Source organism: Lethenteron reissneri, chromosome 34 (assembly GCF_015708825.2).
Source record: "Lethenteron reissneri isolate LAM-NWPU_2019-01 chromosome 34, ASM1570882v1, whole genome shotgun sequence".
Taxonomy (NCBI): Eukaryota; Metazoa; Chordata; class Hyperoartia; order Petromyzontiformes; family Petromyzontidae; genus Lethenteron; species Lethenteron reissneri.
Genome location: NC_083812.1, coordinates 4,053,797 through 4,324,277, shown reverse-complemented (window position 1 = coordinate 4,324,277; position 270,481 = coordinate 4,053,797). Strand labels below are relative to the sequence as shown.

The following is a 270,481-nucleotide window of genomic DNA, read 5'->3' as shown; positions in this document are numbered from 1 at the left end:
CCACCTGAGGACGGCTACTTGCGTTGTGCCGAAACGTCGTGAGAATGATTTTATTATGTTGTATTTTTATTATTTTATTATTTACATTCTATGTGACTTTACCGAAAGAACCAAGAAGATGAATCCCTGCAGTCACGAAAGCTTTAAATCGAAAAGTGGAGGTGCTGTGTAAGATTTCTGAATGGACTCTTCGTCCCGTGGAACGCCACGTACAACAACATTGGAACACATTTCGAAAAAGACCCCCCCCCACATTTTTTCTAAGAAACAAAAACACGTGTTTGAGTGCCTTTTAATGAGCAACGAGCAAGTGTAAAAAGTGACCTGAGTTTGTATTTTGGTGTTTTGTGCAGGTGGATTTCCCACGCAACTTGGCCAAGTCCGTCACAGTCGAGTGAAACGGCTCTCAAAGTTCCCCGGTGAAGCAAGAGAAATGTTTTCATTCGACACCGTCCTTTAGTCTTGTGCTTTCTCTGTGGTTTCCTGTCACTCTCCTTTTGGTACAATATGCAGCGTTGTTTCTGTCTTAAGGGTTTGCACCGGGTTCGTTTTTGATAGTTTGTGTGCGTAATAGATTTGCATTCCTTATTTACCGGTGTTGCTTGAAACAACTGTTTCTTCAACTGTCAAGTTAAAGTAGAACGGATGTTTATTTTATAACTATAGCTCTGTAAGCTGCTCTTACATGATGCGACCAATAAATAACACTGAACAAGAATGAAGTGGAAATCGGCTAATGTATTCGTTAAAAATATAATTCAATTCAATGCCGTTAACCCGGTGAGAGCCCAATGAAATTCATGCATTATCTATAACTACATTTAGGAGGAGCCTTTACATATTAGTTTAATGGCATCATGTTTAATTTACTTAGTGTCTTGGCATGCTCGAGATTGTAGAGACTTGTTAACCATAGCCATCCAGCTGTTGTATTTTGGCTTTGTGCGGTATCGCATGTCTTGTTTACAGGACAACAATAAGTGTCGTTGAAGGGAACATGAATGAAAGAATAACGTGAATAATATGGTATTCATCGTCTTGGTTCTTTCCGTAAAGTCACGTAGAATGGAAATAGTAAAATAATAAAAATAAACGTAATAGAAAAATAAAAAAAATACAAATAAAACATATAATAAAACATTTTATTATGTTTTATTTTTATAGTATTTTTTTTATTTTATTATTTCCATTCTACGTAACTTTACCGAAAGAACCAAGAAGATGAATCCCTGCAGTCACGAAAGCTTTAAATCGAAATTTAATATGCTATTGTTCTTCTAACTAGCCAGGGTGGTAATATCTCCAGAATGGAAAAACTCGATTGTCTTGAAGGGACGGTGGCCGATGGATGAGACTAACGAAGGAATGACAGCCAAAGGAGGGAACGTGCCCCGGGGGAGCAAGTCGTCCTCCTCCGAGGTGGTGGAGTGATGGTGTCCGCTCACGTGCAGGTGTGTTAGGTGAATTATTCCATCGCAGGACTGAGAGACGCTGATGGCAATGGCTTTCAGAGGCCCTCATCCTGCAGTGGAATTGATCATGGCTGATGATGTCTATTATTATATGAAACAAAAAATATTAGCTATTCGATATGCATCGACAATGGAAGGCTGTGCAACGTGTGAATTCGCATCAATTATGACACGCGTTGTTGCTTATATTTTTTGAAAAGCAGATGTGATGTGAATACTGAATGCAGATACTGTGGTTGTCGGCAAGTGTGGGAGATTGTAATTCACAGCAAATAGTTTGATCTTGGTGATATGCTGTGTTGGGCCAATTTGCTGCTAAATCACGAGCTTTATGCATGAACACCCATTTGTATTTAAATTATTAGTATTATGCTAAATAGTGGACACAAATAATCAGTTATGTTACCGTGCTTAAAAAAATACAATTTGCTCACAAATGCATCGGTTATTAAGGAATACATGCAAAAGTATGTTTATATTTATGCATTGTACATTTGACGTGTTTGTGTCGGCTCTTAACCTTATGTTAAAAAAAACTTAATTATTCAATCTGTCCTTCTAAAAGTAGAATGAAGCTAAACTTTATAAAGAGATTAGACTTTCAAATTTTTTTGTTTATCCTATACCATTGGAACTGATATAACTGGGCACTTGCGTCACGTGGCAGCATTGACAGGCATTTCGTATTTCCATTCCACATGTCAGGGTTGGCTTCGAAAGCACTTATTCATTGGTAGACAGAGAGACCTGTTTTTGTTGCAACTTTGTTAATTTCCTATTCTTTTAAAGAAGTATTGTACTCCATGTTATACATGAATAGCATGTATGACCCAACAATGTCAATTAGGGGTGTAAAGATCCATCGAGTCATTGATTTATTTATAGATAATTAAGATTATTGATACGTGCATGAGATTGCATATGTAAGAATCGATGTTTCCATTTGTGCAGATATGCAATTATTTCTTTTAGGGTTATGATGTGAGCAAAACTGCACAAACGAGAAAGAAAGAAAAAAACAACGCAAAGGAGATTGTAAAATTGGTACGATACATTCTCAATTATCGGATGGAATTACTGCCCCGATTTGCGTTGATTTGTGAAAGTCTCCCGGCAGGCACGAATCATTGTACCCCCTCTGTCAATGGTGCGCAGTCAATGCCCTCTATTTGCACTTATGTCTTCTTGAGCTCTTTATCTTTAGCCAATTGGAGCGTTCTCTTGTTATTCAAATTGTACGCCACCGAGCACAATGGCTGGGCCCATGCCAGGAACTGTGCGAGTGGACAGCCCCTACTGCCCAGCGGGGAAGAGTGGGTGGGGGAAAGCAGGGGCTTAACAGCTGTTTCACACCCACCCTGGGTACTAATGCCATTTTTTTTTGCAATGGGAACAGGAGTCAACAATTCCATTCAATTTGGTTTGTTTGCGTTTACACAACATCGCGTATGAAAAATAAGGCTTTGTGTTTCCCCCCCCACTCCCCAAAAGAAAATAAACCCCGACATATCTAACTCATTTCCAATTACACGGGGAATATGAAGGGAGTCAAGCAGTTAAATTGAAAACTAATGCGCATTGACATTTGTGAGAAAAAAAGTGAATTCCAAAAGCGTTTGAAGGAAATTGTAGCAGAGGCCGTTCATAGTTGCACGTATGGTGCGAAAGAAGTTAAACACGTAAGTTACAGTAGAACTGATGCAAAGAGCGGCACACCCCTCCCTATTCATGGACCTCGGCAGGCAAAGTGGAATGCAATTTCAGCCTTCCCGAGGACACTGTTGGCGTCATTGGGTGCACTTCACAAGAGCATCGGCAATGTTCAGGGTAACTGGGGAGATTTGGAAGTTGGAATTACACGCAGTTCAAGCACCTGTTAATTGCGTGGAATGTAAATTGATAGTTTGTTGCAGCAAAAGTTCCGTTATCCGGTATCCGTGGGGAATGAAGTGTGTCGGTTAATCGAATACGCCAGTTATCTGATAAGTTACTTATGAAAAATTCGATAAGGTTTTCGCCTTTCTGGCAATAAAGCAGGTGTTAAGATGTTCATAGACCAAATAAATAACTTTTTGCAAGGAATCAGGTCTGCATTAACCACACTTGTGGTGAACATGCAAACAAACATGCTCTGATAATATACGAGCATTGCCTTTGACACTGATTGGCCTACACCAAAGACGGCAGCCTTCTTCATGGTCTAGTCTCATCGGCGTCGGACCAAACGGCGAAGAGTACAAAGACAATGCACGTGTCAGAGCATTTATAGCTCGGGGTGAGCAGCTCTATCATGGGACTTTTTTGATACTGGCTGTTAAACCTATGTTTCAGCAAATTTTCCAAGTACTTAAGTACATTTAAAGAAATCAACTAAGCCAAAATGTATCGTACGAGAAATAATATACACTTTTTACGGAGGCACTCACGGGTCGTTTGTAGAGCATTCTAAGTTGATCTTAGAGAAGGAGTGGGGCAGTTTAGAGTACGGTATACGGTAGGACAGTACTGTCTGAAGCTCCCGTAAACGACCCCTCTGTGATAAGCGCACGGCAGATGCCGGATGGCTGTCGGAATTTTTTCCATATAAGCGAAGGAAGATTTGTATGTGCCGTCATGAAAAATGCCGGTTAATCTGCGCATTGTCCGGATAGTAAATTGCCGGGTTAACAGGACCTTTTGCTGTATTTGGTTCTGTGGTTGTGGAGGGGATTGGGAATGGCTGTGAGTATGGGTGATGGGACCAAACAGTACCTTGTAAGGATACTCAACTCTTTATTTTGTTGGCATAAGTCTGTTAATTTGAAATTGTTATAATACTGGTGTCTGTTTATTTTTGTGGATATACAGTAGGTGGTGTAGCTGGTTTTTTCCTACTATTACGCAAGTTCATTACCAATGTATCAAGTGTGATGATGATTTTGCGGTGTGATTTGAAAAGGTTACTGAAAACTTACCGCTGAAAAGCATCAGCTGCTGCCAAGTCCAATTTGGGTAATGCTTTGCAGGTATGATATGCCCGTTTCCTTCTTTTTTTGAGTTTTCGAGGCATCGCCTGTTGGATGTGACACTGGGGACACCCCCGTGGAGGTGACACGATTTCAGCTTAAATCATTGGCCTCGGCGTCACGGCGAATGGGGAATGGCTATCGTTGCCCATTAGTGTGACGGGACAGCTTCCAACAAGCACCATTGCGTACAATGCAAGTGTATCACCAAGCGTCATCGCTTCGGGTATAATGTGTATATTACGGCGGTCAGATCCACCGTAACGTACATTACAGGCTCGTGAACAGCGATCCTGATCAGAGTTTGGACGTGAGTCGATCATTTTGGGCTTTTGTCGTGTCGATGAAAGGCCCGCGTACGATGCTCATAACAAACGCTCATTGGATTGAAATTGATCGAATGAAATGTCTTTGATGTGGCCCTTCCGTTGGTCGTGTAATTGCGTTAACCGGTGGACCTGTTCCACGTGGGCACTGCCTATTCCATTTCGGATTCTAATATAGTTGAATTTGAGTTGGGCAATTTTTTAAAACGATGGCTTAACTGTGTCAAACATGTATTATAGATTTGTTCAACAACAACAACAACATAGATACATGTTGTGGTTGGTATAGCTCCTGCTTTTTTAGTTTCGTTACTGCATGCACAGTATATAGTGCATTGCATGTTTTTTTTCGCTTTTTTTTCCCTTCGTCGCGTGGGACGTGTTTAACAATCATCAGATGCGTGCAGCGTGGAACAAGTACATTTGTATTGAATGCCATGTAAATTGGTGAACGTGGAAGGACGCGTGGCGGGTTATTAAGACTGGAGTTTTGGAACCCCTGAATAAGAGGCATCTGTAAAGATTACCCAAATTCACTGGCTTCAGCAGCAAGGGCAATGCTGGATTGTGTTCTGCGGAGCTCTGCAATAGAGCTGTGCATGTACAGGGTACGTGGCTGTAATAGGAGGAAGGCTTCTTCCTGGAAGGTTACAGGAGACAGATTTGTGGTGAAAGCCTTTTAATGAAGAACACCCTATTATATTGCTGTTAGGATTTGTTTCTAATAAAATATAGGACACTCTTACATGCTTTGATTTATTTACCATGTTCATAATTATGCAAACACGCAATCCATTTAGCTGGTCACAGCAAACCATTTGCATAATTTATCCATGTAAGTACTATGAATATGCACAGCGTCGAAATATTAATGCTCTACATTAATTGCACTTCAAAACGTTAATGCATTTTAATTTAAGAGTCATTACCCTTAAGGTTTTAATTTGTACCCATTTTTCAGAACTTTCATGGCAGAACTCATCTCTTTCTTATTTTGGGGGGGGGGGTCGGGTGGAGTGGGGGGCTTAAGATTGGTCCGTGAGTGGATCTCGTATCAAGCGAGCTAAATATCTGCGAGTGTGCAGCGACGAAGCCGGGGCGGACGTCAAGGTTTGGATTGGCCCCGTAAACAGCAGTGACAGAATGTCGCTCCTTATTTCGCGAGGATCGCTTCGCGGGGTGGCGTCAGCGAACTCCGCTTGTTGTAATTAGGTGGCCGTGTCCTGCGGCGCACGCTGGGCCGCGCCGCTGACGTCCTCGCTGGTCATTGTCCAACCGTGTTCACATCAAACCGCGAGGTTTTGTCAAAAATGTTTTATTGGGATGTCGAGCAGAGCATCCGAGAGACTTTTTGATTTGCCCCCCCCACCCCTCCGTTTTTTTTTCTTAAAGAGCGGCACTGCTGCCACGCGCATGATGGCTCTCTTCAAATCTATATGATGGGAGGCCGAGGCAAGTTGCCTCATTCAGAAATGTTTTGCCTGGCTCCGACGAATATGCACGAAAAAACTCCTTATTTTACTGTCATCAACATGCACCATTTTTGTCGTTGAGAAACAAAAGCAAGTGAGGATTGCATTTTTTATTATTGTAATTCACATTTCTAGTTACATTTTTTTCTTGAACACTTATACATCAATTTAGACTTAACTTTCGTGACTGCAAGAATTCATATTCTTGGTTCTATCGGTAAGTCACAAATGTGCATTTTATACTTTTCACATTGGCATGAATGCCATTGCTACTCATGTGCAGTGTAGAGGGCTCGTTACAATCGCCTGACTCTTCCATTTTGTGCCTCCCTCACACTCCCAAAATTGGTCCCAGGTTTGTGATTTTGAGTGAGGTATGATCGCGTCGCACGTAAATACAAATCCTGTCACTTTTCTCTCGCTCTTCCTCTTCTGCTACCTGATCATCGGCGGCTGCCCGGGTCCAGATAAAAAAAAAACACCAACTGCGTGAGAAATCCTGCGCTGGAACAGCAGCATTTATTTATCACGTGTCCTGCCCGCAAGGCTCAAACCCTAGATCATAGAGGTGCTGGCTCTGTTTCCTGACGTTGCTGCATTAGCCCCAGCAATGCGATGACCTCCTGTCGACATGAAAACAACCCTGGTTCTAAAACGGAAAATGCAAGCGTAAATTGCCTAAATCGCACTGTTTGGAGATTTATGGTGATCAAAATTAAAATTAATGACACGTTCAAATGTTTCGCGTGTGAATGTTAACTTCACAAATTCCAACCTGCTCTCATTATGGCAATTTGGTCGACCTTTTTTTCTCTTGTAACAAAAGCAACAAGACCGAAAATCACTCCTCATGTCTTAATTTGCAATTTTACTTTTTTTTTAAAATAATGTATCCGTATCCGATTATTGCCAGTTATTATTAACATTTTGGGGAAAAGTCGACTTTTTAATGTAGAGTTAAAAATGTTTCACGTAGAAATGTGGCTATGCCTAATATATAACGATTTCATTTCTAGTGGGAGTGCCGGCATAGCTTTGTATGTATGACAGAAATTGAACAAATACGTTGTCAGTAGTTCAATTGCCACGTTTCATAGAGGGGATAAAAGTAGCTTGCAACAATGCCGTTTGATCGTATGTATGTTTGTGATAAGTTTCAGCTTATAATGAAATTTGCAGCCAGCATGCGTATTCCATGCTGTCATGAATAATTACAATTATTGGTTTCACATTTTTCGATGTAAATTACTAGAATAAATAAATGTACGACAATGACAAACACATCAAAACTTCGTTTTTTTGGTTTCGCATCGTAAGCACTAAAAACTACGTTCTCCATGATCATCCACTGCTTGCATGAGGTTTCTCCAATCCCTATCCGTTGGCACCACGGTGGCGAGATGTTAACTACCTCGCTTGGTATACAGGAGGTCGTGGCTTTGATCCTGACCCTTACGCCTGAATATTTTGAGTCTGCGCGTCTCTCTTTCCACGTGGTCACGGTTTTGGCTGCGATACATTTGCACGTGATAAGCCACTTCGTTGAGCTATCATTTGTGGCCAGGTCGTTTCTAGCAAAGAGCTATATATTACAGTGCGCTTAACCTGGTAAAAAGGCTCTTGTGCGCGAGCGGATCGCATTGCTCCATCTCCCTGAAGGACGTTCGCTCAGGTGTACCATTATTTGGATGTCACTCTTGTCGGGCCAACCATCCCTTCAGAATCAGAATATTTATATTGGAGGAATCCGAGGAGCTATGAAGCTCTTTTTCACAGATGTCCAGTATCACAGATGTCCTTCTTGTGATGTGTCCCTGCCCGAGCCAACTTTTCTTTACGGTCAATAATCTGAACCCAACACACTGACAACTGCAAGCCCAATTCACTGTCCGGTATATCGTGGAGATGTAATTTTAGTCGGCATAAAGTCGTCATATAAAATGATTGTCTCGAGTAATTGTTTACTTATGTTGATCCATATAATCTTGGCACAATTTACAAACGATGACTTGTTGATATCTGAAACTTATTCAGTGATGCATTAATTAACATAGTGTTATATGTCAAGCAAACAAATGTCAATTACACACACTGTGTTGTAGTGGTGCAACACACCACGCACAAGGCAATCTGAGCCACCGTAACCCCAAACGATGAGGTTCCATCTCAAGCTGAAGCGAATAGTTGCGTGGGCATGTGTCTGCGCGCGTATGATTGGACTTGCAAATCACCGGTACCAGCGGTGTCAAGATCGGCCTCTGTGGAGGAGGCTCATGAAGGACGCTGCTGGGCGGTTGGTTGCAGTCAGTCGCCCTCCAGCAAACGACGGAGGGCGGAGGAGCGACGCTCACGGCAACGAGTGGAGCGCCGGGGAGATAAAACGCAGCGAGTTGGCGCACACTGTGCCTGTAGTTGCTTAACTCATGAAGATGTGTTTTTTTCAAGTATATTTTATGTTTGTGTTGATTCCCCCCACTTAACAATGTTGTTTCCAATTCATTGATCTGAGCTGACAATGGAGCCTTAAATTGAGCAAATAATTTTCAGGCTCACCCGTTGATTCTGAACAAATGCCACGTTTACACAACGGATTTTGCAATTGAGCCGCTTTGAAAAGGCGTAACTAACACTGTCCCATTGCACATACATGTTTGTTAAGTCGGTTTAAGCTCTATGCCACATCCTACCTCGGCCATTATTTTACAGCCCCTTTAACATTGTACAGCGCAACGCAGTAGCGAACAAATGAATGAAATCAAATTGAATTCTGTCTGCTGGAACTAACGCTGTTTAGCCGTCCCTTGTTTTCTCTCGTCTCTTCAAGTTGGTATCCAACACCGGCGTGGACAAATCAAATTGCGTTGTCAGCCTAGCAACATTGTAATGGTAATGTTTTGCATGTTCACCCTGCTGTATATGCTACGTGATTTAACGCTATGGGATTCGAAAGGTTAGGCTCATTTGTCAGTGGGGTTTTCAAATGATTCACTTTACTGTGCTAAATATAAATCAATGCAGAAAGGAGTTTTTTTCTCCTTTATATTTGCAATAAATACGTTAATACAATTAGCGAGAGTGTGAAAACGGAAATTTCCAAACAAATTAATGTTTTGAAACATGCTAAATATGTATTAATGAGATCGGTCAAAACATCCCAATGCAGAAGTATCCTCACGGACAACTTGAGACTCGGCGAGGCTTTTCCTGTATAAACCGGCGTTACTGCTGTTGAGCAGAAACTCCAGATTGTGCTTTTCATAAGACCTAAACAAACTTGTTTCTAATAGTAGGTTTTACCCTTTTGGACTTGTTTCTCTTGGACGTTGCTCGTACAATTGGTTCACAGAATTCGGGCTGCGTAATTCCCCTCGCGAGGTTCTTGGTCCAACGTTGGCAGGGCCGTGACGCATGCGTCTGTGCGAGACCACGTGTCGTCCAAATTATAGAATGGAACAGTGTTCGCAAAAATGCGATTCATTGTCAGTTTAGTTTACAAACGCATCGCTGTATTCTCTGGATTGGTAAAACGCTCTGGAAAGTACGACGCACCCCAAACCTATGCCCGGTGTCACACAAAACCCAATGGTTTATACTGGTAGGAACCTCCTGGTTACACCAGCCTACAGGGGATTATTGTGTCCGTCCGTCGTGTAGGGAGGGGCTGGGTGGGGAGGGTGGGGCTCGGTGGGGGGTGGGAGGGGTGGGGCTGGGGTGGGGAGGGGCTGGTCACCCCGTGGTTCCCTTATAAAACTCAACGTTTAACCTACTCACGCCGGCTTGTGCCCGCCCTCACAGTCGGCCATATTGCGGAATACACCACGCCGCCGTTGACCCTGGCCATTGACCGAGCAACCCAACGTTCCTACCAGCTCCCTCCGCAGGAATGTGTTTATAAGACGCACCACACCTATTGCCTTAGAATACAGGGGATAGAAACGGTAAAAACACCAAAAACGGTAATCATTATTAGTTGTAATAATAGTGTTTTCTCTCTAAATGAGCTGTATGCCACGAAAGTAGGACTAACTCCCAAGTGTGTTGTTTAAAAGATACACATGTAGTTTGTTGACATATATATACATACGCATATTTTACGTATATATATTTTAATGTTTTGACGTACACAATACATTGTCGGCGGCATGTAATCATGGGCTCGGTTTTGGTATATGTTGACGATACTTAACCACCATCATTGATAACAATCATGACTTTAAACCGAACATATATGTTTAATATGAAACACATAACTAGGTGTGTGTGTGTTTATAATGTCAGGGGTAAAGTGATTCCAGGCTGTGCTTTTGCACCATTACCAAAACAGTCCCAGAAATGCTTTTTAAAGATAATTGTAGTTTTTGCCTCTCAAAGAGGTTTCAATTTCGATCTGGGAATAGCCGCAGTGGCAGGGCAGCGTGTTCCTCGATTGATCATGCTCACGTTACAATGTCCAAAGGGGAAACAGATGTAACATTTTATTGGCCAAGTAATGGAGAAATCTGGCATTTTGAAGACGCATTTTTTTGTTAATTCAGAAACCACTTTGGAGAATATAACACCATACGTCATCTTTTTATGTTATAGAGCAGTCCGTTTGCACACAAGAGCAACTCCAGATGTAGTTCATGGCAACCTGCATAACAAACAAAATACCCAACGGACAAAATAAAACTACTAAATCAAATAATTAAACACGGTCATTGGGGAGCAGATCAAGCAGTGGCGCAACACACAACGCACAAGGCAATCCGAACCACCGTAACCCCAAACGATGAGGTTCCATCTCAAGCTGAAGCGAATCCTAGTGTGCGGATGTGTCAGCGCGTGTATGATTGGACTTGTCGATCACCGGTACCAGCGGTTTTAAGATCGGCCTCTGGAGGAGGCTCGTGAAGGACGCTGCTACTGGGCAGTTGGAGGCAGTCGCCCTCCAGCAACAACGGAGGGCGGAGGAGCGACGCTCACAACAACGAGCGGAGCGCCGGGCGGATAAAATACAGCGAGTTGGCACAGTGGAGAACAAGGTGGCGCATTGGCGAGTCGTCTCGGTCAATCAACCCGCGGCACCTGGGTCTGTTCCGTGACCTGCTGCAAGCGAGCCTTCGACACCTAGCCTGGCACAAGCGCCACTTAGTGGCGAACGGCTCTGTTGTTATTGTTGTGCGAGGAGCGGTAGTCTTAGCGATTCGTGCGCTGCTCTATGAACCCGGCGACCCGAGTTTGATACCCGCTCATGGCCATACCGGTCAAGATTATCATCTAATATTTTCCCTGGGCCTCCCCATGGCCTCAATTGAGTCCTTGGTGCGGTATATAACATCGGGGGGAGACAAAAATGTGACCGAGCGTGGGTGCCGACCGGCCTTCACAGGTGCTCGCGAACAGCACTTGCCCCAACAGTATGTCAAAGCTATACTGGGGGAGGGATCTTCGGCACGTGAGCTGCGGTGCACGTGTCATCGCCAGCGTTCGTGAGCAACCAGTTGCGAGAGAGCGAGGGGCCAGCGAGTTATATTGAAGAGCGCAGAGGGAATCTCCCCCGCCCACCCCCCCCCTTACGGCCACACACAAAAAACACCCAGAGGGTTTGGTTGGTGTTTGGTGGTGGTGGTATAGAACGAGCCATATGCCGAGTTCCTCCCGCCTGTCTGTGAGCCTACGCGTCCTTTGTCCTGTGCCTCTGAAGCCACGCTTACGCCCGCCCGGCATGTCCTCGGGAGAGAAGGCTTAGCGTCGTTGTTGTCCGCACGCACAATGCAATTCGAGCTTATCGCCCGTAAAAGCTGTTACTGAGAATGTAACATATGTCCTGTACTCGTTTATTTTTAATTTTAAGAAGAGAAAAAAAACCTGCCCAATCTACTACCCCCCGTACCCTCACCCCCCAACAACTCCAGCCCGTGGCTTTTATGAATTTATTATCACCGATAGTGTTTACCCATCACACTTTATAATAAAACAAAATTAAGAGAGCTGTAAATACGACCGCTAGATTATCGCCTTAATTACGCACCGCAGCGGCGGCAGGAGTTACGGGTTGTAATTTGTATTAAAAATTGAATGGACACAATTGGTTCGTAACAACTACAACGCATTTTTTTTCTCTCTACACACAGACAATATATTACCGCGAACGGATTGCGACGGACGTGCACGTATGGAGCGCAAGGGCGAACGATCGTCATCGTCACCACGGCAAGGGGGGTGAATGTGATCACTTTAACAAGGCGGCTACAACTCACGGCGGAGCATTTCAATACAATTTTTTTTGTTTAAACAAAATAGGGCGCGCAATTGCGACGCCCAGAGTAAGCTTAATTGTTGTGCGCTCATGCTTGCCGGGGCGTTTATTGCGCGGCTTAGAGGCCCTCTTTGCGTTCGCTGGCCGTGGCAATTATTTTTGGTTGTGATCCTGTGATCTGGCCAAGTCTCGGAGCAAAGCCTCTCGCAGAGTTACCCTCCCCCTGCGCTGCTCTGTCGCTAATTAACGCTGACTACCCACAATCCATCATCCGGACAACTTCCTGTCCCTCGGAAATGATTAACACCCCCCCCCTCCCGTGCCGGAGCACTTTAACCAAATTTAATTTGCGTCTCTTTCAATCAGAAGCGGGTCGGAGTACCACGGGAAGTTAAAGGTACGCGTGTGTGTGTGTGTCTGTGTCGAGTGGGCACAACAGCGATATTTGTACCGTGCAGAAATTAGGGGAACGTTTCGTGCTTTCACGCAACTCGTCTTGCAACGCACGAGTTGCAGTGCCGATATGTTAACGAAGCCGCAGCATACCGAGAGGAATCGCCGCTCGTTTTTTTTATTACACGCTTTCTATTAACTCACTCTGTCTGTTGTTGTTGTCGTATCCTCAAATCTTGTAACTAAATTTGAACCCACTTCCCAATGTGGTATCGACTGCAAACTTGGTATACTTATGTCATACTGATGACAATACTCTATTCTGTAATAAAAAAATACACATTGTTTTACATTTTTTTTGATATGTTATGTTTCGGCTTGGCTCTAATTGTCCACGGTCAACTGACGTTGGCTGTAATTGGCCACGGTTCCTTACGTGATGGAAAGCTTCGGGGCCACTTCCTGGAGTCGTGGAGTTTTGCCATTACATACTAGTACATTTCATAAAAGCGTGTTTTTTTAATATTACTTATTTTACACATCAATGGACTCTGCGGAACATACGCAGAACATTTTAAAGGTGGTTGTACTCTTCTTTTATTTCCACGTTTAAATGTTCTTATTTCGTATGGTGTTTGAAAAAAACGCAGCAGGCTGCCATTGTATATATTTTATTTTGCAAGTCATTCACGCCATCCGGGGGTCATTGAGTTGAGTCGTTTTTGGCTGGCATCAGTCATCAGTGCATCTCACCGCATCCGCAGTGTGTCTGATAGACCCTGGGTCTTCCATTCATGGGCGAAACATGCACACCTTCCGTGAATTGTCCTGACAGCGTTCAGATCGATCCTCTAAATATTCACGATACATTAGAATACATTTCATAGTGTTCCCTCTTAAAATAAAGTCACTTAATATATATTTAAAAAGTAGCAGACTGTACAGCCATTTTCAATACACTGCCAAATGTAGGTCTCTTGCACGCCGTGTCAATCATTGCCGCTCAGTGCAGGTTTGTGAAGAAAGAGGAGGCCTTAGGGAGTGGTTCGGATATGATTCGCCACTGATGTTTTCGCCATGGCTGGGAGTTGAACTCGGGTCACTGGGTCGATATCGCAGCGCGCAATGAACGAACCACCACACCAAAAATCCTTCCCATTTTGACGTTTAGCGCGTTACGAACGTAACGAGGGCGATCGCGTGTCCACAATGTGCGGCTTGCCTGATGCAGAGACAGCGCGAAATTCCCCTCCCCCCCCCCCCAAAAAAAAAAAACAATCGTCATCCCGGCAGATTGGTCTGGGAATTTGTGAAGAACTTGATTTGACGTGGCATTCAATATTTTAGGAGCTCTGAGAGGATGTTTAATGATTGAGCTTCGATCATTTTGTTTCGGCCGTTGCGAATTTCGTCGCTCGCTGCCTTTGCATCTGCGGCCGAGTGTCTCAGTGGCCGTTGGCGAGGAACAAACATTTACAAGCCTTTCGGTAAGAATTCTCATCCAACAGGCCGCCTTGGTGCCCTGGGAAATTGAGACTCAATCAGACGGCGCTCTATCAATCACAACATATGACCGTCAAGTCGCGTGTTGATCAAATCTCCGCGCACGATAAAATATGGACGAGGAGAGCGATGGGGGGGCTTACTTGTTCCCATTCGGTTTTCAAAAGTGGTAGCATATAGAGCTGCTTTGTTTTGACATTTCCTCCTGGACTTTTGCTTTAAACAAAAAAAAAATGTTTTAACGGATGTTAATAATGATAATGACCACGATGCTGACGGGACGTTCACAACTCTAAACATTCATTTGTGTAAGTGCGACATTGCATCATTTAACAGGTGCCCACCCCACCCCCGCCGCCCCTTCCTTTCCCATATGTGCGGTAACATAAGTGCAGCCTTAATAGAACTTCGAGGTCAAAGAGATATCTTTGGGGAGCCGGTGTGGGGGCCGCGACACACACATGTTAAATTGGCTCCGGTGGGTGGTTCCAGCACTGCCCTGCCTTCAGCCTCTGCTGATTGATGCTGGAGAGCGCAGATGCGGCCACAATTATGGACGTTTGCGTCGATGCGCGCTCGGTTGGCGCCCTTTGTTCTCTAATGACAACGCTTTATGGGGGCAGACGCATGTGTCGCTAAGTCTCCGATATTTCGGCTGGACGGACACCTCCTGCGGTTGAGTTGAGCTACTTTGTGCAGGTGTAAATTCTCCAACCCTCTGTCTCTCCGTCTGCCGTTCAAGTCATTAGTGCGTTACTTGTGAAATCCGCGATGAAGCTACTCAACCATACTAATAGGGGTTTTTCCCTTTTTTTTCTGGCAACAAAACTGACACCTTTTGCAAGGAATCATGTTTACATTAACCACAATACTTGCAGTCAAATGCTAACAAAAAAACAATACTCTGATAATTTATGGATTGTCCTTGAAATTGATTGGTCCACACCAGAGACAGCTTTCTTTAGAGCCTCGTCTCATATGGTGTTCGACCAGATGACGCCTTTTGGCGTTAATGTAAACATGATTCCTTGCAAAAGGTGTCAGTTTTGTTGCCAGAAAAAAAGGGGAAAAACCCTATTAGTATATTTTGGTACTGGCAAAGGAGGTCCCATGATGCTACTCAACCAGTTTGCGATTTTGAACGTTTCGATATCGTTTGTAGCCTGCCCTCCCGGTCAAAACGTACTAACTATTCGTCCGTCTTCAAAGTTGTCTTGCTATCTTCTTCCGACGTACTTTCTGCTTGTAACCACAGGTTGTTGTCGGGCACTACACGTGCCGAACCACACGCAAGGCACAACCCGAAAACACACGCGTGAGCTGTACGACACAACCGCTGTAAGCCTGCATGACGGTGCCACCTCGGTTCCCTTATCTTTCTCTACCCGCACAGCTGAGCCAAAATAACCAATCGTGACTAATCTCTGACCGGCGCAGCCCACAAATTCGTCTCGTCCCGAAGTTCGCGGCGGAAAACTTTGTTCACAGGGCAGTGAAATTGACGCCGGTGGAAACATGTCATGCAATGGGCGGGCGTCGTTACTTTGTGATCAAGCGACACGTGTCTGAGCTTGGGTTCAATGGGTAAAGTTTAATCCGTGGTAATTGTAGCATAACGATGCTACGATTAATGATGCTGCAATTTACCTGTGAAACTGTTTTAGTGGCCGTATGAAGCCACAACACGAAAGGCCCTTTGAATTGAGCTCCCGTTCTATCACCAGCGGAACAAAAGCGCGAGGCTCAGCAGGTGCTGCATAACAGAAGCATTAGCGGCTCCTACATGTGTCGCTGTTGTCAGCGCAACTTTAAAGTGACCTGAACTTTTATTTCATTCAAAGGCCGAGCGAAATGTCCATTTGTTCCTTTATTTTGAAGGGAAAAAGTGCGGTCGTTCACATCGTAGGAGCGTGCGAGGTGGTGGCGGCTTGTGGAGGCTTTCATCCAGCTGAAGATTGACCTTGGCTGATTTGAGGACAAGCGTGTCATTTAAATGCTGTGGATATACACATGCATGTTGAACATCTTTCGCACCCTATGTAGCCAACCGTGCAAATCGGAGGTGCGGGGATGTCAGTGTCTTCATAAATAAGACTATATTCTACACTATTGCACCATGCAGTGCATTTTTCTACATTGCTGCTCGTTTTTTTAAAGAGCTATTTCAGTGGTAAATTATACCCGTAGAAATTTTAGCGTAAACTTTCACCTCATTTCATCAGCACGAGTCACTCTTTACTATTTCAGATCACATTGAGTGAATGTTCTGCCAAAATGTATGCCGTGGTTTTTTTCCCCTCCCCTCCATATTATTTAATTAGTTTATGCCTCTTCCAATTATTGTTGGCCCAGCATGTACAAGTGATAGTTGCTGCCAACTCAATCAAGAAAAAGACCTATCAGCAGCAGCATGGTGGCGTTTGCTCTTTTCCGTACATCGAACTGCATTATTGACTGGGGTGGTGCTTCACATTTTGACTGGAGCAGTCCTCCACATTTTGATTGGAGGAGTCCTCACATTTTGATTGGAGCGGTGCTCCACATTTTAACTGGCGCGGTGCTCACATTTTGACTTTAAATGTGGTCTACATTTTGATTGGAGTGGTCCTCACATCTTGACTGGAGCAGTTCTCACATTTTGATTGGAGCGGTGCTCCACATTTTGACTGGATCAGTTCTCACATTTTGACTGGAGTGGTGCTTCACATTTTGACTTGAGCCGTGCTCCACATTTTGACTGGAGTGGTCCTCACATTTTGACTAGATCAGTTCTCACATTTTGACTGGAGCGGTCCTCACATTTTGACTGGAGCGTCCTGGCTCCTTGGCAGCGGGATGTGGACTTAGAACCCGTGCCGTATGCACGCTGCGCTACTCACGAGGCCTCCCACGCTGTCAGAGTTGGCGGGCCCCCGAACCTGGGGTCTGCGGGAGGGCTACAGCGGCACACTTCTCTCTCTCTGCGATGCATTCATTAGCCCCCGCACGTACACAGAGGGGTTCATGGGGGGGGGGGGGGTGTGCGAGAACCACGAGCGGGGGGGCAAGGAGGGGGGGTCGGCCGCGTCAAGCGCCGCATTCCCAATCGACGTCGCCGTCGAGCCGAGCGAGCCGAGCGGGCGCTTTATGTTGCGAGCGCCACTTGAGCGGCCAAATCTGTGCGCCGGCGTGGGGCCCCCAGTCGCGGTGCCTGCCGAGCGTCCGTGCGGGACGCCGTGCGCGCGATGCGATGAGCGCGAGGTGCCTCGGTGCGGAAGGTGCCTACACGCGCCGCAAGTGCGATCACGATGCCCCCCCCCCCCCCGTGAAGAGAGACATTTGTACATGTGCGTGTATTTGTGCTCACCTCCCAGCCCCTTTTGTAGATGAATAAACACGAAGATTGTTTCGTAAATGAGTTTTCCAAGGATTAAAAAAATCACGCTGCTTCGAGTATTTTTTGGGTTGAACAAAAAATATATTGGCGGTTTCTTCAGTTTTTTATGGCAAAAATAAATGATCCCAACATTTTAAAACATGAGTGTTGATGGATAATTTTCCTTTCAGAAAAAATAACAAAATGGCCTTATTTTTTTCACGTAAACAACAATACGGTTGCTGAAGTTATTAAACTCAATGTATACGCATGCACATGCTTGTGAACTTGTTTTAAATTTTAAACATGTGCCATAGCAAGGCTTATACGTTCTATTTGTAGAGGCACGTACACATCTGACTGCATTATCCCACCTCAATATTCCCTTCTCATCATCTAATTAGTGTTCTGCTCGAGGCTCAGCAGAACAATGACTGTAATTGTGGTGATTAACGTGGAACTCATATGGGATTTAGCCGAACAGGTATTCTCCTTTGGTGATGATCTCCCTGCAGTATACACACACACTCACTGGAGCTTGCATCAGTCACCTGCGCTGACATCGGCACTGGTTTACATTATAGGGCACTATATAAAAAAAGCCATTATAAAACCACAGTTTGAGCATTATATGAGAAATTAAACATTGTGCATCATTAAAATATTACAGTTTGGGCATTATAACGGACATTTTGGGGAGTAGATGCCTGTTTAGTGTTTGAACATCTTAACACCTTGTGTATTATTGCCTTTTCTTTTTGTCGTCATCTCGATACTCGCAAAAATTGTGCCAAAGATATTTTGGGTATTCGCAAAACATTTTTGGGCATTATAATTTTACTGCCACCTTGGAAAAAAACCCCTCTTGGTTGGGAGGACATGGTACCTATGTCTTCAATACAATGCCATCACACGTATATATGTAATATTTTAGAAATGAATAATTCATCAAACAGCCCGCCATTCTGAACTGAGATGTTTTAGTTTATTCGTGTTAAACATTTGCGCTGGTTTTCCTACACATACATTTGAGCAAATTAGGCAAAAATAATAACATTTAGACGATGTGTCTATGATTGCCCTGCATACATGTACACGTACACATTGTAGGCAAATGGATTAGGGAACAAAAGAATAGAAACCTACATTGTTGCCCTTAACTTGATGTCTTATGTCTGGTCATTGTACATAAAATGAATATACACAAATGTGAAGTAGATTAATCAATTTTAAAGTAATACGCACATTTGTGAAGGAATTAATTGTTTTAGATCTCTTGACTTTCTAATTGTATAACTGTATCATTGCCCTTCATGACTTCGTCATGTAATATTTTTTTGGTGTTTCTGGTTTCAATTGGGGATTAGTCTTCAGATTCGTGGCGATTTGGGGCGTGTTTTCACGGTACAATTTAAAGTACAGCAATTATTTCAAGGAATAAAATAAATACAGTGTACATGAAAACAAATTAAAACATCTTTGTCACACTTGAACTTATCTTGCACACGCATGAAGGTTTGGCTGAAAGGAGCAGATAAGGACTCCTCGTGGCTCGTTGTAATATGTTATATCTGTGTCAAAACGTAATATAAATGTCTTCCAAACAAGAATGTGTATATGCCCAAGAGAGCGATGTTGGAAATAAGCCATCAGTGGGATCCCAGTCCATCTTTATGATCATCGTAATTTGGAATTAAAGAAGACGGCTAGTTTATCATTTGTTATGTTTATAATCTCGGAATTTATTTTTGCGGTGATATAAACAGTGTTTATTTGTTTCTCTTTATAAAGTATATCCTATTTCTGCCATTCGCATGTTTCAATCTGCTGACCATGCAAAAACAAAACAAAATTCGATGAACGCTATTTAATTTTCTGCAGTTAACGATACAAAATGTTTCAATTAACTCCCATTAATTTACCGCCGTTGCAGCGTAAAGTAAAAAAAAAACCCCGCTAGGATGGTGCGTGCGGTGTGGCGCGCGAAATCACGTCTCGTTTTGTATCGCTCCGTTCTCAAAAAGGGTACTATAAAATCCTGCAATTATAAAGTAATAAGAAAATAATGTCCACGCGATAAATAACCGCGGTGTCCAGGAAGGATCTCTTTTTTTTCTTTCTCCGTGAGCGAGCACACACAGTGTAAATCTTTTCCCAGAGTACTGTCTGGCATTTGAGGAGCGAGCGTTGAGAGTCACATAGCTCAGGGAGGCATTAGCAATGTCGCAATGGATGCAAACGACATTTTAATTAAAACACGCTATCCCGGCTCCAACGTTGGGTGTTCCTTCCACTCCTCGCTCATTAAAATATGCTAATTATTGAACGTAACGAGCTTTGTGATCGCATTCATTATGTCCGCGCAGTAACTGCCATTTTTTTTTCCTTTCTTTCTTTCTTTCTCAAAGACATCGGTGAGACAATGTTTTTTTTTTAAATGATTATTTTATTGGCAGACAGTTGGTGCTTAGCTTAATACAAAGCAATTCACGTGCGTTCATTTGATTATTTATGTTCATATTATGGATCCTATTTGGCGTTGGGGGCGGGCATTGGCTTGGTCTCTGAAGTTTAAGAACTATGTCTTGAAAGCTTTGACTTCTAGATATACATTTTGTCAAATCACTTAGCTGCCTTATCGACTAACAATGCAGCCGCATTCGATCACGCGTCATTGAAGCTAAAACCTATAACTGGTGCTTGGCACTTAACTGAAGTGTCTTGCAAATGGAATTAGACTGCACTCAGGACACGTGCGACAGATAGTGTCATTTACAAGGTACAGCCTGGAACAATTGTCTCTGCATGGCTTCTGGCAAAAGAGCTGCAATTGTGTCTCGCTTTCATATTGTATTTTTTATTCTAAACGTACACACAAAAAATGTATAACCATAGGATTACTCGATAAGTCATTTGAATCCTAAATTTCATTGTCTCCTGAATCTCTCCCAGAGTCAAGTTAACTGACCAAAATTGGAGTTTACAAAATTGTCAACTGCTTGGTCAGTTAACAACACATTCATCAGGAACGCTGCTTTTAAAGGAAGCATATATAAATTTCGATTTAAAGCTTTCGTGACTGCAGGGATTCATCTTCTTGGTTCTTTCGGTAAAGTCACGTAGAAGGAAAATAATAAAATAAATCATAATAAAATACAATTCTCACGATGTTTCGGCCCTTCTACGTGACTTTACCGAAAGAACTAAGAAGATGAAACATATAGAATAGGCAATATGTTGGTCAATTGCCCTCATTCATAGCACATACATATGGAGGCCGGAGAGATTGAGTGGAAAACAAGGGTTGGAGACAGCACTTGTTTACACTATTGACCCTGATAAGAATTACATTGAAAAAATGCTTTCTGATGAGCAGTTTTTGAATTGGCATATGAATAGTTACCTTATAGTAAGTCTTTTGTAGAACCTAGGTATATATAGGGACGAGTTGCACATTGCAGAATTTAACAAATGATCCTTGTGGCGGTACCCTGGGTTACCAAATAATACAAAATGGCCGAGGCAATTCAATATTTTATTTCTGGGACACTATTTTTGTCCAGGGGTGTTACTCAACTCCACGATTGGGGTACCAATCATACCGAAATCAGTACTACTCCATGATGTCGAAACGCAGCGAGGACGATTGCGCCGAAACCCTGAACGCTCGTACGCACTGTAGTGGTACATCATAGTGTACAGCTCGTCGAGATGAGTCAATTGCCGCATCGTCGACCATCAACAGACTAAAAATTACCGCATCACGGACATTATGCGAGAGCCGGGGTACTATTGTACCCCGGGGTACCGCCATAAGGTTCAAATGTGAACTTTTAAAGACAACTATGGATTCTTTTTTTAATTGTCGGATTTTCAGAAACATTTTTGTACCTAATAATTGGACATATCTTTTTGGTAACAAATATGACATCACGGCATGGCACATGCCACCATTGTTGGTGGAAACAATGTGGATGTGACATCATGGAGGTGATGACACTTCCTGTGATGTCATATCTTCGTTTGAATGCAAAACAAAAGAACAGTTTGGATCCTAAATGTTGTATCCAGGCCCGATAAAAAAAAAATGAATGCATATACTGAACGTTTGTCTTTTTTGTTAGCAAGATAATGGGAAAATTGTGATCAAAATGGTTTGAACCGGATGGTGAGCAGTGCCTTTTCCAGTTTCTTGAAGTATCTTGCGCGAGCATTGCTCCTGGTCAAATCTCTATTTAAGGCCATTTCGTTTGCATGTTATTTTTTTCACGCCGTACGCCGACGGTCAAATATTTAAACAAACAAGAAAATCACACAATGTAAAACAAATATCATCCGTGAGCAAATAATGTACTGCAAGCCGAGATCAGTTGTCCATGCAAACTATCTCGATGACGAATGCACATTTAAGGGAAAAAAGTGTACGCATTCTAGTTTGCTGGAGTTTCGTCGTGGGCTTTAATTGGCAGAAGGCCCGAGGGCGTGGAGGTGTGGCACCGAGGGCCTTGCGCCGGTCATTGTCTCACCCTGTTCACGTCAAGTCGTGTCGTTTTGTCAAAAATTTCCCTTCTGATTTTTCACTCCGCGTCACAAACGGCAAATGCGAAGTGACTCGCGGTCTGGCCGGATTTTCGGCAAATAGGCGTAATTGCGTAAGGCGACAGGACGGTCCATCACTCGCCGCTCCTCATGTCATGACCAGGGGCGGCCATTGACGTGACTCTTCAGCCCGACAGCCATCTTTCTGCCTCCACAATTTGTGCAAATCACGGACTCGCCCGCTGCCGACATCTTCCCCTCTCTCTCTCTTCCAACTCGACTCCCGTCCACGCATCCTCCGCTCCGGCAACCGAGGAATTCTGTCAAAGCCCCCGGTCAAACTTCGCTCGGTGGAAGGTCACTTGTTCTCTCATTCTCCTCTGCTTCCGAATGATCTGGAACTCCACTCCCCCTGTCATCCGTGCTGCACACTCCCTGCACCCTCTTCAAGTCTAAGGACATTACCTAATTTCTCCTCGACCTATGGCTGGCTACCTCTCTTTAACTTCTCGCCACAATGGCGAGATGTTAACTACCTCGCCTGGTATACAGGAGGTCGTGGGTTCGATCCCGACCCTGATGCTTGTATATTTGGAGTTTGCATGTTCTCCCCATGGTCGCGTGGACTTTTCTCTGGGTCCTCTGGTTTTTCCCTCCACATTTAGAAACATGTATTTAGCTGCTATAGATTTCCACACGATAAGCTACTTCATTGGGTTATAATTCGTGGCCAGGTCGCTTCTGAAAAAGAGCTAAAAAGCTCAGTGGGCCTTACCTGGTAAAATAAAAATAGTAGAGTAGTAAATAAATATGCCCGCAGATTCAAGTGCAGCCTTTTGACATGATGCCACGTTTGGACGCGATAGAAATTCAAATAATGTCATGCTGTATCTTGTGCAAATGTGGTGGTAAATAATTGTCAGATTGTTTTGTGGTGGGGTTTTACTTTCTTTAAAAAAAAAAGTGGCCACTGCAGGTGATGACCCATTGACAATGCAATGCTGGGGGGATTATAACTAATATTCATTTATTGATAAGCATGTCGAGGTTTTTTGTTGTTTCTGCATAGCTAACATTAGGCAGGCGATGTTAAGGTTTGTCTTTTGTATGAGAGATCTTTGTTGGAGCATATGCTTGCTCTGCAATGCTTTATACAGTAGAACCTCGGAGATCGAACACACCAGAACTCGAACAAATCGGTGTTCGAACGATATTTCCGAACATTTTTGCCCCGGAAACCGAACGAAATTCTCAGGTCGAACGGGCAATCGTGACTTGAAAGAACCTGTATGGCTGAAACGCGTATGGCCCAGCGTGCATGACGCTTGCCCAGACAAAGGTTTTACCGTATGAGAGGCTCAGTTAACACGTAGCTCTCACCCAGTGCAGTTATCCGCAAAACATCGTTCCTTAACTTTTTGGTAAATTTCCTTTATTTTAGTGTTTTTGGTGTTTATCCATACACAATGTCTCAATTTATTTATTGCATTTGTTGTTTTATTGTAAGATTTTATGCATGTAATTACTGTAAACTTCGTGTAAAAATGCTTCATAATGAGAGATGTCTTGTGTCTGGAACCAATTCATGTCATTTACTTTCATTCTTGTGGGGAAAATTAATTCGGTGTTCGAACAAATCGGTGTTCGAATTGACTTCTGGAACGAATTAAGTTCGATCTCCAGGGTACCACTGTAGATACAATTGTGCTGAATTATATGAAAGTTCATTATGCGCTAGTGTGGATCACCGTGGGTGATGCGACGGTTGAAATTCACGTGCGGACACAGATAAAGATCCTCCATATAGCCGACAGACTATTGGGGCAAGCGCTGTTAGCGAGCACGCACACACAGGCTTTTTTATTTATTTCAATTCTTCAGTCTGTGGACCTTCTTGACCCATGCTGTAGAATTGTATTTGTCAAAATTACAAAACAATTGGGGCTGCTTTGGAGGCATGCACCCTCCTAGCTACCTCTTACCCATTCATCTACCCCATCCGTCTACAGCACTTCAAAAACATGCTTCGGTGATATTAATGAGTGAAAATGACTATGATGGTGATACTGATGAACCTTCGACGCCAAATATATTTAGACTAGCTTGTTAGCCCGTCTTAGGACGGAAGATGTAATTATAAAGATGTTAGTATACGTTTTATTGTGCGATTGCAAATGTAGGTACGAAAAGCTGGGCATAACATTGTTTTTGGGGAAATTAAAACCATCACGTTGCCATAGATAGCAGGCCTTACCAAAAGATGTCCAAAATCTTAAACAAACACAAGATGCAGGTCCGATTCAGTACAGGACACAACATCCGTGATCTGATCCCATCCGTAAAGGATGTCATTCTGACTTGCACTTCAAAAAACCATTACGTTGCCATACATAGCAGGCCTTACCAAAAATATTTCGAAAATCTTAAACAAACACAAGATTCAGGTCCGATTCAGTACAGTACACAAAATCCGTGATCTGATCCCATCCGTAAAAGATGTCATTCCTGACTTGCAGTATCCTGGAGTCTACAAACTGAGTTGTATTTGTGGTGATTGCTACATTGGGGAAACGAAACGACACATATCAGACCGTATTCGCGAGCACAAGGCAGATTTGAAACACGGCAGGACGAATTCTTCCGCCGTGGCTGATCACTGCTACAACGCTGTGGGCTCTCATGATATTGTTTTCTCCGACACCAAAGTGCTCTTGCAAACGTACTTGTTCTGGCACACATGCACACCACAACCACAACCACAACAACAACAACAACAACCACCACCACCACTTGCCACTAACTGACAATGATGTCATCTCAGTGCTTGGGCCAGGCTAGGGTGCACTTGGAGGTCACGTGAAGTGTCCAAGGCTCGCTGGAATGAGGTCAGGAGGCAGCGATTATTTGGTAGATACACCACCTGTGCTCCCCACTGTGCCACCACCAAAAGACAAAGACAAATATCCCCCGTATAGCCTGCAACGGACTGTTGGGGCAAGTGCTGTTGGCAAGCACCTACGAAGGCCGGCACGGCACACGAGGGAGGAGAGTGGCCAGCACCACGCCTGACCGCCTTTGTCTCCCCAGTGGCGATGTTTACACACCGCACCAGATACTCATTTGAGGCTGATTCGACCTACTGAAGGCCCATGACTGTTTCAGATAATCGTCACTGGTCTTGGTCATGAGCGGGAATCGAACCCGGGTCACGGGGTTCATAGCGCCGTGCGCTAACCGCTACACTACCGCTCCCCACTGTGCCACCATGAACATACACGCACGAACGCACGTGTATATTCACACATAATCCATCGCTACAAATAAATAAAAGTCTTCCACTTCATCAGCCTATGGACTTCCGTGACCCATGCTGTATAATTGTACCTTTTTATTGGTCAAAATGACAAGACAAGGGTTGTTTTTTGTTGTTGTTGTTGTAAATGGATTCTATTAAGGTTGAGAGTGGATTGTTCCTTCTCGTCTCTGTGAGGCTTGTCCGGCATTGGTGTCTGTTAGTGCGCAAAGTGGATTTCAGTGGGGAAACCAAAAAAAGCTCCGTTTAACACATTGGCTTTCGCAACCAAAATAATCCATAACACAGGTTTTTTTTTTGGGTTAGATCGCGTAAATATATAAATGTGTCGTTAAACCCGCCACCACCCGACACAGCCAACTAGTAAGAGTTGTCACGGTAACAGAACGTGCCAATTCGTTGGAGAGCCAAGCCACAACATTTACAATCCGAGTTCTCAGATCGAAAATATTATGGCTTGGCTCTGAGTACTCAGATTGTAAATGTTGTGGCATGGCTCTGAGTACTCAGATTGTAAATGTTGTGGCATGGCTCTGAGTACTCAGATTGTAAATGTTGTGGCATGCCTCTGAGTACTCAGATTGTAAATGTTGTGGCTTGGCTCTGAGTACTCAGATTGTAAATGTTGTGGCATGGCTCTGAGTACTCAGATTGTAAATGTTGTGGCATGGCTCTGAGTACTCAGATTGTAAATGTTGTGGCATGCCTCTGAGTACTCAGATTGTAAATGTTGTGGCATGGCTCTGAGCACTCAGATTGTAAATGTTGTGGCATGGCTCTGAGCACTCAGATTGTAAATGTTGTGGCATGGCTCTGAGTACTCAGATTGTAAATATTGTGGCTTGGCTCTGAGCACTCAGATTGTAAATGTTGTGGCATGGCTCTGAGCACTCAGATTGTAAATGTTGTGGCATGGCTCTCCAACACACTGTGTGCAGTACTCGTAACAAATTGGCGTGTTCTGTTTACGTGGCAGCCCTTACTAATCGTCTGTGTCAGGTGGCGGTGGGTTTAACGACACATTTATCTAATTATACTCGATCTAACCCCCCAAAAAAACTCTATTATGGACGACAAAAAAAAGCAGGTGAAGCAAATGCCGGTCTCGTGCAGAGTCCAGAGCACGTGCACCTTGGCTCTCCGCTTGGCACTGCGAACACTTTCAGCAGCACTGCCTTTCCATAGCTCACCAGTCGTTCTGCTCCCACGCTGAGAATACAGGCTGTCTGGGCACAATAAAGAGGGCTCCCCACGTTTCTTCTTCTTCTTCTGCTGCGATGCTATGAATGCATCGCACGTTCTCTATCACTGCAGCTTTATGCCTATAGTGGAATGTAAGTACGTATGTATGCGATCGTGAGGTCGACGCCGCGCGGAAAGGGTTGACGCCGCCACTTTTGCATTTCCGATTCAATCACTTTGCCACGCGTGCACGACTTGGACGGATGGAGATGCGATTTGTCGTCCTCGCAGCCGCAGCTCTGGTCCCTGGCACTGGAAGGTCACGTGGCGCCAGGCTGTGTGGCACATCTGTGAAGAGGGCATTCTTCGCACGGCGTTGTTTCAAGAAGGGATTTCCATTCACTGGTGTGCCCATTTCAAACGTTCCTTGTAGGATGTGGTGGCTTCAAAAATATAGTACCACTGGATTCATGAATGTCAGTCACTAATGGCTCGAGGGTGAAACAAAACAAGAATAACTCCTGCAATGGACGTTGCTTTTGGACCGCCAAGTGGCTGTGGTTCGTCTCGTTCTTGTGGTTTGAACGCAAGCACGTTGTGAAATTAGATGCAGTATGCCGTGTGTTACAAACTATCCCCCCCACCCCCCCGCTGGGGCTCCCCTTCTGTGAATGTACTCGGTATATAATTGTGTGTGCGCATATTTGACGTTGAGGTACCCGTCCTTTTAATTGCTTAAACTGAGATGTTCGAGTGAACGCTTGCGTAAAAAAAAACATCATAAACCGTGCGGATTTTTTTTTTATATGCAAAGACGAGAATGTTCTGAAAACAGGATTCGTGAATCATTTAAAGTTGTGAAAGAAACGAATGTTTTATTATAAAAAAAGCAAGCATGATATCCAGATACAACGGTTTCACAAGCAACGTTTAAGGTTCTACTGTGGTATTAGTGGTCTACATGACGTTGAAATTACTCGCTAGATTAGTTACGTACACTGAATTCAAGTAAATATATTTTTTGGAATTTTTCTCTTTTTTGGGGCATCCATAAATACTGTGAAGGCCGGCAGCGGTTCGTTCCAACGCAAGATTTTACGCGGCGTCAAACGTCCGCGCAATGCGCCGTTACAACAGCAGCAACAACAACAACGACAACTTGCCCTTCTTCTGCGGCTCGGTGCTGCTGCCAAACTAAATCCCGGCTAAAAAGGCGAAACGTGAAAAAAAATCGGCAAAAGAACCGCACGGAGTGGCGAGCGCGTGTGCTCACGAGGCTACGACGGATGCCTCCCAAAGACGCGTGATGCCTCTCGGGGGCATTGGGGACGCGACAGAAACTTGGCAGCCGGGCGGATCACAGCTTGGGAACGGTCGGTGCAGATGCTCGTTATTAAAGTGGTGCGGCCTCCGTTAAATAAATGGTGCTCTCCGGCCGCACTGTACGCGTGTCCTGCGGTCAAGGGGAGGGCCGGGTCCTGTTGCGCGTTTAGCTTGAGGTCGGCGAGTGCGCATGTTAATAACCACGAAGAGACGCAGCTTTGCAACACTGTTCGATTTCCACATCTGCAACGGTTGTTGTTGCTGCTGTTGTTGTCCCGACCTTGAAAAAATTATACATCTACAAGCTTTTCATTATTAGCGAACCCATATAGGCACACAGTCGATTGAAATGTGTGAATTTCTTCCGCGCAATTTATGTACAGATGAACAGTCTTGCTCGGGGGCACGTTGCAGTCAAGGGAGGTGCAACACTAAACTCATGCGGAGACAGAAATTCCCTGGCAATGTTTACCCATCATTTCATATTTCTTGGAGGTAGGCGTGAAGGCAAATAGGCAGTGTAAAAAAAAAAAACTGTTGGCAATATAGCACAGAGTCACACCTACTCGTGTATGTTTGCCTCTTAATGCTCACAATTGCATACGGATGCTATAACACAGGTGCAGACGTAACAAAAAATACAACACAACGTCTGAGCCTACGCATACCTTGGAATTTGTTTCCAAACCATTTTGATAATTTATTGTCTTGCACGTCCCTTTGTAACCCGAAAGCTTTTCACGTAACACATCGCGTGACGAGGCAAAGTGGTGGCCCCGTGGCTAGTTAGCGCACCGCGTCATCTGGTCCAACACCATGTGAGACTAGGCTCTAAGAAAAGCTGTCTCGGGTGTGGACCAATCAATTTCAAGGACAGTGCATACATTATCAGAGTTGTGTTTTTTGTTTGCATTCCGACCGCAGGTATTGTGGTCAATACAAACATGGCGTGTGAGATTTGTTGCCAGAAAAAAGGGTGAAAAAAACAATTACCGATGACCTGAGTTCCATTCTCGGCAACGTTTGACATCAGCGGCGATCGATATCTGAACCGGTACGTGGTCCCCCGCGTGCTTCAGAATGGTAAAGTATGGCCAAACAACTGGTGCAGCTGATACGATGTGAAGAGGCCTTCAAACAGCACTGAACTGAAAAATTATTACATAAGTGTCGTAACATTTTTGGGAAAAGCAGTTGCAAATTCATGAATACGTGGACTGTGGATAATGCTGCCCGCAGCAACGAAGAGCCGACCGGACTTCGACACGAGGCAGGAATTATTAAACATCTCAGCGAGTACAATCATGGCCAACGCGAGCCAATCTTGTGTTTAATTTAGCCGGCTCAATGTCACCAGGCATTAGCGGCGAGGGTAGAACGTACTCAACATGAGATATGTCGGCGTACTTTCCGGCTTGGCTTCGACAAGGGCCACTGTTCTCCATGTGTAGGCAGCAAACCGGTGCAATGGAAAGAGTTTAGGCGTTTGTGATTCAACTTGGGATGTGTTCCCAATGTTTTTTGGAATGCATCCAAAAAATCTGAAAATCAGGCCTATATAGAAATTTCGGATGATGTAAAAAAAATACTTTTGGATTCATGCAAAAATGTAACATCACAGAAAGTGATGTATGACATGTTCTCCCGATGATGCTTGATATAAAAGTCATTAAATAAATTATTAATATTTAAAATCCTTAAATTTATAAAAATGCAATACATTTAAATTATAATCTTAAAATACCAAATCAGGTCTGAAACCGAGCCTAAACGTTTGAAAAGGCAATATCCCTAGAGCCTAGGCTGAAAGATATCGTTGGCTGAGCTGTAAAGTCAAGTAGATGTAATGTTTAATGATTTATATTTGGATTCAGAAGCTGTAAAGCATACATCATAATGACACCAATACTTATTTTTAAAAAATGCTGATAAATACAGCCGAAACACAAATGACTGTTCTGCACGGTCTATATAATTGGCTGATTTCTTTATCACAGGCAGTATTTATTTGAACGATTGACAGCAGGAAAATAGATCTTCTCGTGTTCATGAGAAGTCCGTTGATTTATACAGATAAACGGACAAGACACACATGAAAGGGGGAAGTTAACAAATAGCTGGGCCCAACATCTTCCTCATTCTCTAGATCATAAGACGCCCCCGAAATGAAGATATCCCTCAAATTAGTGCCCGGGAGTCGATCAAGTTAAGCTAATATGATCACACAAACACCTACCAGATTATAAAGACACACACCTCCAAGTTCTGCTACAAACTACAGGGGGGTCGGGATGCGTTGTATAATCCAGAGAACAAGGTAGGGGTGGGAATTCACTTCAACAAGCTAGAACTTATTTTTGTGTTTAGATTTTTGTACTTCTCCCCGCACCTCCAATTATCACGGTTGGCTTGCTAGGTACGGTTTGAAAAAAGTTAAACATACGGTACATAAGGAGACGGGATTGAACCCTGCCAAAAGTAGAGTGTAGTCTGCTCTGCAGTCTATCGCCGTGGATCTTGTCGTGGCTTTATGAGAAGTTCTAGATCGCTTGCTCTTGAATGCAATCCGTTAGGTTTCCCACCTCTTGAGATACAAAAAAAAACCATGGCGCATATGGCAAGAGGAATAGCTCATAATACTGGCAGAAGAGAGAACTACATCCATACGCGCATTGTCACGAATGGTGTATTATTAAGCATCTGACCACCCAAAAAAAACCATCAGGAACTTTTAATTTCCTGGGGAGACGTACAAATTCCGGAAAACAATCTCAAACTGAGGCTGATCCTGGGAAGACCGGGACCCGGTGGCAGCAGTGGCGTTCACATTCGTTGGCGTGGGGCACTACGTTTCGCGCAGGGGTCGGCAAACCTGCCGCTACGGAGGCATGCGCGGCTCTTTGCGGACCATTTCGCAACGTAATGTGTATGCATTCGCTTGCATCGTGGCCCTTGAAATGTAGAGTTTTGCACCGAATTCGAACAAAAACGGCTCTTGTTCATTTTGGTTGCTGACCCCCTTGGTTTGGAGCGACCACTGCCTCCCAACAAGATGGCCGCCTGCTTAAAAAAAGAAAATGGCCGACGTGGGTGCAATGTCACGTGGGAAGATAATCTTCGACTTTGGTTCTGCTCGCGGTCCAGCCGCCCTCCGTCAAGTGCGCCTCATGGTCATGCAGCGACCCTGTGCATAGGAAACAACGTACAGTCATCGTTTTTTTTTCAAGTCATCACATTTCTGAAGTTCGCAATGTAATAATAACTTCGTGATGTTTGTGTCTGTGTGTGTTAGAAGGATTACAAATGTGTATCGTGTATGTGTGTGAAATAACACTTTAAAGATATATATTTTTTAAAGGGTAAAGCTGCAGCCCTGAAATGTCTTGCTCACGCCACTGCTGACAAAAGGGCCTCCACTCAGAGCTCCTGATTACCCCCTCTAGAGGGTATTTGGCCTCGTCTTCCACGCTGGCTAGACGTATTTTGGAAGAGGTAAGAGTTACCTACACTCTGCCCCACCACACGTGACCTTCCGATCGACTGACTGCAGCATTTCTCATTTACGCTCCTTGGTGGAGAGAGGTTGGTGGGCATTACAGAAACTTGCCCGTTTGTTTCCACTGCCGCTCAGGTTAAATGATCCACTGACCTCTGGATTGCAAGTCCAGTGTGCTGACCCTTACAGGACAGCATCCGAGTGGCATGATTGGTTATCACACGGTACTTATTTGCCCATAGAGTTTTTTTTGGGTTAGATCTCGTAAATACAAATGTGTCGTTAAACCCGCCACCACCCTACACAGCCAATTAGTTAGGTTTGTCACGTAAACAGAAGATGCCAATTTGTCACTAGTACAGCACACCGGTGTGTTGGAGATCAAATCCACAACATTTACAATCTGAGTACGACGTTTCGTCAGTAATTACAACTAGCTTCATCAGGCGGCAGCTAGATTTTTGTACTGGAAGGTTTAACGACATTCATATTTACGCGCTCTAACCCCCAAAAAAACCTGGATAATAGATTATATTGGTCGCGAAAGCTTACGTGTTAAATGGTACTTATGTGGTCGTAATGTATACTTAACGACGTTTATATTTCTGTGTTAGTATAATTACAATGTTTCTTTGTGTGTGTGTATGCTTTTACGAGCGATAGAAATTGTTTGTGAAATGTGTGTTATTATATATAATATGTATTGTACGTAATTTGTTGCGCGAGGTGTAAATGTTTTAACGATAAGTTTCGCTTTTATAACCAAAAATAATCAGAATGTAATCGGTGCCACTATGAATGTATGTATGTGTATATTCTTAGGTTTTTTCGGTAAAGTCACATAGGTAGAAAATTTAAATTAATAAAAGTAAAAAAAAAATCACGACGTTTCGGAGGCAACACAAGCTTCCGTCTTCAGGTGGAACCGTCACAGCACGATAGCTGTATCAAGTGAGAGAAATTCCAAGAACACAGTATTTGTATATATACTGGTTGAGGGTGGGAGGAGCCAAGGTAGGCCCTGAATATTATTTTTGTGAGGTTCGGTGCGGATGAAGTACGCTGTTAGGAATGGGCCTTTGTTGTGTAGAATGGTTGACTGAGCCTATTATTATGTAGAGGTGGTGCGGCTTAACTCGCTGTCAGGAAGTTAGTCTTTGTTGTGTAGAATGGTTGACTGAGCCTATTATTATGTAGAGCGTACTTCAGCCGCACCGAACCTCACAAAAATAATATTTAGGGCCTACCTTGGCTCCTCCCACCCTCAACCAGTATATATACAAGGACTGTTTTCTTGGAATTTCTCTCACTTGATACAGCTATCGTGCTGTGACGGTTCCACCTGAAGACGGACGCTTGTGTTGCCTCCGAAACGTCGTGATTTTTATTTTATTTTTATTTTACTTTTATCAATTTTAATTTTTTACCTACGTGACTTTACCGAAAAAACCTAAGAATATGAATCCTTGCAGTCACGAAAGCTTCAAATCTAGAATGCATGTGTATGTTAAGCTTCTCTGGCACCATACGTAGGCAACCGTACTAAATCGGAGGTGCGCGGGAGGGAGAACGAAACGAAACACAAGCAGTGACGGCACTGGGCAAAAGCAACCCAAGAAGAGGCTTTGGCCTGCCAGCAAATCAAGGGGACCAATTGAAATATCGGCTTAACCGATACGAGCTAAAATTCAAAGCCTAACAAGCAAAACAAGAAAATGCACATAACACGCCAAATTAATGTCTCTCATCGCTATCTTGTCTGCATCAGTGTTATTTAATTTCGCTGCATCTCAACTTTTCTATCGACATTTACATTACTTCGACATCGCAACGGTTTTCTGAATTGTAAGGGAGAGGTGGGGGGGGGGGGCAAAAATATCAGAATCTGTATTTAGCTTGCAGGAGGAATCCGAAGAGCTACTAAGCTCTTTTTTTCACAGAAATCCAATACGGGTGGGTCCGCAAGTTACAACAGCAAACAAATAAAAAAAATCGTAGTGGTACAAACTTGAGAAAATGGTAAGCAAGTCACTAAATTTTTGTTGACTTAGGACCTCCCGCCCCAGCCACAAATGGGCCAGCACCACAAACTGCGGGGCAGCAAAGTCATGGCAAACGGATGCAAAGTCTCCACGCTTCGCAAGCACGAATGCAGGCTCCGCAGGGAGGGTGGCCGCAGTGTTTTATAAACCTCGTCCCCCAGGAGAGCCAGATGGCGTCTAGAGAGTCCAACTGATTTCCCGCTCAAATTCGCATTGACGCGACGCTCAGCTCCCGCTTAAAGCCTTGAGCCAATGGTGGGAAATCCACATTCACATGGCGGGGGTGAGTCTATCCATAGGACAACCACCGTTGTTGACTTCCCCACACGCGCACACACACACACACAACAGAATTCACTTCATCGACCTCGGAGGGGTGACGTGTCGAGCAGTGCCGGACTAAGCTAGTGCGGGGCCTGTAGCATATGTTGTTATAAAGGGGCCCTAAATATAAAAAAAAACACATTTTTAACTTGCACAGCAAAATAATTGTATTTTTTCATTTGCTATACAGCCAGATAATGACAAATCGCTAACCTTAAACACCCAGTCGTTTATAAAAGGCGGTATAGTACTATAGTGATAGAGCAAGTGCAGAATCACTGAACCGGAATTGATAGCTTGAAAGCATTTAGCGCGGGGCCCCCCTTGAAAGTGTTGGGCCCGGAGCATTTGTAGCTACTTTTGCTACTAGGATCATCTGGCACTGGTGTCGAGTCAACCCCTGACCAGGATATGAACTCGTAACATTCCGATTGTGGGTCTGCTAGCTCTGCCGCTCAGCCAGCTGGCGGGTTCCCGTGGTGTAGATTATTCTGAATACACAGATGTGTTGGCTTTAATTATAGAGACGGAGAGTTGATGACAAATATATGTCTTGTCCGTACCAGAATTTATGATTAATTGTCCTCTGTTTATTGTTTGGGCAAGGAAAAAAAAAGATACGTGGATGTTAACTTAAACAAAAAGTTTCATTAACCGTTAACATCTGTCTAACGTGTTCGCCAGACAACTCTAACACTTTTATAATTACACAACATTCACTTCGAAGAAGTGTTTGTTATGATTGTAGAGATAAGTTATTTTCAGCTTTCACATTAACATGGTCTTAGCCCGAATTGTTCTATTGTTTGGCACTCACGTTATACTGTATACAAGATGACATTTATATATCTTTCGTATGCATCCATATTTCTATTTTGCTCTGCATGGATAGCTTTTAAAATAATGTCGTAGTTTAGACGATCCCCTAGCGAAAGTAATATGTTTAAAAACATTTGTATTAGTTATAGATACGACTTCGGGAAGATTGATATATGGAAGATACAGCAATAGAGATTCATCTATGCCATAAGCTTGGGAACAGCTGTCTTACAGGTCTAAAGGTAAAGGTGCAGTCCTGCAATTCCGCGTTCATGCCGCTGCTGGTGGAAACACCTCGACAACAGAGAGCTCAAGCGAGTGTGTCCACGGTGGCCAGATGCCTGCTGCTGTATATTTGGAGTTTGCTTGTGTTTCTCTCTCTCTCCCGGGTCCTCTGGTTTTCCCCCACATTTAGCATCAACATCACGCATCTCAGAGTATTTGGTTGCTACAAATCTGTATTTGACGAGCCACTTCATTGAGCTATCAGTTGTGGCCAGGTCGCTTCTGAAAAAAGAGCCATATAGCTTAGTGGGCCTCACCCTGATAAAATAAAAAAAAATGTTCACAGTTTAGTTTTCGTCTCGGAAGAGGTGCGAATACTTACGCTTTACCCCACCACACGCAACCTGCCGATCGACTAACTGTGATGAACTCATTTATACTGCTGGGTGAACCAGAAGCTGGGGGATTTAAGAAACCTGCCCCATTGTTTCAACCTCTGCACGGGGAGAACTAACCAGTGACCACTGTGTTGCAAGTCCAGTGCGCTAACCGTTGCACCACGGCAGTGTCCCTTTACTGGAAATAATATTGTTCCCATTAAGTGCTGTTCTTGCGGTGAACATTCTGCTGTGGTTACTTGACATGGTTACATAAACTAGGCACGTCCACTTGGCTCCAGTGTTAACACCTCTTGGCTTGTATGCGCTAGTTTTCCATCTCCATTTGTGAGAAAAATATTCAAGTGAAAGCTTGAAAAAAAATCTGAATAAAAGAAAACGGTAACAGCTGCGGAGGGCCACCATGACTTGGTCAGAGTATAAATGCTCGCATGCGTTAATAAATAACCATTTAGATGAATTAAATAACTAATAATAAGGCATAATGCTCGGTCAGGCCAACGCTGACAGTATCTGTGACGCCGTCCAGATTGAGGCCACTTGCTGTGACCCTGGCTGCAGTTCACCGAGTGTCGAGGCAGGGCCAAGCATCTCGCCTTAAAATGTTTTAAACATCTCATTTTTAAACATCTGATAATGACCGTGCTTGCAATACAATATCACAGCTCGCATTCCTCTTCTCTCTTCACCAGACCACACAGCCTTGTTCTACTTTGTGGCGGTCTATGCCCAAAAGCTGCTTTTCGGGAGACCGAGACTTGTTTTACCCTTGTGCTCTTTAGAATGTGCACGTAATCCGACCCTTTCGGTTTAGAAGACGCAAGCGGCTCGATGTGAACGTGCAACAATCTCTGCCCTTTGAGTTTGGTGCCTGATCAGTGGCGCAGCTATCGAGTGTGTGCAGGCGGTGCAACTGCACCGCGTCCCATGGACTGGAGGGGCCCAGACCCAGGGCTAGGAAGAGGAGGGGGGGGGGGAGGCATTGACCAGGGGGGGGCCCATTTCTTTCCTTGCACCAAGCCCCAAGCCAACAACGCAACGTCACTCTGTGCCTGATGTGGGTAATCCCGCCCAGATCATGCGACCCACAGCCCACTTACTCTTAGAGAGACACCAAACTGCTCATGCAGGTGTTATCCTAATAGAGACCTTGATAGAGAAAAAGTCACCGTGGCGTAGCTCTCTACGCATGGTAAAAACACCGTTCGCTAAAGACGAGCGCGGCGAATCAGAAAAACGTTTCTGTGAGGCTGCAGCTGTCGCTGGTTTGCATGCGCCGGCAAGTAGCCACTGCTACGAGTTTCAAACAACACGCACACTCGTGGCAAAGATCACTTAAGCCTTTGTGCAGTAAGCAAAAACCGTCATGAAGTCCTCAAGAAGTGCACTGTGATCCTCTCGGCTTAGGTCACCATCAAAATACATTTGAGCAAAGTATGACCGACCGACAGGCGGCTGTGACTCGGCGATGGATAACTGTAGCCCAGCGTCATCCACGTTAGGACTTCTCAGCACGGTACGGGCCACCAATGCTCACTGCCGTCACCGCTGCATTGACTACGTACCTTATCGCCGGGCTGCGGCCTCATCACTGACACGCGGTTGTAGCCACTTCGCATGAGGGCCCAGAGAGCGTCCAGCATTCCCTGTTTGGGACGGGAGTCAAAGCGGCCACGTGTGAAGCGTGCTCGGCGACAGCAAGCGCGCTTGCCGCGACGCTCCACAGTAACAGTTCAGCCGCTCACACCCGCGAGCAAACTTTGAAGATGGTATGACGGATTCTTCTTTGCAGCTTTGTCCTGGGGGCTTTAGGTATGAACATTATTGTTGCAGTGTGCGCATGAAAGGCTGTGTGCAAAACAGATGTCGTACGGGGCAAGATTTGCGGCGTCGTTCCTTTTGCCCCAACCGTGCTACAGGTCTCCCGTTTTAACAGATCGTCCACCACGTAGTATTAGGTCAGCCAATCGGTGAACTCAGAACATTTATTTTTTTATTAGAAAATATATAGCCAAATGGCATGTTTTGGTCTTCCCCCCCCCCCCCCCCCCCCCATTGCATTGCTGTCTCTGATATGTTGCTAATTACTCCTGAAGTGTTGTTATGGTCGCACTTTCATATCTGGTGGGCAGTCATTGTCGTGATCGTAATGCCCCATTACTATCATCCATCCATATCCATCGTCGACTAAAACAATATGAAAACTTTGTCGACAAATATTTGCGTCGCCAATTTCTTGAACGAAACTAACTAACACTGGTCCGATTCACGAACAGCAAAAAAAAAAGACCCCACCATGCTTGCGTTGCCAGTAGCGCGCGAGCACGTATGTCAAAAATTTTACGCATTCTTCAATAACGCTGCCCTAAGTTGCCGCATTATCGGCCCTTCTTCATATCAGACAGGAGCAGCTCACCTTGATCGGAGCGAACCACTGTGGCGCAGGCGAGCGGGGGGTTTCGGCCGTGCCATTCCTCTGGGGCCGGGGGGTTTGTTGGAATTGGACCTCCTCCTCCGTTGGCATGGTGACGACCGCGTTGGGGGTGGCCTTGAGCCTGGCCCCCTCCTCTGTGCAGCCTTTGCCACCCCAGCGTACCTATTCACGCGCGCGCGCACACACAGCCACCACCGGGCCCCCACACGTCTGTAGATACATCGGGGGCAACTGGCAGGACGTAGAGGACGAGACCTCCACGCTCTAACGAACGTGACGAGAGATTGACAACATTCACTCGGGAGAAGATACCCGGGGAAGGGAAAAAGAGGCTTGAGGAAGACAGAGCGGAAGAGATGGCGGGATGGACTCATGTAACTTCGGAGGCCACTGATGAATAACACAAACTAAGCAAAACATGGAAGGAAATGGGGTTGGCCTTTGTATGTATTTAAAACTTTTTTCACATCGAACGTAGCCAACCGTGCTAATCGGAGTTGCGGGTGAAGGAATCGGAGGTGCAGCGACAAGTTACAGCCTGATAACAACAACAAACGACAACGCAACGGTTCCTTGAGCCTCGGCCAAAACCGCCTTCGATTGGACCCGGTCGCTCCACATCTCAGAAGCCAAGGAGGGTTGAATTCCAGTTCGTATTTGGATGGGAGACTGCCTTGATATACCAGCTGGCTTTCACAAAGTTGCTTTTGTTTCCTACCAAATGGCAAGTACTCATTGAAGGAATTGCAGGACGTTCCTGAGAAAGAGTCTTAAGACTCGGTAAGGCGTTCTTGCCTAAAGGGCATTATTATTTTTCGATTTAAAGCTTTCGTGACTGCAGGGATTCCTCTTCTTGGTTTTTTCGGTAAAGTCACGTAAAAGGGAAATAATAAAATAATAAAAATAAAACGTAATAAAATAATTCTCACGACGTTTCGGCCACAACGCAAGCAGCCTCAGGTGAAGAACAGGTCTGTCGAAAGGACAGCGTCTGAATGAACACCACCAGGCTTGGAATGATTATTATTCGTTCTTAAAATCTGTTGCTATAGTCCAGCTCTGCTCATATACCACACGTCTCAATTCACGCGTCAGTTTTGGTCAATTACATTACGTACGTTTGTTTATTGATGAATGTGAAAAGGTGGATCAGTATTGGGGTATGTGTGGTGTCCGGGTGGACGAGAAGACTGCATTAGGAATAGCTGTCCACGCAGCTGCATTTGCATTCGTTGGTATGTGTGTGTGGAGCTGCGAAGAGATATTTGCAGCAAGCTTTGGAGACATGCTCTTTGTCGTGCTGAGATAATGATTCATTTTTCCGGCTCTGCCATATTTGCCAAAGTTTGAAAATCATTTTAGCATATTGCATGGGGTTCCTGAGCGCCAACACAATCTGTTTCCTTTCCGTGCAAACCGAGGTCTTTTTTTGCGATTTCTCAAAAAAATTACAACTGGCTAATTTGGATACTTTTCTCAATAATCAGGACGTAATCTTCTTCTTCACGCTACTACTGCTTGTTCAATCCGAGTGTCCGTCTGCAGCAGACGTGGTGTTTTTTCTTTCGCGACAAACGGTGACGTGTGTGTTTTTTTGCGTCATTCCACAGGCTCGGCTTCAGAAAACACCTCTGTCATGAAGCCACAAACACACTCCAGTGGGGCAGAGCGAAGCCATCTGTCAGCGAGGATCCCGAAGCCGCGGTACGCGGGGGAAGGCTCGGAACGCTCGTGACAAGGCACGACAACACGGTCGACCCTTACAATACAAAATACGCCAAGCCACACCGGTGTGCTGTACTAGTAACGAATTGGCACGTTCTGTTTGCGTTACAAATCTTACTAATTGGCTGTGTCGGGTGGTGGCGGGTTTAACAACGCTTTCATATATTTACGCGATCTAACCCCAAAAAAACTGCATTATGGATATTGGTCGCGAAAGCCTACGTGTTCAACAAACTAAATACAATTTTGATGTGCATGGCATCCAAGATGATAATCTACATTACACGGAAGCTAAGCGGGTTTGAGCCTGCGTTGCTACTCACCACACGCATGAAGGCGGGTGTCAGCAGCTGCTGTGGGGTTACACCGTGGATGAGGCAGCAGATAGTTGTGCAGCAAAGTATATTGTTGTACTGTACTTCTACCCCCCCCCCCCCCAATGCCCCCTCCCCTCTGCGTGCTGGGCAGTGCATGACCAACCAGCCAGGCAGTCAGGCAGCCAGCAAAACTTTTTTCTCATGTAGTATGATTAGATTAAGCCTCATTGACCCAAATCGACCTTGAAAAATATACTTGGGGGTATCACCTGGAATTTTCTTCTTATCGAGCGATCAAACATCTTCTTAGACCATTCCTTTGTAAGACGAAGTAGCACCGAAAAACTTGTCATCATTTTAAAAAGAAAACCCCCACGGCAACAATATAATCCCTGTGTAAAATGGAAAAATGAACATAATCGGGCTTATGTACCACACGTTTACATCTTCGTGCCTTATGTTAATGTAAACACACATGGCTGACCGCAGTGTTCAAAAGAAGCCACCAGAGTTGGTAAAACAAAGCTTGCAATTGGTCCGATTTTTTCCAGAAGACATTTTGGAATTGTAAACAAAAATTGCAGCGATGTGTCTGCGTTGCATATGCAGCCCCCCCCCCGCAAAGTACGCCTCAATTACTGCACAATTCCTCAGCAGTCTAATTCAAGCACATCGCGTGCTCACACGCACATGAATAATTGATGGGTAAACGGAGCGCATTCTAATGCACACTTGGACAGGCGGGTGGGCAAGAAGCTGAACTACTTAGCAGTGCAAACACAGACCACACGAGCCTGGAATAAAAACAAGCCGAGTGCGAGAAGCGTGTAACAGTTATTCATTCATTTTGGAAACCCGAGTTGAGCGCGGTGCCGCGTGGAGCTGTGATGAGAACTTCGCGTGAGAGAGGCAGCTCCACCATACACTACACTATACACTACACTACTATACACTACACTATACACTACACTACAAAACACTACGCAACAAACACTACTACACTGCACACTCCAATACATGACACTATACACTCCAATACACTACACTACTGCACACTACATTATACACTACACTACAAACACTACTACACTGCACACTCCAATACATGACACTATACACTCCAATACACTACACTACTGTACACTACATTATACACTACACAACCATACAATACACTGCACTATACTAAATTAAAAACACATTTCCTAAGAACTGCTTGTTTGTGTTTAGTTTGTTGTCCTTCCCCCGCACCACCGTTTAGCGCAGTCGGCTACGTGCGGTGCGAAATAAGTTCAACATCCAACACCCAATCATTACAATGGGACAGACTTTGACTTACGAATACAATTTGTTCCTGTGTCCCGTTCGTAAGTCGGAACACAGTAATCTGCTGTATATTTAAATGCCCACACACACACACAAACACTCAGGCCCAGCACGAGGCTGACTCATTCACATCTCGTGGAGGGGGGATCACTCTGCCGAACAAAAATAGTGCCGCGGTTCAATTTGCAAGCGAGATTACCATAATAGTAAAAAGTGGGCCGTTCCTGGCCCTTCCCCCACCCCCCCTCAACCATTATATATACGGAGTGGTATCTCTTGTAATCTCTCATTTACTTGATACAGCTGTCGGGCTGTGACGGTTCCACTGAAGACGGAAGCTTGTGTTGCCTCCGAAACGTCGTGATTTTTTATTTTTATTTTATTTTTATTTTACTTTTATTAATTTTAATTTTTTACCTACGTGACTTTACCGGAAAAACCTAAGAATATGAATCCTTGCAGTCACGAAAGCTTCAAATCTAGAATTGCAAGCGAGAGTTCGCGTTTTAAGCCAATATGAAAAAACCCAGATATTTCATCGAATCTGATTCGTAAGTGCGGCTGTTTGTAAGTCGAGGACTGCCCCTACCTCCATTGGCTTGATGCCACCGATCCCGCCGGCACCATAGTAGGACGCGTCCACCGTTGGCCACTTCTTTTTCGGTGCGATCTCCTCCGGCTCCTCCTGTCGGGTGTCGCACGCGGGGTGGGGAGGGGAAAGGGGCGAGCGAGTGGCACGGAGAGATGAGCGCGTTCGTGGAAGAAGGGACCAGGGAGTGGGGGAATCGAAGTTCAAGACTAAGGAGGCAGCAAGAGCAGAATGAGCGATTGTAATATATTACATTTTATCCACATATATACACACATTTTAGATGTTTGTACTCTAAACACACGTTCTTGTTGGGAAATCAAAGCTTATTTTAACGTTGCACAAACTACAAATTTGGGAAACATTTTCTTGGTTCTTTCGGTAAAGTCACGTAGAAGGGAAATAATAAAATAATAAAAATAAAACATAATAAAATAAAACATAATAAAATTATTATTAATAATTAATAATTATTATTTTATTATGTTTAATTTTTTTATTTTATTATTTCCCTTCTACGTGACTTTACCGAAAGAACCAAGAAGATGAATCCCTGCAGTCACGAAAGCTTTGAATCGAAATTTGGGAAACACTCTGAAGTTATTTGTTTCCCCCGTGGGATTTAGGTCCAAATGACCATCTTGTTAGGTGACCGTCTTCCCTTGTTAGTTCATGTGAGATGTGGCGCGTTCCTGAGACCCCATATGTTACTCAGACAACCTTGGAAGCCAGCAGTGAAATGAAAACAACACGTGATATGTACTGTGCCAGCAGATTTCACAGGTTGAGCCAATAATTCCTAGCACAGCACTTAAAGAGGAATTTACAGGTGTTGGGAGATAATAATCTGTTAAAAACAAGTTGCTAGTGTGTTTGCCAAACCGATAATTATAATCAAACACTGGTCTTTCTCAAGAGCTGACGTTAACAATGCGTGTGACACTCTATAACACATTTTCCTTTGTTCTGGGCAAATTAAGATGTAAAGAGAAGCGAGTTGGTGCGTGCCAATTATCTCGACAGCAAATCAAACACAACTCAAAATATAATTTTGCTTCACAACGATTGAGTTTGATTGATTGATTTCGAGTGTATTTGATTTGTTACACGGGTTAACCCGTTTATCCAGTTTCCCCGGCTAATTTACGCATCAATTATCGCGGGGGGCTTTCCCAAACTCAAGTCATCACGACCGTTTACCAATTTACTCTTTCCGCATTCAAATACAAATGACATCGCTCCACGCTGCACGTGTCCGATGATTGAGTGCAGCTGTGTGGAACACGTGACACGTCTAAACGCACGCACGCACACCGAGATCTCAATCACGATTTGAATCGGCGCTCTCTCTCTCTCTCTCTTCACGCGTGCAGCTTTGATTGCTTAGCTGCGTCACGCGGGTCAGGTTTAACAATCATCGGGCACGGGCAGCGCGCGCGAAACGTCTTAATTGGAATGGGCAGTAAATTGGTAAACGCGGAAAATTGGGAGTGGGATGTCGCGATGAAAAAAAAAATGTATATTTTTTTGCGCTCACGGCACGCGCATCTAATCACCCGTGAAAGAATCAATATTGTTCAAACCACGCGTGTTGTGTGTGACAGGCGACAGGTTGACGTGACCACTTGAAGCCCACCCACCACAGGTGCAACCGTCCACTGATATGTCAAACAAAACAAATGTAAACCGATGATTGAATCTCATCGTCACCCTGAATTGGATCATTTTAATTGCGAGTGTGTACGCGCTCCTTTTCTAAACCGCGCAACCCACCCCAATTACAAAAAGCTGCGTTGTCCGCCAAGTGCGATGCGCGCATAGAAGTGGGTGCTGTCGATCAATTGAAACTAATATAAGAATACTGACCCGCGTGTGTGAAGTCGTGTGTTGAATGTCAATTTTAGGATCTTTACCTCTTTCACTGGCGGAGGTGGTGGCGGCGGAGGTGGAATCGGCTTCACAACCTGTAGCAACAAGAACGGACATTGTACTGCTTCCCAGAATTCCTCGCCATATTGTCATTATGGAAGTTAAAAGTCGGGTTAAAAGCAATATAAAATAATTCCTGAATGTAACTCTTTTGTTGAGTGGTGCGTATGTTGCATGTATGTGTATGCATGTGGAATTTCTTTCGCACCCCCCCCTCACTCGCACATCGTACGCTGACTCACACATCATACGCTGACTCACACATCATACGCTGACTCACTCACACCTCATACACTGGGAGTGTCATGCTCCAGCTATGGCTGCAAGTTTGGTCGTACGTGTTATGTATATCGTTTATTGTTAAATTTTGAATCACAGTTCCTGTGATTACTGTTGTTACATTGTTTTTGCAGCTTTATTTTGGTGATTCGAAAACACATGGTTCATCTAAATTGTCTTATGGTTGTTATTGTTGACTTGCACCACATTGGGATTTTTGCACACAGCGTTTGAATACGTTTTTTTAAAATATTTGCTGGTTTATTCCAGGATGTTTCTGTTACGCGTCGTCGCTTTAAGATGTTCTGTGTTCATATTTTGTTTGTTGCGGTTGCGCTTGACTTAAGAGCCGCATGGCTCACAGGGCTATACCCAATAAATGAAACTTGAAATGTAAGCCAATCATGCTAATCGGAGGTGCATCGTTGAAAACTCAACACGTGCGTCAATAATTCTGAGAAGGGAAACCACCCCCCCCCACCCCCATGATAGGTAACGTTTCGGCAACGGTCCTACTTCACAGCAAAGATATCCTGTGTGGAGATTCAATGGGAAGATGATTAAAGTGGCATTGGTTGAATTCAAGAAAATATTAAGAAATGTCTCAAAGGCCTTGTTGAGGCTTTTTGTGGTTTGTCCACGTATTCAAAGATTTTTTTGTTGCGTAAATGAAATTGCATATTTATAAATAAAGCAATGTGGATTGTGGTTATAAAACACATGTTTGTTTAGTAATTCATTTGCTTTTAAATTTCGATTTAAAGCTTTCGTGACTGCAGGGATTCATATTCTTGGTTCTTTCGGTAAAGTCACGTAGAAGGGAAATAATAAAATAATAAAAATAAAACATAATATTACGTAAGTTTTATTTTTATTATTTTATTATTTCCCTTCTACGTGCCTTTACCGAAAGAACCAAGAAGATTAATTCATTTGCTGATTATTATTTAGAAAAATAACTGTGGAGCTCTAAAATTTTTTTTTACCAATGTAAAGTGTGGCAGTACGTGGTTATGTAAAACGGTGTGTATCATCATCCATGATCTATTCACTGCTGGATGAAGGCCTTGCTAAGCTGTCGCCATCGCTACGGATCTTTTGATGTAAGAATCCATCTTGCACCAGCACGCGAGCCGTATAAAATAATTATCATCATAAGGGATAACTTTTTTTTAACTATCGTAATATGTGTTTTTATTGTGGACTTGTAAAAATGTAAATGTACGTAAAATCAACACGTCCGGTGTGTCGTTATGTAAAACGGTGTTATATAAAGTTTTTCCATTTTTAGTTTCATAAGCTCCATATGAAATGGCGTCGTGTGCACCGATGTCTATCGAAGGCAGCCGTGGTTTACCGCAAACGGTCAGCAGACATGACTCAAGTGCCCAACGACTACACTTGTCCACGACCTTGACTGCTGGCATAACAAGCCTCTTTACCACCGCCTCGCAGGAAACACTTTAGAGCTATAGTTACCAGCACGCTGTTAAGTGTGGCAAAATTAATCAACTAAAACTAAACTATAAACATAATTTATTTTCAGAATTTATTTTACCAGATGAGGCCCACTGAGCTATGCATCTCTTTTTCAGAAGCGACCTGGTCACAAATGACGGCTCAATGAAGTGGCTTATCACGTGGCAATTTATAGCAGTCAAATACTCCGAAACGCGTGTTTTATTAATTGTGGCGGGAAAAACCCGAGGACCCGGAGAAAAATCCACGCAGCCACGGGGAGAACATGCAAACTCCAAATATACAAGTGTCAGGGTCGGGATCAAACCCACGACCTCCTGTATACCAGGCGAGGTAGTTAACATCTTGCCACCGTGGCGAGATGGTGGCATCGTCACGGAGCATTGTTGCCTTTGTTGGAGGGATTTGGTGCCTGCTGTGGAAAGTTCGCCGCGCTGGGCATAATCGGCAAATGAACGTGTGTGTTTTATTTAAAGTGGCGATTTGGAGTGAGTGCACTCTCCCCAGTCGGGCACTCGTGAGCCGTTCAGGGTTCAAGAGCATCGGCTAACTTGAGCTGACGTGCTTAGGCTAAAATGCAGCCTTGCCAAATGCCCAATGCATTCTCTCCGCTGATTTGCATTGGGATCGCAACCCCCCCTAGATCTTTGAGGCGCAGTGACGTGGATGGCGTTAATAAATGTTGGACTTCAGATGTACAAAGCAAATCTACACAGTCTATGTAATGTGAGCAATTGCTGTTGAATTTTTTTATCTGCATGTATAATTAATCATTGTGTGTTGCTTCAAATATTTCCAGTTGACAAAAAAAATGTAATCTCGTTTTTTTGCATGTATTTTTCAGGAACTGAATGACAAATATTTTCCACACGGACCTGGTTATCGGCAGTAAAAAAAAAATTCGCAAAACCATATTCAATATTTTTAGAAATAAAATGTAAATAATGCATCATTATGTTTCATACACGTCTCTATTGGTTGTTCTTTCAGCAAAGGCACATTGACCAGCGTGGTGAAGTATGGTCAAACAACATGACCGATATGGCACGGGGGTGGGGGAGGATTTTAATTAATTATTATCATTAATAATTATTTAATGTGTGTGTGTGAATGCATATATTTGATTACACCCATCAAAATTGACTGGGAAAAACATCTGCCCTGGTGTAACAATGAGGGTTGAATTCCCCTCGGTAATTACGGGGATATAGATTGCAGTATAGTGCATGACCACGATCACGGTGTACACAATATTGCAGTTATAGCTATGATGACAGTATTTCCTATTGAATACAATTCATGCACCTTCACGTGTATTAACCATTGAAATGTGTGAACTGTCAAAATGATGATTTTAGATGTATTTCTTATATTAGTAAAGCTGTGTGCTGCTAAGTATAGATGAGTACGATATTTGACGTGTACATAAATTATGCACCGTATGTATATAATGCGCAATGCCCATTTTTCTAAAATAAACCACTGACTCTTTATGAACCCGCAAGATCGTATAATTCCACTACAGTAAGCGCAAGCCAGAAATCTGGCAAAGATTCAACGGAAATCTGGCATGGAAAGCACTCCTTTTAAAAATGGGTCAGTCTGCACAAATATAGGAGAGTACACAATTTGCAATCTCATCAAGAGTCGTGACCATTTTTGTGGTAGCTATTCGTGAATATAAGGGCACCACTAATTACAAAAACAACAAAAAAATCTAACATTTTATAATTGCTCTACTCCTCCTGGTTTTTTATTCTTCCATTTTTCATTTTGCTCCGCACGTTGTACAATCTTGCTGTCCTGCAGCAGCTTGAGCCGGCCGATGATGCATTTGCCGAGAGACTCGGTGGCTTTTTCTTTAAGATGGTTTGTTTAATCGCAAGCTAACTGGGGCTAATGGAGGTGGCAGACTGGGAGGTATCTTGCAGTGAAATGTATCACTTCTCCACCAGCTGTTCAACCCATCTGTTCCCCACCGCAAAACGGATGCGCTCCGGTCAACGCTAATGCATTCCACGCTGGCAACGCCTTCGTTCATGGGCACACCTCGCCGGCTTGGTCGTTGCCAGCTTCCTGGCCGGGTCTTCACGCGAGAATCGCGCATTATCGATGCCTCGCTAAACTCCCCCGTTTTCTTTTTTTAAAATCCTTTATATTAAGTACACTCGCTTGCTTGCTTGCGCGCTTACGACCGTGCAAATCTTTCGGTCGTTTTTTAACCCACTTCCCGTGATCCAATCGAGCTGACATTTTGCACACAGACTCGTTGTGCGTGACAAGTAATTTTCGTGAAAAATTTTTCCAAAATGTTACACTGTTTAGGAGAAAATAAATAAATATTTAATTACCAATTGCTTAATGCTGGCAGACAATCATCTGACCCATAGGTGGCAGCCATCTCAAGCCAGAGGACGAGAGGACTCTAGCCGCCACGCATATAAAGGATTTAGAGTGAAAAACTTTGTTTTTACGGGTTAATTTTTTTTGTCTGAGCGATCGGTTGTGTTGCACGTGCGTAATTATTGACTTACGCTAGCACTAGTTTCCAGCGAGCCTGCCCTCCTCCCCCTGCTCCCCACCATTGCATTCGACGACGGTTTGCTGAGAGGTTGAGAGGTGCCGATATGTGTCCTCTCTCTGTGTGCCGTTGTGATGTCTGTCTGCTTGTATGTCTGTCTATAGTTTTCTGGTTAGATTTTTGTTGCTATTTCTTTTATGCCTGATGATGATTGCTGGTGTTGCAATCGAAACGTCGTAATATGCTATTATTTTAATTTATTATTTTATCTTTAGACGTGACTTAACCGAAAGAAACAAAGAATAATTCCTGCAGTCACGAAAGCTCCAAAATTAAGGTTGAGAGGTGCAGTGCTTGGGGCTCAATGCGAGAAGGAGGAGGATATACGCACCACGTGGGAGCTACTTTTTTGCCGCAAAAAATGTGCACAATGACCGAAGTTATTTTAGAATTCATAATTTAGGGTAGTTTCTCAACTCAAGCTCTTGCCACCCACCCCACCACCACGGTGGGGTCTACGTAGTTTAAATATGGTACGATAATAATGGAGTGTTTATACCAAATCCATAGCAGGCGTCGTAAGTGCTACATCTCCAAAATTGGTCCTTTCATGAAGCTAAGATATTGTTTTCAGGAATACACCAGAAAACTGATTTTCAACGTGTCAAACTTAACCATAGCATGTTTAAGCTTGCAACCATTGTGTTCTCGCATTGTGCTTTGTTACACACCGACCTTTGAAAAAGAATCTTGTAAAACGTTTTACTAGTGCAGCCATTTCTATTTGGCAGCAATCGTCGGGCAGTAAACGGGTGAATTATCACATTACAAGCCAAGCCCGTGCAGGAACACACGGAGGGTGTTGGGCAATAGGGCAGAAAATATTTCTGGTAACTGTTCTGCCAGTGAGACTTAAATTATTGGCATCCAAGTGTTTACCATAACCTTACTGACATTCATCTCAGACTATTATTTTTATCATTATTATTTTTAATACATTTTCAAACGCATTTCTCTGGACTGCCGCCTACATTTTTTTTTTATAACGGGTGCTGTGTAATAATGGATGCTGACAAGACACCCGCGGTCATGACGGACGACAAAGCGACAGCCAAAAATGAGGGCAGACGCCCGAGACTGAATCGGTCGCAGAGAGACGCAGCGACGAAATCACTGGCCCTGCAGAAGCCGGACGCATAACTGTGAGGGATTGCCACGACTTGGGGAGGGGGGGGGGTGCAGCCTTCATCCAGCAGTAGATATAGAGCACGGCTCATGATCTGCCGACCAGTTTTGCTCGGTGTTAAAGGCTGCTTGATATTGCACCGCGCGATCGCTTTTACTTGACCAAGGTGACGGCTTGAAGAAGGGGGGGATTGTGGACATGGGGGGGTGGGGGGGGTGCTGCTACTCACAATGGTGCAGCAGAGAGGGAGGAACCACCAGAGCAGGACGAGTGCCACCAGCAGCAGGATGACGAGGATGGCGATGAGAGCGATGATCCCGTTCGACTGTAACGAGACGCGTCGCGCGCGCGCGTCAAAGAACGTCAACTGCAGCCACGCGGTTCGTACGGCGATGACGCCGGGCTCGATGGTGCACACACATCCCGTCTTTGTTCGTGGCGGCAAAATGTAGTTGTTTTCATTCGTTGGTATTTTTTGTTTTTCCTCGCGTCTGTAGGGGTCTGTTCACCGAAGCTCAAGGTTTGCATTGGCTTGAGGTGAAATCGTTCTTCGAAGCGATGTTACACCCGTAAGGTAACGGATCCGTTCATGCCGTCGTTTATTGCTTCAGCGATTCGCTGGAAGTCGCATCGTTGAACATTTAAAAGAAGTGTGCGTTCGCAGAGCCACGTACAGTTTTGATACATTTACCGAAAAATCTATGTTAAATAATTCAGTCGATTAAACGGACAAGCAGCTTTTCTAATATGCGTAAATCGTCATCGTTAAAGGCATACGATTCACAGAAATTTCACAATTTGACGTTTTCGTTGGAGACACGCATTGTGCTTCAGCCTGTAAACATCTGCACGAAACAGCTACAGATTTTAAGTATCGTTTCCCTCCCAGTGAGAATCTGTTTTCTGCAGCAATGTTTTTCTCGCACTAAATTCCCAGAGTGGCTTTGCCTAAACAATGACTATTCAAAGAAACTCATGAAAACATTTGCCATATTGTTTCCCATTCTTATTTAGATTTCGTCTAAAAGTAACCGCACGCCAACAAAACAACAATTTCAGTGCTTGCGTAACTTAACAAATATCCTGTTTACGAAAAAATCACGTCAATTAGTTGGTCCGCACAAGTCACAAAGTAGAAAATAGACCGCTGAACATTCTAATCAAATTTCGATTTAAAGCTTTCGTGACTGCAGGGATTAATCTTCTTGGTTTTTTCGGTAAAGTCACGTAGAAGGGAAGTAATAAAAGAATAAAAATAAAACATAATAAAATAATTCTCACGACGTTTCGGCTACAACGCAAGCAGCCGTCTTCAGCTCATATATAAGCTCCTAGCTTGGCAGTGTCTCATTCTTCACATGAAGACGGCTGCTTGCGTTGTAGCCGAAACGTCGTGAGACTTATTTTATTATGTTTTATTTTTATTATTTTATTACTTCCCTTCTACGTGACTTTACCGAAAAAACCAAGAACATTCTACTCAATTTCAGGCAGCGAGTAGAGGACGCTATGATCTCTTGGCTCACCTTCTTACCCGGGCGGCGCGCTCGTGATGCGACGACGACGATGATGACGACTCCCCGCGCATGAACGCGCTCGCGAGTGAATGAACGCGGCGCAAGAAAAACAAACCAGGGCGGGGGGCAGAGGAGGGGGGCACATCACCCCCGATACCTTCCAGCGGTGCCATGACCCTTGCGTTCACTGGCCTCAGCCACTCGTCTCCCCCCTCCCTCCCTCCCTGCCTCGCTCCTCCAAACACCGCACCAGCCCCACCTTCCCCTCCTCCCTCCCCAACTACCCACTTCCAATTGTACCGCTTCTGCTGCTTCTCAACCTCACAATTCCCCGCTACTCACCTGCCTCCCCCACCATCACTCGAGTGCCACCTTCTCGGGCACCGCGACCAGCGAATTCCTCTCGGGGGTGGGGGGGGGTCACAACCACGTCTCACCCGTCGATCGGTCACGTGTGCGCGCGCGTCGTGCGCACGTGCGCGCGCGTCGTGCACACGTGCGCACGTGCGCGCGCGTCGTGCACACGTGCACGCGCGCCACGGCCCAGGGAGCTCGTCAATCTGGTTGTAGCGAGTGAATCGCGGCAGACACGAGAGGGGTAGAGGGGTAGAGGGGGGTGGCGTTGCAGCCTGAGACGTGATTGTAACCCAAGCGGCAACGCCTTACTCAGGCAAGCGCAGGCGGTCGCAACGTTTGCGAGGTTTGTTTGCGTTTAGAACAAAAAAAAGATCAAATTGGGCACCGCCCGCACCATCGTCTTCCGTACCACCACCCCTGCCCACCCTCCCAACAACCCTTTACCACTTCCCTGTGCACCCCCCCCCAACGCTGCTGTGTGTTGTTAATGCCCTCGGGATATCGTTCCATAGAGCGCCCAACTGTAAACCGTGCAGTAGGTTCATCTTGTTACATGACATCATGTCACATTCTCCCTCATGTCATTAACTTGTTTGTATGTTGTTTTTTTTTACTTGCTTTGTCCGTACTCTCGAGTTATTACACGAATGTGTCTCTCGATAATTAACCCAAAAGAGCGTTTTAAACTTGAAGCATTTACTGTATTTCTCTTGAAGGCACAGACGTGCAGCTTTGAAACAGAATGGCCTGCAACTGTGTTGAGTGGAATAACAACACCCTAAACGATGACAGGCCCAACACCCATTAACAAACACGCAACTCGTTTAAATTAATGTCGTTTTTACATCAGCACCTTATATTAGCGTACCGTTGTTAATCTATGTCAGTAACATTAAGCAATTGAGCCAAAATTCATAATTAGAACATATAGTGCATTTTTTAAAATAAATGGCAGAGTCGTAACGATTAAGTGCATATGGATGGAATCCATCGTAAATATATTTCATTGGTCCTATGAATAAAACCAGAAATACGTCGTTTTGGTGATTATGAATCTCACGTGATGATAATGCCGTTGGAAGCATTGATAGTGAGGCACAGGCAACCGCTCAAAATGAATTTCCGATTTGACACACGCGTACGAATAAGCGCTTAAATATCCTCTCTGCTCCTTCATGAACATTTGTATAATTGGCCGCACATATGTTTGTGCGAATGAGCGCGAGCCTCCTCACGGTACATTAAAGAAATATATAAAGACAACCTCCCACCCCCCCCCCCCCAAATAAATAAAGAAACAAAAATAAAAATTGTTGATGGGCGTTAACATCGCGCAAGCGACGTGTGGGATGCACCCATCAGGTGACGTTACGCGTGGCCTTTTCGCGGTGAGCTGAGCGGTTCTGACTTGGATGCCGGGCTTGTGCGGGCGAGACGTCGTCTCTTCACAACGTCAGGGACACGGGGAGCGCGCGATCCGCCACTCGTCGGCCAGCGGAGTTGCGTTGCGGGGCCCAGGGTCCGGGCGGTGGAGTTGGGGGTGGTGTTTGGTGGAAATGTCCTCCTCGGCTCGAGAAATAAAAAAATTAACCCGTAAAAACTAAGTTTTTCACTATAAATCCTTTATATGCGTGGCATCGGTTTTATTTTATTATTCATTTCTGTTTTTCTCGAGTAAGAGTTTCATTTTTATCACATTGGTATTTTAAATTAAATATAAAAAACTTTTTCCTAAAAAGTGAAAAATTTTGGAATTTTTTTCACGAAAATAATTGTCTCGCACAACGAGTCTGTGTGCAAAATGTCAGCTCGATTGGATCACGGGAAGTGGGTTAAAAAACGACCGAAATATTTGCACGGTCGTAAGCGTGCAAGCAAGCAAGCAAGTGAACTTAATATAAAGGATTTAATAATAAAAATCGCTTTGTGGAACCGGTCGCGGTGGAGGCGCCGTTTGCCGAGTCTAGAGCGCTGTCGAACGGCGCACAATCGACCGTCCCACCACCCACCCCGTCATGTTATTTATTCCTCGTGAGAATGCCGCGTTCGCCAACATCATCGTGCGTTGCGGCGGCGCTTAATGGACCCGCGTTACGGTATTTGCGGTTTTTTTAAACGTTGAATGGGGGACCCATGTCTCGTACGGATTGCCTTTGCCAGTAAGGTTTCTTGTCGCGCGTTTGCGAGGGACGTGATGATTGACATCATTCTTGCAAACGAGATTTGCATCTAGAGGAATTGTGCAGGTGAAACATTTATATATATATTTTTTCATAACAAAGGAAATAAATTAAACGTCTGGTATTCCGGCAGCATTTGTTTAACAAGCCAGACTACTGATGAGACCGAGAAGGTAAAAACCGGCTTAAACAAATGCCACTTGGTAATGTGTCACAAGTCAAGTAGGCTGATGTACTATGTTTATATTTGTTCAATAAAAAATGGAGTGGAGCATTGGTGCAATCTTTTCTGTCAGGCGAGGCTTTTCATCAATTCTAGACAGCGTTGGCTTTGGTGTAATGTTCTGCATTTGAGGGACTCTGAGCTCTGACTGTGCACCTCCGAATTCTAAAAATATCCGTGTTACAAATTTAGTGTATTCTTACTACGACCAGCTGACTATGCTGTGGAGCTGGCGACCTGCTATGAATTTGCTTGCCATCCGGGATTAAGATCAGTGGTGAGTGAAATCTGCCAAACCAGTCTTGTAGCCCACACACCACCGATTAGCACGGTTGGCTACGTATGGTGTGAAAGAAGTTCAATATACATACATTTAAAGATTCATTAGACTGCTGGGGCAAGTGCTGTTAGTTTGACTTACATCACACTGGGATTTTTGCACACAGCGTTGTAATACGGTGGGGGTTTTTTATTCTGGAAGAGTTGCTGGTTTATCCAGGATGTTTCTGTTGCGCGTCGTCGCTTTAAGATGTTCTCTGTTCATATTGTGTTTGTTGCGGTTGCACCCGACTCAAGAGCCGCATGGCTCACAGGGCTATACCTAATAAATGAAACTTGAAATAAATGAAACCTATGAAAGTCGGCAACGCACAGGAGGGGGTGGGTGGCCAGCACCACGCCTGGCCGCCTTTGTCTCCCTAGAGGTGATGTTTACATACCTCACCAGGTACTCATGTGAAGCCGAGTCGACCTAGGGGTGGCCCAGGATCAGTTCAGATAATCGTCACTGGTGCTGGGCATGAGGGGGAATCGAATCCGGGTCGCCGGGTTCGTAGCGCAATGCGCTAACCGCTGCGACACCGCTCCCCATTCCATACACACCCTCCCCCCCTCACCCACCGCTCCCTTATCCTCCCCAGTGTGGCAGATTAGGGACAAAGAACTCCCACGACCGACTGACACAGCTCGGGGAATCCCTCCGCACGGCGGTTTATTGGTAAAGGGCTGTACGTTATTTCTTTGTTGTCGATTATACGTAAACGTGATTGCAAACAGCTGCGCCGTGAAACAGTCTCCGAATGAACAAGTTTCTTTCTTTTTTTTGCGTGAAAATCTCTTGGAATGTGCACTATTTCTATTTTTACACAATTTTTTGTTGGGACCCATAATCTTCTTGGTTCTTTCGGTAAAGTCACGTAGAAGGGAAATAATAAAATAATACAAATAAAAAAAATAAAATCATTCTCACGACGTTTCGGCCACAACGCAAGCAGCCGTCCTCAGGTGAAGAACAGGTCTGTCGGAAAGACAGCGTCTGAAATTATTTTATTATGTTTAATTTTTATTATTTTATTATTTCCCTTCTACGTGACTTTACCGAAAGAACCAAGAAGACGAATCCCTGCAGTCACGAAAGCTTTAAATCTAAATGGGACCCATTATGTTGGCCCTCGTATATCACATCCGTCACGTGGACTAGTCGACAACTTCTGGATCTAACCACATATGGATTTTTTTTGTTACTTCATCTGCATTTTGATACATCATTCATGTATTAATTTCAGTTTATTGAAAATGTCACTGTTGAATTATGAATACGTCCAATTATTTAGCGTGGAAACTGTGATCTTTGGAGAAGGAGCATTTTACAAAGGTTAAGAATGCTTTCAGAAGCCCCACAATGGAATTTGACAGTCATCTGGGGATCTATGGAGTGTCTCTGTGTGTGTGTAAGTAGTGGAGCAGTGCTGCACTGACCTTGCACACTGTTCTATGAAGCCGGTAACGCAAGCCCATTCCCGGTCATGGCTAACATCAGTGGTGATTCGTTGAACTTATCCTGGGTCTCTGCTAGGCTCGACTCAGCCGTAAAATAAGTGGATGTATGTTCTTTCGCACCGTACGTAGCCAACTGCGCTCATCGGAGGCGCGGGGGAAGGACAACAAACTAAACGCAATAATCAGTTCTAAAGAAATGAATTTTCAATCTAGATTTAAGAGCGTGCATAGCTCCAGTCGTTTTCTAATATCGGGAGGAAGAGGCGTTCCAGACGGCCGCAGAAGCGCATCCGAAAGCACGCGATGCGGTGACTGCCGCCTTTGTTCCATGGCCAGCAGCCAAAATCTGCCGCTGCTGCGAACACTCTTTAACTTGGGCGTTCACAAAATCGAGGAAGAGAGCCCGGAAACTGTGAACAGTCCCAGTCGAGCTGACCAAGGTGGCATCGCCGCGAGCGAGAGAGCGACCAGAGTGACAACCGCACTCCTTCCGCTGCGGCGATGGCGGCAACTCCTCTGGGTGTCTCCACGCCGGGCGCCGTGCTCTCCATCCGGCGCGCGGGGAATAGCCAAGCGTGGCTCCGTAATGAGCCGCCGTTATCCGTCGGCGGCCGAGCGCGGACAAAACTTTTTTTCCCGGGAAGGGAAATGTCGCTTTGGTTTGGGGATTTGAAGTTCAGGCATCCCTCCGATACCCCCCCACCACCCCCCCTCCCTCCACACGTCCCAGAGGATGAGCTTCGAACCTTCGACCACCCTGGCTGTGACCCCAATGAGCCCTTCGACCCACCCTGGCCGTGACCCCAATGAGCCCTTCGACCCACCCTGGCCGTGACCCCAATGAGCCCTTCGACCCACCCTGGCCGTGACCCCAATGAGCCCTTCGACCCACCATGGCCGTGACCCCAATGAGCCCTTCGACCCACCTTGGCCGTGACCCCAATGAGCCCTTCGACCCACCCTGGCCGTGACCCCAATGAGCCCTTCGACCCACCATGGCCGTGACCCCAATGAGCCCTTCGACCCACCCTGGCCGTGACCCCAATGAGCCCTTCGAGGCATGATGAGCGTTCGAGTTGCACATCGCGCGCACATTCGCGTGCCCGATCAAGATGCTATTATTTAGGGAGCGCTGTGTAATATTGAAAAGCGCTTACCGTTGCTTGTGGTTGTTTTTTTTGGCTGGCACCATCAATGGAAAGGCAGGGAGATTAAATCAAGCGAGTTAACATTTTAGCGTAATGTGTGGCTCTAATCTAATCAAGCTCATTATGAGTTCTAACTAAGAGGTTGCTACGTTGTAAATAAATTAAAGTGAATGGGCGTTATATTACCCCTGTTATGCTCGCGTAATATTTAGCACACGCGTTAAATAACTAACACCAGCAAATGCCTAGCGATGATTTTCATAAACATATTAATTATAACATAAATGAGCCGTTGCATATGATTAGAAAATCTTGGCAAGATAATTTTAATAAGTGACGACATGACCAAGTGAATAAATATTTGCAAGTAACAACTTATTCGTTCGCGTAACATGCATCCGTGTACTTTAGCAAACTTTATTGGAATTCATGGCTAAATAAAAAAAAATAACAACACCGAAGTTATTTATATACTTCGTTATTTCCGGGCACACGTTTATTGCTGCCTCCTCTGCCCTGCGAGCACGCGAACCCCGAGCTCGATTTTCGATACCGACTGCTGAGCGAGAGGCAATCTAAATAGAGAGACAATTACCGCACGGGCCTTGTGGTAAGTGACGTGCGGTCATCGCAATAATACCGACAATTAACCTCTCATTGTGTCAATGTATTCATTGCGCAAGGTTTACGGTGGAACGCGCTGTGGCTCCCGGGCCAACATTCCATACGCCGCGCGCGCCACGTCGCGTGCACGCGCGCGCGCCCCCCCCTCCAACCCACACGCACGCGCGCGCGTGCACGCGCACGGACGTGTGCGTAAACAAAAATCTCACATCAGCGCCATAATGAAATAATTAGCTGATTAGGCTGCAAACAGCGTCGTAATTAAGGCCTCGTTAACCACAGCATTTTAACGAGGTGCAATTTCCAGCGAAGCTGCTCATTAAAATAAATTAGTGTACCGAGGCGGGTCGCTTTCCCGCCGCATAATAAGAGCATATTATTTCACAGCGTGTTAAAATTATTTCAGAGCCGCGTGCACCGTTTGCTAACTGGGGGCTCTTAATGACTGATGCGACTGCAAATGCTATGTCGCTGTCTGGTTCATCCTCGCTTGCACACGCACTTGCATTTAGGCGATAATTTACCGTGTAACGTCTCCAAGCGAATCCTCCGTTCGCCAGCGCAAAACTCTTATAGCGTCCAATGAGTGCATCGGCATCGTTGCGATTGCAATGCGCACCGCATGAGTAACATAGTTGATTTTCAGAGGCTAAAACTACAGACCGCTGGAACACAAGCTAACAAGTTTAATGCCGCACTGTGTGGCTGGCCAAAAAATGTAAGAAGTGAAAACATTAAAATGTGTCCAATGCAACTATCTATTGACCAGTGTTTGTGCGGCAAAAAAGTTTTCCTCCATTGCATCGTGTAAAAAAATCCAATTATTTTACATTAAGTTGTTGGTAAATTAAATATTAAACAGTACATTCTTTGCTTCAGATTTGAACACTGCTGATGAGCTCACATAATCACATTGCATAATAAATAGATGGCCCTGACAAGCAAACCAGAGCTCTGCCAATGTTCACATTAATTGAGATTTTCCCCAAATAATTAGCCGCATGATGTGCAAACATCTTAATAACTCCCTTAACCGCCAGACTCCAAGCATCACGAAGGCGATTGAATGTAATGCGTTTAGTGGAAATTAATAGTCCCCACGAATTTCACTTGGAACGTAGGAGAAAGAAACGTTTTTTTAAAGGAGGGGGAACTTTTTTTTCGGGTATTTTTACAACAAAAAAATCCAGACATTTACTTTTGTCCAAGTGCTGCAGACAAATGGGAGATTCAGACGGAGGGCACGCTGGGCGCTCGTGGCAGCGTGGAGGTTAAGTGCACCTTGTGAGAGAAAAGTCACGGCAATTTCGTGTAAATCCCTCGCCTGCCTCGGCCGTGGCAGCGCTAATCTGGCTTCGCGCAGTGGCAGAGCGCGGCGCTTACAGGAAAAGCGCGAAGGCTAATTTGCCCCGATTTGTTACGCCGCAAAAAGCACAAAACAACAGAGCTCGTTGGAGCTCCGCGAGCCTATTAACTTTGCAAATGCTCCCAATCAACGTGCGCGGTCGTTAGGCCAAATAAAATCGCGGTTTGGTCCTGGTCAAAGTATTCTCTCTGCTCCTGTGAGTCTCTCGTGGTGCGCCGATTGTTAAATTAATATCGTGAAATAAAACACCGTATTTTCATTGTAAAATTAGGATGCATTAATTTTATCGCGAGCATAAAAGCGATAAATCTGGAGAAAATTATATTTAAACATGGTCATTATGTGTTCAATTTAGTTTAAATCCTTTGGTACGAAAATAAATTGAATTTTCAATGAGTTCATTATAATAGTGTTGAATAATTAATTCGATTGGAACGCTCTTCCAAGGCTCTGTTGTAGTAGGAAAACAAATTAAGACAATGTTCTTCTAAAGCTAAAACTGCACATGCATAATCACTTGTTTAAACAAGCAGCGCACAAGAACTGGCCCGCGTGAGTTGTATTACAATTGAGCAGCAAGTGTAAACTTTTAACAAATATGTAACACGGTACATATTCAGTCACGTAGACTCTATAAGCCACAAATAGCATTAGTTTGATTAACCCTACCGCAAACAATAATGTTGCCAAATGGAGCTGAATTAATTTAAAAGTTTTGCAGATTTAAACATCCGACCGTTGACGATGCAGTGTTTAATATGAACAAGACAATTCATTGACATTACACCTGGCACTGCCCATTTTCCTATTATTTTTTCATCTTGGCCTTAAAAGGCATGACTCCACTCTGGGCCGTACGATACAACATCGTATGCTTTCGCCATTCTCCAGGTGCCATTTAACCACCTTGCTTCGGGCTCACAGTGAGGAGGCTGAAGCGTTTTCGTCCTTCTGCAGAGGCTGCGATGGTCAGAGAGGTTCCGTCAATATTTGTTCAGAGAAACAGTGGGATAATACAATCTACCTTACAATGTTTCCACACTCGTTGGCCATACCGTAATAACACGTCTCGTCACATCAACAAAAAAGCAAATATCAGCAAGTGAAAAATCAGAAGAAAGGGTATCCCCACCCCTCCCCTCTCCGCGACTTAATTGAAATAATGAATATCTCATCGGATGTAATTGATATCACGAGTAGCAAACAATTTGGCGCAATGTATTAATCATCGACTATTCCTAGAGGACCTTGTTAAAAAATATACACGCGGGCGTTTGACAGCTGGAGTGCAATTTTGATTAATATTTCTCGGTCTTAAGCACAATTTCGGTAATGTACGTCGACGTGAACGGTGGGAAGAGGGTGCCCGTACGTGCGCTCGTGCACTCGGAGGTAACGATGGAAGGCAACAGCAATAACAACAAGAACAATAAAAAATAATACGCGGGGCCTTGTCCGAGATATCGCAGCACGGCACTAATGTGATGTAAATCACCTTGTCATCTGTCAGGCTGCTTAGCTGGTGTGCCCGTACGCACGCACGCACGCAGACTGGCTCGTTTCTGAAAATTTGCGTCTCGAAATCGCTTGTTGCTGTCAGGCCTCGTTGCAGTGTTCGTCACTGGGTCCCCCCCCCCCCACCGCCCCCCACTCGCCCCCCCCACCCCCCTCGCCCCCCCCCCACCCTTTTTATTTGCATATCTCTGTATGTGTGTGCGTTTGTGAGTGTGTCTTTGTGTGCGTTTATGTCTTTGTGTACATGGAATACGAGTACGCATGTTTGCGAGTGTGTCTGTGTATTTATGCCTCTGCGTGCACGTGCATGTGTACATAGCGTGCGTGTATGTGTTCATGTGTGTGTGTGTATTTCGTGCGTGTGTATTTGTACGTGGACGTATTTTCATGCAGTGCCTGTATGCGTTTGAGCGTGTATATATATATAGTGTCTGTGAATGTGCCTGTTTGTATTCTCATCCGTGTAAGTGTGTACACGTGTGTTTGGAGAGTGTGTGTATATGTGTATGTGCCTTGTGTGTATGAATCATGTGGTGGCAGTGGTGTCGTGGTTAGTGCACTCCGCTATGAACCCAGAGACGTCAATTCCAGGCCATGTACAAAGTCAGTGGCATGTAGTATCTAAACCAAGACTGCGATCTCCCTGGGTAGACACACCCTAAAATGAAAACTGGTATTCTGGTCTGTTCGGATCAGCACTGGGCAGAGCAAGCCACAGAGCAGAAATAGGTCCCACCTAAGGTAGCAGCAACACTTTAGTTACACCGTTCTATTTTACACGGCTAATATACGTGCATTATACTGGTAGGAACCTCCTGGTTACACCAGCCCACAGGGGATTATTGTGTCCGTCCGTCCGTCGTGCATCCAAAAATGGGAGGGGTGGGGCTGGATGGGGAGGGGAGGGTGGGGAGGGTGGGGCTGGGTGGGGGGTGGGAGAGGTGGGGCTGGGTGGGGAGGGGCTGGTCACCCCGTGGTTCCCTTATAAAACTCAACGTTTAACCTACTCACGCCGGCTTGTGCCTGCCCTCACAGTCGGCCATATTTGCTGAATACACCACGCCGCCGTTGACCCTGGCCATTGACCGAGCAACCCAACGTTCCTACCAGCTCCCTCCGCAGGAATGTGTTTCCATCGGCCACTCATTTCAAATGGCTCTCACACAATTCGCTGTCATTGGCCACGTAAAACTAATTTGAACTACCAAAGTTACGCTGCCTCTTGTGGCACTGCCACGTGAGGCTTTTACATCTGGATTGAATACTCATTCCCTTGGAACTGCTTTGTGTGTTTAGTTTGTTATCCTTACACCCCTGCACCTCCGATGTGCACAGCTGGCCTCGATTTGCACGGTTGGCTACGTACGGTGCGAAAGAAGTTCAACATACTAACATCTCATCACACTTCTCACGAGCGTACCCACATACTCAAGCGTTTATTATAATGATGAAGCACTCATAGTGTGAGCATTTACAAATAATTTCCCCCCAACGTTTAAAATATGTGTATCGCTTTTACTTCCCTACGACACACGGCACGATGAAGGGGGCAGGGGTGTGTCGTCCTTACGCAACTCCTCCCTGAATGGACCACTTGCTTTACGATCAAATAAAATGGTCTGCTGTCGATAAAGTTTCGTTGGCACTGTCGATGAATCTGTATTAAGGCTGGCAGCGCCTCTGTTTTTTCCCTATTTTTTATTTGACAAGGTAAGGCCCACTGAGCTACATAGCTAATTTTCAGAAGCGACCTGGCCACAAATGATAGCTCAACGAAGTAGCTTATCACGTGGAAATGTCTAGCAGCGAAATACTCTTCAACGCACGTTTCTAAATGTGGAGGGAAAAACTGGAGGACCAAAAGAAAAATCCATGCGACCATTGGGACAGAGAGAGAGAGAGAGAGGCGTCAAGGTAGGGATCAAACCCGCGACCTCCTGCATAACTGGCGAGGTAGTTAACATCTCGCCACAGCGGTGCCCACAAAATACAAACAAACACATTGTCCTCGGAGACGTTGTTGCTGCTCTCTACTGAGCTGAAGCGATGCGCGTGGATTTAACGCACGACACGTTCAGCCGTTGTCGCCGTCGTTTTTATTTTTCGGTACTCACGCATTTGGCGGCAGTGATGGTGGTGGAGCTCGTCAGGAAAGACTGCCCCTCATTGATGCTGACCTGCAAATGAACCGTCCTGTGGAAGTCGGCGGAGAGGGGAGGGTGGGTTGGTGGTGGTGTTTTGGGAGGACAGAACAAATGCGAGCATCAGCCAAATGTCCCCGTCACTGGCCCCAGTTCAAGCTCACTTCCCCCAGATGTACGCAAACATTTTGGTATGTTAGTTGATTGTCTTCCTCTTCCCGCCTATCCTATGCTTCTTTTGCACACTTTTAACATTTAGCTCCATTGTTTTTTGTCAATGTCAGTTTTTGTTCCGTACGTCAAAGTGATTAACGCACACACCGATTAAATAAGGACATTCTATTGAACGCATTGAAGAGCGACTGAACTTATGTACGCCTGATGGCCGGTGGTCGGGAAAGACGTCAGTGGCAGGCAAAGGACAAAGGCCTCCCGGCGTCCGTCAATATACTCATAGTTCTTTCGGTAAAGTCACGTAGGTAAAAAATGAAATTAAAATTAATAAAATAAAAATCACGACGTTTCGGAGGCAACACAAGTCTCCATCATCAGGTGGGACCGTCACAGCCAGATTTGCTGCATCAAGGTTTTTCTGCATCAACCTTGATGCAGAAAATCTGGCTGTGACGGTCCCACCTGATGTTGCCTCCGAAACGTCGTGATTTTTTTTTTATTAATTTCATTTTTTACCTACGTGACTTTACCGAAAGAACTAAGAGTATGAATCCTTGCAGTCACAAAAGCTTCAAGTCCGTCAATATCCCTCACGGTCCCCATGATATCACAACGCATTGAGCAGCTCCTGCACATTGAGCTGATCTTACGGCTTCATCTCAACGGGAGAGTCATCCCGTGAGTGGTGCTCTCTCCTTTGGCCGCCGTTCCGTCACAAGCCAAGCATCACCCATCTCTTCTTGCAAGATGTCCCGCGACAGCTCACTTGCGTTGCTTCATTTCTGTGGCCTTTTTACATTTGTAATTGTATCTCAGAAATTGGTGCCCTCTGACAAAAATTTGATTAAGAATAATCTTCACGATCATCATAGCAATCAAGGATTTGCCGACAATTATGTTGCAATCTGGAGCCCATGCAATGTTTAGTTTCACTGATTACATTTCTCCACTTTCTAAGAATGTTTCCAGCCTTATCCCAACAAAAATCAGGACATTTTTTTTGCGTGATTTTGTAATGAACATTTAGCAAAATATTCCCAGCCCTTTTTGCAAACAGAGCACAGAATAATAAGAATAAGAATTTCGCAAATATGTCTATTTAGATTTTTATTTTTCAGCACATCGTGACGCTGTAGCACTGGCCACCTTGGGTGATCTCGACGAGCCATTTTGAGGGCGATGTCTCAATCATCACAAACAAACAAAAAACCCCGCGCTTTTGGTGCGATTGCGATTGATCAGCTTGCTATAAAAACGCTCGGGGAATTCGTTGCATCGGGGCGACGAGAAAAAACAATACGTTAGTCGCCGGGGGTTAACGACTGAGCCGTGAACACGAGTGTCGCAGCTTGGCCTGGCCACGGAGCAGACAATCAAACCAAATCAGAGAAACCCAGAAGGTCTCACCGAGCTGGTAACGAATGCAACTCAGAAGTCAAATTTCAAAAACAAAAAAATCTGTTCGCGGCCGGCAACGGCGGTCCCTGCCGGGCGGAGCACGTCACGTAACGCTGGCGAGCGCCCAAGTGCCTCTATCGGGAGCCAAAATGATCAGCGGAACTGACTTCCTGTCGCTGTTCCGACATTTCCTCTCCATCTGTCCTCCGCTTCGAGATGCGCGCGTTCGGGTACAGTGCGGCCGTGCCACCGGTGGCGCGGTGACATTTCTCCCCCGCGCCATCTGCTCCGCGGCCGGGCCAAGCTGCGACACTCGTGTTCACGGCTCAGCCGTTAACCCCCGGCGTCCGCACTAACGTTTTGTTTTTCTCGTCGCCTCGAGATGGCAAACGAATTCCCCCGAGCGGGTTTTTATAGCAAGCTGATCACTCGCAATCGTACCAAAAGCACGCGGGTTGTTTTTTTTTGGGGTTTTTTTTTGGTTTGTTTGTTCGTGATGTTTGAGCCATCGCCGTCAAAATGGCTCGTCGCTTACCACCCAGGGTCGCCAGTGCTCCCAACGATTTGCTTGAAATAGCGCGTTTTGGCTTAATTTCAAATATGCACCAATTGTATATTTGGGTTTTTTTTTATCAAGAAAAATATTGCGTTCAAGAAGGGAACCACAGTACGTTTGAAAGAGAATATAATTTTTTGAGGGTGAATAACAACGATTGTGGCGTGAGACATCTACGGAATAAGAAAGTAAACATTAGGTGTGTATTTAAAACGGACGGTATATACGCTGAGATTTCTACCCACGGTGGACAATGACCAAGGTTGACACCATCAATGGCTGGATACTGGTAGCATTTGCCACCCCACGTGGTACTGACCGCGTCCCACCTTGGCTCACCCCACGTGGTACTGACCATGCCCCCCCCCCCCTTGGCTCACAGACTTTTGGGATAACCTTGTTGTTTTGCCAGTCTGTTAACGATGTGTTCCAAGAAAAATGTCCCTGCCCCCACCAAAAAAACCCGACTTTACTTGGAAATGTTTATTTCGCGGCCGAGCATTAAAGTACGACGACGCAGCGTGCATTAATGTGGCGGAAGCGTGGACGGTCAACACTTTTTTTTTTGTCTCGTTGCAATGTTAAGAGCTTAAGAATATTTCCAACATACTTTCCATCCCCCCACCCCCTACCCCACTACTTATCACTTGCACAATGAGAGCCGCTGACGATGGCGCTTCAATGCAAATTGGCTAAACACTCGTCTGGAAATAAAAAAAAATATATACGAAACTAACAAGTGTAAGAAATATAATGAAGTGTATAATCAAAAGTAAGAATTACTTCCATTTCGCCGAGACAGGGAGCAGCTAAGGAAGCGTGGCATCAAAATGTTATAAACACGCATTCATTACACGCTTGTTCCAAGCAGACAAGGTTAGTTAAGGTTACAGCATTTTTAATGATCCAAAGATTAATTAACTGCTACCCAATGAAATCCCAAAGATTATTTTAAAGATTAATTGACATTCTTTTCTGTTGCGCGTTAATTACATCAGTAACAAAGGGACTCGCAAAATGGTCCCGGGGCCGTGAGGCTAATTTTTTTGGCTTCGTGTTGCGAAGTTACGCTCCGCCTAAACGCGCGACAGCTAGAAACCTATACTCTTAGTTCTTTCGGTAAAGTCTCCATGTAGGTAAAAAATGAAATAAAAATAAATAAAAATAAAATAATAAAAATCACGACGTTTTGGAGGCAACACAAGTCTCCGTCATCAGGTGGGACCGTCACAGACAGATTTGCTGCATCAAGGGTGCAGCAAATCTGGCTGTGACGGCTGATGCAGCAAATCTGGCTGTGACGGTCCCACCTGATGACGGAGACTTGTGTTGCCTCCGAAACGTCGTGATTTTTATTATTTTATTTTTATTAATTTTTATTTCATTTTTTACCTACATGGTGACTTTACCGAAAAAAACAAAGTGTATGAATCCTTGTAGTCACGAAAGCTTCAAATCTAGAAATAAGGAGCTTGAACGGTAAAACAAAAAGGATCCGTTAAAGGGAAAGGCCAGGGATTGGCTAGAGGTAAAAACAAGGACGAGAAAGTTCGAGAAAGGGGGCTGAGTGAGATGTAAGGGGAGAGAGCACGAGGAGTGGGGACGCTCGGAGGAAGATACAAGCAGGAAGACAAGGACGAAGCCTAGATCCTCTCATTTGTGGAAATCGTTAGTAGGGTTCCTTCTTTTGTAAACCTTAAATAAAAGTGGCTCTTCATATAACTTGTCGTCGAGTCGTTACACAAATATCCCCGCGCCTCCGATGAGCACGGTTGTCTACGCACAGTGCGAAAGCAGTTCGACAAACACATGTGTGCGTAGAGCTCAGTGGGCCTGACCTGTATTCTTGGTTCTTTCGGTAAAGTCACGTAGAGGGAAAATAATAAAATAATAAAAATAAAACAGACGCTGTCTTACCGACAGCGTCTGTTTCTTCACCTGAGGACGGCTGCTTGCGTTGTGGCCGAAACGTCGTGAGAATTGTATTTTATTATGTTTCATTTTTATTATTTTATTATTTCCCTTCTACGTGACTTTACCGAAAGAACCAAGAATATGGATCCCTGCAGTCACGAAAGCTTTAAATCGAAAAATAATAAAATAATTAAAATATAACAGACGCTGTCTTTCCGACAGCTCTGTTTCTTCACCTGAGGACGGCTGCTTGCGTTGTGGCCGAAACGTCGTGAGAATTATTTTATTATGTTTTATTTTTATTATTTTATTACTTCCCTTCTACGTGACTTTACCGAAAGAACCAAGAATATGGATCCCTGCAGTCACGAAAGCTTTAAATCGGGGGCCTTACCTGGTTAAATAAAATACTTTATAGTTCCATTAATTTGTTATCACACCTTCAAGAGTGCCGTTTGTTGCTGGCTGCTGGGCGTTTTCCGCTTGGGTCCGTGGTCGCTCGGCAACGGCGATAATTTTATTTTTTTAGCAAAAAGCCTGTAATTTACTGTGCATTGTTAAAACCGATGGAGCCCACAGAGTGGATTCCGCTGTGAGTTACCGCCAGGGAAGCTTGGCTCAGAGTCGCGGTACCAGATGCTGGGCTGACGCTACCGATCTCCATCCAAGTCAGCGACAAACGCGCGCACGGCGCTCCCGATAAGGAGGTTTTGGCGCTTACGAGCACTGTAATCTTCCCTACAGTTTTGACACGATGCGAGTCGACTGTACGGTCGTTCCAGTAGGCAAAGAACTCAACACGAGCTGGGGTGAATCGACCATACGTCGCGTCCGATTTGTGAAATATTGCACGCGTGATAAGTCGTGTTGATTATTATTAATTCACCGGTAATTTTTATCAATACTGTATTGTCTTCAGTGATAATCTTATGGGATATGCATTGGCTTTATAAAACCTTACATTTCAACTGCAGTTAAAAAACGTGTACTCCTGTACACAATCCTTGATACGACCGTACATAAATTTGGCAAGACTGTAGAAATTATTGGTCTTACAAACTTGAGAGAACATATCTCGGGACACTACAGTCACAACAGATTTAAATCACAAGGGTAAATTGAAGAATATATACTCATATTAGCAAAAGCCGTGTCAGTCGATGACGGAATCGACATGAAATGGAGGGCATTGAAAACTATGCCTTTGTGTTTTTTTTCTTCCAATTATCTTCCATATGGCAAATCAATAACATGTCCAGAGAAGTTATAATTATCGTCCACAACTATTTCAGCTAGCAGTCGATCACCTTGTGCCAGAGAGTAGCCCCAAATCGGCTTCGGAGGGCCTTTTAAAATCAGGCCTACTGAAACAAATAATGTGGACACCTTGTTTTATTAGACCCCTAGCAATACCGAATGTTCCATGTCAATTAAACCAAAGTATGGTTTCATGAAATAAGCCAAATTCAGCAACACACCACATTTAATATCATTTGTTTAGTGCAGTCGTTGGTGATCTGATGAGACCATTAACGCTGTTTAATCATGAGTGGCTGAAACCTGGATTGGAACCCAGGTCCCAGAGAGGCTGGCTCAGTGCTGTGACAGCATTAACCGCCTGAGCCAGTCGACATTTAAAATGCATATAAATATATTTTACAGATAAAACTGCTATTTATCCTTGCTTGTGTTGCCTCCGAAACGTCGTGATTTTTATTAAATTTTTATTTTACTTTTATTAATTAAATTTTTTTACCTACGTGACTTTACCGAAAATACCTAAGAATATACTGCTATTTATCTACGGGGAAAATTGCAGGAAATACGTGTGGCAAGCGAACAAGCCATTAAATTTCGATTTAAAGCTTTCGTGACTGCAGGGATTCATCTTCTTGGTTCTTTCGGTAAAGTCACGTAGAAGGGAAGTAAAAATATATATAATTAAATTATATTATATTATTTTATTATATTATTTTATTATGTTTAATTTTTATTATTTTATTACTTCCCTTCTACGTGACTTTACCGAAAGAACCAAGAAGATGAACAAGCCATTTCCAACGGGGACACAGCAGAGGAGAAGGAACAGCCTCCCATAATGAATAGGCCACGTGTTGCGTGCACCCCTCGTCGGCCGTGTAGGAACAAGGAGAGGGCATCTTACTTTCCCGACTCGTAGATGACGGGTCCCCTGCAGCGCATGTACGTCTCCGTCACGTCCACAGCCTTCTCCGCTGTAACGGCACGAGATGGCACGCGATGGCACAGCGAGCGAGTTATTCCGGCGGGAAGGCAGGGTGCATTTGTGCCCGCCATGCGTCTGCTTGACTCGTCTATTGCGGGTTTGCAGGTTGCACACAAAGAGGCCAGGCGATTAAAGACGCTTCACATACACAGTCTGACCAAAGGTGTTGTGTAAAGTAAAAAGAAAACGACACTCTAGGTCCGTCGGTTCAGAATTGCATGCAGCTGACTACGCCATATCGGCCCACAAAGCGAACATAGAGCCAATTCTGACGTTCAAAGCCATGCCTGTGGTCAGTGACGCGATGTGGTTGGCAGGCATGGGCCCTGGTGCAAGAGATGAAATGAAGGCCCCCGAATCAAATTTTCCTCACGGTTTACAGCCCAGCATCTGAGCCCCTCCGGCCTGTGGACCCCGGTACAGTTGAACCGCCTGCACACCCCATAGCTTTGTCTGTGGTCGATGTGCAGCAACGGTCTCATGTGACAGAAATTGCAAGGAAGCCCTCATGCGAGTGTCCAGTTAGTCAAGGTTGTTGGGTCATAATGGGCAATGTCGCTTGATGGCCACCTTCCACTACATCCCGTAGCTGCTGTAAAACTCGGCATCCACATTTCAAGAACTCTCTGGGTTTAAGTGTTCCCTTTGGTTGCCAATGCCTGTATATTAGCTCTAAGCTACTGCTATAAAATAAACTATTACATTTTAGCGGGTAAGGCCCCCGGAGCGATATAGCTCGTTTTCAGAAGTGACCTGGCCACAATTGATAGCTCAACAAAGTGGCTTATCATGTGGGCATTTATAGCAAGCAAATACGAGAAACGCACGTTGATTCTAAATGCGGAGGGAAAAACAATAAGACCCGGAGAAAGATGCATGTGACCATGAGCAGAACATGCAAACTTCAAATATACAGCAGGCGTCAGGGTCGGGATCGAACCCACGACCTCCTGCATACCAGGCGAGGTAGTTAACATCTCATAGCCACCGTGGTTATGATGAGAGAGAGAGACACACAAACTCCAAATATACAGCAGCAGGCGTCAGGGTCGGGATCGAACCCACGACCTCCTGCATACCAGGCGAGGTAGTTAACATCTCCTAGCCACCGTGATGATGATGAGAGAGACACACAAGCTCCAAATATACAGCAGCAGGCGTCAGGGTGCGATCGAACCCACGACCTCCTGCATACCAGGCGAGGTAGTTAACATCTAGCCACCGTGACGATGATCAAAATAGACAAATTCCAAATATACAGCAGCAGGCGTCAGGGTCGGGATCGAACTCACGACCTCCTGCATACCAGGCGAGGTAGTTAACATCTCCTAGCCACCGTGGTTATGATGAGAGAGAGAGAGACATACAAACTTCAAATATACAGCAGCAGGCGTCAGGGTCGGGAATGAACCCACGACCTCCTGTATACCAGGCGAGGCAGTTAACATCTCGCCATCTACGTAACTCCGTATGTAACCTGCCCTTCTCCATGCTGTACATGAACGTCCCCACCCATCACAATCTTTTTTACCCAATTATATCTAAAACATTTTTTTATCACGTTCTAAAAATTATTTTCGATAATGTGCGCACCTTTGCCAAACTATTGTTGGATGAGGGTCTCCTCCCCATTGCTGCGTGTGCACATGCAAGGATTTTTTTCAACATACTTCACCACGCTGGTCGACGCAGGTCGGTGAAACACTTAATCGTTTAGAACAATTTAGACTCGTAGATACAACACATAAAATATGTACTGTTAGTGAAACTCTATAAGACCACTACTGGGACATGTTATTTATATGTGGAACATTGCCACGAAACCAGTTGCATGCTGAGGAATGTTATTATCTCAGACCGATGGCTAGTTTCCCAAAAAATGTGACACAGAGGCAACAGTGAGCCATTGAGATCGGGTTTTAAAATAGCAACTTCTGCAACGAATGGAACACTTGTTCTGCTGCATGTTTACAAGAGCACATCTATTGTTGCCTCTGGGAAAGTTCAATTGGCAATTAGGGGGGGAACGGGTGTTGTTGGTTAAATCATATTGTAATTATAAAATAGTAGGATTTGCATGGCATTGTGTTTTTGAGTTTATCTTATTATTATTGTGAAGCTCCCTGGAATGCTGTGTGTGAAGAGCAGTTTATACAAGCGTTTTGTATCGTATACTGTATTGCATTTCACCTCCCTGGTAAGCGGAGTAGCGAATGGTTTTACCCTGTGGTTTTGCCCAATCTCTTTAACCTCAGAAGCTAAATGAATGGGCAATGGGAGAAAGACTTGATAGTTCTGTGCAGAAGCCGCTCACAGGCTCCCGAATAATGGAATCAATGTAAGTTTATAATGCACTTAGGCAATGCTGTGAGCGTTCCATAATTAAATTACTTTCTATTACGGCACGTATTGACATCCGCTGGAGTTGACCCTTGTATCCATGAAGCATCCAATGTTTTTCTTCCATGAATGCGTACAGTATATACTGAGTGGAGTTGTTGCACAGTGTGTTTCTGCATTTTGGACCCAATGATATGAATGTCAGTCCTGGCCATGGCTCAAACGACACACAAAAGCGCTTGCCACAAATGAACCACAACACCATGCTGATCTCATCTTCTTGGTTCTTTCGTAAAGTCACGTAGAAGGGAAGTAATAAAATAATAAAAATAAAACACATTATTATTTTATTACTTCCCTTCTACGTGACTTTACCGAAAGAACCAAGAAGATGAATCCCTGCAGTCACGATAGCTTTAAATCGAAACATGCCGATCTCGTCAAGTAGCATAATCCACCATCACGTGACACTCTGCCCATCGCAGCAGCAGCAGCGGCGGCTTTTTGATACCCGTCGAACAAAGGCGGCCACCGCATCGCACGGCGCTCTCAGACGTGCATCCTGCAGCCGTCCGGAACGCGAATCCTTCCGCTGTTAGGAAGCTACTGGAGCTATGCAGTTTTACCTGCACCTCTGATTGGCACGGTTGGCTACGTACTGTGCGAAAGAAGTTCAACATGCAGTCCATGCATGGCTGACGTCGATGACCAGTGATACCTGCACTGCTCCCGTGCCCACCTACTTCACCAAGACGCGCCGACCGCCTCCTTATCGCTCTTCTATAGCTACTACCGTGGGTCACTGCTCCCGTGAACTTCACACGGACACATCGATTCCTCCACCCACGTTGAGGGCTCGGTGTCTGAGACACTGACCGTTTCATCTCAATCTAGAATTGAAGCTTTCGTGACTGCAGGAATTATACTCATTTGTTTTTTTCGGTAAAGTCACGTATGTAGAAATAAAATACAAATTTAATAAATAAAATTTAATAAAAATAAATCACGACGTTTCGAACGCAACACAAGCGCTCATCGTCAGGTGGAAATGGGGTAAAACACATAGCGAGGGAACACACAGGGGGACACCACGTGCATAGCACACAGAGATCGGCAAACTGCATGGAGGCAAATACAGCAAGAAGATGGGAGACGAGAACTCAACAAACCTTAGAAACATCACGTGATGCAAAACCAGTCGGCCAACAACACAGACACTAACCTGGTTGACCACGTATTTTAAAAGACTGCTAAATTTTTTTAGTTCATCTTCTGTTTCATCTTATCCATACCGTGTTCAAGCGCCCACCACCACCACCACACCGCAGGCCACAACAAATGCTTCTCTGTCTGCTTATTCCCTTGCACTGCTTCACTTTGAAATTCCCTCCCATTGTCTCTTTTCCCTACAAGTTCTTACAGCCGCGGTGGCCAGGAGATGTTAACTCCCTTGCCTGGTATACAGGAGGTCGTGGGTCCGATCCCGAACCTGACGCCTGCTGTATATTTGGAGTTTGTGCATGTCTCTCTCTCCGTGGTCGCATGGATTTTTCTCCGGCTTTCCTGGAGTTTCCCATCCACATTGAGAATAAACATCGCGCGTTTACAGTATTTGGCTGCGAGAAATGTTCACGTGATAAGCCACTTCGTTGAGCTATCATTTGTGGCCAGGTTCGCTTCTGAAATCAGTTTAGTTTTATTTTATGTATTGCCACTTTGCGACCATGTTGTTTGTTGTTGGGCCTTTAGGCCTATACTCAGCAAGCGTGTAAATACATATAAAAAAGCACTGTGGTGCAGTAGTGGGGGGGAAGGGGATATTACTCACTGATGGACGTGGTGTCGTTGATCTGGAAGATGCACTGCGTGTTCTCCCCGGCCCGCGCGCGCGTGAAGCCGTTGCCCTGGATCACGACGTCGTACTCCTCTGCGGGAACGTGACACACGGCGGGCGACGTTCATTGCCGCGGTCGAAGATCAAAGACGCGTGCGCCGGGCCTGCAGTCGCCACTGCTGGCGGCCAGGACGCAAGGGCCTCCCACTGACGTGAACTCGGGGGGGGGGGGGGGGGGGGTGGTTACGGGAATCGATCGGCCCCTTCAACGTGGACCGGTCGGCGTTTGGAAGAGATCGGCGTGAGCCGCGCTTCGTTCCGCCGCGCGCGACCTGCCAACCGCCTCGCCTGCGGTGGTCGGAGGTGCGGGCGATGTGAGAAGATGCGTGTCCCGTTGTTTCAACCGCCGCTCGCTGGACGTGGAGTTGAACCGGCGACCTCCGGATTGCAAGTCCAGTGTGCCAACCTTTGCACGACGGCAGCTGCCAATTGCAATGATTGCGAGCGTTGTATAAGTTGCGTAGATTCTGGCGGTTGTGCTAATGTGCTGTTTAGCTTCTCCTGCAGGGGCTCCCTGGACATCATACCGAACGACAGCACGCGGCGCGGCGCAACTCGAAACCGCATCGGGCGGTCTTCAGTCTTTTATTTTTCTCTTTCGAAAAACACCCCGTCGATTGAGTGTCGTGAATCTTGTCGTGAGCAGCCTGCCACCCCTGGCTTGTTTGTGCCAATTCCTCGCACGCGTGAGGCGACCAGGGGACCCCAGAGAGTACCCGTGACTCGTTCGCAAGAGGAGCGACACTTCAATATTCAACATTACTTCAACAATCGAGATCCAAGGCAGTCTTCCATGCAATGACTAAACCAGGCTCAACCCCTGCTCGACTTAGCAAATTTGATAAGATAGGATGCACTCTGGGGGCGGGCGGGAGGGGGGGGGATGAGGCGTGGAGCGAAATAAAGCCAACACGAGCCACCTCCTGCAATAGTCCAGCAGACGGCTGGAGTTGTGGGCGCAGCGATTGAGGAGTTGTGGGCGCAGCGATTGAGGAGTTGTGGGCGCAGCGATTGAGGAGGCTCGAGGGAGCGGCACCGACTCACACGGGAGGTCGTTTTCGGAGTCCACGGCGGGGCAGTGCCGTTTCCTCGCGCACGTGTTTAACAAACGTTGTGAAATGTCTAATATGTCATTGACATATTTTAGACATAAAAACAAAACATGTTGCTAAAGTGTACTTTTTCTTGGTTCTTTCGGTAAAGTCACGTAGAAGGGAAAAATAAAATAATAATAAAACATAATAAAATAATTCTCACGACGTTTCCGCTACACCTGAGGACGGCTGCTAGCGTTGTAGCCGAAACGTCGTCAGAATTATTTTATTATGTTTTATTTCTATAATTTTATTATTTCCCTTCTACTTGACTTTACCGAAAGAACCAAGAAGATGAATCCCTGCAGTCACGAAAGCTTTAAATCGAAATTTAAAGCGTACTTATTAGCGGAATGGAGATAGGGTTACATGTTTTTCAACGCAGGTTATGTCAGGGAATGAAATGAAACACCACAGTGTATGTATATGTATAACACGCCACCGTGTATGTATATGTATGATCATCTGCATGCCTATATATTATAATACAGTAATCCCTCGCGACTTCGCGGTTCAAGTTTCGCGGCCTCAGTGCATCGCGGATTTTTCGAACTGATTTAAAGGCCTCATTATACCTGTGCAGTAACACCATCATCATCATCATTCATCATCACATTCATCGAACTGCACAGGTCTGTCATCGTCGTCATTGTCATCGTCATTGTCATCGTCATTATCATCGTCGTCATTACTTGAGTCAAGTCTCAAGATACTACTGTCATTGGTGAGTGTAGAACACCATAATACGTATCGTATGAGGGAGAGAGAGAGTGAATGTATAATATTAAGGTTTTATAATTAAATAGATTTAAGAAAAATATATATATAAAGTATAAATATACATATTTTAAACATTCTGGTACCCACACACACATATACGGAAATTCCTAGGGGGCCAATCCTACTTCGCGGATTTTCATCTATCGCGAGGGGTTCCGGTCCCCATTAACCGCGATAAACGAGGGATCACTGTGATCTATCACTCAATCTGAATTGCTGAGATGATACGTCATTGAGATGTTACAAAAATAAACGGATTCTGAGGGTAATATCCACTGAGGAGATGGAGCAATTAAAATCGGCTTTGTGTGTGTGTACATGCTCCGTGAGATTATCGCATCGCAAGATTGTCGCAGATGGTGATGGCTTGAGGGGGATTTCATCCAGCAGCGGATCGATCATGGTTATTGATGATGATGATGATGACTAATCATAATCAACACAGGAACATCTAAATTTGGGACGAGTAATAAAGGTCGTGATGTTTAGTGATGATGATGATGATGATATGCATTGGATTGTTAAAATGCTTTGCAGTTTAGACTGACACAGCTTACACTATGTGTACGATTTATTTGCAATCAATGCAGCTTGTCAACCTGTATCTGGTTTCACGTAGCCTCCAGTAGTCCATGATAAGGCTGACCAACTTATATCTCACCCCAAGGGTTGGGAGAGCATTATTTTTGCATTGTTATTTCCCCCCCCCCCCCTCCCATGAATGTATAAATGCAGACGTGCAATTATTCACTGTAAAGATTTTGCGCCATCGTGCATGTGTCTACACTTTGTTGTATTCTAGAAGCTGTTTATTAAATACGTGTCGCATGTACTGTGGAAGGAACACACCACTACATCTTTCGAAATCATTAACACCGAAGAATGATGTAAAATATTATTAAATTCTAAGAGCTAACACTTTTTACAATTATTTTAATAAGAATGATTCAAATAATTACAGTAAGAAGAAGAATATCCATTATTTATCCAGGAAAGCTACAAAGTCTCAAGTCTTTTTTTCAGGAAGCTCCGTACGACCTACACTTGGATATCTTGCCGATTATAGTCAACAAACTACTCGGCGATGCTGCTGCTGCATTTGCAGCGGTGCCCAATAACACAAATCATATCAAGAAAGAACTGGACACATTTGTTAAGAACACTGCCTTAAAAGGGAAGTATATGCAAAGCAATGTTTTTGGGAAATGGACCCCCCCCCCCTCTTCGTTGCACAAATTACTCCATTCAGGAGTGATTTAAATTCCATGAGATTGTGCTTATAAGGGCTATAATGCATTGATTCATGGGCTTTTACCAACACTTAAGCTACAAATGCGTGCCCTCATGTGTGTACGAATCGGTGTTTTTCGATCCATGCAGCTATTAGCTAATGTGATGCCTTCCAGCCAATAGGGGCTAGTAATTTCACCCACAATGTAAAATAAAATGATAATCCATTTTGAAATGGAATCGCGGCCCTAAATTGTGACGACTCAATGCACCCCAAGGGGGCGAATCTTTACACCCGGGAACTTATAAACGCTTGTGACCGCACTGTACACGGCTGATACGGGTACACGTGTTGACATTTCACGGCCGGATCACAATCTGGGAAAAAAGGAGCCAAAAACATTCACTTTAAGGATACCCTTACGAGGTGGTCATGTGTTTCAGAGATCAACCATGAATAGTGTGTGGCTGCTCAGAAAAATAAATCATTTTGATTCTGAACTCGGGCCCCGAGGGGTGGAAGTTTGAATTCGTCATGGGGTCAGGGAAAACGAGCCATTTGCATTTTTCTATACAAATCCTGAGATTTGGTGCCTCGATATAAAAAAAAAGTACGTGTTTTAGTTCATCACCCAATTGGCTTTTGCAGACCAGCATTATCCGGCAGCATTTGCTTAAACATCCAAATTTTCTGGACCGATTTCGACCTCCTGCGTCTCATCAGCGGAGCCAGGCTTTCTTAAACAAATGCTGCTGGGTTACCAGATGTTATTGGCAAGTGCGTCAAGCATAAACACAAGCAGACATGGCACGATTCACCATCCCAGTGATTCCATTTGTCACAATTATGGGTCAAGATTCTACCGAAGAATCAATTATTTTTCAGTCGTCTTTTTTTGCAGTCACATTGGTTTAATTTCGTTTTGTCTCTTAGGCACATTAGCCTAAAAAAGTAACGGGTTCTCAATTGCACACCACGTGCACGCACTTAAAATAATCAATTCTCACGTAAATAATTGATTCTCACATTAACAATTCGATGTGAGGCATTATGCGCAAAGAATAATTGCATCCGACGAACTGATGCATCTTTGCTCGTCTAAAGCTCAGAAACACGTACAGGGTTCCGATGCCCGCATTATTGAAAGGGCCCTGTAATTTGAAGGAGCGATTATCCATCTCTCAGACGCTGTCATGAAGATGTGATGGTACCCACGATTTATCCCACCACTATCATAACTGGGCAGTAACTGGCGCAACATCGGATATGCGTGTCCACCTTCCACAAATGGACATGGATCAAATAATTGACGAAACTGCTGCTGTGTTGAAGTCAAAACCGTCAAACACATCCTGGCAGTGTTGGTGCGATCCATACAGCGACCTCTGCCTCTTGGAATAAATGTAAAAAAAAACTAGCATTCACCTATAACACATTTCAATATCCATTATTTATGTATTTATTTACATGTGGCCAGTGTGAATTCTGGATGGGGGGGAAAAAACAACCCAAGTGTTTAACAAGCAGGGTTGGGATATGGTATGAAACTCTTAAATAATGCTGCAAAACAAAACTGAGAAATGTGAAGAGTTTCTCTCCAATATGTGCCAGTGTCAATATGTTCACAGATGTTTACATACAAAATAATAATGGTTAAGCTCGTGATTAATGTGTTGTCGATTATTAGCAAACGAATGAATAGGTACTCATGAGCAGCACCGACATAGTGGGAGGGCGAGCTTTAATTATGTTTCACAGTATATCAAAATTATTAGTAAAAAAAAAAAAAATGCATTTTATATTGTAAAAAAATTATGATTTTTTTTTAGATATCAGCACTATTACATTATTTTGACATCACACCATACATTTTGTGTTGTTGCTACAAATGTTGGCATTTCATAGCAACACTCAAATTGACATATACACTTGCCCGCTATTACTGCTACAATCATCGGTCAAACGCAAAACAAACAAGACACCGCAATATGTGTGGCCGCACGGCGGATCGCTCGCAGGAACGCGCGCTGCCAGGGAGAGGTATTTACTGGACGTGAGAAGATGACCGAGCGAGCTGTGCGCGCGGAGCGATCGGGGGTTTGCGGTCTGGGGACCGCTCGCGCGATAAATCACAAAGCATATCCGGTGGCTCGGCTAAATCGGGGCCACGGGCACAACGCAAGACCGGGGCCAGTGCCCTCCCCGAGTGTTCTCGGAGCAGGCCGCGACTCACCGGAGCCGTGCACCTCGCCGTAATGTTTGTATCGACCTTGAACCCTCATTTGAATTGGCTATAGTCTTGGGAGGAAAATGAAGCGCTGATTACTGAGCTGTGAAATTAATACATTTATTCGCGTCGGCTTGATATGTAACACTAACTGATCACCCCGGACACAATATTAATACCTTACATTGTGCCAAACCGGGCCTGCTTTACGGTCGTCAGTCGAGCATGATTGCTTTATTGTGTCAATTTAAATATGGATATACGGTGTGGGTTTAATGACTTTCGGGGAGAATGAGTCCGTTAGACAAGACAGTCCCAGCCAATTCGGAAGGCCCCCCCCCCTTCCCCGGGCCACAGCACGGGAAATGTACACGCACACGCGTCGAGATTTTGACACCCACTGTAATAAGCACATCAGAGGACAAATTGGGTCCAATTATAGCCTGAATAATAATTATAGGTGCGATGACTCCAAAATGATCATTTCACTTTAATATCACCCACTCATTATTTGAGCACACACTGCCAAAATGCTTGTCGTCGCACGCTGCCTGCTAGTGACAACATATTTGGCCTTTTCGTCGTTAGGCACGCTTTTACGCTGCTAATCGCACTCGAGCTCGCCGACGTTGGGAAGTTAGCCGATTTATTTGTTCTATTTTATTTCCTCGCTGGAGGCTGGGGGGGCGGGGGACAGACAGCGCAGCGCGACCCGCCGTCTTTCCCGTCTATCGCCGTCGCTTCCTCGCGCAAGGCCCTGCGTCGTCGCGCCGCCGCGTGGCGAGGGGCCAGTCCGAATCGAGGATGGCGGCGCGGGGGTCGGTGAGGAACTCGCTTGCCGCGGTGGTTTGACCTCCGTCGCGCACCCACTCGCTGCTTTGTCGCGCGCCACCCCCAGCCGCCAGGCCGGCGTGGCCAGCTAAGCTGGCCGAGGATCAGAGCGTCTTCTCCAACGCAGAGGATCTCACTCAATGCTGCGAGAGACCAATGAACTGTACGACCTGACTGGTATTTTTGTTTTTCTTGCAAATTTGTGATAATACAGCAGCGGTGCGGGAGTGGTGGCACAGTGGTTAGCGCACTGCGATATGAACCGGGGGTGACCTGATTTCCTCGGTTCGGTTCCCGGGCCGCGGACAACGTGAGTAGCGAGTGATACCTGAACCGGCCCTATGCCTGCCCGTCTTTACCAACCCGCACTGACCAGAATGGTGAAGTATGGTCAAACAACCCACATGACTGACACAGCACGGGCGAGGCCTTCATCCAGCAGAGGATTGACAAAGGACGATGCACAGCCATGAAATGTATTTCATGCGGTTGCTGCTTGCTTATCGTAATTTGACTTGATTTTATTCAGTTACATTAGTTATCCTACCTACCTCTCTGACCTCACCTCTCCCTACGCTTACTCTGACAGGTCATAAATACACGGCCTCTCTCATCTTCCTATCATTCTCTACATAATGGGAGGTCGTGCTGTCTCCTTTCCTACCTCGAGGTTTGTGTCTGTAGCTGACTCCATTGGTATGTTTAAATGAAAAACTAAAGAGCCGTTATAAATTCGTAGATTTTTCTTAAATGTTGATTGACCTGATGCTTAGGAATATGCGTCCGTAGTATATACTTCGAATGCAATAACGATTGTATTGTCGTTATTTTATATTTAACTTTATCTCAAAGCCAACAATCAACCGTGACACGTTGGTGACATTTCTCAGTTCCACACAGTCCAAGTAAAACGACATCTCGTGAAATAGCAACGACAGTTTCGATTTATAAATCGCCTAAATGCCGTTGCATCTCAAGAGACTTTACAACAATCGAGGAAAAAACACACGCCGGTATGGGTGGGAAGGGTGGGAGGTGGAGGGAGGGGGGATTTGGAGAAGGAAATCATTGGAGAGCGGAGAAAGCGACGGTGCAGCACAGCCCAAGGATAGAGCAACAAGACTTGTAGGAGGTTCAGTGTTTATTTCCGAGGCTCATAGAGCGAGACTAAGACACAAATAGCATTCTTAAGGTCCGGCATTAATGGCCTAGGCCAGGGGTCAGCAATTAAAATAACAAGAAGAGCCATTTTTTTTTAAATCGGTCAAACAAAAAAACCCTCAATATTTCAAGAATTTAAAAAAGCCCTCAATATTTCAAGAGCCACAATGCGCTGTGTTGGTGAATACAAGGACGGTGGTTCATTGATGACGCCGATCCCCTGACCTAGGCTCGTACAGCCAGGCTGAGGCACCTTTGCAAGTTTCTAAAAAAAAATCAACACCGACAACAACGAACGCAGCTGGGTTGCAGCAGCAGCCGGGTTGCAGCAGCAGCAGCAGAAACGAGTTCAGAGCATTGTTGCGGTGGTGAGGGCTTTGCAAGTGGGGGAGGGGGGGGTGAGTAGGACAAGCCCTTCAAATTGCATCGGGCGGCGTTTGCTCCGTTCCATTTCCAGTGACGTTAAAGAGCGACGTTGGCGTGGACGCACACACGGCGGCCGGGGGAGGGGGGCCGGGGGGGGGGGTGGGGGGGGGCGGGGGGGGCGAGCACACGTACCTCCGATGCAGATGCTCGACGGGTCGACGGATGTGATCCCGGTGCATGACTTCTTCAGGATCTAAAGGGGGTGGGGGGGTGGGGGGGGTACAGAGCACCATCACACGCGTGGGTGAGCGTGTCACGGATTCGCGGCGGGGAGGGAGGGAGGAAAGGGGGGGCACGGCGGACATCCGAGCGCTGCAATTTCTGCGCCGTCGGCCGTTTACGATTTGGGAGGCGAGCGCTTCTCACCGTGCGTGGGTAAAAGCTGTTTACATAATTTATGTAGGGAGTCAACGGAGCCCCCCCCTCCCCACCCGCTTGCCAACCCCCCCTCCCCTTTCACAGCGCACACCAGAGGTAGCAACCGGGTACCCGATACCCGTACCCTACCCGATACCCGGCTACCCATACCCGGCTGGGTACGGTTACGGGTACCCGTTTGCGACCCTGGTGCGGCCGGGTACGGTTAACGGGTAGGCCGTGAGTCACTGGTGAGTAACTGTTTGTCACTCATTTCCCAACGTCTTGTCTCTTCTCACAATTCAAGTTCCTAGAATCAACCCGCCCACGCCTGCAACATGGCTTAATCCCAGAGGTCGCAATCGGGTACCCGATACCCGTACCCTACCCGTATCATTTTTTGTGCTAACCCGGCCGGGTACGGGTAGGGTACGGGTACGGCCGGGTACGGGTACCCGATTGCGACCCTGGTGCGGCCGGGTACGGGTAAGGAATCAAAACCCGTTTGCGACCTCTGGCGCACACTCAAATCTCTCTATCTCCCTCTCTCCGACGTGACGTCCGACGTTTCGCTGCCACACGAGCCGGTGGCAGCCGCTTCGGGAACTGAACTCGACTGGAAAATGCACTTCCATGAAGATGTGCTTGGAAAAGGGAAGTTAGCCCCCCCCCTCCGCCCGCCCGTTGGCCCCCCAGATCGTGGTGAAGCAAAACGATCAGTGATGTCGTTGTCAAACGTCGCGCCAACTCCGGCACGACCCCAACAGCAGAGCGGCCACACAACAACAACAACCGACGAAGCAGCATCATATACATCTGCACGAGGATATTTTGCAACAACAAAAAAATAAATAGAAAAACATTTCTTGCACTTTTACAAAGCTGATTTTGCTTTTACTCTAGTTTGTATGTCATGTACGTATGTCGAAACGTACGTAGCCTACCGTGCGTGCTGAACAAATATAATGTATATCATTTTTGTGCTAACCCTCGGAGACTGTTTTTCTTTTAAACAAGTAAAGGCCCTGTGTGCATAAAAACAAGCTTACAAATGTACTGGCTGTAAGTTTTTTTTTACGTTGCATTAATTTCCCAATTCTATAAACATTCCCTCAAAGCCCGTCTCGTTTGAGTAACTTTAAATAAATCGAGCCACAATTCTGCGAATGTCTCTCCAGGGCACCTTAATTTAGGCCCTGCACTTTATTTTCCACGAATGTAAAATCATTCTGAGAAGTAAGCTTCGGAATGTATGCGCGTGAGCTCTATTCAGCATTAGCCTGCTTTGTTGCAAAAACACCAGCTTGATCACCACTCGTGGCTTCCCCCTTTAATCAGCGCACGCTGACAGGCACACGCGGCATGTTGATCCATTTATCTACCCGAGTGCACATTCATTTAGCTACTTGCTTTGCTTTAATTCACTCACTTTTCATAGAACAATCGCACCGAGATACCCAATGTAAATTTAAAAGGACACCACATTTCTCGGGGGTATATATATGTATCTATCGCCACGGTGGCTAGGAGATGTTAACTACCTCGCCTGGTATACAGAAGGTGGTGGGTTCCATCCCGACCCTGACGCCTGCTGCTGCTGTATATTTGGAGTTTGTATATTCTCCCCGCGGTCGCGTGGATTTTTCTCCTGGTCCTCTGGTTTTTCCCACCATAGTCAGAAACGTGTGTTTCAAGTATTTGGCTGCTATACATTTCCACTTGATAAGCCACTTTGTTGAGCTATCATTTGCAAAAAGAGCTATTTCGATCAGTAGGCCTTACCTGGTCAAGCAAAAACAGTAGCTTTTAGTTATAGATATACACAGGCGGTCGCCACTTTTACGACGTCGCAATGCGTTCCCGGAAACCCCGTCGTCGAAAATCGGACTCCGATTTCCCCATAGACAGAAGAAACGGTGGCGACATCACTGGCTGATGTGCTATGTAAACGTAGCAATTGCGCATCGGACCGTCGTAAGCCGGGAGACTGCCTGTGAATTTAAAACAAAACTGCCACAGCAGAGCCGGTGAAAACAAGGCTCAGGTGCGTACACAAATGTCTTCGTGTATAAATATGTGAATCCATTTAACATCCCCATTTTAACATCATCATCATCATCAGCAGCAGCAAATCGAAGCATGACCCATCCACTGCTGGATGAAGGCCTCCCCCACCCCCCACCCAGCCGTCACCATCTCTCATGGCCATCGCGATGCAACGATACGTTGAGCGCCTGCACGTGAGCGGATTCCGTGGCTCCACCTCTGCGGAGGCCAATTCCTGTCGGGCGCGTTCCCAACCTTCGACTCGCGCTCCATTGTTAGCCTCGACCCAACGGCCATTGTCATTCACTCGTCCTGCCCAGCCAAGCCCACTTTCTTGAGCAACGTTACGTCCCTAAAACCTGAGCACGTTTTCTCATCCAGGTCTTCCTCTCGCTGTCACTCATTTTAGGTCCAGGCGTGGTTTAATTGTAAGCGCCCGTGCTTCTGATCCACGCGTAACAAAAAAAGGTGGCAACGCAGACTGATTAAAAACCTTCCCTGTTTACGTGCATTGGTATGTTGCCTTTCGTTGCCAAGTCGAGGCTTCCAAATGCACACCGTCTACCTCTCTATCCCGTCATTTTGATCTCGGCCCACTGTCAATGGCTTTCCGGGGCGTGCGCGTTCTGCTGTGTGTTCCATTCGTGTGTCACTCTGACAGATTGGATTTCGAGCGTTCATCGGAGAGAGTTGCCCGTGCCTCTCGCAACACGGCCACGTGCACAGGCCGCTAAATCACCGTCGCTCTACGGCTCCCGGTGAACTATTGCAATTCGGGCCTCTCCGTAACCTTAGGGAGACAATGGCAAAGATCCACCGGGGGGGGGGGGGGGGGGGTGGGGGTCCAGCACCACGCCCAGCCGCCTTTGTCTCCCTATCAGGTGACATTTTACACACCGCACCGGGTACTCGTTCAAGGCTGAGTCGACCTAGGGGAGGCCCAGGACTGATTCAGATAATCGTCGCCGGTCTTGGCCACGAGCGGGAATGGAACTCGGTGCCGCTAACCGCTCCACCACCGCTCCCCTTCAGAGAGCCGCACGGTCGCTCGCTGACAGATGTCGGTCTCGTAGCGTCGACGGCGCACGCTCGCACGTCTCGCGAGAGCGCAGAGAGGCACTCACGGAGTTGATGATGTTTCGCAGGGCGCTGAAGCCCCCGTTGACTGGAAACACATGTTCCTTGCTGTCTGCGATCACGGCGAGCTGTGACAGATGGGGGTGGGGGGGGCGTAGGTGTTAAAACTTGAATCGAGGTGCTCGCATGCTCGGAGCGCGCAAGGAGGCAAAGGGTAGAGTGTTCGTTATCAATGACAGGGGCGATGCGCGTGGAGGAGTGGTATTCTGTACGCGACAGCGTTTTGTAGAAATGCGTTTCATTGTGTGATAGTTTTGTTGGGGGTTTTTAAAAGAAAATATATTTCGACTTTTTTTCTTCCCTCCTGGTTGTGTAGATCTCACTGCTGCCTATGCAGGTGGGAGGGCCTCCAAATGATAAATTATGAAGAAAACAAAACGAATTTTTTAAATCCACTGCTGGATGAAGGCCTCCCTGTCGGTCAAGGTGGTTTAACCATACTTCACCAACTCATTAATTGCGTATTTGTGAAGGGTAGGGGCCCAGGCCTGGTTCAGATATCACTCGTCACTAATGGCTATGCAGTATATTAAAATGAAAGAAAAAAAAATACTCTTTAATAACAAGACCAGTGACTTTAATAATATTTATACACGAGCCTTTTGCCCTTCCCAGGACGGGTCTATTGCAGTAAATCTGAAACTTGCAAACGAAAAGCAGACCGCGACGTGATATTCATTGCATCCATTCGTGTTTAATTTGTAAGGCCGCGGTGACACTGACTTGTTTCATTGAAAGGTTATAAACCCTAGTTCATGATGAAGTCCTTTTTACTTATATGTCTCAATAGCGGAGATCGCGTGACGTGAGGGTTCTGCCTTGGCAGTGAGGGTTGTAAGTTGACGCCGAGGAGGGGGGAGGAGGCGCCTCGCCCCCCCCCCCCCCCATGTGGAGTGACGTCATCTGCTAATTATTATTATTGGAGGGGGGAGGGATGTCCATTTGGAGGACGTCACCTGTGGGTGTTGGCCTCATGTGGAGTGACGTCACGCGCGGGACACACAGACATTAATGGGTCGTTATAGTAGTAAATTATCAAGTGTAATGAAATAAATTAGTTCTCAAAGACAACATGCATGTGTGTGTGTGTGTTACACAACAAGATATAGATAATAATATCAACAATAGAAATTATTTACCTGTTCATACTTAAAATCTTTTACGCCAACGGCATAAACAGAGGCTCCAACTGACCTTGCCCTGTCAGCCTGAAAGAAAATTATGAATTGAGAGTCACAACTTTGTTATTCAAATCCTTAGCCCTCCATCACGCACAGAAGAAAAGAGGCATTGCCCCAGACGACATAAACAAGAGAAAAGTAAACAATGTTATTGAACCTTTCTGCGCGATAAACCCTGGTAGGGTGTTGCAACGCTTTGCCAGACGCGATCTCTATTAATTAAACACAGCTGGCTTCACATTTGTTCAAACAGAAAAACTTCAAACAAAGCTGTAACAGATGTCTCTTGTTTTCAAGCCCAAAGTGGAACATTGTCTTCGTTTCCAACGTCAGCCTTGTTTTTTCCACGATTCGCACGTCGAGACGGAACAATCGACGATCGCCTTCCTCTTCTTGGTTCTTTCGGTAAAGTCACGTAGAAGGGAAGTAATAAAATAATAAAAATAAAACATAATAAAATAAAATAATTCTCACGACGTTTCGGCTATAACGCAAGCAGCCGTCTTCAGGTGAAGAAATTTGATCGCCTTCCTAATAAAGGATTTCTGGTGAGGTCGCCGCGTCAGCGTAAATGTGTCGTTAACCCCGCCACCACCTGCCACAGCCGACCGGCAAGCTTTGGATGTAATTACCAGCGAAATGTCACGCTGCTCAGATAGCAAATGTTGTGGATTTACTCTCCAACACGCCGGTGGGCTGAAGTAGTGACTCATTGGCACGTTTTGTTTACGCGACAAACCTTAGCCTCCACTCATGCCGTGAACATTCATCGGTAAGAGGAACGTGCAACTAACTCCGCTACGTGTGCACCTCTTTGCCTCGTAGTTTGGGGACAGTGATACACAACGGTTTGTCGCCACCCTCCAGTCACACAGGCCAAGACTGTGCGAGCAGCCACCGCTACCACGTCCGTGAATGGCTTTGGCTATTTTCGTGGAATTCTTGGAGATTCGTTCAAGGAGGGCGGCAAGCGGTGGTGGCGGCGGTGGAATGCGCGAGGGAGTACCGGGAGCACGCTCGGGGCTGAGAATTCTAGGAAAGTGGCCTCACGCGAGCAGAAACCGGAGCGCAGAAGTGATGGTTTTATTTGATCTCAAGACATGAAATCAGGGCGAAAAATTATTTAATCCTGAAAGCAGTACATAATAGGTTCGTGCGAGGTGAGGGTAACAATGCAGGCTTTGTTCCCCATGCCCCGGCGACGAATCATATTACCGATTTCTTGGCGTAGGGAAAGAGGTTTTCAACGAGGTCTCCATCGGTGAGGGATACAATCACACTCGACACTCTTCTCCCTGGCGAGGACACAAGCGCGGAGGGCACGGGCTTCATCGGACGCAATCAAAGGGCAGACGTCCTAAGTCAAATAATATATATTTCTTAAAGCAAGTGTGGTTTCTCGTGGTGCTTATTTCCTGTTCACAGACCCTGAGGCAGTAACGGGAATTCCACATTTCTGCGACAGAGAGTGGGTCTATCCGTGAAACAACCCCGTTGACTTCCCCACTACGCAGTACTTATTTAATCGACTCCATAGGGATGATGCTGATGATGGTCTGACTCAATCCCCCCAACCAGGATTTGATATCGCAACCTTCCGATTGCAAGCTGATCGCTGCATCCATATGATAAAGAAATAGCGGATGTTGGCTTTGTGAATGACTTGACGGAAATTTTATTTTAAGCATCTGCAATGAACGACGATGTGATGTGCCAATTTCAAAGCACCATTGGACGATGTTGTTTATGGCACCGAGAAGCAATGGATCTAACAATATGCTCACCACAGTCGTTTCCGTTCAAACCTTCATGGAATGGGAGAGATGAATCTCGGCAGCTCAAGGGTGAAGCTTTTACGGTTAATTTGTTTTTCATTGAAATATCAAAATGGATTGTTCAGCGGCGACGGCTACGAGTTAAAATCAATTTTAATGGAAGTGGGTTATAAACATGGGCCATCAAATGTAACAATAATGCATGGCTTATTTTGAAGTTATAAAAAAAAAAACCCGTGAAAGAGCAATTAATCAGAGATGTGGTACAAGCATCTTCATAAAAAACCCATACCTTTCTGTTGTTCACCCTCAATTTGTACGATTGCCTGAGAGATGAAAGGAAAACGCAGTTATTTTAAGTGAAATATTATTTTTTTGCTGCATGAATCTTGAGTCTTAAATATACAGCGTAAATGTTTGCAATGTATCACTGTGACCCGGGTGCAATCTGGTTATGCCCTAACAGAGATGCCGGGGTGGCTGCAAGAATTGTGCCACTGTACAGAGGTGAACGCCAACCAGCCGGGCACAGGATCAGAATATTTATTTATTCTGCAGGATTCCGGTGAGCTATCAAGCTCTTCTTTTCACAAATGTCCAGAAGGAGCAGGTCAGAACGTTACAACAACAAACAATTCAAAGACACGATAGGAGTGCCAAGTATTGGACGGGTAAATAAACAATTCGAAAAATATATACACATTATTTTTGGTACATTTCCAGGTAAAGTCCACCGAGCTATTTAGCTTTTTTTTTCAGAAGCGACCTGGCAACTAATGACAGCTCAACGAAGTGGCTTGTCACGTAGGTAATCTTTAGCAGCAAAATAACCTAAAATTTCCGAGGACCCAACGAGAAAGAGGGACGTGGCATTCCATACAGAAGCCACGTTTATGAAAACTATAGCTAATCATCACGCAGTCCCCGCATCTCCTTTGAGCACGGTTGGTGTGAAAGAAGTTCAACGTAGATACGTACCTACTACATCCTGTACGTAAGGATGATTTATTTTTATTTTGACTGTGAGGTTGCCTAAACGATGTAACTTCCCAGCAGTCAACAGGAAACACATTGCAAATGTGCCCCCGATGCCATCCCAGGTTGCACAAGCGTGAGCACGTGGGGCGCGCTCGCCTTACCTCGTTGATGCCCTCGTGCATGTAAGTGTCTCCGGTTGGTTGTACATTTTTCAAGTCCTCCAAACCCTTTTTAATCTTTTCTCTGCACGAGGGCCCATGGGAGAAGGTACAAAGGTTTAACGTGATACATAAACATACCGTACAAGCGCGCGTGCGTGCGTGCGTTTGTTCATTTACTACCATGCAGTGAATGACCTCCACATTTTCTTGGTTCTTTCGGTAAAGTCACGTAGAAGGGAAGGCTGCTTGCGTTGTGGCCGAAACGTCGTGAGAATTATTTTATTTTATTGTGTTTTATTTTTATTGTTTTATTACTTCCCTTCTACGTGACTTTACCGAAAGAACCAAGAAGATGAATCCCTGCAGTCACGAAAGCTTTAAATCGAGACCTCCACATTGTCTGAAGATGGCTCTTGTCGTATAACATTGGGCAACAAATGTGCTTTTGTCGAACAGGCCAAGCTCTGCTAATGACAATTATGAAGTTCAGAGAGTTGGTCTTCCTAAAACTAATGTGGCTTAAACATAATTGGTGGGAAGGCCGAAAACCTGATGGGCTAAAATGTTATTATATTTTTGTTTTCACCATTCATCACCACGCTGGTCAGTACGGGTTGGTGCAGGATTGAGGGGGAGGGCAGGAACGGTTCGTCAATAACTTACAACTGACATCTGCTTTGGCTAGGAATCAAACTCAGGTCACCGGGCTCATAGCGCAGTGGTGGCAACCACTCTGCCACTAATCCCCCCTAATACTTGTTGGAAAAAAAGGTGTCCGTTTTGTTGCCAGATAAAAGAGTAAAAAACCAATTATCATATTTTGCTATTGGCAAAGGGGGTTCCAATGGTGTAAATGCTTACCCCGAGCTCTCATACTCTGATGGTGCAACGTCTTTGAGTTGTGCGCCTTTTGGCGTCATCTGGTCCAACACCATGTGAGACTAGGCTCTAAGGAAAGCTGTCTCGGGTGTGGACCAATCAACTTCAAGGACAGTGCATACATTATCAGAGTTGTGTTTTTTGTTTGCATTCCGACTGCAGGTATTGTGGTCAATGCAAACATGACTCCTTGTAAAAAAGGTGTCAGTTTTGTTGCCAGATAAAAGGGTACAAAAAACAATGAAGTTGTTGGAGTGTTTCACGTTACTATGGCAGGAAAAAAAGACATTTTTATTAACCCTGGAGGTTATAGAAGGCCTGAATTTTCATCCCCAATCAGGATCTAGATTGGCTATCAGCACCCTCTAAAACGCCGCACACAACTTCGCCGGCCAGAGTCGCAAACAATCCGTCGAATATGCAATGGCACATTCTGGAGCAAAGACGCACGGCGGCGTGCGGCATGATCGTCCGCAGAACGTTAGCAGCAACGGAGATCGCTGCGTACTAAAGACGACGGGAAGCACGTGCCGGAGTGACGGAGTGACGAGGCAGCGTGAGCGAGTATTGGGGACTCTGCACGGAATGCTGCTCTGAACGTATTGTTTAGTGAGAGGTACGCGGGGCAACGATGTTGCTTTTGGAATAAAAATGTAAAGTAAAAAAAAAGTCACACTGACCTGACGTTGCTGGTTTATTTAAAAGCCACATGTCCGTGTAGCAATCTCTTCGAAAGATCACGAGCTTTCATTCGAATTTTAAAATATAAGTGCGTGTGTTAATACTCTTAGGTTTTTTCGGTAAAGTCACGTAGGTAAAAAAATAATATTAATAAAATAAAATAATAATAAATGAAAATAACTACATGAAATCACGACGTTTCGGAGGCAACACAAGTCTCCGTCTTCAGGTGGGACCGTCACAGCCAAATTTACTGTATCAAGTGAAGAGAAATCCAGTTAAATTTTTTTATAATCCACCACTAAAAAAAATCGGAGAACTGTTTTATTTGTGTTCGTTGGTTGCTGAAGCACATAAATATCCGGGCGCACCGCTGGAGTACACAACCATAGTCCGTGACTCAAGGACGCAAAAACAAAAAAACACGGCGGACCAAAAACCACAGAAATGTACCTGTCGGATGTCAATTCCATGATGACGTAACTCTTGGAGGAGAACACGATGTATGACAATCGCATCATCGGGCTGTGGGGGGGGCGAAATAAAAACCACGCGAGGAGTTCGTTTGCAACAACCGGTTCATCGCGATGCCCACAGCGTACGCCTTCAGGCAGCACAAACGCAATGGAGACACCGACAAGTATGAACCGCGTTGTACAATGTGGAGAGCTCTTTATCCAATCCACTGCTGCAGTTTGGGGGGCTTCCCCACACCGTGCTTGCCGCAGGGGTTGTATGACCCATAGCTCACCATGATGGTCAGTTTCCGTTTTGGTGAAGGAGAGCATAGCAGTAGAGCACATCAATGAACTCGAGCTGAACTTTATTATATCCATACAAGAACATTGCACCAGTAGGTCTCCAAATATGGTGGTGGACAAGTTAACACAACATTGCCTCCTTTAATTGTGTTGTAACCGGAAGCGTACAGGTCGAGAGAGAGCACTGCGCAGCTGCAATTTAGTTTTGCTTGAGGACACAAAAGGGCTGGGACCAGACAGAACACGGCATGGGAATCAGATGCCCCGGGGGTAGCGATGGGTGTGCCCACATCATTTAACAACGACCGTCCTCGGGGCAGAGGGTCTGCTGAGGACAATGTTTGCAACTATCCCACGGATCAAGTCGACGGAGCATGCTTACGACACGTGTACGGTAGACCGCAATTTTTTTTAAGAGTGAGTAGGCAATGTTGAGTCATTTTATCATTATTTTTGCGGTTATCGTTATTCCCGATTTTTTTTTTGTTCACGCACCTGACAAACTTTTCCGTGAGCTCTCTGACGAAGTCGTAGATTTCATTCCAGTGCATCCCCACGCTCCCCGATCTGCCGACGAGAAGTGGGGGGCCCGCTCCGAGTTAGGAAAACCGCGCGCGCACGAACGTCACGCGTCACGCGACGTGCATTACCCGTGACTCCTGATCAACGAGCGCGAGTCGTCGGATGTGTTCAGCCTGCGGCGCGCGGAAGCCGACGACGGACGGCTGCTCGGGAAAAATACGTTTGCACATTTGCAAATAGTCCTTTGGTGCTCTCGTTTGGGTCCTCCAATGTTTTCAACAAGCCCTTGGAACGAAGTGGCCGCTTTTCAATAAGGCTAAAGTGCCTAATAGAAAGCCAACTTTACTGCGCATTGGTTCGTATTGGATCATTTTCACGAGAGTTATAGTGCCCCTCCTGTTACGGACGGACAGAGCTAATGCATGAACACGTTGAACCTTTAGCTGGAGAGCATTAAATCCTTGCACACAACGGCCTCCCGGCACGTGCTCCACACTGGCCACAAGCCTGCAATGTCTCAGGTGGCAAGAAGTGTCACGCAGCCAGACCGATGGACATTTACGCATCTCAGCGAGTCAGGCTGTAAATGCCGCGTTACATTTAGCCATGATTTAAACTCTATGTGAAATGAAGATAAAGATCACCCGTATAGCCTTAACAGACTGTAGGGGCAAGTGCTGTTAGCGAGCTCCTATGAAGGCCCGACCGGTATACGAGGGGGTGGGTGGGCCAGCACCACGCCCGACCGCCTTTGTCTCCCCAGTGGCGATGTTTACACACCGCACCAGGTACTCATTTCAGGCTGAGTCGACCTAGGGGAGGCCCAGGACCGGTTCAGATAATCGTCACTGGTGTTGGCCGTGAGCGGGAATCGAACCCGGGTTGCCAGGTTCATAGCGCTAACCGCTACACTACCGCTCCCCCTCAAATACACACACACACACACGCGCGCACAGCGGTAGCTATCCAGCACGTAACAATGCAGCCGGTAACAGGAGCATGGAACTTGTTATTGTGCACGATGTTGCGGCGAAAAGCCCACGAGCGTGAGTCGACTGGACAGCTTAGCACTCACTGGAAGAGCCCGCGGCACATGGAGCCAAACCGAATACTGCATCGGCAAAATGAACGAGGATTCTAAGTCGTGGCACGGATAAGTGTGGCCGTGTTACACACTGGCACACAGTGAGCAGCTAATGTTAGGGGTAATGGAATCGCAGTGATTAGCCAGAGGGACCGTTCTACCGTAGATGTCATCTCTTATCCGTTGTCTCTGAGAAGGGAATCGAGGCGGATCGCAACGGGAAGGGGGGTTGGGTGACGAGAGAAGAGTGGAGGGGATGCGTGTTGGTTTCGTACAAGAAGAAAATACAACTACGGACATGTGGACCTTAAGGATTCCGACCCTTGGATGATGCTGACTCGTCGTGTTTTTTTTTGTTCTTGATAGGAACTAGCAACCCGTACCTCATTTGGACGTGACCGTCTGTCCGTCCCTCCCTCCCAGCCAGTCAGCCAGCCAGCCAGCAAAACTTGTTTTTCTAATAGTGATGAGTATGAAGTATGATACCAACGCGTTGTTGGAAGGCATGCCCTTAGGGCACGTGTGTCTAATCAAACCACCTCTCAGATTTGCTCATTCGGGCGACTTAACACAACTCCGACCTGTTGACAGCTCTTTTCCTCTCGAAAAATCGGCGTTCCAGGGAGCTCTGCATTCGAAAGGCAAATCGGCCGCTGCGATCCGCCCTCTCTCACAAACTGGGCTCGAACCCCCCTCTGGCTGGGCCCGCGAACCCCCAGAGGAGGGGCGTTTCCGGCGGCGAGATGCCGGAGAGATTAGCGCTGTGACCACGCAGAGCCGTGTCTCTTAGGGGTAAAGCAAATCGGGGCGATCACCCCGGGCCCCTCGCATTGGGGGGGGGGGGGGGGGCATTGGGGGGGGGGAACCGGGCCCCTTGCATTGGGGGGCCACGCGCATTGAGGAGTCCAAAAGCATCAGGGAGGGGAGGGGGGCGCATTGGGGTGGGGGCCCGGGCCCCTCGCATTGGGGGGCCCCGCGCATTGAGGAGTCCAAAAGCATCGGGGAGGGGAGGGGGGCGCATTGGGGTGGGGACCCGGGTCCCTCGCATTGGGGGGCCACGCGCATTGAGGAGTCCAAAAGCATCAGGGAGGGGAGGGGGGCGCATTGGGGTGGGGGCCCGGGCCCCTCGCATTGGGGGGCCACGCGCATTGGGGGGGTCCCAAAGCATTGGGGGGGGGGGGGGCAGCACGTTGACGTCACTGTGTCGCCGAGTTGCCGTGGCTTCCGGCCGCCGAACTAATAAGATAAAAGGTCGTGCTCATTGCACACAAAGTGCTTGCCACAAGTGACCCACAACACCTTGACGATCTGCTCAAAGAGCACAAACCACCAGGCGCACTCAGAAGCAGCGTTTGGCTATAACCGTCGAACAAAGACGGTCACACGCATCGCGGTCGCTTTCAGACGCGCTTCTGCGGCCGTCTGGAACGCTCTTCCGCCCGATATTAGGAAGCCACTGGAGCCATGCACTTTTAAATGATCTAGATGTTTAAACGAATTTTTTTAGGACTGCGTTTTAGTGTTTCGTGTGTTGTCCTTCCCTCCCCCCGCACCTCCGATTAGCATGGTCGGCTAGGTACGGTGCGAGAGAAGTTCAACAAATGTGCATACATGACGGATGTAATAATCCCCCTCCCCCCCCTAGGGGCAGCCCAGCTTACAGGGAGACTGCAGTGGCAAGAAGTTATTGTTAGCGAGCACCTATAAAGACCTGGAACAACGCATTGAACGGCAAACTGCTGTGGTCCGGCACCACGTCTCCTCCGTGTCGATGCCCACACACGACTGGCACCAGAAACTCATTGAAAACGCCGAGCCGACCTATATAAATATAAGGGGCCGTCCATAAATGACGTCACGCGATTTTGGACGATTTTTTACCCCCCCCCCCCTTCGTCACACGACGTCACAAAAAGTCAGACCTCCCCCCCTCAAATATGACGTCACAAAGCTCTGCCCCCCCCCCCCACAAAAACATGCTTCAAATCGCTTTAAACTATTGTCATTGTAGTGCGTATTTAATGTGGCGCTGCACGCTGATGTTGTAGTAGAAAACATTTATTTAAAAAAAGTCATTTAATGAAGTAGAACGTGTTGTCTAGATTTATTTAAAGTTGCGCATTTTGATGTGACGTCACATTTCTCACCCCCCCTCCCCCCGTCGTCACACATCGTCACAAATGTCTGACCCCCCCCCCCCCCAGGTGCGTGACGTCATTTCTGGACGGCCCTTCAGAGAGCGGTGCGCGAACCAATGCGCCACCACTACCAGAGGTGTATTACTATGCTCATCATCATCAGCAGCAGTAACAACAACAAGAAGCCACCTTTTAACAAAGTCCTGCCAAAACACGCAAACCACGGCTCCTATGTATATACAAGTCCTTGACTTACGCACCATTCGTAAGTGTGCGTGTTCGTAAGTCGGAACATGAAACTGTACCGTTTTTAAACGAACAAACGGCCAGTGTTACGGTTCAACAAAAAATGGAAGCATTGTTAAACTCATGACTAAGAAATAGTCTAAATTTGTATTCAATATTGCAATAAAAGACGGACATTAAGTAACATAAATCGGAAAACAAATCGGTTTGATTTTAACTTTCTTTGAGTCCTGATGCTGGCTTGTATGTCGGGAAGGACGCAATAAGTCCCGACAATTGAGCACGCCACGCACAACAACGCTCCCCTGTATAGCCTTTGTAGCACCTATGAAGGCCGGCACAACACACGAGGGGGTGGGTGGCCAGCACCATGCCTGGCCGCCTTTGACTCCCTCGTGGCGATGTTTACCATACACCACACCGGGTACTCATCCGAGGCCGAGTCGACCTAGGGGAGGCCCAGAACCCACTTAGATAATTGTCACTGGTGTTGATCGTGAGCGGGAATCGAACCCGGCGCGTCAAGTTCATAGCACAGCGCGCTAACCACTACACCACCGCTCCCCACACACAGAGACACACACTCACCAGGAATTATCCAGGATAAATAAAGTTCCTGACTCATTACATCTCGCGGAAGATCGCCTCGCTAAACGAAATTGTTCATCAGTCCGAGTTCCCGTTTGCAAGTCAATGTTAAACAAAAACATATCTCGTGGAAGCCGGTTCGTAAGTTGCGGTTGTTCGTAAGTCGGGTGTTCGTAAGTCGGATGTTCGTAAGTCGGATGTTCGTAAGTCGAAGACTGTTTGACAAGTTTAACACTATTCCGAGGTGTCGTTAACTTTGTCTCCGATGCGAAAACTCGTTTGTTTAGAACTGCGTTTTGTTTTTGTGCTCAGTTTGTTTGTGTGTTTAGTTTGTGTGTTTAGGTTGTGTGTTTAGTTTGTGTGGTTTGTTTGTGTGGTTTGTTTGTGTGTTTAGTTTGTGTGTTCAGTTTGTGTGTTCAGTTTGTGTGTTCAGTTTGTGTGTTTATTTTGTGTGGTTTGTTTGTGTGTTTATTTTGTGTGTTCAGTTTGCGTGTTTAGTTTGTGTGTTTAGTTTGTGTGTTTAGTTTGTGTGTTTAGTTTGTGTGTTTATTTTGTGTGTTCAGTTTGTGTGTTCAGTTTGTGTGTTTAGTTTGTGTGCTCAGATTGTGTGTCTAGTTTGTATTTAGTTTGTGTGTTTAGTTTGTGTGTTTAGTTTGTGTGTTTAGTTTGTGTGTTTAGTTTGTGTGTTTGGTTTGTGTGTTTAGTTTGTGTGTTTAGTTTGTGTGTTTAGTTTGTGTGTTTAGTTTGTGTGTTTAGTTTGTGTGTTTAGTTTGTGTGTTTATTTTGTGTGTTTAGTTTGTGTGTTTGGTTTGTGTGTTTGGTTTGTGTGTTCAGTTTGTGTGTTTAGTTTGTGTTTAGTTTGTGTGTACAGTGTGTGTGTTTAGTTTGTGTGTTTAGTTTGTGTGTTTAGTTTGTGTGTTTGGTTTGTGTGTTCAGTTTGTGTGTTTAGTTTGTGTTTAGTTTGTGTGTACAGTGTGTGTGTTTAGTTTGTGTGTTTAGTTTGTGTGTTTGGTTTGTGTGTTTAGTTTGTGTGTTTAGTTTGTATTTAGTTTGTGTGTTTAGTTTGTGTGTTTAGTTTGCGTGTTCAGTTTGCGTGTTTAGTTTGTGTGTTTAGTTTGTGTGTTTAGTTTGTGTTTAGTTTGTGTGTACAGTGTGTGTGTTCTGTTTGTTGTCCCTCTCCCGCACCTCCCAGGTTGGCTACGCACGGCATCTATGCACTGTGCATATTGAACTTCTTCCGCACCGTACTATCCAACCGTGTCAGTCGGAGGTGCGGGGCAAGGGCAACAAACGAACACACACAAAACAAAGCAGTTCTTACCAAACGACGTTTCAATCTGGCACGATTTAAAAGTGCCGGTGCGAGAGAACTTCAACGCACCCAAACTGCTGACACCCCCCCCCGCCTCTCATCTCCGGCGAGTCCCACTCTTACTTGTCCAGTACGAAGTAGAGGTCGAAAGCGGCGTGGCACTCTCCTCCTCCTCCTCCATCCTGTGCGCCACCGACTGGCACCACCAGCAGCACCACAACCAGCACTGCGGGCAGCAGCAGCAGCGGCGTCTGCGACGGACGCGCTCTGCCTGCCCGGGTCAACATCGTGGTGGATTCAGACGCGACCTCGTCTCGCACGGCACCACTCTGGAGCACACTTCTTTTGAAATGATGATTCGCCGCCACCAAATAAAAATGTGCCCCCTCCCCCGCCCGCCGCCCCCCCACTCGGGATGATCTGCAAAGTCGCTGTGGCTCCTTCTGCTGTGACACGTGTTGTGCACGCGCGTGGCGTGGCGCGTGTGCGTGTGTCCGTGAGCGGTGTGTGTACGATGCAGAGCCCCGTGTGTGTACGCGAGTGTGTGTGGGTGTGTGTGCGTGGGTTAGATCCTTTGTCCCGCACAATGCGTGTCGTCGGTGCCCGTGCCGATGATGCAAATGCAGTATCCGCAAACGCGGGTGGGTGCGGGCGGGCGGGTGGGTGCGCAACTTCCCTTGGCCGACTGCGCGTTCGTCCGGCGCTGTGCAGTCATTTCCTGTGCTGGGTACGTCCGGGAACGCGGACGAGATCGGGAGGGAGGGAGGGGGTCCTTCGGTGGAATTTTGCCCATCCCACCAACCGCTGTTGTGGATTTTTTTTTTTGGGCAGAGAGAGAGAGAGAAACAGAAGAAATCACGTCGTAGTTTGTTGTTTTTTGCGGGGGATTAGAAGAAGCACCTTAAAGCAAGACGTCCTCTAGCGGGTGGATTCGGCTACGGGTTGACGCCCAAATAGTTAAATAATAAAGTCAACATCCGTCAATAAAACTGCATTATCTTAAATAAATATATAACATTGAAGTCTCGGGCAATGCCCCCCCCCCCCTTCTTGCGCTATGAAACAGGGTCACTGGCCGGAACGTCGCTTATTGTATCGTTTTTTCCTTCACTTTTTCAATGCAATGTTATTGCGTCGAGTTGCTTCGTAGTTGTTGTTGTTGTTGCTAATTGTGCTCTCGTATCGCTGGCAACGCAGCAGCGGCGCCGTGCGATGAGATCAATGCTAGTTCGGTTCCGACATACCTCCCATCATCGTGTCGCGCATTATACGCCGAGTGCACACGTGTCCGTCGAGGACTGCGTCAGATTCCAAAGCCAGGCGCGCGCATTTTTGACCTCATATGGCGGCAGCAGCAGCAGTCGGTTGTGTGACTGACTTGCGGCCCCGGGGGGTTATGGAATGCCACATTTCTTTCGTGGGTCTTGTGTGTCTTTTTACGCCCATGGGGTAAAATAAAACAAGTTAAGCACGCGTGGATTTGGCCTGCAATTCAAGCGTCGCCGTTGGGGGCCGTTTGCCGGTGCGCTGTTCGCCACGCGGCGCGGTGTTCATGTCGGAATGTTCGACGTTCCGCGCAAAGTCTGAAGCGCAGCTGACACAAAACTAATAATAATAAGATGTTGTGCCGGGCCGTCGATAAGGGAAGTCGCAGAGATCTGGCCGCACACTCGCAGCTGCCGGGAGTGTAAGGCGCGCACCGACAACTTTTTGGTTTAAAATACAGCACACTGTGAAAATATTAAGAGGAGGCTTTACCCCGTCTGGCAATTAAACAAGTTGTGTTAAGACGTTGAAACATCAAATATTAACCTTATTTTTGCAAGGAATCGCGACTGCATTAACCACGCGTGTTATTATGATGAACTTGCAAACTAAACATGCTCTCTGACAAAAAAGAGTTCCCATTTTACACAGCACACTGCATTCAAAAAGTGCGTCCTATAATCTGTTAGAATATGGTCATATACCGTCGTGTAAAATATGTGCGTTCATCCACTTATGCTCTATTAAGCCATTGTCAATCTACTGCTGGATAAAAGCCCCCCCCCCCGCCTCCATAGACCATACTTCACCACGTTCAGTGCGTGTTGGCGAAAGTGGAGGCGCCCATAATCGCTTCAAACATCTGCGCCACCGCTCCACCCTCTGATGATAATGCATCATATACTGGGTCATAAAGGGTCGTCCTCGACTTACCAACACAATACGTTCCGAGATCCGTTCGTAAGTCGAACGGTTCGTAAGTCGGAACACATTCAATGTACTATATTTAAATGCCCATGTGGTCAGTGTTATGTGTTACGGTTCAACAAAAAACATGAAGCATTGTTAAACTCATAAATAAGAAAAAATACATTTGCATGTAACACTGTTAAACAATACTGTACAGTAAATAAACAAAGTAACAAATGATTTTAAAAATCAATTTCATTTTTGTTTACCTTGAGTCCTGATTCTGGCTTACTTGTCGGAAGGGGCGACATGAGCCACCACAATTGCACGCACACACACGGGGCACGCACGCGCCCGTGAACACAAAAAACAAAGACACAGAGACAAAGACATCACAGACAGTTTAACACGTGGTAGGCTTTCGCGACCAATATTATTCATAATCAACGTTTTTGGGTTTAGATCGCGTTATTTATAAATGTGTCGTAACCCTCCACCACCCGAAACGGCCAATCGACAAAAAAGTGTCATGTTGACAAAAGACAAATAGTTCACTGCTTTAGCCCACCGGTGTGTTGAAGCGTGAAACCACAACATTTACAATTTTTTTTTGCTGATTGGCCGTGTCGGGTGGTGGAGGGTTACGACACATTTATAAATAACGTGATCTAACCCAAAAACATTGATTATGAACATCACAGACACAAAGACAGACACACACACGAGGCACGCGCTAGCACGCGCAGACACGAACACAGACGCACGGCCACACACCCCAACGACATGCTTACACACCGAACCAGGTACTCATTTGAGGCTGAGTCGACCTAGGGGAGGCCCAGGAGCCATTCAGACAATCGTCACTGGTGTTGGCCGTGAGCGCGAATCGAACTCGGTTCGCCGGGTTGGTAGCGCAGCGTGATAAACATTTCACTGCCGCTCCCCACACACACACTCACGAGGTGCACACACACACTCACTAGGTGCATATACTCACTTTCACAGACACACTCACTTTCACACGTAGGCTGAACAGACTGTTGGGGCAAGTGCACCTATGAAGGCCCGAACGATACACGAGCGGGTGGGTGTCCAATACCACGCCCGACCACTTTTGTCTTCCTAGTGGCGATATTTTTACGCGCCACATCAGGTACTTATTTGAGGCTGAGTCGACCTACGGGAGGCCCATGACCGGTTCAGCTAATCGTCACCGATGCTAGCCCTGAGCGGGAACGGAACTCGGGCTGCGCGAGGCTGACTTAAATATCGCGGAGGATCGCTCCGCTGAACAAAATAGTTTTGGGGTTCACTTACGAACCGGTTTGCTGGTTCTTAAGTTTGGATGTTCGCAAGTCGAATGTTTGTAAGTCGATGACTGCCTGTATCTGGTTTGTCCGTGCCTGTATTTCAGAACATGCTGCAAGATCGGTAGACCATATTCTCGGCAAATAACCAGGCTCATATGACATTGACTTTCGTGACTGCAGGAATTCATATTGTTTGGGTCTTTCGGTAGTCACGTAGAGAGGTTCAAAGAAAATAACAAAAATTACAACGGGTCGACCGCTTGTGTTGCGATCGAAACGTCGTAGTTTTAAGTTTTTGTTATTTAATGTGGACCTATCTACTTGACTTTACCGAAAGACCCAAAGAATATCACGTGACATTGTTTTTAAGAGGCTACTTACTATGTGCCAATAAAATTACGTCATTCATAAACAGACCGGGTCTGTTTCACAACATTTAGACAAAACAAGTCGCTTGTAAAATATAAAAACATGTTTGTGCAAATACGTTTCATAGGCAAGGCGGTGCAGTAACAACGTGTGTCAGCAGCATGAGACGCATGGACGTATACTCTGTCCAACATCAGTGCCTGCCGGTCTTCACCAACCCGCACTGAACAGCGCGGTGATTTGTGGTCAAAACAAGTCCCACGAGCCGCTTGTGTTGCGATCGAAACGTCGTAGTTTTTTGTTGTTATTTTTTTGCTATTTTCTTTGAACCGAACCACGTGACTTTACCGACAGAGCCAAAGATTTCACAGCGACGCCGATTCGACGTCCGCTGCTCACCATGCGTTGTCACCGACGTGACGCAAGGCCTGACGTCATAATGAACATAGAAATTTCGAATCATAATTCATCATCATCATCAATAAATCATGATCAATCAATCGATAAATAGATATTCGATCATCAGTCGTCAATAATCCTCTATCACTCGTCATCTGTCAATCTTAAACAAAAATCATCATCATCCCTATATCACCATTGATCGATCAGCGTTCATAAGTCATCATCTGTAAATTATCAACGACCCATAATATAATCAATAATCAGCTTTCAATCATGTGTAAGTCATCATCAATTATCCGCCATCTACCAATCGTTATTCGTATATCAGAATTCGTAAATCACAATCATGCGGAAGTAATCATCCATCGATGATTATCTGAAAACGATCACCCATCAATATCAATCGTTGATCATCATCCATCACTCATGTATAAGTCATCATAATTAATTCATCATCATCATCATCCATTCATCAGCATAAATCATTCATCCATAGTCAATCATCATCCATCAAGCATGTATAACGATCATAAATCGTGTAATAATCATCACAATCATCTATAATCCTCCATCAACATCCTCCAATCATCAATTGACATCCATAAATCACAATCCATCAATCATCATCCATAAATAATCGTTAATCGATCATCAGTTATCATCCATAAATCGTGTAATAATCATCACAGTCATCTATAATACTCCATCAACAACCCCAATCATCAATCGACATCCATAAATCAAAATCCATCAATCATCATCCATATATTATCATTAATCGATCATCAGTTATCATTTATAAATCGTGTAATAATCATCACAGTCATCTATAATACTCCATCAACAACCCCAATCATCAATCGACATCCATAAATCATAATCCATCAATCAATCATTAAATAAAGATTCGTTAATCGATCATCAGTTATCATCCATCAATCGTGTAATAATCATCACAGTCATATATAATCCTCCATAAACATACTCAAATCATCAATCGACATCCATAAATCACAATCCATCAATCATCATCCATAAATTATCATTAATCGATCATCAGTTATCATCCATAAATCGTGTAATAATCATCACAGTCATATATAATCCTCCATAAACATCCTCAAATCATCAATCGACATCCATAAATCACAATCCATCAATCATCATCCATAAATAATCGATCATCGGTCATCGTCCGTACGTCATCAGAAATCATCATCAATCGACTATAATCATCGATCACAAACCATCACCCGCGAATCGACATCCATCACCACCAAACGTCGCCCCATCAAATCGCGCGTGAATCATCAATCATCCCAAATCGTGCACGAGTCGCAAAGCGCCTCGCGGTCGCTACGCGAAGCTGCGTTGGTGGTGAGCTCAATCGCCTCCTGTTGTCAACACCTCAATCGACGCTGCGGGCGACCGACGAAGACGATGACATTAACAGAGGGCACCGTCTGCTTGCCCCCTACCCCCCCCCCCGAAAAAAGAGGGGCCCCCCTTAAAGACCCCCCCCCTCCGTGGCAATGATTCGCAGGGGTAGGCCGTTGAGAAGATGATGGTTGAAATGTCTGTCGATGTGCAACTGATTCTCGGCGTCCCGGTATCAAGTCCGGTTCTGTGTTTGTAGCGCCGCCTTGCCATTGCGATGACGTATTTATTTATTCGGGGAAATTCCGCACCGAGTCCAGGGACTCTTATTTTCATTTGCACACACGGTCCTAAGTCTATCCACTGCTGGTCAGTGCGGGCTTCATGTAGGGAGTTACCGAGGAACTGTTTGGACATCACGGCTCACTTTATTTTTTGTTAAACCGTGGCCAGGAATTGAACTCAGATGATGGACCGGGCAGCAGCGCCCCACCCTCTGCGTCCGTCCCATAAAAGAATGAAACTATCAAACAAGACGGCCAAACTGCACTCTGCGCGCGACGTGCGGTGGCGCGTTCGGGACGAGTCGCTCTCGCGAACGAGACGACAGCAGCATCCCACACATTTGCCCCGAACACAGAGAGAGCACAGAGAGAACACAGAGAGAACACAGAGAGCACACAGAAAGAACACAGAGAGAACACAGAGGGAACAACCAGCAGCGGTTGCACTCTCCCAGCGCCTTGTGCTGCTGATGTCACAGTGAGCGCCCAATGTTCTCCTTATTCTTGTTCTCATTCTTGTTCTTGTTCTTCTTCGCAGCTCAGATGTTGGTTTACAGAACCGCGTGCGGGACGACGATGATGACGATGACGACAATGACGACGACGATGATGACGACGATTACGACGATGACGACGACGATGATGACGACACTGACGACGACGATGATGACGACGATGATGATGACGATGACGACGACGATGATGACGATGATGACGATAACGACGACGACGATGATGATGACGATTACGACGACGGTGATGTTTGAACGTTACCAAGGGGCTCTGCAAGTTTCCCCGTGAAAGCGATCCCGCATCAACAACAACAACAACGACCACGACGACGAAGACGAAGACAACAACAAACCGAGGAGGTGGTTAACACCCCCCCGGTCTGTCTGAACAAAACGGCCGATGCGTATTAGCCGCGGCGTTAGCGCCATATGTCTCGGGGACGTACAAAGCGACAGTGCGCATTCTCCCGGGGCCGACCGTTTTACATATTTCAGTAATCACTTCACTGCGTCGCGTTGCGTTTAATAATTCAATTCCGTTAATTGAAATATACGTGATAATCACGCTGGCACGGGCCGCCCGGCACTCGATTGGCCGACTTCGAGGGTGCATTTCGCGCAATTTGTAGTTTGCTTATAAAAATGGAGCGTGCGGTGGTGGTCGTGGTGGTGGTGGTGGGGGTGGTGGTCGTGGTGGTGGTGGTGGGGGTGGTGGTCGTGGTGGTGGTGGTGGGGGTGGTGGTGGGGGTGGTGGTGGTGGTCGTGGTGGATCATGCCGGCGCCGGGCGGACATCTGGAACGCGTTCGCCTTTGTAAATGCGGCAACCCCGCGTGTCAAATAAGTCGGGACTTTGATGGACAGCTGCTTGGATGGATGGACGCCTGTTCGTTGCAGTGTTGCGCCACTGCCGGGGAGGGTTTTGTTCGCCATACTTCCCCAGACTTGGCACCGCAGGTTCGGTGAAGCTGGGAGGGGGAGGGGGTGACGAGATGCTGAGATATCACGCGTCAATAATTTTCGCCGTGGCCGCGATTCGAACTCGGGTGGCTTGGCTTAAGAACGCAGTGCGCTAATCAGTGCCCCACCGCTCCCCTTCCGAGTTATCGCTATTCTGACAACGCGACTGCGTTCGTTACATCTCTGTCGACGCGTCTATCGAACGCGTGTAACGAACACGACTGGGTCAGTGACGCCAATGTTTCACGTTTATCAGGCAAAGTCTTCAAGGTATGTCAGTAGCCACAGTTTCTCGGTGACTGACCACTATTGAAACGCCTTGGCGCCACCCGATTCCCACCCCTGCACGCGCAGGGTTCGGTTGCTTATTGCGGTAAACAGACGTTACGCAAGACTCTATGGCACACTCTAGCAAAACAGATCTTGGGCAAGCCGCACTTGAGTGCCGTCGTAACATTTCCGTGGTTTGCAAATCCTCCTATTGACTCATTGAGTGCGAACGGATGTCTAACCACCACCACCACCACCAACCACCAGCAACCACCGCCACATCCGAAACGAAACGAGTCATCATCGCCCCCACTGCAATCTCCTCGCGTTCCAAACCACCCCGTCAACTGCCTCTCCTCCTCCTCCCCCTCCTCCTACTACTACTCCGCACCCCCTACAAGAGAACAGCGCAACATCCCGGGTCTCCTCTCCATCAACAAACAGCGCGACGGGGGCACATCAAGCAGCTTTTGCCCGACACCCGTGTCCCGTGTTACTGCCCGCCCGCCTGCCCGCCTGCCTGCCAGCCTGCCCGCCTGCTTGCCCGCCTGCTCGCCCGCTCGCCCACTCACTCGCCCGAAGGGCTCGGAGGCTGCGTGGTGCACAGAGCGGGCCGGCTGGCGAGCTCATCTGGCCAGGGCCGGGGGGATCCCGCGCCGCTCTCGGTCCGGACCGGGCCAGATGGCGAGGGGGGCTCGGGAGGGGCTCGGCCGCCCGCGCGGTGCCGCGCCCGTCTCATGAATAATAAACGGTGCTCGGCACGGTCGCGTCTGGCGCTCGGCCCTGCGTCCACGCAACGAAGGTGGCAGCGAGCTAAGATGGTTTGCCGAGTGGAGGGGGGTGGTGAGCATCGTGCGGGGCAGAGGGAGGGGTGCGCAGGGGGTGGGTGGGGTGCAGAGAGCAAGGTGCCTCGATTATCGAGGCTTCTGCCGTCGAGGCGGCGCGTGCGTAAAAGGTGGTCCAAGCGAGAGCGCTGTTGCTCGCGCCGTCTCGATCGTCTAGGTTGGGTCGAGGATGCTGGTGGTGTGCGTGAGTGAGCGTGTGCGTGAGTGAGTGAGTGAGTGCGTGAGTGAGTGAGTGAGTGCGTGAGTGGGTGAGTGCGTGGGTTAGTGAGTGCGTGAGTGAGCGTGTGCGTGGGTGAGTGAGTGCGTGAGTGAGTGCGTGAGTGAGTGAGTGCATGAGCGTGTGAGTGCGTGAGTGAGTGCGTGAGTGAGCGTGTGCGTGCGTGAGTGAGTGAGTGAGTGCGTGAGTGAGTGAGTGAGTGCGTGGGTGAGTGAGTGCGTGAGTGAGTGCGTGAGTGAATGCGTGGGTGAGTGAGCGTGTGCGTGAGTGCGTGAGTGAGTGCGTGAGCGAGCGTGTGCGTGAGTGAGTGCGTGAGTGAGTGCGTGAGTGAACGTGTGCGTGAGTGAGTGCGTGAGTGAGTGCGTGCGTGAGTGCGTGAGTGAGCGTGTGCGTGAGTGAGTGCGTGGGTGAGTGAGTGCGTGAGTGAGCGTGTGCGTGGGTGAGTGAGTGCGTGAGTGAGTGCGTGAGTGAGTGAGTGCATGAGCGTGTGAGTGCGTGAGTGAGTGCGTGAGTGAGCGTGTGCGTGCGTGAGTGAGTGCGTGAATGAGTGAGTGCGTGAGTGAGTGCGTGAGTGAGTGCGTGAGGACGAGTTTGTTGTTTGGTCAACATAGGGCAGTAGAGCAAGTGGGTTGTGATGCCGTCTGTGTGGAGGTGTCATTGTTATTCCCCTTTGAATGTCCGTTGAGTTGTATCTGGATTCTCCTGTTTCGTCCGGCATATCGCAAAACACGCGATTTAAAAATGAAAATGAAGTTGCTGAACATCCCTCATGAAAAAGAGCATTGAGGCGTTCTTCATTAAATAACTTAGTTTACTGTGTTCATTATAAGTTGAATCACATAAAAAAAATTCAATCATGAGTAGCTACGTGTAAAGTTGAATAAACTGTGGGTACATTCTGTTGAAGGTTGAAATAGACGCCAGACAATCAACTGGCACACACAACGTCTGTAGCTAAAATGTAAATGTCATATTTGTGTATATATATATTTTACGAGTATCACAAATGCGTGCCATTGTCTCCCTGCCCCTCAAAAAGCTATAAAAAAATAAAGTTAGTGATGAATAATTCACGGCCCTTTGCCAATCCACTGCTGGATGAATGCCTCCCCACGCCGCCTCGTAGGTCACGAAGATTGACATCCACAAATAAATGATCGGTGAGTGTGCCCGTGGCTTCTCGATCGCGCGCGTCGAGTCGTACGACCTTCGGATTTTTATTTGGGTGGGGTGGGGGGGGCTGGTTAAGTTGTTTACTGATTGAATGAGTACGCGAGTTAAATCTGTGATCACCAACGAGCCGTAACACTTGCGACGATGTCACTCACTGCATGCACCAGAGTCAGACTCTCGCGTAATGTCCTTCGTGCAGAGATCGAATGTCATCGTCACAATCCATGGGCAGATAAATGCGGTAGGTGCCCACTGCACATTTCGTCGTTTGATCAGTGAGATCAAAATCATAAGACGAGGGACGTGGGGCGATACAAAACAAACCAAAAAGTAACATCATTGCCCTGTTTCTGAGAATTGTGACGGATTAAAGTTGACCCCAAAATGACCTTAAATTGCGAGCGCTTTTGCTTCAACACGCACGCGAGTTTTCACGAAACAACTTTTCTTCCCTCGGAAGAGATTTTAAATAACAACAACAACAACCAAAGATACAAGTGAGCAATTACAAAGCCCTTCAATACGTGGCCCCACTGTTAATATTACACACACGAGTTGTTAAGTGCTGTATTTATACATAATTAAAATGGCACGCGACGAATTTGCGTTCGGGGCTCGATGCATGCGCACTCCGCGGGTCGACCTCGCCGTTCTTAACGCAGCGCGCGCCGTTCGGCGGTCACAGTTGACTGCCTAACGCGTTTGACGTGGAGCTTGCACGGCGTGAAAACTCGGCACCCGTGTGCACACGAGAGGTACGTCGCGGCGTGGCACGGCACTGCGGCGTCCACACTGCACGCGCGGGCACATTTACGCACCGCGTGCGCCAATGATTTTACGGTACGGGCCAGGGCACTTTTGCCGAAGTGCGACACCGCACGCGGGAATCTGCCGTTCGGTTCATTTTCGGGATGTCGAAGAAGCGTTTAAGGTTTTAATACAAACACGATAACGCTTTGTAACATATACACACACAGGGATAATACAACATGCTGTCTTGATAACGGCGTGCGTGCAACTTATTAGAATCAAACGAGGCGGTGTGCTCGCGAGCGCAATGCGGTTTCTCGAGTTTCACAAAAAAAGAAAAACGCGCAAAGTTAGTTGCATCTCGGCGTTTTTCGCGCTGAACGATTGAATTGGACCAAGTGAAGCGGTTTGTCTCGGCGGTAACTGGCACCTTCGACCAAACGCGCGCGTTTTGTTTTGCACGCAGAAGACGCGGAGTGTATCTTCGCTTCGCTAATAAGAGACGGTGCGCCCGAACGCGATGATTATTCGGCTTGACGAGTACGGTTGTTTTGCTTTCAAAGAAAATAACTGTTCCTTGGTTAAAACTTAAAACAATATATGCATTAACTGAGATTGTTTTAAGAACACAATTGAACGCCTCGAGACGAGAGTGGAAAAAAACTCCCGTTCCGCCGTTACAAAGCCTCACGCGTGAACTCTGCGCGCATTTTGCGCTGGTCGATTACATAATCCAATATAATTAATCCGACAATAATAATAACAGTCGTAATAATAATTAAAACGTAATTTTGCACGCGCGAGATCATTAGAGAGTTGGGCCGCACCGAATGTAACCTCTCCCACGTGACTTTAAACTTTGCATTGCGTGGCCCGGCGCTGACATTGAGATGCGCTTTCTCACTTGAGGCATCTTCACAGAGTGCAGCTGCCGATTATCTATTTTTTGTTTGTTTTTCGACGTCGGGGTTCGCATCGTCCGTGCGAGTCCGCGTGCGCAAATTACGCATTAAAAAAACCTCTGCGACATCGCGCAACCTATCATCTCCGGCGTCACAAATCACCTACCTTGTGATAATTTTGCGCTGGAGAGCAATCATTAAAATTGCTATTGGATTTTTTTACACAAACACGGACACGCGCACGGACGTTTGCGTACGATCTTGACGCGCTTTTGCGCAGTCGTAGTAGTTGTCTGCGCTTAGTAACGCGGGATGTGTGAGTTGGATTTTCGATCGCGTTGTTGCTTTTTTCTTTTTCCCTTTGGCGTAAAGCAGTAAATTACAGTGCAGATTCATCGGCGTCATTTCAATAATAATAAAAGAAGAAAAAACCGCGCCGCGCGCTCGCACGGGCGTATTGGGTCGTGAAAGCAAACTGACTCACACTACCAAGCCAAAGCACAGGGAGGAACAAAGTTCACGCCGCATTTGGACAAACTCGTCGGTCAATGTCGCTAGCGCTGATCTAACTAAGCCACAGATCTAAAGTTTAAAGCCAGCAGGCATCGAGAGTGCAAACGCAATCCAACGCCTCCACACTCCCTTACAAGCGAGGCAGCTGTGCATTGAGACGCGATTCGCGTGACTTGACAACTCTACGCATTTACGCATTTACGCATTGACAAGCCGTCGTGATCAGAGCGCGGGTTCGCAGCGATTGCGTCCTCATTTCTCATGCATTCACGATGCAGGGTATTAGGGAGGGGGGGAATCAGTGAATTAAATAGATAACGCCCCAGCCAATGGCACGCGCCGTCACAACGCGCGCTCGGTCGTGCCTACGTGGTAGGCGAAAGCTGATTGGGCTGGGGGTGGCCTACGGGGGGGGGGGAGGGTGGTCTGGGGGGGGAAGGAGGAGGCGGAGAGTGGTACCCCCCGTGCGCACGCGGCGTTGCGAGCTCAGGGATGCACGCAGAGAGAGGCTCCACGCCCGCCGCCACTCACGCACCTTTATTAGTCGTCGCTCTCCGCCTGCCGATGTGATTACACCTGCCCCGTCCTCTCCCTCGGCCGTCCTCCTCCCTGGCTTTTACGCTCTGACATCGTCGCCTGCGTCTCCTCCTCCTCCTCCTCATCCTCCGCCTCCTCCTTCCCTTCCTCCTCGACCTCCTTCACGCACTCGGCGCGACTCATGTCCAAAGGTGAGAGACATACGCTGGGGTTTTGTGTTCATCATCTCGCCCCGGTGCCCTCCGTTACGATCTTCTAGCAAGAGCGCAGCAGCGGCTGCCGCTGCCGTGCCGAGGTGCTGCGTTGCTCACCGACACTGCCACGCGTCTGGGCGCACTTTGTTTGAGTGGCGCTCGAGGTGGTCGGCGTTGTCGTCTCGTGCATGTGCGGTGCCGCCGCCACGTGCTCCCCCCCCCCCCCCGCGATGATGAGCGGCTGAGAGTTGAAACGATTTCCATCCGCGTCCTCTCTCTCTCCTTTCTTTCTCGTGCGTGCGCAACTCGGGGTTTCTACAAAAGCGGAATACTTTTCATGTGCGCACGCGAGTCTGTGAGTCTTAATCGACAGCCGCCCGTTATAATTCAAAGCGGAAAAGTGTCACCGTTTTTTCGAAAATGAAATCGCCCCCCAAACCCCACACCCCACCTCCGTTCAATTGTAGTCAGACTTGACGGGACAGCGGCGGTTTCTAGTTTAACAGACAAGACATTGACCGTGCGCCGCTCTTAATAAGAGATGCGATCCATTCCAGAGACGCGTTCAGGACTCGGCACGAATCTTCGCGCTCACCGTTACCAATCGACGCCACTGACGCGTCCGCGTGGCGGAGTGACGTTGGCCACGGTGCGAAATCGAAATCGGACTCCCGCGCGCGCGCAACCCACGCGCGTTGCATTTGCTCGACGATGACTTGGGCGCTGCTCCGTTAACATCGACTGACTCGAACGTCTGGAACTCGTCCGAACGACAGCCTCCCCCCCCCCCCCCACCTCTTTTCGCGAAGCTGACGAACGCGCGCGGCTGTCGGCGCAGCATTAGCAATGCGTTTCTGGCACTTTCACTAATTGGCTTTGAACACGTTCGTGTGCGTGTGCGTGTGTCCTCTTCCCGACTTCACACCGTACCCCCCCCCCCCCCACCGTTCCACCAATCCTCCAACGCCTTGACCATCACCCAACCGCTGTCCTTTAAAAAAAATAATCATGGTCATTCTTCGCTCCGATCACTTTTACTTGAGCGCGCCAGATGCGCGGCGGACAATATGCGAGGAGCAGGGGAGAGCGGGCATCTGTCGCCGCTTGCTGTCGGGCCGAGAGAGTGTTTATGAGCAATGTGCCACACAGCAGCCGTGATCGTAGCACACATGCCACCCACCTCGCCGTCAGCATCACAGCAATAGCAGCAGCAGCAACATCAACAGCAGCAGCAGCAACATCAACAGCAGCAGCAACAGCAGTAAGATAAGCAGCAGCAGCGGCAGCAGTATCACTTTGTAGAAGTGTCTGCAAATGCCCCCAAACGCGCAAATTGTAAAGCCCCGTGAAGACGCTAACGCGTTAATTTACAAGCGGCAGTTTTGACGTCGTGCCGATTAGTAGCAGTTCATTTACAGGATCAACTACAATGGTGCGTGTGTGTGTGGTGCACGTCATGCATGAGGACGACTCGTTGCGTTGTTTAATGAATGCTGCGGCTTTGCTGGGTTATTTATACGCACTTTTAATGTATGCGCCGGTTTTGAGACCCATCTGCGCTCCTCACACTGGCTCATGGGATGTGTTTGTGTGTGTGTGTGAACACAAAAAAGAACATCCAGGCACGTACTGCGGCCGCGTAAAAGCGAATGATTCAACGCAGACGCGGCGGACCTTATTTGCACGCGTTTTATATTTTTATCCACATACATATATGTAAAAAAGTGACTTGTTTTATATTGAGCCATCACTTTAAAAACAAAGTATCGGAGGTTTCTAATGCGTTAAAGGAGGTCCCCTAACGCGCAACGGATAATGTAACGGATGGTTGTCACACAACGGCCAGAGAATATTTTCCAAATGAATCTAAACGTACATACGACCGTACTTCATCAGGTATGTACATATCACGCGTGTGTGTGTGTGTGTATTGACAATATAGATGTGCGGAATCAGTGAATGTGCGCTCGTTTAGCAGCCGAAGATTGTAGCGCATTCACGAACGCGAGCGAATGCGTTCATGAGCATGAGTCGATTCATTTCACGCAGGCGATTGTAGCAGTAGTAGCAGAAGCAGCTATTTATGCCGATCTGTTTCACACTAAGACAGATATAGAGATCCCCCGTATAGCCTTAACAGACTGTTGGGACAAGTGGTGTTAGCGAGCGCATGTGAAGGCTGGCACGGCACACGAGGCGGTGGCCAGCACCACGCCCGGCCGCCTTTGTCTCCCCAGTGGCGATGTTTACTATACACCGCACAAGGTGCTAATTTGAGGCCGAGTCGACCTAGGAGAGGCCCGGGACCGGTTCAGATAATCGTCTCTGATGGTGCACGTGGCCGTGAGCGCGAATCGAACTCGGGGCCGCCGGCTTCGTAGCGCAGCGTAGCGCTAACCACTGCACCACCGCTCCCCATCACACTCCCGCTCCTACCATCACACTCCTACCATCACACTCCTACCATCACACTCTTACCATCACACTCCTACCATCACACTCCTACCATCACACTCCTATCACCACACTCCTACCATCACACTCCTACCATCACACTCCTACCATCACACTCCTACAGACACACTCCTACCATCACACTCCTACAGGACACACTCCTACCATCACACTCCTACCATCACACTCCTACAGGACACACTCCTACCATCACACTCCTACCATCACACTCCTACCATCACACTCCTACCATCACACTCCTATCACCACACTCCTACCATCACACTCCTATCACCACACTCCTACCATCACACTCCTACCATCACACTCCTACCATCACTCTCCTACCACCACACTCCTACCATCACTCTCCTACCATCACACTCCTACCATCACACTCCTACCATCACTCTCCTACCACCACACTCCTACCATCACACTCCTACCACCACACTCCTACCATCACACTCCTATCATCACTCTCCTACCACCACACTCCTACCATCACTCTCCTACCACCACACTCCTACCATCACACTCCTACCATCACACTCCTACCATCACACTCCTACCATCACACTCCTATCACCACACTCCTACCATCACTCTCCTACCATCACACTCCTACCATCACACTCCTACCATCACACTTCTACCGGCACGCGCGCGCTAACCTCTGCTGTGTAAGGCCGAGGACGGCGCTCCGAGTTTTAGCTCCCCGGCATCATTTGCGTAACGACTATCGGATTAAAACTAATTAAACGCAGGCACCGCTTTTAATTACAGTCTCGGTGGGAAATGCGTAAATATGTAAATGAGATGCGGTGGCGGCGGACGGCATACGCTTCTGTGTGTAACGGGGAAACAGCGGCTGAACAGACGGACACACATACACGCAGAGGCACAGAGGCTCGCACGGGTCGGGCCGCACGTGCGAGCGAGTGTTTGGGTGGTGGGTGGGATGCGTTACGCCGGGGAGCGGTGGCGCAGCGGTTAGCGCTTAACTGCCGCTACGAACCCGGCGGTTTTCCGAGTTGGATTCCCGCTCACGGCCGACACCGGTGACGATTATTTGAAACCGGTTCCTGGGCCTCGCCTAGGTCGACTCAGCCTCAAGTGGGTTAGCTGGTGCGGTGTGTGAACACCGCCACTCGGGAGACAAAGGCGGCCGGGCGTGGTGCTGGCCATCCCACCCCGGCCTTCATAGGTGGTCGCAAACAGCACTTGCCCCAACAGTGTGTTGAGGCTATACGGGGGGGGGGGGGGGGATCCGTGTCTTTGTTACAGTGCAATTTTGTTCAGCGCATCGCGTTATAAATGTATATTTATTTATTTAAAAAATATGCCGTGTTCGTCGATACGCGGATCACTCCATGCGCATTGTTGGATTTTGTTTTGAGACGCGATCTAGTTTTCTATTTAATCTATTTCCACGCTCGTTCATATGCTCGGCTACAGACGCTAAAACATTGCGTTCATCGTGAACGCAATGTGTGTGTGTGCTTTCTTTAAATGTTAAACGCTTCACGAATTGCAGATCGTTTTAATTCACCGTTCTGATGTACGTGAATAACTTAGGTCAATCGGGTTTTCTGTCCCCTCTCTCTATCTCTCGAACGTTCTTTCAACATTTCATTTATTTAAGACGTCGGCGATGTGATCCTTCTTGTATTCAGCTCTGTCCATGATATTTACTCAAGAACTTTACATCGTATACTCCTCCCCAGTAACATACACGAGTTCAAACTGCCTTACGCACCTAATTCGCCGTCTTTACTGGCTTCTTGTACCCATAACCGTACTTTTTAAGGACGGTTCATCCGGGATGAATGTGGCTCGTCTATAATAGAGGCGAGTTAATTGGAATGAGTCAAGGCGGATGGATCAAGTTGGGTCATCAGACTTACACACACATCTCCTGCACACTTACACACACACACACCTCCTACACACTTACACACACACACCTCCTGCGCACTTACACACACACACACCTCCTGCACACTTACACACACACACACCTCCTGCACACTTACACACACACACACATCTCTGGCACACTTACACACACACAATCTCTCTTGCACACACACACACATCTCTTGCACACTTACACACACACACCTCCTGCACACTTACACACACATCTCCTGCACACTTACACACACATACATCTATCCTGCACTCTTACACACACACACACATCTCTCCTCCACACTTACACACACACGTCCCCCTGAACACTTACACACACTTACACACACTGACACACACATCTCTCCTGCACACTTACACTTACACACACACATCTCCTGCACACTTACACACACACACGTCCCTCCTACACACTTACACACACATCTCTCCTACACACTTACACACACACACACCTCACTTACACACACACACATCTCCTGCACACTTACACACACACACACAGACACGTCTCTCTGTGCCACATCCTTCCTGCAACACCACAGGTCGCAGTGTCGTGACACGAACGACACAACTGAACCACACGCAACGACGCATTGCAATGACAATGCACATACTTCAGCACGCTGGTCAGTGGGGGTTGGTGAAGGAGGGGGGGGGGGGACAGAAGGACGTGGAGGCGGTTCAGATGTCACTCGTTGGTCACGGTGGCCCAGGCCGGGAATCTAACGTAGATCCACGGGGGGGTTTCATTGCGTAGCACGTTAACCGCCGTGCCAGCCCTCCACCGCACCCAATGCAATGTTAAGCCGCACATACAGCACGTGCACGTTGTAGGATTGTATGTTTGTATCGATCAGCTCTTTCTCGCGGTGTACGTACGTATATACGTACCGTTGCGAATTACGTTCGCGTGTCACGTAAGTGATCGAGCGTCACGTAAGCGCGCTGCACTCTGTTAAATACACAGCGAGTCGCGAACTCCGACGCAGTCAAGCGACGAGTTGCAATGAGCGAAGCGAGGTCGTGATTATCGAACTGCTGATCGTCGTAAAACAACAGCAGCAGCAGCAACAATAACAACCATAACCACCAAAACAACAATTCGGAACGTGACCTGGCCGACAGCCGCGTGTTAACAACGCGGGGATATTTTTGTTTATTACGAACCGGTGGGTCATGGCGGGGGGGAAGGGGGAATGCGGATAATATTGTTGCAATTTCTGTATATATAAAAAATTAAAGTAAAAAGAATAACGGCAAGAGATATTCGACGGAGAGAGTGTTTCTCTCCCAGCGCATCAGCGGCAATGTGTTGTAGAGAGGCTCACCTCAAGTCGCATACTCAGAATTCTTGGCGTGCGGATCCCACATCGTGAGCGAATGGATCGAAGACGAAACCCACGAACGCTCGTCAACGACCCTGCTTTGAAAAGGGAAAGAAAATCTATCATCGGCGACGTTTTTTTTAGGGAGGGGCGATGGCCCTTCTTCATTGCACATCGTGGCACATAATTTGCCACGAAGAAGGGCTATTGCCCGAAACGTCGCCGATGGTTTATATATATTCTTGCAAGGCAGTGTTGTAAATGTGCTTGTGCACCACTGCCAACGCAGGAGCGTCATCAAATAACTTACGTGAATTAATGAGCACAAAATTGCGCTTTTTTGGCCGACACAGATGGAGATTGAATGTAAAAAAAAAATCTTCAGACCTTTGTCAATCCACTGCTGGATGTAGGCCTCTCCATGCCGTGTCGCTAAATGGAGGTGTAAAAAAAGAACATATTTGACGACACGATTCAGTGCAGCTTTGTTGAAGATGGACGCGGATAGAGGGGGGGGAGGGTGGTCAGTGCCGGTTAACATCATCACTCGCCACTGATGTTAGCCGTGGCCAGGGATCGAACTCGAGTCGCAAGTTCGAGAATGCCGCGCGCTCGCCACTGCGCCGCAAGAACATTCCTGCGGGGACTCAATCATCTGCTCCTTGAGGCTCAAACACTCTTGCCATGCTCTTGGTTCTTTCGGTAAAGTCATCACGTAGAAGGGAAATAATAAAATAATAAAAATAAAACATAATAAAATACAATTATCACGACGTTTCAGCCACAACGCAAGCAGCCGTCCTGCTTGCGTTGTGGCCGAAACGTCGTGAGAATTGTATTTTATTATGTTTTATTTGTATTATTTTATTATTTCCCTTCTACGTGATGACTTTACCGAAAGAACCAAGACGATGAATCCCTGCAGTCACGAAAGCTTTAAATCGAAACTCTTGCCATGGAGACGTCAGGCGTTACCCAATCGCGAACGATACAAAAAGAAACCACGTGCGCGGTTGGTGACAGTTGGCGGCTGAAGGAAGCTCACGTAAACTCACACACGCCGTCATTCTCTTAAGAACGCGTTGTTTTTGGCCTGTGTAAAAACAAAAAACAAGGAGAGAGATAATATCTCGATGATAGATTTAATAGAATATTATTTAAATTTTATTCCGGGCATGCAAATAAAAATGGATATATAGATGAAAATAAAATAATAATAATACATAAACACCATTCCTCAACGGCGTTGACACCAATGATTCAAATCCTCGCTATCTATCGGAACTTAAGTGAGAAGTCTTGCAGGAGAGATGTCTTCAGTGAGATGTCTCGCAGGATCTGATTAAGTGACGTGTCATGCCTCGTATATAACACGCTGACACGGTTTTATGTCCCGCTGTGAAAATGAAGACGCCTTTTTCCTCCACAACCGAACACTCGAAACGCGTCTTCCAAAAAAAGAGATATGCTTCAGATATAAACACACCTTTCAACACTTTGTGGGCTCAATAACTAAACTATTTCAGTAATAAAAAAGCGATTTGTTTTCTTTCAATGGCCTGCAAATGTGTCTTTAAATCGGTGAACACATCGGTGTCGAACGTATGCTTTGCTTAGGGTTTTGTGATTTGCGCGTATGTGCGTGTGCGCGCGTGTATGTATGTGTGCGCGTGTATGTATGTGTGCGTGTGTGCGCGCTTGTGTGTGTGTGCGTGTGGATATATTGCACGGCTGATATGAGACTCGAAGTGTCCACGCGTTTGTGTTTGGAACTGTTCACGGCGACGTTCATGAACATTAGGGCCCTAATCTCTTGCGCGCCTGCCACCGCGGGCTTGGCAGCGAAGTTCACGTGAATTTGCAACCGGGTCAATATCAATGGGCAATCTTTTCACTCGCGGGGAGGGGAGGTAGGAGCTGAGTGACCACTATGGAATGTGTCATCTTAACAGATACTCGCCTACAACAAGAATCACCGGCTCACTTTATTCCAATAAGAAGAATAAGTTGGCACTGTTTTTCAATCCAGCCGTGTAGGTCGCATGGGGTAGCTTGCCCATACCTCGCTGGTCAGTGCGTGTTGATGAATGGTGATACCCATGAATGTCTTTACATATATCGATACACCAGCGTATCTATCTATATATATACTGCGGTTGTGTGCACATGTTCAGAGGTAAATGCGCCACCGTAACGAAATCCGGCTCAACGGCGGACCGCGAATTCGTCGGCTGGCAAGCGGCGTTCACGTAACTCTGTGCGTGCGCGTGCATGGCCCCCACACCGACCTTAATAGGTGCTCGCTAACAGCACTCTCCCCACTAACAGCAGGGATGGGCAATCAAAATAACAAGAAGGGAGATTTTTTTGAGAATTCTGTATCTATATTATAAAACAAACTTCCCGTAAATATTGCAAGAGTCGCGAATCCGCGTGGTGGGTAGGAGAGACGGCGATCCTTCGTCAACAGCGTCACGCAGGAGTCATTAGAGAGCGGCAGGTTGTCGAACTCTGCCCTACAGGCTACGTGGGGTCGTGGGGGGGGGGGGGTGGTCGTTGTCTTCACCAGAATCACGATATTATTTATTTCTACTTGGAGGAATGCGATGAGCTATTAAGCTCGTCTTCACGGATGTCCAGTCGGGACATCAGAACGTTACAACAACAACAATAGATCTGTGATTTGAAGCTTTGTGACCGCAGGAATCTATACTCTTTGGTTCTTTTGGTAAAGTCACGTAGGTAGGAAAATAATTAATTCATAAATAATTATTTTCTACCTACGTGAAAAATAATTAACAAATAATTAATTAATTTTATAATTAGCTAATAAATTATTATTTTTCTTCCTACGTGACTTTACCGAAAGAACCGAAAAGCAACAACAACAACGAAACCACGATATGAGCGCAAAGTATAGGAAAGTGTAAACAAATCACTAGTGAAAAAAAAACCACACGCACGCGCAAACACATATATACATAATAAAAACGAAACTGTCGTTTTTTCCCATTTCCACCCCGCGCGCAGTCTGAGATGGACGTGGAGGCGGCGGGCATGGTGGTGAAGGGTCCGTGGGACGACGACGTCCGCGCCGTCCAGCAGCGCCTCGCGGACATCTTCACGAGCGTGTTCACCACGTGTGACGTGCCCGAGCACGCCATCCTGGGGCCCTGCCTCCTGTCCAGCGCATCCTTCATCGACACCATCGCCTTCATCGCGCTCAAGGCCGTGGACAAGCGCACCGCGCCCTACGTATTCAGGGTAAGGCGGAGACGTCTGCTGCTGCTGCTGCTCAACGTGCGCGTGGGTGCGGTGCGAGCGCGTTCAGTACCTGTATAGGTGCTCCATAGGGTCTCGCTAAGAGCGCTTGGCCCTACAACCAGTGAGAGGCTGTAGGGGGAGATATTCTTAGGTTTTTTCGGTAAAGTCACGTAGGTAAAACAGGTGGGACCGTCACAGCCACGACAGCTGTATCAAGTACTTGATACAGCTGTCGTGGCTGTGACGGTCCCACCTGAAGACGGAAGCTTGTGTTGCCTCCGAAACGTCGTGATTTTTATTTTATTTTACTTTTTTAATGTTTCGCCTACGTGACTTTACCGAAAAAACCTAAGAATATGAATCCTTGCAGTCACGAAAGCTTCAAATCTAGAATGTTGGGGGAGATGTTTGCAATCGTACGGTGAGCGGGAGCGGTGGTGGAGCGGTGAGCGCGCTGCGCTACGACGCCCGGAGACCCGAGTTCGATTGCGTGTCATCACCGGAGCGCGTCTAAGCTATCGACAGAAGATGATACCGAACAACGAGTTATTTAACGACTGACGTCACCGCCCGACACTTCCTTCCAAATTGTCTTGTAGCGGTCCTTGGGCCCTCCGCCTAGGTCGGCTCAGCCTCAAAATAAGTATCCGGTGCAGTGTGTAAAACATGAGCACTGGGGAGACAAAAGCGGCCGTGCGTGGTTCTGGCTACACGACCCCCCCCCTTTATACGCCGTGTTCCGGCCTTCATAGGTGCTGCTCGCTGACAGCACTTGCCCCAACATCACGCGTGGGCTATATGGGGATCTCTGCCTTTGTAGGCCGGTGCCTTACGAAGTTCTGGAATTGTGTTTTTATTCAACGCGTCATGACTGAGGTTGAACTTGTTGGTGCTGTGGTGTTGGCCGTCGGAAGGGCGGAGTTACGACGAATTGTTCTGCCTCGTGATGATCCCAATATGAGCGAACCTCGCGTGTAAAGTTGCGTTGTTATTACGATCTTACCCGAGCGTAAACCCGGAGGCATAAACCATACAAAATATATCAGCTCGAATTAAAGCTACTCCGTCGGCTTTTGCACTGATAATGTAATACTTCCGAAGGCAAATGCATGCTGGAATAGATTTACATTGTCCGTGCTCATGCCTGGCTTTTCCCTTTCCTTGTTCAATAAGGAGCATAACTGCAGGCACGTGCGCCTATTCCCGTTATCTCATAGATCATCGTCATTGCAACGTATTCATAGCGAGGGGGGTTAAGAGCTGCTCAAGAAAGCACAGACTTTGAAACGATCCTCGCATTAGGGTTTTGTTGACTTTCATTTGAATGAAAACCTCGCTCTCAGATCCGTGTTTACAACACGTGTTGTACGCACGTGTTGTACGTTCTTAAAACTGAATTCGTTCATGGTGTCAAGGGTTGTTACGGAATGCGCGCGGTGCAGAAACGGGTGTTCTTCTGCATCCTCCACGCAATGGAGTAAATCGTGAACAGGTTGCGTGTCATCACCGGAGGATGATGCCGAACGACGAGTTATTTAACGACTGACGTCACCGCCCGACACTTCCTTCCAAATTTCGTTTGCGCACGAAGTTGACGTCCCAACCTGTTGTATACATACTAAGACAGAATGTTGCTATGTGTATATATGTGTGTTGTTTTAACGAATTACACCTGGCGAGGTGTATAACCGTCCGCATTGTCACGCGTCCTGATCAATCAATCGGCGTGATTAAGCGTGCGACGCTCCTGCCACGTCGCTTCTTACCCTACCCCCCTCCCCGCTCCCAGAGGGCTGCGAGCGCGTTGATTCATCACATCCCTTGTAACGATTTCATGCGATAACGCCTCCGCTCTCTTCCATCGAGAGAATGCGCTTGAGCTTGATCTCGCGAGGGTTTTTGCTTGAGTGTCGGAACCATGGTGGTGATGATGATGGTGGTCGTGGTGGTGGTGATGATGGTGGTGGTGATAGTGATGGTGGTGGTGGTGATGATGATGATGGTGGTGATGGTGGTGGTGGTGATGGTGTTGGTGGTGATGGTGATGGTGGTGGTGGTGGTGGTGGTGATGATGGTGGTGGTGATGATGGTGGTGGTGATGGTGGTGGTCGTGATGGTGGTGGTGGTGATGATGGTGGTGGTGGAGGTGATGATGGTGGTGGTGATGGTGATGATGGTGGTGGTGGTGGCAGTCATTATCAATGTTCTATTGGCCAACAGGTCATGGGTAACACATCTAGACGCGTGCACGTCTTTAAACTACCCCTTGTCGTAGGCTCTCCGGTGTGCTTTCGGGGTTTGTGCCCGCGTGTGGTTCGGCATCATGTCTGACGTTTCGCTCCACGTGCTGCCGGGAGCTTCTTCAGGAACTGAAGACCTGTGTGTGTGTTTGTGTGTGATTGTGTGTGTGTTTATGTGTGTGATTGTGTGTGTGTTTATGTGTGTGTTTACTTGTGTTTGTGTGTGTTTGTGTGTGTGTTTGTGTGATTGTGTGTGTTTGTGTGAGTTTTGTGTGTGTATGCGTGTGTTTATTTGTGTCTGTGTGTGTGTGATTGTGTGTGTGATTGTGTGTGTGTGATTGTGTGTGTGATTGTGTGTGTGATTGTCTGTGTGTGTGTGTGATTGTGTGTGTGTGTGATTGTGTGTGTGTGATTGTGTGTGTGTTATTGTGCGTGTTTGTGTGTGTGTGTGATTTCGGCAGGCACCCCGTTATGCGAATAACGAAATCCACTTTATCCCCCGTGGGGGATGTTTCCGTGACCCTCCGGTTAAAGTGCAGCGAACACCGTCAGCGCGCCCCAACAAACGATTGGGTTTCCAAGTTTGACGCTTGAGAAATAATTTCACTCTCGCCATGGAGCTTGAGGGTCTCTCGGTGGACATTCTGACGGGGACTCTTCAGTTTCGGCCACTCCGTTGCTCTCGCTTTCTCACGGCGTGAACAGGGCCAATTACAACAACAACAATCGCTACTTCACGTTGAGTTTGGGCAACCCATTTTATGGCACCAGGAGTTAGTTCGCGTGCCCGCAGCGTTCGAAGCGCGGATCGCACTTCACCACGTTCACAATCTGGTGGACTTTTGTCATTCCCCACGTGTGAAAGGAAGAATTGGCATGTGCCCCGCGTGTCATCCGAACACGACTCTCCGCTCATCCTCTCAGCAGCAGCAGCGGCGGTGGCGGCTTTTGGCTGTCCATTGAACAAAGGCGGTGGTCACCGCCCCGCGCAGCGCTTTCAAGATGCGCTTCTGCGGCCGTCTGGAACGCTCTTCCTCCGCATATTAAGAAGCCACTGGGAGCTACGCACTTTTAGCTCTCGATTGAAAACTAATTTCTTTGGGACTGCGTTTTTGTGTTTTAGTTTGCCGTCCTTCCCCCGCACCTTCGACGAGGAGAGCGGTGTTGGCTGCGTGCGTTCGCGACAGAAGTTCAACGCACTTCCTGCGAATACGAGTGGCCGCACACAGACGGGCACACGGATCCTATTGCCGGCGTCGTACGTGGCAGCGACGTGAGGCTGCTCGCTCGCTTGCTCGCCGAGTCTCTGGGCAAATGCGAAAGATGCGATTCGAGACGACTCGACACGCAGCCCCCCCCCCCCTTGTTTTCATCCGACTCTCGTCTTTGCACTCCGCTGCACAACAGCGAGATTTACCGCCACGCCGTGGGTCCAGATGATCGCGTTGGCGCTCAGGGGTTATGGTTTAGGGTCAGGGTTAGGGTCATAAAAGTTCCGCAATAGTAGATGAATTGCCGGCTGTAGCAAAGACAAAGGTCCCCCGTATAGCCTGAACAGGCTGTTGGGGCAAGTGCTGTTCGCGAGCTGCACCTATGGAGGCCGGCACGGCACACGAGAGGGTGGGTGGTCAGCACCGCGCCCGGCCGCTTTTGTTTCCCAAGTGGCGCGATGTTTACACGCCACATCAGGTGCTCATTGTAGAATGGGTCGACCTAGGGAAGGCCCAGGACCGGTTCAGATAGTCGTCACTGGTGTTGGCCGTGAGCAGTAATCGAACCCTGGTGGCCAGGTTCGGGCTAACCGCTGCACCACCGCTCCCTCTGCGGCTATAGCGAACCGTTATTCTCACGAGCGCACGCACACGTTCTGCTATTAATTAACAACCGTGACATGCTGATAAGAGTAAGTTAGTTTAACACTCATATTCGTTGAAAGAGCAATACAAATGATGCGGCTGTCGGCAGGCGGAACTGCAAGGTCAATATTTAACATCTAACATCCTCAACCGCACATATTCTTGTAGCAGCTTTATGGCTTTTAATAATAATAATGATAATCAGTAAAGGTGTATTATTAGAGTGACGTTATATCTTAATTAATAAATAGCAATGATAGGAATTTATTCTATTTTTCCAGGTCTGGTATATCCAGGAGTTGTCCTGCCGTGAGAAATTGCATTTCCCTTCGGGTGGGACAAACACGGAGAGATCCTGGAACGAGCTCCACTCACGCTCACTCGGGGGAAGACACTGAAAGCTAAATTTTGATTTAAAGCTTTCGTGACTGCAGGGATTCATCTTCTTGGTTCTTTCGGTAAAGTCACGTAGAAGGGAAATAATAAAATAATAAAAAATAAAAACAAAACATAATAAAATAACTCTCACGACGTTTCGGCCACAACGCAAGCAGCCATCCTCAGGCGAAGACCAGGTCTTAATTCTAGATTTGAAGCTTTCGTGACTGCAAGTATTCCTATTCTTAGGTTTTTTCGGTAAAGTCACGTAGATAAAAAAAAATCTAAATTAATAAAAGTAAAATAAAAATAAATAAAAAATCACGACGTTTCGGAGGCAACACAAGCTTCCGTCTTCAGGTGGAACCGTCACATCACGCTTGCTGTAATCAAGTAAATGACAATGAAAGCTCTGCTACACCACACGGGCTCACGAACCTACTTGCTCTCCTTCCTGGCAAACACATCCGCAGCATAATCGGCTTTGAAAATTGCTAAACGGATCACGGCCGCGTGGCACCGTTCCCGCCTCGAGTCGCTCAATGCTCGTTAGCAGAGGGAGCCCCCGTGGCGAGATGTTAACTACCTCGCCTGGTATACAGGAGGGCGTGGGTTCGACCCCTACTCTGGCTTCTGTGTATTCGGTGTTTGAATGTTCTCCCCGTGGTGGTCGCGTCGATTTTTCTCCGGGTCCACCGGTTTTTGCCTCCACATTTAGGATCAACATCACGCGTTTAGAGTATTTGGCTGCTATACAATTCCACGTGATAAGCCACTTCGTTGAGCTATCATTTGTGGCCAGGTCGCTTTTGAAAAAGAGCTACACAGTTCGTTGAGCCTTACCTGGAAATAAATGTAAAAAAAAAAAATGTATTCGGGTGGGTCAGAGAGTTGGGCTTCGGATTCATCAGCAAGAACATAAGTTATTGCAATTCGAGCACGGGTGCAATGCAGACGTCCAGAAGCGAACTTGGTACAGGTACGCGTGGTGCCGATATGATTCGGGAAGTACAGCTCGCGCTGGGTTAGGACACACGTGGCGGATGGGAGAGGAACCGAGGACCGCCACGGTCATTGGGGCGGTCTCCACGAGTCTGGCAAGCAACGGGAAGACCTTAGTGCAGACGGTGGGAGACCACGAGGGCAGATGTCGGGAGGTCGCTCCGTATCAACCTCGCAGCGACCACGGTGACCTGGCAGCGGGTGACATAAAACATTTGCGAGGTGTGGTGGCATCAGCTACTTCGGCCGTGATGATAAACATATCGATTAAGCGCGCCCGTTGGCGTGGCTTGTTGTTGTTGTTGTTCCTCTGGAGACCGGGAGATCGGTGGTCGATGTTCGGTCGCCGCGTCGATGGCATTCGTCCGTGAATTCTCACCGAACAGAGTGGGGCCAGTGTGAAGGCTGCATCTTCCGACTCGTCGATAAAATCAACAGACCGCGTCAGTGGACAACAGCCCCGATAGCGGCGGGCAAGCGTTTATAGATGCCGCGGTCAACATCTGCAACTTTTTTTCTTCTTCTAGATTTGAAGCTTTCGTGACTGCAAGGATTCATACTCTTAGGTTTTTTCGGTAAAGTCACGTAGGGGGAAAATAAATAAATAAATAAATAGATAACCCTTTGATACAGTAAATCTGGCTGTGACGGTCCCACCTGATGACAGAGACTTGTGTTGCCTCCGAAACGTCGTGATTTATTATTTTATTTCTATTATTATTTCAATAATTACACTGGTCAACACACGTTTTCTGGCATAAGGTATTCCAATGGTTTTAATGTAATTTTGGGGTGCAGATTCCAAATCTGGCATCAGTTTTTGTCTATCACATCAGGTTTTTGAGATATCAAATATTGCATTTTCAATAAAAACTGCAGAAGAAAAATATTCAATAAATGTGGATATCTACATACAATGATATTATAAACACACTATCCTAAAAATACAGCACCATAGTTTAACACTAAAGCAGTCACTGACTCGCAACAACTTGCAATCATAAGTGACAGAGTTAATTTCGGGTAAAATCAATGAAAATGGGGTATGCCGATAGCATAAAAATGAGATGTGATAGAGCAAATCTGAGATCAGATTTGGAATCAGCACCCTGAAATGAGTCTAAAACAGCTGCAAAAGTCCAGGCCAGAAAAAAAACTTTTTTTTGTTGACCAGTGTTATTATAAATTTTATTATCTATTTATTTTCCCCCTACGCGACTTTACCGAAAAAACCTAAGAAAATCTGCAACCGCAAACGCAACCACTCTCCCACCCACTCACCCGTCCCCTCTCTCCTCCACCCCCACGCGGGTTTGCCACAGGTGGACACCACCGCGTCCCAGGGCGCGGCGGACGGCGTCGCGTGGCTGCGTCTGGTGCAACCGGCGAGGGACCGCGCCGAGCAGAATCTCGAGGCCTACCTCAAGAACGGGCAGCTCTTCTACCGCTCGCTGCGCAAGATCTCGCGCGACGAGGAGCTGCTGGTGTGGTACGGCAGGGAGCTGGCCGCCCTGCTGCGACTCGACGACACAGTTCCGCACAAGGCCGCCAACGGTGGGGGAGGGAGGGATGGGTGGGGGCACAAATGTTGCGTTTTGGTTCGGTTGCTCGTGCGTGCGCGCGCGTGTTTTACGGGGGGGAGCGGTGGTGCAGTGGTCGGCGCTCCCCGCGCGCGCTACGAATCTGATTCTCGCTCACGGCGCTGGCGAATGTTCGAAGTGGTCCCGGGCTCCCTCTAGGTCGACTCAGGTGTAAGCATCGCCACGAGAGAGACAGATGCGTCTGGGCGTGGTGCTGGTCACCTACAACACCCTCTCTCGTGTGTGCCGGCCTTCGTAGGTGCTCGTTAGCAGAACTTGCCAGCAGCAGTGTTTGTGTGTTTTTTTTTTATATACATGGGTGGAGTGGTGGCGCAGTGGTTTGCACACTACGCAAGAAACTCGGAAGCCTGAGTTGGATTTCCATAGATGTCTACTGTATATCTGTGAAAAAAATGCTTTATCGCTCATCGGATGCATCCAGTGTAACTAAACATTCTGATTCTAGATTCCAGGTCACGCTATTATTGGCGACGAGTCATAGTCGGACCGGTCATGAGCCTGCCCCGAGGTCAACTCACTGATCACCTCTTTCAGCCGAGACACAGATCCTCGCTAACAGCGCTTGTCGAACACAGTCTGCATGGCGAAACAGCGATTGTGTTTTTAAATGTGTGTGTGCATCAAGTGTACGCAGTACACGTATTGCTGGAGCTATCCAGTAGTAACCGTAAAATGTTTTGTTCCCGGTACCAATTGCGAAGCTAGTAATATGTTTTTCCCCTTTCAACTGGTACAAAAACTGACCGTACCAGTTGAAAGGGTAAAAACCTATTACTATATTTTGCCACTGGTAAAGGAGGTCTCATAGTGTAAATTGCAAAGCTGTTTTCGGAATGCGCTGTCCGCCGTCAAATAGACAGAAAATAAAAATCCCTCGACATATTTCTCATTAACAATCTTTTAAAAGGATCAACGGATACAACTGTCCTTCGAGATGCCGTCTCTCTTACGAAGTATGATGGACTCATCTTCTTGGTTCTTTCGGTAAAGTCACGTAGAAGGGAAGTAATAAAATAATAAAAATAAAACATAATAAAATAAAATAATTCTCACGATGTTTCGGCTACAACGCAAGCAGCCGTCTTCAGGTGAAGAATGAGACACTACCAAGCTAGGAGCTTATATATAAGCTGGGTTGGAGGTGGAAGAGCGCCTTAACAAAAATAATGTGCATATGAAGAGGAATTTAGCATATTCATGGGAAATGCGTAGGAGGTGGACTCAATGACAAGTGACTCTTTGGTCCGGTCAAACAAAAACTATTGAAGTGAAGTTACGCAGGGAGATGTTAGTACGCGTATGCGCATTACATCGTTGTCTGGGAGACATTCTTATATGAGGCTTTGGCTTGTGCGAAAATTCCCGTACTCATCAGCAGACCATTTGTGGGGTTGCGGGGAAATTAATTTGCAGGAAGCTACTAATAAGAGTTAACTAAGCCTATAGATGCCTCGTGCGCGTGTGCATTCCTCTACATGCTGTGCGTGTCATATCAATATGTACGGGGAAATCAATTTGCAGGCAGTCGCTAGTAAAGTTAATTATGCCGACGCAACACTTGAGAATTGATGGCTGCAAGAGTAATTAAAACATATGTGTATAGAGTAATAGCAGGCATGCGTGCACTTAAATGTGTCTGTATGCTGCGCTATATAGAGGCACGCACGGTTGGCTACGTACAGTGCTAAAGAAGTTATTATGTTTTATTTTTATTATTTTATTACTTCCCTTCTACGTGACTTTACCGAAAGAACCAAGAAGAAGTTCACCATACATGCGCACCATCCACGGTTAAACGCTTCTCGGTGACATGGTAGAACTTCATGAAGTGTGCGTCACAACTCACGCGGATTATACAGCACTACGGCCGGTTTCACACATACACGTGCCATTCTCAGCAACTCAAGGAACAAAGCAATGGAGCTCAAACTCACGCATAGCGTCTATGTGGGATCCAGGATCACCATCATCATCATCATAATATTTGAAGACTGAAAAAAACCTGTCCCCAATCTGAGCCATCGAACAGAGGCGGCGTTTTCAGATGCGCTTCTGCGGCCGTCTGGAACGTTCTTCGTTCCGATATGCGGAGGCCAACTGGAGCGATGCGCTTTTAAATCATGTAGATTGAAAACGAATTTCTTTAGATCTGCTTGTTGTGTTTAGTTTGTGTTGTCCTTCCTCCGGACTCTTCGATGAGCACGGTTGGCTACGTACGGTGCGAAAAAAGTTCAACATACATACGTATATATGGCGTCTCTTTATTGATCATATTCAAAGGGGGTGGGGGGGGATGCTTAACTCTAGTGATGAACTTCTGACGAACAAAGTGATGCCATACGTTTGCAGTTTTGATTTGGGCACGTCGATACACGAGGGGGGTGAGATCATGATAATTAAGATGAACACGTACAATTACAACTTTGTCCAAGTCGCCATTACACATGCATTCTAATGTGGCAAAAGTAGCAATTAAATGTATTACATACTGGCATGACAAACATGCACATATGCATCCAAACATCACATACATACGTAGAACGCAAGACAGACGCCCATTATATACACGACAAACACGACACGCATGCAAACATAAAACACGCGTCACATGACACATACGTGCAATCACACAGGCATGCACACATCACATACATACTGTGAATACACACAGACATTACATTCGTGTATACAGAAACTATCTGCGGACACATGAACATACGCTACTACGTAGACACACAACACACGCGTTACACAGACACCGCCAAGACAAAGATACCCTGTGTGGACTTTTGCAGACTGACAGGGCAAGTGCTGTTAGCGAGCACCTAGTAAGGCCAGCACGACGCTAAACCACCAACAACCGGATATTGACCGATAACTTTCTGACCTGCCCCTACTGGAGATTTGCGACAAAGAGCTTTATCGCTCATCGGATTCATCCAGTACAAATAACGATTCTGATGGGCAAAAAAAAAAATACAGGATTTTGAATTGGCTGGCAGTGGCGTCACCACAGCACCTGTGCCAGGCTAGGTGCGCATTAAAGCCACGGTGAAGGATCGAAGGCTCGCTGCGTTACGGGGAGGTCACGGGACGGCCTCCGGGTGTCAAGGGTTGACCGAGTTGCCCCGCAACTGCGTCAGCTGTGACTTCCACAGTTCCACTCAAGAAGGAACGCCACCCATCTCCTCCCCCCGCTCTAGCTAGGCAAGTGCTGTTAGCGAGCGTCTACGAAGGCCGACAAAGTATGGGTGGTCGTGGGGCGGTTCCTCCAGTGACGCTGTTCACACAGCGCAGCGGATACGCGACTCGTTTGGGGCCGAGTCGATCCAGGGGGGGTCCCGGTAATAGTCGTGAACATTCCTTTTTGGCTGTGAGCGCGAATCTAAATCGGGTCCGCCCCGGGTTGTGAGCGCGGCGCGCTGAACCACGGCACGGACCGCGTGACCGCCTACACACACGTGACCTACCGACACACGAGCACACACGGACCCCGCGCGCTTTCGCGACACTCCCATTGACGAGCACGCGCGCGCTGTCGTCGTTCGCGACACTCTCATTGACGAGCACGCGCGCGGTCGCGACACTTCCAATGACGAGCGCGCGCGCGTTCGCGACACTCCCATTGACGAGCGCGCGCGCGCGCTGTCGCCGTTCGCGACACTCCCATTGACGAGCGCGCGCGCGCGGTCGCGACACTCCCATTGACGAGCGCGCGCGCGCGCGGTCGCGACACTCCCATTGACGAGCGCGCGCGCGTTCGCGACACTCCCTTTGACGAGCACGCGCGCGGTCGCCGTTCGCGACACTCCCATTGACGAGCACGCACGCGCGCGGTCGCCGTTCGCGACACTCCCATTGATGAGCACGCGCGCGGTCGCCGTTCGCGACACTCCCATTGACGAGCGCGCGCGCGGTCGCCGTTCGCAGGAGGCGTCTCCCCATCGTCCCCGCTGCTGCGCTGTGGCGAGTGCCAGCAGGCGTTCCACTTCGAGTTCCCCTACGCGGCGCACTTGCGCTTCCTGTGCCAGAAGCGGCGCGACTTCTCGATCCTGCACGAGAACCTGCGCATCCTCGCCTTCCCGGGGGGCGGCCCCGCGCACCACCACCACCACCACGGGGTTGGCGGCGGTGGTGGCGCCGTGCTGTCCCCGGCGGCCCTCCTTCACCAGCACCTGCTCGAGGGCAAGCGGGCGGCCGCCGCGGCTGCCGCAGCCGCAGCCGGCCTCTTCCTGGAGAGCGGAAAGCGCGTCACCAACTTCCACAGCCTGGCGCACGACATGGAGAAGGCGCGGCGGCCGTCGAGCGACGCGGACGAAAGGACGCCCGCCAAGAGGGCGCGGGCGAGCGCTAAACCGCTGCCCGCCTCGGGTGACTCCCCGCCAGCGGCTGCGGCCAAGGGCGACTGTGCGCTCGTGAGCAAGGCCGCGTCGGTGCCCGTCGCGGGCGCTCTCGACGAGCACCGCGACGCCACCACCACCACCAACATCGGCGGCTGCGACGGGGCTACCCGCGACGAGCGAGTGGTGAAGGACGACCGCGAGCGCTCCTCGGATGACGTCGACGAGGTGCGGGAGGCGCCGAGGAGGCCGTGCTACGCGACGGACGCGCTGCAGCAGCAGCAGCAGCACGGCTCGAAGCGCAGCGCGTTCACAGAGGTGGTGCGCAAGGCGGGCAAGGAGCGCGCCGAGGACGAGGCGTGCGAGGCGTTCGCCGCGGCGCTCAGGAGCCGGAGCGCCTCCGCGGAGCTGTGCGGCGGTGCCAAGACTCTGTCCGAGACGCGCGCCGAGGTGGCCATCAACGCCGCGGCCGCCTTCACGTCGCTGCTCAAGTCGCCGCTCGGCGGCGCGGAGCGCAAGAGCGCCTTCTCGCAGCCCGTGCGGCCATTCGCGCAGCTCTCCGCCTCCATGCTGCCTCCCTCCATGCAGGGCTCGAAGCAGCACGGCCTCGAGATCAACGGAGGAGGCGGCTTGCAGAACGCGTACAAGCATCACCAGCAGCAGCAGCAGCACCACACGCCGCACCATCATCATCACCACCATCAGCAGCACCATCAGCAGCAGCAGCAGACCCCGTTCCTACTCGCACCCGCCTTCTGGCCCAAGGCGACCGCGATCCCAGTGCAGCTGCCCGGAGCGCTGCCCCTGCTGCCCCCGACGCTCACGCCGTTGGGGCTGCCCGCGCAGAACTGGTGCGCCAAGTGCAACACGTCGTTTCGGATGACCTCCGACTTGGTGTACCACATGCGCTCGCACCACAAGAAGGAGTACGCGGAGGAGCCGGTGCTCAAGCGGCGCCGCGAGGACAAGCTCAAGTGCCCCATCTGCAACGAGACGTTCCGAGAGCGTCACCACCTCTCCAGACACATGACCTCGCACAATTAAAGGCCCCCCCCGGCTTTCGCTGGCTTTGTTGCTCCTACGACCGGGGTTTAACTGAACCCAATTCACCCACCCCACACCCACCACCACCCCACCCCCACCACGGACGTGCAATTTTCAACGTTGTTGTTGTTACCAAATCGTCTCCGTTGCGCGCTGCACGCGGCTGGTGATTGCAAAACAAGTCCCGCGTGACGAAGAGAGCGCCGAGTGTAATTCATAGTTATTCGTGGTGTGTGTGTGCGGGTTACGTCTGGAAGACAAAGGCGTGGGCACGGGCGTGACGTTGGCCACACACCATCCCGTGTTGCCCTGCCGGCCTTGATAGGTGCTCGCAAACAGCGCTTGTCCCCCAACAGTCTGTGTTACAGGCGACACGGAGCGGTGTCTGTCCCTCGTCATCGTCCGCGCAGGTCACGTGTGATTTAAGCGCCGATGAAATCGTAGAGATCGTGTGTGCGACGCAGGCCTCGATATTTCATGAGACATTCTCGGAACACCCCCGAGGTTACGGATCTCCCCCCACGGCACTCCCACCACCCCCCCCCCTCTCTACAGCGCGCGGGTTTGGGGAGGGGGTATTTTCAGGAGATCAGCCCCGGACAGCTCCGACTGAAATGAAGCAACGTCTGTGTACGTGTGGAACTCGAGTACAGATCTGGCGTGCCCCACGCGACGCACCCGAAATTTGAATCGGCCCCTTCCAGCGTCACGTCATGTTACGTGTTTAGCAATCATCGGGCGCGTGCGGCGTGTAACACCGTGATTTGTATCTGCACGGAGAAAATTGCTGAAACGTTGAAAATGCGGACCGTGTTTCTGTCGCGATGACTGGATTTTGCAAGACTCTGCGCTTGGGCCAGGCTAAGCAGAGATCATGTATATACTGTATATGGTATAAACGTATATATGAAACACAGTGTATATACGGTATATAGAGCGCGCATGTTGCGCCTTTAGAGAGGTATTTATATATACAGTACACGAGACGGGGTTCAAAACGTTCCGCGTTACGAGACACTGGGCCCTGTCGCGCGAGCAGCATCCCATAGCCGTCTCGGCGACGAGTCGATCACCAGTTACGTCGACTTGTCTGCCGAGTAGCACGCTTGGTCAACGTACGGCGCGAAAGAAGTTCAGAACACACGCACGCACGCACGTCCGTGCAGAAATGTCAAGTCGGCAAATGCGGCCCGCTTAAGGCTCCTCCTCCGAGGGGCTAGTATGGATTTTGTGTCCATCCAACCGCGTCGCTGATGCCACTTAAACGCGATATGAGAATAAGGACCCCGCCCATGTAACGCTGTACACGTGACAGTGCGTTAGGTGTATTTCATACTAGTCTATTTTAATTACTCCGAACCGTAATTGGTAATAATTCACAGCCCTTTGTCAATCCAAAGCTAGATGAAGGTCTTCGCTGCGCCGTGTCGCTCGGGGCGGTTCCTTTGACCATACTTCACCACGCTGGTCAGTGCGGGTTGGTGAAGGTGTGGAGAGGGAGGAGGTCTGATCGACTTAATATGACTCCCCGTGGATGGCGAGCCCACGAGCAGAAATCTAACTCGGGTCATCAGCGTCGCAGCTCATCGCGTTTGTCGGTGGTGATTCTGAACGTGATGCCGTAAACTGCGTTGGGGGGGTACGTCGATAAGATTCGGATCTCGAAGGGTTTTGACCTCCCTTCGTATATCGCGGGTTTGTATGACAAGACACGTGGAAAGGTCAACGCCGTTACAATTTCGTACCCTGCTAGCGACACGCGTTCGAGAGAGACACGGCGATAGAGACGTCAACGTTCACAAGGGACGGTAGAGCGATTAACACAACAACGTCAAAGGTTGTTATAGAGGCACAGATGTTGAAGCACTTTTTGTTGTTGTTGTTATTGTTATTTTTAAAAGGCAGAGTCGTTGCCAATTGTAAACGCGCGACGTGGAGATTGAAATGCGGCGGTCACGTGGCAATGGACGTGCGCTCAATTTAAAATGAAACCTAAACGATCGTGGGGTACATTAAATGGCGATTTCAAAGGACACGTACTCACTCCACGCACTTGAAGTCAATTAAGCGTGATTAGTCAATTGCGTAAATAATTAAGCGATTGATCATTATGACGCGAGTTGGCCACAGGAGGTCACGTTGGTGTTAATGTCATTACCAAGTCGCCGCCTATATCCCGTGCACGTTGAATGACAGAAACACACATTGCACACATTACCATGGACATCGCAATCATCTGGTGTAACACCACCACGTTGTTACCCCCCCACCACCGCCTCCAAGCCCCTCGTAATGATCGGTATAATTAACAAAGACTCAACACACTCGTCAATAATACCACCGTGAACGGATAAAGATGTAAAACGGGCCAGTGTCACTGACAAATGTGAGTTTTGTGATTTGTGCTTTATGCACAACCACAAACCACAGCGGCCCACGCAGTATCACAATTATTTTGTTGACTATAAACGCGTAATTAAGACGCATCAAGAATGACACGGACGGCATTTGAAGGGGAATAGAATTAGCTCTCCGTCAGCAGTGGGCACAGCGTCTTTGCCATAGCGGTGGGGGGAGGGGGAGTGCCGGTTATCCTGGTAGCAAAAGTAGCTATTACACGTGTTGTAGCTACTACACGTGTTGTAGCTACTACACGTGTTGTAGCTGCATGTGTAGTAGCTACTACACGTGTAGTAGCTACTACACGTGTAGTAGCTACAACACGTGTTGTAACTACTACACGTGTAGTAGCTACTACACGTGTTGTAGCTGCATGTGTAGTAGCTACAACACGTGTAGTAGCTACTACACGTGTTGTAACTACTACACGTGTTGTAGCTACTACACGTGTTGTAGCTACTACACGTGTAGCTACTACACGTGTTATAGCTACTACACGTGTAGCTACTACACGTGTTATAGCTACTACACGTGTTATAGCTACTACACGTGTAGCTACTACACGTGTTGTAGCTACTACACGTGTTGTAGCTACTACACGTGTTGTAGCTACTACACGTGTAGTAGCTACGGGCCCCGCACTTTCAAAGGCCCCCGCGCTAAATGCTTTCAAGCTATCAATTCCGGTTCAGTGATTCTGCACTTGCTCTATTACTATAGTCCTATACTGCCTTCAACCTTTATGAACGACTGGGTGTTTAAGGTTCGCGATTTGTCGTATTATCCGGCTGTATAACAAATGAAAAATTACAATTACTTTACTATGCAAGTTAAACATTTGTGTTGTCATATTTGTGTTTTTTTTTATTTAGGGCCCCTTTATAACATGAGCTACAGGTCCCGCACTAGCTTCATCCGGCGCTGGGGGGAGGTACAGGGGATTCAATGGGAGCCTCCCCCCTTCCCTCCCCCTGGGCCCCCCCCCCCCATCCGTCCCTTGGGCCCCGGTGCAGGGGCAGTTGCACCGCCTGCACACTCGATAGCTACGCCACTGACTGTGTGGGTAGACGGGTGACACCCACGTGTCGCCTACACGTGACGATGTAGAATTGGGGCTGTCACCAATTAATTCTCAATTCGAAAACGATGGGCACGTGTCTCTCCCCCACCCCACCCACCCACCCCACCCACCCCACCCCCTCTGCCTGCCGCTGTCCAACGAGCAGCAACAATCAGCACACCACATCTGTCTGGCGTGGGACGTGAGAAAGAAAAAGGGGTGGGACAGGTCCAAGACTCGGTTACACGTAGCGCTTCCCCGTTCCCACGAGAGATACGTCAACATTTATTTCGATTTGTGTGTCTCTTTTTTGTTAACGTTGTGTCGTGCAACGTCTTACAGTCTCGGTTGCCACAGACGTTTAAGTCGAGTACATTGCACGACCAAAGGGAAGTGGTCGCACGCTGACAAGTGACAACCCCGGCGAACTGAAGGCGAGTCTGTTTTTAGGGGCCGTCCATAAATGACGTCACGCGTTTTTGGACGATTTTTGACCCCCCCCCCTCGTCACACGGCGTCACAAAAAGTCAGACTCCCCCTCCCCCCCCCCGAATATGACGTCACAAAGCTCTGCCCTTTCCCCCCAAAACCATATTTCCATTTTTAAAATAAAACATGCTTCAAATCGCTTTAAACTATTGTCATTGTAGTGCGTATTTAATGTGGCGCTGCACTCTGATGTTGTAGTATAACAATTGGTGTTATAACAATTCTATATTTATTTAAAGTTGCGCATTTTAACGTGTCGTCACATTTCTCAACCCCCCCCCCCCCTTCGTCACACATCGTCACAAATGTCTGACCCCCCCCCCCCCACTCCTAGGTGCGTGACGTCATTTATGGACGGCCCCTTAACACGATTTACGCAAAGACCTCCCAACGCCCGCGTAGACTGCGCCGAGCTTCCGAGGAAGGGTGACGTTCCGTTTCGTTTGTTGTCCTACTCCCGCACCGCCGGTTGGCTACGTACGGTGCGAAAGAAGTTCAGCGTACGTACATGTCAGCGAGCACAGATTAAGTCCTGCACGCGGGGCAGGGTGTGGCTTTCGCCCTGTGTGGTGCTGTTGTTCGTACACCGCACGAGAGCTCACTGATGGCCGAGTCGACCTAGGCGTAGGACCAGTTCCGATGTCACGTGGCACTCATGTTAGCCGTGGCCGGGAATCGAACTGCGAGTTCGCCGGGTCAGTAGCATCAGTGCCGACATCCGCTTAAGCCACCGGCTCGCTACGCACGCCTACAAAGACAAAGACCCCCCGTATAGCCTTAGGCGTTTAGGGTAAGTGCTGTTAGCGGGCACCTATGAAGGCCGGCACGGCACACGAGGTGGGGGGGAAGGGGGTTGGGTGGCCAACATCGCGGCCGACCGCCTTTGTCTCCTTCACGGCGATGTTTACTGCACACCGCACAAGGTACTCATTTTGATGCTGAGTCGACCTACGGCGGTGCCAAGGACCGGTTCGGGTGAACGTCACTGGTGTTAGGCCGACGCACGCCTACACAATGAACACAAAGCACAGCCACACACAGGAACGCTTTTGTTCAATCGGCGACGCATCGCAATTTGACTTTGCAGACCACGCGTGCGCTTCTCATGGCCAAAGTTGAGCAAAACTGAATTCGCAATACGTGAACAACCCTCCCCGTACTAGCTTGACTACTTGCTCTCCGAGTCCTCCACTGCACTAATATACGCGTGTGACCTAGTGTTGATGTACAACGGTGTTTCGAAAGTATATAACGAATAAATGAATAAAACACGTTTCGTCTGCGAGGCTCGCTTCTTGCAAAAGCTGTTGTTGTACCACCACCACCATCACTTGCGTGCAGCAGTAGTGCCTCTGGCGGATGTTCGCGCAGTTGCAATGTCCCCCATATGTACTCTTTGTTTCTTTCGGTAAAGTCACGTAGGTATAAAAATAAATAAAATCACGACGTTTCGGGCGCAACACAAGCGTCCGTCATCAGGTGGGAAAGCATGCACGTCGTGATTTATTTCATTTTATTTTTCTACCTACGTGACTTTACCGAAATAGCCAAAGAGTATGGATTCCTGCAGTCACGAAAGCTTCAAATCAATGTTCCCCATATGCTTTCAAGAAGAAAAAGAACCGCACGCTTTTGTTAGTCTGATGCTGTTCTGTGCGATTGACAAGCTGATGCTGGCGATGAGTCTAATCTTCATCGTAATTCAGCACCATGGACAAGGACATCCGAACTCGGCGCATTGAGAATATGTTGAGCTTTATTTATTAATAGATTTTTGGCTGTTAAAAAAAAATCCGCACTTTTAAGAGGATGGCGTGAATTGTGATTGTATTTGTTGTGCGTTCGTGCGAGCATGTATTTGATAGATGGCGTGGGGGGGGGGGGGCGACATTGTAATACAGGAGACATTTCATTTAATGCTGTTGGACAAATCTGTTTGCACAAGGTGTGTGCGCGTGTGTGTCCGTGGGTCGCGTTCACTCGAACGAGCGGCAGTGCGTCTCCGCCGCTTTATAGAACCTCGGCGGAGGGCATTTATAGCCACGCGCTCTTTAATCCTGGCACGGAAAATCACGACAGATGGCTGAAACTTGGCAACATTTTGGGACCGTATTGTGCATCACTTGAAGGATGATTCCCTCATTTGCCGTTTGCCGTCACGTGACATTACTTAATGCCATCCAATTAAGGGTAGGAGGCGAACTCCGTTAAGTCTATTCTGTCGAGCCAATAGTTCTGGGATGCCACGAATGCCATCCCAGGAATGTTCGCTGAGCTTGTGCGGGGTACTGGGGACAGATGAAGCGTCGTGCCGTAGTGTGTGTGTGTGAGTGTGTGTGAGTGTGTGTGTGAGGATGAACTCGGTCAGACACACGCTTCACTTTCAACCTTGACCAAAGGACGTTGAGCTAGCGAGCGGCGTGCTCTGTGCAATTTGGTTCTCGATGAAGTGTACGCTTGCATCGCACGGCTTGATTTCTCACTCGATGTTTTTGACGCAACGCTGCTTCTTGGGGCTCCGATCAACACGGTTGGCTACGTACGGTGCGAAAGAATGTGTCAACATACACACATACATTCGGCTGGCTTGCAATAGGGTTTAGCGGCGTGAGGCACTACCACTAAGATCCATTGCAACCGCGGATTTAGACACAATGATGTTAGGGGGTCAGAAGATGACCTTCGATCTCATGTGCCCTATAATCCCATTAGCACGTTTATGATTTCGATTTAAAGCTTTCGTGACTGCAGGGATTCATCTTCTCTCTTGATATGCAAATTCCTTTGTCAAGGCGCCCCTTCCCCCCTCCAACCCAGTTGAAATATACGCTGCCAAGGCTGGTGGTGTCCATTCAGACGCTGTCTTCCCGACAGAGCTGTTCTTCACCTGAGTACGGCTGCTTGCGTTGTGGCCGAAACGTCGTGAGAATTATTTTATTATGTTTTATTTTTATTATTTTATTATTTCCCTTCTACGTGACTTTACCGAAAAAACCAAGAAGACGTTTATGAATGTCAAAATGTGGGGTACATTGCAAATAACATCGGGTTGTCAACACAAAGTGAAATAGCTGTGGCTGTCTAAAATACTGCAGTTCCCGGAACAGCATTTGGACCATTTGGCGATGTCATAATAAATACGCTGCTTTGTGCGGGCGACATGACAGCGTATTTTTGGGGTGGTGTACATACGTACGTATCTTTAATTTGGGACTGATTGGAAAGCACAAGTGTGAGTGTGTGTGTGTCTCGGTATGCGAGCACAGATACATTTCCATGCGCTTTCAGAAATCACGTGTTCGTGAGCAGCTCGCCATTGAGACGAGCCATTGCTGGAAGACGCGCTCGAATCGTAACGATTTTAACAACCCCGAACCCAGCCAAACACACACGTGGTGGCCGTCCACGATTCTATCGTCGTTGTCGTAAACCGCGTGCATGGCTCCCCACCCTCACCACCAAGGTAGCAAGCCCACGATAGTTATTGTAAATCATTACTATATATAGGCTAATAATAAATAATAATTAAAAATACTTCAAATATGACCCTTTATAGACTATTGTTTTCTACGCAGTGATTATTAACCAATGTTTTGGTTATTAAAACTAAATAAAACATGGATGTAGTGGAAAACAAAATCATCTGGCCTGTAGGTTGTTCTTCTTGGTGGATTGTCATATCGCACAATCTTGTGAGATAGCCACTGCTTGGATATCTTAATCTTCCAGCATCGGATTGTTTAATTGACGATCATGATGATTCATATATTGACTGACTCGTAATTTTACAAAGATCTCCTGTATAGCCTGAACAGACTGTTGGGGCAAGTGCTGTTAGCGAGCACGTATGGACACAAAGATAAATATCCCCCGCATAGCCTTAACAGACTGTAGGGGCAAGTGCTGTTAGCGAGCACCTATGAAGGCCGGAACGGTACACGAGGGGGTGGGTGGCCAACACCACGCCCGACCGCCTTTGTCTCCCTATGGACACACGCACGCACACACACACACACACACCCCTACCTCAATCAATGCGGCGTAAAGTTAGCGGTCGTAACTTCACAGCAGTCCATAGCTCTGTGTGTCTGTGTTGTGTGGAAGTTTAAAACGAATGCTCCCGCTAAATGCACACAACGCGTACTTGGTCGAGAGCGTCCGGCCAATGCGTACAGGTATCCGTGCGGGGATATTATTCGCAGAAGTTTGCTGATGTGCAGTTGACGTTCGCGACATCAAGCGTGAGTGAGCAATGGCAACGTCGTAACGCAGCCGCGTTATTTATGCTCGCGATTTAAAGCACATCGCCGCGTAAAGTGCACTCCCTGTCACCCTTTCACCTTCGCCTGGCGACGCGTCGCCTTTATATTCGCGGGGAGTTTTCCGCGACTCGCCTGTCGGAGAGGAGGGTTCCACGTCCAGCAGAGGACGTAGCCGTCATTGGCTGTGGGGGCTTCGTAGCGCGACGTGTCCCCTTGCGAGCGCACCGTTTGGCGATGCGCCGTGTCACCGCGAGACAACTCTCAACAAACGCCGTTTGTCACCGAGGCGGCGACGTCAACCACGGCGCTTGTGCCAGGCTAGGTTCGCGTCGAGGCCACATGAAGTGTCGAGGAGGCTCCCTGACAGGAGGTCACGGGACAAATCCGGGTTGTTACGGGTTGACTCAATGGGAAGATCGTCAGATGCGCCACCCGTGCTCTGCACGACGCTAACTTCCTGCGTTTTATCGCTCCGCTCGCTGTTGTGAGTGCCGCTCCTCTTTCGCTCCGTTGTTGTTGTTGGAGGGCGACTGCCGTTCCAATTGCCCAGTGGCGGCGTCCTTCACGAACCTCCTCCATAGAGGGCTCCTCCGTTCGAGTCGACTGGCTCGCTCGCACAAACACACACAAAACCACGACGCATTTCTACCGCCATCCATTCTATAGTCAGAAACTAAAACACGGACGCGTTGAAACGATTCTATCCTTTCTCAAACTATGAGCCAACTATTAGACTGCGCCACGGGGATTACGGGACGAGGCATTTAAATTCCACAGCTGGTGTATACGAATAGCGGACACAAGTGTGAGGCTTTCAATTTTCACCAAGACGCAATACCGCAATGATATTTTTTCCCAAAGAGTATGCAGGGTTTCACCCCCATCTCTCTCTCTCTGTCACACACACGATTGGCGCTGTGGTGGCTCAACGTCTTCAGTGTCCAGCAGCACAGCCACCCAGGAACACCCTCCAACATGTTTCTTCTATACAAATGGCCCAAAAGACGCCCACACAAATGTGGCATATTTCAGTGTGCCCGCTTTCCGTTCAACAGCACGAGACGTCGTGAGCCGTTAATCACAGAGCAGCGCGCACGAGGGCTGAAGCTCAGTCTTCGCGGAGTTCCACAACAAGCAAGTGGAGAATGATGATCGAGATTGTTCGAAAAGTCGTGTAAGTCGAGTGACAAAAAAAAGCAGCGAGGGTGCAATTAAGCGATGTGCCGACGTAGCCTTTACCTCGCCACACACAAGGGCTGAGAGCGAGAGCTGCATGCATGAGGGAGACGAAGGGAGCATGTAACGCGTGGTTAACTTTTCCTCTCGTCCCTCTCACTGAGTTTCAATAGCCCTCGCCTCCACCCATTCATTTGTGTGTGTTTTTATTATCAGGGTCATACTACAGGGCTGTCGTGCAGACCTGCTGCATTGGGGTTTTGTTTATTCCAGATTTGTTTTTATCCAGTTAATGAGCGTTTGTTATACACGTGGGATGAAACCCGGAGCACCCGGAGACAACCCACGCGTGCGAGGGAGCAACGCTCTATCCCCGTACAGACGGAAACAGATGGCGATGAGTCCACCTGCTGTCACTGCCTCCTCCCGGTGAACCAGGGGCACGGCACTTCCTCGACGCGCACATGGAGGCAGTCTCACGACATTTGGTGCGGTCATCATCCACCAACACCCTCGCTGCTTCCTCCTCCTCCACAGTGCTGGATCACAGGACACGCGCGCCGTTCAAAAGCGACAAATCACCACCGGAGAGAAAAAAACACCGCTCGCTTTGCAAATCGTTGATATTTTGCTTTTCTCTCCCCACCACCCCTGCACCCCCGAAGCCCTGCACCCTACCCCCCCCCCCTCTCTCTCCCCGCTGTTGTCAAAGTTTTTATGATTTTCGCAAACGCTTCGCTTTTCTCCGAACTCCGCCTCCGACCTGGCGCGTGACCACAATAAATCCGGAGCCCCCCCCCCACCCCCCACGACACTCCCCCCATCATAACCCCCCCCCCACCCCCCCCCCCACGACGCTCCCCCCATCATACTCCCCACCCTCCACCCCCTGACTCTCCCCCCATCATAACCCCCCCACACCCCCCCAGCAGACTCGCGTGATGAAGCTCAGCGTTTGCCGTGCGCGGCTGGTAATCAAGCCATGCAAGATGCATGCTGTCGTAAATCTCAAAAAGTGTCACACTTTGCCGCGGACATTATTGTAGGGAAGCAGTCGCTTCGCCTTTCGCTCGAATGGTTAATCAGGTGCACGCGAGGCCCCGGGGAGGAGGAGGAGGAGGAGGACGCAGCCTGTAATCAAACCGAATGAACAATCGAGGAATTCATAGCCGTGCATGCAGCATCAGTAACACGCCGGCGTACATGCGCGTGTAAATAAATGTCAACGCTCGAACGAATTGTCGCGACATGCCTGCCCGTACGCGCGCCTGCGACCTACGGCATTACGCAGCAGCAGCAGCAGATGCATACGCGGTGTGGTTGCCATTCGCACCCGACGCATATGCTCATGTGTGCGTGGTAATACGCAATGCACACAACGTATTTTTAGATAGCAAAGTATCCCGATTATGACACGCTCTACCCCCGTGCGGCATCCGCCTCTCACCCGTGAAATCTGTTTCTATGAGATAAACATTACATTTAGCGCATGAGTGCCAAATCCGTCTTTGTCGCACAGCTGAGCAAAGACAGAGAGCTGCGCCGATACATTTCTCGCTCGACGTGGCGAGGGGTCGTGTGTGGACCCCCCTGCGCCCGTGCGTCTGCGGTTGCTTGCTGCAGCGGGGCTAAGCCGAGTTGGATTCCCGCTCGCGGTCAACTTCGGGGACTAAAATACGAATCCGTGGAGCTCTCCGAAGTGGAGTAGCTCTATTTTAAAACAAAAGTAGCCGGTGCGATGTGTAAAAATACAATTAGGGAGACAAAGGCGGCCGCGCGTTGCACTTGCCAACAGCATGTGGAGGCTATCGGGGGGACCTTTGTCTTTGTGCGCGCGTTCGTGTGTGTGTGCGTGCGTGCTTACTCTTCGGATTATTTAACGTCTGTAGGTTACAATCTGTGTGCAGACCTAATGGCAGGCAGGCAGGCATCTGTCTGTAGCCGCAATGCACGATACATGCATATGCGATAATGTGGCACGGCCAATGTCAAGATTAACAGCGCGAAAGTATCCTAACCGAAGGCATGCATGCGTCTGCACACGCTTCGGTGAGCATGCGTGTTTATTTATATATATATAAAAAGACAAAGACCCCCCGGATAGCCTGAACAGACTGTTGGAGCAAGTGCTGTTAGCGAGCACCTATGAAGGCCGGCACGGTACGCGAGGGGGTGGGTGGGCCAGCACCACGCCCGGCCGCCTTTGTCTCCCCAGTGGCGATGGTTACACACTGCACCAGGTACTCATTTGAGGCTGAGTCGGCCTAGGGGAGGCTCAGAACTGGTTTAGATAATCGTCACTGGTGTTGGCCGTGAGCGGGAATCGAACCCGGGTTGCCAGGTTCGTAGCGCGGCGCGCTAACCACTACACTACCACACACACACGCGCACACATACACGCACACATACGCACACACACACGCACACACACGCACACACACACGCACACACACGCGCACACATACACGCACACACACGCACACATACACGCACACACACGCACACACACGCACACACACGCACACACACACGCACACACAGCTAACACACAGACATCGCGTATTAAATTATTCCCGTGTATAGCCGACACAATGTGTACATCCTACACAATGTGTACATACGCATAGGCGAGATATTCTAACAAGAGAATGCAATTCAAATGCATAACTTGACTTGACATTCAGGTATATTGGAAATATGTGTTTTTTGTGATTGAAAATAATAATTTAGTCTAACCAATAGGGAATTATTCTAATTATATGCACGTTTTAGTGTACGTGGCATAGACTGGCATGTCGGGCTTGGGCACGAAACATCGCTATGACGAAACGAGCTACATCATCTTCTTCTTTCGCACGGCTGCTGATGGTGCAGATGCAACAGCGACAAATTCCCATTCAGGTGGTCTCAGCCAGACGACGGGGGCAGGAGCCGTCGTCGTTGGCGTATGTCTCCGGCTGCTGTCCTCCTCTCGGTATTTGTTGGGTCGAGACGGTGACTGTGGCCCACGGAGGTGGAAGGCGACAGAAATATGACGCCGCCAAACGTAGAGATCGCGTCCAAGGGGTAGTAGTCGACCACCGCGGAGACGGAGCGATGGATACGCTTCGCGGATCGTGACAGATGGAGACGGCGTGGGGAGGCCTCCATCCAACAGCGGATCGACCATGGCTGCTGACGACGACGATGATGAATTTACAAGTCGACTGCGTGCAATATGTACACGCAGTCACGTGCACGCTGAGTCTATCCGACATGGTGCACCGAATTCAGATGTTTGGCTGTTGCCTGTTGTGCCGTATTGCTGCTGACAATTCGCGACAGTGATGTGGAACCGAGGTGGTGGAGCGGTGGTGCAATGGTTGGCGCACTGCGCTTCTGAACCCCGGCGAACCGAGTTCGATTCCAGATTACGGCTGACATCGGTTGCAAGTGATAACCGACTGTGGAACTTACCACCCTTCACCAACTCGCACTGACCGGCGTGGTGAAGTATGGTCAAACAACTCCCTTGACAAACACCGTTGCCTAAACCTTTTCCCGAGTCCGTACAACCTTCAACGCGTGCTCAATTCAACCAACGTCTTCCTGTACTTTATGCTCGACTACCCCTGCACGAATGCTGTTTGTTGATGGCCCCTTGGTGTTGTGGGGCCTTTTGGATTTTGCTCTACAGCCGTGATGATGATAATAACAACAACAACAAAAAACCTTAACTCGTAGCTAACGTGAATATTTAATAACCGGTAGTCGTCACCCATCATGTGAACGATAACACTGAGTGGTTTATGGTTGTGTGCTGGGCAAGTGCGCTTGACATTTGCCCTGGCTTGTTCTGCACGTTTAGGACAACGGTTACTTTACGATCAGTTTGGTGTTTCTGTAACTTAATTTGTAATTGTGCTCGGAGCAGTCTCGGGGTAGGCTGCAGTGTTTTCAATGTCCCATGTGTGGCACGGTTCGTTTTGTGCTGACTTCTGTTTTCCTCATTTTATGTAACGTTATTTTATTTGATATTAAGTTTGTCGTTTTGGCAACCCAGGTGGCTCTTGCGAACGAGACCGACTCATCTCCTGGTCCGTCGACTTCCTACCTAGTTAAACAAAATAAAGGAGCACCTTGAATGACATTGCACGCGCTTATTGGATTGTTGTAACCATAGTACCCTGTAGCATGGCTACATTATTGTGTAACACTATTACCAGGAGTATACCAGCACAAATAATAATAATAATCACAATATCAAACTCAACACATTCGTCGATGACACTTGGCTTCTCAATGTGCTATGAAGAAGGGTCATTTCCCGAAACGTCGCATATTGTATCTTTTGTCTACGATAAACCTTTTCTTTTTAAGGCAGTATTCTTGACGACAACGTATTTATGTATCCAGGAAAGCCACGCCGAGTCGTAGAACTCTTGAGTTGGGTCCTGAATTGTGTTTAAATTGTAAATATATTTTAAGCCAATTAATGCGATCTTTAATACACTCGTGCAAGGAAACCGGAGCGACCTGGGAAAAAAAACCACACGCGCGCAAGGGGACAACACTCTATCCCCGTAGCGATGGAAACAGATGGCGATTATTCCACTTGCCGTACTGCCTTCCCCTGGCACGCCACGGTATGGCAGGCACTTGGATTTTCACGATATTTGCGTGGTGATCCCCCCCACCCACACCCCAACCCTCACTGCTACCTCCCAGCAGTGCTGCAGTCCGCACGCCACGTGCGGCGATGATTTTCACGAAGCTCCCGTTTGATAACCAACTAGCGACGCACAACGCAAGCGTTTCAGGACGAGACAACGCCCACACCTCTCAACAACTCCTTACCAGTGCCCTCCGACCCTACCACAGACCAACTCAGGCCTTAGTGGTCACCCCGTGGCCCTTATACATCTCAACGTTAATCCTACAAAGTCCCATCACAAGGGAGAAACACAAACACATAGGAAAAGCAATGTTTTTTTGCCCGTGTATACGCCGCATGGATCTGAACTAAATTTCCCCGGATAAGAATACGGGGTGAACCGTTATGGGTTGACAGCTCTGGGACGCAGCCGCGATCACCGCCAGATCTACGTTGCGAGTCGTACAAATGTTGCTTCGTGAGCAAACTCCTCGCAGCGGAAAACAACACGCCAGAGAGAATGTCTTTCTGCTGCTGCTGATGCTGCTGCTACTGTGATGGCGAGGAATTTGCGACGGGCTTGAGCAGTGGACACCTGCCATCTACTGGCGGACTTGTGTAGCAGCCATGCAGCGTGCGAATTCAGGCGGGGGCCGTTCATGTTGAGACCCACAAGGTGGAAACCGGTTCAGAGTTTGTTTGTTTAACACACACACACATGTATATATGAGAGAAAAAAAATGCATCTGGTTAATGTTTGTCCGGAAAAGCCAATACGTTTGACTGAAACCATGCAAGCAGCCATCGTCAGGAAAGAATGAATGATAAAAACACAGACACGAAAACAATATAGGCAGACACACAGGTTTTTTTGATTGAAAGCTTTCGTGACTGCAGGGATTCATATTCTTGGTTCTTTCGGTAAAGTCACGTAGAAGGGAAATAATAAAATAATATAAATATAAAACAATAAAAATTCTCTCGACGTTTCGACTGCAACACAAGCAATCATCATCAGGTGTGAAATCCACAGCAAGAAAATTTGAAAAAAATTTGACGTTAGAAGAAAAAAAACACCACACCTGATGATGATTGCTTGTGTTGCAGTCGAAACGTCGTGAGAATTTGTATTGTTTTATATTAATATTATTTTATTATTTCCCTTCTAGGTGACCGAAAGAACCAAGAATATAGACACACAGGTGTTTGTCTTGGTGTGTGTCTCGCTCGGTGTGTCTCTGCATGTGTGTCTGCCTATGTTGTTTCCGTGTCTATTTTTTCTTTCATTCTTACCTGACGATGGCTGCTTGTGTTGCAACCGAAACGTCGTATTCTATTCTTATTTGATTTTATTCTCTACGAGACTTTACCGAAAGAGCCAAAGATTAATTCCTACAGTCACGAAAGCTTCGAATATAGTTTGAAACCGTGATAATATTGTTTCCCCTTTTTCTGGAAACAAAACTGAAACCTTTTTACGAGGAATCATGTCTGCATTAACCACAATACTTGTGGTCAGAATGCAAACAAAAACACACTCTGATAATTTCAGCAAAAAGGGGTAAAAGCTATTATCATGTTTTGACACCGGCAAAGGAGGTCCCATGATGTAGTTTGAAACCATCCACGTGTTTCAATGTGCTTGGATGCACGAACAATTGCAGTTGTGCTTCGCATTCGTTGTCGGGTCGTAGCGCGCGTTGTTGGCCAACACGTCCGACGTTTCTCTTCGCGCGCTGGGAGCTTCTTCGGGAACCGAAACGTCGGACATCAATGCCGACACAACAGGAGACGCGTCGCTAGACGCGTTGCGGCCTGGTCGCGCACCCCTTACGCAGTCGTAGCTGAGTAAAGCAGCGTGATTAGGGGATGACCCCGGTAGCAAAAGTAGCTACATATTATTGGTTCTTTCGGTAAAGTCACGTAGAAGGGAAATAATAAAATAATAAAAATAAAACATAATAAAATAATTCTCACGACGTTTCGGCCACAACGCAAGCAGGACGGCTGCTTGCGTTGTGGCCGAAACGTCGTGAAAATTGTTTCCCTTCTACGTGACTTTACCGAAAGAATCAAGAAGATGAATCCCTGTAGTCACGAAAGCTTTAAATCGAAATTTAGCTACATATTATTGCCACGGGCCCCGCGATAAATGCTTTCAAGCTACCAATTCCGGTTCAGTGATTCTGCACTTGCTCTATCACTATAGTACTATACTGCCTTCAATTTTTGTGAACGACTGGGTGTTTAAGGTTGGCAATTTGTTGTATTATCTGGCTGTTTAGCAAATGAAAAAATACAATTGCTTTACGACGCAAGTAAAAAAATGTGCGTGTTTTAATATTTACGTGTGTTTTTTTTTTATTTAGGGCCTCTTTATAGCATGTGCTACAGGCCCCGCACTAGCTTAATCCGGCACTGATTAGGAGGGTGGGGTTTTATTTTTCACTATTTCCGCTCATGCAACCAACATAACAAGGAGAGCTAATGTTTATCGACTTCAGTACCCGCACCTCCCCCCCCCCGATCAATCTTTCAAGAGCCGCGATGCACGTGGGTCAATACGAGACGGTGGCGGTGGTGGTTGTCCCTTAATAAACGACGTTACAAAGCAGTCCTTTGGACGCGAACATAGGACGCTGATGAGCAAAATCGCACGGAACGCGCCCGATCTCGTCGCCCAGATGTTCGGAAGCTAAGCAGCCTTGAGCCCGGTAAGTGCTGAGGATGGGCAGCCCACCTTGTGTCGATAGGCTGCTACGGGGGGATACGGTGCAGGCTTCTACATCTGCAGGACGTGAAGCATCAGTGGCATCTACATCTGCAGGACGTGAAGAACCAGTGGCATCTACATCTGCAGGACGTGACGAATCAGTGTCATCTACATCTGCAGAACGTGAAGAACCAGTGGCATCTACATCTGCAGAACGTGAAGAACCAGTGGCTTCTACATCTGCAAAACGTGAAGAACCAGTTTCATCTACATCTGCAGGAGATTACACAACTTTCAAAGCCATTCCCCGTGTTTAGTGTGCATGCCGTACAACATGTTTGGAATCGAGAGGAGTAAAGTTGGACTTACGAACAAATCGACTTACGAACAGACCCCTTGAACCAGATGTCGCAAATGGGTTTTGATTCCTTACCCGTACCCGTACCCGGCCGCACCAGGGTCGCAAATGGGTACCCGTACCCGACCGGGTACGGGTAGCCGGGTATCGGGTAGGGTACGGGTATCGGGTACCCGGTTGCAACCTCTGCCTTGAACCTTACTCGTTCGTAAGTAGAGGAGTCTCTGTGCACACACTAGCAATGGGGAGACAAAAGCAGCCAGGCCGTAACTACAAGACTCTCTCCTGTGCGTTGCGTTGTCGAGCTTGACACGTGCTCGCTAAGCAACACTTAACTCACACCACCGGCGTAGCAACTACATTGTCAGCTCAGGGGGTGCGGCCATCGCTCAGGTTGGGGGGGGGGCAATACTGTTGAAGACAAATTTCTTGGTGGTGGCTGTCAAGGGGGGGGGGGCGGAGGGGGGGGCTAGGCACCCCCCCCCCCCGCTTGCCCCACGGCCGATGCGCTGCTGCTGACTCGTACAGAACAGACGAATCGACTTACAAATAAATCTGTCTGTCGCCTGATGAAGCTAGTTGTAATTACTGGCGAAACGTCGTAGTCGGATTGTAAATGTTGTGGCTTGGCTCTCCAACACACAACCGGTGTGCTGTACTATTATACTACACTATACACTACACAACACTATACACTACACTACACACTAGTGCTGTGCTAGTATACTACACTATACACTACACAACACTATACACTACACTATACATTAGTGCTGTACTAGTGACGAATTGGCCACGTTCTGTTGACGTGACAACCCTCACGAGCTGGCTGTGTCAGGTGGTGGTGGGTTTGACGACACATTAATATATTTTACGCGATCTAACCCCCCTAAAAATACATGGAGTACAGACGATTTAGTCGCCAGGGTGTTTGTGGGTGTGTTTACACCTCGGTGTCAACAGAGGGCGACAGCCGAAGGCAAATTCCCGTCTCGGGAGTGGTGTGTGCGACACGTGGCTCCCACGTTGACGCGCTGGTGTCGTTCTTGGGTTGGTTGGTTTGTTTGTTGTTCATCTTCTTGGTTCTTTCGGTAAAGTCACGTAGAAGGGAGATAATTCTCACGACGTTTCGGCCACAACGCAAGCAGCCGTCCTGCTTGCGTTGTGGCCGAAACGTCGTGAGAATTATTTTATTATGTTTTATTTTTATTATTTTTTTATTTCCTTTCTACGTGACTTTACCGAAAGAACCAAGAAGATGAATCCCTGCAGTCACGAAAGCTTTAAATCGAAAAATTGTTTGTTGTTGTTGTTTTGTATTCGCGTTGAAACGAATGAGAGCTGCACAGACTTCCACAGTTGTCTCATGAAACTATAAAAACGGGCCACGCATGGTAGTTCTTTTGAGTTGGTGGTCTGGTTAAGGCTGAGAGCTTCCGTTCGCACATCTGTGTGTTGTTAAATATTTTTTTCCCACCCTGTAATACAATTTTAAGTTGTAATATTCTTAGGTTTTTTCGGTAAAGTCACGGAGGTGAAAAATTAAAATAAATAAAAGTAATATTAATGAAAGTAATATTACTTTTATTAATTTTAATTTTTCACCTACGTGACTTTACCGAAAAACCCTAAAAATATGAATCATTGCAGTCACGAAAGCTTCAAATCTAGAATTTAAGTTGTAATGTTTTTGTTTTCTTATCATCATTTACAGATTTGAAGAAACAAAAAAGACCCTCCATCGCCTTCGACACGAGACGGATGGATTTGAGTGTTGACGGGAATGGGCCATTACCACGTGAATTTTCTCGACAGACATTTGGGCCTTGTGTTGTCGAGGGTGTTAAGTCGATACTAAAAAGGGCACTATTGATCATGTTCCATATGGCGAGCAGCCGAGGGACGGGTCAATATATGAGCCGATGTCGACACGATATTGCGTATGCGACGCGACGATGCCAGCGTGGCCTGTGTAGAGTGCTCCAACTAAAATCCGGGATACGACGCAGGGAAATCTCGCGTACATTTTGAGCTTCGGTTTCGACGCACGTTATCGATCAGCCCGGGGGGGGGGGTGGGGGCTCATCTGTTCGCGTTCGGGGCTTTAAACGTCTCGCCGGAAACGGCGAGACAGGCGGTGTGGTGGAGGGGGGGAAGTAAAACAAAAGAGAGAAGGGGGTTTACGTGGCCCATTCCGGCGAAGTGGCGATGCAAGTCCCGCGCCCCGGTCGACATTCCGGGACGGGCTCGGGACGCGCTCCTGATCGCTCCGTCATTCCATGGCGCGCCACGCCAATGGAGATGTTAATTTAGAGCACGTTTTCGTTTTCTTCTTATTCTTCGGCACAATGTGTGATCGGCTCCTGTCAAATTGTGCGTTGGTTTTTCTTGCTGTTGTTGTTGCTGTTCATACTCTTAGGTTTTTTCGGTAAAGTCACGTAGGTAAAAAAATAAAATTAAAATTAATAAAAGTAAAATAAAAAATCACGACGTTTCGGAGGCAACACAAGCTTCCGTCTTCAGGTGGAACCGTCACAGCACGATTGCTGTATGAAGTAAAGATAGTTGTTGCTGTTGTTGTTGCGAAGAGGGCGTCATGCAGATACAAGTGTCGGAGGGTCCCAGTGGATTTCCCAGATGGATCCCTTGTGTTTGGGAGGTTTTTTTTAGCTGGTGATGGTGCAAATCCATGCGCCTCTTGGGACTCTATGGTGGAGTCGTCACTGGAGCTGCCGGTGGGATGGGGAGCGCTGTGAGAGACGGAGCTGAATCTCCATTCTCCGTCACCCGACGGAGTCCCAGTGCACCACTCGTGCTGCACAAGAACAGACGCTCGTGCGAGTGAGTGAGAGAGAGAGAGAGTTTGTGTGTCATTCCGGTCATCATCATTCAGCGTGGAAAGAGAGAGAAAGAGGGTAAGTCTTTAGACGAGACAGATCCGAATCTGCAGGAGATAAATGAACGAAAGGCTTTCGGTTGATATTTAGGAAGGGGATGTTTGCGCACTGCTCATCTCCAGCCTGGGTGGCGAATATGAAAATGTTAATATGCACATCAACACCACCTACAGACGATATAGAATACTAGATTACTGTGCTTTGTTATCGTATACGTCGTTTCATCATCTATACAACTGCCGTTCGTGGGACTCTGTAAACGTCGATATGTATTGATTTGTACAGCCCTGCTGTCAATCCACCGCTGGATGAGCTTAATTTCCACGTCACTCGACCATAGGGCGAGGTTGTTTGACCATACTTCACCCCGCTGGTCGTGCCACCAAAGCGTCCGACCTTCCAACGCCGCTCACCCACCGCGGTGGTCTCCGCTGTCACCTTTGACAGCTGGCCAGCCCGCGCGTCCCCCGGCATGGCAATGTGCTGTGGGCACGCCTCGCTCATCGTACTGAGCAGCGTGCTCCTCACCCTCCTGCTCGCCGTGCCGGCCACGTGGCGCGACCCGGAGCAGTCGCCACCACCACCACCAACACCACCGCCACCACCGCCACCACCACCACCACCACCGCCGCCACCGCCACCACCACCGCCACCACCACCGCCACCACCATCACCACCAGCGCCACCACCACCGCCACCACCATCACCACCACCGCCACCACCACCACCGCCACCACCACCACCACCACCACCGCCACCACCACCGCCACCACCACCACCGCCACCACCACCGCCACCACCACCGCCACCACCACCACCACCACCGCCCTCCTGCAGACGCAGGCTCACGGGCGGTGAGAGGCGCCAGTCACCGTCGAGGGCCGTGCGTGACCTTCGGAGGATGCACGGGTGGGCGAGGGCGGCGCGCCGGCGAGGTCGGCTCTACTGCCAGGTGGGCATCGGATTCCACCTGCAGCTGCGACCCAGCGGCAAGATCAGCGGCACCCACAGAGCCAACTCGTTCAGTGAGTACGGCCCGACTAACCGCCTGCGTGCCCAAGCCCTCTCGGCGTGCTGGCTTCGACATCGGCGTTCGTCGCCGCGCGGCTCCTGAACGCATTGCAGCCGTGCGTAATAATACCACAACGCAGCCTATACAGCGTGTCTGGCCAGCGTAGATTTATATCGTGCCTTAGTCCGAGGAAGCTTTACTATTAGCAGCGATCACGAGGCATCGACTGCTCAACAATGACCCCCACCCCACCCCCCAAAGTTGTGTTGTGCATCTCTCTGTCTTGCGATGCGACTGTCCGTCGAGCTCCCGGACGCACGCGAAGCGATGAAGCGGCGCCACCCCACGGGGTGCGTCCTCTCGGACGAGCTCCCTCCTTTAGCCGCCACTCCGCCGCAGGTCTTGACCACAGCCTCTGATTGGTCTCTCGCGAGCTGTTCTGCCCAAGCACGCTGGCTTTTTTTTGTTTGTTTCTACGAGCCAATACTATTTCTCAAGCTGCGTTACTATTTAACCCCCCCCCCCCCCCCCCCCCAGTGAGGATAGTCTCACTGGGGGGCGGGGGGTTTACATCGTAAGGAGCATGGAGGTAAATTTTGATTTAAAGCTTTCGTGACTGCAGGGATTCATCTTCTTGGTTTTTTCGGTAAAGTCACGTAGAAGGGAAGTAATAAAATAATAAAAATAAAAATAATAAAATAATACAATTCTCACGACGTTTCGGCCACAACGCAAGCAGCCGTCCTCAGGTGAAGAACAGGTCTGTCGGAAAGACAGCGCTCTAACTTTAACTTTAACGCTCTAACTTTAATAATAATAAAAACACTGCTGCTGTCGTATATATTTGTTTTCATAAGAACTCTGGATTATAAGTTGTAGTACGGCTCGGTGGGCACCGTTCGTGGATATTTACTCTTGGGAGGAGGCTTCGGGTGGCTTGCTAAAATAAAAGCCGTGTGCGTAATTGAGGCCAATGCTGAATTCCAGCAAGGAGAGTCGCTTTGCTGTGCTGCCCTCTGCAGGCACCACCACGCGCAGGGCACGCGATGGGCATTGTGATGGCAATTCGCGACTCGCGGTGTCACAATATGTTGTTGACACATCGTGGGCTCGGCAACCTTCGGCTTCCGGAGTCGCCATGCGGCTCTTGAAGGACCGCTGCCTCGTGACAGTTAAGGACCCCACGTCTCGTATTCACCCACAGTGCATTGCGGCTCTTGACGTAGTCAAGGTTCTACACTATGGGAACCTCATTTGCCAGTAAAAATATGATAATTGGGTTTTTACCCTTCTATCTGGCAACATAACTGACACCTTTTTACAAGGAGTCATGTTTGCATAGACGGCAATACCTGCAGTCATAATACAAACAAAAGACATAACTCTGACAATGCGCACTGTCCTTGAAGTTGATTGGTCCACACCCGAGACAGCTTTCCTTAGAGCCTAGTCTCACATGGGTTGGACCAGATGACGCCAAAAGGCCTTTTTGATATATTTTAGCGTCATCTGGTCCAACCCATGTGAGACTAGGCTCTAAGGAAAGCTGTCTCAGGTGTGGACCAATCAACTTCAAGGACAGTGCACATTGTCAGAGTTATGTCTTTTGTTTGTATTATGACTGCAGGTATTGCGGTCTATGCAAACATGACTCCTTGTAAAAAGATGTCAGTTTTGTTGCCAGATAGAAGGGTAAAAAACCAATTATCGTAGTCAAGGTTGTTTGATATATTTGTAAACCAAATTCGACAAGAATGTCTCTTTCTTGTTATTTTTGCTTTCCCGATTAACACAAATCGATGCGAACGCTCAAGTCACGTACAGTATATCGAATTGCGTAGTGCGAGAAGCTTCATTTATGATTGAATGTAGATTGAATGGTAATATTTAGAATAAGCAATGCTCAATTCCACTGCTGGAAATTGAAACATGCATATTTGACAATACTACGTAAAACATTAATACAACAAGATTAAGTACTACCACTACGAGATAGAAAATGGGCCAACTGTGGCTTTCACGCAGAAATATCTGTGTTTCGTGAAGAAAGTGGATATGGCTGTCTTCATTAGGCCCAATCCCAGCAACTGGGGCATCTGAACTATAAGCTCAGAGACAAGGAAGAAGAACACAGCACGTGCATGGGGTCCATTCCTAAATCTTAGAAGAGTCTTGAATACCTGAGCCCAGAACGGCAATGAGCGGGCCAATACCCCCCAACCCCCACCTGCTCTGGTGAGTCCCGTGTGCCTGATACCGTCGATTTCCCTGCTAATGCCGTCCAGAACGTCAGGATTTTGGCAATGTATAATGTGGAAGGATACGGAATAAAATATTTAATTAAAAAAGAGGATTTTCTGGTGCAACCCAGAATATTAAATAACATATTTTATTTTCATTTTTAAATGTTGTATTTATTCAACCCAGCGCCGAAACCAGCCAGGTATTCCCAGCATACACTGCACAATACTTGTCTCTACCCCTCTCTATCGAGTGCCATGGTTTTTTTTTTGTGGTTCTCTGAAACATCCTCACCGTTCACTCTGAAGGATCCCAGGATATCTGAATGCGTCACGTCAATGTCATCGGCGCTGTCTGCACTGACGTGCCGGGGACGATGCTTTACGCGTAAGCCCTGCAAGGTCATTACGGAGTGACACGTGGCCCCGTGTCACTCCATCGAATGTGCAACACAGACGTTTAAATATAGAGGACACTAGACCCCGATACAATGACGCACAGCAGGCTCTGTGTACACTCATAGGTAGGTGGCTAAATGGGTGGATCGGTTGATGAGTGGCGTGGATTAGCGAGTGGATTGGTTGGTGGATAGGGTAGGCGGGTGGATTTACTGGTGGATTGGTGGGCAGAACGTGGGAACGTCGGTGGGTTGGTCGGTGATGAATGGTTATTGCAACGCGTGCAAATGGTACGACAACGAGTGGATTTCGCAACACTGCCCTCTGTTGTCCTCTATGTAGGCCCCCTGCATGCTTAAGAAACCCCCATTCGGGCACCGTAGCCACCCATTCCAGCACTACCTCGGCTCAAATCTAACCTTGGCAGCCGTGATCCGACGAGATTGAGAGCACTCCGGGTGACTTGGCCATAGGCTTGTATAACGTGAATTGGACGTGAATCTGGGGAACAAATGGGGCGATCATTGTAATGGTGGAGGAAGGGCAGGCGGGGGGGGGAGAATTGGAGGGGGATGTACAGTATGTTGAACTTCTTTCGCACCGCACGTAGCCAACCGTGATAATCGGAGGTGTGTGGGGGAAGGACAACAAACTTAAAACAAAAAGCAGTTCTAAAGAAATTAGTTTGCAATCTAAATTTAAAAGTGCATAGCTCCAGTGGTTTCCTAATATTGGATGGAAGAGTGTTCCAGACGGCCGCAGATGCACATCTAAGAGCGTGCGATGCTGCGAGGATGACCGGAGGTAGCATGATGGTTTATTCTCCTTGAAATACTTTTAAGCTTGGACTTCAAGACGAGGAGAGAATCAGCCCTGCAGATGGCCCTAGAGGGGAGGGAATTCCAGGCAGCCGGAGCAGCAAAAAAGATATTGTAGTGAGTTCATTTTTCGATGTAAAGCTTTCGTGACTGCAGAGATTCATCTTCTTGGTTCTTTCGGTAAAGTCACGGAGAAGGGAAGTAATAAAATAATAAAAATAAAACATAATAATTTTATTATGTTTTACCGAAAGAACCAAGAAGATAGTGAGTTCATGTATGTCGAATGTATGTATGTATGTTGAACTTGGTTCGCCCCGTACGTAGCCAACCATGCTAATCGGAGTTCATGCGGCAGACATTTGTTGTCTGGGATGATGCCCTGGCGAGATGGTTAGCAGCATTGATCCCACAATCTAGAGGTCGCCGGTTGCTATTTTGTTTAAAAAAGCTTTCAATAATTTGTATAGTTTTATCTCCCGGCTCGGCAATTTAAACAACAATAATAATTACATTTGATATTGCCTCATTCATGATAATTGCATCTCACGATGGGCAGGTTTTTAAAACCCACCCTGTCCGCTTAGCCAAGTGTTAATGGGTACAACAGAGGTCAGGTGTGGTTGGTTTTCTTCCACGTTTGGCCAGCATGCCAGATGAGGCCACAATCCCCTAGGAGTGGGGGATCTTGAGAGGAGCCCCATTAGCTCCAGAAGGTCCTTCCGCCAGCAAAAAAAAACAACAACAACGACATGATCAAGCAATCGCCGGGCTGCACTTTGAAATAGTGAATGATTGGGTGTGAGAGTTTCCTACCGATTTGAATCTCGCTCGCACCGCAGGTGTCCTGGAGATTTTCTCCGTCGCCAGAGGAGTTGTGGGCATCTGGGGCGTCTCCAGTCGCCGGTTTTTGGCCATGAACAGGAAAGGAAAATTATACGCGACGGTAAGGACTCGAATAACTCAATCGTTATATTCTTATTTATCTATATCAAAAAGGGAAATTTGTGAATATGTGTGTCTGTTCGAAATGTTTAGCATACTTCCCGACATGCAGCAAACTTCAAATTTGGCATATGGGTAGTTTCCTGACTCTACACAATGCAAAAAGTATAAAAATAGACTTTTGTATTTATTTGGGGGGGGGGGGGGGGGGGGCGCAATAATGGATATATTTTGCACGGCAAGTGAGAGGTGACGTCACATCTGTGATGTCACCCGCATGCGGCAGCGTCACGCAGTGTGCCTGCTGACGTCACGCACCCCAACCCTCCGCATAGGCCGTGTATTAATCCAAGGCAAGAATCCAAGTCTCGGGCAAAGCCGGGTAGTAAAGCTAGTGTTTAATAGACGTTTACTCGAAGCCCACAATGTGGAATTGTGTTCCTTAGAATGTGTTTTGCAGATGATGGCCAATGTCGTCCTACTTTAAGTAAAACACTTCCTCTTGCCAAACCGGTATTTTAAAAAATATACCCATTTGCTATATAACAGGAAGATGCTTGAACGCATGTCATAGCTGTATCGAGGCCGTCCCTAAGTGTAACCTATATTCAAAATTGCAATGATAATTGCAACATTGCATTCTCGATGCTCTCCAATGAACATGACCTCGGCACTGCATCTGCTACAAGACACTTAATAATGATAACAATGGATATCTGGTACTGATTTTTGTCAGGCCTCCTCACACCGTGCCGGTCATCGATGGGGTTGTTTCACCATATTTCACCGGTCTGGTCACTGCGGGTTGGTGAAGGGGGGAGATGCCTATGTAACACGATTTTTGTTCCTGGGTAGTAAGTGCTATTTTCCATTGGCTTATGCCTCAAAAGTACAGAAAATGGCTATTCCCACAAACTTTGCTTTCGTGACCAGGACTTTATGTGAAGGAATGACACAAATGCACACCACGTTTTCTCATTGAAAATAGGTCAATTTCAAAACATCACTGTCCTGGTCACAAAAGCAAAGTTTGTGGGGAATAATAACCATTTATTTTTACTTGTGAGGCATAAGCAATTAGGAAACAACACTACCCAGGAACAAAAAAACATGTTTTTGTTACACAGTGAATTATTGCTATGACCTGTAATCATGATCATCACGATCCATGGGCAGATAGGCCATAGGTGTCCCCTGCACATTTCGTCATTTGTTTCCACTCCCCTCTGTCTTGTGCCAGTATGATCAAGTAGTTGCCGAACCAAGGTTGCCCGCTTAAATGCACAGCGCAATAGCCACCGCGCCACCACAGCGAACCATAACGCGACAATATCCAAACCAACCCGCTTAATCGCGGCAGACTTATTGCGCAAGCGTAACAAACAAACAAACCAGATCGTTGTTGGTCCCCCCCCCCCCCCCGCTCGGCGTGTGCGTCTCCTCCGCGCAGAGCTCCTTCACGGACGAGTGCCTCTTCGCGGAGAGCTTCCAGGAGAACGGCCACAACACGTACGCGTCCGAGCGCTACGGGGCCGCCACGGGCTCAGGCGGCGAGGGCGCGTGGCTCGTGGCCCTCAACAAGCTGGGCCGCGCCCGCCGCGGCGCGAGCCCCCGCGTACGCCGCCAGCACGCCTCCACGCACTTCTTGCCCCGGCTGCGGCGGGTCGCGGCCGCCGGCGAGCGCGCCTTCAGGGTCGTGAGTTCGAGCCCGAGACGCGTGCCGCCCGTGCGGCAGCAACTCGGCGGGCAGGCCGAGACGCGAGCGGGCGCCGCCTCCAAGCACGGGCAGATCGAGACCCCGGGCGGCAGCCGCGGAAAGGAGGTCGTGAAGTACCTGCCGAGATTCCGGTTTGGTTGAAGTTCGTGCCTCGTGCTCTTGAGTTTGTACTTCTTCAACGCGGTCCTGTTCCCGCTCCTCGTGAGAGTCTCCTGAGGATTACTACGCCCCCCCACCCCACCCCACGTTGGAATCCCATAATCATCGCGCCCTCAAGGTGACTCCATGATGATGATGACGACGAGGACACGATCTTTAAGATGGGTCTTGCCATTACGTTTGCATGTTACAATGCTAATTGCCATAAGATTTGCCTTATTGGTGTAAGTAGTGATAAAAAGATGTATCCCGTTTGTCACTGGTGGACTGAAGGCATCCCCACGCCGTGTCGGTGACCATATTTCACCCAAACTTGTCAGTGCGGGGTGGTGTACATGGGAGGGCCAGGACCGGTTTGAGATGCTGCTTTCCACCAATTTTAGCTGTGGCCTACAAATTGAACTCGGGTCGCTGTGTTCAGAATGCAATTGCCCAATGCATGTTGAACTCGTTTAGCACCGTACGTAGCCAACCGCGCTAATCGGAGGTGCGAAAAACTAGCCTACTACTGCGCCGCCGCTCATCGCCGTAACAAAAGCTGTTATTTTGCTCACATCACATAGGCCATCGCGTGTCAATCGGCAGAGTAGAGGTCCAGGTGTTTATCACTCAGAGCGGCACAGCACGTGCACGGTGAGCTAAAACACTCCGTCTCCATGGCTACACGACTACAACCACAATTGGTTAAGCGCCGTGGAAGATGATGCCGGGCATGATAAGCCCCGCCGGGAATTCGCCTGAATGCAACTTGCGTCATGCCATGCTCCGCTTGAAAAGGCGTACAGCGATGGTTGTGGTGGCTAATTATCAGCTGGAATCGGTCTTCGGCGAGGTTAAGTAAATAGCGCTTTAAACCCCAGCAGCCCACCCGCGACCCTCACCCGCACCGTGCAGCTACAATAATTATAGCTGTAAACATCAACATGAAAAACGCTGATTTATGGCTGTGGGGTGGTGGGGAGGGCGGGGAAGTGCGGGTTGTCCTCGTCGTCACATCCTGCGACTGTGACGTCAACGCGCGGCGGTGACATCGTGGTGCGTGGGAATAATGCCATGGGGACACGAGTTATGAACCAATCAGGAGGCCTGATATTTTCATCCAATCACGAGGTGGGCGGGGGGCGGCGGGGGGATTTAAGCGTGTACGATTGGCTGGTGAGGTGCAAGAGTAGAAATGCCGCACAGCTATGTAGCCGTCCGGTCAACGCCAAACGGGCGGTGAATTCTCACTGATCGCACACCCACGTAGGACAGACTTGTAGCTGTGCTCACTGGTATGGCGAGGCTGCGGGTTTGTGTAAAAAAGGCAGGAAGTTTATGTTCGAACACAGCGCTTTATTACCACAAGCCCTCGCCAACCGCGGACTTGCCAACCGCGGATTCATGTATACACGGCTGATGGTTTGTATACTAAATCAATCAACCGCGGCTTGGTAATTTGAGTATCCAAGGGTAGGCCCCGGGCCTGCAACGCGCATTTACAAATTTCGCGGGACCGCGATTCCACTCGGCGCCACGACACCACCCATGGTCACCCGTGGCGTGCGTAGCTTATCAGCTGTCCGTCTGTTTTGTTGCGCTGTCCAGTACGGTGATTCTCGAAGCGCAAAGACCGAGTCCCATCATCGCATTCACATGAACCCTCTCCCGTTCCGAGACGTCTGCAAGTTGCAGGGCGGGTATCCCGTTCACCGCTGAATGTTGGAACGCGCAAGCGGTTAACGTTCATTTTATTTAGAGACGTAGCGCCGTTGTTTTTAAAGACGTCGTACTCACCGCCGAGTACTGCAGCGACACGACCTCACTCGATGATAGCTGGCGCCAAACTGGGTCGTACGCCCTCCCGCATGGCCTTGTGGGCGCCTCGGTAAGTAAAATCAAATTATTTAATGTTTTCTTCCGATTCCATTCCGATGACGTACGCCTGCCCACTCATCTGTCATTGATGACCCAGAGGAAGAGGGCAGAGTGGGCTGAGCCCCTCCTCTTTCTATCCACCCCCTTCCCCCATCATTCGACTTTAGTTCGTTGAAGTGCAACATACATGCATAGTCACAATCATCGTTAATATTAAATGTATATAAAGTTAATGTAATGTGTATTTACGTTTTGTTACGTTATTGTGTAATGTACTATATTTTACTCGGTGTGTTGGTGAATAAACAGGCAAGTTAGTGAAGTTATGACGAGTCTGACCATGGCCGTGGATCCCCTAACCCCCTCTTTCCCATAGGCCCTGTACTTCACCAACCGCGGATTTGCTCACCGCGACCTTTTCCAGGAACCTAACCCCCCCCCTCCCCGGTTGGCGAAGAGATTGCCGTGTTAGCGTAAATAAAAGACTAATAAAACATACCGAATGCGCGTGTGTGTGTGTGTTTGGGGAGCGGCAGTGTAGTGGTTAGCACGCTGTGTGTGTGTGGGAAGCGGTGGCACAGTGGTTAGCACACTGTGTGAGTGTGCAGGTGTGCGTACACGTGTGTGTGTGTGCGCACGTGTGCTCATCACTAACTTAGTGGGGAGCGGGAGTGTAGCGTTTAGCGCGCTGCGCTACGAACCCGGCCACCCGAGTTCGATTCCCGCTCACGGCCGACACCAGTGACGATTATCTGAACCGGTTCTGGGCCTCCCCTAGGTCTACTCAGCCTCAAATGAGTGCCTGGTGCGGTGCGTAAACAACATTGCCACTGAGGAGACAAAGGCGGCCGGGCGTGGTGCTGGCCACTCATCCCCTCGTGTTTAGTTCCGGCCTTGAAATGGTCCTCGCTAACAGCACTTGCCCCAACAGTCTGTTCAGTCTATACAGGGATCTTTGTCTTTGCTCATCTCTAACTTTGTTGGGTGTGGGAGCGTGCCGTGTGAGCGGGAGTGGACTTAGATCCCCGGTGACTCGAGTTCGATTCCCTCTTGTGGGCAACACCGGTGATGATTACCTGAACCGGTCATGGACCTCCCCTAGGTGGACTCAGCCTCAAATGAGTACCCGGTGTGTGACCATCGCCGCTGGTGAGACAAAGGCGGCCGGGCGTGGTGTTTACCACCCACCCTCTCGTGTGCCGTGCCGGCCTTCGTTGGTGCTACTCGCGAACGGCACTTGGCCCAACAGCCTGTTGCAGGCTACCCGGGGGATCTCTTGTTTTGTTTTGTGTGCTGGTGCGTGCACGTGCCTGTCGGGTCTAATTCAATTGCTCCCTTTCCCTTGCTCGCGTGAACTCAGGGGGTTGCGTGACAGCGCGTCGTCAATGAAGAGGCGTCGTCAATGAAGAGTCATCCTCTTCTTGGTTCTTTCGGTAAAGTCACGTAGAAGGGAAATAATAACATAATAAAAATAAAACATAATTAAATAATTCTCACGACGTTTCGGCCACGACGCAAGCAAGTCACGTAGAAGGGAAATAATAAAATAATAAAAATAAAACAGAATAAAATAATTCTCACGACGTTTCGTCCACAACGCAAGCAAGCAGCCGTTGTGGCCGAAACGTCGTGAGAATTATTTTATTATGTTTTATTATTTATTATTTTACATTTCCCTTCTACGTGACTTTACCGAAAGAACCAAGAAGATGAATCCCTGCAGTCACGCAAGCTTGAAATCGAAAGAGTCATCCTGCTGCTGCTGCTGCTGCCTGCTGCAGTTTGAACCCCGCGTGGCAGGCAGGGAGAGGGAGTTGATGATGGGGGCCACGCTGCCAGAAGAGACACGGTGGGGGCTGGGGTGTAGAGGGGGCATCGTGTACGGGTCATCGCACGCGCTGCCGTTCGTTCGCTCCAAACAAAGTGGTGACACGAGCACGAAGGGGCATTGCGGTCAAAAGTGCGGAAGCCTCGGCCGTTCGCAGGCGATGGGTCCCCCACGAGCCTTGCCGAATCCCTCTGCGCGGTTCATATGGAGCATCCCACGTGTGTGATGTGCACCAGCCCAGCTGTCTACCCACCGTGTGTGTGGTGTGTGTGTGGTGTGTGTGTGGTGTGTGTGTGGTGGTGGTGTGTGTGTGGGGGGTGTGTGGTGTGTGTGGTGTATGTGTGGTGTGTGTGTGGTGTGTGTGTGGTGGTGGTGGTGGTGTGTGTGGTGGTGGTGTGTGTGTGGTGGTGGTGTGTGTGGTGGTGGTGTGTGGGTGGTGTGTGTGGTGTGTGTGTGTGGTGGTGTGTGTGTGTGGTGTGTGGTGGTGGTGGGGAGCGGTAGAGTAGTGGTTAGCGCGCTGCGCTATGAACCCGGCGACCCGAGTTCGATTCCCGGTCACGGTCAACACCAGTGACGATTATCGGAACTGGTCCGGGGCCTCCCTGGGGTCGACTCAGCCCAAAATGAGTACAGTGGTACGGTGTGTAAAGTAATAAAAAGCATCGCCACTGGGGAGATAAAGGCGGTCGGGTATGGTGCTGGCTACTCACCCTCTCATAGGTGCTTGCTAACAGCACTTTCCACAACAGTATTAAAGCCTATACGGGGAATCTTTGTCTTGGTGTGGAAAGCAGTGGGACAGTGGTTCCTGTGCATCCCTTTACGAACCCAGCCCACCTGAGTTCGATTGCCGGCCACGGCTAACATCGATATATTGTGAACGTAACAATTGTACGATACACATTCGGTGTCTTGAATGAGACCTGCATGTACACGTGTATAGCCCTTGTATTAGTCCACTGCTGGATGAGGGCTGCCCCCAGTTCCGTGCAGGTCATAAGGGGGCTGTTTGACCAGACTCGATTCTCACACGGGGCCAACACCAGTGACGATTGTCTGAACCGGTCATGGGTCTCACCTAGATTAACTCAGCCTCAAATGATTACCGAGCGCGGCGTGTAAAACATCAGCGAGTGGGGAGACAAAGGTGGTCGGATGTGTTTCTAATCACAACACCGCCGTTTCGTGCGTCGTGCCCGCCTTATAGGTGCTCGCGAACAGAACTTCCGCCAACAAGCGAGTGAAAGGTGACATGTGGGATCTCTGTTGCGTGTGTTTCTGTGCACTCCTCATCTGATGGCCACGAGCGCATCTGACACGCAAAAAAAATGTATTGTTGTCTCGCCATTGCTGATTAATAATGCGATTGTAAATAGGAAATAATGTTTAAACTGTGAGATTACTATGAATCGGAATTTTTTTACCATTAGTCTAATAGGAAATAATGTTTAAACTGTGAGATTACTATGAATCGGAATTTTTTTTACCATTTAAAGCAGTATCTCATTTCGTACTATAATGGAACAAGTGCGAGTTTTTTTCTGTTACTCTGTCCAGAATAAAAAAAAGTTTAAAGCCATTTTTGGAGCGTGTAGCATTTGCGAAGCATTCATATACAATTAAATATTTATTTCAATGTATTTGTAAATGTCAGTAAACATGTTTATTTAAAATTAAGGAGACATTACAGGCGGTCTCTCATTTACACCGTTTACGATTTTCGACCAACATTTACGACGTTTATATAAAGCCACCGTGGATCGATTTACGACGCACAAACTTCATTTACGACGCATATTCTCTGAACACATTTGAACAGCGATGTTTCTTCTGTGCAACGTAGTAGAAAGTCAGTGAGTGTGTATTTTATTTTCAAGAGGTCAAGTGAGTTAGGCGGAGAAAGAAAGAAGGCGAGGTTATACAAACCATATTCCAAACTTTTCCTACAAAATTGTTTTGTTTCAATGTTTATAATTGTTTTTTTAATGTTCTGTACTGTACTGTACATGTTACACTTGCCCCGTGAATGATCGCACTTCGGACTGTTTTCTAACATGCATTAAGAATGGCTAATTCGGGTGGCGCTGGTGCAGACACCACTCGTGACTGACGTTATCTTTGGCCAGGAATTGAGATTCAGGCCCATTCTCAAGTGCAGCGAATTGATTGTTTCAACCCAGTCACCAATTACTGTTTTAAACAAGCATCATTCTTTCGGTAAAGTCACGTAGAATGGAAATAATAAAATAATAAAAATACAAATAATAAAATAATTCTCACGACGTTTCGGCAGACCTGGTCTTCACCTGAGGACGGCTGCTTGCGTTGTGGCCGAAACGTCGTGAGAATTATTTTATAATGTTTTATTTTTATTATTTTATTATTTCCATTCTACCTGACTTTACCGAAAGAACCAAGAAGATGAATCCCTGTAGTCACGAAAGCTTTAAATCGAAATTTAAGCATCATAATATTTTTGTTTAATTCAATTTAAGCATGAGAAATAAAGTCACCACACTCGTTTTTCTTGATTGCCATGCGACGAACAGCCCTACAGCAGACAGGGTACGCGAGTCGGTGCTCTGCCCAGTGTGGATTCGAGGCAATTGAATGGATCTCAAACCCAGTGATGCGATATTGCAGAACTACTTTTGGCTTCGGCTCGTGCCCCTCGATTTTGGAATCGCATCGCCTCCCTGACTGCGTCGAAATTTCAACGTCGCTTGAAGCTGAGTTGCATGGAAACATTGATACATATCCTGTACCAAAAAAAATAATCCCTGGAAATTGTTTGATTGGGCTATGTCTAATCTCGCGTGTTGATTGGGCTTTGTCTAATCTCACGTTTTGATTGGACTACGTATAATCTCACGTTTTGATTGGGCTATGTCTAATCTCACGTGTTGATTGGGCTATGTCTAATCTCACGTTTTGATTGGACTATCTCTAACCTCACGTTTTGATTGGACTACGTATAATCTCACGTGTTGATTGGGCTATGTCTAATCTCACGTTTTGATTGGGCAATGTCTAATCTTACGTGTTGATTGGGTTTTGTCTAATCTCACGTTTTGATTGAGCTATGCGTAAGCTCACATTTTGATTGGTCTATGTCGAATGTCACTTTTTCCCTCTGCCTTTAGCCAATTTGTTTAAAATTTTATTGCATTTTGAGCCAATTTCTGCACTGTCTCCACTTGCCCAATCTCGTCACTTTCCTTGCCAGTAAATATATTTTCATTTCTTATACGTTTAACATTCGCATTCTTAGCTGGATTCCAAAATGCGCATTAATGTATGGGTTAAACAATAATGGAGATGATGCGTTTCACAAATGAACCATTCAAGACATTCTCTTGTATTCTAAATTAATTTTCCTTTCACGCAGGTCCTGCTTGCAAGAGAGGCAATGACATATCACGCGTCTCCACGGACCTACATTTAACTTCCTCGTTCAATGGTGTATACCGACCAGTTCTACCTAACACTGGGGCAAAGTTACACTGGGTTCTGCGAGAGTCGGACATTCCTTCATATCGTGTCATGACGCAGATAGCGCAGCTAGAATATAATCTGGAGGAGGGGAGAGAGAGAGAGAGAGGGAGAGGAAAAACATTGTTTGAAGAAATAAACCCACGTAGCGAGCTTTTATCAATTCGCCTTGTCAGTTGGGTCACAGCAAATCGCCGGGTGCTCAACCTTTGGTTGGTGTGACACACAGCGGGTGGTGGATGTGCGTCAGCCGAGACAGCCAGGGCCTTTTAGAAGCCGGGCCGCATAGCAGCCGCTAATTGCGAGCTCCGTTCGGAAATACAGCAGCAGTGGCAGCGAAAGTTTTTTTTTGTTGTATATAAACTAATTTTTTTTTTTGCCTGACCCCCGGCATCGCCGTGACGTCCTATAGGAGGAAATTGTCGAATTCCGCGGCCCGATAAGGCGACGGGGGGGAGGTCGTTCCTGCTTTCAGTCAGCCCTCGCAGGCAGACGTAATCCCGCGCTATCACAACAAGACGCGCATTTCGGACGATTTGAAGAGAAAAGAATTCTCCCTTTTTTTTCACTGAACTGCACATTTTTTTTGCTGCTATTTCTTTTTTGTTGTATTTTATCACACTGGGACTCGGCGCGGTTGACGTGTTAGACACACGCATGTGGTGGCTTCTTATCAGTTAATGAGCTGCAGTTTCCGCCAGCAAGTTAAATATTTACACATTTACACGTGTTTCACCCGCTTCGTCTCGAACGTCGAAGGCGAGTGGCATGCCCGCTGCGAGCGACTTTTGAAGTGCTGTCCGCCCCCTGAGCAAGCTATACTGCAAGCAAATCAACTGAGGTTGTGTGTGTGTGTGTGTGCTGTGTTTTTCAACGGAATAACAATAATGTACGGGTGCATGTGCATCATTGACGTATTAAACAGGCTTGGCGGTCAAATTTCTTTTTGCATTGGTCTGGTTTTTATTGTTCCAATATGAATTTTTACAGATCGCCAAGAACGCCATCGGCAAAGGCTCTTGGGGGGAGCGGGTAACGAGGGGGGAGTAGCGACAGGCATTGAAATAAATAGAAGTCACGGATTTCATAGTAGCGAAAGTTACGACAAACACGTGAATATATATATACTCTTGGCTTGTTTTGCATGTTTTAAAATTGTACAATACGTCACACGCATAGGCCAAAGCAACTTCGTAATACCGTCAAGCGCTTCAAATAATAATAATAATGATGATGATAATTATATCATGGAAACAATCTTACACACACACACACACTCGCGCGCGAGTTTTAAATAAGGTACGCGTTAATTGCATCTTAAACTTAAATTAACAATCTACTGTACACATTTACATTGTCCTGAGATAAAAAAAAAACATACGGCTGGTCACATATATAGTATACACACTTACAAGGCGGCTGGTGAAGTTGTCACGGGATAGAAGCCGATGTTACATTATCATCCAGCGGTGACGTTGGGTGTCTGGAGTATTTTGTGATCGATAAACTTTAAAGTTTAATATATATAAATAATACTTTGCACGGGTTGAAAAGATTAGGCCTAGATATATATACAGAATACACGCGGTATTTGAAAGCGTACTCACATGTACATTCATAATTTATAGATAGCACTTTTTTTTAATAGCCGAGAAAATAAAAACAATTATACAAATGAATCATGATCATTTACAGCCGGTGCTTTTGGCAATCCACTGCTGGATGAAGACCACCGTACGATTCCGTGTGTCGGTGGTCATGGGGCGGTTGTTTGACCATACTTCACCTCGCTGGTCAATGTGGGTTTGTGAAGGAGCGGGGTTGGGGGACCGATACTTGTTCCGATATCACTCACCGCTGGTGCTAGTGTGCTCGTCTTATCAGCCTATAGGGTTAGATAACCGTGTCCTTAATAAATCATTTGCGTCCGAAAAAAAGGGTATTTTGTAACGCAGTTTATGATTTGTACAAGAGCTTAAATACGTGATTATATATCTTGGACGTAACAAATCATATACATCTATAGCTGTGTGTCAGTATCGTACCAATAAATTAATCTTCACATTGAAGCGCACTTAACTCGTGTTCCATTTTGCTATACGGCCATCGCCAACACCGCCATCATCATCATCGTCGTCATCGGCAATGATCTATCCACAGCTGGATGAAGGCCTGCTTCATCCACGATGGAGGCCTCCTTCATCCGGCAGTGTCGTCGCCATGCCTCGACTTGCTATGATGCCACGATCCGTCTCGCTCCAGCGCGCGCTGTGCATCTCATCGCTTCGTCGCTGCTGCTGCTGCTGCTACGGCCGCCTTCTCGTGCGTGGTTCTTCTCTTTCGCTGCCTTTCTGTCCCCGGTTTCTCGTCCGTCGGTCATCGTCCCCTGACCCTAGCCACGTGTCCTACCCAAGCGCACCCACCGCGTTGGCTTGGTCATGGAGGTCGGGAGTAGTGAAATCCAAACCCTTTGCAGATGTCACTCAACGCTGATGTTAGCCGTGCCCGGGAATCGAACTTATGTTGCCAGTTTCATAGCGACACTGCGCTAGCCATTGTCAGTTTCATAGCGACACTGCGCTAGCCAATGTCAGTTTCGTAGAGCCACTGGGCTAGTCATTGCGCCACTGTTCCAAAGCGAACGCCGGTTATCAAGACAGCGTATGGTTACATGTGATCTGTTCGACGCGCTGGCATGTCTAGAAGTTTCGAAACCATTCGATATGAAGTGTGCTCGGCTTTTACACATTCTACACAGACTATTATGACGAGTCAACGAGGCAAGAATGTTCGACAGTTCATCTCTGACTCTTAACTACGTTCGATTACAGCTGGGGCGGGGAACCTTTATTCTGCCAAGGGCCATTTTGATATTTATAGCATCATTCGCGGGCCATACAAAATTATCAACTTAAAAATTAGCCAGTTGTTATATTTGGTCAAACATTTAATTCAATCGCCCCTAATGTGACGGCTGGAACTGCTTCTCTTTGGCGAGGCGTGTGTGATGTTGGCTGGTATTGATGATGTTGCTGCTACTCGCAACTGCTTTTCCAGGTTTGCTCCGAGATTTATTGAATTTCGAGTCCCGCCTGCGGTTGCCTTGGCAGGGCCAGAGACCAAATGATTTCGCGGGCCTTACACGGCCCGCGGGCCGGACGTTCCTTACCCCTGGATTACAGGGACAATTGCAATTTGAGACTCGACGATCAACGACGTCAAGACCCGATTACCAAATCATGCAGCTACGAGATCCAGAAGAAGAAGAAGAAATTAACTTAATTCCGCAGCTGGGAACTTCTGCTCTGACCTTTTATTAACGCTGTTAAACCTGAAGGTTCAATTTCGAGTATGCCGTGTGGTTGTCCGTCCGTGCGCAACGGGAGGAGGGCACGTTCGCCCTCGTAATGACAATTCAATTGGGAATTCAACTTGGGTATAAGGTGGCGTTGTTATGCGGGACTCACCCTTTTGATATCAAGGCCACGTCGATCACAGAGTTGCGTTCGCGCTTTTCCACGCCAGATCCGCTCGCCATCTGAGCACCGTTATCTCTACGGCTGCCTACGGCTGCCGAGAGCGATGTTGCTACTATCGCTAATTAAACATTTCCGAGGACCAACGGCGCGTTGGAGCGAGTGACAAAACCCCACGGCGTCCGCGCGCCTCGTTTTTGTCTTCTCCGATTCACATTTTGGATGCGCTCACTTTGAATTGCACGAGCAACTCAAGCGGGACCGTCAATTTTTGCCCCGAATGTGATTTCGCGGCACGACCTGGGCCGGACCGTTGTTCGGCTGAAGCTCAAATTCTCTACGGAAACTAAACCGAGTGAGTGGTGGCTCTGCTTTGGCGCTGTCAACCACGCGCCCCCATTCCGTGCCTCGCACATCTGCTCGCGTAACACCGGTCCGCTTCGGGCGCACACAATTTAAACAGCAACAACAACAACAGCATAAGCAAAAAGGTCCTCCGTGCGCAACAATCGGCAGAAGCCCCTTTAGTAAAGGGAGGACGCTCTGCAAATAACGCGCGGCACCGCTATCTCCAAATGTGCCCGCAGATTGTCTCTGCCAGAGGCACTGACGCCAAGCAGATGACCGAGGCACGAGACACCCCACTTATTTCACAACTCCATGGCGCACGCTAACAGACACCTCACAGATGGCCAGCGGGCGAGATAGTCGCAAACAAACGCGCGCTCTCACTTCGACCATCAGGTAAACAGTGCACGTGGGCGGCTTAGCACTATCTGCAGCCACATTCCGACACCACCATGCCCTCGTATTTATACTTGTACGTCACGACGCCCGCCTCGTCCCTGTACAGGATGGAGATGGAGTCGAGCTTGGTGGGCACGCAGCACGCCTTGGCCACCTTGTCCGGGTGCGCCAGGTGCATGAGCGTCTTCACGATGGCGTGCTTGGTGGGACTCAGGTGGTCGGTCAGCGGGAAGATGCACTGGCCCGTGCACTCGTACGCGTCGTAACCCGGCGGCGCGATAATCCACGAGTCCCATCCGATCTCCTTGAAGCTCACGAAGAGCGGCGTGCGCTTGCAGTAGTTTCTCTTCGCGTGCCGCCGGTACCGCGACAGCGTCTCGTAGCTCAGGATGTTCTGGCGCACGTTCAGGACCTCCTCCACCACGTCGCCGAGCCCGTGGGCCGCCGCCTCGCCCGCGCCGAGCACCTCCTGCAGGAGGAGCGGCTCCTCGCGCTCGTGATCGATCATCTCGTCCAGCTCCGCCTGCCTCTGCGTCGCCCTGCCGCGACTCCGGTCGTCCGAGAAGACGACGAGCAGCGGCTCGCCCGGCTGAGGCTCGGAGGCCGCCGCCGTCGGCCCGACGCCGTCGGAGCTTCGCCGGTACCTCGCCTCCTCCAGCGTCTCGATGTGCACCTCCAGCCGGTGCGTGCTCTTCCCCGTGCGGGCCCAGCGCTGCACGGCGCTCGTGATGTCGAAAGTCTCCCAGGCGCCGCCGCCAGCCGCGACGTCTTCATCGCCGCCGCCGCCGCGACCCACGACCGTGCGAGACGCGAGGAAGGAGAGGACCGTGCGGCCAGACACGGGGCTGCCTTCCTCCTCCTCCTCGTCGCACAGCTCGTAGACGGACACGCTCCTCTGCAGGGACTTGGCGTGCTCGGGCAGGAGGCGGTGGTCGCTGTCCAGCACGGAGCGCAGCTTCAACTCGGCCATGGTGACGAGCTCGTGCGGCGGGAGCGACACGTTGAAGAGCAGGGCGTGCTGCCTCACGGCGTCTTCCTCCGTTCGGAACGAGGATACATCTGGGACGGGCAGAGGGCAACGGGAGGCACGCGCGGGTGGTTGTGTGAGACGGGGCGCGCTTTGAGACTGGGAGCTGTCGTCGATTGAAGTGCACGCTGATCGTGGAGTTTTACCGTAAACACAGCGGTAATCTGGTAATCTGAAGGCGATGTTTCAACGTAACGCTCATGGTTCATTTTGGTGGGGGGGGGGGGGGTCAGATCATGTGAGTACAATGTGTGTCGTACACCCTCCTCCACTCGTCAGGGCCAATTAATAAAGGTGCCACGTGACAACTCTGTTAATTGTTTGACGTGCCTTGCCTTTCTGTCGACAATGTTTGGTGAGGCTCACGACTTGTTATTCACCATTTCGCTTCGGTGCAGGGTATCGCCCAATTAGCCAGGACGCAAGGCCCTTCTGGGTCCAAGGGTAATGCTTCATTATACTTCACCACTCTGGTCGGTGAAGGTGTTGGCGAGATGTGGGGGGAGGGTGGCGGAGGGTTAGATCCCCTGATGTTAGCCGTGACTCGGAATCCAACCCACATCGTTGGATTAATCGTGCGGTGTTCGGGTCACTGGCGCCAGCTCTCCCCCAGCACATATACACGTATATATCTTTACCAACATAAACTGTGCATGCCACTTACGCTAGGCAAATACATTTCTACAATGTATACATGAAAAACAAACAAACTGTAATTTCAACACGTGTATGCTACGCGCCAGTCATTGCCAGCAGACTTCACGTGGTATTGTTATATTTATTATATTTTGTATGCAGGCCGTAGCGTACGCGTTGTGCGTTGTGCGTATTGTTTTATAGTCGCGAGCCAAAGTGACGCCACCGCAAAACGTCGAGAGTCGAACGTTGACAGCGTCACGTTCTTGCGCCAATCGTCATATCGAGGCTCCGGTAAACTCCGTGAGTAAGCAAAGAGACACGAGGTTAGAGGGTGGTGGTGGTGGTGGTGGTGGTGGAGTGTGCACGTGGGGTGCGTGAACGCTGAGCGCGCCCCGTGAGCAACTGCCCGACGCGCCTTCCCGGTCTTTACATTCTGTTCCGTTCAACGAGAGAAAGAGAGATCGTTATGGCAAACGTACGGTCCACGTTGCCCGAGCGTAATTAGCTACGCGTGGCGCAATGTCCGACGAGCATCTACAGCGGCCCTGCGGTCGATCGACTCGCTGGACGAGTGCCTCCGCACGACGCTCCGCTCTCAAGGGTCGTCTGACCCAGAGCCCACAGCCGACGGTCAGTTGCGCTTCGGTGAAGGCCGGGAGCATAGACGGGGAAGCATGCTCGACAAGCCAAGTATTTACCAAGCATGTCTAAACAATGCATATATACAGAGAAACCAAAACAAAATGCCAAGCGGTTTTGGGTCTGGTCGCGTTTGGATGGCTGCATCGCAGGACCGTGTGGGATGACAACAGCTTGGGGAGGTGGACACGGCGGCTGCTGATGGTGTCAACTCTATTAAAGTTGCAAAGATCACATGAGACTGTGGTTTTTACCCCCCCCCCCACCCCCTCCTACATTTCATCCAAGGTGTTTAGGCATTTCAGTAGGAATATTCAACTTCGAAGCCTGTCCCCCCACCCCCAACACGTAACAGCGTTTTGCGACGTTGAATCGATCCCTGCTGAATTTTGACCCCAAAACGCAAACCTCTCACCCCCCCCCCCCCCCAACGCAACCCGAGGCTCACCCACCTTCGTTCTTGAAGCTGCGCACGATGTTCGACGAGGGCATGGACGATCTGTCGTTGGCGAATCTGTTGTACAGGTCGACCATGAACTGCGGCGGCGGCTCGGACGAGGAGGGCTCGTGGAGCGGAATGCCGGAGAGATTGAGGCTCCTCAGGAACTCCTCCTTCATGCTCTCCACGATGGACGCTAGCCGCTCGTCACGCCGCGTCTCTCCGGACGGACGGGCAGCCGTCTCCTCGTCGTCGTCGACGACACCTCGTCGCTCCGACTGCCACCTCTCGGTCGGTTCCTCGCCATTGGCCTCGGCCACGGGCTTGCAGGACACGGAGCATACGAGCAGGTTGAAGGTGTGGACGAGGAACAGCAGGGTTGAGGCTCTGCGCATGGTTCTCCCCTGCGGTCGAGCGACGGCTCTGCGCTCCGCCGGGGGCCTGTTCTGTCTCCCCGTGTGTGCAACTCAGATCGCGCGCTCGGCCGCGGTATAACGGGAGGCTCGGCAGCGCGCGAGTGCTCACTTATCTCCTGCTGATGAATTCTGTCGCGCTTATCTGCTGCTCCCGTCCCGTTTAATGAACTTATTGTAAACAGCTGACGCTAATGGAAGGAAGAAGCCACGATGGGCTGTTTTTATTTATTTATAAGAAATGTATATTTTTTTATTTTCGCTCGCCGCCACCACCACCACCCCCCCCTGCCCTGCCCGCTCCCCACGACTCACTCACTCACTCACTGCTGTAACTGAGACTGTGTTGGCCAAGTATTCTCAGCGAGGCAATGATGATGATGATGTGCTCATCGTTGTGGCATTGTTTTATGACTTGCGCGGGGGGAGGTGACCGCCTTTGGCGAACGACGCGAAGTATAATACCGGGAGGGCAAGCGGTCGTGTGAGACGGCGAGAGTGGGAGAGGTCACCAGCTCCACTCGCTTCGCAACGCGTAACGGGCACGCGGTGCTCGCCGTACGGGACGTCACTTTTATCTCCTTATGCTGCGGCAGTGGGGGGCGGCTATGAAGGTAAAACGAGTGCAGCAGCAGCAGGGTTACAGGCGCGAGAGGTCGGCACGTGTTATCTGTTAACATTCTTCCGATGAGCCGTGTGGAAGCGTCTCATTGCGCAGACATTTGCGCCATTTCAAAATTTTTGGCTTCCCGTGACCCAACGGATGTGAGAGTGTCACCGGTGCTATTTTGCGAGGCAACAAAAAAGAAAGATCGTCTCCCAACGCGTGGTTTAAGCTGCCAACCTCGGAAATTCAGCTCGTCAACCGAACTTAAACGTCTTGGACAATAGCGACGATGTCGCCAACTTGCTCGCAAGTGAACCGCGCGATGTTGTGCGTCGGGAGATGTGTCATTAGGCCTCCCATGAGATCCATTATCTCTTCCGCACGTGAGAGCGGACACATCGTAGACACACTTGGCAACTGATTCATGACCTGCAGCTGTTTTTTTTATCCACTAATGTTCGTATGTGGAACTTCTTTCGCACCGTACGTTACCAATCGTGCGTGTCAGAGGTTAGCACGGATGGATGAATGCCTTCCCCAAACTATTTAGGAATTTGGGATTGTTTTACGGTATACTTCACGACGTTAGTCGGTGCGGGGTCAGGACGTGGTAGCGGGGCCCAGGACACGTTCAGATATAAATTGAAGATGTCGACTGATGTTAGTCGTGTTGCTAGTCGTGTCTGGGAATCGAACTTAGGAGACCGGGTTCAGAACGCAGTAAATCTTACCACGATGGAGTGCCACGGTGGCGAGATGTTAACTCCCTCGCCTGGTATACAGAAGGTCGTGGGTTCGATCCCGACCTTGACGCCTGCTGTATATTTGGAGTTTGCGTGTCTCTCTCGCCATGATTGCGTGGCATTTTCTCAGGGTCCTCCAGTTTTTCCCTCCCACATTAAGAATCAAGATGCGTTTAGAGTATTTGGCCGCTATAAAGTCCCACGTGATGATAAGCCATTTCGCGTTGGGCTCTCGTTTGTGACCAGATCGCTTCTGAAAAAGAGTCATATAGATCAATCCGCCTTAACTGGTAAAATACAATAAAAGTTTAGTTTAGCTCCTATATTACTGCGCCACCCATTAGGATATTTAAACAATTAAAAACAAGGCATCCACATACAATTTAGCTTGAATTGGCTTTTACCACCGCAGATGGAACCCATTGTCATCACGATCTACGAGCATGAACCCGCTGAACTTGTTCGGTAAAAATACGGCGAATGTGTACAGGGGACTGATGATTGGATAATTTCATGTAGAAATCATGATTTTGTCCGTAAATAAATGATCAAAATAAATTTCAATTATTCACGATAGCATCTCAATCACAATAAACGTCATCCCGTGAAGGTATCAATAAGCGCAACGCAATTGCTTGTGCAGTAAACACTGGGAAGGAGCGTTCATCCTCCTGCACAAGACAAGAGTCGTGCAGGAGGATGAAGCTACACTTCGAGAGACGCACCGAGGGAGGCAGGCACGCTCTGCCCACTGCGACTGCGACTGAGCTCAATGGACGCGCGGCCTTTCTCTCTGTTCGTGGGAATGAAGAGGACACGGCGTGTGTGAGAGATTGTTTATTTATAATGAGTTACAACTTGTTTCTTTTCGGTTTTCTACAATGGACAACCACGGATTTTCTGTTTGTGTGAAAGAACAGGACACAGAACCCGTCCAAACTTGTAATTTTCCTGTATGTCCCCGTGCGTTACGGACAGTCGCATGAACGAGCGTATCATTATCTTAAAAATAGACCAGCAATTCCTGCCATTATTTCACGGGTCGTGCAGTCAGCTGACGACCCAAGCACCGACCGTATTGAGTCCGATCTCGTCAGAAGCTAAGCACGCTTTGAGCCTGGGTTAGTACTTGGATTTGGAGACTACTCTGGAAGATCCAGGTGTTGTGCACGCTGGGGTTGCGAGATGCACACCGACTCATTGGCGCACCGCCTTAGTTCATCAGACCAAACCGTGGGGCAAAATGTCGTAGTGGATGCTGTGCGGTCCTTGCGAAATATAGAACGCGTGCATTGGACGCACGAGGGCTTGAGCGGTGGAGGGCTTAGAGTTGTTATACCTCGTGTGTGAGAATCCACTCGGCAACCAGAACGGAACTGCCCGTGTCGTGGTTACGGCTAATTGAGTGCGGCTTGGCTAAATGCGGAGTTACGATAAGCGCACGGTTTTGCACGAGTTATTAAAGTGAAGGTTATAATTGAAGTGAAGGCCACAACTCTTTTGCTTTTCATTTCATGACGATGCTCTTGGTATAATAAACACCCATTTGGAATCAGCATCAAACTGATGGGTGTGTGTGTGTTTTTGTTTGTGGGAATCAATTTTATTTTATAACCACGTGGTTTATTCTTATTTTTTCCAGCCATCTCATTTGTGTTTTGTTGCTGCATTGCCTCTGCGGTTATAGGGGGGTGTGAGGTAGGGAGACTTGCACAACAGACTAAGACAGAAAACTTCGCTGCATCAGTCAAATCTTATTTTTTTTGGGTGGGGGGATACAAACTGGGAAGTCAGCTCATGAGAAGTTGACTTCTATACAAATCAGCCACAGAGTTACTGTGCAATCAGGTGACTTAACCATTACTCGTCATATTTGCAAACTGGGAAAAAACGTAGCCTTATCATTGTCTTAAACACATTATGCAATATATTATTTTTTTTTTGCAATAATTTTTTTTTTAATCAAGGTCAGCCCTATAATATTTACTACTAATAATCTTTACAACCCTCCTGTCAATCCGGTGCTGGTTGAAGGCCCCCTCACGCTGTGTCAGTCAAGAGGCCTTTCCAACTCTCTTACAAGAGGGGGCGGCTGGGGGAGGGGGTCGGTGAGTCTGGATAGGAACAGTTTACAAAGATAAGCGTCAAATTTCTCACTCGTTAGGGGAGTCCAATATATAAAGAGCCTCGTAGAAAAAAACGTTCAAGTGAGCATTGATGTCTTTAGAGTTCGTAAGGGGACGACCCGCTTCATTGTCAACGGAAGCTACATGGGTATGATTCCGTCTGGACTTTGACATTTGTGCTCATTCCTTCGCCCCGTGGAGGAGGAAGCGGTCGTGGAATGGTAGTTGAGGCCTTCAGAACTAGTTGCGAGGTTTGATCATGGAGAATAATATCTGGCAAAAGTGGAATCAATCTCCCGGATGGTTTATTGGGATTGTGTAGCCTTGTGGGTAGCATGAGAGTGTGCGCAGAGCGTTTCCTCGGTGGGATCGTTGTTTCCCTTTGATTTTGTCAAATCCTGCTAGCTCCCTTTTTAAATTAATGAGCACCTCAAGAAACGCTTCAGGGCGTAATTCTAGATTTGAAGCTTTCGTGACTGCAATGATTCATACTCTTAGGTTTCTTCGGTAAAGTCACGTAGGTAGAAAATAAAATTAATGGGACCCCACGTGATGACGGAGACTTGTGTTGCCTCCGAAACGTCGTGATTTATTATTTTATTTCCATTATTACTTTTATTAACTTTTAATTAAATCCTTTATATTAAGTTCACTTGCTTGCTTGCGTGCTTGCGTGCTTGCTTGCTTGCTTACGACCGTGCAAATCTTTCGGTCGTTTTTAAACCCATTTCCCGTGATCCAATCGAGCTGACATTTTGCACACAGACTCGTTGTGCGAGACAATTAATGTTCGTGAAATTTTTTTTCCAAAATTTTACACTGTTTAGGGAAAACAAATTAAATATTTAATTACTAATTGCTTAATACTGGCAGACAATCATCTGACCCATAGGTGGCAGCCATCTCAAGCCAGAGGACGAGAGGACTCTAGCCGCCACGCATATAAAGGATTTTTAGTGGAAAACTTTGTTTTTACGGGTTATACTTATTTTATTTTTTACCTTCAGGGCGTCCCATATTTTCACGGTGGGTGGAGGGGCGGGGGCAGTCCGACTCCGAGTCGACCGCCATGAACCCTTCCATTTCCCTCCCGATCTCTTCCACGATCTACTTTCCCGTGAGCAATCTCCAGTCCAGTGACCAAGTGGCGTGGGCCATCGCCTCGGGTATCGAGGAGGGGGGTGGGAACTGGGTAAACACCGGGTCGTGATCGAACAGCTGAGAATCCACCTTTGTGACTGGACACAAGGAGGGGATTTGAGACCAGGGGAGAGAGAAAATTATATTCTAGAGAGCGTTCAAAGTGCCTTGGATATGCGGGTGTAATCCCGTTCCGAGGGGTTTCATAATCAGAATATCTATTTATACTGGAGGAATCCGATGCGCTATAAAGCACTTTTTAATAATATGTCCAGTTCAGGGCTCTCCATGGGTTCTACCAGTTAGTGTTGGGACATAATCTTCTGTGCTGAGGTGGGATCCGATCTGAGAGGGTGACTTATCTAGGATGGGGGGGGGGGGGGGGGGGTCCAGAACCAGGTTCCAATTCTCACCGGTAATTGTTTCACCGCTTCTCTACTCCTATTAATGATGCGATTTTAGAACACACCCTTGAATTAATTGTAAGCGAGAGACGCAAAAAACAAGGCAACGGGACGGAGACCACTTTCATTTCAAATGTTGAATGTTCTTCCTACTCCCGCACCTCCGATTTGCATGGTTGCGGAACAAAACAAACCTACGTACGGTGCAAAAAATGTCCAACATGCACACACATGCGATTCTTGTTCACTCACGGTCCCCACGTGTGTGAAGAGCGGACCCGTTTTAAAGCCAGGGTCTGTGGCTTAGCTGTCGAGTGTGCAGGCAGTGCAACTGCACAGGTGATCCGCGGTGTGGCCCGCGGGGAGGGGCTACATTGGACCGGTGGCCTTTCAATTTCATTCGTTGGGCCAGAGGGCCAATGCCAACCCACGCTATGCCACTGGCCCAAGCGGCATTTATTGTAGATTGGCCGCTACGTTACGAAGTGCAAGTTAAGTGACTTATCTTTAAAATGCCCCGTACGTATGAATTAATAGAGGAAGTAATATAGATAGGGAGGGGGGGGGGGTGATAGTAGTCGGATTCGTTTGAAAGCATATGTTGAAAGAGTGATGGGTTAATAACTGAAAGAGATGCCAGCCATACTAGGATCCGTTTATGTTGAAACAGCGACTGGGTCACCGAGGAGACGGTGGAAAAACATTCCTCGGGGGAAAAATCCTGGGAATGTGACACCCCAGGGCGATGATAGGTGCCCGCTATAGTTTCTATTTTACAAGTGTCGCGAAATGTGTGACACATCCCTGGCTGGCGTGTTATGTCATCTGACGCTCGTTCGCGTGACCTCGTGTGTCTGCTCACAGGCACCGCGACGCGGTTGGTGGGGTAGGGTGGGTTGGATTGGGTTGGGGGGAATCATATAAAAAAGTGACCCCGTGAAATTTGACTGCGCGTTAAGGTGGCATGGCTAGACATATACAATACGATGTGGTGTTAGCCGACATTGTTAATGTACATACTTGCACCTTGACAGCCGATGACCAAATCGTCCGGAATGCACCCAATTTATCTCGTGAACGGCATTTGGAAACGACGGGAGGATCACCTCCTATTGGCAGAGTCGGCTACGTACGGCGCGAAAGAAGTTCAGCGTGCATACTGTACATCTCCAGATTGCCAGAGAGTCATGTACGATGGGGCCACGTGGTGGGCAGCAGAGGGCAGTGCGGCAAAATCATTCTGTTATACTGTACTTGTATGCTCCCACACGTTGGGGCACCACGGTGGCGAGCTGTTAACTACCTCGCCTGGTATACAGGACGTCGTGGGTTCAATCTCGACCCTGATGCCTGTGTATTTGAAGTTTGTATGTTCTCTCTCTCCCCGTGGTCGCGTGGATTTTTCTCCCGGTCCACCGGTTTTCCCCTCCACATTTAGAATCGACATCACGCGTTTGGAGTACTTGGCCGCAATACACTTCTACACGGTGATAAACCCACTTGGTTGAGTTGTCATTTGTGATGGCCATCTCGCTTCTGAAAAATAACTGTATGGCAGCTCGCTGGGGTCTTAGCTGGTAAAATAAAAAATCGTTTCATTTAGCTTTGATTCACCCACCGTTCCCAACCAACAACGACCGACGTGGTGAAGTATGGTCAAACCAAAAGTATGCGTAACATAGCTGGTTTTGCATTTTGTGAGTGGAGTATTAAGAGCACACTTAGCAAAGTAAGTTAATTTAGTTTACAATGTATGTTTAATTAATAGGATTTTTATTTTATTCTCCGAGATTACGTACGATTGCTAAGTTAATGTTTGTGTATTTATTAAAACGCTCGGACACCTTTCCCCAAATATCCATCGCCAACGAATGCATTTTCGTCTGGTCAACATGGGGAGGGGAACCATGGTACTGGTACTGAAGTCTGGCAAAGCTCAAATGAGTACCCTGGTGCAGTGTGTAATCATCGCCACTAGGGAGACAAAGGCGGCCGGGCGTGGTGTTGTCCACTCGCTGGCAGCACTTACTCCAACAGTCTATACGGGGGATCTTTTATATTTGGGCGTGTGCGATGTATGTACGTACGTATGTTGAACTTCTTTCGCACCGTACGTAGCCAACCGTGCCAATCGGAGGTGCGGGGGGAGGACACCAAACTAAACACAAAGAGCAGTTCCTAATTGGCATTCACGCTGACGCAATGAAAGCATCATTCAATGGCTGTAGTTTTGTTCAAAGGCAAATATCAGTCCTGAAATGACCTGAAATGACCTGTAAATTCATCAGCATTGATGCAAGCAAGCCCCGACGCTGCTGATGAAATACTGCGGGTCGAAACCGGTCCAGCGTTTGCTTGTCTTGAAACACTGCTGCTGAACGCATGCGCTCCAAACACAGACGGCGCGGCAAATGGTTTGTGTGAGAAATAATTGTATTGTTTATTTGAAGAGACGGATACGTAAAGCCGACTTATTGTCTGCGTATTTTCTTTGTTAATTGAAAAAAGAAACCGAACAGATGACGCGTATGGCTATTCAAGCAAACCAGAGACCGATGCTCCTTTCTTTCATTTTATTCTTGCGCATGGCAATATTTTCAGGCGACACCTGCAATGTCGAGATCTGCGCGGCAAGGGAGGAGTTCAGGAGAGAGTTAACGTGGCTTTGCTACTCCTTCATTGCAAGGGCGCAGACGACAGTGGTTTACTACATGGTCCCTAGTTTGGGTTGCGTGGACAATATCGCACGACGTTGACTCGTCTTTAATGTCCCATTCATGAAGGACATGTGCACAGCGACCCGCTGATGTTCTTGATGCGGTTGATAATTCCACCAGTGATAATTTGTTTTTTTACCCTTTTATCTGGCAACAAAACTGACAACTTTTTTACAAGGAGTCATGTTTGCATAAACCACACTACCTGCAGTCATAATGCAAACAACAAACAACAAACATAACTCTGATAATGCATGCACTGTTTGTTTGCATTATGACTGCAGGTAGTGTGGTCTATGCAAACATGACTCCTTGTAAAAAAGGTGTCAGTTTTGTTGCCAGATAGAAGGGTAAAAAACCAATTATTATATTTTTTACTGGCAAATGAGGTTCCAATGGTGTAAATTCCACCAGTGTCATCGAGCAACTCCAAAACCATGGGAGGTGCGATGTGTGGGTCTCGAGTGAGGTTTTTATTTATTCTGGAGGTCCGTGTTGTTCCGCTCTGTTCGCGAGCAGAGTTCTTCCGGATCTGGGTGAGAAGCAGAGCTACTCCAGAAGGGAGGGTGGGTGGGTCGGGACGTGAGACACGATGTTGTCCACAAGCAGGCAATGGGACACTCCGAGAAGAAACTTGCTGTGTGTTTTGAGCGAAAGGGTCCAATGCTGAGCACCCAGGGGCGAAGCGATTGGTGCGAGAACTGCACCTAGGCTCACGGGCCAGAGAGGAAAATTGGACATGGGAGAGGGTGGGGGGGGCATCACTACAACGATCAGTGGCGTAGCTACTATCGAGTGTGGAGGAGGTGCAGGCGAATGGGCTCTCGGTGAAAGCGGCTGTGAGGGTCGTGGAGGGATTGGACAAGGGTGCCGCATTTTATTCGTTGCACCGGGGCCCATACCGACGGCGCTAGGCCACGGAAATCCTCCGTCCCCAAACCATGCCGTGTTCCGCAGACGATTTGTAAGTACAATGGCCACCCCCACAGTTTGGTTTATCAAGATTTCTCCGATCTTACATTTACATGCAAGTTTCATCTCTAGCCCCGCCCACTGACCCTTGGGCTATAGCCATCTCTAACCTTTATAACTCCCTGCCTTAGCAGCGCTCCCGATAGATATTTTCTCCTGCCTCAGCAACTCACACCTGATGACGATTGCTTGTGTTGCGATCGAAACGTCGTGATATTTTTATTATTTTTATTATTTTTATAATTTTTCTATCTACGTGGCTTTACCAACAGACCCAAATAATGTAATTAAAATTCTGACTTAAAATTTTTGTGACTGCAGGAATTCATATTCATTTGGTTCTTTCGGTAAAGTCACGTAGATAGAAACAATAATAATAATGAAAATGAAAAAACCACGACGTTTCGATCGCAATTCTTTTTCTCTCTTTATCACCATCATCACGGTGGCTCGGAGATGTTAACTACCTCGCCTGGTATGCAGGAGGTCGTGGGTCCGATCCCGATCCTGTCGCTTGCTGCTGCTGTATATTTGGAGTTTGCGTGTCTCTCTCCACGTGGTCGCGTGGATTTTTTTTCTCCGGGTCCTCCGGTTTTTCTCTCCACGTTTAGAATCAACACGCGTTCAGAGTATTAGGCTGCTATAAATGTCCACAAGATAAGCTTCTGAAAAAAGAGCTACAGAGTTCAGCGGGGTTTTACCTGGTGAAAATAATAAAAAATATTCTTAGGTTTTTTAGGTAAAGTCACGTAGGTAAAACATCAAAATGAATAAAAATAAATAAAATAAAACAAAAATCACGACGTTTCGGAGGCAACACAAGTCTCCGTCATCAAGTGGGACCGTCACAGCCGGATTAGCTGCATCAAATCTAGAATAAAAAAAAATAGTTTAGTTTGTGAAAGTTAAGTTCCAGTACCCCCCTCCTCCTCCTCCTCCAAAAAACATCGCAGCCGTTACACGCGGCGGCACATCGTGCTCTCTTCTCGCTCGCACAGCACGCAGCACGCAGCAAGGTGCAGAGATAAGATCGTGAGAACGCGGATGGCGCGCACGGGAAGAGCGCGCGAACCACCGCAGATGCGCCCCCACCCACTCACCCCTCCCCCCCACCCCTCCCCCACCCCTCCCCCCACCACCTCCACCCCTCCCCCATGAGAGCGCGCGCGCGACTCTCCCACTCCACCCTTCCCCTCCCCCCACCACCCCTCCCCCCACCCCTCCCACCACCCCTCCCCCCACCACCCCTCCCCCCAACCCTCCCCCCACCACCCCTCCCTCCACCCCTCCCACCACCCTCCCCCCACCACCCCCACCCCTCCCCCGTGAGAGCGCGCGCGCGCGCGCGCGACTCTCCCACCCCGCCCCTCCCCGCCCCGCCCCCCCGCAACTCCGCACGCGTCACGGACTTTGTGACGTCACGTCCACGCGCTGCGCCCGCAAGGCGGCCAGGCCCAAGTGCGGTGGGGAAGGCGATGGGGGGGCGAGGTGGGAGGGGGGTGGGGGCTGGAGGGGGGGGATGAAGGACGCGATCGGGGTGGGGAGGGGGGGGTGTCACAGAAGGTGTAAGTACAGGGTGCTCCGGATGTCTTGTGACCCCCCCCCCACCCCCAATTAATTGACACCTTACTTTAAAAAAATACTTTTATAGAATTCAATGGGGGGTGGGGGGTCGTCTGGACCACCCTGCATGTTGTAGAGCAGTGAAATATAATAGGGGGAGGAATTAATTAATAACCGATTCATAATTTGCATTTTTTTGTTGGAGCCACTGTTGTATGTTGAACTTCTTTCGCGCCGTGCTTATCGGAGGTGCGGGGGGGACACAACAACAAACACAACACAACAACAACACAACAACAAACACAACACAACAACAAGCAGCGGGGGGAGTGATGGGGCCGTGATGGGAGGGGCACCCCCCCCCCCCCCCCTGTTCACTCGGCGTGTCAAATCATCGATCCGCCGTCACCTCCACGACCACCCCACGGAGTAAATCGACGCGAATCGAAGGAGTGGCGATTGGATTCATAATCGATTATTTGTTAAAAAGCCGTGACTTTTTTTTATTACGCGTTTTTATTTAACTTGCGCTTGTTGACCGTTTCATTATATATTTTTTCAAATCCTTTGACTCTTAATATCGTCGGATCTGCTTAGTCGAACGCGCTGATATTGTGTAACGCAGACTCGTCGTGACAATCCAAGATTTCATTTAAAGAACCGGTCCAGGTCTCGTCGATCCTGGGACTTTTCGCGTGTTTTTTGTTTGTTACTTAATTTTGTGTCCCTCTCACTCGGCATCTCAAAGATTTCTCTCGCGGCACTGCACGGCGAGAGATGGCGACGGACACGGGGATGCCTTCATCCAACAGTGGATGGACAACAGATGAACCTCATTTGTGGGAACCCGGGGTCCCGAATAAAGGGAAGTCAAAATCTTTTATTTTTATTAATTTTAATTTCATTTTTCACCTACGTGACTTTACCGAAAGAACTAGGAGCATAGACAAGCAGAGCTTGGGCAATTGTTGACGCCGGGTCATCACGTGACTGCAGCCTGCCCACCCCCCCGTCCTCTCGTATTTCATTTCTAGCGCTTCTGAGCTCCCTCCCTCTCTACACCAGAGTGAGCGAATACTGCGTGGATGTTGTCGTGTAGTCAAACAATCCCACCGCGATTGACGCGACGCGGGGAGGCCTTCATCCGGCAGCGGAGCGACTTACGAAAGGCCGTGCGCAATGACACTAACGCAGTGCCGGATGAAGCTAGTGCGGGGCCTGTAGCACATGTTATAAATGGGCCCTAAATAATAATAAAAAACACTTCAATATTAACACACACAAATGTTTTACTTGCACAGTAAAGTAATTGTATTTTTTTTCATTTCCTATACAGCCAGAGAAGACGACAAATCGCTAACCTTAAACACACAGTCGTTCATACAAATTTAAGGCGGTATAGTACTATAGTAATAGAGCAAGTGCAGAATCACTGAACCGGAATTGATAGCTTGAAAGCATTTAGCGCGGGGCCCTTGAAAGTGCGGGGCCCCCGTAGCTACGACACATGTGTAGTAACTACACATGTGTAGTAGCAGCTACACATGTGGTAGTGTAGTGCAGCTACTACACGTGCAGCTACTACACGTGCAGTAGCTACTACTAGCTGCACGTGTAGTAGCTACTGTAGTAGCTAATACACGTGTAGTAGCTACTACTAGCCTGCCTGACTAGTTAGCAGAGTAATGTAAAGCGCCCGTACATCATTGCTGCTGTACAAAGACAAAGATGCCCCGTATAGCCTTGACACACTGTTGGGGCACGTCGTGTTAGCGAGCACCTATGAAGGCCGGCACCGCACACGAGGGGGTGGGTGGCCAGCAACCACGCCCGACCGCTTTTGTCTCCCCAGTGGCGATGTCTACACATCGCACCAGGTACTCATTTGAGGCCGAGTTGGCCGTGAGCGGGAATTGACCTTGGGTCGCCAGGTTCGTAGCGCAGCGTAGCGCTCACCGCTCTACTACCGCTCCCCGTATTTCTGCTGTACGCACACACACACACCATACGCACCACAACACACAGCACACACAGCACAACACACCACACACACCACACACACCACACACACTACACACATAACACCCCACACACACACCACACACACCACACACATAACACACCACACGCACCACAACACACAGCACACACACCACACGCACCACAACACACAGCACACACAGCACAACACCCCACACACACCACACATAACACAACATACAGCACACACAGCACAACACACCACACACCCCACACGCACCACACAATACACACAGCACAACACACATCACACACCACAACACACGGCACACACAGCACAACACACCACACACACCACACACACCACACAATACACACAGCACAACACACACCACACACACCACACACACCACACGCACCACAACACACAGCACACATAACACAACACACCACACACACCACACACACTACACACATAACACCCCACACACACACACCACACACATAACACACCACACGCACCACAACACACAGCACACACAGCATAACACACCACACACACCACACACACATAACACAACACACCACACACACCACACACACTACACACATAACACCCCACACACACACCACACACATAACACACCACACGCACCACAACACACAGCACACACAGCATAACACACCACACACACCACACACACATAACACAACACACCACACACACACCACAAACACACCATAGCCACCACTCAAACCACACCACACCACAACACACAGCACACACAGCACAACACGCCACACAACACACAGCACACCACACACACACCACACACACACCCCACAAACACACCATACACACCACTCAAATCACACCACACCACAACACACCACACACAGCACAACACACCACACACAGCACAACACACCACACACACCACACACATAACACAACACATCACACACTACATACACCACACATTACGTAATGCGAACGCGTGCGCGGGCAGTGTTTTCATTGCACATTCGCCCGTGCTCGCGCGGCCTCGGTCCGAGGGCCCCCCCGCCCCCCCCCCGTGTAATTGCCATCCGGCTTTCTCTTCGCTTCGACCCCGCCCGTGTTTACTCTACGCTAGATTAACTCGCTAAATGAGATTATTAAGCGTGAGCCCCGCGGGCTCAAGCTGGTTGCCAGGGACCCCCCCCCCCTTGTTTTTTTCTGGACAAAGTCGTGTTTATGTGCTCGGTTGCAGGTGTCTCTTGCCTCTCCTCCTCCGTCTCCCCACTCCTGCCCATTCATACGAAATGGTCCGTTCAAAGATAATAGTGACGATGACGAGCAGCAGCAGCAGCAGGCCCTTTCTCAAGACCTCCTCGCTGTCGATCATTGGGGGTTGTTTACCCATACTTCACCATGATGGTTAGTGCCAGTTGTGGGGAGGGGGTGGGGGGAGGTTGTTATATCACTCACCACTAAGTTTGAGTATCGAGCTTATTTTATTTGTAACACGGATGATCCCGTTCAGCCAGTTGCCCGGCTATAATTTTTTTTTTACAATGGAGATCCGCGGTTTCGTGAGCACAGCAGCAGCAACGACTAAACACTGAGAGCTCTCCAATGTGTATCCAGTTCCCGACGAAGCTCCCAGCACGCGGAGTGAAACGTCGGACGTCGTACCGAAGAAATAATCGGTTGCAATCAGAAAACACATCGGTGGGATGCCAACTCTGATGGTTCGAGGGTATTCGTAGTTTGCACGGTGGGTTTTCTTGCGGCACTCCGATTTCCGCCCACGGGCCACTGATTAAAGGCATTGGCCAAAACGTCCCAATCAATGCAGGATCGTCCCGAAAAAAATTAACCCGTTAAAACAAAGTTTTTCACTATAAATCCTTTATATGCGTGGTGGCTAGAGTGCTCTCGTCCTCTGGCTTGAGATGGCTGCCACCTATGGGTCAGATGATTGCCTGCCACCATTAAGCAATTGGTAATTAAATATAATATTTTTTTTCCTAAAAAGTGTAAAGTTATGGAAAAAAATTTCACGAAAATAAATTTTCACGCACAACGAGTCTGTGTGCAAAATGTCAGCTCGATTGGATCACGGGAAGTGGGTTAAAAAACGACCGAAAGATTTGCACGGTCGTAAGCAAGCAAGCAAGCACGCAAGCACGCAAGCAAGCAAGTGAACTTAATATAAATGATTTAATAAGTATAACCCGTAAAAACGAAGTTTTTCACTCTAAATCCTTTATATGCGTGGCGGCTAGAGTCCTCTCGTCCTCTGGCTTGAGATGGCTGCCACCTATGGGTCAGATGATTGTCTGCAGTATTAAACAATTGGTAATTAAATATTTAATTTGTTTTCCCTAAACAGTGTAAAATTTTGGAAAAAAAATTTCACGAACATTAATTGTCTCGCACAACGAGTCTGTGTGCAAAATGTCAGCTCGATTGGATCACGGGAAGTGGGTTAAAAAACGACCGAAAGGTTTGCACGGTCGTAAGCAAGCAAGCAAGCACGCAAGCAAGCAAGCAAGCACGCAAGCAAGCAAGCAAGCGAACTTAATATAAAGGATTTACAAAGCCACGGAATTTACTCAAGATTTTCGGTATGGCGAGCTTCCTCGAGTGCCGTGGTTCTCAACCTTGTTTGGCTTACCGTACCCCCCTTGTCGAATTTAGTTCCAGCCGAGTACCGCCTTGCTTGACCCAACAAGGATTTAAACAATTGTTCATTTTGCGAGGCATTCCTGACTAGCCAGTGACTGCAAGCGAACGAAACAAACTTCTACGAGCGTGATGCAACTTATTCGTGCTCGCTGATTACTCTTGTAAATCACGTTGTTTGCAATCAATAACTTTAGAAAGGTCTTTTACATCGTTCTAGATCACCATACAGATTTAAATGTTATCGTAGTTATTGGCGCATTCATTACATGACTATTCACCAATGACTCATTCATGAAATAATCTCACACGTTTACGAATCACCGCACGTTACCCACCTGTGGGGACATTTGTCCACGTGCCCCCAGGGATGTTCAGCGTAACCTCCAGTTGAGAACCACTGCTCTAGTGGGAGACCCTTTCAGCAGCAGTGGTGTGAGCAAGGACTTCATGCGCTGCACCTTCACCGCTCTTACCCTGGGCAAGCGAAGGGACTTGGTCCAGACACCACTGTCAGCCACAGGACCCCCACGATTGCCCGGTTCAATCGCGTACACTGGCTCAAGGTTTTCGTAACGTCGGGCGGTCGTGATGGTTAAAAACGTTCACATTTACGCTTCGCCAAGTCTGAAGCTGCGTGTTTTGTATACAAACCGTAAGCATCAGTATCTGCTGGATGAACGCCTGCCCAAGCCGTTGGGCATCTCTATCTCTCGATGCACCGATGCGTTTATCTACTGCATGCGCGCTCATTCCATCGCTCCATCTCCACGATGGAACTTCTCTCAGAAAAAAAGGCGCGTATTTCTCCTTTGGCTGCAATTCCGTCGTTAGTCTCGACCACCGGCCATCATCCTTTCCAAGCAATGTCTCCTGTCCAAGCCAACTTACTAAAACAAATATAAACAGTCAATGTGAAGTGTCTGACGTGCGTACACTCTCTGATCCCGCGTGTCCCTCTGTCTCTCTCAGTGGAATTCCCAGCACGCTTATTTGCGCACATTTAAGCGTTGCGTTCCATCTGCCTTATAAATGCGCGTGTTTTTGATCCATCGGCAATGTTAAGCAACGTCAAGCAATGGTTTTCGATACTATACGACAGTCCCGAATGTTATGCTGAGAAGGATTTGTTTTTATTTTAGGAGAGCGATAAATCCCCTGGCTCCCAGTTGCAGAATTGAGATGCTGGGCCGCGTCTAGATGGGTGACCACCATCCACAAAAACAAATCCATCGTTGTGCTGCACTTCTATGCTTCCACGTGGATGCTCCCCCGCCTCCAACCCTCGTTAACCAGGAGGGGGTAAAGTATAATCAGTCAATCGCCCAAGAGCCGTAAGGCGCGGGGGGGGGGCCTCATCCAGCAGCAGATTGACAATTATGGCCGTACGTGTGAATTACTCGAGGCAGGGGAGCATGTCATTTGCTGACGTGTGACCCCGCGGACGGCAGCGAATGCCCTCCCGGCGGAATAATAATTGCACTGCATTTGGCTCCAATGTAATGAACGTTGTTGAGATTCAAAAAGCAAACACTGGGGGGGTGGGAAGGCAGGAGGGAAAGTTACCACTTTAATGCGATCTGTGAATTGGTAAACCGTTTGAGATTCCAAAGCGGTACAAAATGTAACATTTTTAAATACACCACCGTCATCATAGCATAACTCGGTCTCACGCCCTGGCAACGCATCCACAGATTACACTGTTTATAGCGCGGAGTGCCATGAACCTCCGGCCACCTGGGTTCAATTCCCGGTTCACGGATAACATCAGTGGAGAGTAAACTGGGCATGCCCCCCATCCACCCGCCCCTAGCCCACTTAACACCAATCTGCATCGACCAGCGTGGTGAAGTATGGTCAGGTCAACCAACCCTCTCCCCCCGCCCCGCACCCTCCCATGTCTGACACAGCAAGGGGAGGGAGGGCTTCATCCAGCAGTCGATCGACAAAGGGGGGCTAAGCTTATACTGAGAGAGACGATATGCGGGGGGCACTGGACACATGTATATCTCGTGTACATTTATATAGATAATAATACATTTTTTTTACCAACGCTAGCAAACTATTAGCAGACGCGCTAAGTTTTAATTTAATAACTTAAAAACTGAAGGAACAAAAACGTACTACGGTTAAATAATTTATAAAGATGTCAATGTTAATCGCCTAACATTTACCGAGGCGTATATTTTAATTCGTGCTGTACATTTGTGAAAAGGAAACAACAAAAACACATTATTATTTTTCTCATCATTATGAAATAAAATCAAACAAATCAAAACCAATGCGATATAATATTGGTAACGTATACATAACAAGTCATTGCCGTTAAATACAGACGTATTATACTGTTATAAAGTGTTTCTTCTTACTGACCATTACGACATCGGTATTGATCTACTGACCCCCCCCCCCCACTCCATAAGCACTGCAACAACGTTACGATGCACTGCGTTGTGTACCTACGCGTGCACGTACGTCCGCTGAACCTCTCTCGCACCCTTACGTTAGCCAACGTCGCTAATCGGAGGTGCGTGTAAATGCCCGCTCGATTGTGTCCGTTGTGTTCGCTGTGAGATTGTCGTGGCCACGTGACTCGCCCTCTTGCGTGCTGCTAAGTGTCCGAACGAGCCTGAATGCGCCCCGATCTGTGTCAAATATCTGAAGTTCGCTAAGCAGGGCGGCTTAAGCCTGGGTAGTGTTCGCATGGGGTGACCATCACCACGCATGCACGGGTTGCCACAGGGTTTCTGCGGCAGGGGCGGGCGGGCGGGGACTACTTTGTGAGCAGCTGAGGACAATGCAGAAAACAATCCATTGTTGCATTTTACTTCCCGTGCTCCTACATCTACGCTGCCCACCGTCGACCAACCTGCGTGGTGAAGTGATCCCCACGTGCCGGCCCTGCCTCGGAAGGTCCCTCGTGCAGCCGTGGATCGACAAGAGGGTTGTACATGCCAGACAAATACCGTGCAATTGAGTAATTGTGTGTATGTATTGTGGGTTGGCCGCGTTGACCAATGATTATTGCCACTGGCTTAGTTGGAATGATGCCCTATTCCCCAGTATTTGCGAGGAGCAGTGTAGCACAGCGGTTTAGATCGCTGTGCTACAATGAACCCAGTGATCTTAGTTCAATCCCCGGTCACGGCTAACATCAGTGGTGGGTAATATCTAAACCGGTCTTTGCCCCCCCTTGTCGCCAATCTGAACTGACCAGCGTGGTGAAGTATGGTCAAACATGACCATCGTGACCAACATGGCGTGGGGGATGTTTTCACCCAGCAGTGGATTGACAAAGATCGATAACTTCTTCTTTTAAGCATTTACAGGAATTACTTTTGAGATCTGACTTTACAAACACCCCATGTATAAGACCAATACGGCTATATATGCACTACATTGGTGGCTAAACTTATATAGGAACTTTTGTAAAATACTCTTCTCTGCCTTTAGGCTAAAGTCTGCACCGACACACACACTTAGCAGCAGAAGCCAGGAAGGCGACTTGGATTTTTAGCAGTGATTCAGCGGAATAAAATATAGTTTCAGATGGCCTCGTCTGTTTTGACCATAGAATCGACTCTCTGGGGAGTGGTGGTGCAGTGGTTAGCGCACTGCACGAGGAACCCGGCTACCTGGCTTAATTTCCAAACCGCGGTCAACATTTGTGACACGTGATAGCCGAACGGGTCCCGGGCGCTATCTTCACAAACCTGCACTGACCAGCATGGTGAAGTATGGTCCAACAAACCCACGTGACCAGCACAGCATGGGGAGGATGTCTTCATCCGGCAGTGGATGGACAAGGGGCTGTAAATGATAAAGTGTTGTTTTCATACTCTTTGGCTCATTCGGTAAAGTCACGTAGCTATGAAAATAAAACAAAGAATAATAAATCACGACGTTTCGATCGCAACACAAGCGGCCGTCCTCAGGTAGAACATTTTTTAATCCAGCAGTGGTACTGCTAGATTTTTTTGGGCGATCGAAACGTCGTGATATATCATTTTTAAATCCTTTATATTAAGTTCACTTGCGTGCTTGCTTGCTTACGACCGTGCAAATCTTTCGGTCGTTTTTTAACCCACTTCCCGTCATCCAATCGAGCTGACATTTTGCACACAGACTCGTTGTGCGTGACAATTAATTTTCGTGAAAATTTTTTTCCAAAATTTTACACTGTTTAGGGGAAAATAATTACATATTTAATTACCAATTGCTTAATGGTGGTAGACAATCATCTGACCCATAGGTGGCAGCCATCTCAAGCCAGAGAACGAGAGGACTCTAGCCGCCCCGATGACTTTACCGAACGAACCAAAGAGTATGGATTCCTGTAGTTACGAAAGCTTCAAATCAAGATTATTGTTGTTATAATTGTAACCGTCATTGTATAATGTCATGGAAGCCTTGGGATCAATTTTTTTTAGTTCGCATAGCTTATCGCTGAGACGCGCCAAGGGAAAATAATGCGCCTACACTCGTGATGGCATCGACAGAGATCTCTGACTGACGCGGGCAGTGGGCACGTGCGATCTCGTTCATCGATAACGTAATTCTGCGCGCGACGAAGCTTTTGTCACCTGCACTCAATGGGACTCTGCCACGTCAAAATAAGCATTTACTCGTTACAGGATTATGCAATGCCATTAATTATACCCTTGACATTTAAAACAAATATCACGATATGGATAAAAAAATTAAAACGTTGAAATGCGGCACACTCGTCGCACGTTTAAGCCCGAGCTTGGTTACTCGTTCAGAAAGGCATCGTGTTACGTAACGAGTGGAGCCACGTGATGGGCCTGCATCGTTTATATTTGGAGAAAAAATGACTGACCATCTGGGTGTGCGAGAGTGAACCGAGACACACGTGCCGCGCTCACGATCTACACACGGCAGGTGACGCAGTGGCGCTCTGTGCAACGATGGCACGCGGTTCTTTGTGATTTATGAAGTTCCCTCCAAACGTAGTGCTCCGCGAGTCACCGCGTGTTTCATTTCTGTGCCTTATGAGCTGTAAAAAAAACGATACAACTGTTTTTTATTTTATCAGGTAAGGCCCACTGAGCTATTTATATAATTTTTCAGAAGGCATCACAAATGATAGCTCAGCGAAGTGACTTATCACGTGGATGCAGAGAAAACTCCACGCGACCACGGGGGAGAACATGCAAACCCCAAATATACAGCAGGCGTCAGGGTCGAGATCGAACCCACGAGCTCCTGTATACCAGGCGAGGCAGTTAACATCTCGGCACCGTGGCAGACCTGGGGTGAGCTGCACTTAACAGACCAAACATTACCGTTCACCCCTATGCGATAGCAATTCAGGAAATGTAAATTGGGGCCAATATTGGCTGACATCACGTTGCAGTGATGGACCAGCGCGGGTCTAGATTACTTTTCTGTCGAATATATATGTAGCTACATGATGTATTTTAGCTTTGCGATCACTTAACAAAACACTCCGAGACTATAGGCAACAGCATGGCATGGTAGCTGGCCAAATCGGGCCTGTAATGGCTACAGTTTGTTGTGATCCCAGCCTGTCCACTGGGCTAAAGAAAATGAGTGGAGGGCTGGGGTCAATCCCTTGCGCTGTACCGCGCCTGCTGATGGAATTGACAAAGAGCAGCGTTTGCACCTTTGAGTACGATGCGCGTGTCGCAACGGCCAATCCAGGCTCGGGGCGCCGGTGATGGCTAACACTGCTCCCACGAATCAATTCATCATCTGCCCTGGGTGTGTGTTACAGTCTCTGTGAATGCAAAAGGTGGTGGTGGTGGGGAGGGGGGAGGTGTGACGGGTGGGGGTTCTTCTCTCAGTCTCTGTGCTGCAGGAGCGCGCGTGCCCTCCCGTGTTTATCTGCACGCGCACGTCTCCGCCACCATGTTAGGGTAGAGCTTGAGCACCACGTTGTAGTTCTGGTCGAGGAAGAGGAGGCTGAGCGAGGACATGCTTTCGGGCACGCAGCACGGCTCCGGCACGTTCCGCACGATGCCCACGGCGCGGACGATGCTCTGCAGCGTGGCGTGGTTGGACGGGCGTACGGCCTGCGTGTGCGTGCGTGTGTGTGTGCGTGCGTGTGCGTGTGTGCGTGCGTGCAGGCGTACGTGAGGACAGCCACACAAGTTAGCCGTTCGGTGGCGATTCCAAGGGGTCGTTTGTTTACCCAGTTGAGGCCTCAAATTAGTTTTTGTACACCGTTTCAGGAAGGTCCTGCATTGTTTTTGTTTGGCCAATTAACTTGCGGGGGGATGTTTTGCATGCTGGGGTGGCGTGGAGGGAGGGGACGGCCGAAACTGGAATACACACGAGAAAAATCAAACACGCAAACAGATCTTTTTTTTTTTTACGGATAAAACGGAAGCCGATTTTCTTTCCTGCAATGCACTGGCACTTGACTGGTGCCGAACAAACCGCGTGTCCTCGTGCGCGCAACTAAAACGCGTGCGTTGGAATTAACAGAGGAAGCTCATGGGCGCGGAAACATCTGCACGTGGAACTGCGGCTTAACTTCTGCGCTGCAACCTACTGGCACCCAACTAGCCGCGCGCGTCTCTCTCTCTCTCACGCACGCGTGCCCATGATCACGGAGCGGCTCGATCAACCGCGGCCTGCCGTAAAGGCGCTCGGCCTCACCCACGTTCCATCGGGGCCCCGACTGTGGGAGAGCAGCGACGAGCGGGTGCACCGCCCCCCCCCCACACACACACCCCCCCCCCACACACACCCCCCCCCCCACACACACACCCCCACACACACACCCCACCCCCCCCACACACACCCCACACACACACCCCACACACACCCCATACCCCCCCCAACAAGCAAAGTGCCGCGTGAGAGCTAAAGGGAAAAGTTGCCGAGGGGTGGCAGCCGTACACGTGATGGGCATCGTGACCTCAATCTCCGCAGCGATAAACACTGCAGCCAACACCTCCTGTTGGGGCGGAATGGAATATTGTTTTTTTTGTTTTCCAATGGGGGGGGGGGGGGTAAGAGAGGGAGGTAACGAGGAGGGGGGGGTTGAGAAGCTTCTGCCCTCTGTCCGCATGCAAGGAACACCACCGACAGATAATGGCTAATTGATGAACCGGACAACGTCGGCGGCCCACTGCGGACTGCACACGCGGCCACCGAGGATGTCGTCACGTGGCTCGCCGATTACGCATCTCCGACGGACGAAGCGAAGTGATTTGTACTCAATCTGAAGTTTTTCGATGAAGCTCGGGTTGCTCTCCGCGATTGAGGGCAAAATCGAGAATCTTAACCCCGAACCTTTTGAGTCCTTGTTTGACTATAATGTCATTCAACCTCCTCGACCAGATGTCAATCCGATTGCTCTCTCTCGGGGTTGTCTTTTTATTATTAAATGAATAGTTCCAATGTCGCGTTGATTCGTAGTTGCTGTTTGAATTCCGATTGGCAAGATTCGCTTTTTATTCTTTTTCATTATGCGATAGGTCTTGCGTTAAGATCTTTCGAGAGGACGTGAACTGCATTTGCCAAAGCCGAGGTGTAAATGGAATGCCAATCGATAGCAGTCGCGTATTCCCTGTCATCGTATCATTCCATTTCAATCCCTGTGTCAATCATTTGCTGGATGAAGGCCTCCCCACGCCGTTGTTCGTAACGGAGGTTTTGTGACCGGACTTCACCCCGGTGATTAGTGCGGGTTGATGAAGTGAGGGCGAGGTGGTCAGCATCGCTTCGAACATCACTCACCGCCGAAATTCAAATTTCTAATTGCCAGGTTCACAGCGCAGTGCGCTAACCACTGTACCACCGCTCCACCACCTCCTATTGTCAATGTAAGGAGCTATTGTTTTCTCTCGCTGGCAGGCCGGCTTGACTAATCCACGCAATACGACCTGAACAAAAGCGTTCGTTTATTTCCTCGGAGTACGATTGACTGCGTACGGTGCGAAAGAAGTTGAACTCGTGGTGTTATGTTATGGGGCCGTCCATAAATGACGTCACGCACCTGGGGGGGGGGGGGTGGTCAGACATTTGTGACGATGTGTGACGAGGGGGGGAGGTTTGAGAAATATGACGTCACATCAAAATGCGCAACTTTAAATAAATATAGACAACACGTTCTACTTAACTAAATAGACTTTTTAATAAATGTTTTCTCCTACAACATCAGAGTGCAGCGCCACATTAAACACGCACTACGATGACAATAGTTTAAAGCGATTTGAAGCATGTTTTATGGTTTGGGGGGGGAGAGCTTTGTGACGCCATATTTGAGGGGGGGTCTGACTTTTTGTGACGCCGTGTGACGAGGGGGTTAAGAAATCGTCCAAAATCGCGTGACGTCATTTATGGACAGCCCCTATCACGTCTCGTGGAACGTTATGGACGGATCCTAACATTGGCGCTCACTTTCAGAGAGCGCGTGTTTCGCCATCTGGTGGTGCAGCGAGGGAAGTGTATTACTCCAATTACACAATTCCTAATTCAGCTGTTCCTCTACACTTCTATATACAGGCTTTCCTATTGTAATCGCGCGCATTTAAACACGTGTGAGGAGCGTTTAACAACACACCGGCTGCATTACAGGAGCTACATTGATGTTGCTACGATGTAGGGCCATTACCCAAAACGTCGCATGTTACATATATATATTTCTTATAAGGCCACAGCTTCATTGACGGATTTCGACTTTTTGTTATTATTAATTGTGTTTGGGCACCACTGCCAATGCAGCTGTTTACCGCGGTGGCTAGGAGATGTTAACTACCTCGCCTGGTATACACGAGGTCGCGGGTTCGATGCCGACCCTGATGCCTGCTGTATATTTGTAGTTTGCGTGTTCTACCCAGTCCAAGCGTGGATTTTTTTCCGGGTCCTCCGGTATTTCCCTCCACATTTGGAATCGACATCACGCGCTTCAAGTAGTTTGGCTGCTGTGAATGTCCACGTGATGAGCCACTTCGTTGCGCGAGCATTTGCGGCCAGGTCGTTTTTGAACAAAGATCGATATAGTTCCGTGGGCTTTACCCGGTGAATTAAATAAAAGTTTCGTTTAATTATCTACACGGCAGGGCGGAAAGTTGCTGTCTCTGGTGCTGAATGGTGAACGATGTACTCACTCACGGAGTATCATTTAAGTGGCGTATCGGTGTGTTGATGAATTCCTCGATGAATCTATCTTTTATTACGCGGTAACTAAAGACCGCTACGATTTAAAAAAAGAGGATCGATTCTAAAAACGAATAAAAACCCAAGTAAAAATGCACAACCTTACAATAGCGTGTTTATTGCGACGCGACGCTATTTTAAATGCACCACGACGTATAGAACTTGAATAAACATTTAGCCCTGCTAAATATACTCGCCGTGGTTTAAATCCAACGCAAACATATACTGTACGCTTAAATGTAAGAAGTCACTGCACTTGTGCCATTACATTCACCGGTAACCCGATCTTACTTCACAAAACGCGTGTTTATACACAGACACACCACACGTACACACACAGACACACCGCACGTATACGACTATGCAACCATTCAAGGGTTCTATTTCCATCGGCATAGGGAGGCCTTTGTGCGTACGCTACATTCAGGCGACTGACGTCTATTGACCTATACCGAAGCGTAGACACGGGAGGCAGTGCGATTAGGAACTGCAGACCACGAGGGGGAATATTCCCGTGCTCCGAGGACCGATTGACGATGCTCGTTCCATGGAACCTCATTTGCCAGTAAAAAATATGATAATTGGTTTTTTACCCTTTTATCTGGCAACAAAACTGACACCTTTTTTTACAAGGAGTCATGTTTGCATAGACCAATGCCTGCAGTCATAATGCAAACAAAAACACAACTCTGATAATGTATGCACTGTCCTTGAAGTTGATAGGTCCACCCCCGAGACAGCTTTCCTTAGAGCCTAGTCTTACATGGGTTGGACCAGATGACGCCAAAAGGCGCACAACTCAAAGACAATGCACCATCAGAGTATGAGAGCTCGGGGTAAGCATTTACACCATTGGTACCTCATTTGCCAGTAAAAAATATGATAATTGTTTTTTTACCCTTTTATCTGGCAACAAAACTGACACCTTTTTTTTTACAAGGAGTCATGTTTGCATAGACCACAATACCTGCAGCCATAATGCAAACAACAAACATAACTCTGATAATGTATGCACTGTCCTTGAAGTTGATTGGTCCACACCCGAGACAGCTTTCCTTAGAAAGCTGTGCGCCTTTTGGCGTCATCTGGTCCAACACCATGTGAAACTAGGCTCTAAGGAAAGCTGTCTCGGGTGTGGACCAATCAACTTCAAGGACAGTGCATATATTATCAGAGTTGTGTTTGTTGTTTGCATTATGACTGCAGGTATTGTGGTCTATGCAAACATGACTCCTTGTAAAAAAAGGTGTCAGTTTTGTTGCCAGATAAAAGGGTAAATAACCAATTATGATGCTCGTTACCTCTCTTGGCCCGACGGACGTTGGGGACATTCCACATTACTATGGCAAGACACAGCCCTCTCCAAATTCGGAATGCTTCCCCTTCCCTGTGATTCGATTAACCGTTGTGATCTAAGATTGTGATTTTACTCACAATATCTAATTGTCGTGGTGGTGAATGTAGCGGCCACAAGTGGGGCTTGCAGGGGTTCAAGTTGAACCCATTTCGCACAACACGTACGAATCTAGATACAACAATGATTCTTGCACACGCAATTTGGATATTTGGAGTATGGATATTTGAACATTGAAGCATATCAATATATCTATCCACCGCTCCACGTCTACTTTTTATTTGTATACATTTTGTTGAGACGGGGGGGGGGGGGGGCATGGAAAACGGATTCAACGCAATGCAGAGCCTAGCTAGGTAAGCGCCACGTGACACTCGTTATGATAAGTGCCACGTGACCCTTGCAATGGTAAGAGCCACGTGACCCTAGGCATGGTAAGAGCCACGTGACACTCGTTATGGTAAGTACCACGTGACCCTTGCAATGGTAAGCACCACGTGACACTAGCCACGGTAAGCACCACGTGACCCTAGCTATGGTAAGAGCCACGTGACCCTAGCAATGGTAAGAACCACGTGACCCTAGCTATCGTAAGCGCCACGTGACCCTAGCAATGGTAAGAACCACGTGACCCTAGCTATCGTAAGCGCCACGTGACCCTAGCAATGGTAAGAACCACGTGACCCTAGCTATCGTAAGCGCCACGTGACCCTAGCAATGGTAAGAACCACGTGACACTAGCTATCGTAAGCGCCACGTGACCCTAGCAATGGTAAGAACCACGTGACCCTAGCTATCGTAAGCGCCACGTGACCCTAGCAATGGTAAGAACCACGTGACCCTAGCTATCGTAAGCGCCACGTGACCCTAGCAATGGTAAGAACCACGTGACCCTAGCTATCGTAAGCGCCACGTGACCCTAGCAATGGTAAGAACCACGTGACACTAGCTATCGTAAGCGCCACGTGACACTAGCTATGGTGAGCACCACGTGACCCTAGCTATCGTAAGCGCCACGTGACCCTAGCTATGGTGAGCACCACGTGACCCTCGCTATCGTAAGCGCCACGTGACACTAGCTATCGTAAGCGCCACGTGACCCTAGCTCTCGTAAGCGCCACGTGACACTAGCTATCGTAAGAGCCACGTGACCCTAGCTATGGTAAGCACCACGTGACACTAGCCATGGTAAGCGCCACGTGACCCTAGCTATCGTAAGCGCCACGTGACCCTAGCTATGGTGAGCACCACGTGACACTAGCTATGGTAAGCGCCACGTGACCCTAGCTATGGTAAGAGCCACGTGACCCTAGCTACGGTGAGCACCACGTGACCCTAGCTATGGTGAGCACCACGTGACACTAGCTATCGTAAGCGCCACGTGACCCTAGCTATGGTAAGAGCCACGTGACCCTAGCCATGGTAAGCACCACGTGACCCTAGCTATGGTGAGCACCACGTGACACTAGCTGTCGTAAGCGCCACGTGACCCTAGCTATGGTAAGCGCCACGTGACCCTAGCTATGGTAAGAGCCACGTGACCCTAGCTATGGTGAGCACCACGTGACCCTAGCTATGGTAAGAGCCACGTGACCCTAGCTATGGTAAGAGCCACATGACCCTAGCTATGGTAAGCGCCACGTGACCCTAGCTATGGTAAGAGCCACGTGACCCTAGCTATGGTGAGCACCACGTGACCCTAGCTATGGTAAGCGCCACGTGACCCTAGCTATGGTAAGAGCCACGTGACCCTAGCTATGGTAAGAGCCACGTGACCCTAGCTATGGTAAGCGCCACGTGACCCTAGCTATGGTGAGCACCACGTGACACTAGCTATGGTGAGCACCACGTGATCCTAGCTATGGTAAGAGCCACGTGACCCTAGCTATGGTAAGAGCCACGTGACTCTAGCTGTGGTAAGAACCACGTGACACTAGCTATGGTAAGAGCCACGTGACCCTAGCTATGGTAAGAGCCACGTGACTCTAGCTGTGGTAAGAACCACGTGACACTAGCCATGGTAAGAACCACGTGACACTAGCTATGGTAAGAGCCACGTGACCCGAGCTATGGTAAGAGCCACGTGACCCTAGCTATGGTAAGCGCCACGTGACCCTAGCTATGGTAAGAGCCACGTGACCCTAGCTATGGTGAGCACCACACCACGTGACCCTAGCTATGGGAAGAACCACGTGACCCTAGCTATGGTAAGCGCCACGTGGATTGACGTCTTGACCAAACGGACCAAGGGCATCACTGGTGATTTTTGCTATTCTTGGGCATGGAGATAATCGCAGATTTTCGATAAGAAATGCACGAAAATAAACGATCGTTGGCGAACGAATTTGATATGAATAATACAAATGCCACAATATCCAGGAAAGGCTTACCGAGTCGTAAGACAATTTTTTTGTTTCAGGAGGGTCATGCATGTGCATGGTTGGCCAACTCTATGACCGAGTGCGTGGATTGGAGGTGGAGGAAACCTGAGCACGCGGAGAAAACCCCGTGCGTCCGAGGGGAAAACGACTTCAGCCCCGAGCGGGATTCAATAACCAACTGGCTGTGATCGCCACCTCTTGACTACCTCGCAGCACAACGGGGGGCTTCGTAGCTTCTTTACAAATCTGCTTCATCTGCCAGCCAAGCACCCGATCATTGCCGCAGCCCCAACAGTATGGAACGATATCCCTCTGCACATTCGCAGCATCACCTCAATCGCCTCCTTCAAGAGACACTTAAAAACTCACCTCTACAACCACGTGCTTTTGAGCGACTCTGAGCTTGGCTCCGCGCCTCTGAGTTGCGGCCACTATGTCTGCAAATTTGCGCGCGTTACAAATTGAACTATTATTATTATTATTAGCAGCGCTGGTTCACAGGGCGTGTGTGGCCGAACCTCTCTCAAACGACGACGGCGGCTTCACTGGTCAACAAAAAAAAACGTTTTCATCTGCCCTGGACTTTTGCAGCTGTTTTAGACTTATTTCAGGGTGCTGATTCCAAATCTGATCTCAGATTTGCTCAATCACATCTCATTTTTAAGGCTATCGGCATACCCCATTTTCATTTATTTTACCAGAAATTAACTCTGTCACTTATGGTGGAAAGTTGTTGCGAGTCAGTGACTGCTTTAGTGTTAAACTATGGTGCTGTATTTTTAGGATAGTGTGTTTATAATATCACATTTATTTAATATTTTTCTTCTGCAGTTTTTATTGAAAATGCAATATTTGATATCTCAAAAACCTGATTTGATAGACAAAAACTGATGCCAGATTTGGAATCGGCACCCCAAAATTACCTTACAACCGTTGGAATACCTGATGCCAGAAAAATTGTGTTGACCAGTGTAATCAGCGAGACATCGCAGGCCCTGTCCTATAGACGGGGCGAATGTTTTTTCTGTTTTTCCAAAGTCTGCAATTCTAAGTAAAATGACATTTGCACGAGTGTCGTGAAGCCTCCTAAAGCTACGTGTGTTAGCAGCAAGGGGGTTAAAGACGCTTCCAAAAACACCGTCAGGCTAGCATCGTTCCGCTATTGTTTTTCTTTCACAGAGATCAAAACCATTGGTCGTACATTGGCGATCATCAGCTCTGCAGGCTGTTTCGCCGGAGTTTTGAGTACCCGAAGCAAACCCCGGGCACGCAACAGGAGAACGCCCAAAGCTCCGCGCAGGATGACGTGACTGACGCACTAACTCGGAGAAGCGCAAACATGAAGTTGGGAAATTGCTGTCCGGGGCAGAGCGGTGGTGCCACGCTTAGCGCGCCGCCGCCCTATGGGGCCGTCCATAAATGACGTCACGCGATTTTTGACGATTTTTGACCCCCCCCCCGTCGTCACACAGCGTCACAAAAAGTCAGAACCCCCCCTCAAATATGACGTCACAAAGCTCTGCCCCCCCCCCCCCCACAAAAAATATAAAACATGCTTTAAATCGCTTTAAACTATTGTCATTGTAGTGCGTATTTAATGTGGCGCTGCACTCTGATGTTGTAGGAGAAAACATTTATTAAAAAGTCTATTTTATTAAATAGAACGTGTTGTCTATATGTATTTAAAGTTGCGCATTTTGATGTGACGTCACATTTCTCAACCCCCCCCGCCCCCAACTGTCACACATCGTCACAAATGTCTGACACCCCCCCCACCCCCCTAGGTGCGTGACGTCCCTCGTGCTTGATTCAAGGACGGGACTAACATCGGCGGCGAGTTGGCGAATCTGCATCGATCGTGGGAACTTCCCTAGGTCGACTTAGCCTGAAATGAATAAGCTGGCGTTGTGTGTACACAACAGCACTGGACAGACAACGGCGTCCTCGCTCCGCTCCGCTCAGCCTGAAGTGTGCTCCAACAACCCACCCCCACCCCCACTACCGACAGAGCTTCATCCAGCAGTGGATAGACAAAGGCCCGTATATTATTATTATTATTATAATATTCGTTTTCACAGAATGCATGTTTTTATTTAATTTAATACAGATCTGATTTTAAGGGTGCAAAGAATGTGTTCGTAGATGGTACATTGTCCTACCAAGTATGTCGCTGCAACCTCGCCACGCATCCCACCCATCCTCCCACGGGTCGCGGCCATCATCCAGCAGTGGATTGCCACATGGGCCGTAAAAAACAAAATAATCGTAAAACAAAAAACTTGCCAGGCAGGCAAGACGACCGCCATGGCTGTGGGTCGTGTGATTGCAGGATGTTAACTACCTCGCCCGGTATGCAAGAGGTCGTGGGCTCGATCCAGACTCCTGACTCCTGCTGCTGTATATTTGGAGTTTGCGTGTCTCTTTTTCTCTCTCATCATCATCACGGTGGCTCGGAGATGTTAACTACCTCGCCTGGTATGCAGGAGATCGTGGGTTTGACCCCGACCCTGACGCCTGCTGCATATTTGGAGTTTGCGCGTCTCCATCGCAGTGGTCGCGTGGATTTCTTAACCGAGTCCTCCGGTTTTCCCCTCCACATTTAGAAACACGTGTTTAGAGTATCTGGCTGCTATCAATATCCAACGTGATGAGCCACTTCGTTGGGGCTATCATTTGTGATCAGGTCACTTCCGATACAGCTCAGTGGGGACCTTACTTGATCACATAAAAAATCCAACATAATTCTCACGACGTTTCGGCCACAACGCAAGCAGCCGTTCTCACCTGAGGACGGCTGCTTGCGTTGTGGCCGAAACGTCGTAATAATTATTTTATTATGTTTTATTTTTATTATTTCATTATTTCCCTTCTACGTGACTTTACCGAAAGAACCAAGAAGACGAATCCCTGCAGTCACGAAAGCTTTCAATCGAAATTTAAACCCAACATAGTTTGTTACCTTAATGGTTTGCTCACCCGTCACCCGTCACCCACCCGCCCTCTCCTCACCTTGGACATGGGGAAGCGACACACGCCCGCGCAGTAGTGCGCGTCGAACGCCTTGGGCGAGATAATCCATTCGCTCCACCCGATGTCCGCGAAGTCCACGCGGAGGGCGCGCCGGGCGCACGTGTGCGGCTCCTTCATCTGCCTCCGCCGCGCCTGCCGGAGCGTCTGCTCGTCAAAGCTCAGCATTCGGGACGCCGCCTGCTGCTGCTGATTATGCTGCTGCTGATGATGCTGCTGAGCTCTCGCTCCTCCGCGCCCCTTGCCCACCACCACAGCCGCCTTCCTGAACGTGGCCTTGCCCCTGCGCCTCTCCCCCTCGCGTCTCCTCGACGCCGCAGCCTTGCGTCGGGACGACGTCTTCGTCACGGTCGAGCCGATGCCGCCCTCGGAGCCCTCCGCGGCCGTGCCGCGTGGCCGCTCGCTCCACGACGCCGCCTCGCTCGCGTTGTTGTCCTCCTCCCCCGCGAGGCCCGGGCTGACGACCACGTCGCGGTGGTGGTCATCGTCGTCGGGAAGCTCGTTGTCGAGTAGGGACGGGGGCAGCGCGGCTCTGCGCTGCCGGCGTCCCTGCGCGGCGGCCGTGGCGTTGTGCGCTCGGTTCGCGGCCGGGTCGCGCTCCTCGTGCAACGGGAAGCGCCCGTAGCGCTGGAGCGTCGTCACCACGCTGTTGGGCTCCAGGATCTCGGAGTCGTTTGCGTAGACGAGCAGGTAGGGCGAGTTCTCCCACGGGAGGCCGTTGCCACCGCCGCCGCCGCTGCTGCTGTTTTTGTTGTTGATGTTGTTGTTGTTGATGTTGTTGATGTTGAAGAGCACGTTGTGCATGTCTCGGCGGCGAGCGAGGCGCGCCTCCCCGTACAGGAGCGCGTCTCCACGCGTCCTCGCGTTCTTCACCAGGGAGGTCACGTCCCGTACCTGCCAGCCCTTGGAGCCCGCGTGGGAGGAGGACCACGAGGAGGAGGACGAGGAAGATGACGAGGAGGAGGAGGATGACGAAGTGGTGGGGGATGAGGAGAAGCCACGAGGAAGGCCGGGACTTGAAGAAGAACCCCAGAGGGCGAACTGAAGGAGATCGGCGGACCTTGGACCCAGGCAGGGCGAGCGGCGATTGTGGGCGCACCAGGAACCTCGGCCTGGGCTCAGCTCGTCAGCGGTGAAGTGGAACGACGCGGCCAAGATCTTCTCCGAGTTGGGGATGGACGTGAGGTTGAACGTGAAGATCATGCCCTTGTCTCGAAACTCTACGGATCGATGGTGGAATCAAAAATAGGGCAGGGTCATCGAACCGTGTCGAGCAGTCAAATATAAAACATTTTTGGGGGAGGAGGTGGAATCAATTGATAACTGATTAACGATTTTCAGCGGAGTTGTTAATCCACTGATGCAGGTATGTTTGTGGGACTTCTTTCGCACCGTGCGTAACCAATGGTGCTTATCGGAGGTGCCGGGGAAATTGACGACAAACTGAACACAACAAGCAATCCTGAAACACAAAAGCAAGCTGACAGAATCGAGTGACATTGAAGAAGCCGACGACTTCACTGCGGTTTCCATTGGGTAGGAGGCAATCTCAAGAAATCCGCATACATCGAGTGACTTTCTAGTTTCTCGAAAACGGAATTAATTATCTTTAACGGCCTCTGCTGGCATCACGTGACGTGATCGATACCTGACAGTAGCATTCCCAAAACTAGAGCCTCCTGTTCTTGGATGTAATCTGTCTCGTGTAGCGAATTTCGACTTAAAAACCCATCAACGGCCGTCTTCAATTCATTCATTCTACAACATATTCCAGACGTGTTCCACTATAACAGCCCGATCCATGTTCCAAACAACTTTTATTTTGGTTAAATAGCACTTATTCGAGTAAACAAAGCGCCACGATTAATTGTAAAGCTCGCGTCAAATACACGCGGAGTGCACCTTGAAGGGAACGAACGGCAGAGGGCGTTCTCTAAAACTCAGCGAAGACATCAGAATACTCGGAATTTTTTGGAGAAATGTTGTTTAAACCCACAGGCGGGCACTCGGGTTCGCAAAGGGGAAACCCCCCTTTGAAGAAAACTTCTTTAAATAACAAAGGCTTTTGGCTGCAAAATAATGGTTGGCTTTTTTGTTGTTGTTGTTGTCTTCAGCAATATTCACTTAAGGCCGTTAAGTTATTTTTCGTTCGCGTAAAATTGAAATATAAGCGAGAATATAAACATTGTCCGTTTGTGTTTATTTTAATGGTTATTAAGGCGCTCGCCACTCCAACCGTGAATATAAATACAGCTCAACCCCAAGTGCTTAATTTCCCTTGAAGGTAATGCGCAACTCTTGAGAGTCAAGTCAGGACTTAGCAGCGCCTCTTTGGATGTTTACATTTTAAATAGGTTTATAAATCACGCTAGTACCAATTACAATAACAGCAAATCGACGTCAGAGTTTATATATATATGTAAAAACTAAAATTTAAATTTTCATTGTTTTAATCAGTAGGCATTGTAATGAAAGTAATATTAATTTAAATCTGAGATTAGAGTAATCCTATTTGAACTATACAAATATTGTAATAATCGCACCTTCGATTAGCGCGGGTGGCTACGTACGGTGCGAAAGAAGTTCAACACACATACAATGATATTCCACAACAGATAACTTACAGCAAAGACAAATGACACATACCACACAAAACATAATATCATAACCAAGACACGTAACTTGTGTGAGACATACAACAACACGTATGTACATACACTGCTCCACACTCCCCTCCCCCTTTGTCTATCCACTGCTGGATGAGGGCCTCTCACCACAGACCGTGTCGGTTATGGGGGGGGCGCGGAGTGGGGGGGGGGTGATTTGACCATACTTATCCACCACGCTGGTCAGGACGGAGGAGCCGATTACAAAGCACGCATTTTTGACGATTCGGTGTGGAGCCGGTCACATCACTCACAGCGCCTATTTGTTCATTTAAGCAAAGCAAGTCGCTGTTGTCACGCATCGATCATTAAAGGCGTTCACTGTAAAGTACTCTCCATGTGTACGTGCATCGACACATCTGATTGAAGGACGGCACAGCAATGCGGCGAGCACCCACAAATGCCACCACTCGCTAACCGCACGTGGCACGCGTCAATTATTTGCACAGTCAAAACCCTCACAAGGAGTCCTCGGGCTTTAGTCTCTTTCCAGGAGGTCCCTGCTGCTACACCGAGACGCCAGGAATATTTCATAATTGAGTACGTGGCTCCGTGTATGTATGTTGCACTTCTTTCGCACCGTACGTGCGTGAGGTGGGGGGGGAGAGTGGGAAGGACAAGAAGCGTAAACGCAGCAGAAGGAAGCCAGAAAATCCGGAGAAAACCCCCCTCACCAACACACGAGGAGGTGGCAATCCGCGCTCCCATCTGACGGTCACCTCTCGCAGCCGCACGCCTCCTACAACACGCGGCAAAGCCCAGGCGGGCCGCACAACCGAACCACGAGCCCAACTTTGAATTCAGACCACTGCAACGTAAGGAGAGGTGGGGTTCAATAAAATGACGTGTTCGACCAAGCACCTCGATTGCTTGCGATCTGTAGCGTCTGATTGTCAGTTGTCGGGGCGGGTGGTGCTGATGGTGGTGATGGTGGTGATGGTGGTGGTGGGGGTTCAGTCAACGATTAAAGTTTTATATTTTTTGTACCACGACTGTACCGGAAATCTGCAGTTTAAAAAAAAAATCTCAACACCTGCTTAGCCTCAGATATCCAACAGTATGGGTAGCAATCCGGCTGATCTGGCTGTGTGATGGGTGACACGTGGCCCTTGATTGATAGACAGACGTTCTGTTACCAGTCGAGAACACCCAATCGTAAGGGTGGCATGGGTCGAACCCAGTGACAACGCGATGCGTCACAAGCAAGCCGAACGCACGAAGCTGAGACCAAGATGCGCCAGAACATGAAGGCGATTTAAAGCTTTCGTGACTGCAGGGATTCATCTTCTTGGTTCTTTCGGTAAAGTCACGTGACTTTACCGAAAGATCCAAGAAGAACATGAAGGCGATTGCACAGAACGCAGTAGCTACGGGACGGGAGGGGTACGGTACGCCTTCTGATTCTCCGTTAAATTCCCCGTCGTGCGCCAGGGCACATGCCGAGCACAAACCCGCAAGGAGTTCAGCAATTGTGAATCACGCGCACCTGGGCTATGTTCAAGTCCAACTGTTCCGCTTAACAGACGGTACCGCTGGAGCTGCCACGGCGCTAATCATCGTAGGACGCGTACGCGGTAGGCACACACGCGCTGGCTACTGCCCCTCGATTTCAATAATTGTTTTAATCAAATTAGGCAATCAGTGTAGAAACAATTACCCGTGCGCGCGCACGCACTCACACGCACTCGCGCTCGAGGAGCTGTCGCGTGCGATTAATTAGACAGGCGCCGGTGTGGTCGTACCGACTGCGGGTTTGAAGCTGCGGATGGTGTTCTGCTCGAGGAAGCGGCTCCCTCCCTTCATGTACTTGTCGTAGAGCTTGAACATGTGCGCCGAGGCCATGTCGTGGCCCAAGGGGTGATGAGAGGTCCTGTCCGCAGCGGTGCTCCTGGGATCGCCTGCGCGCGCTCCTCCGGCGCACAGCAACAGCAGCAGCGACAGCATCGCCGACGTCGCCACGAAGGCGAGCGCGGGTTTTCTCGTCGTCGGTCGCGGCATCGTCGGCTCCCCTCCCCGCTCGCGCTCTCGAGGAGGCAACGACAAAGTTGCGGCAATAAAGAATAAAAGGTCTGGAGAGAGATCCTTGGAGTCAAAAAAAAAAAAACACCCACCACCAACAACAAAAATAATCTCCCTTGAGGATGTTATGTAATTAATAATATCGATAATGTTGTCTCTGCAGGAGACCCTACAAGCGAAACGTGGCTGGTCTGGCCAATTTGTGCGCGTGGATTTTTTCCCCCCTCTCTTCTCGCTTTAAATAAAAAAAAAAACCCGCGACAGTTTCAAATAGTCGGGTTTGTCTGATTGATATCGGAATCGGCTTCCCGTCGGATCTACGTCTTCCCCTCTGTGTGCGCGTGTCTCTCTCCCCCTCGTCCCTCCGAGCTCAACCGCCTTCCTTGCCCGAGTCGCGAGTCGAGAAGCACCGCGTGCGTGAGAGCCGCTGGGTGCGACTGAGACGCAATCGGTTTTTTATTTTGCGTAAAACTCCCCGGGTATTGCGAGCCGAGTGCGCGCGTCTGAGTGACTGTGTGAGTGAGTGTGTGTGAGAGAGAGAGAGAGGAGTGTTAGGTGGGGGGGAGGTCGAGTTGGTTGGTGTGGAACAGAGGGAGGGGTGGGGGCAAGCTTGTTGGCCCCGGAGGGATGGATGGATGGAAGGGAGGGGCTGGAGCAGAGCGGTGAGTTCGTGTAAGTTTGGCAGTGGAGAGGAGGCGAGTGTGGTGCAGACAACGCAGTGACATACATTGCCCTGTGTATGACGCCTGATAATATCATCTTCGTGTGTGTGTGTGTACAGCAAGACGACTCTTTGAATATTTTGAACTAAACTGCGTGTTGAAGCGCGCGTATGCGCTGCGTGACAATTTTTTGGTAACGGGAAAATGCGCGAGTTCTTCTGGAGTTGCTTAGCCCCTGAATTCTTAGAGGGGGGGGGGCATCATGGTCACCATAGATCTTCACGGGAAGCCGAACGGCCGTCTCGAACCTCGATATCAAGAACAAGAACATACACTATCACACGTGGTCTCTCTCTCCCTCTCCTACATTGCCTGCATGCGTAACATCGTATGTCAATCCACGTCTGGATTAGGATCTTTCCCCCCTCACGCCGCGCTTTCTGCGGCCGTCTGGAACGTTCTTCCTTCCGATATTAGGAAGCCCACTGGAGGTGTGCGCTTTCACACCGTCTACATTGACGAACTCATTTCGTTAGAACTGCTTTTGTGTGTTTAGTCTGTCCTTCCACCGCACCTCTGGTTAACACGGTTGGCAACGTACGGTGCGAAAGAAGTTCAACGTACGTTCATAACTCGGGTCACCGATTTCGTTTGTGCATTGTGCAAACCCACAGCGCCACCGCCCAACTCCGCCGCTCTTATTATTACTTCGAGTTGTTATCTGCTACCGACATCGACTCAAGCATTCCACGTGACCTCGCTCTTATGCAATAAGCGGCTCTCTTAGTGGGGGAAGTTTGCAAAAAATGAATTGGATGTGAAGTTGGGTTCAATTTAAATTACGATCGGCAGTTTAAAATGAGCGTGTTGTTTCCAGGACCCATTTCATACGAAGCGAAGCAAAATAATAATTAGTTTAGACGGTATCACGCTAAGTGTGAAGGTAGGGGGAGAAAGGAACGTTACTAGAAAAAATAATTAATTCTGCCGACATTACAATTGGCTTAGTACGACTTACGTTTCCTGAGAAATATCGGGTTAAGAATCCATTTAACTCTGTCGTGACGTGGCTATAATAGGGTAAAGCATGTTTAATAACATAATGTATTGGACCAACTTGAAAACGCGTATGTATTCCACGTAAAAAAATTACAAAGATCCCCCGTATATCCTCGGCAAAATTCTGGGGCAAGTACTGTTAGCGAGGCACCTATTCAGGTCAGCACGGCACACGAGGGGGGGAGGGGGGTGGTGTGGCAAGTGCCACGCCCGGCCGTCTTTGTCTCCCTAGTGGCGATGTTTACACACCGCACGGGGAGTCGACAGCACGAGTGGCTGTAGGGAGGAATGTTACTACCCTGAGTGAATTCACCAATTGATGAAGACCTCCCCTTGCCGTGCCTGCCATGGGAGTGCTTTAACCACTCTTCACCACGCTGGTCTGCGCAGGTTGGTGAATGCAGCCCCCCCCCCCCCACAACGACCGATTCTGATATCTCTCGCCACTATTGTTGGCCATCTGGCGCGGTCAGCTGCAGAGCAAAGCGCGTCAACTGCTGCGCCACCGCTCCTCCGACAGTAAAGGTGTGACGTGTAGGGTTACTCCTCTTGCAAAATAAATGTACCATTTTTTTTGAAAGGCTATTAAAATCACATTTCCTAATCGCTTTAAAAGCCTGCGTCGCCTTGCAATTACTGCCGAGCAAATACGTTTTTAAATGGGGGGGGGCGACAGGGACAGCCCTGCAATGTGTGGGTGTGTCGGTTATTTCTTGATTCTAACGACGCTCCAGAAAGCAAGACGGTGCCACCAACAGTTCGCGTCGCGTGTCAACAAAGTGACGCAAATCTGGTCTCGCACACAACATGCCTAATCTGGTTATAAAAACGCACGCACCATTCACTTAAATTTTTTTTTATAAAGAAATTAGTGGGAGGGGAAAAGTGCGCCTTATAATCCGGTGAATACGGTCATTGTTAATGTTGCAATTACGCGCTGCAGCTGCAGTGATGCGTTCAAACGTGATTACCTGGATCGCGCATTGTTCAATAGGATTAGGCAACCGCGAGCCAAACCCCTGTAATTGAAACCAGGCATCGGGGCTACTCGTACGCGCTGGTGTGTGGTGGTTGGTGATAGGCTAACTGGGGGGGGGGGGGGTCCTGAGCAGGCATGTGGAGCGAAAACGTCGGACATCGTGGCGAAACAACACGCGGAACGGCCAGCCCCGAATACACGCGCTGTGAGAGCCCGCATGCTCGTGTGGAGCGTCGTCCCCTCGAACGCGTGGTGTGAGGTTTTGTTGTTGTTGTTGTTGTTTTGCTGGTGCTACGGCTCTCCAACCACATTTATCGGGCAGCACAGGAGCTGCTCAGTAAAAATCCACGTCGGCCCTCTGCCCCACTTCCTACATGCTACGGCCAGCTGAGTTTGATTCCCGACTCCGGCTAATAAACAGTGGCGAAGGATCAAGACAGCTGTCCTGCCCTCCCCTCCCCCTTCCTACTGACCAGCACGGGGAAGCATGGCCAAAACAGAACCCGCAGAAGAATCAAAATATCGATTCATGCTGGAGGAATCCGATGAACTATGAAGCTCTTTACCCCCCCCCCCCCCACCACCCCAGAGATGTCCAGTAGGGGCACGGCCAGAATGTCACAACAACAATAACAGCAACTTGGAGAGAGATCCTCAAGCGCGGCGGTGGATTGACAACGCAAACCGGGCGTACCGTGTCTCTCTGTCTGTCTGTCTCTGACCTACAACACCTACACCTGGATACATTTATTTTAAACGTGGCTTTTAAAAAATCGCATCTGGCTGCTGCAAAAGGAGCACTCGCCCCGACTCATGACTTCAGTTTTTATATGGGGCGGTTTTTTTTTTAGGACCACACCTTTTGGCAGCAAGTGTCACAGAGGCTCGCTGGGTGGAGTGACTCGCATTGTGTGACAACGACGCTGATGATGATGATGAAAGCCGCTTATTATCCCCATGACGTTATGGGCGCGTGGACCGTGTGTGCGCTACAGGTTTTCCGTATGGAGTGCCGTTTAAAATAATCATAACAACAATGAAGCCACTGTGTGTTGAACTGCTTTCTCGCACCGTACGTAGCCGACCGTGCGAATCGGAGGTGCGTGGGGTAAGGACAACAAACTCAACGTTTGCCACCGCGTGCCAGATGCGGTGTGGTTTCTTTGTTTGTTTTGTTTTTGTAATAATCTTGAGACTTTTTCTTGTTTTCTGTGCCAAGAAAGCACAACCCGAGAGAGGCGCTTCGTCTCGTTTTACGGAGCGCCACGCCGAGGGTCACGTTTGTCCCCTTTTGCGGACGGATAATGTTCGTGGCTTTTGCGTCGAAGGTGCGAAAACAAATTAATAACATCGTAAATAATGAATGCGGTGATTTTGATGGAGGGGGTGGTTGGGTGGCTTGGCCGTACGCGTCACTCGGAACAATCTACATTGCGCACTTGCGAAGATGTTCACTTCCGAGCCCTCCTCGGTGAATGCAGTACAGGTACTCCTCTACTTACGAACGAGTTAGGTTCGTGAGTCGATTGGTTCGTAAATCCAATTTTACTCCTGTCGATTCCAAACATGTTGTACGGTATGCACACTAAACACGGGGAATGGCTTTGACAGTTGTGTAATCTCCTGTAGATGTAGACGCCATTGGGTCTTCACGTTCTGCAGATGTAGATGCCATTGGTTCTTAAAGTAATGTAGATTCCACTGGTTCTTCACATTCTGCAGATGTAGATGCCATTGGTTCTTAAAGTAATGTAGATGTAGATGCCACTGGTTCTTCACGTTCTGCAGATGTAGATGCCACTGGTTCTTAAAGTAATGTAGATGTAGATGCCACTGGTTCTTCACGTTCTGCAGATGTAGATGCCACCTGGTTCTTCGCGTTCTGCAGATGTAAATGACACTGGTTCTTCACGTTCTGCAGATGTAGATGTCACTCGTTCTTCACGTTCTGTAGATGTAGATGCCACCACCACCACCATCTATTTCGCGGCGGTTGAACTTACTACTCACGATCTGAACCGACAATTTGTCGGTTCAGATCGAGTGTTCGTAAGTAGATGAGTCCCTGTAAACACACGCAGACACGAGCCGTCAGTCCGTTTTTGCACAATTGCGTTGTTTAGCAGCAGGTCGTATGAAAGATAATGATGCGCCGTTAAAATTTCACCCGCATTAATTCTCCTTGCACTCAAAAGAAAACGTCGTGAATACGTTCGAAAATGTATGAGCTTGTTTTGTCCTTGAATAGAACCTATATGTACACGTACAGCCCTTGTTATTAATCCACTGCTGGATGAGGGCTGCCCCCCCCCCCCCCCCGCTCTGTGCAGGTCAGAAGGGGGTTGTTTGTCCAGACTCGATTCTCGCTCACGGCAACAGCAGTGACGATTATCTGAACCGGTCCTGGGCCTCCCCTAGGTCGACTCGGTCTCACGAGTACCTGGTGCGGTGTGTAAACATCGCCACTAGGGAGACAAAGGCGGCCGGGCGTGGTGCTGGCCACCCACCCCGTCGTGTGCCGTGCCAGCCGTCATAGGTGCTCGCTAACAGCTCTTGCTCCAAGAGTCTTAAGGCTATACGGGGGATCTTTGTCCTTGTCTTTGACCACACTTCCCCATGATGTGTTGCTGAAGGCGGGGGGAGAGCATAGACGTTTTGAAGCGTTGTACAGCACAACAACGGATGCTGTTTGGGTTTCCCTCTGCTGACAACGTGGTCCTGACGCAACCTACAGCAACTTGGACACCTTGGCTTATGCTTGGAAGGAGTGATCCAGGCTCACCCCCTGCTTGACTTCTGAGATATGATGATGTGTGTGCGTGTGCGCGAGATGGAGTGATGTGGTACAGGAGGACGTGGAGCTGAGTGGACTTGCCGATGACTGGTACCAGCGGTGTCAAGATCGGCCTCTGTGGAGGAGGCTCGTGAAGGACGCTACTGGGCAGTTTGGCGGCAGTCGCCCTCCAACAACAACGGAGGGCGGAGGAGCGACGCTCACAACAACGAGCGGAGCGCCGGGTGGCTAAAGCACAGCAAGTTGGTACAGTAGGGGGCACAGGTGGTGCATCAGCCAGTCATCTCGGTCATCTCGGTCAGTCGACCCGTGGCACCTGGGTCTGCCCCGTGACCTCCTGCCAGCGGGCGCTCGACACTTCACGTGGCCTCAAGGTACACTTGGCCTGGCACAAGCGTCGTGGTGACGTCACCGCCAATTAGTGGCGAATGGCGGTTGTTGTTGTTGAATTCCGGGTGATTTTATTATAATAAAATCGGCACACCGACTGATTCATCGCTCCCTGCTTTACGCTCGTGGATAGTTTTGCGCCATTCTGTTCTCTCCGTCTGTCACCTCGTATCCGCGCATGCCCTCAGCCCTGATCGGTGGCATCGAGCCATCGCGCGTGCAGGCGGTGCAACTGCGCAGGACTCCCACGGGCCCATGCCGACCGCGAAACGCCACTGTTCGCAACTCTGCTCGGACGCTTCCCAACGCTGTTCATCAAACCCGCTTCTCGCCCTCACCCTCTCCTCCTCCTCCTCCGTCTGTCCCTCCCCTGTCCCCTCGCCGCCCCATTGTTCATCCTCGTTCACCCCCTGCCACCGCGTGAGAATGGAGCTCCTGTGGGAACCAAGCGGAGGCAGCAGGGGGCCCCGGGACCGTGCCCACTTATCCTCCACTTCACTCCGCCCCCGCCCCCCCCCTACCACCGCAGCAACAGGCCCTCTCATTTTAACCCCCTTCCCCAAACCATTGCCCCAAAAAAAGAGCCGCGCGCTTTCATCCGACTTCATTTGCCTCGCGACCCTCCTTCTGATGTTGCCCAGCAGAGCGTGGCTTGCGCGAGGCTCGTGCCCGCGCGTTCGCCAAACGCCCCACGCTGTCGCGTTACTCTCCTCGCGGTGCCCTTTTTTGCGGGTTTTACATTCTGTTTGTTGTATTTCTGTCAACAAAATAAACAAAAATGTTCACGCGATTCGCGCTGTCACGAGAGGCGAAAGAATGCGTTCGATTCTCTCGCGCGCACAAAAAACTAAAACGGTGCCCAACCAACTTCGTGTTTTTGGAGAACGGCCCCACGGAAGTGGATATCACAGAGCTTCGTCCTGGCCATCCCCTGCAAGTGAACTGCGGTCCGTAAAAGTCGAGGGTGGGGGGGCGGGCGGTGGGGGGGGAGGCAACCCTTTTCCCCCACCCACTCTGCATGCGACAAGTAATGTTTGACGTCTGACTATCCAAGCCAAAAATTGTAATTGTGACAGCTGGAAACAAACCAAAACTGAAGTGTAAAATAAAATGTGGTGTTTTTTTTTGCTAATTCTACAACGCGCGACGCGGTATTTGCCAGGGTTCCGGCTTTTCAAACGGGGTCGCCTGTTTTGCTCTCTAACCAAAGTGCATTGCGAGCAATTTAACTTTTTTAACCCAGTTTGCTAATTGGGTGGTTACTGTTCACCTGTCAAGCATGTGAACAAAGTTGCCTCCTTGTTAACATGACTGCCATTGTCGGTGCTTGCTGGCGGCTAGCGCCACGCTGCTCACGGCCAACACCCAGTGACGATTATCTGAACCGGTCCCGGTGCTGGGCCTCCCCTACGTAGACTCAGCCTCAAATGTGTACCCGGTGCGATGTGTAAACATCGCCACTAGAGAGACAAAGGCGGCTGGGCGTTGTGTTGCACATCCCACCCCCTCGTGTGCCGTGGCGGCCTTCATTGGTGCTCGCTAACAGCACTTGCCCCAACAGTCTGTTAAGGTTATACGGGGGATCTTTGTTTTTGTGCAACTTTGGGGCGTTTTTTTCCGCGTGTGGGTTTGCTCCTGCCAATTTACACGATACATCTTGCTCCTGCCTACGTACGCCTAAAAACATCTAAAATAGTTAGGCTAAAATGTTGTCAATGTAGATATTATGGTTTTGTATATATTTAATAAATACCGATTCGCTTCTACTGAGTGACTGAAATAATACCATTTGTGAGCGTCTCAAAGCTTGATAGAAATTAAATTTAAGATTAAATGTTTCCAGAATCTTCTTGGTAGATTTTGTGGTCAATGGGATAAAGTTTAACATTGCGTGGATGCCCCCCCCCCACGTCCCCCTCCCCCCGCGCCCCCCCGCGTCCCCCCCCCCCCCCGCGTCCCCCTCCCCCCGCGTCCCCCCCCGCGTCCCCCTCCCCCCGCGTCCCCCCCCCGCGTCCCCCCCCCCCGCGTCCCTCTCCCCCCGCGTCCCCCTCCCCCCGCGTCCCCCCCCCCCGCGTCCCCCCCCCCCGCGTCCCTCTCCCCCCGCGTCCCCCTCCCCCCGCGTCCCCCCCCCGCGTCCCCCTCCCCCCGCGTCCCCCCCCACCTTCATCCCTCCACCTTTACTGAGCCCCAAAAATCACGACTCCTTTACTACCGCCTGCGAATTAACGATTCCTAAAGTTTCGCTTTAAAATGTTGTTCCTTGGAGCAAACAACTTTATTTCCTCGTGTGAAAATTGTAACGATTGACATGTATTTGACATTAAGCGATAGTACACTTTGCACATGTCAAAAAAACAATAGTCACATATTCGCTGAAAGTTGAGTGATTTCGATTTAAAGCATTCGTGACTGCAGGGATTCATCTTCTTGGTTCTTTCGGTAAAGTCATCACGTAGAAGGGAAGTAATAAAATAATGAAAATAAAACATAATAAAATAATTCTCACGACGTTTCGGCCACAACGCAAGTAACCTGTTCTCCACCTGAGGACGGCTACTTGAGTTGTGGCCGAAACGTCGTGAGAATTATTTTATTATGTTTTATTTTTATTATTTTATTATTTCCATTCTACGTGATGACTTTACCGAAAGAACCAAGAAGATTAAGTTGAGTGCTCTCTAAGACCACTCTCCAACCTGCTCTTGCCAACCTCCGTTGTGTCATCATTCTTGTCTCGGTTCGCCTTTTAGGAATAATCGCACGGATACTCTCTTGCGTTTAGACCAGTTGTGGGGGGGGGGGGGGGGTTGCCTTTTGACAGATTGTCCCCCCATTATATTTAGCGAACTTGTTACGTCACTTGAGTGTTTGCGCGCAGGAGCTAGGAGCCAGATGGTTTCGTTGCATCGTTGGATCGAGATCGATGTCAATAACTTGGTATGGGATGGGGGCAGGTGAGAGACCTTCATTCAGCAGTCGATAGATCACGGCTGGTCATGTCTTTAGAATACTCTACCTAGAAAAATATATAATAAAGTACAAATTGGAGGAAGGAAAAACGTGGTCTAGAATTCTTGCTTAATCTCATCCATCGTAACTGCTTTGGCCTGTGCCAACTCACTCGCCGCAGTTTGGTGACCTCTGCTCAGGTCTATTGAGTCTCCAAAGCACAAAAACCGCCTGTTTAATGTTGTCCTCACCTTTCGCTGGCCCCATATATAGCATGTGCCCCATTTCGCTGGGTTCACTATTTTAAAAGGCCAACAGATGTCTGCAAGGCAAGGCTTTCACCTGCATAAACGCCGCAAAGGGCAACGTTAATTTCGCAGGATTCTGGTCTGTACCATTTATTCGGCCGCTGGCAAGGTTTTCTTTTTTTTGGGGGGGGGGGGGGAGGAGGGGGGTTATTTTTTCGTCAACTCTTGGGACGACTTTGTTGTCAATCAAATGTTAAAGGTGCAGGCCCTGCAAATTCCTGGCTCATGCCGCTGCTGACAGAAGGGCCTCCACATGAGAGGGTGTTCTAGGGAGGTCCGCTCGAGGGTGTTTGGCCTACCGAGATGTGGTGGGCGTACCCACACTGTACCCCACCATAATCGACCTGCTGATTGCATAACTTACAGCTCAATCTGTACAGAAGTTCAATGGTAATTCCCTTTTAACCTGGAGAGCATGAATAAATGTATTACTTATCTTGGACAAACGATTTGCGCGTATTCTCCATGTGTTGCCCTTCTCTAATGGACGCCTGCCTCAGAATACAGATCCATAACGTAGATTTTGATGTTGACCTTTAATTTTTAATGTGTAAAACTATGATATAAAACCTCTTCCAAAATATCTGACCAGCATGGAAGAGAAGGCCAAGTACTTTTTTAGAGGAGCGCTGTAGAGTTTATTTAGCGGGGAGGCCTTTTTGCCAGCAGTGGTACGCGCAAGAAATTGGAGGGCTGCACCTTTAACCGTGTATATATATATAAAGCAGTCCTTCACAATATGAATCGACACAAACATTGGGACGTGAGTCTACATCGAGGCCCACTCATCCTCATGCCCTACGACTACATCGTCTCTTTCTGCAGCAGTGGGATTATGGGCATATATATTTCAGGACGGCAGTAGCAGTACGTTGATGATGATGATCTTCGGAATATTGTCATTGATGATGATCTTCGGAATATTGTCATTGATGATGATCTTCGGAATATTGTCATTGATGATGATCTTCGGAATATTGTCATTGATGATGATCTTCGGAATATTGTCATTGATGATGATCTTCGGAATATTGTCATATATGATGATCTTCAGAATATTGTCATTGATGATGATCTTCGGAATATTGTCATTGATGATGATCTTCGGAATATTGTCATTGAGGCAGCTGTTAATAGGCGTCTCGGGTGAACAATCGCAACGAACCGAGGACCACGTGAACCGGGTTTGTCCCCCCCCCCCACACCCCCCATCTCCAGGCCATACCGCACATTTATAAAAGAAACCAACTCGGGGGGGGGGCGGGGGGGAATTCTTCACGCCTCATATCTGCCGCTGCGCTGCCCGTTCTCGTAATTTGCCGTTTGGATGTTCGAGCTTCATTCGCAAGCGCGCGTTAGCCCGAGCCGATGCTAATCGACCTGCTTCGTGGGCCTTAAACACAACGACGGACAACCACGCACATCGACGGCCGTGGGGTAGCGTTGAAGGTCCTCCTCCTCCTCCACTCCTCTAACGAGACCCCCCCCCCAGGAAAAAATTGCCACTTTTGTGTTTGATCGCGACAACACACGCCCCGGGTATTTCGAAGAATCACGCCGTCTCCAATTTCGCCTCGTGCGCTTCTTTTGGTTGACGATTGCACTCGCGCCCCCCCCCCACACGTTTCTTGAATGGACAAAGGGGAGAGGCGGAAGGTAGTGGCTGGATTCTTCTCGCGCTCCGCTTTGTGCACGGAGTTTCATCGGGATATCGGATTCCTTTAATTAATTCAAAAATGCCTTTACCCCACTCACCCACCCACCTACCCCCCCCCCCCTTTTCAAACACTCATTGTGGAGCTTAGCATTCCCATCCGGCGGGTCAGGAGTGAAAATACGAGATTTTCAAGCGCGCTAATAACAAAAAGCCCTCCTCAACGTTTTCTTTATTTAGACATTTCATTGCCATGGCAAAGGGTGTAAAAAGAAATGCTGAAAGCGGTCAAAGCCATCAACAGACTTCAAGAACTTGCCCTCAAATCTTTTATTTCCTGTTGAATACGTCCCTAATACCCAGTGAAAATAGGGGGTACACCAAACACAAAACCGATTCCCAATTTCCCCATCTTTGGGCCCTGACCCTACACCGCATCGCCCCGAGAAGCTCTGGGGTTGAGCCGTGTAATGCCCTCTGCGCGGCCTGCCAGCGGCTCTGGGTCTCGTGTAATCGGTTTTCTTTCTCCTTAAACTCAATTTCTCTCGGCTAATCGCCGGTTCACGCTACGCAGTTCCGAACAATGGTTGGGAGGTGGGGGTGAGGGTGGTGGGGGTGAGGGTTGGGGGGGGTGAGGGTGGGGGGGTGACGGTGGGGTAAGGGTGGGGTGAGGGTGGGGGGTAAGGGTGGGGGGTGACGGTGGGACGGTGGGGGGTGAGGGTGGGGGGGATACGGGTGGGGGTGTTTGTGCCTCGGACGGACGGACGGGGGGCTCTGCCCGGGCCAAGTCAGCGCGCGCAGAAGAAAGGAGGCCGAATTTATTTATTTATTTCAAGGTTTGCGGCCCGGAGGGTGAAAGCTGCAATGAAATGAGGGGGGGGGGACGCCCCCCCCCCTCATGCTGTGATCTTCTATTAACGAGCAATATCAGCGGATTTTTATTCCTTCTTCTGCTTCTGCAGCTCCCAGCATTAGCTTGCTCCACAAGCGTATGTGTGCGCGTGCGTATGTGTGCGCGTGTGTATGTGTGCGCGTACGTGTGTGTGTGTGCGCGCGCGTGGGTGTGCGCGTACGTGTGTGTGTGTGCGCGCGCGTGGGTGTGCGTGTGTGTGGGTGTGCGCGTACGCGTGTGTGCGTGCGTGTGTCGGTGTGCGCGTTGGTGTGCGCGTGTGTGCGCGTGCGCGTGCGTGTGTGTGTGCGTGCGTGGGTGTGCGCGTACGTGTGTGTGTGCGTGTGTGTGTGTGCGTGTACGCGTGTGCGTGTGTGTGCGTGTACGCGTGTGCGTGGGTGTGTGCGTGTGTGTGCGGATGCGTGGTGTTTTTCTTAGCGCGTGCATTTTTTGCCTTTTTGCCGGTTGGGTGGTCAGGAAGTGGGCATTGCTGCTGAGGGCGCTGTTTGCGGCCGACGGTGAAAGTGTCCTGCTGTCATGAACGGAAATTAAGGAGGGGAAAAAAATCAACTTGCATTGTTATTGAGAGGGATAGAGTGCTGCTGCGGGAGGTTATTCTTTTTGTAGACGTGTAATGATAGGAATTACTCACTCCACCATACCCCCTCCACCCTGCAATTCAATGAATTATCACAGTTTGAAGAATCGATTCATGTTGTTTATCTGCCTTTTTAACCATCTCCTATGCGTTTCGTATTCGCATTGTTTCTCGCATGTATGCATGCTCAACTTCTTTCGCATCATACATAGCCGAACGTTAGCCTCATGTACAACATTACGTATGCTTTACATAAACTCTGAATAATCGATTTTCAGTGGAGTAGTTGGCTGGGAATTCATTGCCCCCCCCCCCTTCATTCAATTCCTCCCCTCATCATATCCCGGGTGCTGGGTCTCTCCATCCCGAGGGGCCTTGCGCAGTTGTACCGCCTGCACACTCGATAGCAAAGCCACCCGATAGATTTCCACGATCTGATACTTGTATTGTGAGCATAATTCTTGATTTCACTCGATCGTTACATGCCTGGTATTTTACTTGGTTTACACACACCCACACAAATACATTATAAAAAAAGCCGAGTAAATTAGAACCTTGAGCCGAAATCGAGAGCAGAAATATTGGCTGACGTGTCCTTGCGTTGAAATGTTATATCGCTGCACATGTTAGCTCTTAATAGGCCCGAGCAGCTCCTGTGAAGCGGCAGTGTTTTTGTTATGGACGACGGCGGCAAGGCTTTTTTTCCAGCACGTGGTGGCACGGTTGTTAAGCAGTCGGCTGCAGTTGCTCGAAAATTGTTTTTTTTTCCCCGCAAATAACGAAACGAAACATATTGGTCATATCTGACACGCTCGCGACCAGGAAACCAGAGCCGACTGATTTGGTTACCCCCTCCCCCCCCCCTCCTCCTTTCGGACCTGAAATGGAACCTTGTGTTTAGGTGTTTCTTTTTTTGCACTCGGGCGGCGAACGCTATAGGTTGAGAACAATAAACAGATTTAGTGTATTTTTTTAAATGTCGCGTATGAGCGAATGCGTTGACATCTGCTACGCGGTGGCTAGGAGATGTTAACTACGTCGCCTGGTATACAGGAGGTCGTGGGTTCGATCCCGACCCTGACGCCTGCTCTCTATTTGGAGGTGGTTGCGTGGATTTGTCTCCGGGTCCCTACTGGTTTCTCCCTCCACATTTAGAATCAACAACACACGTTTGGGGTATTTGGCTGCTACACATTTCCACAATAAGCCACTTGGTTGGGCTCTCATTTGTGGCCAGATCGCTTCTGAGTGAAAAAAAAACGCCCGTCAGAGCTCAGTGGGCCTTACCTGATGAAGTCAAAACAAAAGTTTTAAGTGACTTTCGAGATGTTCCCGGCGACCCGCGCACTCCTCCTCCTCGCGACCGCTGTAGCGATTCTTTCCGGCACCGCGAGGTGTCTACCATCAAGTGCCCCCGACCCACCCACCCACCCACCCACCCCACCCCTCTACGCAAGGGGGAACGTGCGCCCGACGTGAAGGTGGCACGTCGGCTATTTTTTTTCTTTCGAAAGGGGACATCCAAGATGACAACGTGCAAGTAGCAAGTAGGCGTTGCGTGCGGCGACTCCTTTTGGAGGAGGGGAGGGAGGGGGTTACCTGCTACACAACAGGTGGTGGACAGGTCTCACGGAAGAGCTTCATACGGTTTTTACTCTGAGATTGTTTTTTTTCTCTTTTTCACATCAAAGGGGGGGCGGGGGTGAGGGGGCAATCCCAGCCACAGAGTGCCCTAAGTCCATGCAGGTGCAATGATTATCGTGCCAAGTCTCTCCGTGGCCTCGTGGCCCCACGCTAAATGTATGCCTTTTATTTCCCGCAAAAATCAACCTCTCGAGCCGGGCATGTGTTTGCCTTCTCTCACGTTGACACCTTGGGCTCGGCTGCCATGCCGTGCCCCCCCCCCAACCCCGCTTCTGCGTGCTGTAATAGAGAGCCATCGCACGTAAGAGAGAAGACCCTTACTTTTAGTTCTTTCGGTAAAGTCACGTAGGTAAAAATGAAATTAAAATTAATAAAAAATAAAAACAATAAAATCACGACGTTTCGGAGGCAACACAAGCTTCCGTCTTCAGGTGAAACTGTCACAGCAAAAAATTTGTATCAAGTGACAGTTTCACCTGAAGACGGAAGCTTGTGTTTCCTCCGAAACGTCGTGATTTTATTGCTTTTATTTTTTATTAATTTTAATTTCATTTTTACCTACGTGACTTTACCGAAAGAACTAAGAGTATGAATCCTTGCAGTCACGAAAGCTTCAAATCGAGAGAAGACCCATTGTGTGCCGAGAAGTGCGCCATGTTAATGCAATATTCATAGTTGTTTTTTTCCCTCTCAAGATTATGCTGTGAAATGATTGTCTTGCCTGTAACTACCGTCTATGATAATTGCACCACACTCAAGCAGTGTGGTGAAGTATGGTCAAAGAACACCCCGTATTTTGGTTGTGTAAGGTATTGGAAGCGCTTCATTCAACCGTTGATTTGATAATGGGGTGCAGATTATTTTTCGTAACGTTTTTTTAAATCATTGTAATTATAAGCAGGAAGTATGTAAACATACCCAACTTACCCAGATGCCAAGCATTCCAAAAATACACGGTTTACGCACATGTCCGTGTGTGTGGAGCGGTAGTGTAGCAGCGGTTAGCTCTCTTCACTCCAAACTCGGCGACCAGAGATCGATTCCCGCTCACGGCCAACACCAGTGACGATTATCTGAATCGGTGCTCCCCCCCCCCACCCCCAAGCTCGACTCGGCCTCAAATGAGTACCTGGTGCGATGTGTAAACATCGCCACTGGGGTAACAAAGGCGTGGTGTTGACTCGTGTGCCGTGCTGGCCTTCATAGGCGCTCGCTAACAGCGTTCAATGGGACATCCTGTTTTGGTGAATCATGCCAGTTGTGTGTAGGTAGCTCTTAAGTTCAGCCGGAAAATTCCAGAATGCCGTTCCAGGAATATTTTGGGATGCCACATCCATCTTGCCATGCTGCGTCCTCATACTTTGAATGCCACTTTAATGGAATCGTTGGAATACAGGGGGCGACAATAATATATAATCGTTATGCATAAGTGTACCTTATGCCGATAGCCCATGCTTCAAGCCAGCCCTAAGCAGCGTTCCACGAAATGTCGAGTGAAAAAGTTGTAGGGCATACGTGTTGGTTAGCAGAGTGGAACTTGCAAACCCTCCAAGCTTAATGCAAATCAGAGAATATTTCCACATGGGCCATTGGGGGCTGGGTTGGGGGCTGACCTTATTATACTTTTTATTATTATTTATTAATGAATACATTTCACAAGGCCTGTGATTTGTACCGCGAGATGGTGGCAGAAAGGCAGACCAGGAGGCGGTGATACGCGCGGTTATCTGTAATGATTAGCGGCTGAAAAATTGCCGTGCTTTTCTTTTTTTTGGAACTGCGAAGGGTCGCTCTGAACCCCAGGTGTTTGAGGATTTTATTCCCCCCATTAACCCCGCGCTATGTGTAATGCATTTCATTATCGGAAAAGGATGGTAATGCGCGCGCTCGCTTGCACACATGGTCACAGTTGAGCCGCGCTCTGTTGGTTTCATTTGTGACACTTTAAGCGTGTTATTTGCTGGGTGGTATCACATTACATACGAGTACAATTTGTGTCCTCCTTGGTTTTTTTCTTCTTATTCCCAAAGTTCATCGCTCTTCCGTATATACGTGCAAATGAACGAGCACGGAGCGCGCATCAAATCTGTCTCGTCGCTCGCTCGGTTTCAAGAGGTCGACTCATTTAAAATGTCTTTTAAATATTGAAAGCAATAGATTCAGCAACGCAGTTTAAAGGTCCGCTTTGATGTGGCTGCCGGTCTGTATAAGTCGTGTGTGCTTTCATTAACGCGCGCGCTGCCTTTGATCCGCGTTCAACACTTTCGTAACCACCTCCACCCCCCCCCCCTGATTTTTTAGTTTTCCCTCCTCCGCTTGAAAGCTTCCTCCGACCAGAAACCAGAAGAGGGGGTCCAGGGGGTCAGGGTGCAGGCCCCACGCCCTCTCCCGCTAGTCCCCGCTTCGGTTTCCCGAGCCGGAGTCTCGCTCCCACTCGCGCTCGCGGGCTGCGGCACATGGAGGCAATCACATTTTGGGAGTGGATTTGTTTTTTAAAAGTCGTCAAGAAGCCACTTGATGATAGGTCCGGGCGTAACCGCTAAGAGGTTATCGGTTTGGCTCGGAGACAGAAGACGGTTCGGTTGAATGAAGAGAAACGTCGTTCGTCGAGGAGAGCACGCGGTTTTTTTTTCTTCTTTAAAACCATCTCCGCATTTTTGGACTCTCGGAAAAATCGTTTTTTGTTTGTTTGTAGCAGATTGGAAGGATCGTCTGCTGTGTATGAGCTCTGGGCCCGGGTTTGAGCGCTGTTTGTGAGTGGGGAGCATTGCAATGGCATGCTCTTGAAATCCACATCCGTGTCTTGAATTCCTCCCTAAAATGGAAATGTTCCCGACGCTCTGACCGTATAGTTTGACTCGGAACAAAAATGACTTTGCTTTGTTCCCGTTTATTTTTGTTAACGTTATGGTGACTGTAACGCAGCGAATCTTGAATAGTCTTGCACCAAAATATACAAGGCGAATATTATGTTTACATTTTTAGCATTTCCAAATTTATTTTGCCTGCTTGCTTGAATCAAGCGCGGACGTCAAATTTGTAATTCGATTTTACACGTGCGTTTTCTGTTTTGTGTCATTGTAAAGCTTTTATAACATAATATAAACACAAGTATCGAATTCTCCAATGTTTAAACCACGCTGTATTTACGATATAAAAAAATCGGAGACGCATTACCAACTCCTCACAATGATTTGTTGCTATAAGTGGCAACTGTTCGTAATCATCGGCCATGATCTATCCGCTGCTTGATTAAGATCTTCCCAAGCCGTTGCCATCTCGCGGTTAGCACCGTTGGTCACGTACGGTACGAAAGAAGTTCTACATTCATACATCTCTCGTCTTGGTAATGCCACAATCCATCCAGCTCCTGCGCATGTATTCTCATGCATATGCCCTTGTTTTGGATGCCACTCTCATCTCCACGGTGGAAGTATACAATGTTACACCAAATTAAATCCAAGCATATTTTTTTAAGTGCATAATAACACCAATTACGGTACAAGCATTGCAATGGCATCACAACATATTCAACAAAATTAAAATATTCGGCATTTCTAATTGCAATCACGTTTGCTTTACTGCGGAAAAAAGATATATTTAAATGCATTACAATTATTTACAACTTCATCAAAACGCAATTAAAATGTATCGCTCAAATCAAGTGGTAAAGCGTAATTGCAATGGGTCTAAGGAGAGTAATTACATGAATTGTGATTATAATTACCCCCGAGGCTGGCCAGAACAAGAATTATCCCAGCTTGTGCTGTGTGCGACTTTTTCTTTTTTTCGGTGACTTCGTAACCCTGGTTACACATAAATTAGGAAGGACCATCGCCCGTCCAGAGTGGCGTGGAACAAAAGGCGGCTGTAAAATTTACCACCGCACTCATAAATAACTTGAGCACAATGGGACTCGGCTTATTGAAAACATTCAGTTCATTCCACACCAGGATCACAAGCCGAAATAAAAAAAAAGTAAATCATTCTGTACAGAAAGTAAAAACCTGGGGAGTGTAAGATCCAATAGATTGTTGCCGTTTGAGTTTTTCAATTCTTTCACGTTTATTGTTTCTCTATCGTTTGACCTTATCGTGAACCCGTCCAAATGTCGCATTTTGCTTCACTCTGCCAAAGCGTTCCGAATTCTCTTTTTTGTTTTATTTTCATTTTGGCTTGTCCCGGTGTAATTTTTAAAAAGGGAATGCGAACGTTGATAGAAATGTAAAGAATAATAAAACATTATTTTGCAGAAATGTTACACAAATAAACACGTTTTGAAATGTTCCGATACGACACTTCACACTTTGCGCTATTTAAATCGCGCAATGCGCTCACTTCGAACGCAACGGGTAAGTGAAAACAAGAATGACAGGTATGTGGCATCTGAGTTTGCTTTTTTACATGTATTTATTTATTATATACATTTTTAAAATCCTGTGTGGCCGCTCCAAGTTCACGCAACCCAAACATCTCGCGGCGCCACGGCGCCGCCGCCGCCGTTCCCTCCGCGAGATCCGCGCACTCCTCGCGGCGGGGCCGAGCGAGTGGCGCGTCTCGACGCACGTGACACTCACTCACGCGCCACTCACGCACGCGCGTGACACTCACTCACGCACTCACGCACGTGACACTCACTCACGCGCCACTCACGCACGCGCCACTCACGCACGCGACTCTCACGCACGTGACATTCACGCACTCACGCACGCGCGTGACACTCACTCACGCACTCACGCATGCGCCACTCACGCACGTGACACTCACTCACGCACGTGACACTCACTCACTCACGCACGTGACACGCATTCACGTGTTACTCACTCACGCACTCACGCACGCGCCACTCACGCACGTGACACTCACTCACGCACGTGACTCTCACTCACGCACGCGCCACTCACGCACGTGACTCTCACGCACGCGCCACTCACTCACGCACGCGCCACTCACGCACGTGACTCTCACGCACGCGCCACTCACGCACGTGACTCTCACGCACGCGCCACTCACGCACGTGACACTCACTCACGCACTCACGCTCACCACGACACAGAGAGAACCGCGCTTCCATGATGAACCTCGCGCCATTGTCCCAGCCGTGGAGTCGATCTGTCATTTCTGAAGAGTGCCCCATTGCGTTGTGTGTCTGTGTGTGTGTATGGGTCGGTCCCGGGCCTCCCCTAGGTCGACTAAGCCTCAAATTAGTACCTGGTGCGGTGTGTAAACATTGCCACTAGGGAGACAAAGGCGGGCGGGCGTGGTGCTGGCCACCCACCCCCTCGTGTACCGTTCCAGCCTTCATAGGTGCTCGCTAACAGCACTTGCCCCTACAGTCTGTTAAGGCTAAATGGGGGATCTTTGTCTTTGTATGGGTCGGTGGGAAGCGGTAGTGTAGCGGTTAGCGCTACGCTGCGCTACGAACCCGGCGACCCAGGTTCGATTCCCGCTCACGGCCATCATCAGTGACGATTATCTGAACCCGTCCTGAGCCTCCCCTAGGTCGACTCGGTCTCAAATGAGTACCTGGTGCGGTGTGTAGTAAACATCGCCACTGGGGAGACAAAAGCGGCCGAGCGAGGTGCTGGTCACCCACCCCGTCGTGTGCCTTTCAGGCCTTCATAGGTGCTCGCTATAACAGCACTTGCCCCAACAGTCTGTTAAGGCTATACGGGGAGGGAAAATATCTTTATCTTTGTATATGTACGTTGAACAACTTTCGCACCGTACGTTGCCACCGTGCCAACAAACTAACCACGCCAGGGGCTGTCTTGTTGATTGTTTATTTTCGAGTGCACATCACTGTCCGTTCAACCTCGCGTGTGTACATCGCACGACTGGGTAGGACGTCGCCGCTTGTGCGGCGTTGCTCTCCAATGATGTTTTTCGGGTTCTCCTACGCGATCTTTTTTTAGGCGCAACCTCAGCGGTGTTGCTCCACGTGCTGCCGGGAGCTTCACCCAGCTGGAAACTTCTCCAGCATGGCGGAGCGAAACGTTGGGACATTCGTGCTGAACAACACGCGGTTAGCAAGACCGCAGCGCGCGTTTTCGGAGCTCTACCCACGCGTTCATAACGCGCGACACAATCGTCCAATAGGAAACGTGTTTAGTTGGTGAAGTTTTTTGGCAATGGCTCTTCCTCACAGCAGACACCACTTACATATATCATCTTAAATATCGGCTTTCTGTTGCACAAACGTTTGGAAATGACAGACTCGATGTGTTTGTTTTATGATTTGCTGGTAAGGGGTGTTGGCCGCGCTGCTGTAACGACGCCCCAATATTCTCGGAGTCGTAGAAAGTCCAAAAGGCTACATGAGCAGTGAACGATAATATATTTGGCCTTGTGTCAGAATCAAATTCGAAGTATAGAATGTAATGAATCACCACCTGCATCCGTTAATGAATTGTTATGACAGAGGGTCACGATCTAATTCACAAGTGTGTTCTTTATTACCTGAATGGTGTATGCCAAATCTAAAGTGGTCCAACACAATCTACGGGCTCAATAGTAAAATAGAGATACAATTATTAATAAACAGGGTAACCTACACAATTTGATGCATGCATTGTGAGCATGTAATCGATTATGTAGTGTGAACATACTAATCATTGAATTGTTATATTCCCATCGAATCCTATTATCGTCACGATCGCACTCCCATTGAACCTTTTTGCTGAATATGGCGCGTTCCAGTTCATTGATTGATCGCCTATTTTCTCTCCACTGCTGGATGAACGCCTGCCGATACCCATCACCGTTTGCCGTAGTCCTGCAATGCCAAATCCCTCGAATGTAGTAATGCGTCGTGAATAAACACGGACGTTCGCAATTAAAATCCCTCATTTTTACGCGTTGGATAAATGTTAGCAGTGAGTTCCATGCCTGCTATCGGTGCTATTTGTAAATTTTTACATCGTAAATTTTCGTTCGTTTCAAGCACGAGTTTTTGCCTGCAACCTCCTGATCCGTTCCGCTCCCTTCGTCACCCGTTCTCCCGCACGCGCCGCTGTGACGATGTCGCTCTCGTTCCGTGCCGATGCCCCACGGATCTCTCCCCTTGCAAGCTACAGCTGGGCAACCGGCTCCATCGTTACTTTCCGCGTAACAAACAATCATCGATTTGACACGTGCAGTAATAAAAAATAAAACACAATTAACACGCACGCGCGCTTAACACCAAATTGTAACTTTGTTTTGCACAACAAATAACAACAACAACAACAACAAAAACAACCACACTTCACGCGCGCTTTTTTGGCCAAGAAGCATAATTTGGCGCGGTACGGACCTCCTAAAAGCCATTTTTAAACACATTGCTGAATCTGTTTTAGTTGACGCAGCAAAGTCATCCAGCACACACACACACACACAGACACGCACACACACACACAGACACACACACAGAGACACAAACACACACACACAGACACACAGACACGCACACGCGCGGCAGGTTTCCTACGGCACAAAGGTGTACGCGCTTGACAAGAGGTCCTATGTACACAAATGCAATACAACGAATGAACAAAAGTGACTTTGGTCAAGGGTTGGAAGAGATTTGTTGTTCTTTTGCTTTGCCTCTTTCCTCTCTCTCTCTGAAGAGATGGCGGTGTACAGAACGAGGAAGAAGATGCTGGAAGGTGACACTGACGGCTGCTCTGTGCTTCCAGTGTTCAGGGGCCTGCTTAATGCGCGGCTGCGGCTGGAGCACGCCATGTACCACACACATGTCGGTGATGTGCACGTCTTCCTCGAACGCTGGGGAGCCGGTAAAGCCCATCTCTGTACCAGCGTGGACGGCACCCTCGTGTTCACCTTCTGAAGCGCTCGCTCGTCACCGTGGCGTGCGCGATGACCACCACCACCACGTGACTTTTTTTTCGTGTTGTGCGCGGTGTATTTAGCGCCACAGCGCGTGGATTTGTAGCGTTTGTTTTCATTTGTTTGCTGGTGACTTTGCGTATTTCATATCGGAATCGCCTCCAGTGCGGTTGCTGCTGGCGGCAATAAAAGTTGTTTAAAAGTCAAGTCGAACGAACTAACTGTTACCCCAAACACAGCCCCGGTGAAGGTGGCTGGGTGCCAGCGAAAATCATCGGCACTGAATCTCTCCAGATCGTGACGCAAACAATTATAAGAAGAAAACATCCAGTGTAGATGTGTTTTGGGTCGGATCGCGTAAATATAAATGCGTCGGGAAACCCGCCACCACCCGACACGGACAATTAGCAAGGCTGCGTCACGTACACCGAACATGCCAATTCGTTATTAGTTTCGCACACCGGTGTGTTGGAGAGGTAAAGCCACAACATTTACAACGTTCTGTTTACATGACAAACCTTCACTTTATTGGCCGTGTCGGGTGCTGGCGGGTTTAGCGACGCGTTTATATTCACGCGATCTCACCCCCCCCCCCACCCAAAAAAAACGTATGAATAATATTGATCGCGAAAGCCAACTGACTACGTGGTTTACGAAGAAGACAATTTCGGCGCAAGTGGGGAGGTTGTTTCAAATGCTGGACACCGTATGTTGTTGTTTTTGTGACTTGTGTTTTTGACAGATATTCACACTGTAAACCCACCAAGAAATATTTAATTAACCCACCCCCCACCCTCCTCCTCTCTGATTCGTGTCGGACGCGTCGACGGATTTGCCGCGTCTCTATCCGAGGGCCACCAGAGTCAATGTCGGAACGCGTCAACTTTTTTTTCCGGCGTTTCTTGCGTGCTCGTTGTGTATAAAAAAAAAAGAAATTATATCACGAGTCGAGCCAAGGTGGTTTCCACTCGCTTGCGTGTACCGGTGGCACTCTCCTCCCGTCAACAGCCATGAGTAGGGCGCTGACATTCCACGTCCCTATGGTGGGGGTAGTGAGTCGTCGATTCATCGGAACGACGTCTTCCCCCGACCGAAGGTGGACCACTGAATCAACCATCAACTCGCAATCACGATGCGAATCGTCAATCTTCTCATTTGCAAGCTCCTCGTCCTACCGCTATGCCAAATGGCCGAGTTTCCACCTTGTGCGTTTGTCGTTTGTGTGGTTGTCCTTCGCGCGCAACTCCCGATTCGGCACGGTTGGTTTCATAGGGTGCGAAAGAAGAAGTGTAACACACACACACGCACTGTACATTTGAATAACAGCCACTGCCACTACCACCCTCCGGCCAAGTTAAAAACTCAACTCTGAATGGTTGCCACAGATGTGGCGCCACTTCATTGTTGCTGCGCGAAAGCTGAAAGGGACTGGACTCGGATATCACACCGGGGTCTCTTTCATTTCTCTCTCTCTCTCTTCTCGCGCACATTTTTTTTGACTCCCAGAAGCTAATTAGGTTGGGTTTTTTTTTGTATGCCCGGCACAAACCTCACCTTGGCGGCTACACAAGCGAAGTCACACGGGAGCCAGAACCCCAAGGACGGTAGTCGATGTTGGTTGGTTGGTGGTGAGTGGTGGTGGTTGGTTGGTGAGTGGTGGTTGGTTGGTGGGTGAGTGGTGGTGGTGGTTGGTTGAGCGGTGGTGGTGGTTGGTTGGTTGGTGGTGGTGGTTGGTGAGTGGTGGTGGTGGTGAATGAGTGGTGGTGGTTGGTGAGTGGTGGTGGTTGGTGAGTGGTGGTGGTTGGTGAGTGGTGGTAGTGGGTGAGTGGTGGTGGTGGGTGAGTGGTGGTAGTTGGTGGCGCACAAGGGAGTTGGCTGTCGCCGTGAAAGGCTGATGGGACATGGGAGTCGACACAATGGCGACACACCTGTGCTTTGAGTCGCAGAATGATGCCTCCTCTTTCTCGCGAGCGCTGCTCACACAGAAGGGGATTGTGTGTGCGTGTGTGTGCGTGCGTGTGTGTGTGCGTGTGTGTGTGTGCGTGTGTGTGTGCGTGTGTGCGTGCGTGTGTGTGTGCGTGTGTGTGTGTGCGTGTGTGTGTGCGTGTGTGCGTGCGTGTGTGCTGGCGTGTATGTGCGTGCCGGGCGTGGTGTTTGGCCACTCACCCCCTCCTGTGCCACAGTGCCGGCCTTTTCATGGATGCTTCGCGAACAGCACTTGCCCCAACAGTCTGTTAAGGCTATATGGGGTGGGGGGTGATTTTGTCTTTGTTAGGGAGCGGTAGGGGAGCGGTTAACGCGCTGCGCTATGGACCCGACAACCAGAGTTCGATTCCCACCAACACCGGTGACGATTAGCTGAACCGGTGCTGGGCCTCCGCTAGGTGGACTCAGCCTCAAATGAGTATCCGGTGCGATGTGTTAACATTGCCACTGGGGAGACAAAGGCGGTCGGGCGTGTTGCTGGCCACCCACCGCCCCCGTGTGCAGTGCCGGCCTTAATCAGCGCTGCTCGCTAACAGCACTTGCCCCCAGAGTCTCTGTCAAGGCTACATGGGGGAGCTTTGTCTTGTGTGGGTGTGCGTGAGAGAGACGAGCATCGTGGATGCTCAAAACCCACGCCACCTAAATGTGGCTTCATTTGAAGATTTTTTTCTTTCACTTGAATGACCATGGGATCCTCCCGTGGTGTTCATGGTCAGCACACCTGACGACCACAGGTTAAACAATGCGCGATGGCACCTGGAGAACGCGAACGAGTGTGCACTATCAACACGTGATCAACGTGTATCAACACGTGACTAGTTGATAGCCGACGTCACAATGGCAGCCAGTGGATTGGGAGGCCTGCCGAGGAGATGGGGGCTAATGTGGGGAGAGGCCTTCATCCAGTCGCGGATAGATCATGTCTGATAACGGCGTGTGTGTGTGTGTGTGGCCTCCTGAATGCGTCCACATCTGCGCGAAGTGGATGTTGCTCCAGACGTTGTCTGTTCTCTAAAGCCTCGTCTAGTTCCAGTCCCTTAAGCCTGCAAGAACAAGGCCCGTGAATGTGTTCTCCGGGAATTGAAATAGATCTCATCCGACCCTTCCAGCGTTACAAAGAGCGATTCGCTGGTGAGCGGCCCTCTAACATTTCCAATATTTCACACAAAATTTCGGTCCGGCCACTCGCAAAGTATTTCTGTAGAACAACAACAAACATTTTAGTGCTCCAAATAAAGTGGGGCGAAGTGGTTTGTTTAAAAAGAAGATTTGTAAGACGAAGCTCATTTCTGCGGCCTCTCCGGGGTCACTGATTGTGGAACCGGAGGGCATTTCCTTACACCTGGGACTCCCGCAGGATGCATTAGTCAAATATTGTTCATTCACCGGCGTCGCCTCGTTAATGAATCCCGAGTTCTCAGCCAGCACGAGTTGAGAGAGGAGGGGGGGAGAGGTTTGAGGGAAAAGAGGTGGAAGAACGTCATAGCCAGACCTCCGCCTTGCTAACAAATCACAGCCCCGAGCAAATGGCATCCTCTCCCCCCACCACCATCACCACCACCTCCTCCTCTTATTATCCCATCAACTTACTCTGGGCAACCATTAACCCCTTGACTCGGACCGCTCCTTCCTCACCATGCATCCCAAGTGAGTGGAGGCCGCTGCCGCTGCTGCTGATGCTCCGTTTCCCGTTTCGCAGCAGTCGCTAAAACTCAACACACGCCTCGAGTCTTTTAAATCCACCCCCCTCCCCCCCCACGCACAAAAACACGACCAAAGGAAATGTACCGAGCGTTCGTGGGTTTACACACACGCACCGAAAGAAAAAAACACCCGAAAAAAATAAATTTGCTGAACTTTATTGCGCGGACATATGGTTCCCCTCGAATCTCTTCGCACACACCACCAGTTTCCGTTATTTTAATGTAAATATTTGCGCTCGTGTAGAGTTCTAATGGATAAACAACGCGGACGTGTATTTGTCCCGGGCAATGAAAAGACACGAACTTTGTGTGTGTGTGTGTGGCGAGATGTTAACTACCTCGCCTGGTATACAGGAGGTCGTGGGTTCGATCCTAACCCTGACGCTCTGCTGTATATCTGGAGTTTGCGCTGTCTCTCTCTCTCTTCCCGTGGTCGCGTGGATTTTTCCCCGTGTCCTCCGATTTCTCCCTCCACATGTAGAATCAATGTGCGTGGAGAGTATTTGGCTGTGATAAAATTTCCACTTCATTGGGGCGATCATTTGCGGCCAGGTCACTTCTGAAAAAGATCTATCTAGCTCAGTGGGCCTTACCTGGTAAAATAAAATTAAAAGATCGAGTAGTGTGATGCATTTTAAGCGTTTAAACTCGATGGAGATTCAACAAACCCCTCCCAAAACCATGTATTCACATTAATAAACATTACTTCTATTGTAAAAAAAACAAATCGTGCCCAAAAAAAAATGCAGAGTACGGCAACAGTGATGCCAAACAGCTTTCAATAGCAAGTGCAAAAAATGTACCCGAGCGCACTTCTTCTTCTTCTTCTTAACAAGGAGCACGCACGCAACACGTGCGCGACTCGGGCCCACGCACTCTCCCAGCCGCCTTCTACCATCCATCCCCGTGCCGCGTCTGTCCTCATCTCGCTTCGCCGGGCCCTGACAGAAAACAGAAGGAGGTGGTGCCTTGCCGCGGGGGTTACAGGTCGGCCGTGTGATTTTGGAGCTTGAGCTCTGTTCTATATTTTGTTTTTGTTCACTCCCTTTTGTTTTTTGCTTCAAGAGATCCTGGGCAATGGCGAGACAAAGGACTCGCGGAGCATGATGGGTAAAAATGCGCATGAGCAAAAGCGTTGTTATGCCTCCGAATATCAATGACAATTCAGTTTTTTTGCAAGTCGAACAGCCTTCTTTTTTTGGCTTTCCAGACCAATATCAACGAGCAGAATTTGTTTTAAGCGCGCAAACTCTGGACCGGTTTTGACCTTCTGGGTTTCATCAGCAGTCAGCCTTGTTAAACGCACGCTCCCGGTGTCACCCAATGTTATTGGCAAGATCGCTCTTTATTTCGTCCCCTAAGGGAGGGGCACGGCAATCATGGGAACTTCCCGGAGTTACTTTAAAATAATTTTAGAATATGACTCGCCTTTGCTTTTGTAACGTTTTTTTTTATCAGCAGTGGATGTGCACAGCACATGGCGCTTAATTTGAATGTCCGCTCCGTGTGGCAGGTGCTGGGTTGGTTTATCGCATCGCCAAACTGCAAGAGATGGTGACGGTTTGCGGGGGAGGCCTTTGTCCAGCAGTTGACTGAGCATGAAACATGGACTACTTCCAACCAAACAGAACAAGCTTTCACGGTGTAGCTTCTCACTGAGAAAAAAACCCATATCTGTAACCTCTACCTAAATAAACAAATGAGACGATGAGAGATGCAGGGTCTTGTAACCACTTCAGGACTTAAGCGGGCACACTCGGCAACACTCCATCATTACAATATACTCACTTTACTTAGAAACGTGTTTTTTTTTTGTTTGACATGTGTGTAATAATTTCAGAAGAAGGTTAAAAACGTCACTCCACCTCGGGTCTGACTGGTTATTGTTTCGTAAAAAGGGCTCGTAAAATGAGGATTTCAATTGTCCAGCGCTCCTCAAACCGCAAGGAAGCGCAGAGAAGGGCATGTTTGGAATTACATTTTGCCACGGTGGCTAGGATATGTTAACTCCCTCGCCTGGTATGCAGGAGGTCGTGGGTTCGATCCCGTCCCTGACGCCTGCTGTATATTTGAAGTTTGCGTGTTTATCTCCCTGTGGTCGCGTGGAGTTTTCTCAGGGTCCTCCGATTTCCCCCCCACATGCGTTTAGTGTATTTGTCTGTCGTATATTTCGACTCGATGAGGCCAATTCGTCGAGCTGTCAATTGTGGTTTGGGTTGCTTTTATAGCTCGGTGGGCCTTGACTGGTAAAATAAAATAGTTTAAATAGTTTACATTGATAGACGAAAAAAGAGAGGCACATTGATTATTCAAGACGCTCGGGTGAAAGCCCTCCCTTGTAACTGTGAAGAATAATTCCGTGTGCGAGGGCAGGACACGTCGCTTACAAGGCACGGTGGCCACACATGCTCACGATTAACACGGTTGGCTACGTACGGCGCGAAAGAAGTTCAACACATGTTCACGAATAATGACGGAGTGGCATTAGCCTATGGGGATGGAACGCGTCCAGGAGCGTATGCCCATTTAAGGCAGTGGTTTTTAACCTTTCCTGCAGCCTTTCCACCCCTTTGGTACTCAATCGTAAAAAAAACAGTGTATAATGTTAAATACGTAGGGGTTTGATGAAACAAAGTAGTTGTAATAATTGGTTTTTTACCCTTCTATCTGGCAACAAAACTGACACCTTTTACAAGGAGTCATGTTTGCATAGACCACAATACCTGCAGTCATAATGCAAACAAAAAACATAACTCTGATAATGTGCACTGTCCTTGAAGTTGATTGGTCCACACCCGAGACAGCTTTCCTTAGAGCCTAGTCTCACATGGTGTTGGACCAGATGGTGTAAAGTAGTTGTACTTACGTGCTCGTGCTTAATTTGTGTTTCGACGATCTACCTACTCAAACAATCTGGCCGCGTACCGCACCCCTAGAAAGGGCATCTCGCACCCCAGGGCGTGCAGCGTGTGCACCCCAAGCTAAGAAGGAGAACCGCTGGCCTAGAGGATGGAACGCGTCCGATAACATACGTTCATTTAAGGGGATGGGGGGGGGGCGATGGCATCGTCTCGCATGCGGGTGCTCGGCAGATTCATAAGATCGCGGAAACGTGAGAGATCGCAACGGCTTGGGCAGGCCTTGATCCCGCAGTGAATTGATCATGTTTGTATATTGAACATCTACGTAGCCAACCGGGGAAGGGACAACACACTAAACACAAAAAGCAGTTGTACATTATTAAAAAAAATGTCAATATAGATTATTTAAAGTGCATGGCTCTAGTGACTTCCTAATATCGGAAGGAAGAGCGTTCCAGACGGCCGCAGAAGCGCATCTGAAAGCGCCCCGCGATGATGCGGTGACCGCCGTCTCTGTTTGGTGGCCAGCCAAAAAGCCGCTCCTTGGAGGATCAGCGGAGTTCGCGTGATGGTTCATGCAGCAAGGCACTGTGGTTCATGTGTGGCAGCAGCGTCATCATGGCTGATGACGCTGCTGCTGCTGCTGACGATGATGATCATCAAACAATAAGTAACAGCAGCTGACTCTTGTACTCGAGTGACGTTTCGAACCGGTGCTGCTGGTGGTGCTGGTGCCTCGGCGAGGAAACAGGTGATTTGGCCTGTTGCGCGCACGCACACAGACGCTATTGTGGCGCCAATGAGATGATTAATGAAGGGGAAAGCTCCTTGGGGGAATGTTTGCACCTCGGTGACTTTTTTAGTCGCAGAAAACGATCAATTACGCAAAACTAGAAAGTCTGCGTCTTGTATCTGTGCGGCGACTAGCGACCGACCCCGGATGATTTTGTGAATGTCATGGATTTATTTTTTTTAGTTGCATTGGTTTTGTTTTGTTGCACCCATTCGCGATACGGTACACGAGGACGCGGCGCACACGGCAACATTGCCTCATGAATGTTGAAGTCACAGCAACATTGCCTCATGAATGTCTAAGTCAAGGCAACATTGCCTCATGAGTGTCCAAGTCAAGGCAACATTGCCTCATGAGTGTTTAAGTCAAGGCAACATTGCCTCATGAATGTCTAAGACAGGGCAACATTGCCTCTTGAGTGTTTAAGTCAAGGCAACATTGCCTCATGAATGTTGAAGGCACGGCAACATTGCCTCATGAATGTCTAAGTCAAGGCAACATTGCCTCATGAATGTTTAAGTCAAGGCAACATTGCCTCATGAATGTCTAAGACAGGGCAACATTGCCTCTTGAGTGTTTAAGTCAAGGCAACATTGCCTCATGAATGTTGAAGTCACGGCAACATTGCCTCATGAATGTCTAAGTCACGGAAACATTGCCTCATGAGTGTTTAAGTCAAGGCAACATTGCCTCATGAATGTCTAAGTCAAGGCAACATTGCCTCATGAATGTCTAAGACAAGGCAACATTGCCTCATGAATGTGTAAGTCACGGCAACATTGCCTCATGAATGTGTAAGTGAAGGCAACATTGCCTCATGAATGTCTAAGTCACGCAAATCATGGGCTCAGCGGTGATGTGAGTCATGTGTGTTAATGGAATGAATTAATGGGTCGTGTAGCCACTAGAGCATTATCTTTGCGCCCACACTCAATGGCCCGTATGAGGAATGGCAGCTGAAATCCGTAAAGATTAGACGTGTTTAAGGCTAATCGCACCCCTCGTGTTAAAACAAAACCCAGGAACAAAAATAAATATTCTCAACATTCTATCTTTTGGAAGTAGTTCTCGGCAAAACGGTTATCCTTTTAAAGGATGTTCACGTAGAACCAAGAAGATGAACCAAAAAGATGAATCCCTGCAGTCACGAAAGCTTTAAATCGAAAGATATTTTTCACGCTGTACTAGTTTAGAAATAATTGTCGTGTAGCAATCATAATTAGCAGTTTGTGCCCCTCCGCTGCCGGATGAAGATCTGACCACACCGTGTCGGTTGTGAGATTCGTTTGACCCAACATCACCGCAATAGTCGGTGCTGGTTCGTCAACGTACGTACAATATGTTGAACTTCTTTCGCACCGTACATAGCTAAGCGTGCGAATGGACGCGCAGGGACGAGTTTGTGATAACCACTCACTCCCGACGTCAGCTGTGGCCGCGAATCCCTCGGTTGGCCAAACTCTACTTAGATATTCATGGCCAAACTTGACTTAGACATTCGTGGCCAAACTTGACGGTGTCGTTCGCCCACCAAATGGGGCGTTCCGCACCGGCAGATTCTTCTGCGATTTGTTGTTATACGAGTTTTTTTTGTAACCGTGTGTGTTTTTAAAACTCTAACGCACCGATAGCTCGTAAAAAAAAACTAATTCGCCGGGTTATTGCGGTGCCACACCACACCACCATGGCCCCGTTATTACAGCGTCAAACACAACGGAACCCCCCACAAGTTTTGTTTATATGCCCGCCCCTCCCCTCCACTCTCCTGTGTAAAAGCGCAAACGGCGATAACCTAAACGACCTAAATCAAATTTCGATTTAAAGCTTTCGTGACTGCAGGGATTCATCTTCTTGGTTCTTTCGGTAAAGTCACGTAGAATGGAAATAATAAAATAATAAAAATAAAACATAATAAAATAATTCTCACGACGTTTCGACAGACCTGTTCTTCACATGAGGACGGTTGCTTGCGTTGTGGCCGAAACTTTTGAGAATGATATTATTATGTTTTATTTTAATTATTTTATTAATTCTATTCTACGTGACTTTACCGAAAGAACCAAGAAGACCTAAATCAAGTGTCGCGGTTTTCACGCGTTCGTTCATCAGCGACGATTGCGTTGTTGTGCGCGCGCGCGTGCGAAGCAGCAGCGGCTGGCCATACTTCACCGCGCGCGCACGCACAGCAGCAGCAGCAGCAGCAGCAACAACTTCTGCTGCAGAAGCAGAAGCAGCAGCAGCAGCAGTAGTTTCTGCTTCTGCAGTTGCCGCTGCGTGACTTGACCGCCGCTGACGTTGAATCTGGCGACAGCGCTGAAGACGCGAATGGCGGTGGCGGTGGCGGTGCGATGGTGCACGGTGGCGCGTTGATGATACGCGATCCACGGGTCCCTTGACGGGTTTTTTTTCCCGTCGCATCCTTGACACGAGGCAGTGGCGGTGGGGAATCGGTGTCACGTTTGCGTAAAAAAAACGTTGAAATTGTTACGGAGCAAGCGAGCAGAGCAGTGTGCGGCGCGTCTCTTTGAATTTTTTGTGCCACTCGCGAAAAATTAAAACAAAAACGAAGGGCCTTCCTTCCTGCGACCACTTAACAATAAACAACAATAGGTGGAATGTATCCATATTATATCCCTGCGGTTTAATTAATGCTCCTCAACTTGAGCACTGAAACGATTGGGCAAGATTATTCAATCTTCCCCTCCTCCAACCCCGGCCTCCTGTCAAGCCAGCAGTATGAATGGTGACACGACCGGCAGTTAGCGCGTGGTGGGGTAAAGTGTGAGTACTGCCACCGCCTTCCAAGATGTCTGGCCAGACATCTTGTTGATGTTGTTGCTTGGCTCTCCAACACACAGGTGTGCTGTTCTCGTGTCGAAATTCCACGTTCTGTTGACGTGACAACCCTTACTAGTTGGCTGTGTCAGGTGGTGACGGGTTTTAACGACACATTTATATATTCACTCGATGCAACCCAAAAAACAACGAATACATTCCATGTTTATTTTCATCGTAAGTAAATAAATAAATACACCACCAAGTAAAATTGCCCCGTTAAAATGTGGTTTGAATTGCCGTCATAATAATATGTACGAGTGAAAGCCACCCCTCTCCTCCCCCGTGCCAAATTAACAGCTGGAGTAACACATGGCACTGCAATTGAAGTGCGATAAGGTTATCTTGGTTTGAAAGCTTCACTTTTTAGCCTTTTGACATTTTGTAACGCGGGAGGTGTGGGGGCGTGCGGGTGGGGGGGGGGGGTCCCCACTGATCTCTAAGATTAGACAATCCCCACTGATCTCTAAGATTTAGACAATCCAGGGCTGTGCCCTCGACTGAGTTCCGAGGGTCGCGTGGTGTCGCCCAGCGAGCGGCGCGACAAGCGGGCACGTGCGACTCGGGTCTGTCAGCGTCGCAACAAAATCATCATCTTCTTGGTTCTTTCGGTAAAGTCACGTAGAAGGGAAGTAATAAAACAATAAAAATAAAACATAATAAAATATTTCTCACGACGTTTCGGCCACAACGCAAGCAGCCGTCCTCAGGTGAAGACCAGGTCTGTCGGGGAGACAGCGTTGTGGCCGAAACGTCGTGAGAATTGTATTTTATTATGTTTAATTTTTATTGTTTTATTACTTCCCTTCTACGTGACTTTACCGAACGAACCAAGAAGATGAATCCCTGCAGTCACGAAAGCTTTAAATCGAAAAATAAAATCTTCATCCCCCCCTCCTCCTCCGCCCTGTTTGTCTCTCTCATCGTTTAACACGAGCCGCCTGGGCGAGGTTATCGATTGCGTGATCGCGGAGGCGAAGACGCCGCACTTGGACCGTGCTTTTTTTTTTATTCACAGATTTTGAGCAACGTGGTTTTAAATCTTCATAATCTACGGAGCTTACGCAAGTTTCGCTCGCGTATCTTTTTTTTCTGTAATTCGCACGTTCCGTCCTCCATTCATTCGAACGTTTTTGGTTCATTGACATTCCCTTGACAGCGTGTAGGGCTTCCAACACCGCCACCCCCCTCCCCCGCACACACACCTCCACCCAGGCCCCGGTCGCGCTCGCAGCGCCTCTCGCAGCGGGGTTGTTGTAGCGGCGTCGGCGAGCCGAGGAAATGAAACGTGGCAGGGGGAAACTGGCGAAGCAAAGAGTAAAATGTCCGTGGTATTTGCACTGTGCGCGCCAGGCCATTACCAACACCACCCCCCCCCCCCCCCCCCCCACCGCTTCATGCGTTGGTGCAGATCTGGGCACTGCCATTGTTGCCTCCTTATGGCACTTAACAACAACAACAAAACAACCCGCTCGAACGTGCTCCAGGTGTTTCAGTGGGGGGGCCCAGTTGGGCCACAGAGCATTTGGGTTAATCTCGCTCGGAGTCCTGGCACTGGAGCGGCATTTCCTGCGAACGTAAAGTGTCGTGGCTTTTCAACCCGCGCTGAGAGGTTGCGAAGCCTAATTTGCAAATTATTGCACACAAGCCGAATTGTCTTTCGTGGAATATTTTGAAACTACCGTCTTCACCCCCGGGGGAGGGGGGGTTCTATAATTCAACTTTAATTAAGTGGAAAAATTATATAATTGCACGCGATGCCTAGACGTACATTAATGAGGAAGTACATTTTAATTGCAGTGATTTTCTTAAGGCTATTAACCAGAGAATATTACTCTGCGGTTTATTTATTGAGTGTCTCGGCCAATGAGTTTTCCCATTTTAGGAAGGCTTTGTAGCCCTGGTCACAAACAAATGTCTGTTTTTTCTTGGGAAGGGAATGTGTCAATGCACATGAGCACATTCGGACGTGATGGATAGACAGTGGCCAAATGTTTCCAAGTGTCCCTGATTGATGAACAGCGCTTGCATCTCGTTTACTTATACACTCAAGGCTAGAGTTCAGCGTACGAGTAAAGATGCTCTTACTAAGCGGGCGAACGTGGCGAGATGTTAACTACCTCGCCTGGTATACAGGAGGTCGTGGGTTAGTTCCTGCCCTGACGCCTGCTGTATATTTGGATTTTTTTACCGGGGTTTTCCCTCGACATTTAGAATCAAAATGCGTTTTGTAGTGTTTGGCTGCTATACATTTCCACATGATAAGGCCACTTCGTTGACTTAACATTTGTGGCCAGATCGCAGTGGGACCTCGCCTGGTAAAATAAAATAAAAATGTTTAGTTTTAGTGTCAAATATGGATGTTGTACATGTGTGTGATTCTGCCTGGCAAATATTATCAGCATTGCAGGAGCTCTCTGCACATATTATTTACCATATTGCACCATACGTGCCGATTCCAGCATACTGGGCAGCGTTTAAATTCCATTCCATGTCGAACCTGAAGGCAGCGCATAGAACTAGTTAAAACAAATTCCACTTAATAAATTGTACAAACACAAAATATTACACAAACTATGCACTGTTTTTTTTTAAATACACACATTTTGATAAGTGAAAAAAAAACTGGCAAAGCTTTCTTAATTTTCATTTATGGGTTTGCTTTTAAGTACAGTGCCGCTATTGTATGCGGCACTGAAGCAAGTTTGGCAGACAAGAAGTGGCTTTGTGCGGTTTACTGTGTTTGTCAAGAGGTAAGTTTCCATTGCTTTCAATCATTCGCCCCCTTTACGGCACTCGGTGGCATTTGCAGGCTGCTCATGAAAGTCGTCGGGGTTTTTTTTTTCCCTCCTCCGTGTTAAAATCAAATGATTGACCCCCACCATTCCCCCCCCCCCCCCCAACTTTACTGCCAAGTTTTTACTTTCAAAAACTATACTTGACGTCGCAGCTAAAACCGATGTGGTGGTTCACCTCCCTCCCCTCCCAAAAAAATCTGACATTTCACCCAACATTTACGTGAAAGCGTTTCTTCCCGACCACTTGTTAAATGACGTTCGCTCTAAACGCTCACGTTCGCGGTTTGACTGCTCCGACAATAACGACGTCGCTAATTTTGCTACTGCTGCGCTTTTAAATTTAGTAATTCCTCCAACGACAACGTTTATTTTGGCTGGTCTTGTTTATTTGTCAAAATGATTGTCTCACCGCCAAACGAGGAGGTAATGGTCTTTTCCACCCTCCCCCTCCCTCCCCCGCTCTCTCGTGAAGATATTTGTGCGAACGGCGAGAGAAATCAGAACGTCTCCTAACACGAAACACCAGTGCCCCCTTTAACACGTTTCCTTTACGGGGTCATTTTATCCACCTCTGACCACATTTCCACGAAGCCAACTCAAATAAACACCTTTCCAGTAGCCTAACGAGCCTAGGGGCAGGGGGTGCCTTGCCCCCCCCTCTCACCCTGGTGGCCAGAGTTACGAGTTGGGGGGGGGGGGCCCGTGACAACCACCACGAGAGAAGTTTTCAACAACGGTGTAAAAGAACAACAACTAATTAAAAATGCGGTTTAAATCTAATTGAATGAAGATGCTCTCATTTGCTTTCCAATTTTAATTTAATTAGAACACGAGCGTAATGTTGCAAAGAGGTGCGACTGAGCTGTAGTGGCTTGCGAAGACGCAGCGGCCCCTTACAGCGTTAAATGTTCGAGACCGTGAGCTGAACGATGTGATTAGGCAAGAGGAGCCGCGAAACAAAACAGCCTCGAGGTGCGACCGTGCGAGACAAATCAACCAGTGCGGCCACCACCTGAACAATTGCCGCATCCCCTGAGCTGGTAATGGAGCTACTACACCACTGATAATGTAGTTACTACACCACTGATAATGTAGTTACTACACCACTGATAATGTAGTGACTACACCACTGATAATGTAGTTACTACACCACTGATAATGTAGTGACTGCACCACTGATAATGTTGTCACTACACCACTGATAATGTAGTTACTACACCACTGATAATGTAGTGACTGCACCACTGATAATGTAGTTACTACACCACTGATAATGTAGTGACTGCACCACTGATAATGTAGTTACTACACCACTGATAATGTAGTTACTACACCACTGATAATGTAGTGACTGCACCACTGATAATGTAGTTACTACACCACTGATAATGTAGCTACTACACCACTGATAATGTAGTGACTGCACCACTGATAATGTAGTTACTACACCACTGATAATGTAGTCACTACGCCACTCGCACTGCCGGAGGACAATCTCCACACGCGGTGCTGTTTTGCGTTTCCACTAACGTCTCTCTCTCGTGCGCTCAGCAACATAAGCACTCAATGTTGCACTTGCACACGTAGTGCTGCCATACTCGACGTTATTATTTAATATCGGATCGTAACCATAACATTTTTACCCCCACCGTTTATAGGTTTTGAAATAGTTTGAAATACGCTGCCAAGATGAAAAGTTTGGGACGCCACCCTCCGCACCTTTCCTTTTGAAGGGATTTGCGGTATTCTCTGCATCATGAGATGCTTCAGAGAATGATGAAGTTAATCCAATTTGCTGGTTACTCACGAAGGCGAACATCTCCCATGAGGCTTTCACCTGTCGGCCTGCAGCTACGACGGCCGACACGTCACGGGACACGATGGGAGTGGGTGACCAGCACCGAGCCCCGACTCCCTTTGTCTCTCCTAACGGGGATGTTTACACGCCACACCAGGTACTCATTTGAGGCTAAGTCGACCTAGGGGAGGGGCGCGGGACCCGTTCAGATAATCCGTCAATGGTGTTGGTGGCCGTGAGCGAGCATCTAACCCGGATCGCCGGATTCGCAGTGCGGCACGCTAACTGCTGCACCACCGCTCCCCACTGACACACGCACGCATATCGTATTGTGAGATCCATCTCCCCCCCCCCCCCAAAGGTTACTTTGAAATCCAGGTGGAAAAGTGCGTCATATAATCTGAAAAATATGGTACATCTCATCATTATCCACTGCCGGATGAAGGCCTCCCACAATCCAGCGATGTGGTGGTAATCCACCTTGCACACGATCCTATTTCATCGCTTCATCTCCTCGATGAACATCTGGCCCCTCCTGCGAAATTGAGGCCGTGTGTTTGTTACCGTCTGCTTCGCTACACGCGACCTGCCAAGACGGCAGGGCGTTCGGTCGTAGCGGAGTCGATGGCCGTCTCGTGAGGTTGATTGCGACTGTGTTCGTCGGTCATTACCAACGGCAACAGTTAGAGAGAAAAAATGATGTTTGGTGAAAAGGAAAGTCGTGCTTCACAATGTCCAACTGTTCCACGATCCCTGGGATGTTGGCAAAAGTCGCCGCGTGTAAGAAATAAAAATTATAGTTGCATTTTTTTCCCCCCTAACCAAAGTCTGCGCACATTTCGCCTGGGTTTTTTTTTTCGTTTCATGCTGCGTTGGTTTAAAAGACCGCAGTGCGTTTTTCACTTGGCTCGGAGTGACTGAAGGAGACGACTTGGAGCGAATAATAAACAAAGCACAATGTTAATCGGTAGCACAAACAAGTGCTAAATACCGCCACAAATTACGGTGAGAGATGCCGTATGGTGTAACGTCATCTGGGTCACTCGGGAACAATGGAGGGCCTTAATCCGCAATGCGAGAATTACATCCTAAACATGTGCACACATGTTTAAAATACAATGCCCCATACATTATACGAGTGTGTGCGTGTGCTCGGCGCTTGTGCGCGCGTACGAAGTTGCTTCGCAGAGTAATAGACTTCGTATCGGCACATTTAGTCGGCAGTAAAATCGCTGCTGTGTGGGACTTCGTGGTTGTGCTGTGTGTATAGGTTAGAGTTATACTGGTAGGAACCTCCTGGTTACACCAGCCCACTGGGGGTTTATTGTGTCCGTCCGTCGTGCAGGGAGGGGCTGGGTGGGGAGGGTGGGGAGGGGCTGGGTGGGGAGGGTGGGAGGGGCTGGGTGGGGAGGGTGGGCCTGGGTGGGAGGGGTGGGGCTAGGTGGGGAGGGGCTGGTCACCCCTTGGTGCCCTTATAAAACTCAAAGTGTAACCTACTCACGCCGGCTTGTGCCCGCCCTTACAGTCGGGTATATTTGCGGAACACACCACGCCGCCGTTGACCCTGGCCATTGACCGAGCAACCTAACGTTCCTACCAGCTCCCTCCGCAGGAATGTGTTATACCACGAGGGGAGCGGTAGTGTAGCGGTCAGCGCACTGCGGTATGAACCTGGCCACCCGAGTTCGATTCCCACTCACGGTCACCAACCCCCAGTGACGATTATCTCAACCGGTCCTGGGCCTCCCCTAGGTCAGCAAAGTCTCAAATGGGTACCTGGTGCGGTGTGTAAACATCACCACTGGGGAGACAAAGGCGGCCGGTGTGGTGTTGGCCACCCACGCCCTCGTGTGCCGTGGCCGCCTTCATAGGTGCTCACAAACAGCGCTCAATCGTCATGTCCCACGACTGCACGTGCTTGCGAAATCTTCAGGAAATTAGGTTGAGCAGCTCCCAGAGACACGTGAAGCGGCTCCCGTCGGCGTGGTGGCGAAACGCGCGCGGTTCAACCACGGGACAAAAAAGCACCTTGGTAAACTACATCGCCGTTTGGCCAACAATAAAATGAAAATAAACGTAACATTTGCGATCGTACTAAGAAAGCTTGGGGAGGGGGGGGGGCTCCGGTTTCTTACGCAAATCCCAATGCGCGCGAACTCATAAATCATCCTCCTGGCTGAACAAGACGGCGCTGTCAGAGCCAGGTGGCACCCGTGGCATGCCCCTGCACCCTTATTTAGGAAGAGCCACTACCTAATACTCTGCAATGGTCTTTCATGAGTTCCCCCCCCCCCCCTCTCATTTATACGTTTGGAAAGGAAGTTGTTTTGGAAACATGTAAAGTGCTGCAGACTTTGAATTCTCTCTTTTGATGGCTCCGGGATTTGGGCTTCGCGGGTGCAAAGTTCACTGGCCGGGTACGAGCGCGGATGTTTTCTAAGAACCCGCAGTGAAATGTCGGACCCGTTGGCGTTAGCTGCGTCTCCGCACGATGCTTTTTCCACACCCTCCCCCCCCCCCCCATGAAACATCACTGAGCCCACCGCGGCGAATGACGCAGGTTTTGTGGCCTGGATATTAAAAAAAATTAATCCGCGAGAAATACAATTGCACATAAACAAACAGGCAAGACCGGCACATAATAATAATATATCACGACGTTTCAATCGCAACACAAGCGGTTTATTTTATTTTTATTTTTTCTACCTAAGTGACTTTACCGAAAGAACCAAAGAGTATGGATTCCTGCAGTCACGAAGGCTTCAAATCAAGATTAGGCAGCATACATACTGTAAGCGAGCCTCGCGATTAAATTGGGGAACAAAGGAATACGATGGCATTCATTTGAGTTTTGTAGCGTCTTGTGGTTGAAAAGACGTGATAATATGATTATGCGTGGTTCGTTTTATATTCACGCCACAAATCACCGACTCGTTTTTTTCTACCGTCACTCAATTCTCACGCTGGCAATTACATAAATTTAGAGAGAATTTGATGAAGTGACATTCGCAGACTGCTGTAAATACGCGCTCGCCACCCGAGGTCGCACAGTGATTCGAACCACTGGGTTGTAAACACTGCACTGCGAAACCAAAACACATTCCTGCGGAGGGAGCTGGTAGGAACGTTGGGCTGCTCGGTCAATGGCCAGGGTCAACGGCGGCGTGGTGTGTTCCGCAAATATGGCCGACTGTGAGGGCGGGCACAAACCGGCGTGAGTAGGTTAAACGTTGAGTTTTATAAGGGCACCACGGGGTGACCAGCCCCTCCCCACCCAGCCCCACCCCTCCCACCCCCCACCCAGCCCCTCCCCACCCAGCCCCTCCCCACCCAGCCCCTTCCCACCCTCCCCTCTCCACCCAGCCCCTCCCCACCCTCCCCTCTCCAACCAGCCCCACCCCTCCCATTTTTGGATGCACGACGGACGGACGGACGCAATAATCCCCTGTGGGCTGGTGTAACCAGGAGGTTCCTACCAGTATCATCCGAGTTGAATTCCTGGCGATGGCTAACACCAGTGGCAGGTGACATCGGAAATGACCATGAACCTTCCCTCGGTAAATTCGGCCTTAAATGAGTACCTGGTGAGATGGGATACACCAGAACTTGTTCCGGGCCACACCAGCGTGCATTGTGAAAGCCTTAATAGGTGCTCGCTAGCAGCACTTGCCCCTAGAGTCTGTAAGGCTACATAGTGAGTCTTTGTCAGTGTACTGTCGATCACGTCTATTTATAATTATCCACCAGAGTTATTTCCAAATAAAAATAGAATGAATCCATATGTGTAGATATGCGGAATGGATGACTAACCCTGTGATTTAGAGCGTGAAGACAGAGTACATGTTATCTCGCTCTGGTCCACGTATTGACCAGGTTCAGTGAATGTATGAACTTTTTTTGCGCCGTACGTAGCCAACCGTGCTAATCGGAAGTGCAGGAGAAGGACACCAAACTAAACACAAAAAGCAGTTCTAAAAAAATTGACCCGTAAAAACTAAGTTTTTCACTATAAATCCTTTATATGCGTGGCGGCTAGAGTCCTCTCGTCCTCTGGCTTGAGATGGCTGCCACCTATGGGTCAGATGATTGCATGCCAGCATTAAGCAATTGGTAATTAAATATAATATTTTTGTCCTAAGCAGTGTAAAAATTTTGAATTTTTTTTCACGAACATTAATTGTCACGCACAACGAGTCTGTGTGGAAAATGTCAGCTCGATTGGATCACGGGAAGTGGGTTAAAAAACGACCGAAAGATTTGCACGGTCGTAAGCAAGCAAGCAAGCGCGCAAGTTAATATAAAGGATTTAAAAAATTAGTTTTAAATCTAGATTTAGCTCCAGTGGCTTTCTGTTATTGGAAGGAAGAGCATTCCAGACGGCCACAGAAGCGCATCTGAAAGTGCGCGATACCCGTTGGCCAGCCAGAAGCTGGTGAGAGGATGGCCGGAGTTTGCATGATGGTTTATGCTGCTCAGAGACAACCCCCTTCCATTAACATTGGCAGCTACACCCTGGAAGCCGTTCAGGACTTCACCTACTTGAGGTCCACCATCACCTGAAATTCGTACCTTGTCACAGAGATTGACAAGCGCATTGGGAAGGCGTCTACAGCTATGTTCAGGTTGGCGAAAAGAGCGTGGGAGAACAAATCCCTAACGCTCGACACCAAAGTCCAGGTGGACTTAGCACCCTCCTCTATGGGTCCGAGTCCTGGGCAACATACGCCCATCAAGAACATCGACTAAACACATTCCACCTCCGATGTCTCAGGCGCATCTTCGGTAGCAGATGGCAAGACCGCATTCCCAACACCTCAGTCCTCAACATGGCCAACATTCCCAGCGTGTACTCTCTACTCAGTCACAGACGCCTGAGATGGCTTACGACACGTGCGCAGGATGGCAGAATACCCAAGGATGTCTTGTACGGCGAGCTGGCATCAGGCACGCGGGCCACTGGTCGCCCAGTCCTCCTTCGCTTCGAACATGTCTGCGAACGGGACACGTAGAGCTGCTGTGAAAAGAGGCCTCGGGGAGAAGCGAGGATAAAAGACTCACCTGCTTGGCAGACCAAGAGCGAGCGACGTCAAGAAAAAGCAACGAACATCTCTGGAGCTGATCATTGTTTTTTTATCATTCTATCTGGCAACAAAACTGACACCTTTTTTTACAAGGAGTCAAGTTTGCATAGACCACAATACCTGCAGTCATAATGCAAACAAAAAACATAACTCTGATAATGTGCACTGTCCTTGAAGTTGATTGGTCCACACCCGAGACAGCTTTCCCTAGAGCCTAGTTTCACATGGGTTGGACCAGATGACGCCAAAAGGCGCACTATGACTGCAGGTATTGCGGTCTATGCAAACATGACTCCTTGTAAAAAGGTGTCAGTTTTGTTGCCAGATAGAAGGGTAAAAAACCAATTATCATATCACCACGATATTACAGCTCATGTCGCCTTGTAACTAGTCCTCTATCGGGTTTGGAAAGCAAGTGTGGAATGAGGTCGCACACATTACACGCCAAGTGCTTGCCACAAATGAACTACAATATCACGCTGACCTCATCAAGGAGCACACGACAATAGGCCTGTGTGCCTCGAGAGACAATTCTTTTGCGCCTCACGAGGTTAGCTGGAGGTTTTGCAGGCGCCTAGAACGACTTCGTAGACCAATCATTGAGTGGCAATCCTTGCCACGGCAATCGCAAGTGAATGCGGGTGGCAGCTCCAATCAACTTCAAGGACAGTGCATACATTATCAGAGTTATGTTTTTTGTTTGCATTATGACCGCAGGTATTGTGGTCTATGTAAACATGACTCCTTGTAAACAAGGTGTCAGTTTTGTTGCCAGTAAGAAGGGTAAAAAACAATTATCATATTTTTACTGGCAAATGAGGTTCCAATGGTGTAAATGCTTACCCCGAGCTCTCATACTCTGATGGTGCATTGTCTTTGAGTTGTGCGCCTTTTGGCGTCATCTGGTCCAACCCATGTGAGACTAGGCTCTAAGGAAAGCTGTCTCGGGTGTGGACCAATCAACTTCAAGGACAGTGCACATTATCAGAGTTATGTTTTTTGTTTGCATTATGACCGCAGGTATTGTGGTCTATGTAAACATGACTCCTTGTAAAAATGGTGTCAGTTTTGTTGCCAGATAGAAGGGTAAAAAACAATTATCATATTTTTACTGGAAAATGAGGTTTCCATAATCGTGGTGATACTTATCACGTATACACGCCTCAATTTCATATTGTCTTGATCTCCATTCGTGAGGGTAGAGCAGTGGGACAGTGGTTAGCGCACTGCGCTATTAACCCAGTGACCTGCGGTTCAATTTCCGGCCACGGCTAACATCAGTGGCAAGTGATCTCTGAAGCAACCTTTCAATCATGGGGGTTGTTTGACCGCATTTGGCCGCTGTGGTCAGCGTGGGTTGGTGAAGGTTGGTGGGGACGGGGGGGCTCCAGGAATGGTTAATAAATCACTCGCCACTGATGTTAGACGTGACTGGGAACTGAACTCGGGTCACCGGGTTCATAGGGCAGTGTTCAAACCACGACGCCACCGCTCCACACACAGTCCATAGGGAGAGAAAAACGATCTCAAACATCAACGACTACATTGTCACCTATAATTTAATGTTTTACGTACAGAACCCATTCTGGATGTAAACATTCATTGGTATTTGCACTCGGTAATAATTTGAACACAATTTTACCCATTTGCATCACCTGATGTTTATTTAAATTTCTGCCACGCACGTGTTTCTATGATCGTCCATTTAGTCTCCATGAGATACGGTCAGGCTATAATAAGCCTATTTTGTTAACGTAGTATATTTTGCGAGCATTTGAATTACAAGGGCAAATTGACAATGCAATATGAGTATACACCAAAAACAATACAAACGCCCCAGTGTTTGGCAACGCGCGGGTGAGTGGCAGCTTCTCATTGAGAGGCGATCTGACGAGGCGAGGCGCTTGAAAGTCTCCCCGTGGCAAAGTCCCGCAACCCAGGGGTCCCCTACCCCCAGGCCGCGGACCGGTACCTGGTCCGTGTCCTGTTAGGAACCGGGCCGCACAGCAGCAGGAGGTGTGAGCGGTGAGTCCGCGCGTGGCCCCCGCCCCCATTGTATTATTTACCCCTAGTAGCCAAAATGAGTAAAAAAACAAACGTCGCTGGAGAGCTTCTTTGAATTGAATTGAATGAAAAGGAGGAAAGACCCAATGATGACCCCCCCCTCCCGGTCCGTGAAAAATTTGTCTTCCACGAAACCGGTCCCTGGTGCCGCAACCCACCCAACGGGAACAATCGACGGCGTCGAGAAGATTCGCCGGTGAAAATTTCATCGCGCGAGCAGATTGTTCACGAGGCGCGCGCGTGCCGTGAGAGAGAGACGAGGCAAGAAGGGCTTCACTTGCGTGTGTGTGCGCGTGCGTGCGTGTGTGTGTGTGCGTGTATGTGCGTGTGTATGTGCGTGTGTGCGCGTGCACTACGGACCTGCTCACGGTAAACACCAGTGACGATTATCTGAACTGGTCCTGGGCCTCCCCTAGGTCGACTCAGCCTCAAATGAGTACCTGGTGCGGTGTGTAAACATCGCCACTAAGGAGACAAAGGCGGTCGGGCGTGGTGCTGGCCACCCACCCCCTCGTGTACCGTTCCGGCCTTCATAGGTGCTCCTTAACAGCACTTGCCCCTACAATCTGTTAAGGCTATACGGGGATCTTTGTGTGCGCATGTGTGTGGTAGGTCAAGTATTAACGCCCCACGACGGTTTAAATACCTGCGCTCGGGATTATAGCTCGCAGGTGCATGCTGGAGTGTTTCACCCCCCCCCCCCACTCACCCCCTTACTACCACCACCACCACCAACCCACTCGTCCCCATCTCCCGTACTCCCCCCAACTCAACCCACCTATTTCAGCCGCCAACTCCCCCCCCCCCCACGCCTCTCAAACCCCACGTCAAGACGAGTGTGAAGCCCGCAGATAAGCAAGGTCACCGCGTGGCCCACATCAAACGCCGGGGAACCGAAGGACCGGTCACAAACCTTTAAACCTTCTCCTGCAGGCACCTGTACGATTTTCTTCCCCAATTTAGCGAGAGCCACTCATCCCACCTCGCTCCTCCACTGCCCCTACCTCCCCGCCCGTCTCTTTCCCGGACTACTGTGTACACACACACAAAGATAAAGATCCCCCGTATAGCCTTAACAGACTGTAGGGGCAAGTGCTGTTAGCGAGCACCTATGAAGGCCGGAACGGTACACGAGGGGGTGGGTGGCCAGTACCACGCCCGACCGCCTTTGTCTCCCCAGTGGCGATGTTTACACACCGCACCAGGTACTCATTTGAGGCTGTGTCGACCTAGAGGAGGCCCAGGACTGGTTCAGATAATCGTTACTGGTGTTAGCCGTGAGCGGGAATCGAACCCGGGTCGCCAGGTTTGTAGCGCAGCGCGTTAACCGTTCCACCACCGCTCCCCATACACACGTGTGTACACAGTAAGTACCTCACCGCCATTCGAGCCAAAGGATTTTTTCCACCCAGTTTTTATTTGTTAAATTTTTTATTTGCAGAAGGGGCAAGCGAAATTTTATGTGTTTTCTTTTTTTTGGGTCGGACATGAAGGGGCGCGCCAACGGGGAAAGCGACACTTATTTCTCCCTCTCTCTCTCTCTCTAATAATTTGAATCGTATTAGCGTGGTTGGCGTTGTTAAAAGTGTGAGGTAACCCGCGCTCGCTTTGATACAAATTATACAAATTATAAACCGGAGGGGCGAGGGCGTGGAATAATCGGTGCGCGTTCATTTTTTGCGGTGCAGTCTTCCGTCTTGGAAGAGCGGCGGGGGGGGGGGGGCAAAGGCAGAAATAAAACCGAGGTTAATGTCGTAGCGATTGCGTGCGGGAGCGCATGTTGTTGCGTACCATGGATGTCGACAGTGCTTTCTCGAGGCCTAGGCTTGGTTTTTTTAACGAAAAAAAAATTCTAAAAAAGAGGTAATAATGCAAGGGGGAAATTGCTTCATATTTGCGTCTCTGAAAGTAGTCGTGTGTTTAGAACAGGCGTGTGTACACTCCTCTGCACGCAAGCGACACAAGAGGTCCAGTCTCTCGTTCGAGGAGGAATCTTGAGCTAACTTTTCCCAAAAACAAATGGTGCTTTTTTCTGGAAGATTGCATTGTTTTTGTAGGGGATGTTTCAATTTGCGCGCAGTACATTTTCAATGTTTCTTGCAATTGTATTGTTTGTTGCGGTTGCACCCGAATCAAGAGCCGAATGGCTCACAGGGTTATTCCATTTCGATTTAAAGCTTTCGTGACTGCAGGGATTTATCTTCTTGGTTCTTTCGGTAAAGTCACGTAGAAGGAAAATAATAAAATGATAAAAAATAAAACATAATAAAATAATTCTCACGACGTTTCGGCTAAAACGCAAGCAGCCGTCCTCATGTGACTGCTTGCGTTGTAGCCGAAACGTCGTGAGAATTATTTTATTATGTTTTATTTTTATTATTTTATTACTTTCCTTCTACGTGACTTTACCGAAAGAACCAAGAAGAGGGTTATTCCAAATAATTGAAACTTAAAAAATATTCTCGCGATATTTGCCGACTCCACGTGGACGCGCGCGTTCGCTCGCACACACACACGCACACACACACGCACACACACGCGCACACACACGCGCACACACACGCACACACACACGCACACACACGCATACACACACATACACACACATACACACACATACACACACATACATACACACACATACACACACATACACACACATACACACACATACACACACATACACACACATACACACACATACACACGCGCACACACACGCACACACGCACACACGCACACACATACACACACACGCACACACGCACACGCACACACGCACACACACACGTACACACGCACACACATACACACGCGCACACACACACACACACGCACACACGCACACACACACGCACACACACGCACACACACACGTACACACGCACACACGCACGCACACACGCACACACGCACGCACACACGCACACACATACACAAGACAAAGATCCCCCGTATAACCTGAACAGACTGTAGGGGCAAGTGCTGTTAGCGAGCACCTATGAAGGCCGGAACGGTACACGAGGGGGTGGGTGGCCAGCACCACGCCCGACCGCCTTTGTCTCCCTAGTGGCGATGTTTACACACCGCACCAGGTACTCATTTTAAGGCTGAGTCGACCTAGGGGAGGCCCAGGACCGGTTCAGATAATCGTCACTGGTGTTAGCCGTGAGCGGGAATCGAACCCGGGTCGCCAGGTTCATAGCGCAGCGCGCTAACCGCTACACTACCGCTCCCCACACACACATACACACACACGCACACACACACACACGCAAAAACCGGGTGGACATTACCTCATTGTCTTTAATGCCTTAACTCTGCAAGATTAACTCAAATCGATGGCTAAGGGGCTCTCTAGCCGCGGCTACTCCAGAACATAATCCAACGGCGTGTCCAGAGGCTCAGCCTTGTGAGAGCCCACGTGTTGATGAGGCACACGGCGGGGTTACAGACTGCGTGTTGTTACGATTTCGCAAACCTGAAAGCTGTCCACATTTTTTTGTTGTACCTAAAATAATTAGTAGTTGGCGCTACGGGAGCTGGCGGTCTTTAGAGTTTGATTTCTGACCACGTCTAACGTGAGTGGTGGTGGTGGTGTCTTCTTGGACGCTGTCGCCTCGACAGACCTGGTTTTCACCTGAAAACGGCTGCTTGCGTTGTGGCCGAAACGTCGTGAGAATTGTTTTATTATGTTTTATTATTATTATTTTATTACTTCCCTTCTACGTGACTTTACCGAAAGAACCAAGAAGATGAATCCCTGCAGTCACGAAAGTTTTAAATCGAAATTTAAGTGGTGGTGGTGGTTGAGATGTGAATCATTTTGATCTTCCCATTCCCCCTTCGTCAACGTGTACCCACCAGGATGTATGGTCAAGCAATCCCCGTGACCAACACGAAGTGCTGTAAATGATGATTACTTTCTTAACGTATTGCACGTTAATGAAATATTCAGTCTATATTCTTTGGGTCTACTATCGATATTATTTTCACAGCGCCAAAAGTCGTCGTCATCATCACCATCATCAACATCGTCACAGAACATTCTCAGTCCACTGTTGAATGAAGACATCCGCTAGTTTCCACCACGTTGCGTCGGTCACGGCGGGGTTGTTAGACCTCCACCACGAGGGTCAGCGAAGGGCATGTGTGTAAAAGTGCGTCTTTAATATCAATAATAATGCGTACATTGCTAACAGTAGGTCAATTCAGTTTCGCTAAATTCTCTGAGGTTTTCCTTCTCCCCTTCACCCTCCCAGTCTGCTAAGTTGAGGCGGCGGGGGGGGGTGGTGCAGGGGGGGGGGTATAACCCGCGTCCCATGACCCCATGTGGTGCCGGTTGTGTCTGCGGGACAAAGGACTGCAGAGAGAGTCCCTCGGGCTAGAGGAGAGAGAGGGGGGGGGGGAATTGCACCACAAACTCCACCACCACCACCACGCCCCCACTCATGCGCCCCTTCAAAGCAGATTCCTCAAACCTGTAATTTACCCCCCCTTGAAAGGATTTTGGGTCCGAGTTTAAATAGAAGCCCCGAAAGAAAGACGCACTTTTGTATTACGTACAGCGAAATAGCACGCGGAAAAGAGACTCAGTGGTCTAAGAAGCAAACCCTATAAATACGTTTTTTTTAATGCCAGACAAATGTCACCCAGTATTTCAAACTTTCACAAAGGTTTGCCGTGTAGATAAGTACATATTGACAATGTGTCGTTGTATCGCAGAGCGTGACGACGCGCGTTCAACTGTTATCCTCGTAACCATGGGGAGTTGGCGACGTCGGGTGAATTATATCGGTGATTCATGGGGAGCCCTCCTCCTTGCCTCGCGAGGATGTTTGAGTCGTCCACCACGAGCTGCGGAGAGCGAGAGTGTGAGAGAGTGTGAGAGAGTGTGTGTCTGTGTGTTAGAGAGAGGGTGTGTGTCTGTTTGTGTGAGAGAGAGTGTGTGTGAGAGAGAAAGTGTATGTGTCTGTGTGTGAGAGAGTGTGTCTGTGTGTGAGAGAGAGTGTGTGTCTGTGTGAGAGAGAGAGAGTGTGTGTCTGTGTGAGAGAGAGTGTGTGTCTGCGTGTGTGAGAGTGTGTGTCTGTGTGTGAGAGAGAGAGTGTGTAGCGGTTAGCGCGCTGCGCTATGAACCTGGCGACCCGGGTTCGATTCCCGCTCACGGCCAACACCGGTGACAATTATCTGAACCGGGCCTGGGCCTCTCCTAGGTCGACTCAGCTTCAAATGAGTACCTGGTGCGGTGTATAAGCATCGCCACTGGGGAGACAAAGGCGATCGGGCGTGGTGCTGGCCCACCCACCCCCTCGTGTACCGTCCCGACCTTCATAGGTGCTCGCTAACAGCACTTGCCCCTACAGTCTGCTAAGGCTATACGGGGGGGGGATCTTTGTCTTTGTGTGTGTGTGTGTGAGAGAGAGCGAGCGAGAAAACATTTCCAGGGCAGTAAATCACGGGGCCGAGGGCCAGGACAAAGTCCGCGTGAGCGCTGCACACAGACGCGCGCGAGAGAGAGAGGGCGATCTCAATGGTCTCTCTATAAATCACCGCGCGAATAGAGTGCGAGTTAGCGTGAGCGTGTGTGCGTGTGTGTGTGTGCGTGAATAAATCAGTGCGGCGAGACAATGGACGGGGCAAGGGCTGTGGGCCAAACAAATGTATTGTGGGGGTTCGAGCGTGTGCCATCAAGTGTTTCCGCGAGAACGCAATTGCCTAGGCAAACATCCTAATGGACTCCCGGATTCTTAGGATTGTCAGTGTTCGGTCAGCACTCACTCACCTGATGTCTCTCTTACTTAGGTCCAAACCGATATTGCCCACATAAATAAAGGTTAATAATTTAATAAACGTCCGCTAACAACCGTGTGCTTTGCGTGGTGGTGGTGGTTGTTGGCGGTGGTGATGGTGGTGGTGAGATTGTGTACCAATGAGATAGGCAGCAAGGCAAGTAGGTTTGTGGCAGGCTCTCTTTTTAAGGGCTGAGTGTGTGCTTAGCGTCTTGCATGCGAGTAGCTTCTGCAAGCGCTTTTGGTTTCTTTCTCCCCTGCAAATCTGCTGACAAAGCTGGACAAACATGACCTGGTGAGTTACAGAGGCTCCGCTGCATTCCCTGGTGAATAATCTTAGAGACAATGGCGTGGACTACTCACGAGATTCAATCGCGTGTCGTTAAAGATCACTTGCATCATCATTCGGAACGGGTACGGCGGTTACCTATTGTGGGTGACAGATGCCCTCCACACCGCTCAGCTGAACATTGTATTTGAAACGAACTATACCAAACTATATTTTTACTAGGTAAGGCCCACTGAGCTATAGAGCTATTTTTTGAGAAATGTTAGCTCAACGAAGTGGCTTATCACGTGGAATTTTCCATCAGCCAAATACTCGAAGCGCATGTTTCTAAATGTGGAGGGGGGGGGGGGGACTCGGAGGACCCCCAGAAAAGAATCTACGCCACCACGGGAAGAACATGCAAACTCGACTTCAAATATACGGGGTCTGAATCTTACCCACGACCGTCGTTGCATACCAGGCGAGGGAGTTGACATTACGCAACAAACGACGCGCGTCTTTCCCGCACGGAGGGCCACACGTGGGAAAATGTCACCGATTTTTTTTTGTTGGGTTTCTGAAAAGACGGCGGTGGATGGGTTCCAGTCCCTCGCCATCCACCACACCACGTGTCCGGCGAATGGTCAGTTAGTTGGGTTAATGTGCATAATGGCCCCTATTGTGCTCTTCTGTGGAGAGCAAGAAAAAGAGTGCCCTGAATGTTATGGGCTTCGAGGACCATATAGAGAGGTAAGTGCCACCTGCGGTTCCTTGTTTCATTGCCTGGCAAACAAGGGTGTGTGTATCCAGCGCCATGCCTGGCTGCGTGTTGTGTCCACTGTCCACTCGTAAAACTCACACTCGTTCCAGGACAAATCGCCCTTTGGGATTGACCTCACTGGCTGTAGCTGCCGATTCAGATGTTTTATTTTATTTAATTTAATAATAATTTTAAAAAAAACTGTTTGAGCCTCACCCTGCCACGCTGCGTAACCACGTGCAGATTCGTGCGATGGGGGAGCCCTGCAGCGTTAAAGTAGCCGTGAAGGATAAGTCTTGAACAATCTAAAAATGCCATGACCTGTAACTGGCATTGAGATCGTACGAAGCGGGGTAACACTGGCTCGAGATTGAGCGCCATGGATATTCTTTCGGAGTTTTACGCGTAGGCTTTCGCGACCAATATCATCCCTAATAATCTGGCTGTCGCCTGATGAAGCTAGTTGTAATTTATGGCGAAACGTCGTACTCCGATTGTAAATGTTGTGGCTTGGCTCTCCAACACGCCAGTGTGCTGTACTAGTGACGAATTGGCACGTTCTGTTTACGTGACAACCCTTACTAGTTGGCTGTGTCGGGTGGTGGCGGGTTTAACGACGCATATTTACGCGATCTAACCCAAAAAAACCTCTCATTGATGATTTAATTTGCGCCCCATCAGCCAATGGAAGGGACAGGTGATGATGATGGATGATTTTTACGAGTGGACTTTTTTCGAATATCACTGCCATAAAAAAAATATGGAAGTTCTGAATACGACCTTAACATAATTCGTTGTTTTTACTTTAAGTCCCCGCCTAATAAAAATTCCGTGTTTTTACCAGCGCCGTGCACACAAGAGACGCACAGCCGCACGAGAACGCCTCTTAAATCCAAGCAGTGTAGTGGTAATGGCCCATCGTGCCCCCTACGAGGCCTGCCCGTTTCCATTGCCAAATTATTTATTATTTTGTTAATTTACAGCCCCCTTGTCCAGTTCGCCGCGTGCGTTGTGAGCCCAGGTTATTGCAACCCCCTCTCAGGGGTGGTCTGATGTGGCTGTCAAGCCCTGTGCATCTCAGTCTTTCATACCAAGCTGGCATTCGCCCCCATGAACGTGTTGTTCGGCACGATGTCCGACGTTTCGCTGTGCGTGCTTGGGAGCTTCTTCAGGAACGGCCAGTACGTGGCGTAAAACGTCGGACATAACGAACGTACGGTGCGAGCTGGCGAAACCTCAGAGCTGTATCACAACTTCATCGCAACTATGCGTGGACTTATGCAAGAGGGGTGTATGAATAATTTGAGTGTGCAGTTGTGTATATGTCATCTAAATACCCAAGCTTCTCAATGCACTGTAAGTAAGAACTTCGATTTAAAGCTTTCGTGACTGCAGGGATTCATATTCTTGGTTCTTTCGGTAAAGTCACGCATAATGGCAAAAATAAAATAATACAAATAAAATAAAAATTTAAATAAAACATAATAAAATAAATGTATTCTTTTATTATGTTTTATTTGTATTATGTTATTATTTCCATTCTACGTGACTTTACCGAAAGAACCAAGAAGATAAGTAAGAACTCTTATGAGTACAGTCCATCACGAGTGCGCATTGATCCCACGTAGAAGTGGACTCTCCGAAACAACAACGACAACAACAACGACAACGACAACAACAACAACGACAACAACAACAACAACGACAACAACAACAGCGACGCCGCTTTGAGTCTGTTGCAGAACTGGCTCAGCAAACTCAGGGATAGCACCCGAACGTCAGCTGGCGGTAGCGTGTTCCAGCGTCTTTGGCCCGGAGACCCTCGAAAACTTCGCCGAGCCGTATCGCGCACAAAATTCACACGCGGCGGGCACAGCAGCAGGTCCGCCGCGAGCCGTAGTCGAAGTCGACTTGGGTCTGTCGAAGCCAGAAACGCCACTGATCGGTGAGATAGGGCGGAGCAGATGCACGGTTTGTTGTACTTCCTCCGCATCTCCGATTTGGCTCCGTACTGCGCTAAAGAAGAAGTTCGACATCCATGCATAGGCAATGTGTGCATTGGGACAAACGCCGCCAGGTGTGCCTCCTCGCGTTTTTGTAGACGAACAATAGACGAGGAAACGAGGAAACGTGGTGACGAAATCGGCACGTGTCATGAAACAAGCAAAGTGTTGAATTTCTCGTTAACCTGACTGGCTTCTAGCATCAGCAGCAAGATTGTAATTTTGTTTTCACCTACGTGACTTTACCGAAAAAAACAGTCACGAAAACTTCAAATCTAGAATACGGGGAGGAATTCCACCTATCTGTTAGAGTTTTTAACTTCATACGCTACAGTAATTTTGCTGGAGCAGTCACACCTGATGACGGATGCTTGTGTTGCTTCCGAAACGTCGTGATTTAATTTAGTTGTTTTATTTTTTATTTTATTTAGTTTTCACCTACGTGACTTTACCGAAAAAAACAAAGAGTAAAGATTGCAATCGTCGACATGGTGGGGGGGGGGGGGGGCAGAACGGGCAAGAGCCGATCCGTTTTCTGATAATGAATTAGCCACCAACAACTGCAAGACGGCCAGAACACGGCAGTACATCAGCAGATCCTCGAATCTAAACTACATTTTACTATATATTTTTTTTTGTTACCAGATATGGCCCACTGAGCTTATACGGCTCTCTTTCAGAAGCGACCTGGCCACAAATGATAGGCCAATGAAGAGGCTTATGTAGAAATTGACAGCAGCCAAATACTCGAAACGCGTGTTTTCCTAAATGCGGATGGGAACATCTGGAGAAAAACCTACGCGACCACGGAGAGAGAGACACACACGCAAACTCCAATTATACAGCAGGCATCAGGGTCGGGATCGAACCCACGACCTCCTGTATAGCAGGCGAGGTAGTTAACATCTCCCCACCCATGTGTTTGCTAGGATTTCCCCGGGTCGCTCTGGTTTCCTCCCACAGGCCAAAGACTCGGTAATGGAATGTCTCAAACGTCTCAATGCAGAACCCTCCTGAAAAATAAATCGCCCTGTGACTCGGTGAGGCTTTCTTAGGTAAATAAAGGCCATTGTTACTATTGTCTGTTAGTTATACTATACGTTAAGTATTCGTTTTTTTGCGTAAAATAAACGTATAAAAATCACGCCAATAAAAAAATGTGTCTTACCGGGTCAGAGTATTCTGGGGGCCATTTCTACACGAACAGACCATTCTTGCGAAAAGAAAATAATTAGAGGCTCGTTCCGAACGCACAGGTGCTTAAGATCGCGTGCGATCTCCGTTGTCCATTCGGACAAAAGTGTCGTTGCGACAGACTTGTCAGCAGCAGCCACCTCCTCTCATCTGGCTTTCCGTTCCATTCTTAAGCAATTACACGTGCTTATCTTTCATTTCTCCTTGTTTCATCATCCGGCTGTCATGTTTCCATCAGCCCCACGTGTAATATATTACTGTGGGTTGAAAGGGCACCAGAACTCAGCCTTGTTACTCAACACGCAAGCTTTGAGTCTCTCTCTCCCCTCTCTTCGCACCGTCCGTGCCCCCCACCCACCCCCACGAACACACGCCCCCCGAGGCACAGTTGAACAAAGACAAAGGTTCCCCGTGTAACCTTCAACAGCCTGTTGGGGCAAGTGCCTTTTTAGCGAGGTGCAACTGTGATAGGGCCGGTACGGCACACGAGTGGGTGGGTGGGCAGCATCACGCCCGGCCGCCTTTGTCTCACTAGTGGCGATATTTACACACCGTACCAGGTACTCGTTTGAGGCCGAGTCGACCTAGGGGAGATCCATGAGCGATTCCTGTTAATCATCACTGGTATCGATCTCGGGTCGCCAAGTTCGTAGCGCAGCGTCCTAACCGCTGCATTACCGCTCCCCCAGGTGGACAAAGACAAAGATCTCAAGTGTAGCCTTAACAGACTGTTGGGGCAAGTGCTGTTAGCGAGCACCTATGAAAGCCGGCACAGCACACGAGGGGGTGGGTGGCCAACACCACGCCCGGCCGCCTTTGTCTCCCTAGTGGCGATGTTTACACACCGCACCAGGTACTCATTTGAGGTTGAGTAGACCTAAGGGAGGCCCAGGACCGCTTCAGAGAATCGTCACTGGTGTTGACCGTGAGCGGGAATTGAACTTGGTCCGCCAGGTTCGTAGCGCGGCGTAGCGCTAACCGCTACACCACCGCTCCCCAGATGAACACGCGCACACACCACACACACCACACACCCAACACACACACCACACACCCCACACACACACACACCACACACACCACGCACATACCACACACATCACACCACACACACCACGCACACACCACACACACACCACACACACCACACACACACCACACACACACCCACCACACACACACCACACACCACACACACACGTGTACCCGTGCTCACACGCACACAAGTGTCACACACGTGGGTGTGCGTGCGTGCGAGGAGTAAGCTAATGCGTCTTCACCCCTCGTTCATTATGTCTTGTACAGCGCGCGGCTTGACGGTAAGTGGATATCTAGGAGGGAGGGTGTGGGCAAAGAGGGAAGAAACTTAGCACCTGCGTGCCGACTGGCGAGGTTGCGCCAATAAACTTGCTTATGCAGCCCCCCTCGCTTTTTTAGCTCGACGGGAGCGGAGGGGGGGGTCTCTGCGCCACATCGCAATCTGCTAATTGCTTCTCGACAGTCCAGGAATGCACTTGAAGAGAGAGCTTCGCAAAATGTCTCGGGGGGGAGGGGAGGTGGGAAGAGAGGAGAGAGAGAAGGGGGGGGGGGGGGTGAAAAAAATACGTAATGTGACAAATGTGCAAAAATAAATCGGCGCTCGGGATTTGATGAAGATCGTGGTTCTAGGCATGGGAGGGGGAGCTAAATGCGGCTGGCTGGAGAAAATCAAGCGCGAGCCCGTGAGATGTTGGCTCGCGCAGACACGGACGAACGCTTAACCAAGCTTGAAATGGTTTGTTGTGTAGACACTGTTAATGGATTTCTCCCCCCCCCCTTTTCTCTGGATGATTGACAGCAAAACTAGACTCTGAACTAGAAACAAGAGCATCGAAGATCAACTGGAGGCAACGCGACTTTGCAATGCGGCGTTTAGCAAACGTTTTATTAAGGGGGCTGTGAGGAAGTTCTAATTTTTCTCCACAAGTCAAACTGTTAATGACCTAAAGTTTCAGCATTAAAAAAAAATTATATTTAAAGACAAATCAATTTTCTTGGTTCTTTCGGTAAAGTCACGTAGAAAGGAAAATAATTATTATTTGATTACTTCCCTTCTACGTGACTTTACCGAAAGAACCAAGAAGATGAATCCCTGCAGTCACGAAAGCTTGAAATCGAAAAAGACAAATCCATTGTTTTAAACAGTTTTTATTGCCTCGTCTTCTTTCGTACGGCTGGGCGTAGATGCAGAGCAACAACTACAACTTCAAGTTCAGGTCGTCAAGCCCCGGTAACCGCGTCAGGAGTAGCGGATTGTATCATCGCTGTGATGTCTCCTTCGTATTTGTAGATCGGGCATTGCGATCTCCTGAGCAAGGATGACAGATGCACATATTAAGATGCATTGGAATAAATTTCGTGTATTTACGCCGATTTTCGACCTCACGAGCATCTCGTGCCACACTCTCGCAACGAAAAATAGCCATAATTCTCGACAATGTTTTTGTTATATATCCCTCGTCACCACTGCAACTGCGCTCATGCGAGCTCGGCTGCCCATGCGTTTGGTGCCGTGAATTGATTATCGCTAATTCATTACGCAAGGGAGTGGCTTCGCAAAAAAGCGTAAACACAACCTTGACAAAACGGGGCGATATTTGTGTGCGTGGGATTTAACTGTGCCTATCTCAACCTGGTTTCAAATAACAAGAGGGGCTTGTAGGCATGGTGTTAATGGTGAGTGTGCACTGGACTTGCAGTCCGGAGGTCGCTGGTTGGATCTCCGGGAGAGGCAGGTGAAACAACAACAACAACAACAACGGGGCGTGTTTTAGTTCCCGCTCAAGCTTTTGCCACGTACTTATATTTCAAGAGTTGACAAAAAATTACGGGTACGGTTTTTTTCAAAACGGTGCAAGTTTTTTGCAATCCCACACGCCTCTGTCCATGACCCAGCAGTATAAATGGATGCACCACGATAGTCTATAAAACTCAAGTTTTTGTTTATTTTACCAGGTAAGGCCCACTGAGATTCAGAGCTCTTTTTCAGAAGCGACCTGCCCACAAATGATAGCTGAGCAAAGTGGCTTATCACCACGTGCAAATGTATAGCAGCGAAATACTCTAAAGGCGTGATTTGATGCTAAATGTGGAGGGGGAAACCGGAGGACCCGCAGAAAAATTCACGCAACCACGGAGAGAGAGAGACATGCAAACTACAAATATATAGGAGTCAGGGTCGGGATCGAACCCACGCACCTTCTGTACACCAGGTGAGGTAGTAAACATCTCGTCACTTTGGCACCCCAATCACCAGGATGCATGGTGGTGGCGGTAAAGTGTGGCTACATCCACTTTTTCCAAGACATTTTGATCAGGGTGGAAGAGTAGGCCAAAACAAATACCCTTGTGCCAGCAGTGGCTTGAGCAAGAAAGTGCACGGATGCACCTTTGGCTTTTCTCCTTTACCTTTTGAAGTGCGAGCGAATTTTTTCATTTTGTAATGTTTAAAATTACTGGAGGCACATGTAAAAAGAAATATATACTTTTGTCAGAAATAAATTCAAGTGAACGATCAAATAATGTTTCAAAATAAGTGTTTTTTTATGGCTCTGAGTAAATCAAGTCATCGAGCAGTACCAGATTTATTGCAGGCGCGTGCGTGTTTTTCTTGGATAGAAATGTGTTGAAAATAGCATTCATGTGTTAGGAATCTACGTCCTTTGCACACATTACAAAGGGAGTTTTCGATTAATGGCTGTTGTTTTGAATTACGTGACATCTGTTTGTTATGACTAAGAGTTGAGATGTAATGCAAATTGGCACCCGCTCTATATAATGTCGCCTTGGCTACATTTCTAGATATTTATATTGGAAAATATAATAATCTAAGCGATGCCGTGGCACGCACGGCTTGTCCTTGTGCACATCTGTAGAAAATCACACACCACGTATGTAATACATGCGTATTATAATAATAGCACGTTTCATATGTTCACTAACACCATAGATTGTATATTGCAATATTGGAGGTGGAGTGGTGGTAGGGGTTAGTGTATTGAACCATTAGAACATGCCACCTGAGTTTGATTCCCAGCTATGGCTAGGTGACGTCGGTGGTGACGTCGGTGGTGACGTCACTGGTGAGTGATACTGGTAGGAACCACCTGGTTTCACCAGCCCACAGGGGATTATTGTGTCCGTCCGTCCGTCGTGCAGGGAGGGGCTGGGTGGGGAGGGTGGGGAGGGGCTGGGTGGGGAGGGTGGGGCTGGGTGGGGGGTGGGAGGGGTGGGGCTGGGTGGGGAGGAGCTGGCCACCCCGTGGTGCCCTTATAAAACTCAACGGTTAACCTACTCACGCCGGCTTGTGCCTCACAGTCGGACATATTTGTGGAAAACACCACGCCGCCGTTGACCCTGGCCATTGACCGAGCAACCCAACGTTCCGACCAGCTCCCTCCGCAGGAATGTGTTATCTGGAACCCCCATCGTGAGCAGATTCAACTCGGGATGGAGGTAGTGGTGGTGCCGTCATCAGCTTACTGGGCTTCGTTTTCTGTTGCTGCTGCTGCTGCTGTGTCCACGTACCACGGATCCCCCGTGTGAAGTCGCCGTGCAACTGGCTGAACAGGACCAACCGTGTAACAAATCAAACCAACACAAACTCACTCTGACTTGAACCGTAGCTGGGCACCCATCGTCTCCACCAAGCCGCCACCGCAAAGTCTAACAACGCTCATACACCGAAAGGAAAGAGGCGGTGGCTTTATCCAGACGTGCAATGGCAAAGGGTTGTAATTACTCATTTTTCGATTTCAAACTTTCGTGACTGCACGGATTGATCTTATTGGTTCTTTCGGTAAAGTCACGTAGAAGGGAAATAATAAAATAATAAAAATAAAACATAATAAAATAATTCTCACGACGTTTCGGCCACAACGCAAGCAGCCGTCTTCAGGTGGAGAACAGGTCTGACTCTGCCTTCTCGACAGACCTGTTTTCCACCTGAAGACGGCTGCTTGCGTTGTGGCCGAAACGTCGTGAGAATTATTTTATTATATTTTATTTTTATTATTTTATTATTTTCCTTCTACGTGACTTTGCTAATTTCTCCTTCTGATATTCTTTGGTTATTTGGGTAAAGTCACGTAGAAAATAATAATAATAATATCAAATAAAAAATCCCTCATCAAAACGCTACACCATAGAGCTCAATGTATCTCCGACCATAAACATCTAACCAGTGAACTCAAACACGTACACCAAGCTCTCATGGCGAATGTATATTCTGACTCCACAATCCGCAAAGCCATCACCCCAACCGTGAGGAAGGAGCCATCTGAGGATCCAATCAAAACCATCACCCTGCCATACATAGCGGGGTAACCAAAAATATTTCCTAAATCATGAATAAACGCAAGATCCAGAACCGATTTAACACAGTACATAAAATTCGTGATCTGACCCCATCTGTGTAGGACACGATTGCTGACATGCAATATCCCGGCGTCTACAAACTAAGCTGTGTCTGCGGCAGCAGTTACATTGGGGAAACTAAGCGACATGTCTCGGACCGTGTTCGTGAGCATAAGGCAGATTTGAAACACGGTGGGACCAATACTTCTGCCGTGGCTGATCATTACTTTAATGCGGCTGGCTCACACGAAATTGATTTCTCGAAGACGATGGTACTTTGCAAGCCGACTGGCTATCAACAAAGATTCGTTCATGAAGCCATCCATATATACAGACACAGATACAATTTCAACCGAGAGGAAGGTTCTAGACTCAGCAATCATTGGAAAAATGTCATCAACCACTTTGGGTCATGACTTGACTTGTGTTTTCTTGTCAATCAACCTCCACCGTCAGCAGTGTGGTGTGTGGAGCGAGGTACAGTGATTTTTTGGTGGCCCTTTGCTGCATTGGCATTGCTGCTGCATTGGCATTGCTGCTGCATTGGCATTGCTGCTGCATTGGCATAGCTGCTGAATTGGCATTGCTGCTGCATTGACATTGCTGCTGCATTGACATTGCTGCTACATTGGCATTGTTGCTACATTGGCATTGCTGCTGCATTGATATTGCTGTTGCATTGGCATTGCTGCTGCATTGGCATTGCTGCTGCATTGGCATTGCTGCTGCATTGGCACTGCTGCTGCATTGATATTGCTGCTGCATTGGCATTGCTGCTGCATTGGCATTGTTGCTACATTGGCATTGCTGCTGCATTGATATTGCTGTTGCATTGGCATTGCTGCTGCATTGGCATTGCTGCTACATTGGCATTGCTGCTGCATTGGCACTGCTGCTGCATTGATATTGCTGCTGCATTGACATTGCTGCTGCATTGACATTGCTGCTACATTGGCATTGTTGCTACATTGGCATTGCTGCTGCATTGATATTGCTGCTGCATTGGCATTGCTGCTGCATTGGCATTGTTGCTGCATTGGCATTGTTGCTGCATTGGCATTGTTGCTGCATTGGCATTGTTGCTGCATTGGCATTGTTGCTGCATTGGCATTGCTGCTGCATTGGCATTGTTGCTGCATTGGCATTGTTGTTGCATTGGCATTGCTGCTGCATTGGCATTGCTGCTGCATTGGCATTGCTGCTGCATTGGCATTGCTGCTGCATTGGCATTGTTGCTGCATTGGCATTGTTGCTGCATTGGCATTGTTGCTGCATTGGCATTGTTGCTGCATTGGCATTGCTGCTGCATTGGCATTGCTGCTACATTGACATTGCTGCTGCATTGGCATTGCTGCCCCGCCCATGCTGTTGGTGCTGCTGATACACTTGGGCTACTCCCATCTCCAAACCTTTATAAACAGTTTGCCTTTAGGGGATAACTCCTTTCCTGATGATGACCGCTTGTGTTGCGATCGAAACGTCGTAATATTTTTTATTCACTTTATTGTTTATGATTATTATTTTCCTATCGACGTGAATATACCGAAAGAACCAAAGGAATATGAATTCCTGCAGTCATTAAAGTTTGAAGTTTAAATTCTCCTTCTGATTGAACCTCTAAAGTGATTGTCGTAATTATTAAGATATGTTTGTAAATGTTTACAATGAAATACAAATGCTCATTGGCACCATTTTTGAGCTTGAATTGCAATGTGGTACTCTGGCAAAAGAAAACCCCGACTCTTTTTTTGTAAAGGAACAAAATAAATAAATGAAGACACGATAAATAAACATGCAAAACACACACGGAAATAAATAATTTGACCTATGCCACTGCCCCTCCCGAAACAAAAGACAGTCCCTCCTTGTAAACACGCTGGTGGAAGCCTAATGGGACAGCCCGGCACAAAGATATAGCATCAATCAAACAGAGAGCTCCTTTGTAAATAAGCTCTACCCAAAGCCATGGCGTTCCTCTTCTTTACGAGTCAGAGGATGAATAGAACGAGTAGAATAGGGAGGGGGTGGCATCTTTGTAACCCAGTTGTAAGCTTCACCTCTTGTATAATATATATTTTTGTTAAATGAATCTCGTGTGTGCGCAATGTTGTACTTTACTTATGCTCCATGAATAAGGAATACCGATCATTGATGAGAGGATGAGGGCTTCCTTACACCGTGTGGGTTAGGAGGGGGGCGGGTTGTTAACCATACTTCACCACGTTGGTCAATGTGGATTCATGGAGGCGCGGGGGGGACGTCGATGTTGCATGGCTATCCAAGCATTATTCTGTCTCGCCACTCGACTTAGACTCCAAGATCTGATGAGATCATCGGTGCATTCTGGGTGGTTTTGGGAATGAAGGAATCACGTGGTCATGCATTGGTGACCTACTACTAATGATTGTTGTTTTAGTAGCATGTGTGTGATGATCTCCCAGTAACGCGCGTTGGTGTCTAAAGCTGTCCCTGGGTGGCACGTGCCATCTGAACCGGTCCCTGGGCTAGCACGACATTCACCAGCTCGCACGAACCAGCATGGTGAAGTATGGTCACACAATTGCCATGACTTATGCAGCACACGGTGAGGCCTTCATCCGGCCAATGGGTTGACAAATATCTGCACATTATAACTATTATTACTACATTAACATTACTTCCACTAACAATTTATAATTAACTGGGAACGAAGCTTTCATCATTGTAACCCACGTGTGTGTGTGTCTGCGCTACGAACACGGCGATCCGAGTTCGATTCCCACTCACGGACAACACCAGGTGACGATTATCTAAATCTGTCCCGGCCCTACCCTAGGTCGACCCGGCCTCAAATGAGTACCTGTGCGATGCGTAAACGTCGCCAATGGGGGGAGACAAAGACGGCCGGGCGTGGTGCTGGCCACCCCACCTTCTCGTGTGCCGTGCCGGTCTTCGTAGGTGCTGCTCGTTAACAGCACTTGCCCCAACAGTCTGTTGAGGCTATACGGGGGGTGGGGGAGATCTTTGTCTTTCCAATACTGTATAAATAAAGCCGTGGCTATAACGTGAATATAAAAGTGAGCAATTTTGGTCGCGAGGGGGGGGGGGGTAAATGTAGCCGCTCGCTTGTAAACACTTGCAGCGTAAGCACTTGGGCACACAGCGACATGCGCGGAAACAAAGGGGGAACGGGGTGGGGGGTGGGTTGTTTTTGCAGACAATTGTTTTGGGGTGGGTTGGGGTGGGGGGCCTTGCAAACCTGAGGGGGGGGGGGCTTGCGTGACGTGGGGGCGGGAGGAGGAGGGGGGTGCTGAAGAGAGCTCCATGGAGCGTGCATAATTCTGTGTAAATAGAGTCGTTGCCCGCCACTCATCTCCTCTCTTGTATGGACAATGAGTCACGGCGGAGTCGGCCCCACCACCACCACCCCCACCCCCTCCACTCCGAACAGCGTCTCCTAGGCACCCGAACGGAGCTGTCGCCACGCAAATTAAAGAGCCCGTTCATTAACTTAAAGCCAGAAGCAGCCCCCCCCCCATCCACGCCCTCCGTCCAGGGGAATAATTAATGAAGTTGTCATTGTCTTTGCATTCGGGGTTTATTTGCGACGCATTCCAGTCAATTGCTGCCAAGCTATAATAATAATAGTAGTAT

The 270,481-nt window shown here is 48.2% G+C and overlaps 5 protein-coding genes and 1 long non-coding RNA gene across 6 annotated transcripts; 2 read left to right on the top strand and 4 right to left on the bottom strand.

Moving 5' to 3' along the window:
- Positions 1-28,375: 28,375 nt before the first annotated feature.
- Positions 28,376-96,933, bottom strand: LOC133350563 (anthrax toxin receptor 1-like). Its single transcript, XM_061565029.1, has 18 exons — positions 96,304-96,933; positions 90,786-90,857; positions 89,983-90,054; positions 87,970-88,051; positions 87,123-87,156; positions 86,271-86,350; positions 85,014-85,082; positions 83,862-83,942; positions 80,467-80,527; positions 72,519-72,617; positions 68,270-68,339; positions 62,037-62,115; positions 49,443-49,538; positions 43,733-43,783; positions 41,820-41,915; positions 37,845-38,024; positions 36,994-37,074; positions 28,376-31,308 (listed from the first exon to the last, which is right to left on the bottom strand). Exons 1-18 carry the CDS (start codon positions 96,465-96,467, stop codon positions 31,279-31,281), a joined length of 1,497 nt encoding a protein of 498 aa, XP_061421013.1. The 5' UTR covers positions 96,468-96,933; the 3' UTR covers positions 28,376-31,278.
- Positions 96,934-96,947: 14 nt separating this feature from the next.
- Positions 96,948-115,163, bottom strand: LOC133350565 (uncharacterized). Its single transcript, XR_009756087.1, has 3 exons — positions 114,996-115,163; positions 114,689-114,780; positions 96,948-96,984 (listed from the first exon to the last, which is right to left on the bottom strand). It is a non-coding gene; the product is annotated as an uncharacterized LOC133350565 (long non-coding RNA).
- LOC133350564 (PR domain zinc finger protein 8-like) lies at positions 108,682-133,002 on the top strand. The gene is made up of 4 exons (XM_061565030.1): positions 108,682-108,965; positions 117,716-117,949; positions 124,748-124,979; positions 128,960-133,002. The coding sequence occupies exons 2-4, from the start codon at positions 117,722-117,724 to the stop codon at positions 130,408-130,410; spliced, it is 1,911 nt and encodes a 636-aa protein (XP_061421014.1). The 5' UTR covers positions 108,682-108,965; positions 117,716-117,721; the 3' UTR covers positions 130,411-133,002.
- An 18,297-nt stretch (positions 133,003-151,299) lies between these two features.
- LOC133350488 (fibroblast growth factor 5-like) lies at positions 151,300-157,670 on the top strand. Its single transcript, XM_061564827.1, has 3 exons — positions 151,300-151,423; positions 155,710-155,813; positions 157,263-157,670. Exons 1-3 carry the CDS (start codon positions 151,300-151,302, stop codon positions 157,668-157,670), a joined length of 636 nt encoding a protein of 211 aa, XP_061420811.1.
- Positions 157,671-165,836: 8,166 nt separating this feature from the next.
- On the bottom strand, positions 165,837-172,501 carry LOC133350562 (bone morphogenetic protein 10-like). The gene is made up of 2 exons (XM_061565028.1): positions 171,846-172,501; positions 165,837-170,147 (listed from the first exon to the last, which is right to left on the bottom strand). Exons 1-2 carry the CDS (start codon positions 172,225-172,227, stop codon positions 169,114-169,116), a joined length of 1,416 nt encoding a protein of 471 aa, XP_061421012.1. The 5' UTR covers positions 172,228-172,501; the 3' UTR covers positions 165,837-169,113.
- Positions 172,502-188,720: 16,219 nt separating this feature from the next.
- LOC133350561 (growth/differentiation factor 10-like) lies at positions 188,721-208,290 on the bottom strand. Its single transcript, XM_061565026.1, has 3 exons — positions 207,492-208,290; positions 203,066-204,303; positions 188,721-193,224 (listed from the first exon to the last, which is right to left on the bottom strand). Exons 1-3 carry the CDS (start codon positions 207,745-207,747, stop codon positions 193,033-193,035), a joined length of 1,686 nt encoding a protein of 561 aa, XP_061421010.1. The 5' UTR covers positions 207,748-208,290; the 3' UTR covers positions 188,721-193,032.
- Between the last annotated feature and the right edge of the window lie 62,191 nt (positions 208,291-270,481).

What these genes read in the sequence shown, in the direction of transcription:
- LOC133350563 (XM_061565029.1), bottom strand. Translation starts at nt 96,467, where the DNA reads ATGTTGACCCGGGCAGGCAGAGCGCGTCCGTCGCAGACGCCGCTGCTG. An exon ending in TTCCCTACGCCAAGAAATCG is followed by an intron (nt 85,083 to 86,270) that starts GTAATATGATTC and finishes ATTTTCTTTCAG; the next exon opens with GCTGACAGGGCAAGGTCAGT. An exon ending in GTCATCTACGAGTCGGGAAA is followed by an intron (nt 62,116 to 68,269) that starts GTAAGATGCCCT and finishes CGACTTCCACAG; the next exon opens with GACGGTTCATTTGCAGGTCA.
- LOC133350564 (XM_061565030.1), top strand. Translation starts at nt 117,722, where the DNA reads ATGGACGTGGAGGCGGCGGGCATGGTGGTGAAGGGTCCGTGGGACGAC. An exon ending in CCGCGCCCTACGTATTCAGG is followed by an intron (nt 117,950 to 124,747) that starts GTAAGGCGGAGA and finishes GGTTTGCCACAG; the next exon opens with GTGGACACCACCGCGTCCCA. An exon ending in TCCGCACAAGGCCGCCAACG is followed by an intron (nt 124,980 to 128,959) that starts GTGGGGGAGGGA and finishes CGTTCGCAGGAG; the next exon opens with GCGTCTCCCCATCGTCCCCG.
- LOC133350488 (XM_061564827.1), top strand. Translation starts at nt 151,300, where the DNA reads ATGCACGGGTGGGCGAGGGCGGCGCGCCGGCGAGGTCGGCTCTACTGC. An exon ending in CCACAGAGCCAACTCGTTCA is followed by an intron (nt 151,424 to 155,709) that starts GTGAGTACGGCC and finishes CTCGCACCGCAG; the next exon opens with GTGTCCTGGAGATTTTCTCC. An exon ending in AAGGAAAATTATACGCGACG is followed by an intron (nt 155,814 to 157,262) that starts GTAAGGACTCGA and finishes TCCTCCGCGCAG; the next exon opens with AGCTCCTTCACGGACGAGTG.
- LOC133350562 (XM_061565028.1), bottom strand. Translation starts at nt 172,227, where the DNA reads ATGCGCAGAGCCTCAACCCTGCTGTTCCTCGTCCACACCTTCAACCTG. An exon ending in GCGCAGCTTCAAGAACGAAG is followed by an intron (nt 170,148 to 171,845) that starts GTGGGTGAGCCT and finishes TGCCCGTCCCAG; the next exon opens with ATGTATCCTCGTTCCGAACG.
- LOC133350561 (XM_061565026.1), bottom strand. Translation starts at nt 207,747, where the DNA reads ATGCCGCGACCGACGACGAGAAAACCCGCGCTCGCCTTCGTGGCGACG. An exon ending in CAGCTTCAAACCCGCAGTCG is followed by an intron (nt 204,304 to 207,491) that starts GTACGACCACAC and finishes ATCGATCCGTAG; the next exon opens with AGTTTCGAGACAAGGGCATG. An exon ending in GTCGCTTCCCCATGTCCAAG is followed by an intron (nt 193,225 to 203,065) that starts GTGAGGAGAGGG and finishes ACGCACACGCAG; the next exon opens with GCCGTACGCCCGTCCAACCA.